This window comes from Brachyhypopomus gauderio, chromosome 19, assembly GCF_052324685.1.
Source record: "Brachyhypopomus gauderio isolate BG-103 chromosome 19, BGAUD_0.2, whole genome shotgun sequence".
Lineage (NCBI taxonomy): Eukaryota > Metazoa > Chordata > Actinopteri > Gymnotiformes > Hypopomidae > Brachyhypopomus > Brachyhypopomus gauderio.
Window position 1 is genome coordinate 3,570,417 of NC_135229.1, and position 283,884 is coordinate 3,854,300.

The window sequence follows — 283,884 nt, forward strand, 5'->3', positions numbered from 1 at the left end:
AAACGACCACCTCCTGGACCTACCTCTCATCTCGGCGCACCTCGACCCTGGGCAATCCTAACCGGCCAGGGAGACCGCCCCTCACGGGGAAGTACATAGCAGGGTGTACTCCTCCACCCCACCGGAGGTTCCAGGGGGGAAACACTCCTTCCCTATGTGGGCCGGCTACACCCCAAGACCTCTTGGTCACACCGAGCATGAGGGGGGACCTCTGTCTTCAGCAGGAGCTCTTCAGACAGGAGCCCTCAGGTCCCCATACATCCGGGGAGCCCTCACCCTCCAGGGGGGGCTCTTTAAGACCGGGCTCCTGTCACCCCATCACATAAGGGGGCTCCTGCCTACTTAGGAGATCCCACAAGGTCCAGGAGGGCCGCTATCCACCGCCAGGAGCAACCTGCACACATGACACACACACGCACACCCACATACACAAAACACTCACGCGCCTTACCCTATTCAGGGCCTCCCTCGGGAGAGACGCCCTCCGTGCCACACCCCATGGCACGGGACCACAGCCGGTCCCCCCCTAAACACACATTCAGGGGGAGGAGCATGCGTGGAATTACACGCAAACAGTTGACAACACGCTAGGACACAACACACACGCAAAGACTAGACAAACAAAACTGTGTACAAACAACGAACGGAACGGGATCCATACGTGCACACTCGGTAGACACTGACGCGCCGCTCAGGTTCGCAGTCGCTCCCCCACATTAAACACAAGACGACGGGGGAGCGAGGCGACGGTGATGAGCGGTACCCGCGTCACACATGAAACATTCAACACAAACACAAACGAGCGACGCACACTGACCAACGTTACCATTCATACGTACACAGACACCACACAAGATGAAGAGCATACCCAGGGAGACTGCCCTGGTCCTCACCGTGCCACACACACAACACGGGCACTGCGGAGCTCTTCAAACAAACAGACAACAAACACGAAGAGTTTTTCCCAGGGCAGACAGCCCTGGTCCTCGCCGTGCCACACACACACAACACAAAAGCACGGCGGAACTCTTCACAAAACACCACGCAGACAAACACTTACCACGAGACATGACCACGAACGAAGGAGAAAGAAAAAGAGACTCGGCAGCTTCCGAAGGGTGGCTGGTCATTCTGTGACGGGCAGGGTGAGCAACAAAATGGAAGCGATCATGCCAAGTCTCAGGGAAAAAGGATGGTTTAATAGAAAGTGTGTAAACCTAAAACCCGTGCTATATCTCCAAATTAAGGATATAATGACCAGCGGTCAACTGGTACAAAGACAAGACATATATAGTCAAACAAACGACCCTCAGGTGAGATGGATCACGGGCTCCGCCCACCTGAGGGACGCACATGACGTCACCAAACAACAACAACAACAGCCGCTGTGGATGGAGGTGGACATTCGCTGTGGACATTCAGCTGTTCATTCCTAGTCTAACTGCATTGCCATGTAGATAACTCAACTATATCCCCTCATATTAAGTTGTACATTATTGTATTTATCTCATAATAAGTTCCTGTTTTCACTCCTGTAACCCATTTCTGGGTCTAGACACCCTGGACATACCATGAAACATTCTAAAACATACAGAGAATGATCGTCTCACATTTCTGCGTTATGGGACAGTAATGTGTTCAGTTTTTAGTGACATCTTCTTCAATGTGCTTGTCCAGTAGGATAATGCATGTATCCACCCTAATATGAATTAATGAATGTTCAATTTATGTAGCGCCTTTCAAGATACCCAAGGTCGCTTTACAATTTTAACAAAGGTACAAGTCTTACACGACCAATCACACATTGGTGAGCAGCGGCAGCCAATTGTGCAGAGTGTACTCTCTACCAGGATCCACAGCCTCCTGGTGGACTGAATGGGGTGCAGGAAGGGGAGAGAGGACAGACACTAGTAGCAGAGCACCATCCACCACTGGGCATACAAGCACACACAGATTCATGTACAAACACTCAGACAGTTTATTGAACAGAGAGACACAGTTATACACTCAGGGAGAATTACCTAACCTCCATGTTTTTGGACTGTGGGAGGAAACCAGAGACCCCAGAGGAAACCCACGCAGACACGAGCAACATGGAAACTCCACTCAGATAGGGACTTGAACACAAGACCCCAGTGCTGAGAGGCAAACATGCTAACCACCAAGCCACCGCGTTGCCCAATAATAGAGTCTTATTCTCTTGTGTTTTGCTCACCACTGTTATTGTTATTGGTGGAGAATGAATAATCTCACCGCACTCACATCCCCCTCCGTCACCATCACATGCCATGTGGTGGAGTCCTGAATGCAGCATTCTCAGTATGAAGAACCAGAGGTGGACATTCCAGGTTCAGAAAGTAAAACTCCATTTGCAGGATTTTACTCTAGATTGCTGGATTTTCTAATTAGTGAAAACCAGGAAAAATTAGTGGAATCAACACAATCCAGGAAGCCTGAGCAAAATCTTGGTGAGAACTTTTACTTTCTGAACCTGGAATGTCCACTTCTATGGAGAACAGACAACAACCACTAATTACTGAAACTGTTCTCACTGATGCTAGAATGGGGTTCAAAGGCCATTTCATAACTTTTTTATTAGATTACTTATTTTAATTCTGACAACAGTGGGAAAAAAACCTGGTATCAGATCAACCACTCAGTGACAGTCAAATATGCAGGTGCTACTTTTCTCATACTGAGTGTAGCACCTGACAGACCATGAGCCACTGAGAGACTTCATATTGTGACAGAAATGATGTCATTCTTGATTAGGTCATGTCATTCAGATTATAAGAGATCATTATGAACTTTATCATTTACTATGACATTTTGTAAGTAGCTCACTGTGTTTATATTTACTTCCGGGTAAGGGTACGCTGTGCGCGTCTGTGCTGCCGCTCCTTCACCTGTGTTTCTCTTTGCTTATTTTCTTATCTATTTATTTTGTCATCATTAAACTATCTCAGTATACTCTTACATCTCTGGATTAAACAAGGATTGCTCTTGGTGGATCTATTCTGAGTCGCGTGAACTCACTGAAACTACTGCAACTACCCACTTTGCTTAGCAGGCAGCTTGTGTTTACCTGCGAGCTCTCTGTGTGCCGTCATCAGCCCCCTGGGATTCGACATGCATGAGTGAGTTCTTCCCATCTCTCTCTGTCTGTTGTTTCATACCAGTCTGTGATCGGTGATACTTATCGCCGATTTTCAGCCTGTGGTGCTGGTCGGTAACACGGGCTAATGCAGCGTAAGCATTAATTTCTCCGCTATTGCTATTGTGACTATGCTGATCTCCGTGCTAACGGTTATGGTAGTTATGCTGGTCTCGAGTGCTGCTGAGGATTTCCAGCGAGTTTACTCCTTGAGTGAACTTTACGATCTTCGTTTTCCATCTTGACTCGACTCCACTACATACGGCATGTGTCTCTCCGCTGGTATCGCCCGTCGGCCTCGTTACATTCACCGTGGATATAGACATCGCTCTCTAGTGCATCGATCCTCCGTCTCCAGCATTCCTGTGGTCTTCAGCTCTGTTCGTCTCCCCAAGCTCGGTCCGTCGGCGCCTTGACGCGGAGTGGACCCTCGAGCCCTGAGAGAGGTCCCGCGGTCCCGGGTTTCTCCTACTACTCTCCGCCCTTCATCTGATCATCCTCGCCTGCTCAACCTAGGTCTGTTCAACTGTCGTTCCATGACTGACAAAGCTGCCCTTATCAACGACCTCATCGGACAGCATCGCCTTGATTTCCTCCTGCTGACTGAAACCTGGCAGTTACAGCATGACTACTACTATTTAAATGCTGCTGCCCCGCCTGGGTTTAAACATCTCTCTGCCCCCAGACTGTGTGGTCGTGGCGGTGGTTTAGCTGTCATATTTAATAGTAAATATACTATCAGTGAAATTACAATTCAGAAAACAGTTCACTGTGAATGCATGGCAGTTAAAACATCTGGTTACAACTCATCTGTACTTTTGTTAGTTTACCGCCCCCCTAACAGCTCGGTCTCTGACTTCTTGCAAGAACTTGGTGAAGTCCTTTCCACTCTCAGTCCTCTATCAAATTCTCTGGTTACCCTTGGTGACTTCAACATCCATATTGACTCTGTCTCATCCGGTTCTCTTGACTTTTCATCACTGTTAAGCTGTTTTGAGTTGCATCAGCTTGTTGATTTTCCTACCCATAAACATGGTCACATTCTGGATTTAATTTGTTCCACTCCTGGAACTATTACCAATGTGGTGGGTCATGACACTGGGGTATCTGACCATCTGTTTATCACTTCATGTCTCTCTCCTAGCACTCTGCCTCCTTCCTCCAAAACACTTCTCACCTGCCTGTTGCCTGTTCATCACCAGGCTTATATTGACCATCTGACCAAATATAAGGATGCCTTAAACTCAGCCCGTGCTCTATACTACACGTCTGCAATAAATAACTCTGGTTCCGACCCCAAACGACTATTTAAAATTGTTAATAATCTACTGCGTCCCCCTTCATCTCCACTGGCCCCTACATAGTTTTTTTACTAACAAAGTCTCAGTTATCTACCAGGACTTGTTGAAGGTTCAATCACATAGTTCTTCTTTCTCCACTTCCTCCCAGATGACTGTCTCACCCTCTCTGTCATTCATTCTCCACTTTTTCTTTAGTTAGCTCTGATCTTATAATTAAACTCCTCACCAGTTCCAAGTCTACTACTTGCATTCTTGATCCCATACCTACATCACTGCTAAAACAGGGCGTCTCTTCTCTTTCCTCCTCTATCTGTCATCTTGTTAATCTTTCTCTTGTTTCTGGTCACGTTCCATTAGATCTAAAGACATCTGCCATCACCCCGGTTATCAAAAAAACAAAATCTTGATACTACTGTTTTAAATAATTATCGCCCAATATCTAATCTACCATTTCTCTCAAAGATCCTTGAACGTGTGGTGGCCTCCCAACTACTCCAGTACATGTCTTCCAATAATCTTTTTGATATTTTCCAGTCTGGTTTCCGTGCTCGGCACAGCACTGAGACCGCCCTTGTTTATGTGCTAAATGACCTTCTTCTCTCCTCTGATAATGGCCATGCCTCTCTTCTTCTACTCCTCGATCTCACTGCTGCCTTCGATACAGTCAATCATTCAATACTGCTCTCACGGCTCCGTGATCTTGGGTTTTCTGGCACCGTTATTTCTTGGTTCACTTCATACCTCTCGGATAGGCGTCAGTTTATACGCTTGGGTAATAGTAAATCAGATTTAGCTCCGGTTGCTCAGGGTGTTCCTCAGGGCTCAGTGCTAGGACCACTGCTTTTTACTATTTATATTCTGCCACTCGGTGAGTTGTTACGACAGTATGGATTAAAATACCATCTCTATGCTGATGACACTCAGCTTTATCTCAGCTTTAAGCCTCATGCACCTTTCCCACCCCCATCCATCACTAAATGTATATCTGACCTCAACCTGTGGCTACATGCCAATTTTCTTTTATTAAATGCCCATAAGACTGAGTTTCTTATTATTGGCACTAAGTCTATGGCCCTTCCCCTTGCCAATACATCGCTTACTGTTGCTGGTATGCCGGTCAAATCGTCACCTGTTGCATGTAATCTTGGGGTTCTGTTTGATCCGACTCTTTCATTCGAACCTCAGATACGTTCACTCACTAAATCAGCCTTCCTTCAACTCCGCAATATCTACCGCCTACGTTCATTTCTGTCTCCTACATCTGCTGAAACCTTGGTTCATGCTCTCATCACTTCCAAACTAGACTACTGTAACTCTCTCTTCTATGGTCTTCCCTCTAAGTCTCTTCGGTCCCTTCAGACTGTTCAGAATGCTGCTGCTCGTGTTCTGACCCAGTCAAGGAAGTACGACCGTATAACACCTGTCTTAGAGCGTCTTCATTGGCTTCCGATAAGTCTCCGTATCCGGTACAAAATTCTATTACTTACTTTCAAAGCACTCTCTGGTTTGGCTCCCGTATATCTGGCTAATCTTTTGCACCGCTATGTCCCTACTCGCCGGCTTCGGTCATCTGACACTGGACTATTAGTTGTTCCCAGATTCAGGTTGAACACCATGGGTGGTAGATCTTTCAGTGTGACGGCTCCGACTCTCTGGAACTCTCTTCCCCTCTCCCTCCGTCTCTTACCATCTCTTAACGCATTCAAGGCTCAACTAAAGACCCACCTATTTAATCAACATTTTCTCACAACTTCCTGAACTTAGGTCTGTTCTATGGGTTTCTTTCTTTTTTTGTCTGTTCTTGTCTGTGTTTTTTTGTATTTCTCTGTACAGCGTCCTTGGGTACTTTGAAAGGCGCCATAGAAGTGGAAATTATTATTATTATTATTATTATTATGTGTTTCAGTGTAATCATGTACTTATGTTTAGTTCAGATTATGCATGTGCTATACTGTGACCCAGGTCAGGGAGAGTGCTGAGGGTAAGAGCACTCTGTTAACTGGTAGTCACTAGTCTACTATACTTGGGTCATTTAGCTTTCTCTGCGTTCAACTGATACATCTGTTTCTTCCGCTAAATCTAGGGAAGTCCATATTAGGAGATACACATATGTGAGACAAAGTAGCCTGCTGGGCACCTATGTTTTGGAACATGCTGTGCTTAAGATAACCTGCTTGCTAGAACTGCTGAATTGTGTTTAGGATTATATTTAAGCCGGGGGACTGCCCCCTTGATTTCAGAGTAGTCATGCTTAGATGAGACTCTCATGTTTGTGTCTGTCTTATGTCTGTCTTTTGTCCTTTTTAATATTTTAATATCTTTTAATAAATTAATCATTTTAACCTCGTCTGAGTCCTCATCCATTTTCAGAAAATTTCCATGACAATATACAACAAGAAACACTGGCAATCGAGTATAAACTAAAATAAAATAAAATATGTTTGGGTTTATTCATTTAGGTTCATAACTATGACTACAAGACCACAAACATAATTCTGTATTTGGTGTTACTGTCAACAGTTTAGTATATACAATATTTCATTTGCTCACAATGAGAAAATATTTCATGACATTTAGAACCTCATGAAGTTTTAGACATTTTGTTTGCACAGTATCACGTGTGTTTTTCTGTTCTGCTGTTCGTGCCATGTTCTGCAGTGACACCGTTTGAGAATCTAGAAACCACAACCCACAGTGACCGGACAACAGACAAGTAATGTGTGCGCGCACGTGTGTGTGTGTGTGTGTAAGAGACAAAACATATTCCTCACACTGCCATACCAACTATAAAAGGTGTTGCTATGTGTTGCTCTATCACCTCTGGGTGCAACAGTTTTCTCAGTAAATAAAAACTCCAAAATATCACACTGATTTGTTGTACTGCACAAACAATGATTGCCCATGTTTTGCATGCCAAATTCTAATTCCAAATTCAACTTATTTTGAGCAGTATATGATAAACGTTCTTTAGCATTTGCAGTACATGTGAACAGAATTAAACGTGAAGCACTGCTCCCTCCAGTTGCAACAGTGTGGTGGGTTGTCGGGACTTCTCAGATAGTTCTTTATTGTCTTTAATCATTTTGAGTGTCTTTATTAGTGAATAAGCAGAAGAGAGAGATGCAAAAATGTGAGACAAACACACAAGACACAGACCAAGTGTCTCTCCCCCGATGCAGGAAGTGTGTTAGTCATTTGCAACCTGCAGAAACATGTGCTGTTACTCTTTCATGGATTCTGTCATTCTCTTTGTGTTTCTCCTCTGCATCTCAGGTAAGATCAGCGCTGGTTCACTCCTATGAACCACCTGTGTGGTCTTCAGTTTCATGGGTGTAATTGGTCCTTTATTAGCTGACTTATTTCAGAGTGCAGTGTGGCTCCAGAAATCTCTGAACTGATCTTCACTTTAACATTGAACATACATCCTACCTGCTCAGTACTGAGATCCAGACAGTGATCTTTGTAAAGCAGTGTGTGTGTGTGTGTGTGTGTGTGTGTATCTGTATCTGCAGACTCAGAGTGCATGAGGACGCTGAAGCACGTTGCTGTAAAAAGTGGAGATTCTGTCACTATTCCATGTTTTTATGATGAATCCTATAAATCAAACAAGAAATACTGGTGCAAATGGACGGCTTGGTCCTCTTGCACCAAAGTAACTTATGCAAACACACGTGGAAGCACATCAGTTATTGATCATCCAACCCACAATATGTTTACTGTGGAACTGAACAGACTGAACACTGATCACTCTGGATGGTACCGGTGTGCTGCTAAAATTGGTGATAAATATAATCCGGATGATATGGATTATTTGTATCTGACAGTTAGTGCAGGTAAGAAATCTCTCTGTATTAAATATAGACTTGCTGACTGTTTGTAAGGCTTCTATCAGATGTTTCTTATGGTGGAGGACATGTTTACACTGCTGTATTTATATGTGTTTGTTCAGCTCCTGCGGTGTCTGTGTTGGGGAGCAGAGTGAGTGGAGAGGAGGGGAGCAGCGTCAGTGTCCAGTGTCTCTACAGTGCTGCATATCAGAATAAACAGAAGCAGTGGTGCAGATCTACAGACTGGAGCTGCTACACAGTGGGGAGGACTCACACATCCCAGAATTCAGCAGTGTGGATCAGGGAAGGGATAGGATCCTTCACGGTGGAGATGACTGGACTGAAGAAGAGTGATTCTGGCTGGTACTGGTGCTCTGTTGGAGATGTACAGGTTCCTGTTCACCTCACAGTCACTGATGCACTCACAGGTATGTTTGTGTGCACTGTTGTGTCTTAATGAATTATGTGTTTTGACCATAATCACGCAGTGTTTGATGTTACTGTGTTGATTTGAGATTTCATGCATCAAGCTGCTTAATCTTTCTTCATACTGACAGACACACCTAACAGTGAGAACCAGCATCAGAGAGACCACTCCTGTACACCAACACATACTGATCTTACAAATGGCAACAATCTTTCAAACTTCACTTTCTCCTGGAGCTTTAAAGACCTCATGAAGCTTCTCACAGCTCAGTATCACATGTGGGTTTTATTCTAATTTGCTGTTTGTGTTCTGCAGTGACACAATTGGAGAATCTTATTAACAAGAAAACCAGCATCAGAAAGACGACTCCACAGACCATTCCAAGTACAATCAATATTTATTTATCTATAATTTATGTAGCCAGGTAATGTTTTTTTCTGCTATGTTCGATATCTATTACTACAACAACCATGTTAACTATTTCATTGCCTTATTTTAAATACAAATGTCATCACATTTCTAATTTGAGAAGGCAGCACAAAGCTTCCTGTGTCATCGTCAATTTGCTGTTTATATGTCACACTTGATTCTACAGTTGATCCTAAAACACTGAATGTGAAAATACCATTTACAACTGATGCACTCACAGGTATGTTTACATGTACTGTTTATGTAATTAATTAAATTATGAAGTTATATGTCAGGGAACCTCTAAAATATCACAACAGTGCTTAGAAACAAAAATCAACTGTGCCTAGGATTTTCTCACTATAGAGAACAGAGGTAACAACAAGAGCACATCTGCCTGAAAAATGTTGTTGCTGATACCAGAATGTGTTTGAAAGGTTAATTTGTTCATTCTTTCCTCATAGTGACAACAACTGTGAAAATGACACCTGACAATCAGAAATCCAGCATCAGAAATATCAATCCACACACCACTCCAGGTACCAGAACAGGTAGTGTTGTGACCATAAACTTTAAGCTTTAAAGACCTCATGAATCTTCTCACAGTGTCACGTTGAGGACCCCGGCCCCTCCCTTTTGGGCGTGTGTCAACGTTGTCCACGTGCTTTGTCTGCGTCAGTGGATATCCGTGGTTGGGGTTTTGTCATGTGATTAATAAGTCTCACCTGTGAATCGTCTCGTGAACACGTGGGGCTAATGTGGTTTGTCTATTTATTGTGCGCTCGTGCAGTGTCCTGTGCTCGTCGTTGTCTAAGTCTACACGTTGTGTGTGCTTTTCAGTGTTGCTCGTGCGCTATCTGTAAAATTTAAAGTGACGTCAGTCAACTTGCAAGGATTCCATGTCTCATCCTTCGCCACGACCCCCGCGTCACACACAGGTCAGTATCACATGTGGGGTTTTACTCTAATTTGCTGTTTGTGTTCTGCAGTGACACAGTCGGAGAATCTTATTAACAAGACAACCAGTATCAGAAAGACGACTCCACAGATCACTCCAGGTACCATTAGTATTATTGATCTATAATTTTGGAAGTAAAATTATTTTTTTACATTCTATAACTATTACTACAACAACCATGTTCACTATTTCATTGACTTATTTTAAACACAACTGTCATCATATTTCTCATTTGACAAGGTAGCACAAAACTTCCTGTTTCATCGTCAATTTGCTGTTTACACATTACACTTGATTTTACAGTTGTTCTTAAAACACTGAATGTGAAAATGCAATTTACAACGAGCACAGTTTGGACACAGGAAACTGTGCTCGTTGTAAGACAGAGATATGGACAATGACCAGCAAGGAACACAGGATATATATTCACAAGACTAACGAGGAACTAGACACAGGTGTAACTAATAACCAGAGGAAGAGGACTAAACCAGGAGGTGTCACAACTGGAATTAAAACACTGAGCACATGGCAAATGAAAACATGATTGACAGGTGAAGGCGGCCAGACAGATCATTTTGCTTATTTCTTTTCTCACCGTGGAAACAGCTGTGAATGAATTTCCTGACATTGACAAACCCTACATTACGGAGACCATTTCACATATGATCTCAAGCATAGTGTCAGACCAAACAATGGAAAAAATAATGTAGAAAGTAGCTGAACTGGTGCTCCAGAGGTTAAATCTATAAGTTTCCCAATCTTTACAAACATTTCACACATCACCAGGCTTTCTAAAGCTGATAAAATCACACCATTCCATTACAGTCTAGCTGCAGTCAGGAATGTCTCCTCATCTACAGAATACACACCCTTTATGTTGTTTCTTGTTGTTATTTTGGTATAATAAAGCTGTGGATCATACCTGTGATAACGCAGGTGGAGGAGATGTTCTTTTAGGAACACATGACTGAATCCTGTCTGCTCTCCATATAGGAAACATTTATGTAATGACTGAGATTACTGAACATCCCTGATAGAAACAGTGCAGGAACAGATATGGTTCTGCTGTATTCTGAGTTCTGATGGGGTTAAAGGAAAACACAATCTTCATATTCCCATTATTCTTTAGATTGGAACAAGAGAGACACTGGACTGTCTGACAATGACAAACCCACGTGAGTGCAACAAACCCAAATTATTATTATGTGAGAACTTCCTGAAGAGAACAAAGAAGGATCTCATGAGGCAAATCATTGTTACTGCAGGCTGTGCTGAAGTGTGTGTAATTAAACATTACAGTCATGCTGTAAACTATAAAATTGTAGTGGTTATCTGACTCTTTACAAAACTCTGATTCTTTATTTAAAAACTGTATTAGCTTCATAGCTGTTGAGGGAAAGTAAGTGTCAGATATCCAAGTGCTTCATCTGAGTGTGTGTTCCATCCCAATTCCTCCTGCTGCCTTGTTCTTGGCTTTAAAATGTATAAACACGTCATGTCCAACAACAGACTTGAACAAAGATAATCTAACAAAGATAATCTAACTTTGACAGGGCTGAATTTTTAGAATCTGTCATTTTGTTTTTTGACTCAAGATAATGTGCACAGGCAGTGATGCGTTGTGGATGTCTCAACAGTTTGGGCCATTGTGATTCATCAATGGTTTGTTTTATGTTTCAGAGATGTCGTGGAGTTCTGCATTTCACACAACTGAACCAGCTCTGATGTACGATTCTTGTGGACTAAGATTAGTGAAATTCTTGTGGTGATAAGATTGTGGCCTATACTATTGGAATTTTAAATCATGATGAAATCTTTTGTACCAAGTGTGTACCAAGAAATGCATATTCAAGCACATTCAGTTTTATATTTCTAGTCTAACTGCAGTGCCCTGTACATACCTCAACTATATCCCTTCATATTAAGTTGTATATTATTGTTGTATTAAGAAAGGTTCCTGTTTTCACTGTTACATGGGACAGACTATGAAAAATTATAAAACTAATAGTTTACATGAGAAAATGGTCTCACTTCTCTCTTCTGACAGTCTGTTCTTCATGTATTTCAACACTGTCATGTTTTTTGTTCTACTTACTATAGTGAATGTGAACTATATGAATACATCTCCATTATCATCATTACTGATGTTGTTGTCATTTAGTTGTAATGGAAGTTGAAATTTCAGAGTCAAGAGTGTGTAAACATCTCCCTGTTTCTAGAGGTTCCAGGAGTCTCCAGCATTTTAATAGGGACTCAAGATTAGAGACAGAACTAGAGACAGATTAGAGTCCAATATAACTTTTTGAGATTAGATTGACTGAGAGAGAGCATGAGAGAAGGTGAGAAAAAGACACACACACACACACACACATACACACAAATACACATACCTACTGTGGCATCATATGTAATTCCAACATAATAGGTAGTTCATCTGAAGTTCAGCGATAGAGCTGTTTTGATGTTTTAACACGTCTTATTATGTTTGTAATACTCATGTTTTAACATGTTGTTTATCATTATTTGAAATGTTCACACACACTGTCCTGATGTTAGATGTAAGAGTCATGCCTAAGGTTAATGTCTAATGAACATTCAGAACATTGTTTTTGCTGTTTTTATGCTTAAAAAGGATGAAGACAGGGCAGCAGGACTGTCAGTATAATCAGGGGTGAAGCACCCAGACAGACTGAACTCCTGCTGGACACTCTAGGACACATATGTCAAAGTCAAGGCCTTAATTGATTATCTATGGCCCCCTGGATAATATTTAATTACTATCAGAAATACTATCAGAACCGACCCGCCCGCTGGTGTTTTGCACGCACAAACACTACATTCCCCACAATGCAACGGTAGCCCGCGAAGTCACTGCAGCGCGCACAAGCGGCTTCATTATTCATCAGCAGTCAGAGCAGATATCAACGTTCAGTAAGGCTAAACGTAAGGTGGACACTGAGAACAGGGGGTTTCAAGCCAGGTGGGAGGCAGAGTATATGTTCACGGAGGTAAAAGGTAAACCTGCGTGTCTTCTGTGTGGAGAAAGTTTGGCTGTAATGAAAGAATATAATCAAAGAAGGCACTATCAAACGTCTCAGAAACACACAGACAAGACAAGAATATGGACACGGAACAAAGGCTACAGAAGGTGGAAGAATTAAAACGAGGCCTTAAGTCCAGGCAGGCTATGTTCACATATGCCAAATCACAAAGCGAGGCTGCTGTCAAGGCTAGCTTTATTGTGGCTAAAGAGGTTGTAAAATCAGCCTGGCCCTTTACAGAAGGAGAGTTTATCAAATTTAATTAATTTATTTGTTTATTTATGCATTTATCTTTATATTAAGAATCATATTTTGTTTTTTGTTACTTTTTTGCTGTTTGCTTGTTGAAAATGTTTCCCCTTGAAGTTACTGACAGAGCCATAACAAAATATTGCTTAACAAAAAATATTATTCATTTAATGTACAGGACATGTGATTTTTCTTTGAAGGAAGTTTGTTTTTATCTGTTTGCCCGTTTGAAAAATGTTTTCACTTGAAATTACTGACAGATCCATAAGAAAATATTGCTTTATTCATTTAAGCATTAAATAATATACACTGTGTTATGTCTTGGTTCAATAGTCTTGGTTCAATAATTTCAATATGTTTTAATAAACATTGAACCAGTCACGCCCTCGGCTTATAACAAATTTGGTTTTTTGGCCCTCTGTGTATTTGACTTTGACATCCCTGCTCTAGGAAGATACCCACCCAACCAGATAACCAGATAACACCCCCACCCCTCACCCCCGTGACCCCGACTAGTGGGATTAAGCAGTGAAGATAATGGATGGATATATCTTGTAAGGTCGATGGAATTAGCATCCACGAACATCAATACTGGGGTAAGCACTAGAGTAAAAGAAAGAACACATGCCAAGACTGAGCTTCAATAAAAAAAAATGTATTCTGACATTTCATTCCTTTCCTTAGTCTTATAACTCAAATACCATGGTCAAAACTGTTGTGTCCGAATGAAATCACCCGTACACATTGATGGAAAACGGAGATAGAAGTACTGAACAATTATACTGAAGTTTATTAACTACTGCAATATCATACAGGTAGAATGTCCGTGCCTAATTGCCGCTTACAGAAGAGAGTTGACTGGGGGGGGGGTTTCTACCGTGCGTTATTTCTCCCACCTACAAACATGGCATTATGGGAAGTGAAGTTAATAAATTACTCCATACACAACAAAAACTATGTTAATCCGTGCTCCTAAGTCATCCTTATTTCCACCCGAATCCATCTTTCCAAAAACTACCGATCTAACCTACGTCATACAGATTGGGCCATACTATATCTAACAAATAGGAGTGTGTTATATTTACAAAGTAAATGAATGTTAATCATCAAAATCACACATGTGTAAATACAAACATATGGCTCTTACAGATCTACTACTTGGATTATTACAATATTACTGTTCTATGTTATTGTGTGCAACACTTTTCCCAGTAAGAGAAAAATAATGAAGAAAATGAAAAATAATGAAACAAAAATATTGAAAAATTTTCAAAACTGCAAATAGAAGGAAAAGAATCTGTGATGTTATTTGTGGTCAAAGACGCGCTTCACTTCACTACAGTTGTGCGTTGACTCTGTCACATCACACGTGGTGATGTTAAACATTACAGAAGAGGTGTGATAGTGCACATTAAAGAGTCATCTCCTACATTAGAGAAAGTGAATGACACAGCCAGTACTGAGAGGAGTAACACACACCTGCTGTGAAAAGCTGATGAGCTGAACCTGTACTGATGACCAAATAAATAGTTTTATTCAACATCGTGTGATGTGATTGATTGGTTTCTTGTGTATTCTGGGAACTGTGGATGTACTCTGTGTAAAGACAGTAAAGACATGCGGTTACATTGGCAATCACACACCACCCAACATAATTCAAACACAGTACACAACATAACTGTTACATGTCTTTCACAGTCCTGTTGGTCTTCCATTTAAAATACTTAATATTTTTCTACTCTTCCTATTTTTAATATGATTAGTGTTTCATCTTTAACCCTAGCAAGTCTAGGGGCATTTTTGCTGTTTAAGCATGGTTACATAAATGTGTCTCTAAACATACTTAATTATAGCATTTTACCCACATGTCTCATATCAAAATGTTCAGAACAATCTCAGCTCTCTTCCTAATGAGGTTACATTGACTTAGAGTATTGCATAAATAAATAATATGGTCCTAAACCTGGAAATATGAGGCAAATTTTCAAAAATTCTTTCACATTTTATATGAAATTACACATTTACTGAAAGAGATCAATATTATTGTTGCTTGAAATATGTTTGTTCAAGGGTTTGCTTCACAAAAATAGTGAAACATGTAATATATATAGTAGTATACAAGTATAAAGTAGTGTACAGAAATTTGTACACCCTCAACTACAGAAATCTCAAACTACAGGCTAGTCAGCTTAGCCAAAACCATATTCACTCATCTAGATTATTATATACTATACTTTCACAAAGCAAACATATAGGCAAAAGACAAATACGAAATAATGAAAAAATTAGTAAAAATAATTTTATAAAGAATAAATTACGAATTCTGCACAGAAGCAGTTTCTAGCTAGCCAGCCAGCTAGCCAGCTAGCTAGCCAGCTAGCCAGGAGGCTAGCTAGACAGCTAGTAACACATCGCGAGCCGATCTGCGATCGTCTGCTATTATAGTGAGGAATATTGCAAAATAACATTCATTTAGCCTTTAATCTGTTATACTTTTCATAAAACCCTTCAGGAAATCAACATAGGTTCATAACCGCTATGTAGTAGTAGTAAGGGCTAGTAGTAGTAGTAGTAAACTACTGAGCAAAACCGGTTTGTTTACCTCAGGCGTCAAAAAGCGGCCAAAACTTCCGCAAAGAGTGATATGTTTCCTGAGGTCGTAGGTCCTCGGGTCATCGGTCACGAGTCTCTCCTCAGGCCTACAATATGGGGGTCATCAGTAGACGCTAGCTAGCTAGATGCTACATAGAACTACAAACAGGACTACAGTACACCATCGCGAAATTCGCGACCCTATCTGTGATCGCCCGCTATTATAGTGATCGATATTGCATTTAGTCATCGATCGTTTATATTTTTCATAAACCCCTCAGGAAATCAACACAGGTTCATCAGTAGACGCTAGCTAGCCAGATGCTAGCTAGCTGCTAGCTAGCGAACTAACTACACGGGACCATCGCGAAATTCGCGACCCTATCTGTGATCGCCCGCTATTATAGTGATCAATATTGCAAAATAACATTCATTTAGTCATCGATCATCAACATACCTTCACCATCGCCATGTAGATAAGTAGACGCTAGCTCGCTAGCTAGCGGCTGTCAAAGTCTGTATTTCCGTGTTTGTCCGAGGTGAAACGATCTAATGCCGTCCTAAAACCCCCCTACATCCGTAAAGGGCGATGTGAGTGATGTCAGCGGTCATGTAATGACTGGCACTTGAATCCGCCAGTCACAGCAGTCACAGGCAGTCACACCGGGGGAGAAATCAACCCCCCTCCGTGCAAGCCATAAAAGGATTAGCCATATACGGGCGTGCTTCAACTCGGTCATGTATTGCCATCTTGTGGCCAGTCTGCTCAAGCATGAATTAACATTTAAAGGGACATTTTCCAGTTTTCAAAAACGTATGAACCGTGTGTCTGCGATGTTGTATCGCTGAGATATTAATAACATTAATGTATATACTCGCACGGCGGCCATCTTTGACTCAGGGATGCGTCATATTAGATCCCTGTCATCTAAAGCATTGCTTGTTAATGAAATGATTACCGATAATAATCTATGCATGCTTTGCTTGACGGAAACCTGGACCCGACCAGACGACTATATGGCCCTAAATGAAGCTTCTCCCTCTGGCTACAGATATGTCCATAACCCCCGTCCAAAAGGTCGAGGAGGTGGGGTCGCCACAATATATGACTCTGATATAGGCATTTCTCAAAAATTTGGCTTCAAGTTTAATTCTTTTGAACATCTCATCCTCAGTGTATCAAATGTTTCAAATATAACAACCAACAAAGCGTCGCAGTCGTTTGTTAATTACTATTTACCGCCCCCCTGGTTCATACTCTGAGTTCTTGCAGGAGTTTTCAGACTTCCTGTCTCATGTAGTACTATCAGCCGATAAAGTGATTATAGTTGGTGATTTTAATATCCATTTTGAAAATCTGTGTGACTCTTTTAGCATACAGTTGTGATCAAATTTATTCAACCCCCACTGAAATAAAGTGTTTTGGCCAGTTTGACATTGATTTTGATCATTTCAGTCATCTTATTTACAATTATATCAAAGAGGCACTTATAAATTAGACAAACATAACATAATATTTATGATGGAATAACCACAAATGTCTTTACTGTGCTCACATCATTATCAGTTTTATTCAACCCCCTAGTGACATTATTTTTTAGTACTTAGTACAACATCCTTTTCCAGTTATGACAGCTTTCAAGCGTGAAGCATAGCTTGACACAAGTGTCTTGCAGCGACCTATGGGTATCTTAGCCCATTCTTCATGGGCAAAAGCCTCCAGTTCAGTCACATTCTTAGGCTTGCGCACTGCAACTGCCTTCTTTAGGTCCCACCAGAGGTTCTCAATTGGATTTAAGTCTGGTGATTGCGATGGCCACTCTAGAATGTTCCAGCCTTTCATGTTCAACCATGCTCTAGTGGACTTGGATGTGTGCTTCGGATCATTGTCCTGTTGGAAGGTCCAACGTCTCCCAAGCCGCAGGTTTGTGACTGACTCCATCACATTTTCCTCCAAGATCTCCTGGTACTGAAGGGAATTCATGGTACCCTGCACACGTTGAAGCTTTCCTGTACCATTAGAAGCAAAACAGCCCCAAAGCATAATTGACCCCCCGCCATGCTTCACAGTAGGCAAGGTGTTCTTTTGTTCATAAGCCTGGTTCTTCCTTCTCCAAACATAACGCTGGTCCATTGTCCCAAACAGTTCTAATTTAGTTTCATCTGACCACAGTACACTGTTCCAAAACCTTTGTGGCTTGTCCACATGACTTTTGGCATACTGCAGACTTCTTCTTCTTGTTCTTTGGAGTCAGCAAGGGGGTGCGTCTGGGCGTTCTGGCATGGAGGTCTTCGTTATGCAGTGCGCGCCTTATTGTCTGAGCTGAAACTTCAGTGCCCACATCTGACAGGTCTTTTTTCAGTTCCTTAGCAGTCACGCGGGGATTTTTCTCCACATTATGCTTCAGGTAGCGCACAGCAGTCGCGGTCAGGATCTTCTTTCTGCCACGACCAGGTAACGTTTCCACTGTGCCCTTTAACTTGAACTTGCGAATGATACTTCCGATAGTGTCTCTTGGAATATTTAACAACTTCGCAATCTTTTTATATCCATTGCCATTCTTGTGAAGAGCAATAACCTCTTCTCTTGTCTTCTGGGACCATTCTCTTGCCTTCACCATGCTTGGAAACACACCAGTAGATGTCTAGAAGGAGCTGAGTATCACAGTCCTTTTAAATCTGCCTAATTGGTGCTTATCATGCTTGATTGCTGCTCGTTGACATCCACAGATGTTTTCAATACCTGATGGAAAACACTGGAATGAACCTCTGTTCTTAGGAGTGGTAGTCGTAAAGGGGTTGAATAATTGTGTCAATGAAGAAATCACAAAAAGGCCATTTAATACTATATGACAAAAAAAATTGATGCTATCTTAGTTGCATTTAGTTCTTTAACAAGTCCTTGTAAGATTTCATTATGAACACAATTACAAATGTGCACTGAATTCCATAAAACCCTTCGCAGCATTGGGGGTTGAATAAATTTGATCACAACTGTACATTTTCAAGCAATTCTTGATTCAATGGGTGTCACTCAGAATGTGGTGGGTCCTACGCATAATTGTCATACTTTAGACTTGGTCTTGTCATTTGGTATTAACATATCCAGTTTAGCCATCCTTCCTCAGAGTGAGGCCGTTTCTGACCACAGCCTCATAACGTACGAGTTGTGTTTAACTGACTGTACTCATCGGCCACCCCGCTACTAAATTAAATGAACCATAACACCCAGCACCATAGCTGCGCTCACTAATATCAATCAATCAATCAATCAATCAAAGTTTATTTGTATAGTGCTTTTCACAACACATGTTGTCACAAAGTGCCAGAGGTGGGACCAAGTCAGTGTTTTGCAAGTCTCAAGTAAGTCCAAGTCTTTATACCTCAAGTACCGAGTCAAGTCTCAAGCAAAGACACTCAAGTCAAGTCAAGTCTCGAGTCAAGACAGGCAATAATCAAGTCAAGTCCCAAGTCTGAAACTTGGAATTTCAAGTCCTTTCGAGTCTTTTTTTTTTTTTTTTACCAATGTTGCAGGTATATTTTAAATGTAAATAATAGACATGCGTTCTTTTTTAAATCTGTATTCTCCTCAAATCTTGATAAAACATGTGCAACTGAAAACACGAAGTATTAAAAAAAATTAAAATTACACCTCTTTATTGCACAGTTCAATTTGTTAAACTTGGCTGCAAAAATATTCATACTTTAAACTACAATTTTCCAGAAATAAATATTCTGTGAAAAAGTCATAAGTAGAACTCCATGTTCAAATAAAAAGTGCTGATATTTTCACAGTACAATACAAAGAACCATAACAGCATTTTCCCTCTCTTCTCTTATCTGGTTTCTTGGAGAACATGTGTGAGTGACACAAGACAAACAAATATAAGAACTGAACAATTAACAGGAATCTGCAACTTTAGACATTTCAGTAAACTATTCTGCATTGCATTTGCTGGCCAAAAGTCTGTATGTCATTTGTGCACGATGAATGATGTCCCCATAGCTGAAAACTCGCTCCACTTTTGTCAATATATTTTTTTCTCGACGTAGATGTCTTCAAATACACAATCCATGCTGAGATAGAACTGGATATTATGATGGTGACAGAGAGAGGCTCTCTTCCCCGAGTTCAGATACAGAACCCAGGGTTGCCAACTCTCACGCATTGAGCGTGAGACACACGCATTTGACCGTCTTCATACGCTCTCACGCCACACATCCGAATATCTCACGCCGGGAAAAAAATCTAGTTTATTTACCTCTGATCCACATCTATGATTCAACGAGTTACTAGTTCGCTCTGGCACCAACCACTGGCGATCGATCGATCGCGATATAATACTTAATTTGTGTCCATTTTACACCCCGCCCGGTAAAAATTTACGTTCGCCAACCCCCCATTTGATTGGTTGTGCTGCAGCCCATGCACACACACACGTACAGAGTGTGGAAAAGCAGAGGACTGGTCTGCGTCAGAAGGACGGAAATGAAATTAATGGGGCGCACTTTATAAATATTAATATGCGTTTTAAAATTTAGATTTGGGGTAAAAAAAATCAAGTCTTTGCAAGTAAACAGGTTCAAGTCCAATTCAAGTCCCAAGTTATTGGTGTAAAAGTCCAAGTCAAGTCTAAGTCTCTGAATATTTTTTCAAGTCAAGTCAAAAGTCTTAATATTAATGACTCGAGTCTGACTCGAGTCCAAGTCATGTGACTCGAGTCCCCACCTCTGCAAAGTGCTTTACGGGATTTAAAAGGTTAACAATACTATGGGTCCAGAACCCTAATGAGCAAGCCAAAGGCGACAGTGGCGAGGAAAAATAACTCTTACCGGGTCTGACAAACACTGATCCACCTGTAGCTCCGGAAGGATTAGAGCGTTTCACCGAGCACGTCGAGACTTCTCTTCGTACAGCATTAGACAAGGTTGCACCATTACAATATAAGAGAGCCACTGAGAGAAGAATAGCGCCATGGTACAATGAGCACACGCGTAGTCTCAAACGACCCGTGCGGATCCTGGAGCGTAAATGGCTAAATTCAATGTTAGAAGTGTATAGACTATCATGGAAAAGCAGCCTTATTGAATATAAGCATGCCCTCCATACGGCAAAGTCCTCATACTTATCGGCCTTAATAGAAAAACATAAAAACAATTCAGGACTCCTTTTAAAAACTGTTTTCAGCCTTACGAGGAGTCACGAACAAATCAATTCTTTAATTCCACTAGAGTGTAGCAGTAATAATTCTATGAATTTTTTAAATGATAAGTGATAAAATTAGGGAAAAAATTAGTAGTGCTATCTCGGAGCCTGTCAACATGCCAATGCACCTTGACGGCTGTCTGGTCAGCTCTGATGCCCTGTTAGAGTCCTTCTCCCCAATTGGTCGTGAGGAGCTTATTTCACTGGTGAAATCTGCTAAACCCTCCACATGCATACTAGATGCTGTACCAACCCATCTACTTAAAGAATTACTGCATAGCAATGTAGAACCGTTGCTTACTATAATTAACTATTCTCTGAGCCTGGGCTACGTTACCAGTTCATTTAAACTTGCAGTCATCAAGCCGCTAATCAAAAAACCTGGTCTTAATCCCCAGGAACTGTCCAACTATAGGCCAATTTCTAATGTGTCATTCATATCCAAAATTTTGGAGAAAGTAGTTTCTTCACAACTCTCTTCCTTCTTACAGACAGAACATGTCTTAGAGATATTTCAGTCTGGATTTAGAGGTCATCACAGCACTGAAACGTCACTGACTAAAGTACTGAACGATCTCTTAATATCCTCTGATAAAGGACACATTTCTTTTCTCATACTGCTAGACCTCAGTGCTGCTTTTGACACCATTGATCATAATATTCTACTTAATAGGCTGGAGACACTCATTGGCATAAGAGGTCAAGCACTCTCCTGGTTCAGGTCCTACCTGACAGATCGTTACCAATTTGTACTAGTAAATAACGAATGTTCAGAGCTTTCTAAAGTAAAGTATGGTGTCCCACAAGGATCTGTACTGGGCCTCATATTATTCTCATTATATATGCTTCCACTGGGCACCATCATTCGTAGGCATGGTATTAGCTTCCATTGCTACGCAGATGATACTCAGTTGTATATATCTTCCATCCAGATGATATCACTACAACCCTCAAGATTGAGAACTGCATCCAGGACATTAAAAACTGGATGGCGGCTAATTTTCTTCAACTAAATTCTGACAAGACTGAGGTGCTGATTCTTAGGCCTAAAGCTGCTAGAAGCAATTGGGCTGATATTCCCCTTACCCTAGATGGTTTTTCAGTAACACCTAAATCTACTGCAAAAAGTTTAGGTGTCACTATTGATTCTGATCTTTCATTTGACGCACATGTATGGAATGTCACTAAGGCTGCCTTTTTCCATTTACGTAATATCGCCAAGCTGAGACACTTACTTTCATTAGCTGATGCAGAGAAGCTAGTCCATGCTTCTGTCTCATCGAGATTGGACTACTGTAATAGTCTTCTAATTGGATGCTCTAAACAGTCCATAAAGAAGCTACAACTTGTACAAAATGCTGCAGCTAGAGTCCCAACTAAGGCTAGGAAATTCGATCATATTAGTCCCACTCTTGCCGCATTACACTAGCTTTTGATTAAATATCGCATTGAATTTAAAGTTCTTCTGTTAACCTATAAGGCGTTAAATGGTCTTGCCCCACAATATCTGAGTGAACTCATTGCTTACTACAACCCATCTCGCCTTTTCCGCTCCCAAAATGCTGGATTTCTCCTAGTTCCAAAAATTTGTAAGACTACAGCCGGAGGCAGAGCTTTCTCCTTTAAAGCCCCTCAATTATGGAATAGCCTTCCAGCTCCAATCCGATATTCTGACATAGTTCCAATCTTTAAATCTAGACTTAAGACTCACCTATTTAATCAAGCCTTCAGCTAATATTCCCCTTGTCAGGTGTAGGGGCTCGGGGGGCCCCAGACGTTGAGATTTCTGGTGATCTGAGATGTTGATGCTGTCATCCAGCTGTGTCATGGCATCACTCTACACTGTAAACCCAGATTTTGACTCAACTCAAAGAGATTGAGTTCATATTACTTAAATCGGTGTAATTTATTGACATTACTAGCTAATTCTGATTAAGGTGAACTTTTTCAAGTCTATTCTTATAGTAATTGTGTTTTTTAAGTCCAATCAATATTTTTACTCAAACAAATTGAGTTTGTTGTACTTAAACCTGTTATTTCTTTACATTAATTATGAATTCTGAGTAAACTGTACTTTTTAAAAAGCCCATTTTATTGCAATCATTGGTTTGAGCTCAGACAACTCAATATCATCAAGTTTTGCCTGTTACTAATAGTAATGCAATGATGTCACGACCCGCCAAAAATCCAGTTAACGCCAGTTTTCTCCAACGAACGTCCCGCAAAGTGTGCGCAGTTTAGTGTGTTGTATGAATGAGCCCGGAGTCAGAACAATTGAACTTCGTCAGAACAATTTGAACCGTCTGCTTTGGGCACACTCCTGCTGCTTCCAGACAGTGAACTTAACGTTCAGTTGAGACGGTCACGCAGCTAGACACTGTTTAACAAACATCGTGGTAAGTTGACTAGCAGACTAGCTCACATAATTATTTAGGTTTATTTTCTCGATTTAGCTTGGTTAATTTGCAGTTAATTCCACTCTTGGCTGTTATGCCTTTTTTAAAAACTGTTTTCATTTAGTTAATGCCATGTAGCTATTGTGTTCATTTGGAGAGTTAGGCTATTAGTTATTTTCAGAAGCTGTTAGCTAACTGTCGTTTTCCTTAGCTCATCTAACTCTAGCTGAAGATGGAGTGGAAGTGTAAATATTGTGCTTTTGTTAGCGAGAAAAGGGCGCAGCTATTCAAACACTACCGTTTAAAACATGGAAGTTACACAAGGACAGCACCATTGCCTTGTTTGCACCAGGACTGTTTGTGCACATTCAAGTCCTTAAACAGCCTTAAAGCACACATATCTCGTGTTCACTCTAAAACTCATGAGGAACAACCAGGAGAAAATGAAGCGCTTAAATTCAGCTGTCAGTTGTGTGACTTCAGTAAACCCTGCTCTGAATCAGACTTTTTCACTCACCTCCGAAGCAGACACTTGAAAGTTAACCAAAAGGTTCAGTGTCCATATGCAGGCTGTAGATTTCAGAGCAGTGTGTATTCAACTTTCAATGCACATAAAAGTAAAGCACACAGAGAAGACAACTGGAAGATGTTCAAGAACGAAATAGTTGACATGAGTGATTACAATAAAGACAGTGATGTTGCAGATGAGCCACTGCCAGTTGAAAACACAGAGGAGACAGACAGTGTCAGTGAAGATGTTTCAGAGATAGAGCTTCATGATTTCGAAAAGCAGTTGGAGCACAACATGGCTGCTCTTTTTTTAAAGATGCAGACTATCCTCCACATACCTGAGCGCTCTGTACAGGAAATTATAAAACAGCTTTGTGATATACATAAGTTGTCAGAGCCACTTCTGCAGCATAAGGTGAAGATGATTCTTCAGGAGTATGATTCTGAAATAGATGAGTACATTGTGAAGCAGGTGAGCAGTGCTGTTTCATTGACCAATGTAATGACAGCATTTTGCAGCAAAGATGGTTCCTTAGCAACCACAAAAAGGAGAGCATCGTATGTGTCTAAAGAATTTCCACTGGTAATGCCTATAGAGTACGTAGTTGACAAAGATCAGAAATCGGTTGTATATGTTCCCATACAGCAAATGCTGCAGAAGTTACTGAGTAAGACAGATGTTTTAGATAAAGCAATGTCTGAAGAAATGCATGTTCCAAATGAATACAGATCTTATGTGGATGGTACATACTTCAGAGAAAATGGCATTCTTAATAGTGATGAGTTCACAATTGCCATTGGGCTGTACATCGATGACTTTGAAATCGCCAATCCGTTAGGAACATCAAAGAAAAAACATAAGATGTGTGCGGTGTACTGGGTAATTGCCAATATGCCTGCAAAATATAGAGCATCCCTCAACTCTATCCAGCTTGCTCTTATATGCAACACAACCACTGTAAAAGGATGTGGTTATGCTAAAGTGCTGGAACCACTTATATATGATCTGATGTCACTTGAAAAAGATGGTGTTTACATAGAGGCCTTAGGTGCAAGTGTGAAAGGAACTGTTTTATATGTAGCTGCTGACAACCTAGGTGCTCATGCACTAGCTGGATTCTACGAAAGCTTCTCTGTTGATAAGTTCTGCAGAGTCTGCATGGCAAGTAGAAGTGACACTCAAGAACAAGACGTACGCTCTGGTGCTTTTGAGCTCAGAGACAAAGACAGGCATGACAGACAAGTGCAGGAAGTGATGGGAAACCCAGAACTGAGTAGAACATATGGTGTGAAAAGAGAGTGCCCCTTGACTGCAAAACTGGAACACTCATGTTGTTAAAGGTTATCCTCCTGACCTCATGCATGATCTTCTGGAGGGCATTGTCCCAGTAGAACTGTCTTTGTGCATTTCAGATTTGATTTCCAAGGGATATTTTGATCTAGAAACAGTTAATCGGGCTATCAGGTCATTTACATACACCTTTACTGACAAAACTGATCAGCCACAGCCTATTACAAAAGGCTTCTCCACAAAAGGCACAATCGGGGGAAATGCGCATGAAAACTGGTGCCTAATTAGGCTCCTTCCATTTCTTGTTGGTCAGTATGTTCCGCCTGGGGAAAAGGCATGGGAGGTTCTCATGCTTGTCAAGGACATTGTGGAGTTAGTAGTCACCCCCAGGTTTACTGAAGAGACACTCTACTTTCTGGAGTGCAAGTTAGCTGAACACCGAGAACTACTGCAGTCTACATTCCCAGAGTTTAAATTAAGACCAAAACACCACTTTATAGAACATTACCCTCAACTTATTAAAGCATTTGGACCACTGTGTGATTTGTGGACTATGCGCTTTGAGGGCAAGCACAAATTTTTCAAAAGGGTTATCCGTGATGCTCAGAACTACAGGAATGTAGCCCTTACACTTGCTGTGAAACATCAAAAAGCAGTCAGCTATCATTTGGACTCAAGTTCATTTTTCAAACCTTCTGTTGAGATGGAGAAGGTCACTACAGTCTCTGTATCTTCTTTCCCGGAGAACATCCAAAGAGTATTCAGTCAGAAAATCCACAAGCCAGCAGCAGTTCTTGTAACATCATCTGTCTGTGTAGATGGAGTTAAATACAAGCCAGATATGGTAGTCTCTGCTGGATCCTGCTCAGGTCTCCCTGAGTTTAGACAGATCACACACATTGTTGCAGTTAATACAGAAATCATGTTTGTGTGCAGAGTAATGAGTGCATGGTACCACGAGCACCTTAGGTCATATGAAGTTTGCTACTCCGATGTAACCCTGCCCCTGTGTGTGCTTCCACTATCAGAACTTAACGATGTTTTCCCCCTTTCCGCATACAGAATAAGTGGGAAACTAATGGTGACTCTCAAACGTTATATTCTGTGCTGACCAATCGCTTTCTTCTCAGATGGAAGTGCAACAGAGACTGCTTGTGAGAGTTATCCTCACTGAAGCAGACATAAGGAAGGTGGAACTGAAGACAAAACCTGATACAGTTGACCTTTTGATTGACTCCCTTAAAGATGCTCTTCAAATAAACTATAGCTTCAGTTTACAGTTTAAAGATCCTACTTTTGACAACGAACTGTGCAATCTAACAGACATTTCAGAGCTGCCTGAGCGACCTACTCTTAAAATCATGCCAATTCTTTCTCTTGTGGAGGCGCCCACACCATGCTTAACATCGAGTGAAGAAATAAGTGACACCTTCAGCCAGGCAGACACAGACATAATTTCCAACTCTTCTCAGGAAAGACAACGCCAGTGGCCAGAGGTATTTGATCTGTATATACCGAAGTTTTCTGTGGATGTGGAATATAGGCTGCGTCAAGCAAACCTGCTCCATCTTAGGGATGGAAAACACCTCATTCCGTCAAAAGAGCTCAAACATGACATTCTTGAGAGGCTGGCCGAGACCATATATGCCTTGAAAGCATACCCAACAAATGCAGAATTTGAAGCTGTTGCCTCAGCACTGGTGCGAGCACACCCATGTCTCAAAGAACAAGGATCAGTGTCCGGCTGGAGTGGTTGGAAAAACAGCTTGAAATTCAAGATGGGTAATTACAGAACAAAAATGCGTCTGCTGGGTCACCGTGATGTCACTGTGAACGGCGGTAAACATGGAAAGCACTCTCCTTGTGGAGACCCACCTAACAAGAGAATCAAAAAACCAAGGAGAGGAGAAGTTAATTACTTACCCGATTATCCAGATGGACAGGATGACTCTACCCTTGAAGATGCTCGACAGTTCATGGTAGAAGAAATGAAAAAGAAAACCCCAAATGGAGCTCTCATCAAGCAGAAGATGGATTTGACATTCGCTCTTAGACGGAATGAAGTTGTGAAGGACAAGCCTGCCATCAACCAGATATGTCAACGTTGGCCGGCTCTCTTTACTGAACAACAGGTAGGCCTATAGATTTGTCTCATATGCTGTATTCTATAGAACTTCTGTGGTGACATTAGATTTAAAAAATTAAGGTGTGGCCACAAATCCATTATTGGTGTAATTTAGTTTATTGTTGAACTCATCAAAATGCACTCTGGGTTGTTACATAAAAAGCTCATATCAACTCTTGTGACCATGTACATGTTGTATTTTTACATGTTTCAGGTGTGTCTGGAGTTCAGCAGGGTGGCTGGTAAGAGCCTGAGACTGGAGTTCTATGAGGCCCTTGACCATCACAGTCCTAGGCTCATGGAAATCTTCAAGGCAAAGAGGGGGCTCACAGGGCAGGTTTTGGCTGACCTGATGCAACAAACAAAGGTTAGTAGAACATGTGTAAATAAATGTACTGATAATGTGAGCTATCCTGTTTGCAGATGCTTTCTTTTCCTTGATATTTCGTAGCCTATATGTAATGGAGTTGCCTAAACTAACTCCTCAGTCCCGTCAGAGTAATTAATTACCATCTATCACATTAGTTTGCCAGGTTTTACAGTTGATCTGTAGATGAGGTAGGCAAATAACTACCTGTATGCATCATGTCAAGAACACTGTGTGAGTTACCAGGTGGGGTCCAGTATGTAAAAGACTGTGCTTGTAACACAGGGTAACACATGGACCCTGTGTTAAGTGTGTGATATCCTCTCTGCTCTCTCTCAATCCACCAGGCTTCGGATGTGACAGAAGCCAGATGCCTTGTTCTGAGGGGTCTTCCCATCATTCTCGGTGATAATCCATCTGCCTTCTTCAAGGCCTGCTTTGTAAGCAACTTTGATTCTTCTCTACCTCCTCTCCTCCATCCCCCCTCCCCCTTGCTTCCCCATCCTCTGCCTCCACTGTTTTCTCCCTACTATACGTATTATTTTAAGGTGTGCATGTGTTAATAGTTTCTTTATTATAAAAAAAAACTTCTCTGGAGGAGACAAACTCCAAAACTGTGACCTGTGTTCACTCCAAATCAGTTGTGGAGGCCTCTCGCACCTGTCCTGAGTGATTTTCTATAGCAGTCGCTGCAGTGGGCAGACACTGGACACGGCTGACATGGGCTTTGTACCTATTGAGGCTGTTTGTAGCACAATGTTGTCATGGTGATGTGATATTGTGCACTATTCTTTCTTGCAGGATGGTGAGGGGGGTTTGTACTGTGATGTTCCAGTGGGGATCCTCTGCCATGAACGGGAAAACATCACTCCACACACGCAGTCCCTTCACCACAATGCAACCTCAGTGGGAATCATCTTGGAGGGAAACATTGTGATGGCTGTTGAGAGCCTGCCCCAAGCCATGTACATTGTCTTTGGACTTACCTACGCACTTCATCTCAATTACCCAAAGTACATGAAGAACACTTTTGATTTTATTCAGCAGATACTTCTGAACTTGGGTAAGACGGATCTGAAACCTAAACTTCAAACACTCAAGAATCAGCTTGCAATGTAAGATCCAGAATCTCCTCTCCCCAAGTCAAATGTGAGGTTTTAATTTTTTTATTGTGTCTTGGCCTTCAGCGTTTGCTAGTTATGAAGGGAATGTATGGTCGTGAAGAGAGAGGATAAGCTGAGGACAGATTAAAAAATGATGTTGCGTGGGGGTTACAGAAAGCATGGGGAGTTGTGAGGAGGGGTTAGTGTGAACTCTAGGTGGGTATACTGTCAGTTATTTTGTTCACCCTCCTGTTCATTCTCACACACTTTTTGGTTTTTTACATAGACATATTTGTTATTTGCAGATGCCAGTGTTCAGCAGGGCTGAGTTTTATCTTGCCTGTTTGTTAGCAAAAATGTAAGAGTACAAGAAATTTTTTTTTCTTTTCATGCCATCACTAAGAAATACAGTATACAGCCTTTAAGGGCATGGCTTTTTCTTTTGTTTTTTTCTTTTGTTTTTGAAAAAAGGATATGTTCAATAAAATAAAAATTTGGATCAATGTAATGCTGCAGTTGTATGTATTTTACATGGCTCTATTGATTGAAATACATATTTTGAGTTTCAGAAGCTAAAAAATGTAAGTTTGTTCTGTTAGAATACACCATTTAGTTGAATTAGTGATGTAGTAATGCTTACTAAACAAGCTGAGTTAAATAAATGGGTGGGGAATGGTTGTATAAACTAAGTATCTTTAGTTACTGTAACTTGGTTATTAGTACATTCAACTTAAATGTTCTATTCCATTCCATTAGAAGCTTCAAGTACATTGAACGTAGTCCAATTCACTTACTTAACTAATGCTTCATTACTTAAAAAATTTAAGGCAACGAGTTACCTCAGTTTTTTTAAGTAGAGTCTACTTATCTGGGTTTACAGTGTAGTTGTGACAATGACTTGACTGGAAAGCAATGTCTCAGTGAGCCCTCATGCCTGTGGAACCCCTCCCTTTAGTTATGCTGCTATAGATTAGCCTGCCGGAGCCACATGCTCATCACTGGCACATGAGCTATGTACATTTAAATCAATGGTGGTTTAAATTCATGTCCACTCAGTCTATATTGTCTATATTTTTGCATGCCTCTACCCAAGACGATTGGATACAGGCACCTGCAGGCACCTGGGGGATGGTCTGGCTTGCCAGGGGATGTGCTGATGCCGGGGTTGGATGAGCCGTTGCCACGAGGGGTCATGCTGATGCTGGCCCGCCTGAGGACCACCGCCTGCACCGAGGGGACTGTGGCTGCTTGGCCGGGGAACAGTAGCCTTGACTGTTGCTGTGGAACTTTGGAACCACCCTGCGACCACAAACTTGTGCTAACAGGCCGCCCAATGGAGAATGGGTTCCCTTTTGAGTCTTGGTCCTCCCGAGGTTTCTTCCTAATCCCCACCCTATAGGGAGTTTTTCCTCGCCACTGTCGCCTTTGGCTTGCTCATTAGGGATATGGACCCATAGTATTATTAACCATGTAAATCCTGTAAAGCTGTTTTGTGACAACGTGTTGTGAAAAGCGCTATATAAATAAATTTGACTTTGACTTTCACTTTGATATACATAGGATAGCAATACAAACATTTAATGGTTACAGCAATATAAACCTGTGTTAAAATTGATCAAGTTTATCAGCTTATCTTGAGAAAATACATCTTATCTTGAAAAAAACACTAATATACATCAAAAACAAAACTAAAACCCATCAAACACCATATTACATTTTTTGACGACTGCTAACATGCGTTTCTCAATACTTGTGATACATTGTCAAAACTCTAAACACAGCAACACATTGACCTCACACAAATAACCAAATAGTTAATATTGTGTTCAAAAGCGCATTTTCTTAACTAAATAACAACTCTGCATTTCACAACGCAAACAAAGTTTTCTCTTTATACTCCAACTTTGTTAAAACACAGCAAATCTGGTTCAGTATCCAATAATTCTTCCAAATACTAGCACAGATTCTCTATTTGAGATGAACATAGTCAATCACTGCACAACATCTGTTGTTTTCTTAGTCAGTTCATTTTTACTGTAATACGCTTCATTTAAACTTTTTTTCCAAATGTGTGCATTTTTGGCAACATACGGTCTACACAATGAGTGATATTTACTGTTAGTGTCACGTGAAACATTACAGTTAGGTACTATATGGAATGTAGATTTGACAAAAAAGGAGTCAGTAACAGTTTTGCAGTACAGGGTATATTTTACTGTATTAGGGACATTACTGTAAATTGTGGCCTAAACCAAAAAAGAATGACCGTAATTGTAAACATAATTAGCCACGGTCCCATATGTGTAAAAATACACATATACAAAAAAAGCCACACAAGGGGGAAAAAACAGAATACAAAACTGAACAGTCTTGTTATGTGTAATGTAAGTGGTCTTCAGCAGTTGGCCACATGTTTTCATCCTCATTACATCTGATGTTGGCCCTTGCCATACACCTCAGATAGAAAAGCTTGGTATGCCTTATTCACCCCTGGCAGTCTTCAGCTGAAATGTCTCTGCAACCGGGATCCATTGCATCCAGGAGGGACATTTGGTCATGGGGCTGATGATCATACACCTTCAACCTCCAGACTGAAAAAGTGTAACAAACTCACAATAGGTCGGCTCCGGTTAAGGTTTTATTCTGTTCTTTGTGTTGTGGGTTGGGGGATGTTTTGAACGATACGAAGAGTAACGGTATCGCATTGCTTTATCCCTTACACATCCATTGAGCCCTTGCCACCTCATTCACGACGTCACGGGTAAATCGTCGAATGGGAAGTGAGGAACGTGCAAATAAGGAAAGGGGAAGACAGAACAAGGGAGGGGACAGCAAGGTTGGAGGGTGTGGGATACCTGTTGAGAGAGCAAATTTTTCGGAGTCGCCTGGCGTGCACGCCGAGAGTTTTGGATTGTTTTTACTGAGGGTGATCCGGCACGGGATAACCAGCTCGGAGCGCTGATCGCACTATGTCGCAGAAGTTATATCTTCCTTGCTGTGGGTGAGCCGACGGATTTTTGGTGAGGCCGCCGTGCCTCCCATTCAATTCCGCTCTCTAGCTCTCTCTCCTCCATCTCCTATGTGTCTGTGGAATCATTGACTGTGTCGCGCGGTGATTAATCAAGCCGCTGGGGAACGGACTTACGCACTTACACTCATACATAAACACGCACTCACAAAAATGTTGAACGGACACACAGGGGACTAAGACCGCTGAGTCTTAGTGGTTTTGTTTGATTTATGGTGTTAATCGCTTGATATGTATATATGTATGTTTAGATGGGGAAACAACGGGAGGGATTAAAATCGGTCGGTTGAAACTGTATTTCGTTGTACGAGCTCCAAGCATTACTCTCCGCCCTAACCTTAAAAGGTGTTTGTAACGTCTCGCTATAAGAGTTGATCCATTAGCAGAGAGTGTTACAGTGGTGGCCCGTATGGGGATATAGGAGTAGTAACGTCTGGGGCAGGCTGTTCAGCCTGTTCAGGTTTTTTGCTTTCGTGAGCAGGGTGGTTTCACCCGTTGGGTTTTTGAACTCCTGTTAGAACACACTAACGAACGAACACACATCCTTACCCAGACATGGAGGAATCCGATAGGCAGGCAGCACCCCCTCAGCATGTAACACATAGGCGGCCCCGAGGGGATGTTACGGAGGTTTCCAGCCTACTCAAACAGCTGTACTTAGATGACCCTAAGGCACCCGAAATACAGGGTGGAAATGAGGAAGAAGAAATTGATGTCTTAGGTGCGGTTGAAGAGCGAGTGAACCCAATCATTGAAAGGATGAATGCCTTGGAGACTCGCTTAAAAGACATTGTGGACTCATCCCTTAGTAGAGAGGAGGGGTTGAGAGAATCATTTGATAAGTTATCAGTACACATGAAGGAGTATGTAGAGCAGGGGTACTCAACTGGCGGACCGCGGTCCGGATCCGGACCCGAACGCAGTCCTGTCCGGACCCAATCTCATTCCTGATTAACTGGATACGGACTAAAACAAAACCGTAGCATTTATTTCAGGGCTATTGAAAAAACACTCCGTCACGAGTGTTACGTTTGCCACCCCCGCTCAACAACTTACGTTCGCCACCCCCGCTCAACAACAAGCCTGCCTGGTTGATGCTTCGCGAGCGGCGCGAGGGTCCGCGCGGCGAAAATGACGTAATCGCTGTGGCTCCGCGTGTGCGCGAGTGCCTCGCGCGCTGTCGGTTCGCGAGGTCGTGCACCTCTCGAATTTTGTAACTTCGCGCCGCGCTTCAGCGCAATGAACAAAGTCACGTTTTCAGGGTTCATACACTTTTATAAGGTGGAATTCAAGCACTTGTACGCCACTTTCAAGGTTCATTTCAATATTTCCCAGCATGTTAAACATAATTAAGTTAAAAAAAACGCCCAATCTTCACGTCTTCACGTTCTCTCAGGTTTCGTCCTGGAATTACAAGAGGCTCGTAGGCCTATTTGTTAACCTAATACAAGAGAACTATTCAGTCAGACAGATATTTGTTGTGAAACCAAGTAGTTACAATTTCAAGCATTTTAAAGTACTTTAACCTAAATTCCAGCACTTTTCAAACCTGAAACATATAGCAACATTAAAATTGGTCAGGTAAATGTTCATTTTCCTGTTTTGAGGGGTGTTTCTACCACATATCGTTTCGGACAAAACGCCTATCGTTTAGGACAAAACGCTCGCGAAAGTATAAACGCCTCCACCGTTCGCGCACCGTTCACCCCCCCCCCCCCCCCCCTCGCTCAACAACTTACGTTCGCCACCCCCGCCGCACCGGACCTCAGGTCACAGGTATCTGCCAAAACTGGACCGCGGACAAATTTAGTTGAGTACGCCTGATGTAGAGGAACGGTTTAACCATCTGGATCAAGCCATTGTGGAATGTCTGCGGCGCCGTGATCATAAGTGGGACGAACAACTGAGGGAGACCGTTCGCAGGAGTTTCCAGAGGAGGTGGGGTCCCTTAACAACATCTACTCCAGCTTCCAAGTCCTCGCCTAATGAAACCTGTTCAGCAGCCCTAAACGCCCTATCCACCCCCCCATTCGTCTGGATTTCCCCAGGTTTGGTGAATCCACTAGCTCTGCGGATGTAATAAATTTTATTGAGCAATGTGAGAACTTTTTATCCTTACGGCCCCTGAGCGATGTGGAGTTATTAGGGACACTTAATGCCGTATTGCAAGGTTCCGCCCGGAGTTGGTGGTTGGCTACCAAAAATGAAGTTAAAAATTGGAGCATGTTTAAAGCAGTTTTTATAGAAGCATTTCTGTCAGAAGATTACTCTGTTGAGATAGAAGAACAGCTGCATGCCATGGTTCAAGCTCCTAATCAGCGATTTTTGATAATTTCAGATAATTTTGCATATGACTACCGTGCTCTTTGTCTGAAGTGGCGACCTGAGATGGCTGAGGAGGAGACGGTACGACGGATCCTCAACACCTGTAATCCTCGTCTAGCCAGCAGCCTGAGAGGCACAGTGACCACCGTAGACCAATTGGTGAAGACGGGCTCTATGGTTGAGAAAGATTGGGCTTCTTCCAAAGATTACTGGACCCGGGTGCAGAATGTTGGCTCCAGCGAGCGCTCTGTGAAAAGACAACAGAAAAAGACTAACGAAAAGGGAACAAGTAATGGAACACTGGCCACAGTGGTGGTAAGACCTACTCTCCTTGCGGTGCCCGTCCGGGTCCGTGGGGCAGAGGGAGACGCAGTAGTGGACACGGGCAGTACTTACACCCTCATCCAGGAAAGCTTATGGAGAGAGCTATCCAGAGAACATGAAGTGTTGTTGCCCTGTGGAAATCAGGCGTTTATTATGGCTGATGGGCAAGAGAGTAGGGCAGTGGGCAAATATCCCCTCATCTTTAATCTCCATGACGTAGCGTATAAAATTGATGCGTACGTGTTGCCAGATGAACGTCTGTATATGCCAGTGTTACTAGGTTTAGATTTCCTCGTATTAAGCAAGATTACCCTTCAACCACATTTAGGCTGTTACACCATGTCTACTGGCAAGAAACACCAGTTCCTGGTAAAAACGAGAGGAGCCCTCCGGTGGACCTGTGAAGGGGGCAGGATTAACTTCTATATGGCCTCTGAAGAAGGGGGGATTGGCGAAGATGCTATCACAGACCAACCTGAACATGTGCAGGCTCTCTTAAGGAGGTGGCCCACAGTATGGACCAACAGACTGGGTGCCACTAAGATGGTTGCACATCATCATCACCACGGATGAAAATCCGGTGAGGAAGAGAGCATACCGCACTTCAGTCCAGAAACAAGAAATAATCAAAGAACACGTCCAGAAGATGCTAAAAGATGGTATCATTGAGCCTTCCGCTTCCTCGTGGGCAGCGCCTGTCGTCTTGGTCCCTAAGCCGGAGGGCACCTTCCATTTCTGTGTCGATTACAGGGGTCTGAATGCCAAGACCCTGCATGATGCCTATCCAATGCCTTTGGTGCATGAGATATTGGAGTCCATGCAAGGCGTCGCTTTTTTCAGCACGTTAGACCTTCAGAGCGGCTATTGGCAGGTGATGATGGATGAAAACAGCAAAATGAAGACAGCAGTAATTACCCCAATTGGATTATACCAATTCAAAACTATGCCGTTCGGGTTGCGCAATGCTGGCGCCACCTTTCAACGTCTCATGGAACAAGTGTTAGGAGAATTGAAAGGAAGGATATGCTTCGTCTTTATAGATGACATCATTGTTTTTTCCTGCACGCCAGAGGAACATCTCCAACACTTAGAAGCTGTCTTTGGTAAATTAAAGCAAGCCCAGTTGACGCTGAATGTGAAAAAATGCTGCCTTTTTCAAACTCAGCTTACCTTTCTGGGGCATGTGGTATCTGGTCAAGGGGTGGAAGTGGATCCAGAGAAGGTTGCTGCTATCCAGCAGTACCGAACCCCTACGGACTTGAAGAGTCTGCAAAGGTTTTTAGGTCTAGTGGGGTGGTATCATAAGTTCATTCCCCGTCTGGCTGACGTATCTATCCCATTGAACCACTTAAAAAAGAAAGGTGTTAGTTGGGAGTGGACAGAAGAGTGTCAACAATCTTTCCTGAAATTAAAAGCAGCTCTCCAATCTCCTCCGGTGTTGGCCCAACCCCAGCGGGACATCCTGTTCCAAGTCCAAACTGACGCGAGTGACGCGGGATTGGGAGCTGTGCTTACTCAGGAGATAAACGGAGAAGAAAAGGTCTTAGCCTATGCCTCAAGAGCACTCAGAGGTGCAGAATTGAGATACTCCACAACTGAGAAAGAATGTCTCGCGGTAGTGTGGGCTGTGGAAAAATGGAGACATTACCTTGAAGGCACAGTGTTTGACGTCTTTACAGACCACAGTGCACTTACGTGGGCCTTCAACTCTCCAAAGCCAGTGTTCAGATTGACAAGGTGGACACTTAGACTGCAGGCTTTTAACTTCCGAGTCCACTACAGGAAGGGGTGTTGCAATGTAGTACCGGATGCGCTGTCGAGGGCCACATCTACCACAGAAGGTAGCGTCTGCATAGCTGCAGCATACTGGTGTGATCTTCCCTGTACTCTCTCAGATATTGAAGCCGCGCAGAAAGGTAGCGTGGTGTGTGACCAAGTAAAGGACACCTGCACAAGTACCAAGATGGGGCGGGTGCAATATCTAGAGCAACAAGGCGTTCTCTACCGTGTAGTACCTTCCAGGTTTGGGGGGAACAACCATCAATTAGTAGTCCCAGAACAAATGACGAACCAGTTCTTGGACTACTTTCACAGTAGTCCCTTTGGAGGTCACTTGGGGAGAATGAAAACCCTCAGAAGGATCCTGGAGGTGGCTTGGTGGCCTAGTATGTGCAAAGATGTGTGGAAATACGTGAAGGAATGTCCAATATGCCAACGATATAAGAGCCCGAATGTGAAACCTGCGGGTTTTATACAGCAAACCAAAGTCAGTCAACCGGGGGAGATGATCGGAGTGGATTTTATGGGTCCCTTTCCGAGAAGTCGATCCCGGAACACTATGTTAATGGTTAGTGTAGATTATGGATCCAAATGGGTGGAATTGTTTCCTTTACGAGATGCCAAGACTCCACAAGTTTGCAGGATACTCAAGGATGAAATATTCACCCGCTGGGGTGTCCCTGTGTTCATTGTGACAGACAGAGGACCACAGTGAACCAGTGAAATGATGGCGAAGTTGTGTGAAGCATGGGGCGTTACTCAAAAACTGACCACAGCATATCATCCCCAAACAAACCTGACTGAAAGGGTGAATAGAACCCCGAAGACCATGATTGCCTCCTTTGTGGGTAAACATCACCAGGATTGGGATCAGTGGCTACCTGAGTTTCGTCTATCCATCAATACTGCTGTTCATGAGTCAACTGGTGTGCAGCCTGCGGTGTTAGCTTTGGGGCGCTTCATAAAGGGCCCATTTGAACGCCTCATTGCTGTGGCTCCTACACCATACACTGCAGCCTACAACACTTTACATGACCACATAAGGTTGCGTAGGGAGGTAGAAAGGCATCTGGGTGTAGCTAGAGCCAGACAAGCCAGATACTACAATGATAGACGCAGATGTGTACAGTTTGTAGTTGGGGATCTGGTTTGGATCAAGACACACCCTCTGTCGAATGCAGCTGCTAAGTTCTCAGCCAAACTTGCGTCCAAGTGGAAGGGACCAGCTCAGGTTGTGAAGCAATTAGGCCCGAATAATTACAGAGTGAGATGGGGTGACGAGAAAGAGAGGACTGATAACATTAACGTGGTTGACATTAAGCCCTACTATGGCCCTGCTATGCCACTGGCTGGGGGTGGGGGGGGGGGGGGATCTGTAACAAGCTCACAATAGGTCGGCTCCGGTTAAGGTTTTATTGTGTTTTTTGTGTTGTGGGTTGGGGGATATTTTGAACGATACGAAGAGTAACGGTATCGCATTGCTTTATCCCTTACACATCCATTGAGCCCTTGCCACCTCATTCACGACGTCACGGGCAAATCGTCGAATGGGAAGTGAGGAACGTGCAAATAAGGAAAGGGGAAGACAGAACAAGGGAGGGGACAGCAAGGTTGGAGGGTGTGGGATACCTGTTGAGAGAGCAAATTTTTCGGAGTCGCCTGGCGTGCACGCCGAGAGTTTTGGATTGTTTTTACTGAGGGTGATCCGGCACGGGATAACCAGCTCGGAGCGCTGATCGCACTATGTCGCAGAAGTTATATCTTCCTTGCTGTGGGTGAGCCGACGGATTTTTGGTGAGGCCGCCGTGCCTCCCATTCAATTCCGCTCTCTAGCTCTCTCTCCTCCATCTCCTATGTGTCTGTGGAATCATTGACTGTGTCGCGCGGTGATTAATCAAGCCGCTGGGGAACGGACTTAAGCACTTACACTCATACATAAACACGCACTCACAAAAATGTTGAACGGACACACAGGGGACTAAGACCGCTGAGTCTTAGTGGTTTTGTTTGATTTATGGTGTTAATCGCTTGATATGTATATATGTATGTATAGATGGGGAAACAACGGGAGGGATTAAAATCGGTCGGTTGAAACTGTATTTCGTTGTACGAGCTCCAAGCATTACTCTCCGCCCTAACCTTAAAAGGTGTTTGTAACGTCTCGCTATAAGAGTTGATCCATTAGCAGAGAGTGTTACAAAAGTTCTTTAGTGGTGTTGAGTGCATTTTGTGCCATAACAACATGAATTTAACTAATAGTATAGCCACTGAAGACTGATGTTGTGTTCAATGTGTTTAGAGTTTTCGACTAGAAAACATGGTAGGTATCAAAGGTGTTGCACTCTCCTGGTTTAGATCTTATTTGACTGACCGCTTCCAATGTGTAAGTGTTAATAATAAAACCTCTAAATCTGTGCAGGTTAAATATGGTGTCCCGCAAGCAGTGATGTCAGTAACACGTTACTTAGTAATGCGTTACTCTAATCTTACCACTTTTTTTGGTAACGATTAATATAACGCGCTACTATTTCCAGTCCAGTAATCAGATTAACACTAGGGCTCCTGAGAATTCAGGATTCTGAGGACATCACCCCTCCTTCTTCTCCTTCTTGCCAGCAATTAGCAAAGCCAAACATCACCCTTTATTATGTTAATTCACAGAGCAAGACTGAGGCAGCAGCCTCACCCAGAAAGTCTCTGCACCCAGAAGTCACAGATCACAGATCACAAACAAGCAGAAACACAAATGCTTCTACCAAATGCTTCTAACACAAATATAGATAGATAGGTAGATAGATAGATAGATAGATAGATAGATAGATAGATAGATAGATAGATAGATAGATAGATAGATAGATAGATAGATAGTATAAGAAATGTACAAAGAGCAAGATTCAAGCCTGATGTTTAGATCACAAACAAGCAGAAACACAAATGCTTCTATCAAATGCTTCTAACACAAATATAGATAGATAGATAGATAGATAGATAGTATAAGAAATGTACAAAGAGCAAGATTCAAGCCTGCTGTTTAGATCACAAACAAGCAGAAACACAAATGCTTCTATCAAATGCTTCTAACACAAATATAGATAGATAGATAGATAGATAGATAGATAGATAGATAGTATAAGAAATGTACAAAGAGCAAGATTCAAGCCTGCTGTTTAGATCACAAACAAGCAGAAACACAAATGCTTCTATCAAATGCTTCTAACACAAATATAGATAGATAGATAGATAGTATAAGAAATGTACAAAGAGCAAGATTCAAGCCTGCTGTTTAGATCACAAACAAGCAGAAACACAAATGCTTCTATCAAATGCTTCTAACACAAATATAGATAGATAGATAGTATAAGAAATGTACAAAGAGCAAGATTCAAGCCTGCTGTTTAGATCACAAACAAGCAGAAACACAAATGCTTCTATCAAATGCTTCTAACACAAATATAGATAGATAGATAGTATAAGAAATGTACAAAGAGCAAGATTCAAGCCTGCTGTTTAGATCACAAACAAGCAGAAACACAAATGCTTCTATCAAATGCTTCTAACATAAATATAGATAGATAGATAGTATAAGAAATGTACAAAGAGCAAGATTCAAGCCTGCTGTTTAGATCACAAACAAGCAGAAACACAAATGCTTCTATCAAATGCTTCTAACACAAATATAGATAGATAGATAGATAGTATAAGAAATGTACAAAGAGCAAGATTCAAGCCTGCTGTTTAGATCACAAACAAGCAGAAACACAAATGCTTCTATCAAATGCTTCTAACACAAATATAGATAGATAGATAGTATAAGAAATGTACAAAGAGCAAGATTCAAGCCTGCTGTTTAGATCACAAACAAGCAGAAACACAAATGCTTCTATCAAATGCTTCTAACACAAATATAGATAGATAGATAGTATAAGAAATGTACAAAGAGCAAGATTCAAGCCTGCTGTTTAGATCACAAACAAGCAGAAACACAAATGCTTCTATCAAATGCTTCTAACACAAATATAGATAGATAGATAGTATAAGAAATGTACAAAGAGCAAGATTCAAGCCTGCTGTTTAGATCACAAACAAGCAGAAACACAAATGCTTCTATCAAATGCTTCTAACAAAAATATAGATAGATAGACAGATAGATAGATAGATAGATAGATAGATAGATAGATAGATAGATAGATAGATAGATAGATAGATAGATAGATAGTATGAGAAATGTACAAAGAGCAAGATTCAAGCCTGCTGTTTAGATCACAAACAAGCAGAAACACAAATGCTTCTATCAAATGCTTCTAACACAAATATAGATAGATAGATAGATAGATAGATATATAGATAGATAGAGAGCACATGAATTTGTTTTCCTGTCTTTTCCTCTCCTTTTCCAGCCTGCTGTTTAGATCACAACATTTATCAGTGATGCAGTGATGCAACGCGACCATGCTAATTTTCGCTAGCAATGATATGGGATTTCCTATATAACATTAGCATCAAGCTAATTGCGCCATATAATTTCTTAGCTTTTCAAACGCGAATTCAAACGCGGAAACAGAAAGTGTTTGATTACAACAAATATTATATAGTATAGTATATGAAATATACAAAGAGCAAGATTCAAACATTTTTATTTTTTTTTATTGTTTGACGGGACTCATTCGAGAAACTGTCGTCTCTACGTGCGATTGAATTGTAACTTTTGAAACACGAGTCTACAAACTTTCTGCCGTTTGTTGTAGTATCGGTAACATACAGTCTGCTTGTAACTTCAACTTTTTCGTGAAGTATCACGTTTGGCGTTTTGGTCATATGAGCTTGGGGGTGAGCCAGCTTGTGCTTTGGCAGGCGTATGAGCTGGGGGTGAGCCGCTTCCACTGCATTACCAAGACAATGGGCGTTAATCCCTTCACAGCAGGGGAGTGGGCTACATGGACCCTACCAAGCCCTGTGAAATTTTTCGCTTCTCTAGGAGCTCTAGTGTTAAAGTTACTTATCCAAATAACTGTGCGTTACTATTTATATTTTCCCTAGTAAAATATATATTTTTGCTTTCTTCTTGGCTCAGTTCTACTTTTGCGTCTGACCGTAGCGCTCGACTCCGCACGCTGCGCGCGACCCTGTGAGAGCGTGAGCACGTTTTACAAGTCATTCTGTGCAGTGTCCTCCCGTAACGATGTGTGGTAGTATAAAGAAACACCCCTCAAAAACAGGGGAAGGAACATTTACCTGAAGAATTTTAATGTTGCTTTGTGTTCCACGTTTGAAAAGTGCTGGAATTTTGACTAACGTCGCCTACTTTAAAATGCTTGAAATTGTAATGGTATTTCGTTTCACAAGCTGTCTGACTGAACTGGGGTGAGTTTCCCGAAACGTTCGTAGCGCTAAGTACTTCTTAACCTCGTACGTTTCATACGAGGTTACGAAGTACTTGGCGCTACGAACGTTTTAGGAAACCCACCCCAGTTCGCTTGTATTACGTTTACAAATAAATTTACAAATAATACCGCGCAGCTACACAAACGTAATGTCAGGAGATACTGTAGCGACTCCTACTCCTCACGGCGAGTCTCGCCCTTTAAGTGACACTGGGGGGCGGCGACTGCGCGCGCCAGGGTTGCGTTATCAATAAAGTTTCCCTCCTCGGGATTTTTTGATTAAGCAGTTTCTGCCTCGGTTACCGAACCTACTTCAATACATTGTTACTGTTAAAAATGCACTTCCAATAAAGTGAGTATTGGAAAAATGTATTTTGCTGCTGAATGTAACTACTAAAGTAACTTGTAATCTAACGTAGTTACTTTTAAAATCAAGTAATATGTAACGTAACAAGTTACTTTTAAAAGGAGTAATCAGTAATCGGATTACTCAAGATAACTTAGGCATCACTGCCCGCAAGGGACAGTCCTAGGACCACTTCTATTTACACTTTACATGTTACCCTTAGGCGAGATTATGCATAAGCACAACATCAGTTTCCACTCCTACGCAGACGACACCCAACTATATTTATCGGCAAAACCCGATGATTTAGGTGTAAACAGTAAAATCGAGAAGTGTGTAGAAGAGATAAAACATAGGATGGCGTGTAACTTTCTAGCACTAAATCCGGATAAAACAGAGTTAACAATAGTTGGGTCTGGGGCAGCGAGAGACAAGATACGTAATGTAGCATTGAATCTACATTCTTTTACTATAACCCCCAGCGCAGAGGTAAAGAACTTGGGTGTCACAATAGACCCAGATCTCTCGTTCGATACACACATTAATAATATAACTAGGGTAGCGTTCTTTTACTTACGCAACATTGCTAAAATTAGAAACATATTAAATACTAGTGATGTGGAAAAACTAATACATGCATTCATATCCTCTTGTCTAGATTATTGCAATAGTCTTCTAGCTGGATGTTCTGGTAAATCGATAAACAAACTCCAGCTGGTCCAGAACGCAGCAGCGCGAGTTCTAATGAAAACAAAAAAATTTGATCACATTAGTCCTGTACTATCGTCATTACACTGGCTGCCAATTAGATTCCGTATTGACTATAAAATACTTTTATTAACATATAAAACACTGCATGGCCTAGCTCCAGAGTATCTCAGTGAACTTATTGATCATTACAACCCAGCACGTTCACTTCGTTCCATGGACGTAGTTTTGATTTCATAAGTGGGGGGGACACAACCTGGGGTGGCGAACTGTTGAGCGGGGGGGGGGGGGGGGTGGTTGAATGAAAATTGTTGAGCGCTGTGAACAAAAATTGTTGAGCGGGGGGGGGGTGGAGCTCGGAGCTGCATGATCCTAGTGCTAGATTTGTCGCTATTTGGATATTGTTTTTTTAACCGTTAAAAAGTGGGGGGGACATGACTTCGTCGCTACTTAAATATTTGGTTTTAACTGTAAAAACTGGGGGGGACCAAAACCGGCTTTTGAAAAAGTGGGGGGGACATGTCCCCCCCGTCCCCCCCCAAAACTACGTCCGTGCTTCGTTCGCAGGACGCAGAGTTATTAAATGTTCCTAGGATTAAAAAGATCACAGCAGGTGGAAGAGCCTTTTCTTTTAAAGCTCCACAACTGTGGAACAATCTTCCTGCCTCTATTCAGGACTCAGACACGGTTACAATGTTTAAATCTCTACTAAAAACTTCTGTTTATTTTGGCCTTTGAATAATCTGTTACATATTTACCACATTACATGTCTTTCTTCTCCGAGGTTCACCTGGGGAGTAACACTGCAGTCGGAGTCCACAATACCAGTATCATCTCTCCGACACTGAATGAAAACCTGGCGTTCATCACAAGACATTTACATTGACAATATCAACACCCAGAACCTTAATTCTAGTTACCTTATACTTAGTCTGATTGTGTGATTTGTGTGTGACTTGTGTATTCGTCTGTATAATTTGATTTTGTGTAATTTGTGTGTTAACGGGCCGCCCAATGGGGGATGGGTTCCCTTTTGAGTCTTGGTCCTCCCAAGGTTTCTTCCTAATCCCCACCATCATAGAGGTGACAGTGGCAAGGAAAAACTCCCTGGCTTGCTCATTAAGGATTTGGACCCATACGATTGTTAAACTTGTAAATCCTGTAAAGCTGCTTTGTGACAACATGTGTTGTGAAAAGCGCTATACAAATAAATTTTGATTTGATTTGAGTTTTGAAAATGTGACTACAGATTGGACAAATGCACGTTAGCAGTTGTCAAAAACTGTAATATCAACCACGACACTAATACCTGTTGAACACAACCCACCAAACACAACACTAATACCAATCAAACACAATAATAACTGTGTCAGCAGTGTTGCTGCTCCCACGTTGGTTTCCTCTGCTGGTCAGAGTTATGAGTTTGTATCTGCAGAGACACATTTGCCATCATGACAAGTTATTTATTCTTTATAATTCATAGGATAGCAATACAAGCATTTAATGGTTACCGCAATATAAGCCTTTGATAAAATTGATCAGGTTTCTGTAATTAACAACTGTGGTAACTGTGATTAACTGGTGTACTTTATTCTTTTCAAGAGTGCCAGTATAACAGGAGATGGAGCCGCCTGCTTACTGTGCATTTTTCTGTGTTTCAGAGTGCAGGTTAGAATGACCAGAATAACCAGCAGCCCCAGTCCCACCACCACTGGGAGCCAAACAGTCATGATGGTCCCATACCTGCAGTGTGCAGACCCAGTGTGGTTATATTAATTATACAACCCCAAAACCAGAAAAGTTGGCACGTTGTGTAAATCGTAAATATAAACAGAATACAATGACTTGCAAATCTTTTTCAACCCATATTCAGCTGAATAGAATGCAAAGACAATATATTTAATGTTCGAACGGAGAAACTTTATTTTGTTTTGCAAATAACCATTAACTTAGAATTCAATGGCAGCAACACATTGCAAAAAAGTTGGCACAGGGACATTTTTACCACTGTGTTACATCGCCTTTTCGTTTACACTCAGTAAACGTTTGGGAACTGAGGAGACCAATTTTTGAAGCTTTTCAGGTGGAATTCTTCCCCATTCTTGCTTGATGTACAGCTTAAGTTGTTCAACAGTCCGGGGTCTCCGTTGTCGTATTTTACGCTTCATAATGCGCCACACATTTTCAATGGGGGACAGGTCTGGACTGCAGGCAGGCCAGGGGAGGACCCGCACTCTTTTGCTACGAAGCCACGCTGTTGTAACACGTGCAGAATGTGGCTTGGCATTGTCTTGCTGAAATAAGCAGGGGCGTCCATGAAAAAGACGTCGCTTGGATGGCAGCATATGTTGCTCCAAAACCTGTATGTACCTTTCAGCATTAATGGTGCCTTCACAGATGTGTAAGTTACCCATGCCTTGGGCACTAATGCACCCCCATACCATCACAGATGCTGGCTTTTGAACTTTGCGCCTATAACAGTCTGGATGGTTCTTTTCCTCTTTGGTCCGTAAGGCACAACGTCCACAGTTTCCAAAGACAATTTGAAATGTGGACTCATCAGACCACAGAACACTTTTCCACTTTGCATCAGTCCATCTCAGATGAGCTCGGGCCCAGCAAAGCCGGTGGCATTTCTGGATCTTGTTGATAAATGGCTTTTGCTTTGCATAGTAGAGCTTTAACTTGCACTTACAGATGTAGCGACGAACTGTAGTTACTGACAGTGGTTTTCTGAAGTATTCCTGAGCCCATGTGGTGATATCCTTTACACACTGATGTCGGTTTTTGATGCAGTACCGCCTGAGGGATCGAAGGTCACGGGCATTCAATGTTGGTTTTCGGCCTTGCCCCTTACGTGTAGTGATTTCCCCAGATCCTCGGAACCTTTTGATGATATTACGGACCGTAGATGGTGAAATTCCTAAATTCCTTGCAATAGCTCGTTGAGAAAAGTTGTTCTTGAACTGTTCGACAATTTGCCCACGCATTTGTTCACAAAGTGGTGACCCTCGCCCCATCCTTCTATGTGAATGACTGAGCATGTCAAGGAAGCTGCTTTTATACCCAATCATGGCACCCACCTGTTCCCAATTAGCATGTTCACCTGTGGGATATTCCAAATAAGTGTTTGATGAGCATTCCTCAAATTTCTCTGTCTTCTTTGTCACTTGTGCCAGCTTTTTTGAAACATGTTGCAGGCATCAAATTCCAAATGAGCTAATAATTGCAAAAAATAACAAAGTTTACCAGTTCGAACGTTAAGTATGTGGTCTTTGCTGTGTGTTCAATTGCATATAGGTTGAAAATGATTTGCAAGTCATTGTATTCTGTTTTTATTTATGATTTACACAACGTGCCAACTTTTCTGGTTTTGGGTTTTGTACGTACGTGTTTTATAGTCACTAACCCAGTGTGTCAGAACGGGAGATGTAGGGGACGGAATCTCCCGCGGTTGTTTTATGATGGCGAACCCAAGCGCCTTGTCCGTACACTGAATAATCGCACGAGCGCGAGGGAACAAAGACTCGGCGCGCTGGGTATTCAGTGCTGACGTAGAGGGTGAAACTGAAAGTAATCGCGGAGAAACTCGACGCGTGTAACGGGGGAAAACAGAAAACAATCGCGGAATACTCAACGCGGGAAACGGGGGAAAACAGAGAACAATCGCGGAATAACTCAACGCGTGGCGAACACACAGAAAACCAAAAGGAAAAAACAAGGACGCCAGGGAAGGTAGCTGGCTAGCTGGCAAACGCCGCGAGGAACAAAAAACCCTTCCCAAAACCAAACGGACAGGAAGAATAACAGCGGGAGGAAAACTTGAGAGAGGCCAGGGAGCGGCGCAGGAGGTAAGTACTCGAATGGACAGGAATACAAACAAAACAACTGAAACGAATAAGAGGCAGGGTGGCGAGACACCGAGCAGAGACAACAGAGAAATGGCGTGAGGTTGACGACATGAAGCAGACAACTCAGCGGTGAGGCACTGCGTCTGTCATCCTTATAAAGACGGGATGACAGGTGAAAGCCATTACCGCTGATTTGTCTGAGGTCTGACTCGCGGGCTCCTCCTGGTGGCAACCGGAGGGGCCGCCCTGGGACCAGCCCTGACACAGTGTGGTTATGTTAGTTATACATATGTATTTTATAGTCACTAACCCAGTGTGGTTATGTTAGTTATGCGTACGTATTTCAAAGTCACAAATTCAGTGTGGTTACATTCGTTATATGTACATATTTTATAGTCATGAAACCAGCATGAGGGATATGTTTTTGAAAAGGTCAAACTCATTCAGTTCTACTCTTGTATACTTGGACCAAGTCTAGTTGTAACGGTGGCCGGCGGCAGACGGAAGAGACACGGATCCGCTGGTTGACTCACGGTTACGTTTATTGTAAATAAAGATTGCGCAATAGCGCACGAGAAACATTCAGCACACAAACACGACGTGCAGAACATAGACAACGAGGAGCACAAGACACTGCGCGAACGCACATTAAATAGACAGACCACACCAACCCCATGTGATGACGAGACGAGCCACAGGTGAGACGGATAATGACAAGACGCACCCGCACCCACGGAGGTACACAGACGCAGACGAATAGACGCAGACAACGTTAACACACGCCCCAAAGGAAGGGTTCGGGGACCGTAGCGTGACAGACGCCCCCACCAAGGGCACTACCCGTCCCGGGGTGCCAACAGGACCAAGCGCCCCGAACCCACGTCGATGGGCGGATCCGAAGCGCCCAGTCCTGCGTCTGGGAGATGACCGCCCTCGGTGGAGAGTCCGCCATGAACAGCCTAGAACACCCTCCCTGGGAAGACCGGGGAAAACACGTTAGACACGTTTAACGGGACGGACACAAACACACAAACTGGTACATTAATACATAGAGGCACGAAAGGGAATAACGGATTAGGCACACATAAGGGAAGACTCACGAACACAGGGACAGACACACACAACACAGGCGCCAGGCTGCGCGCCAGAAGGAGGGCAATCAGGGGAGAGAGACCGGGAGCTGCTGGAGCTGCAGGCGCTGCGGTGGGCGGTGCTCCTCCTGCCCTTGCTGCAAACCCTCCACCGGGCGCAGCGCGGCTGGCGGACGCGCCAGGTGCAGCGCGGTTGGCCGACGCGCCAGGTGCAGCGCGACTGGTCTCTCCCCTCGGTGGGCTGTAGGGCATCCCTCCTTCTCTTCTCGACCGCCCCTTGGAGCCAGCAGTGGGGTCTTCTCCCTCTGTCTCCATCGCCTCACTGCCCCGGCTCCAGCTCATGGGCTGCTCCGGGCTGCCACTCCGCGAGTAGTCCATCTCTTCTCCCTCGGAGCGATCGGAGGATGGGCCCGCCTCAGGAGTCCACCTCCCCTTCACCGTCCCGGCAGACAGCTCCGAGGGGGGAGGGTTCTCCTCTTCATCCTCAGTGTAGGAGCCCTCTTCCTCGGGGTATGCGGAGCACTCCGACGGAGGGTACTCCTCCTCGTCGTACTCCTGCTCCTCGCCTTCCTCCACGGGACCTACGGGCGGAGGGATGTAGTCCTCTTCCTCGGACTCCTCCTCCTCCTCTTCCCCGTAGTCGACGGTGGACACGTCGTCTAGCGACGGCGGGTAGTCCTCTCCCTCTCCACCGTAGTCCACCGTGGAGGCGTCGTACAACGACGGAGGTTAGGCCTCCTCCTCTCCCTCTTCACCCTCCCCGTAGTATATGGTGGGGGCGGAACAAACTGAGAGAGCCTGGTCTTCCTCTTCCTCCTCGCCCTCTGATTCCTCCCCCTCGAACTCGCTCTCAGAGGTCTTCTCCGTGGAGCAGAGTTCGAGGGAGCCTACCCTCAGGGGCGAGAGGTCTCTGGTGGAAGAGGGGTGGCGCTCCTTCCAAAACCGCATCGCGGTCTTGCGAAAATATTCCGCCAACTCCTCAGTCCTGGCTTCCCGAGCCCGAAGCAGCATAACCGCACATAACGGGTCCTGCTGCATCGCTTCGAGGGTGACGGGGGCTCCGCGGTGCTGTGCAGGGGAAGAGGCGTGACGTCGCTTACTGGGCTTCTTGCCCTTCTTTGGCCGGGTGGTGTATCCTGGCATGGTGTCTCTGGTCGGCTCGTCGTTCTGTAACGGTGGCCGGCGGCAGACGGAAGAGACACGGATCCGCTGGTTGACTCACGGTTACGTTTATTGTAAATAAAGATTGCGCAATAGCGCACGAGAAACATTCAGCACACAAACACGACGTGCAGAACATAGACAACGACGAGCACAAGACACTGCGCGAACGCATATTAAATAGACAGACCACACCAACCCCACGTGATGACGAGACGAGCCACAGGTGAGACGGATAATGACAAGACGCACCCGCACCCACGGAGGTACACAGACGCAGACGAATAGACGCAGACAACGTTAACACACGCCCCAAAGGAAGGGTTCGGGGACCGTAGCGTGACACTAGTATTACACCACAGACACAGGATTAGTTATTCTGTATCTAATCAGTGCTGTCATGGCTTAAAGCTTCACCAACATATAATTTCACCATTTAATTACTTCATTAAAACACAAATGTACATGCTAACATACCTGTGAGTGCATCAGTGACTGTGAGGTGAACAAGAACCTGTACATCTCCAACAGAGCACCAGTACCACTCTTCTTCAGTCCAGTCATATTCACCTTGAAGGAACTTGTCCCATCATCGCTGGTCAACACTGCTGAATTCTGGGATATGTAAGTCCTCCCCACTGTGTAGCAGCTCCAGTCTGTAGATCTGCACGACTGCTTCTGTTTATTCTGATATGCAGCACTGTAGAGACACTGGACACTGACGCTGCTCCCCTCCTCTCCACTCACTCTGCTCCCCAACACAGACACCGCAGGAGCTGAACAAACACATATAAATACAGCAGTGTAAACATGTCCTCCGTCATAAGAAACATCTGATAGAAGCCTTACAAACATTCAGAGTCTATATCTAATACAGAGGGATTTCTTACCTGCACTAACTGTCAGATACAAGTAATCCATTTCATCTGGTTCATATTCATCACCCATTTCAGCAGCACACCAGTACCATCCAGAGTAATCGGTGTTCAGTCTGTTCAGTTCCACAGTGAACATATTGTGGGTTGGATGATCAATAACTGATGTGCTTCCATGTATGTTTGCATAAGCCACTATGGTGCAAGATGACCAATCCTTCCCTTTGCACCAGTATTTCTTGTTTGATTTATAGGATTCATCATAAAAACTTGGAATAGTGACAGAATCTCCACTTTTTACAGCAACGTGCTTCAGCGTCCTCATACACTCTACTGCAGATACACACACACAGATTAGATTGAACTTTATTAATCCCAGAGGGAAAGTCAGTTATTGGAGCAACACAGTTACAAAGAGAGCAAGAACAATATAAAAGTATCAGAAGTAATGAATATATGATATAGATAGGTTAAATAGAATAAAAATATTAAATATAACAGTATGAAAGTAATAGATGTCTAAATTACACGAGATTGATGTGCAAGGTAGTGGCATGAGTATTATGCCGTAATAGTGCAGTAAGTACAAGTGTTTTAACTAAGCGCATTGACTGAGCTCACTGAGTGACTGAGTTTCCATGTGTGTTTGTTTTGGCTACTATTCTGCAAGAGGACCAAAAAGTGTCCCTGACACCAGAATTTGTTGTTTGATTTATAGGATTCATCATAAAAACATGGAATAGTGACAGAATCTCCACTTTTTTACAGCAACGTGCTTCAGCGTCCTCATGCACTCTGAGTCTGCAGACACACACACACACACACACACACGCACACACACACACACACACACACACACACACTTTGCTTTACAAAGGTCACTGTCTGTATCTCGGTATATAAACAGGTAGGATTTATGGCCAATGTTAAAGTGAAGATCAGTTCAGAGATGTCTGGAGCCGCACTGCACTCTGGAATAGGTCAGCTAATAAAGGACCAGTTACACCCATGAAACTGAAGACCTGATTTTACCTGAGATACAGAGGAGAAACACAAAGAGAACGACAGAATCCATGAGAGAGTAACAGCACTTGAAAGACTTCCTGCAGGGCCAAATGACACACACTTCCTGCATGGGGGGAGAGACACTTGGTCTGTGTCATGTGCTTGTTTGTCTCACATTTTTACATCTCTCTTTTCTGCTTATTCATTAATGAAGACACTAAAAGCAAAGTGATTAAAGACAATAAAGAACTACCTGAAAAGTACCTGACAACCCATCACACTGTTGCAACTGGAGGTAGCAATGCCTCACTTTTCTTTCTGTTCACATGTACTGCAAATGCTAAAGCACGTTTATGATATGCTGCTCAAAATAAGTTGAATTTGGAATTAAAATTTGGCATGCAAAATTTTCACAATCATTGTGCAGTACAACAAATCGGTGTGATATTTTGGAGTTTTTTTTACTGAGAAAACTGTTGCACCCAGAGGTGATAGAGCAACACATAGCAACACCTTTTATAGTCGCTATGGCAGTGTGAGGAATATGTTTTGCCTCTTACACACACATGCACACACACATTACTTGTCTGCTGTCCGGTCACTGTGGGTTGTGGTTTCTAGATTCTCAGACGGTGTCACTGCAGAACACAGTAGAACAAAGAAAAACACACAGTGATACTGTGGTGTGCAAACAAAATGTCTAAAACTTCATGAGGTTCTAAATGTCATGAAATGTTTTCTCATTGTGAGCAAATGAAATATTGTTTACAGTGAGTCCCCACTTAACGACGGGTCTGGTTAACGATGGACCAGAGTTACGATCGAGGAGCAGTGGCAGCACAGTGGGGTGTTGTGGAGTGTTGTGTATGATAAGCTGAGGCAGCACAGCCTCCACCGCAGCCCATCTCGGCAACGTGATCGCTCTTTCTCATGCTGTATGCACGCACGAGAACATTGTTAGTTTTTTTCTATACTGTATTTACGATCAAAGCGTATCTAAATATAGGGTCACGCTTAACGACAAAAATTGCTTCACAACGGACTTTTCAGTCTCTAACCCCGTTGTTAAGCGGGGACTCACTGTATTAAACTGTTGACAGTAACACCAAATACAGAATTCTGTCTGTGCTCCTGTAGTCATAGTTATGAACCTGAAAAAATGAACACAAATGTGTTTTTATTGTACTTTATACATGATTATCAGTGTTTGTTGTACATGAAGTAGTCTCTAAGAGGCTCGTGGTCTGTCAGGTGCCACTCACAGTATGAGAAAGCAACACCTGTATATTTGACTATCGCTGAGTGGTTGATCTGATACCAGGTTTTTTTCCACTGTTGTCAGATTTAAAATAAGTAATCTGATTTAAAAGTTATGAAAGGGCCTTTGAAACCCATTCTGGCATCAGTGAGAACATTTTCAGTAATTACAGTGGTTGTTATGTCTGATCTCCACCGAGGTGGACATTCCAGGTTCAAAATGTAAAAGTCCTCACCAAGATTTTGCTTCTTGGATTGTGTTGATTCCACTAATTGTACCTGGCTTGCACTAATTAGAAATTCCAGCAAGCTAGAGTAAAATCCTGGGAAGGAGTTTTACTTTCTGAACCTGGAGTGTCCACCTCTGGTTCTTCATACTGAGAATGCTGCATTCAGGACTCCACCACATGACATGTGATGGTGACGGAGGGGGATGTGACTGCGGTGAGATTTTTCATTCTCCACCAATAACAAACACAGTGGTGAGCAAAACACAAGAAAATAAGACTCTGGAAACATGCATTATCCTACTGGATGTAAAAACTGAAAACATTACTGTCCCATAACCCAGAAATTTGAGAAGATCATTCTCTATTGGTTTGAGAATGTTTCATGGTCTGTCCAGGGTGTCTAGACCCAGAAATGGGCTACAGGAGTGAAAACAGGAACTTTAATACAATGCAATACAATAATGTACAACTTAATACAAGGGGATATAGCGGAATTATCTAAATGCAGTTAGACCTGGAATGAACAGCTGAAAGCGGTTGAAGATTCATTTCTTGGTACAAACTTTGTACAAAAGATTTCATCACAATTTAAGAAGCCAACAGAATAGAACACAATCTTATGGCCACAAGATTATCGCCAATCTTAGGCCACAACCGTACATCAGCGGTTCAGTTGCGTAAAATGCAGAACTCCACATCTCTGAAACATAAAAAAACCATCAATGAATCACAATGGGCCAAACTGCTGAGACATCCACAACACATCACTTCCTGTGAATCTCATCTTGAGTCAAAAAATAAATTCAGCCCTATCTAAGTTCGATTATCTTTGTTCAAGTTTGTTTTTCTACATTTTTATACATTTTAAAGCCAGGTGTGTGAGCTGTAACACTGAGTAGCGGCCGAAGCAACTTCTTTGCTCCTGTCTGCGTCATTAGAAAAGTTACTTCCACAGGACTCCATGTAAAAGTGAACAAAAATAACTGTTTATTACAGGATGATGAAAAACAAAGGCAAAACTTTCAAAACTATGATAGAAAAATGTACAGTAACATTATACCCTAACGCAAACATGGTAAGAAAACTGTGTTGCTACGAGCATCCTATGCAGCTCACTCTACTAACATGTCTAAACATGTCCCGACACATTCCCGTTTTTCCTTAAAGGGACAGTACACTTATTAACACGTTAAGCAGCAATACATATATTTACATATAAAACTTATTATTAATGTTTTGGCTCCTACACCAGGGACAAGGCAGCAGGAGGAATTGGGATGGAACACACACTCAGATGAAGCACTTGGATATCTGACACTCACTTTCCCTCAACAGATATGAAGCTAATACAGTTTTTTAAAATAAAGAATCAGAGTTTTGTAAAGAGTCAGATATCCAATACAATTACAAAGCTTAGACCATAATGTTTAATTAGACAGAAGTCAGCATAGCCTGGAGAAACAAAGTTTTGCTTCTTAAGAACCTGATGCATTCTCTTCAGCAAGATCTCACATAATAATAATTTGGGTTTGTTGCACTCACGTGGGTTTGGTATTGTCAGACATTCCAGTGTCTCTCGCGTTACAACCTAAAGAATCATGGGAATATGAATATTATGTTTTGCTTTAACCCCCTCAGAACTCAGAATAAAACAGAACCATATCTGTTCCTGCACTGTTTCTATCAGGGATATTGAGTAATTTCAGTCATTACATAAATGCCTCATATAATAATAATATAATAATAATAAGTTAAACTTATATAGTACCTTTACAAATCCCAAGGTCGCTTTACAAATACAAAGCAAATTAAACAGAGGTCGAAGTAGGTGCGGGGGAAAAATGAAGGGAAAAAGATGAGTTTTCAATAAAGTTTTAAACTGAGGGAGAGAAGAAGTAGAGTGAAGAGAGGAGGGGAGAGAGTTCCAGAGCAAAGGGGCCGCGACACTAAAGGACCGACCACCCATAGAGCTGAGCCTGATCCTAGGGAGCACCAAAAGGCCTGCTTCCAAAGACCTAAGGTTACGAGAAGGCTTATAGGGTTTTATGAGGTCGAGTAAGTATTTAGGAGCCAGGCCATGAAGTGCCTTGAATGTGAGGAGTAGAACTTTGTAGTATATACGTGAGGTATTGGGCAGCCAATGAAGTCTCTTAAGAACAGGAGTAATGTGCTCAGATTTTTTAGTGTAAGTGAGAATCCGAGCTGCAGAATTCTGCACTATTTGTAGTAGTCTAAGTGACTTAGCAGGGAGTCCATATAGCAGTGAATTACAGTAGTCTAGGCGGTACATGCAGGCAGGCTCACAGCTAGCAACATTAGCCGGTGAATTGCCGGCTAACCAAAGGTTAGAGATGGCACCGTAGAGCAAGCAAAGCTATGGCAGTAGTTCAGAACAGATGTCCAGAATAGACAAAATCAAGAGGAGTCCTATAGTAAAGCAGCCCGACAAAAAGAAAATCAAAATAGAAGAAGATCCAGCAAGAAGCGGCAGCAAACAAGCGCACAGCGTAACTCTCGACCGGAACCGGAAAAAGAAAAAAAGAATATAAGGAGAGCAGACAGGATTCAGTCATGTGTTCCTCAAGGAACATTCACTTCTCCTCCACCTGCGATATCACAGGAGTGATCCACAGCTTTATGATACCAAAACAACATCAAAAAACAACGTAAAGGGTGTGTATTCAGTAGATGAGCAAACATTCCTGACTGCAGCTAGACTGTAATGGAATGGTGTGTTTTAAAGACACACCAACGATGCTGTGGAATTCCTCTTTGATGTCTATAACTGGATTATGCCCAGGAAGCACCACAAAACTGGGCACTAGTCAATTTAATGCCAGACATACTTTTCGGACAGACTGACAGTAGCTTTGCAGACAGATTCCGCATCTCCTACACTATAAAGAAAACTTCCACTTGTGACGGGCAGGGTGTGCGAACCAAAAGGAAGCGATCACGCCAAGTCTCAGGGAAAAAGGATGGTTTAATAGAAAGTGTGCAAACCTAAAACCCGTGCAATAGATCCAAATTAAGGATATAATGACCAGCGGTCAACTGGTACAAAGACAAGACATATATAGGCAAACAAACGACCCTCAGGTGAGACGGATCACGGGCTCCGCCCGCCTGAGGGACGCACATGACATCACCAAACAACGACAACAACAGCCGCTGTGGACAGAGGCGGCCGGTAGGGGGCCACCTCACCGTGACACCACTAGCAAAAAACGAAAAGCGATGTATAACAATCTGGAGAGAATTGAGGGCTGATCTGCGATGTGTAATATTTGAAATGTGATGCTTAATAATGTTATTGATGTAAGTAATGGATTGTGCTGAAAAACGATAACGTTCATTAAAAAATAATCCTCCAAATCCAAATGATCCTTGAGGAAAGGACACGTCATGATGACGTGTTTGTAACTCGGGTTCAGGTCCAAGTTAACCTGCCAGCGAGCAGGTTAGCTTCAGAGCATAAGTTGCTATAGTAACTGACTCAGGTTCTCTCTAAGATCGGTTTCTGGAACCTTGAGTTTCCGTGAATTCTGAGTTAACTTACCTGGTTTTATCGCTTAACCCGCTTCTTGGAATACCCCCCTGGTTTAGTCCTCTGCCTCTGGTTATTAGTTACACCTGTGTCTAGTTCCTCATTAGTCTTGTGAATACACATCCTGTGTTCCTTACTGGTCATTGTCCATATCTCTGTCTTACAGCCTCCGTGATATTTAGTTTGTTTTTGTAAGCCTGTTTGTTATGTTTTGTTCACTATGTCTCTGTATGTTATACATGTTGGCAAATTGACCCTGGACCATTCTAATTACTATGATAATGGACTTGCCCTTAATAAATTACATTCTTCTCAGTGAATCACTGTAATCACATCCTTGTAGCCTTTTCCTGTGTCCAAACTGCTCGTTGTAAATAGTATTTTCACATTCTGTGTTTTAGGAACAACTGTAGAATCAAGTGTGACATATAAATAGCAAATTGATGATGACACAGGAAGCTTTGTGCTACCTTGTCAAATGAGAAATGTGATGAAAGTTGTGTTTAAAATAAGTCAAGGAAAAAGTGAACATGGCCGTTGTAGCAAAAGTTATCGAATGTAACAGAAAAAAATCATTTAACTTAATCAATTACAGCTCAATAATACTGATGGTACCTGGAGTGGTCTGTGTCATCATCTTTCTGATACTGGTTATCTTGTTAATAAGATTCTCCGACGGTGTCACTGCAGAACACCAACAGCAAATTAGAGTAAAACCCACATGTGATACTGAGGTGTGAGAAGCTTCATGAGGTCTTTAAAGCTCTGAGAGAAAGTGAAGTTTGAAAGATTTTTCCCATTTTAAGATCAGTATGTGTTGGTGTACAGGAGTGGTCTCTCTGATGCTGGTTCTCACTGCCAGGTGTCTCTGTCAGTATGAGGAAAGATTAAGCAGCTTGATGCATGAAATCTCAAATCAACACAGTAGCATCAACACTGTGTGATTATGGTCACAACACATAATTCATTAAGACACAACGGAGCACACAAACATACCTGTGAGTGCATTAGTGACTGTGAGGTGAACAGGAACCTGTACATCTCCAACAGAGCACCAGTACCAGCCAGCATCACTCTTCTTCAGTCCAGTCATCACCACATTGAAGGATCTTATCCCTTCCCTGATCCACACTGCTGAATTCTGGGATGTGTAAGTCCTCCCCACTATGTAGCAGCTCCAGTCTGTAGATCTGCACCACTGCTTCTGTTTATTCTGATATGCAGCACTGTAGAGACACTGGACACTGACGCTGCTCCCCTCCTCTCCACTCACTCTGCTCCCCAACACAGACACCGCAGGAGCTGAACAAACACATATAAATCCAGCAGTGTAAACATGTCCTCCATCATAAGAAACATCTGATAGAAGCCTTACAAACAGTCAGCAAGTCTATATCTAATACAGAGAGATTTCTTACCTGCACTAACTGTCAGATACAAATAATCCTTATCATCCAGTACAGATAGATCTCCAATTTCAGCAGCACACCAGTACCATCCAGAGTGATCAGTGTTCAGTCTGTTCAGTTCCACAGTAAACATATTGTGGGTTGGGTGATCAATAACTGATGTGCTTCCATGTGTGTTTGTATAAGATACTATGGTGCAAGAGGACCAAAAATGTCCATGACACCAGAATTTGTTGTTTGATTTATAGGATTCATCATAAAAACATGGAATAGTGACAGAATCTCCACTTTTTACAACAACGTGCTTCAGTGTCCTCATGTTCTCTGAGTCTGCACACACACACACACACACACACAGACACACAGACACACAGCTTTACAAAGATCACTGTCTGCATCTCAGTACTGAGCAGGTAGGATGTATGTCCAATGTTAGAGTCAAAATCAGTTCAGAGATGTTTGGAGCCACACTGCACTCTGAAATAGGTCAGCTAATAAAAGACCAGTTACACCCATGAAACTGAGACCACACAGGTGGTTCATAGGAGTGAACCAGCGCTGATCTTACCTGAGATACAGAGGAGAAACACAAAAAGAATTACAGAATCCATGAGAGAGTAACAGCACATGTAACAGTTCCTGCAGGTTACAAATGACAAACACACTTCCTGCATCAGACACTTGGTATCTTCCTGCATCAGACACATTAGATCCTCTCTTTTTTACACTATATATATATATATATATATATATATATATATATATATATATATATATATATATATATATATATATAGCTGTGGCCTCTATAAAGTGAGAGACCAACTACACTACCCCATAGTTTATATCTAGAGCAAAGGGGAGCACACATGCTTATATTGATCTTCAGAAAGGTGTGAATTGTGGCTTCACTACTGGATGGCTGAGCTCTCTTCAGAGTTTGAAGGAGTCTGGCATCTTTTTCTATGCAAACATGTCTTGTACTGAGTGTTATTAACAGTTAATAACTGTAATTGCTGAAAGACAATTTCGTTTATTGTCATTACACATAGAAATAGTTGGTCAGAACATAAAAGCAGTTGGTTTTGATTATTATATAATCTATGTAATATATTATGTATATGTATATATATATGTATATATATGTAGTATATAAATGCTGATTATTTTTTTCCAGAAACACTTTCCATCTTTCTCAATGTGGTACCTGAAAAACTCACAGAATTATTGTAATAGTGGAGGTGGCTTTATAATCACTCTGCATTCAAACAAAATATAAAAGACAAAATACTCTGCATTTAGTTCTTGTCTGCTATAAAAAAATATATATTTTAAGCATTTGGTAAATTATTGGTTGTTTATTGTATAAATCACTTTCAACATGGTAATAGCCGGACTTGCTTTTATCTATGAATACATAATGCATGCATGTTTCAATCAGTACTGGTAGAACTGGGAGTATCAGTACATGTTCAGCTCATCAGCCTTTCACAGCAGGTGTGTGTTACTCCTCTCTCCTCCTCTCAGTACTGGCCGTGTCATTCACTTTCTCTAATGTAGGAGATGACTCTTTAATGTGCACTATCACACCTCTTCTGTAATGTTTAACATCACCACGTGTGATGTGACAGATTAAATGCACAACAGTATAAGAAAGTGAAGAGATTGTGTTTGACAAAAGTAGCACCACAAATAAGGTCACTGATTCTTGTCCTTCTATTTGCAGTTTCAGAAAGGTTTTGAAGTTGTCAATTTTCAATATTATATTTACTTACTATGTTTCTCTTACTAGGAAAAGTGTTGCACGCAGAAGTGATAGAGCGACAGCTGTTGTCTGGTCCAGTGCTGCACATTGCCGCTACACGAGCGTCTCTGGTTGATAGCGAATCCGTCACTGCGTTCCCTACCGTGTGTGTACGCTACGAGCTTCACCTTGCATCCACAGTGTGTGCGCTACGAGCTTTACCTTGCATCTACAGTGTGTGCGCTACGAGCTTTACCTTGCATTACTTGCTGTGTATGCGCTACGAGTGTTACTGGTTGCCATGGATAATAAACCACCTTCTGTCCAACCCACGTCTCCGGCTGCCTCTGTCCTGACGCCCCCGGCGTCACAGAATGTGTAGCCTGGAGCAGCCGGAGGCGAGGGCGCCTCTGCTATAGAGATGTTGGCCCATCAAGGCATCATCCTGGGCAGACAACAGCAGGAGCTCTGCTCCGTGGTGAATACCCTGACGACCTGCATCCAGGCTCTGACGGTACAGGCATCTGTGCGCCCTCCGACGCCAAGAACGCCGATTCCTCCACCCGAGCCCTACAACGGGGATCCGGAGCGCTGTGAGGGCTTCCTGGTCCATTGCCAGCTCTATTTCACCAGCATGCCCCACCTGGAGGAGAAGGAGAAAGTCGGCTTCATGGTGAACAGGTTGCAGAGCAAGGCACTGGACTGGGGAGCAGCCCAGATCAGCGCGGAGAAGCCCTGTACCCGCAGCTACGACCAGTTCGTTCGCGAGCTGCGGGCGGTCTTCAACCACCCCAGCCGCGGAAGGGTCTGCGGCCAGAGCCTGTTACAGCTACGGCAGGGAAGCCGAAGCGCCGCAGACTACGCCCTGGAGTTCCGGACCCTGGCCGCCAGGACTGGTTGGGGAGAAGCGGCTCAAACAGACGTCTTCCTGGCAGGGTTGAAGCCCGACCTGAGGGCGGAGTTGAGCTGTCGGCCCGAGGGACAGGACCTGAATCAGATGGTGCACCTGGCCATAACCATGGACAGGTTGCTGCAGGAGCGAGGCAGAGGAGCGGCGCTTCCTCCTACCCCGCAGGCTCCCGTGCACACACCGCCCCGTGAGACCACAACCGCCGAGCCCATGGAGATGGGTGCTGCCACCCCCCCCCCCCCTCACTCGTACCGCTGGCCCGAGGAGGGGGCGAGCTAGGGTAAGTATCACTCTGATGGGTAATCTTTTAACGTGGGAGGCGTCAGTGTCTTACGGGGCGATGTCCTTATCTGTGTTTGCATTAGTGGATACGGGAACCTCGGGGAACCTGACGCGGAGGAGCGTCGCTGAGCAGCTGAGGGTGCCCCTGATCCAACTCGAGGAGCCGAGACGCGTGCACGCACTGGACGGGCGACCTGTGGGCGGGGGTTTTATTTCTCACCGCACTGCACCAGTCACCATACACGTTCAGGGCCGAAGGGAACAGATCAGTTTTTTTGTACTCCCTTCCACACGCTATTCCATCACATTAGGTCTCCCATGGTTTAAACTCCACAACCCCGTCATCGACTGGTCCACGGGTAAGCTGCTGAAGTGGGTAGCACCCCTACAGGGCACCCGGTCTCCCTCCCGTGTGTTTGCGCAATCCACCAGCGTTGAGAGCCCTAACATCAGCGCCACCCCAGTCATTCCCGCTCCGTACCGTGATCTAGCAGAGGTGTTCAGCGCTGCCAAGGCCACCCAGTTACCACCCCACCGACCCTGGGACTGTCACATCACCCTCAGGGCAGGTACTACGCCACCGCGCGGTCGAGTCTATCCACTTTCTCAGGAAGAGGAGCGGGTCATGGCTCAGTATGTTAAGGAGGCTCTCGCTCAGGGCTATATTACTCCCTCCACCTCTCCCGCCTCAGCCAGCGTCTTCTTCGTAAAGAAGAAAGACGGTGGGCTGAGGCCATGCGTAGATTACCGAGGGCTCAATTCCCTCTTAGTGAACTTTGCCTCCCCGTTGCCTCTAGTGCCGTCGGCGCTGGAGCAGTTAAGGAAGGCTAAAGTCTTCACTAAACTAGATCTGCGCAGCGCCTACAACCTTATTCGCGTACGCGAAGGTGATGAATGGAAGACGGCGTTTAGTACCTTTACGGGGCACTACGAGTATCGCGTCTTGCCTTATGGCTTGGCGTCTGCTCCGTCGTTCTTCCAGGCGTTCATTAATGAGGTCTTAAGGGAGTTTTTGAATAGATGCGTTGTCGCTTACATCACGGTAATTACATTACATTACATTACATTCTGATCTATTCTCCCTCCTACGACCAACATGTGCGTGATGTACGGGCAGTTCTGGGCACGCTCTTGCGCAATCGGTTGTATTGCAAGCTCGAGAAGTGCGAGTTCCATCTCAGTGAGATGAACTTCCTAGGCTACACCATTAGGCCAGGCTCCGTGCACATGCAGCACAGGAAGGTGGAGGCGGTCGTGAAATGGACGCAGCCTCACACACGGCGCGAGCTGCAGAGATTTCTGGGCTTCGCGAATTTCTACAGGCGGTTCATTCGCGCATATAGTCAGATCGCAGAGCCCCTTACTGACATGCTGAGAGGGGGAAGAGTTAAGCTTCACTGGACAGAGAGATCTACGAGAGCGTTCAACCAGCTGAAGCAAGCGTTTGTCGATGCGCCGGTTCTGCACCAACCGGATCCTAACCGTCCCTTTATAGTGGAGGTAGACGCGTCGAACGTGGGAGTAGGCGCGGTGCTGTCACAGCGACCGAAGAAGCATAGCTCTCTCCGTCCCATAGCCTTCTACTCGAAGAAGCTCACCGCCGCCGAGCGTAACTACGGGTGGGAGACCGTGAGTTGTTGGCAATGCGCAAGGCGTTCGGTGAGTGGAGACACTGGCTGGAGGGAGCTAAGCATCCATTCACCGTGCTTACTGACCACAAAAACCTGGAATATATCAGGACCACGAAACGGATGAACGCCCGTCAAGCCAGGTGGTCTCTGTATTTCTCTCGTTTCAAGTTCCAGGTGACGTACCGGCCAGGAGAGAAGAACCAGCGTGCGGATGCGCTATCTAGGTCCTTTCCTGGCAGTACGGAGTCGACGAGCGAGGAGCCGGTGCTTACGCCTGAGTGCGTCGTGGGAGCCTTGGAGTGGAAGATCGATCAGGAGATCGAGGCAGCGAACCCGCATCCAGGTTGCCCGCCGCACCGTGAGTACGTTCCCCCCGCGCACCGTAGTGCCCTCATCAGCTGGACTCATACATCAGTGGGGACGGGGCACCCAGGGGTGTCGAAAATGGCTCAGTTGTTGGGGGCTCACTACTGGTGGCCGGGGCTGCACCGGGACATACTGCAGCAGGTGGCGTCCTGCGCGGTGTGTGCGCGGTGCAAGGTGCCACACACTCCTCCTGCGGGTAAGCTCCTCCCTCTCCCTGCACCCAAGCAACCATGGACGCACATTGCTCTGGACTTCGTCACGGACCTCCCCCCGTCCGAGGAGAACACGGTCATCATGGTGGTGATAGATCGGTTCTCGAAGATGGTTTGCTTCCTTCCCCTGCGGGGCCTGCCCACCGCTTGGGAGACTGCGGATCTCTTGTTTCGGCACATATTCCGGCAGTTCGGTTTGCCTGAGGATATCGTGTCGGACAGGGGACCGCAGTTCACCTCGCGTGTGTGGCGGGAGTTCCTGTCCAAGCTCAACATCACGGTTAGCCTAACCTCTGGTTACCAACCGCAGGCTAACGGACAGGTGGAGCGAGCGAACCAGGAGGTGGGAAAGTTCCTGCGCGCGTACTGCAGCGAGCACGCGGACACATGGTGCGCCCTTCTGCCCTGGGCCGAGTACGCACAGAACTCCCTCACTTATTCCAGCATGGGGATGACACCGTTCGAGTGCGTGCTTGGTCGCCAGCCGCCGCTCTATCCTTGGAACGCCGCATCCTCAGACCAGCCCATCGTCGAGGAGTGGTGCAAGAGGAGCGAGCAGGTGTGGGAGGACACCCATCAGCGGCTGAGGGAGGCGATCCGGCGATTCAAGAGGAAAGCCGACCGTCGGAGGGGAGAGGCCCCATCTTATCATGTAGGGGATAAGGTGTGGGTCTCCACTGAAGATGGACGCCTGGGCAGGAGAGGTAAACTGGGGGAGAGATATGCCGGCCCGTATGTCATCTTGAGGCGGCTTAACCCAGTTACTTATCGCATCAGTCTGCCCGAAGACAGACGTGTGTCGCGTGCATTTCATGTGTCCGCTCTCAAGCCATACAGAGCAGGTGCATTGGAGGAGGCCTCGACGTCACGGCCGCCCTCGCCGCAGCAGTTGTCGGATGGACCCTCGTACCTCGTGGAGAGGTTACTGGACTCGAGGCGCAGAAAAGGTGGCTTACAGTACCTGGTGGACTGGGTCGGATACGGACCGGAGGAGCGCTCCTGGATACCGGCCTCTCAAGTGGTAGGCCCCTCCCTTATCGCCGACTTCCACAGGGAACATCCAGACCGGCCAGCTCCGCGGCGACGGGGAAGACCGCGTGGGAGTCGACGGGAGGGGTCCTTGGGGGAGGGCTCTGTCACGGTGAGGGGGCCGGGTCGCCACCAGAGGGCGCGCAACCCAGCCAGCAGCCGATCCCAGCACACACCCCTGCGCACGCAGCCACTCCCACAGTCGCAATCACCATCATACTGAGCACCTGTTTCTTGTTTACTTTGCACTTCTTAAGCCCGCAGGTCGTCTGGTCCAGTGCTGCACATTGCCGCTACACGAGCGTCTCTGGTTGATAGCGAATCCGTCACTGCGTTCCCTACCGTGTGTGTACGCTACGAGCTTCACCTTGCATCCACAGTGTGTGCGCTACGAGCTTTACCTTGCATCTACAGTGTGTGCGCTACGAGCTTTACCTTGCATTACTTGCTGTGTATGCGCTACGAGTGTTACTGGTTGCCATGGATAATAAACCACCTTCTGTCCAACCCACGTCTCCGGCTGCCTCTGTCCCGACGCCCCCGGCGTCACAGGTGGACATTTAGATGAATAAAAATAATTCAGTTACATACAACACAAAATATGGTATTAAATCAAGAAAGTACATATAGATTCTAATAAAATACCAGACTCATTCCACCCAAAAGCACCACAGAGCTCCACAGGAGGCCATTCCTACCTGTGGCCATTAAACTCTTCAACTCCTCACTTCATGTGTAACTAAAATGTATATGTGCAATAGCAACTTATATACAGTATATAGTTTTAATACGTGCAATAACACAGATCACTTCACCACTGCATTTGCCACTTTAGTCTTACTTTGCCACTTTACTTTATTCTTACTATATGTATATTGTCGCGTCCATGAAGAAAGGAGTCTGACGAGAGGAGCTCATTCTCAACCGCAAATGCTTTCTTTATTTACAATACACCCTCAGTTCACCACACCCTCTGCTCGTGCTGACAGCCACCTCACTCAGCCACATTCATATCACGGTAATGGTGTCAATTTCTACCTATCAGACACTTCAGCACCCCCGAGCGTGCATCCTATGTCCCCATAACTTTCAAAACAGAATACATCAATTAACACATTAACAGTAATGTTAATAACTACTCCACACATTACCCAGCATCCTCTCTGATGAGGGCAGGGCCTGTCAGTCCGCATACATTGCACCGTCACAATATACATGTGTATATATAGATTTATAGACATATTTAACTTATATTTTATTGGATGTATGCAATCTGGCAACTGTAACATCTGCAATTTCCCCTCGGGGATCAAATAATTATTCTGATTCTGATATCACAGTGAAACAGGGATGTGTCGTGTTTAAGAGTTATTGCTCTAACTTGGTGAAAACCAGTGTTGCGAATAACGCCGTTAAAAATAAAGGCGTAAGGTAACGGCGTCATTTTGTCAGTAACGGAATAATATAATTAATTACTTTTCCTGTCGTTACAACGCCGTTGACGTTACTGGTCATTAAAAGCGGTGCGTTGCTATATATCGATATACTAATGCGAGCGGACTGCTGCCCAGGCTAGTGAGGAGTAACAGATCCTGATTGGTCAGTTCTCCAACACCCGTTTAACTTAACAAGTCAGTAAGCGATTGGCTAAGGCAGCATGATGATAGCCAATCAGAGCCAGTGTTTTTAAACGTGCGCCGAAGCACGCGAGTGACACAACACAAACGAAGAAGAGGCCGGAAGAGCGTCAGGTGCAAGCCGAAGAAAATTTTGCATTTTCAAGGCGATATAAACATTATTTAAGAAAATATTTGATTTATTTAATTAAGAATATAGGTTTAATTGTTAAGTTTACTTCTGTTGTGAACAAACCAGTTGTCTCAGGTGGAGAGAATTTAATTTAATTTCATAGATGCAAATGCACTTTATATAGTGTAACTGTTTAGCTTTTTTTTTTTTTTTTTTACAAAGATTTGGGATTTTAAAGGATTTTATCCTGCACTGGTCTGTGGATGTGCAATAAATATCAAAAGTTAAACAACTTTCTGATCTACTCATTTCAACTGACTGTGAAAACTGCTTAAAAAAACGTAATTAATTGGCATATAACCTTTTTTTAACTGTAACGCAAATAGTTACTTTCCCTGGTAACGAGTTACTTTTATTATAGAGTAACTCAGTTACTTTTTTGAACAAGTAGTGAGTAACTATAAATAATTACTTTTTTTAAGTAACGTTCCCAACACTGGTGAAAACACAAACAACCCCCCTCTCACACACAAGCACGTACCTGAATAAAATATGAAGATTTTATTATCTTACCCAAAATTAAAGTTTTTATATCATTTTAAATATAAAAAAATTTATTAACAAAAATAACAGTGCCATAGAATTCATTTATTGAGTATTTTTAACTTGTTTTCTGATATTTACATACAAGGTATGTGACTTTGGTAGGACGATAAATGCCCAGGTTCTTGTTTTATTTTTAAGCATTCTTTTCAATAAATGTTTTGGTGAATATATTACTTGAAAGAAATCAATAATACTTATCTTATTCACTTGTAAAACTACGGCTGATTTGTTATTCAGACAGGACAATCTTTTCTGTGATTGGTGGGTTGCAATGCCAGGAGGCTGCCACAAGAGGGAGGCTACGAGTTTGGGATCTAATCAGTGTTCGTTGGCCTGATGATCCAGAGATGGGCACTCAAATGAGCGACTCGAGACGAAGTCGCGCTTAAAGCCTGGTTCACACTACACGACTTTTCAGTCGTCAGGTTTTTGTGCCGTCCGCACTACATGACTGGTCGTGCTGTAATCGCGAGTCTTTCAGTTGTTGTGGCTTTCACACTACATGACTGATCGGCGACGCGGGCTCACGAATTACACGACTGGGGAATCGCCGACTCATCTGGCTGCCGTCCAAAAACGCGAGAACACGAAAATGAAACTCTCGCGAGAACCAGCAACACCACGTAGAAGAGAAAAAAAACAATGTACATGTACTCCACATTTTCGTTATTATTATTTTTTTTACCGTTTAAACACTCCATAGTCCCAAGTGAACATAAATATAATCAATCGCACTATTTCTCCAGTGCTGTCACAATAACTTAAACACAGTGTTGTAGTAAAGTTGTAAGAAAGGTGAGGATTTTGTGTGTTTGCTGGGTTACTGTTTTGAAAGTATTCTTGAAAGTTTTTTACATTCTTCAAAGATATCTTCAGCAGTGCCGCGGTTCTCTTTCCGCGTTCCCATTGGCTGTAGCTAGACGCTGCTGCCGACTCTCAGTCGCCGACTGCTAGATATTAAACATGCTAGATATCTGCCAGTCGTCTGCGACCAGTCGGCGACGGCTCGGCGAGCGTCTTTCAGCGTCTTTCAGCAGTTCACACTACACGACTGAGCGAGCGACGAGTGATCGCCGATTCGCCTCCGACCACAGTTTTTGTTGGCGATCAGTCGGCGACTGAAAAACCAGCCTAAAATCGTGTAGTGTGAACCAGGCTTTAGTCGCCTACAACAAAAAGACTTCAGACTTGACTTGAAACTCGTCCATAATGACTCTCGACTCGACTTGGACTCGTCCAATATGACTCGTGGACAATAAAAGTCACTCCGTTATCCAGGAACCGTGTGCAAGTTATAGAAAAATGCTTTCTTTGTGTGTTCATTTTGGCATTATTCCTTACGTTTGATTCTGTAATTTGGGACACAGCCCCCTTTTCTCGTGACGTATCACAACATCGGTTATCGGGAGCGGGAAATCAGAGAGAAGCATTCAATGTGAAGAAACGTGGTTGCCATGACTACGGCTGGAGTACGCCTTAGGCTACAGGATTTTAAATCCTTGGACAAAACCGAAGGAACAACATGTGAAGAATGTGGGAAACAAATTAAAGACACTGAATCACCACATCAAACTTTATAAGGCACCCGAAAATACTCCCGGATAGGTTTGCGTAGTTTACGTTAGACACTTAGCCGTCAGTACAGCATGGTAGCCCCAATTAGCGTAGTAGCCACTTGGGAACAAACATCAAACAACCATCAACTTTTAGAGTTTATTGAGTATAATTAAGCATAACCGTTGCGGAACGAAAAAGAGCAATCCATTCTATACAGTTTTGAGAATACAAAATTAGGGATGATTAAATGGTATTCTGAGTAAATCAGTCCCAAAACATATAGAGTCGCAGTACAATAACTAGCAAAACAGATGGGAGTGTGACCACAACATGAACAGAAAATCAAGTACATTTCAGTGGTTAATAAAGCATGTTTTGACATGAAGAACATGGTTAATGATTCATTCACTTACTCACACTTGCTAAAGCTGAAGATTTCCCACGAGGGGACGACTGCATGAACTCACACCACTTGCATTGGACCGACCTCTGTGTAAGTGGTTAAACTTTCAACATGCACATGTCAGTGCATTGTGGTCCAGGCCATTTTTGACACTCTGATACCGCCATGTCTTACTTGTGAAGCACAGAGCTGTAGATCACCCCGTCATCTGTGGTTGTGGGAGAGAGCTGAACAATGGGGCAGTTTTAGAGGTCTGGTACATGGTGAACCACGGACTCCTACCATCCAGGATTCTCTTTGGTTACAGACTGTATCACCAGCAAAAGTTTGATAAGAACACTGAAACCGAATATAAGCTAGACACCCATTTACAGTTACAACAGGTTGAACTATTCTCATAAACAGTTACTGATGTCAACCAGCCAGCCAGTGCTCCCTTGTCTTTGGCTCAGGACAGTGAATTAATGGGTGTGTTCATGACAACAGGCCTGACTGCATGTTTAGCAGCATACTTACAGTTTCACGTTTGGGAACTATGGATACAGAGCTGTAGATGACATCTGTATGAAGCTGGACAGGTGAAGACTGTGGAAACAAAGCTACTCAGTAATGATCCTTGAATGAGTATTGTGCTGTTTGTATTCGTTGAGTCACAATGTATCAAACTGCTAAGATTGCTGACTTGCATCACTTGCAGCTTATCTTCAAAAATAATACAACACTAATAACCATAGAACACCATACTAATATCAAACACAACACTAATATCCACCAAACAAATTAATAATAATACCAAACACTACACTAATATTCATCAAACACAATAATAACTAAACAAAACACTAATAATCAACAAATACAGCACTAATACCAATCAAACACAATACTAACTGTGTCAGCAGTGTTGCTGCTCCCACGTAGGTTTTCCTCTGAGGAAAATTGTTATGAGTTTGTATGTCAGCAGATACAGTTTTCACATCATGAAATAAGATGTTTATTTGTGATAATACATAGGATAGCAATACAAGCATACAAAAGTTACAGCACTATAAGCCTTTGTTAAAATGTATCAGTTTTATTAACACTAATATAGTTACTGGCATTAACTTTAATCTTTTCAAAAGTGCCAGTATAACAGAAGATGGAGCCGCCTGCTTACTGCGTGTCTGTCTGTGTTTCAGAATGCAGGTTAGAATGACCAGAATAACCAGCAGCCCCAGTCCCACCGCCACTGGGAGCCAAACAGTCATGATGGTCCCATACCTGCAGTGTGCAGACCCAGTGTGGTTATATTAATTATACGTACGTGTTTTATAGTCACTAACCCAGTGTGGTTATGTGAGTTATACGTATGTGTTTTATAATCACTAACCCAGTATGGTTATATTAGTTGTACGTACATGTTTTATAGTCATGAAACCAGTGTGAGGAATATGTTTTCCACCATATACAGAACACACACACAACCCACACACATACACACACAGACACACACACACACACACACACACACGCATATTACTTGGCTGTTGTCCAGTCATTGTTGGTAGTGTTTTTTAGATTCTCTGATGGTGTCACTGCAGAACACAGAATGACACCACATGTGATACTGAGGTGTGAAAAGCTTCATGATAAAGTGAAAGATGTAAAATTGTTGCCATTATAAGATAAATATTAGTTCTGGTACCTGGAGTGGTGTGTGGATTAACATCTCTGATGCTGGTTTTCTTATTGTCAGGTGTCTTTGTCACAGCTGTTGTCACTATGAGGACAGAAAAAACAACCTTTCAGACACATTCTGGTATCAGTGAGAACATTTTCCAGTAAGATGTGCTCTGGTTGCTCCCTCTGTTCTCCATATTGAGAATGCTGCATTCAGGACACAACAGAGCCCAAACATGAAAGAGTTAAACTGACTCACTTCTACTCTTTTACACTGGGACAAAATCTAGTATCACACCACAGACACAGGGTTAGTTATTCTGTCTCTAGTCAGTGCTGTCATGTTTTAAATGTTCATCGACAATTTACTTATTTCATTAAAACACAAATGTACATGCAAACATACCTGTGAGTGCATCAGTGACTGTGAGGTGAACAGGAACCTGTACATCTCCAACAGAGCACCAGTACCAGCCAGCATCATTCTTCTTCAGTCCAGTCATCTCCACCGTGAAGGATCCTATCCATTCCCTGATCCAAACTACTGAATTCTGGGATGTGTAAGTCCTCCCCACTTTGTAGCAGCTCCAGTCTGTAGATCTGCACCACTGCTTCTGTTTATTCTGATATGCAGCACTGTAGAGACACTGGACACTGACGCTGCTCCCCTCCTCTCCACTCACTCTGCTCCCCAACACAGACACCGCAGGAGCTGAACAAACACATATAAATACAGCAGTGTAAACATGTCCTCCACCATAAGAAACATCTGATAGAAGCCTTACAAACAGTCAGCAAGTCTATATTTAATACAGAGAGATTTCTTACCTGCACTAACTGTCAGATACAAATAATCCTTATCATCCAGTACAGATTGATCTCCAATTTCAGCAGCACACCAGTACCATCCAGAGTGATCAGTGTTCAGTCTGTTCAGTTCCACAGTGAACATATTGTGGGTTGGATGATCAATAACTGATGTGCTTCCATATGTGTTTGCATAAGATACTATGGTACAAGAGGACCAAGAGTATCCATGACACCAGTATTTCTTGTTTAACTTATAGGATTTATTATAAAAACATGGAATAGTGACAGACTCTCCACTTTTTACAGCAACGTGCTTCAGCGTCCTCATGCTCTCTGAATCTGCAGATAAACACACACACACGCACACACACACTGCTTTACAAATATCACTGTCTGTATCTCAGTACTGAGCAGAAAGGGTTTATGTCCAATTTTAAAGTGAAGATCAGTTCAGAAATGTCTGGAGCCACACTGCACTCTGAAATAGGTCAGCTAATAAAGGACCAGTTACAACCATTAAACTGAAGACCACACAGGTGGTTCATAGGACTGAACCAGCACTGATCTCACCTGAGATGCAGAGGAGAAACACGAAGAGAACAACAGAATCCATGAAAGAGTAACAGCACATGTAACAGTTGCTGAAGGGCACAAATGACCAAATGACACACTTCCTGCATCGGGGGAGAGACACTTGGTCTGAATCATGTGCTTGTTTTTCATTTTTACATCTCTCTCTTCTGCTTATTCACTAATGAAGAGTGATTAAGGACAATAAAGAAGGAAAAATAATAATTTATAAAGTGTGGGTCCTAATTCTAAACGAATTTGGGTTTTATTAATAAGGAGAACATTATTTTTTGTCATTATTTCCTCTATCTATACATAATGTATATAAGATATATATATATATATATATATATCAGTGGGGAACCGTCAGGGCCCTCTACGCCCTCTCAGAGGGCCTAAAATATTCTTAAAATATAAATATATATAATTTATCCAATTTTTTAATCTACTTACAGTTTGACAATCGACATCTAAACAATTACAGAAATATAAGCAAATAAATTATTCAACCATGTCTATTCAATCTGTGTTTGAAGGTGAGGGGTTAAGTGGAAGCCTGTGAGCCTGTGTCTCCCCCTATCAGGACTGTGATGCCCGCTGTTCGTTTACAGAGGGCCTGGCAGTGATAATTCAGCACAATACCAGTTTCGAATAACAGTAAAATTGACCAATCATATCTTCCCTCTTAGTGGGCGGGCTTAACTGTATGATCATTTCCGCCCGCTGTGGCGACGCTAGATGACATTAGCATACCACCGCTAGCTAGTTTCGATTCTGTCCTTTGATGCCCTCATGCGCGTTGTTTACATATTCCGCTCCCGAGGAACACGGAGCTGTGAACCTTATTTTGTTTAAGAAGTTATCTAGTACAGATATTATTATTTATTGCATTTCTAAAGCTGTACTGTCATCTCAGTTTTTTATTTTTTATTTATTGCGGTTAGGAAGGGGGGTGGGGGTGGGAGCGGGCCCACTTTTAATGGTCACGGTTTGCTACTGATACATATATACATATGTATATTGTAACGTCTACCAATGGGCAGTGGTGAGGGGTGGAGCCTACAGGCCTCCCAGCAGGCTCATTGGTGAGTTTCAACTGCCTCCCTGGATGTGTGCTATATGCGTGTTGGTGTTCCCCCCTTCCTTTCCCCCTTAGTGTCAGTGTGGTTTTGCCACTTGTTGTTATTATTAGCATTCTGTTAATAAAACACAGTTAAAGGAAACATTGCGGTCATGGCCCATTCCTATCTTCCTGATACAACTCCATTACATTGGTGTCAAAAGAGGGATTGTCCAGACTGCGAGTACCAGCAACTGCTGGATGAAGTCCAGGACCTTACAGTTCGACGGCGAGAGAAGCGGACAAAGAAGGAAGATGGACAAACTGGGCCTCCTGACGGCGCAAGCGCAACAAGAAACCGTTGCGGGAGAGAGGCCGCCGACTATGGTGACGGCGATGGTGCAGCAAGCAACACGGCAGGGCTGCGCCACGAGAGAGAGGCTGCCACCAATCAAGACGCATGTCGGGCCGTGACGATACGGATCCCACGCTATGACCATACCATACCACGCGCAATTACGCGGAGTAGCAAGCTTCTATAAATGGATGACGGCAGAGATGGCACTACAGCTCTGCCTGGCCCTAAAAGGAAAAGCCTTGCAAACACTACTGGATGTGCCAGCAGAACAACATGGCGACCTAGAAGCGCTGGTGGGAGCACTCCAACGGCGTTTTGGACAGATACAAGCCGGCGTGATCATCAAGAAACAGCTCCCAGGACGACGGCATTTGCGAGGAGAGCGAATAGGCGTGCTGGCAGCCGAGATCAGCACTATGGTCCGCCAAGCGTACCCTACATTCCCAGAAACAGCTCGCGAGGAACTAGCATGGACTACTTCATGAACGCGCTCGCACCAGACAAGCTGAAGCGTCAAGTACAGCTAACGGCACCGGAGTCACTGAGCAGGGCGATCAAAGAGGCAGAGCGAGTAGAATTAATCTTGAGTGAACACAGCTCGAAGAGAACGGCCCAGTGTTTCGCCATGGAAGACGCTAGACCAACAGGCCCCAGCAGGCTGACAGATGCACGGATTGTTTGCTGGCGATGCAAGAAGCGGGGACATAGAGCCGCCCATTGCCGAGAACTCGAGCTGGCGGGAAACGATGACGGGGCTGCCCAATAGGGGACTGGCAGTCCCACAGGACCCCACCCCCTAAGAAAAGAGCTGACACACGCTTTGGGTTGTGGGTGAACTGTCGACTAGATGGGGTACAAGTCAAAGCGCTACTAGACACTGGGTCTACCGTCTCACTACTGCGCCCCGGTATACTCCCTGACGAGGGCTGGCGGTTGACCGACGCACACCTGCGGACAATTACAGGCGCCTGAGTAGAGATGTGGGGCAAGAAACAGCTAGAGGTGTGTCTGGTCGGCCAGGCGTGGGCACAGGACTTCTGGTTAGCACCCGTCAGCAAGCCCTGTATCCTCGGCCTGGATTACCTGAGTGCAGTCGGAGCTATACTGGATACAAAAATGAGAACGCTAAAAGTGGGGGGGAAAACAGTGACGCTGGCTGACATAGGCTGTAGCAATAGAACAGGCTCCTTGGTGGTGTCGCCCCGGACTCCTTCGGGTGGAGCCGCCACCTCTGGAGGAGCTGAACACGCAGCGCCAGGGGTGAACGGTGACACTCGAGGAGCCGGCGCGGCACCACCAAGTCGAGATCACCACTGCCTTCTCGGGGGGACACTGCCCGTGCCGGAGGAGCTGAACACGCAGCGCCGGTATCGGAAAGTGAAACCTCAGAGGCTGTGGGCGGCGCACACGAGCAGCACGATGGTTACCAACGCGAACTAAATGCCTGCCAGCTAGCCAGCGTACAACAGCGGAACAAGAATGCGAGACTGAGCAGCAAAGAACTCACCAGAAACAAAAACTTTGGGAATTACTGCGACAAAACGAGGACATTTTTGCAGAGTCTGAGGAAGATTGCAGACGCACCGACCTTGTACAGCACCACACTGACACTGGCAACGCTGCCCCCATCCGACTGCGGCCACACCGATTACCACTGGTGAAGAGAGAGGTCGCCGGGCGGCAAATAGCTGAGATGGCTGCTGCGGGAGTCATTAAGCCGTCAAGCAGCCCGTGGGCTGCCCCGGTGGTGCTAGTGAAGAAGAAACTAGGTGGCTGGAGGTTCTGCGTGGACTACCGACGGCTGAATGCAGTGACGAAGGTAGACTCTTACCCTGTTCCTCGCATTGACGATGCGTTAGACCGGTTAGCGGGCTCGTCTTGGTTTAGTTCTCTTGACCTGCGTAGTGGCTACTGGCAGGTAGCATTAACACCCGAGGCTAAAGAGAAGACAGCATTTACGCTAGGTACAGGTCTGTGGCAATTCACAGTCATGCCGTTCGGTCTCTGTAATGCTCCCGCTACCTTTGAGCGCCTCATGGAGCGTGTACTGGCCGATGCCCTGAGAGACCGCTGCATTGTTTACCTGGACGATGTACAAGTACATGCAGCCACGTTCGAGGACGAGTTGAACAATGTGCAAACGGTGTTCAAAGCAAACAGAGAGGCGAACCTGAGGTTACACCCGGGGAAGTGCGAGCTGTTCAGGCGCAGAGCGAATTTCCTGGGTCACGTCGTCAGTGGCGCAGGAATTGAGACAGATTCACAGAAGACGCAGACAGTACAAGACTGGCCACGACCTCGCAACGTCGCTGAGCTGCGGAGTTTTCTCGGACTAGCTGCCTATTACTGTCGTTTCGTGTGAGACTTTGCACAGATAGCGGCACAACTACACTGACTGACGGCAAAGCGTTCAAGTGGGACGATCCCACGGAGAGTGCGTTCACGGTCCTCCGAGAGAAGCTCAGTGACACGCCCACACTGGCTTTCCCCCCAACGGACACGGAATTCATTGTAGACACCGATGCAAGCGATTCCGGTATTGGAGGAGTGCTCTCACAAGTGTGTGATGGAGAAGAGAGGCCCATTGCGTTCTACAGTCGGTGCCTTAGCAAGCCTGAACGGAACTACTGTGTGACGCGCAGAGAGCTATTAGCCATCGTGGCTGTGCTGAGGCATTTCCGCTCCTACCTGTATGGAGTCTCATTTCAACTCCGTACCGATCACGCATCTCTGACATGGCTCATGCAGTTCAAAGAACCACAAGGTCAGATAGCGAGGTGGATCACCATACTGCAGGAGTATCAGTTCGACATCCAGTACCGCCCTGGGAGACTGCATGGGAACGCTGATGCCCTTTCCCGACAGCCCTGTGAAGCAGAAAAGTGCAGGTACTGTGTTCGGTTGGAGGAGGGCTGCGCCGCAGCCAAGGGCGGATCTACTGGGGTGGCATGGGGTGACAAGTGCCACCCTAAAAGGAAGCCTTGCCACCCCTGCTGCCACCTCAGTTGGCAGCAACAAATTAAAAGAAAAGTTATGGTCATTTGACATTTACGAGCGCAAATCTCCAATGTCCGACGGCAGTGAACACAGCAAAAGATTACGTCAGACCGGCAAGAGACTGATTGGTCTGGAGAAGAAAAAAAAACCCGCGAAGAGGCGGAGCCAGGAGGAAAGAAGACACGGGAGAAAAGAGGTAAAAACTGATTGCTATATATATTTAAAAAATGAAATTACAGTGAAAGCACATTGTCACTGTTAGTATTGTTGCGATGCTGATTTTGAGATTATATAAATCAGGTTAAATAACGTTATTTCGCTATACATGTCAAGTTATCTGGGTCTGACGTTAGTTGTGTGTAAAGTAGGTTAAGCTAATACTGATTCAATGTCTGTCAAAAACATTATAAAGTTTCTTGTGAATCTTACAGAAATGAAGAGGAAAGGTAATACTCATAGTTTTTTCTCACCAAAGAGAAAGGCGCCAGAAACAGAAACTGAAAAACAGAGCAAGGTAAACGAAGATGAGGTGGAAGGAGAGAGAGAAAATAAGGATAAGGTTGAAGGAGTGAGAGAAGAGAAGGATAAGGTGGAAGGAGTGAGAGAAGAGAAGGATAAGACCAAGGCCAAGACAGACAACAAAGGTGCTTCAGGATACTGTCATTCACTCCACCTTAGGACAGCATGTAGCTCCAGATAGCAAACACACTTTTTGTGTCTCTGTGTACTATCCAGTTATGGATAACATGATTGGAGAAATAGGAAGAAGATTTTCTAACACAAATTGTAATATTATGCAGGGTGTACAGGCACTAAATCCATCAAGTCCAACTTTTTTAAGAGAGGAGGCTGTTCTGTTATTGGCTGAAGCTTATGATTCAAATATTGAGGATCTCAAACATGAGTTACATCAGACAAGGAGAGTACTAGACAGAAAAAAGGGGGACAAGGAGAGTCCTACAACTCTAATGGAGTTTACTCAGTTTTTGGACCCATACCAGGATGTTTTTTATGAGTTGTTCAGGTTGTGTAAAATAGCAGTTGTTTTACCTGTGAGCAGTGCATCATGTGAACGAAGCTTTTCATCTCTTAGGCTCATAAAGACTTATTTGCGGTCTACTATGACAGAAAAGAGACTATCGAGTTTGGCTGTACTCAGCATTGAATCAAAACGCACAAAAGCATTAGACCTAGATAAATTTGTGAAGCGTTTTGCTGAGCAACATGGAAATCGCCGCATTCAGCTCTTATAGTGTTGTTGTTATTGTACTTGTTCTGATGTTTTTTTGTTTTAATGTCTCTTCTTTTGTATATAAATCTGTTCAAGCTATCAAGGGACAATTGGGGAGAATGTGTGTTCTGATTAAACAATAAAAGCGATGTTCAGTACCTTGTTTGAGTGTAATGACCCTTTTATTTCCAATGTATTTATGCACACCTTACTACATAGATACATAGATTTCCTTGGGTACGTTTTTTATTTACATAGTTTCTTGTACAAATGCTGCCTACAATGCTGCCACTTTGACATAGTCAAAAACTGTTTGCTTTTTCTCTCGTACATACTATTTCTTATTAAACTGTGATAACTGATTAAATTCAGTATGTATACATCTGCCATATGTTGCCACCCCTCAAAAATCCCTGCCACCCTCTCGCCACCCCATAAATATTTTTCTAGGTCCGCCCCTGGCCGCAGCAAATGTTGCGCCTACTCTGACTGAGTCAGGTCCAGTTGAACCTGATGAGCTCCGGAGGGAGCTGGATCAAGACAGAGAGACGTCATTGGCGCTGCGACACCTAACAGGCTGTACACCTACCTGGACTGACACGATGCCACACGGGCCCACTGCAAAGGCGCTCAGGGCCAACTGGAATAGCCTGAAAATTTGTGATGGCCTGCTATACAGAGTGTGGGAGCAGCCGATCCCGGGGAAATGGACCTGGCAACTAGCAGTGCCGCGGAGCTTAAGAGAGAGAGTGCTGGCTGCAGTGCATGGAGCTGTCGGCGTAAGACACTTCGGTGTTACAAAGATGCTGCGTCGACTGCAGCAACGATTCTACTGGCCGGGCTGCCACAACAATGTGGAGCTATTCGTCCACTGTTGCGATCACTGCACAGCAAAGGGGCCGTAGCCACGTTCACAAACCCCCCTGCAGACGCTCTGCTCCGGCGCGCCTATGGAGAGAGTGGCCATGGACATCCTGGGTCCCTTTCCTGTGTCAGACACAGGTAACCGTTTCTTTCTAGTAGCTATGGACTACTTTACTAAGTGGCCAGAGGCTTACGCTATCCCTAATCCGAGTACTACAACTGTAGCGACTGCTCTAGTTAGCGAGTTTTTCTGCCAGTTTGGGCTCCCTGAGGAGTTACATAGCGACCAAGGTCGAAATTTTGAGTCTGCTGTTATGGCTGAGGTTTGCAGGAAGTTGAACGTTCTGAAGACCCGTACTACGCCCCTTCATCCCCAGAGTGACGGCCTGGTAGAACGTACGCTCAATCGTACGCTGGTTACACAACTGGCGATCCTGACAGCCCAGCACAAGCGCGATTGGGACCAACACCTACCAGCAGTCCTGCTGGCATGTCGGTCGGCAGTACAGGAGACAACAAGTTTCACGCCGGTGCAGTTGATGTTCAGGAGAGAGCTGTGCACACCAGTGGAGCTGGCCTTCGGAGCTCCCCCGGACACAGACAGCGGAAACCAGCAGCCTCACCAGTTCGTGCAGCAACTCCAACAACACCTCCTGTCGGCCCACCAGATGGCGCGGGCACACCAGGGCAATGCCAGTGGATGCCAGAAACACGCCTACGACTCCCGGTGTTCAGGAGAACCCCTCTCCCCAGGGGTCCAGGTTTGGCTGTATAACCCTCATCGGCGACGCGGGTGCTGCCCAAAGCTACAGTCTGCATGGGGGGGCCCGTGCGAGGTCCTGGACCACCTGGGAGAGGTCATGTACAGGGTGCGTGCAGGCAGGCGCATCGTGGTGGTCCATCGAGATCGGTTGGCATCGTACCGGCCCCGCCAGCGGGAGACACCCGAACCAGGACCCCCAGGTGACACTCATAACAATGAGGGAGGCGGTGACCTTGCTCACGCTAATCTACTACCACCAGAGACTAGTGAGAGACCACGGCAGGCTCGGAGGGCCCCTGCCTATCTGGAGGACTTTGTGCGAGCTTTGTGGGTCGCCGGGACGGCTGACCCTTGTGAGGGGGGCTATGTAACGTCTACCAATGGGCAGTGGTGAGGGGTGGAGCCTACAGGCCTCCCAGCAGGCTCATTGGTGAGTTTCAACTGCCTCCCTGGATGTGTGTTATATGCGTGTTGGTGTTCCCCCCTTCCTTTCCCCCTTAGTGTCAGTGTGGTTTTGCCACTTGTTGTTATTATTAGCATTCTGTTAATAAAACACAGTTAAAGGAAACATTGCGGTCATGGCCCATTCCTATCTTCCTGATACAACCCGTTACAATATATATATATATGTAGGTCATTCCGCCGAATCGGTACAAATTGCATACATATTGCGTCCCAGAGAAATAAATGGCCATAAAATCATTACAATTGTGACGCGGGAGGCGGCTGACGGACGAGACACGAGTCAGCTGGAATTTCTCCTGGTCACTTTTATTTTTACAAGTAAAGCGCTGTGTAGCGCACATAAAACGTGTAACACTCACACTGAAACGTGTAGACTTAGACAACAACGAGCACAGGACACTGAGCGAACGCACATTAAATAGACAAACCACATTAGCCCCACGTGATTACGAGACGATTCACAGGTGAGACGGATTATCACATGACATAACCATAACCACGGAGATCCACTGACGCAGACAAAGCACGTGGACAACGTTAACACACGCCCAAAAGGGAGAGCCCGGGGTCCTCAACGTGACAACAATAACAAATACAAGCATGATTTTAAAGCACAACATTAACCTATCTTTTGTCATCAAGCTGGTCTTAAAAATTAAGTGATTGATTATTATTTTCCCATTTTAAATTTGCATTTTTGTTGACAAGGCGGGGATTTTGGCCTGTCCCTCAGAGCAAAAGTTATTTTCAAGGGGTCTTTTTAATTGTTAATTATTGGTAAAATTATATAATTTCCACATTTTTATGTTGTTCTAGGAGTAATCTAGTAGGTAAGAAATGTTTTGAATATGCATACATGCAATTTCTATAAAATTTAAATAATTTTATCCGTGTCCCCTGGGTTCAAGTCAACCCAGTTACTGACCCTGTAAAAAAAAAACCCTGTAAAGTAATGGTTCATTCCACCAGTTACATCATTTCCAGGAAGTGACCACTCACAGGAAGAGGATTTTGACCACGTGAACCAGAAGTAAGTTTCAGTCTTCTTTAGTGTGGAATTTTGATACTTTATATGACTGTTGGGGGTGGTCAGTTTATGTGCATCATTACTGTTACCACTTTTTAACCCATTACTTAAAAAGATATGCTTTATATATTGTTATTCTCCAAATCTACATGTAAAAACATTTTAAACTGTCTGGTGTTTCCTCTTGTGACCTTGAACATTAGCTAGCTAGGGCCAAATTAGCCTGAAATCATCAACCCTGTTACTGTCATTCCTGTTACTTACCCATTGTGATTCTGCAGTAACAGGTAAAAGTTTATTTTAGATAACTTTAGATAAAAATAACTTTAGATAAAAGTAAAAGTTTATTTTAGATAACTTTTTAAAAATGTTTACAATGCATGTTGTGTTCCTCATTGAACTGATACCCAAATTTTTCATTGTGAGTGTTTACAATAGCTTCATTTCATAGTATGCTTCTAATATGTTCTGTATGAAGAGACTACTAAGGCTGCTGACTTATTATAATGATAATGTTAGAAATATATTTACTTTTACACATTACAGATGCTATTAGTATGCCTTTAAGTGCAGCAGAAAAGCAAAGGCGCTATTGCGCTCGCCGAGACGCAGATCCAGAGCGAAGGGCAAAGTACCTTGAATGGGAAAAGAAGAAATGGAGAAGAGACAAAGAACAGGGGAAGAAAATGTCCATACGTGAGTGCAGTGAAGGACAGCAGAGATATCAGCGGAGAAAATGGAGACTAGCCCAGGCAAAGAGTAGAGCAGAAAAAAAGGCAGTTGCAGTCAGCAGCTTATTTACACCAAATCAGGAAGAAGCTGGTCCTTCAACGTTAGAATGATAATATAAGTCACTGAAAAGTATATTCAGGTTAAACATAAGGTAGACAATAATCAACAGGAAGAAAGTGTACTACATACTAGACTGAGTATTAGGAGCAGTGCAACTCTGGAAAAATACATTTAAGAATGGATCCATGTCAAGTACAGATGCATTCCAGATGAGTGTGAGACCGTGTAGCATTATCAAGCCATTACTAATGTTTGTTTATTCTTATTTATCAGGCAAGCTACTGCAGGAAGAAAGTGGTCTGCGAAGAGAAGAAAGAAAATTAAGTCGCTATTACACCGTCTGGAGGAAGAGTTGAAACGAGAACGCACACAGAAAGAGAAGTTCAAAAAACGATGCCAAAGACTGGTGAAAAAAAAACAAAAATCTCTAAAATCCACGGATAATCGTAACACCCATCCTTTGCCCAAAGGGGTTAGAAAAACCCTTCTCTTCCATAATGCCCTTACCAAGGATCTCAGTGCCAGGTATTGCACGGCCAATGGTGAAAAAAAAAACAGCTAATCGCAAAAATATGTACCGGGGGGAGATTGTGCGGAAGTACCGGCTAAAGAGATATGCTGAAACCCTGCTGGGTTTCTCAAGGAAAAGATGGAAGTACTCACACAAAGATCCGATAACATTTAAAAGAAAGAGAAATACTCTTACAGCGGAATAAATTAAGAACTGTGTAAGGCAGTTCTTTGAACAGGATGATGTGAGTCGTTTGACAACTGGTAAGAAGCAGACGAAGACAAGATACAAGCTTAAAAGGCAGAAGAGATTCCTTATGGATACAATGGCAAATGCACACAGGAAGTTCTTGGCTGAAACCTGTTAATGCAAGGTGCATGAAAATCTTTCCTTTGTCACAGATAAGCTCTACCACCTAAGGCTCCTACCACACCGCAACATCGAGGAGTTAGTAGAACAGGTTATATGTGACTCCCGTGACAAGAAGTGTATGTATGGCCAATGTGATGAGTGCAAGCTCAACAGCTTTCCCATTCCAACCCCATATGAGCCCACAACCCAGGTCTCATATACCCAGTGGGTTACAGAGGAAAAGCAGGGTTCAGGAGCAATGTCATTTAAAATGACATTGAAAAAAGAAATGGAGGGGACACTAGAAACCCTCCTGGATCTCTTCAATGCACAACTGTCTAGGTTCAAAAGGCACACCTATAACATCAGACAACAGTTTGCCTTCAGCCGTGCACTTAAACAGGAGCTCTCCACTGTTGAATGCATAATCCATGTGGATTTCTCGGAAAACTATGGATGCAAGTACAGTTCCGAAATTCAAGCAGTCCACTTTGGTGCATCTCACCAACAAGCCACCCTACATACTGGTGTGCTGTATGTAGCTCCAAATGCAAGCCCCATATGTTTCACCACTCTGTCCCCATCCCGACAGAAAGGGCCTGCTGCAATTTGGGAACATCTCCGGCCAGTTCTGAATTACATAAAAGAAGAGCACCCTATGGTGAAGGTGATTCACTTCCTGAGTGATGGGCCATGGTCACAGTACCGCCAACGTGGGAACTTCTACCTCTTCTGCACAGAATTGTTCCAAAGAGGCTTTGAAAAAGGCACTTGGAATTTTTTCGAAGCAAATCATGGGAAGGGGGCCCCTGATGGAGTTGGGGGTGTGTTAAAGAGAATTGCAGATGACCTTGTCAGCAGAGGCACTGACATTCCAGATGCAAAATCTTTGTTTTCAGCCCTAGTCAGTACCAACACCTCCATAAAGCTGTTTTATGTGGAAGAGGGGGATGTTGACAAGTCAATGCAGGCCATGCCATCAAATATCCCACGAGTTCCCTCAACAATGTGCCTGCATCAGATTGTGACACAGGAGAGAGGCACCCTGATTTGCCGTGATGTCAGTTGTATGTGTGCAGCTACCATGAAGAAACTTGATTGCCCGTGCCCTGGGTCAAAGGTCTTCAAGTTTCTGTCTGACCCAACTCCAAGCATATCTACTGAGATTGATTGGCACAGTAGCACAGACATCATTGGAAAATGGTGCGTGGTCAGATATGACAAGGATATCTACCCAGGCATTGTCATTGCAACAGATGACACTGACGTCCAGGTCAAATGTATGCACAGAGGAGGTCCAAACAAATTCTTTTGGCCCATTTGTGACGACATTCTCTGGTACCTCTTTGATGATGTACCGCGCTTCATCCCAGCCCCCCTACCAATCACTAGTCGCCATGTCGCAATCCAAGGAGATATATGGCTGGATCTTACGAAGTAGATTCTGTGTGTGTGCATGCACATGCACATGTGTGTGTACTGCATATATGTGCTGAGATGCAGATAACACCACATTCCAGATAGTTTAGACTGATTTGTTCATTGTTCAGTGGTATGGCAGTAATGCCTATGGTTGGAAGTTATGTTTTAAGGTCGTCATAACACAGTGTTAAATGTACTGAAGAATGTGTGCCATGATTAGGGCCTGTGCATTGGGCACTTATTATTATTTTTGTTTACATATTAATTTCTGTTTTGTCAACAGTTTTGTTTCTCGTTTACATTAATTTACATTCCAAGTGTTACATTTCAATGATACTGTTACCGATTTATTACTATGAAATTAGAAAACAACAAATGCAGTAATGTTTTAACAAAATTCATGAATTCTGAAGAACATGTTCCATCATTTTCACATGCACTTTTCTTTTGTGAGTCGATAAGATTTGTTCCTTAATAGCATTCATTGTGATACATTTTTCTACGTTTTAAAACTCAGTGATTCTGTAACTGTTCTGTTACTACTAAAATATGATAAAACAACAATAATTTCAGTATTTTATTTAAAGAAATAAACATGTGAAGTGTTCAGCAGAATGTGTCCCATCATCCGTTACTTTTGTCCACCCTGTTACTTGCATGTCAGTCCTGTTACCACTATGAATTTCATAAAAATATAAAGAATTACAAAAACAATTATAACCCAAGTATAACCATTGCGATTAACATTAGATAAAAGTTTGGAAAATGGCTTTTTTCCAATACCATTGTCATAAAAACACTAATATATTCATAATAATATGTGGTCTACTTGCACAATCTAGCTGTAGATGGTCATATGATAGCAAAAATGTAATATTTAAGAATATATTAATGATCTGAAGACAATACAGTAAAAAAAAGGGACAGATTCACTACCCACTCATGTGTAAATTGTTATGCATAACTACTGTCACGGTGAGGGGGCCGGGTCGCCACCAGAGGGCGCGCAACCCGGCCAGCAGCCGATCCCAGCACACACCCCCGCGCACGCAGCCACTTCCACAGTCGCAATCACCATCATACTGAGCACCTGTTTCTTGTTTACTTTGCACTTCTTAAGCCCGCAGGTCGTCTGGTCCAGTGCTGCACATTGCCGCTACACGAGCGTCTCTGGTTGAGAGCGAGTCCGTCACTGCGTTCCCTACCGTGTGTGTACGCTACGAGCTTCACCTTGCATCCACAGTGTGCGCTACGAGCTTTACCTTGCATCTACAGTGTGTGCGCTACGAGCTTTACCTTGCATTACTTGCTGTGTATGCTATACGAGTGTTACTGGTTGCCATGGATAATAAACCACCTTCTGTCCAACCCACGTCTCCGGCTGCCTCTGTCCCGACGCCCCCGGCGTCACAAGTACTCCTAAATATATGGAACATTAACCACTTTGTCCGTAACAGGGTTGACGAAAGAGTCATATAATGAAGTAGAGAATGTGTCATAATGTAACTAAAATAGATAGCCTGAGTTTGGCCCATATCATTTTAAAAAATGTGATAAAATGTGATAAAAAAAAAATTCCAAAACCCCAAAACGTACCGATTCGGCGGAATCACCCATATATATATATACTGCTCAAAAAATAAAGGGAACACTCAAATACCACATCCTAGATCTGAATGAATGAAATATTCTCATTGAATACTTTGTTCTGTACAAAGTTGAAGGTGCTGACAACAAAATCACACAAAAATCATCAATCAAATTTATTAACCAATGGAGGCCTGGATTTGGAGCCACACACAAAATTAAAGTGGAAAAACACACTACAGGCTGATCCAACTTTGATGTAATGTCCTCAAAACAAGTCAAAATGAGGCTCAGTATTGTGTGTGGCCTCAACGTGCCTGTATGACCTCCCTACAACGCCTGGGCATGCTCCTGATGAGGTGGCGGATGGTCTCCTGAGGGATCTCCTCCCAGACCTGGACTAAAGCATCCGCCAACTCCTGGACAGTCTGTGGTGCAATGTGACTTTGGTGGATGGAGCGAGACATGATGTCCCAGATGTGCTCAATCGGATTCAGGTTTGGGGAACGGGCGGGCCAGTCCATAGCTTCAATGCCTTCATCTTGCAGGAACTGCTGACACACTCCAGCCACATGAGGTCTAGCATTGTCCTGCATTAGGAGGAACCCAGGGCCAACCGCACCAGCATATGGTCTCACAAGGGGTCTGAGGATCTCATCTCGGTACCTAATGGCAGTCAGGCTACCTCTGGTGAGCACATGGAGGGCTGTGCGGCCCTCCAAAGAAATGCCACCCCACACCATTACTGACCCACTGCCAAACCAGTCATGCTGAAGGATGTTGCAGGCAGCAGATCACTCTCCATGGCGTCTCCAGACTCTGTCATTTCTGTCACGTGCTCAGTGTGAACCTGCTTTCATCTGTGAAGAGCACAAGGCGCCAGTGGCGAATTTGCCAATCCTGGTGTTCTCTGCCAAATGCCAAGCGTCCTGCACGGTATGGGGCTGTGAGCACAACCCCCATCTGTGGACGTCGGGCCCTCATACCATCCTCATGGAGTCGGTTTCTAACCGTTTGTGCAGACACATGCACATTTGTAGCCTGCTGGAGGTCATTTTGCAGGGCTCTGGCAGTGCTCCTCCTGTTCCTTCTTGCACAAAGGCGGAGGTAGCGGTCCTGCTGCTGGGTTGTTGCCATCCTACGGCCTCCTCCACATCTCCTGGTGTACTGGCCAGTCTCCTGGTAGCGCCTCCAGCCTCTGGACACTACGCTGACAGACACAGCAAACCTTCTTGCCACAGCTCGCATTGATGTGCCATCCTGGCTGAGCTGCACTACCTGAGCCACTTGTGTGGGTTGTTGAGTCCGTCTAATGCTACCACGAGTGTGAAAGGACCACCAAAATTCAAAAGTGACCAAAACATCAGCCAGAAAGCATAGGTACTGAGAAGTGGTCTGTGGTCCCCACCTGCAGAACCACTCCTTTAAAGGGGGGGTCTTGCTAATTGCCTCTCATTTCTACCTGTTGTCTAGTCCATTTGCTCAACAGCAGGTGAAATTGATTCACAATCAGTGTTGCTTCCTAACTTAACAGGTTGGTTTCACAAAAGTGTGGTTGACTTGGAGTTATATTGTGTTGTTTAAGTGTTCCCTTTATTTTTTTGAGCTTCAGAAAGTTCTACTTTGATACTTGAAGGGAAAAAAACATGCTCAATAAAATGTAGGCTACTCATGTTCAACGGTTTATTCAGTTAAACATTAATTTGTAAGCCTACATACTGTAAATTAAAAGGGGTTGATAACATGTTTATTCAGCTAAACATGATATTTGAAATGTAAGCCAATATTTAGTACATTTAACCTCACGGATGTAATTTGGGGGGGACTTTTTCAAAAGTCGGTTTTGGTCTGCAGTTTTAACGGTTAAAAATAAATATTTAAATAGCGACAAAGTTAGCGCTAGGACCATGCAGAAAACGTCCGCTCTGAGCTCCGCTCCGGTAACATTTTACGTTCCTAAAATTTTCCATGAAGCAAACCTGGCGACTTCGTGGCTGCATCCATGTAAACACACGTACGATTTGTAATTCACAGGTTTGAAAACTCGTTCTCGCCCCTACTGTGCAATTTGGTTAGGAATACAGCCGAGCTAAACTATCAAGTTGAAAGTCATCATAGTTTGCTTACCCATTTTTACCCAGTTCCCAACCCAAATTTAAGAATAGATTAACGGCGATAATTTTTATATCGCCCGATAAGAGTATAAAAATAACGAACGCCGTTAACGACCCACCACTAATATATATATATAGAACATAGAACATAGAGCTGATGTGCCTTGCCAAAAAGTTCAATTTTTGTCTCATCTGTGCATAGGACATTCTCCCAGAAGCTTTGTGGCTTGTCAACATGAAGTTTGGCAAATTCCAATCTGGCTTTTTTATGTTTTGTTGTCAACAATGGTGTCCTCCTTGGTCGTCTCCCATGAAGTCCACTTTGGCTCAAACATCGACGGATAGTTCGATCTGAGACTGATGTTCCTTGAGCTTGAAGTTCACCTTGAATCTCTTTAGATGTTTTTCTTGACTCTTTTGTTACCATTCGTGTTATCCATCTCTTTGATTTGTCACCAATTTTCCTCCTGCGTCCACGTCCAGGGAGGTTGGCTACAGTCCCATGGATCTTAAATTTCTGAATCACGTGCAACTGTAGTCACAGGAACATCAAGCTGCTTGGAGATGGTCTTATAACCTTTACCTTTAACATGCTTGTCTATTATTTTCTTTCTAATATCCTGAGACAACTCTTTTCTTTGCTTCCTCTGGTTCATGTTGAGTGTGGTACACACCTTGTCACCAAACAGCACAGTGACTTCCCTATATATAGGCCCACTGACTGATTACAATATTGTAGACACCTGTGATACTAATTAGTGAACACACCTTGATTTAACATGTCCATTTGAATGAATGAATGAATCTTTCAACTTGTATAGCACCTTTCTAGAAACCCAAGGTCGCTTTAAAATTTACAATTTTAATACAACTCTTACACAACCAATCTCACACCAGCGAGAAGCGGCAGCCAATTGCGCACAGCGTACTCTCTACAAGGATCCACAGCCCCCTGGGGGACTGAATGGGGTGCAGGAAGGCCCTAGTGACAGAGCAGATAGGAGGCTTTGTGGGAAAATCTGCCACAAAGCTTCTGAGGGATAAGGGAATTAAAAGCCAGAGCCTGCGCATTGTCATTAAAGCTGCATCAGAGGCAACTGAAAGGAGTAGCCAGTGGCTTTGGCTGAAGAGGAATGACCCCAGATGGGCTCCCAAGTAGTGTAGCAGAAGGGATTCAGTCAAGCAGCCTAGGCATGACACAGGGAAGTGGACAGTGATGGCTAAGTTACCTTGAGAAAGTAATCCGATTACTGATTACTGATTACTCCTTTTAAAAGTAACTTAGTTACGTTACATATTACTTGATTTTAAAAGTAACTACGTTAGATTACAAGTTACTTTAATAGTTACATTCAGCAGCAAAATAAATTTTTCCAATACTCACTTTATTGGAAGTGCATTTTTAACAGTAACAATATATTGAAGCAGGTTCGGTAACCGAGGCAGAAACTGCTTAATCAAAAAATCCCGAGGAGGGAAACTTTATTGATAACAACCCTGGCTCGCGCAGGCTCCGCCCCCCCAGTGTCACTTAAAGGGCAAGACTCGCCGTGAGGAGTAGGAGTCGCTACAGTATCTCCTGACATTACGTTTGTGTAGCTGCGCGGTATTATTTGTAAATTTATTTGTAAACGTAATACAAGCGAACTGGGGTGGGTTTCCCGAAACGTTTGTAGCGCCAAGTACTTCGTAACCTCTTATGAAACGTACGAGGTTAAGAAGTACTTAGCGCTACGAACGTTTCGGGAAACCCACCCCAGTTCAGTCAGACAGCTTGTGAAACGAAATACCATTACAATTTCAAGCAATTTAAAGTAGGCTACGTTAGTCAAAATTCCAGCACTTTTCAAACGTGGAACACAAAGCAACATTAAAATTGGTCAGGTAAATGTTCCTTCCCCTGTTTTTGAGGGGTGTTTCTTTATACTACCACATATCGTTACGGGAGGACACAGCAAAGAATGACTTGTAAAACGTGCTCGTGCTCTCACAGGGTCGCGCGCAGCGTGCGAAGTCGAGCGCTACGGTCAGACGCAAACGTAGAACTGAGCCAAGAAGAAAGCAAAAATATATATTTTACTAGGGAAAATATAAATAGTAACGCACAGTTATTTGGATAAGTAACTTTAATCTGATTACTGGACTGGAAATAGTAGCGCGTTATATTACTCGTTACCGAAAAAAGTGGTAAGATTAGAGTAACGCGTTACTAAGTAACGCGTTACTGACATCACTGGAAGTGGATGACCCTGCCATGCATAGTCCCCTGAGATGTCTACCAACAAGGTGATTTACAAAGTAATTGGGCTTGGAACGCAAGCTCAGGACTGATCACCCTGTAGCTGGCCGCCACTGGAGAGGGTGTATAGTGTTAAAGGCCGTAACTCCCCATGACCCAGCGGTACACTACTGATGATGCATACCCATAAATTCATACTGATGATGCGTACCCATTTCATTCACCTTAAGTCCACCATACATCATTCTCCAAGTGTTAATTAGTGTATGTGTTCGCACAAGAATAATTACATCTCATTCTGTGTTTATTGGAATCTGGTCAAATCTCCATGGATGCCGATAAAGTGAAAACGGTCATGGACTGGCCGACCCCCCGTTCTAGTAAGGAACTACTGCGATTCTTGGGTTTCGCCAACTTCTGTCACTGTTTCATCCGTGGATTCTGTGAGTTGGCAGCTCCTCTTACTATTCTCCCGAAAGGGAGAAAGAAACTGGAATTTATCTGGACCGCCGAGGAAGAACGGGCGTTTTCACTCCTTAAGAAGGCGTTCACATCAGCTCCTATACTGCATCTCCCCGACCCCCTGCTCCAGTTTATCGTGGAAGTTGATGCCTCAGAGGTGGGAGTGGGCGCTGTTCTCTCACAAAGACAGGGGAACCCGCCGAAATTATACCCCTGTGCCTATTATTCAAAGAAACTAACAGCCGCTGAAATTAATTACGACATTGGTAACCAAGAACTCCTGGCCATAAAACTTGCCCTTGCATCATTGGTTGGAACACCACTTTGTGGTTTATACTGACCACAAGAATTTGGAATATCTGAAGTCTGCCAGACGTCTAAACCCGTGACAAGCCAGGTGGGTGTTATTCTTCTCTCGGTTTCGCTTCACTGTATCTTATAGACCTGGATCAAAGAATGTCAAAGCTTACGCCCTCTCCTGACTTTATGAAAAAGACACAGCTGTCAAAGAGCCTGAGTGTATTCTGCAGGATTCCTGTTTCCTTGCTGTTATCAGATGGGAGATCCAAGAGGAGTTGGACGAAGCTCTACGCACTGATCGGGGCCTGAAGAATGCCCCGAAGGTAAACAGTACGTACCCGTGTCCCTTAGAGGGCATATCCTCCAACTCGCCCTCAATACAGCAGGCATGGGCCACCCAGGTATTACACGTACATGACATTTCATCTGACAGCGTTACTGGTGGCTGTTCTGGGAGGATGACATCCAGGATTACGTGCTATCATGCTCTGTCTGTGCCCAATCCCGCACTCCCTGCGCACTCCCAGCAGGAAAACTCCTTCCTCTGCCTGTTCCTCTCCGGCCTGTAAAACACATATGTATATCACTAATCCTCCGAGAGCTACTAAAAATTTCGTAAGGTTTCCTAAGGTCCATGTAGCCCACTCCCCTGCTGTGAAGGGATTAACGCCCATTGTCTTGGTAATGATATGGAATGCGGCGGAAGCGGCTCAACCCCCATGTGACACAACCTCACGGTAAACTCGAAGTTACAAGCAGACTGTATATGTTACCGATCCTACAACAAACAGCAGAACATGTATAGACTCATGTATAGACATACCTAAAGCAATATTCAGTTGCTTTTCTTACTTTGCAAAACTGTTGTATAAGAGCACAGCACTAAAGACTGTATTATCATAAGTAATTTCAATCAGAGATGAGCTGTTTATAATAATACTTGCATTTAAATGACGACAAATGCTTGATCAATCCTAATAAAAATGTTTTATTGAAAACGACAACTCATTAACAATTTTAACCATAAATGTCCATAAAACATATGTTAAGAGTCTTTAGAATCCTTTACTGTGTGTTGCTGAGTTGTGTAGTTTCACATCTTGTAGAGAGAGAGAGAAGAGGGGAGGGAGAGACAGACAACAGTATTAATTAAAGCACAAAACAGTAACACTGCAGATTATCTAAACCACTTTTAGCAATGATAAACATCCTTCTCTGTGAATCTAAAACATGGTAAAGCATAAAGATCCTGTTTGTACTATTGAATTAGCACACTAGGCCTGTTTAATGGGCATGCATTTTCTGCACCACCTGGGTCCTGACCATAATACATTGTACAGAACTCTATGAAGGCTTTTGCTAGCTTCTAGTTTGCACAGGATAATAAAATCCTGACCAGTACTCCTTCAAATATACTATACAATTCATTAATTTGAGCTGCTGCAGTTACTCAAAATTTCCAAAAACACTGATGTCTAACACTTTAATCACCTCTTGAGGGAGATTTTACAAAGGTCAAGTGATGTGTTAGGTTGACAAGTTAGGTGTACATAAAACATTTAAAAACTCCAATATAGGAGCTGTCAGGGTTTTGGAAAGTAAAAATGACAATTATTTTCACATGCCTTCATAGTCACATTATCACAAACATGTAACTCACTATTGATTACTTACATCTGTTCTGCGTTCCTTTTTTGAAAGTCTCTCTGCGCTCTCAATGCACGGTTTCCATCATGGTCACGAGCATTGGTAAACCACTTTGAGACAGCTCTCTCAACATCATCTTTAGTTAATTCTGAAGATAAGCATTTTGTTTTAGGGCACCTACAAAACAAAATTAAAAATTCTGTTTATCCATAAGACAATACTCTTTTCTGCTATACACAAGATTTTCTATGGTAGGTTAGCTAGCCTAGCAACATCGAAATTTGCACTTATGTCTTAGCTGATCTAGGAAAATTAATTAACTAAATCTAGGTGGGTTACATCGAAAATGTGTAAACATACACATTTTAAACACTATATTTTTCCCTACAGATTATTCCTCTTAGCCATAACAAATGAACGGCTTGCGTTCTACCTTTCAACACTAACGGTTGTTTTAGCTATCAAGCTAGCTAGTTAACTATCTAGTTGAATTAAATATAACGTCAGGCATTATATCCTCAGATAATTTTCTTTCTTTCTTTGTATATTTGTTCTTTTACACATTGATAACCAAATTAGAGAAACCGGATAAAAAGTTAATTTCTTACCTCAGTGAATGATATCTCCAACGGATATAAAAAATCGCTTTCAGTCAGGCCAGGCGGGAGACCGTTCTAGACTTTCGTTGGGGGCGGGCGCGCACGAGAGGAGGCGAGGCAATGGTTTATTCCATAAATCTGAAGCAGGTACATTAACTTTGTTGTTTTAACTTTATGTTAACATTTTGAATGAATTTAGTTATTATAACTATATCAACATGCAATTTATTTGTTTGTGTGCCAGTGTAGCGGATACATATGTTAGTTTATGGATTATGAACGGGGCACCATCCTGATTGCTCAGGAACCAGTATTGTGATAACGGAGTTAGGTGGAATATGGTTTGATCAGTCTCATTACTAAAGGGTTAAGTTCTGGTTCCGCGCAGTGACCTAATACCATCGACCAAAATATGCATTTACCACCGTGACCAGATGAATAAATGTCCACATTTATTAAATGGTTAATATTACAATTGATACAAAGCATATGAATGATTTGGCTCAAATTGAAACTAAACCTATATGTGAATCTACTAATTTAAACCAGGGATATAATAGTGAACAACAAAGAATATAAAATTAAACAACAATAGCGAGTGATAAACAACTGTCGGATCATGAGATTTATTTATTTAACTATCCTAAGGCTTGCCTAACTAGCGTAGGACCCAAGGACGGACACGAGGTCTTTAGAGAGAGAATAGAAAAGAAGAAAGAGGACGTTTGGGCAGGTTAATGGTAACAGTATTTACTGTTTTGGACTCCGGGAGAAATAGCAGCTGGCAACCCCAAAACAGCATATGAACTGAGCGTCTTACTTCGAAGGAGAGACGTGGTTACGCGGACCAACCAGTGCGCGTTCACGGTTCGTTTCTTGAGGCGGCTAAGGTCTGCGGAGCAGGTCACGTGAGACGGCTCGGGTCGCGGAGGCTTAGCGGTGACGTCACAGTCGAAGCTTGAGGGCGCAGACAAACTTGTGCAGATGACTTGACTGAGAAAGAAGATGAGCTTGACTTGAACGACTAGACGAAATAAAAGTACTTTTGACGACGAAACGTAGAATAAAGAAAATAAAATAAAATAAAGAAGAATCTTCTGTTGGACTCGGTGAGAGCGTAAGTTGCGGTTTCTTGGCATCGCTCTTCTGGACATTGCGGTGTTCGGCGTGAGTCCAGCGAACAGTCGCGATGGTTTGGCGTGTTCAAGTCTTTGAGTCTCGGCGACTCTGGCGAAGTTCTCCAAGTCTTCCCAAATTACCAGGCTGCCAAGCTCATTGTTTCGCTTCGAGCTAGGGCTTTTAAAACAAGTTTTAGGGGCGTAATTGTAAGGCGCTTTCATGTTCATCAGGCCATTGACCATTGGCCTTTATTAATGAATATTCATGACCTCTGCCCAGACAGGGGAGAGAAAGAGAGAGAGAGGGGGAGAGCGAGGAGTGCCCGTCTTTCCAGGTCTAGTTAATGACTTAACCAAAGAAGACAGATTAACACAATTCGAAGACAAAGTAAACTAATCCTAAATAAATTGTCTTACATACTCTGCCTAAACAAGAACTAATTTGGTTCTATTAGTCTACACATTGAGCCATTCTCAATTTCCACTTTTGGACAACAAATGACATAATGCACAGACAGGCATAAATGTGAGGTCACATACGTACACATGAGAATGATTACATTCGATGAATAACATACAAACTAATACATAGATATGCATCAATGTGGTGTGTTTATACAGTAACACGTATTCTAATAAGATCACTTAATACTGAATACATGAAAGATCACAAGTTGTGTCTTTATATCAACCACATGGCACAGTGTTCACATTTAAATGGTCTTGTGGTCCTTTGTTCTTAAGGCTGGAATGCTGAATACTGGTTTCAAGAATAATTAATCTTTCCTTGTATGGAAGGTAGTCAAGTTCGGTGTCTCTAGACTGCATTCGCCGAGCTGGTTCCTGTAGGCTGAATCCCAATTCTGTGTACAGTTCAGATTTGGAGTTACAGAGATCTCTGAAATATTTGTATCTTCAGCTCTGGATTATAACACAGGACATAGAGTGGGTTTAAACTATGGGAGATCAGATAAGGTTGGAATTTAGAGTTTTATGGTCATTCCTGACTGTGGTCCCAGTGTCCTTCGACGAAGGTTGGTTTTGACCAGCCTCTCTTAGATGGCCTCTCTCCCAAGCTCAGGAGATCATAAGGTCAGCATTGTAGGCTTTTGGGAGGTAAACACCACTATGGATGTGGGTCCTTTGGGGCCTGTTGCTGTAACGTTTCGCAACTAGGAGACGGACGCAAATGCGGAAGAAAACTCAATTTATTGAGAGATACACTCTGAGCCTCTTGGAGGCGAATCGTGCCAACCCTTAACGCACGGGAACGGCGAGGCATGTTAAACACGAGACAGCTTTACTTTAACAGACAAGCAGTACTTTAACAGACATGCAGTATACTCAAAGCCTTACATAGGCCAGTCGTGTTGAGACAGATCTACTTTCATAGACAGGCAGTATATAATACATGTAACATGGCCAGTAACACTCTTTACGTGACTACTAGATCACCGACAGTACATAACGTATGCAACCTGGGCAGTAACACTCTTTACATGACGACCGGATCACCGACAGTACATAACACATGTAACATGGGCAGTAACACTCTTTACGTGACGACTAGATCACCGACAGTACATAACGTATGCAACCTGGGCAGTAACACTCTTTACGTGACGACTAGATCACCGACAGTACATAACACATGCACACAGAACCTCGCAGAGAATAAACGGCTCTGCAAACCTAACAACCCCAGAACCTCAAGGATCAAAGCGAGAGACTACTTAACTTTGGTAGCGTAGATAAAGAAAGCTGGAACGACAGGTGAGCACGACTCAACGACCAGAAATGGAAGAACAACAGTACCGGACTAGACAGACGAAATCTACCCACGGAGAAACGGTGAGATTAACACTAGAGCTCCTAGAGAAGCGAAAAATTTCACAGGGCTTGGTAGGGTCCATGTAGCCCACTCCCCTGCTGTGAAGGGATTAACGCCCATTGTCTTGGTAATGCGGTGGAAGCAGCTCACCCCCAGCTCATACGCCTGCCAAAGCACAAGCTGGCTCACCCCCAAGCTCATATGACCAAAACACCAAACGTGATACTTCACGAAAAAGTTGAAGTTACAAGCAGACTGTATGTTACCGATACTACAACAAACGGCAGAAAATTTGTAGAGTCGTGTTTCAAAAGTTACAATTCAATCGCACGTAGAGACGACAGTTTCTCTAATGAGTCCCATCAAACAATACAAATAAATAAAATTGTTTGAATCTTGCTCTTTGTATATTTCATATACTATACTATATAATATTTGTTGTAATCAAACACTTTCTGTTTCCGCGTTTGAATTCGCGTTTGAAAAGCTAAGAAATTATATGGCGCAATTAGCTTGATGCTAATGTTATATAGGAAATCCCATATCATTGCTAGCGAAAATTAGCATGGTCGCGTTTCATCACTGCATCACCGATAAATGTTGTGATCTAAACAGCAGGCTGGAAAAGGAGAGGAAAAGACAGGAAAAATTCATGTGCTCTCTATCTATCTATCTATCTATATTTGTGTTAGAAGCATTTGATAGAAGCATTTGTGTTTCTGCTTGTTTGTGATCTAAACAGCAGGCTTGAATCTTGCTCTTTGTACATTTCTTATACTACCTCTCTATCTATCTATCTATCTATCTATCTATCTATCTATCTATCTATCTATCTATTTGTTAGAAGCATTTGATAGAAGCATTTGTGTTTCTGCTTGTTTGTGATCTAAACAGCAGGCTTGAGTCTTGCTCTTTGTACATTTCTTATACTACCTCTCTATCTATCTATCTATCTATCTATCTATCTATCTATCTATCTATCTATCTATATTTGTGTTAGAAGCATTTGATAGAAGCATTTGTGTTTCTGCTTGTTTGTGATCTAAACGGCAGGCTTGAATCTTGCTCTTTGTACATTTCTTATACTATCTATCTATCTATATTTGTGTTAGAAGCATTTGATAGAAGCATTTGTGTTTCTGCTTGTTTGTGATCTAAACGGCAGGCTTGAATCTTGCTCTTTGTACATTTCTTATACTATCTATCTATCTATATTTGTGTTAGAAGCATTTGATAGAAGCATTTGTGTTTCTGCTTGTTTGTGATCTAAACAGCAGGCTTGAATCTTGCTCTTTGTACATTTCTTATACTATCTATCTATCTATCTATCTATCTATCTATCTATCTATCTATCTATCTATCTATCTATCTATCTATATTTGTGTTAGAAGCATTTGATAGAAGCATTTGTGTTTCTGCTTGTTTGTGATCTGTGATCTGTTTGACTTCTGGGTGCAGAGACTTTCTGGGTAAGGCTGCTGCCTCAGTCTTGCTCTGTGAATTAACATAATAAAGGGTGATGTTTGGCTTTGCTAATTGCTGGCAAGAAGGAGGGGTGATGTCCTCAGAATCCTGAATTCTCAGGAGCTCTAGTGCTAAGCACAGGTAACGAACAGGATCTAACCACGGGGAAACGGTGAGACTAAGCACGGGTAACGAACAGGATGACTCACGCCAGGAGATTAGACATCGGAGAATATAACTGGATACTAATCAGCCGAGAAACCAAAACAGCTGAGTGACTCTAGAAACCAAACTAACACAGAGGGCGGGGCAACACTTCACAAAGACTATAGAAACGCAAGAAACAGAAGAGACGGAACATGACCATGTAACAGTACCCCCCCCTAAAGCGTGCCACACTGGGGCACGCAAAAATCCCCTCAAAGGGGACCGATAGAATCAGACAAAAACCCAGAAGAAGCCAGGGAAGACGAACTAGACACCGGGATAACAACCGGCGTGGACAACTCGGACCTAGAGGGGACAAAAGAGGACCGACAATGGGCAAAGGAAACAGACGATGAGTCCGGCCCACGGTCTGATAACCCGCAAAATAAACCAGAAGGATCCCTAACAGAACACGAAGACCCCAGCGCAGGACCACTCGAAGACAGTACCGAGGCACCAGCCGACGCAGACACGGGCCCGACCGACTGAGAATTTGTTCCAAGAGAACGGGAGGGTCGCAGATCCCTGGGGCACTGGACAGGGTCCAGGGCAACGGACACCGGACTGGCAGGCACAGACTCAGCTAAACCGGAACCCAATGGAGACTCCGAAGAGGGGCCATGGGGAACAAAACTAACACCAGATGAACACCCAAAAACAGAAAACAATATACACAAAACAACAGACATATGCACCGGCACCCAATACGTAAGCACACAAGGCATAGACAAACACATAGGAACAGAAACGTAATGTTTACACACTTCCCGAACAACAGGAACCAGTACAGGCAAAGACATCATAACAGGCACAGGGACTAAAACATAACCTGGAACAGGAGCAAGGAGTAAGGGCATAGTCCTACAGTCAAAGCTGTTTAAAAGTTCAAAAATAGAAAGGACACTTCCAGAAGGCTCTTCTGTGGTCGAATTTGTAACAGAAGTACCGCATAGGGGCTCTTGGTAAGCTGGATGAACAGGAACCGACTCCATCTGAGTGTCAGGCAGAATGGCCTCCGGGACAGACTGGGAGTCAGGCAGCGGACACTCCGGGACAGACTGGGAGTCAGGCAGCGGACACTCCGGGACAGACTGGGAGTCAGGCAGCGGACACTCCGGGACAGACTGGGAGTCAGGCAGCGGACACTCCGGGACAGACTGGGAGTCAGGCAGCGGACACTCCGGGACAGACTGGGAGTCAGGCAGCGCGGCCTCCGGTTCAGACTGGGAGTCAGGCAGCGCGGCCTCCGGTTCAGACTGGGAGTCAGGCAGCGCGGCCTCCGGTTCAGACTGGGAGTCAGGCAGCGCGGCCTCCGGTTCAGACTGGGAGTCAGGCAGCGCGGCCTCCGGTTCAGACTGGGAGCCAGGCAGCGCGGCCTCCGGTTCAGACTGGGAATCAGGCAGCGCGGCCTCCGGTTCAGACTGGGAATCAGGCAGTGCAGCCTCCTTAACTCTCTTTTTCTTCCCTACATAACAGATAGGGTCAAAAAGATGGGTTATGAGAGGTCGACAATCAGGAGGTACACCCGTTACAGAACATCTCAACCCCGATGTAGCTAAGGGGTTCAAATGTTTGATGGAAGGAATCCCATTGGCATCTGGACTACGTAGGACTTTAGTTCTAGAAAACCTCAACCTAAGAAACCGAAAAAATCCATCAACAGTCCAGGCCTCTTCTGGTCTAGTAGCCAAAACAAGGTCCGCCCACTCGAGAGCTACACTCCGTAAGAGAGATCTCATAAAGAGTACGGATACATTATCTGGAGGTTTAGGGCAAGTTAAATGTTGAAAATACAGCTCACATCGCATAATGAAACAATCAACATTATCTCCTTCACCACTAAATTCATAAGGGCAGGGCATGATTGAAGGTAAAATAACAGGTTTTCCCTCTGAGTCTAACGATAACTCCGACTGCAACACACCAAGTTGGTTCGAATACATTAGTCTGCTCTCAGCACGGCTCGCAATAGAAGGCTTTACTTCAGAACCAACAGTTACCAACATAGTTTCTTTACAACCTCCCTCCTCAAATGGAGAGTCCACACTGAGTTTACTCGCTGCGTCCTCATTTGGTGAGTCATTCTGTAACGTTTCGCAACTAGGAGACGGACGCAAATGCGGAAGAAAACTCAATTTATTGAGAGATACACTCTGAGCCTCTTGGAGGCGAATCGTGCCAACCCTTAACGCACGGGAACGGCGAGGCATGTTAAACACGAGACAGCTTTACTTTAACAGACAAGCAGTACTTTAACAGACATGCAGTATACTCAAAGCCTTACATAGGCCAGTCGTGTTGAGACAGATCTACTTTCATAGACAGGCAGTATATAATACATGTAACATGGCCAGTAACACTCTTTACGTGACTACTAGATCACCGACAGTACATAACGTATGCAACCTGGGCAGTAACACTCTTTACATGACGACCGGATCACCGACAGTACATAACACATGTAACATGGGCAGTAACACTCTTTACGTGACGACTAGATCACCGACAGTACATAACGTATGCAACCTGGGCAGTAACACTCTTTACGTGACGACTAGATCACCGACAGTACATAACACATGCACACAGAACCTCGCAGAGAATAAACGGCTCTGCAAACCTAACAACCCCAGAACCTCAAGGATCAAAGCGAGAGACTACTTAACTTTGGTAGCGTAGATAAAGAAAGCCGGAACGACAGGTGAGCACGACTCAACGACCAGAAATGGAAGAACAACAGTACCGGACTAGACAGACGAAATCTACCCACGGAGAAACGGTGAGACTAAGCACAGGTAACGAACAGGATCTAACCACGGGGAAACGGTGAGACTAAGCACGGGTAACGAACAGGATGACTCACGCCAGGAGATTAGACATCGGAGAATATAACTGGATACTAATCAGCCGAGAAACCAAAACAGCTGAGTGACTCTAGAAACCAAACTAACACAGAGGGCGGGGCAACACTTCACAAAGACTATAGAAACGCAAGAAACAGAAGAGACGGAACATGACCATGTAACAGTTGCTGTGTAAAGAATCAGTCTTTAAATTTACATGCAACCAAAGAGATGTGAGTCAGTTTCTCAGTTCAGTGGGAAAGGATTCCATTTTGGGTGTCACAGTGAAATGGCGTTTAGCTGTCTCCACTACACCAGAGAAATATCCAGTTCTACCATCATTTGCTTGAGCTGAGGTATAAAATCGTGTACTATGTAAAAATGTCTGTTTTGTAAATGGTATTTAAAAGTCTGTTTTTAAAATGTTAGGCTCTTTTAAAAATCAGGCCCACGTGGGTCCCAACTATAACCCAACTGGGGCCGGGATTTATAACCCCAATGGGGCCCACATGTAACTGAACTGGGGCCCGAATAGAACCCTTAAAAATACCCGCTCTAAGCCCATGCCCAGATAAAACCCAGTTAAATCACATGTGGGGCCCATGTGGACGTGTTGGCTGGGGAGTCCCGCCAAACAATAAAAATAAATAAATAAAATAGTTTGAATCTTGCTCTGTATATTTCCTTTACTATACTATACTATATAATATTTGTAGTAATCAAACACTTTCTGTTTCTGTGTAATTAGCTAAGAAATTATATGGCACAATTAGCTTGATGCTAGTGTTGTATAGGAAATCCCATAGACTTGCTAGCGGAAATTAGCATTACGATTGCGTTGCATCAAAGCGCTGATAAAATGTTTGTGATCTAAACAGCAGACTTGAATCTTGCTCTTTGTACATTTCTTATACTATCTATTTATGCATCTGTCTATCTATCTATCTATCTATCTATCTATCTATCTATCTATCTATCTATCTATATCTATCTATGTGTTAGAAGCATTTGATAGAAGCATTTGTGTTTCTGCTTGTTTGTGATCTAAACAGCAGGCTTGAATCTTGCTCTTTGTACATTTTTATACTACCTATCTATTAGGGCTGGGTATCGATTCAAATTCCAATATTCTGATTAATAAATTCGATATTAATCAGCAAATAGTTACTGGTAGTTGGTGTTGTGTTAGGAATAGGGTTGCAACGGTATGAGATTTTCACGGTATGATAACCGTCTCAGAAAATACCGCGGTATCACGGTTATCACGGTATCACAGTTAGTTTGTATATTATTAAAAGATACACTGACCCTTAAAGAAATTACAACAAGTTTTTTTTTGTTCAATTAACTATTTATTGTAGAAACCTGCAACTATTGTATACAAAATGTCTCCTTAAAAAAAAAAAAAAGCTGTAAACATGTTTATATAAATACTGCAAAATTAGAGAAACCTAAATCATGGATTTCAGTACAAATATTTAAGTTTAAATTATTTAATATCTGATCAACTCAGCCTGGGTCAGTGTCTGATCAACAACTGTTGTAAACGTCCGTTGTACTGCCACCAGATACTGTAGAAAGAGAGGATTTATTTCTGACATCATCACAATAGAGATTTCTATTTTAAGGCTTTCACACCGAGTCTGGTTTTAACATGTGAAAAACAGGCACGTTAGAATTTGAAAATGAACGCATGTAAATTAATGGCGTCTTTCACATCCAGTGAAAGCAAGGACCATAAAAAGCTAGGTTTATACTTTTCACTAGTGACCATAGCGCGACTCCGCACAGTTCTCTCGTATTACGTTAACAAATACGAGCCTCTTGTAATTCCAGGACGAAACATGAGAGAACGTGAAGACGTTAAGATTGGGCGTTTTGAAAATAAACAACCATTAAATAATGTGATGAAAAAGCGAATTATTTCGAGTATATGTATAAATATTTAACTTTATTAAGTTTATGGTGCTGGGAAATATTGAACTGGACCTTGAAAGTGAAGTCAAGTGTTTTAATTCCACCTTATAAAGGTGCATGAACCCTGCAAATAAGACTTTGTTCATCGCGCTGAGGCGCGGCGCGCGCAAAGTTACAAAATTCGAGAGGTGCACGACCTCGCTAATCGACAGCGCGATTACGTCATTTTCGCCGCTGACATTAGTTTAGCTTTTTTTGTTAAAAAATGTGTTAAGTCTGATACACTTTCTGCCATTCTCACCGCTGTGCTGAGTAGCTGAACCGGAGCGGAGTTGCGCATGCGCGGGTCAGTTTCTCCGCTGGCTTGCTTTTTACCGGTAATAAGCAAACGCACACGGTATGATAACCGTGCATTTTAATACCGTGGTATACCGTGAAACCGGATACCGCTGCAACCCTAGTTAGGAAGTAACCGAGAGGGCGTTACTGCCCTCTAGAGGTTAGAGAAGGCAGGGAGGAGGATGTTGACTTGGAAGGTGTCCGGGCGCGGGAAGTAAAGGTTCGGAGACTACTTGGTGTGTAGTCTGTTTCTGTTCCACTCACCGTCGGTCTACATCAGGTAACATAACATGGTGTCAGAAGTGCGTTAGAGGTGGACGGTAACAATCCGGTCAACTCTAGGGAAAAAAAAAAGTCATAGATTGTGAGGAGAAAGCAGCGCGGGAACAACGTGCAAACTAGCCTGAGACGAACCGACGTGCCTAGCTGAGGAGCGAACATGGAGCGGCTACAGATCCCCCTGCCACCAAAATTCGATGTCACGAAGCCAGAGGAATGGCCAAAGTGGAGGAAAAGGTTCGAAAGGTACAGGATAGTATCACGGCTCGACGAACAGCCGGAGGAGAACCAGGTAAATACCTTGATTTACACTATGGGAGAGGACATTGAGGACGTTATAACGTCCCTGGCTTTAACAGAGGAAGAGCTGGACAGTTACGATGTGGTAATTAACCGTCTTGAAAGACACTTCGTAGTGAGAAGGAATGTGATATTCGAGCGTGCAAAATTCAACCAAAGACACCAAGAAAACGGAGAGACAGTAGATAGTTTTATCACTGCACTTTACTGTTTGGCGGAACACTGTGGCTATGGCGGCTTACACGATGAGATGATACAGGACAGACTCGTTGTGGGGCTGCGTGACAAAAAGCTATCAGAGCAGCTTCAGATAGACACGGAGCTAATGCTAGAAAGAGCAATGATGCGTGCTCGGCAAAGCGAGCAAGTCAAAAAACAGCAGGAGCTCATGAAATCGAACTTCAAAGCTGAAAATGACGCAAACATAGACAGTGTTCGGTTTTACCAGAAATCATACCTGAAAAACCAGGACAGACTGCGCATGCAGTTTAAAAATAAAACCATTCCTCCAAAGCAACCGCTAGCAATGGAGAATAATGCGTGCTACCGATGCGGCAGAGTACCTGCCCATAGCAAACAACAATGCCCAGCCCGTGAAGAAAATTGTAACAATTGTCACAAGAGAGGGCACTTTGCAAGGGTGTGCAAGAGCAGGGCGGTGAATGAAATAGAAACGGTGCCTGACGATGCAACTCATGAAGGGGACACAGCATATTTGGGCTTAGTCAACTCAGATAACTCAGAAAATGAATGGATTACAGAAGTAATGATCAATGATCATACCACACAGTTGAAAATAGACACGGGAGCAGATGTCACAGCCATTCCGGAAGCAGAATACACTGCATACAAAGCCTTCCCATCATTACAGCGGGCTGACAAGGTATTATATGAGGCAGGTATGAACCGTCTCTCAGTTAAAGGGAAATTCACTGCCACACTGACAGGCAGCCGCCAGAACAACAGTAGCCTGCGAGATGTGTATGTTGTGTCTGGATTGAAGTCGGGATTATTGAGCCGCACTGCAAGTGTAGCACTGGGACTTGTAGCCAGAATTGACGCCACTTTCTGCCCAAAAACTGTTACTGCACAGTTCCCACAGTTGTTTAGTGGTCTAGGAAGAATGGAGAGGGAATACAAAATTGAGCTCAAACCAGACGCGAAGCCATACTCCCTCTCAACACCAAGACGCATACCACTACCACTCATGTCTAAAGTAAAAAAAGAGTTGAAGCGCATGGAAGACCTAGGCGTCATTTCCAAAGTCGAACAACCTACTGACTGGTGTGCAGGTATGGTTCCAGTTCCGAAGGCGAACGATGAGGTCCGCATATGTGCAGACCTGACATAGCTGAACCAGTCCGTGCAGAAAGAAAAGCACATGCTACCCTCAGTAGAACACACCTTAGGTCAGTTAGAGGGAGCCAGGGTTTTTTCAAAGATGGATGCCAATTCCGGATTTTGGCAGATTCCTCTCTCCGAAGACTCCAGGCTGCTGACCACATTCATTACACAATTCGGACGGTACTGTTATAACCGTCTGTGTTTTGGCATTTCATCCGCACCAGAACACTATCAGCGCAGGATGTCCCGCATACTTGAAGGCTTGGAGGGGGTGGTATGTCAGATGGATGATGTTCTTGTGTATGGAGAGACACAGGAATGTCATGATGAACGCCTGTGGAAGGTGCTGAAGAGACTCGAGGAGAATGGGGTCACATTAAAGGCGGAAAAATGTGAGTTTTCCAGGGACTCAGTTAAATTCCTAGGCCAAATAATTGACGCTGAGGGGGTTCGAGCAGATCCAAACAAAGTTAAAGCTGTGACTGCCATGGAGGAGCCAAAAGATGTCAGTGGGGTGAGACGTTTCCTAGGTATGACAAATCACCTTGGGAAATACGTACCTCAGCTAGCAGCAAAGACACAGCCACTGCGAGATCTCCTGCGGGAGAGAAACATATGGACATGGGGACACGCCCAGCAACAGGCTTTTGACAGCATCAAAAGTGAGTTGAGCACCACACCTGTTATGGCACTGTACAACACACAAGCGCATACTGTTGTGTCTGCAGATTCATCCTCCTATGCACTGGGAGCTGTCCTACTACAGCAGCAGGAGGATGACACACTAAAACCAGTGGCGTACGCTTCACGTGCCCTAAGCGACACAGAAAGAAGATATGCCCAGATCGAAAAGGAGGCGCTAGCTACAACATGGGCATGCGAACGCTTCTCCGACTTCCTGGTGGGCATAGACTTCCACATTGAAACCGATCACAAACCACTGGTTCCCCTGTTAGGGTCAAAAGATTTAAACAAACTACCTCCAAGAATACAAAGACTACGCATGAGGCTGATGCGATACAGATACACAATCTCTCATGTACCTGGGAAAAACATGGCCACGGCAGACGTCCTGTCAAGAGCACCTCAGAAGGATACAAAAGACACCAAACTGGAGACAGAGTTGAACTTGTACGTCAGCATGGTGATGGATAGCTTGCCGGCCACAGAGAAAAGGCTGCAGGAAATAAAAGAACATCAAGACAAAGACGAAATACTGAGACAGATAAAGAAATACTGTCACCAAGGTTGGCCTGACAAGTTTGCACTGGATGGGAGATGCCACCAGTATGCACCCTTCGCTGGAGAGTTAACTGTGGAAAAAGGCCTGCTACTCAGAAATGAAAGACTGGTCATACCCAAAACACTGCAATGTGAGATACTGGAGAAACTGCATGTGGGCCATCTCGGCATCGTGAAGTGTCGCGAGAGAGCTAAACGAGCTGTCTGGTGGCCAGGACTAAGCCTCGTGGAGTCGTGTGACACCTGTGCACGAGAAAGAAGCCACCACAAAGAACCACTGACCCCCTCTGACTTCCCAGAGAGACCGTGGGAGGTCCTAGGAACAGATTTGTTCGAGTGGAATAACCATCAGTACCTCTTAGTGGTTGACTACTTTTCCCGTTATGTAGAAGGGGCTAAACTGTCCAGTACAACATCAGCAGCAATCATTAACCACCTCAAATCCATTTTCTCCCATCATGGGATCCCGTCTACTCTAAGGAGTGACAACGGACCACAGTTTTCCTCTGACCTTTTCAGCCAGTTTGCAAAAGAATGGACATTTGAACACATAACATCAAGCCCAAAGTTTCCCCAAAGCAACGGAGAAGCTGAGCGCGCTGTCAGAACAGTCAAAAGACTACTACAGAAAGAGCCAGACCCATACTTGGCCCTTATGGCCTATCGTGCAACTCCCCTCTCCAATGGGCACAGCCCAGCTGAACTACTCATGGGAAGATGCATACGGACGACGCTCCCTGTCATCCCATCCTCACTTCAACCAGAGTGGACTGACCTGGGGCGACTGAGACGGGAAGAGAAAGAAAACAGAAGAAAACAACAACTGAGCTACAACAGGCGACACATTACTTACCCTCTGCCTCGCCTCCGCGCAGGAGATCATGTCTGGGTGTCAGACACAAAAGAGAGAGGAACAGTGGTGAAACCAGCTAACACACCAAGATCTTACCTGATTGAAACCCCTAGTGGGGTGCTCCGTCAAAACCGATACCATCTCACAAATACACCTGTGGCTCCAGATGCATCAGGAAACTCAACTGAGACCCCACCTAGCCCGACCGCAGCAGAGCCACCGATAGCAGTTCCCAGGCCTGCTGGACCTATTGCGGGGCAGCACAGCAGTCCTGAGCCAAGAAGATACCCAGCGAGAGAGAGAACAGCGCCAGAGTACCTGAAGGACTTTGTTACTAGTTAGCAGGTACTCCTCGGCGTCTGAGTGGCACAAGGGGCAGAATACCCCCTCACTCAGCTGAAGGATTGGGCAGTCTACCCCACCACAAAAAAAAAAAAAGGAAATGTAATGTGATTGTCAATTCATGTTAAAGTGTTCATGTTATAGTGTTAAACAACTTCTATGTGTTATTGTCACTGTGAAGCCTAGTTACCCGTAAACTTATACAGAGATGATTTTATTAGAAACAGCATGATTGTATCTCATCTTTTAAACAGTTACAATAGTTAAAATTAGCTAAGGGACAGTTCAAAGAGACATGTTAATTTCAGAACTTAAAAAGGGGGATGTTGTGTTAGGAAGTAACCGAGAGGGCGTTACTGCCCTCTAGAGGTTAGAGAAGGCAGGGAGGAGGATGTTGACTTGGAAGGTGCCCGGGCGCGGGAAGTAAAGGTTCGGAGTCAAACTACTTGGTGTGTAGTCTGTTTCTGTTCCACTCACCGTCGGTCTACATCAGGTAACATAACAGTTGGTAGTTACTGATGGCTGGAAGACTGGTGAAAATGGTCATCATAAATCTACCTTCAAGAAAGGTAATCCAGGACAATAAACAGAGGACATATTTGAGGTGTCTATATCTGCAACAGTGGACTCCTACTGGGACACTAACCAGTGCATTAATATTATGATTGAAATAATTAAGAATTCACCCAAAAGCTGTTGCTACCAAATGCATTTTTATTTTAAAAGTGCTCACACTTAATAAACTGAAAGTATAAAATGTATTTTTCTTTAAAGTGAGAATATAAGAACAGACCCAGCAAATAATCCCATTTGGGCCCATTTTAGGTTTCCTTTGGGCAGTGAGGGATAGGGCTTGCCCACTGATAAACTCATGATGGCACACAATAGTTTAGCCCACTCTGGGCCCGTGCCCATTAGCCCACTTCTGGCCATTACAGGTTAAATGTGGGCAGTGCACCAGGGCTTGCCCATAGTCAACCCCACACTAAGAAATGCATGTTTGATTACTGTAAAGAAAATTAAGGACAGCAGCCCAGCTGCTTTTACTTGAATATGCTGCATTGTGTCTCTTTTCAAGTCTCACATCAGATGTGGTTATTATGGTTGGTCATCATATGCCACAACTTTAAAAGTAGCACTTTAAAACTAAACAGTATACAGGGGGCATCTGGGTTGTGTGCATTTCATGTGTATATGAGGAGTGGGACTGCTTACAATGGGTGCCTGGCAGTTTATAAGATAAGAGATAAGATAATCCTTTATTGATCCCGCCACAGGGAAATTTGCAATATTACAGCAGCAGAGAGGAAGGGACAGAGAGAGGAAGTATAAAGACAATATATAAGGTAGATAATAATTTAAAAAACAAAACAAAAATGTATGTCATGGTTACAAAAATATATGATATTGAAAATGGGAGGTGAGCAAAGAGTAGTTTTTAATTCTTTTAGCACAGAATCTGTGAAAATGTTCAATATATGCAAACTATTTTTCCAGCTGTCCTCAGTCCCACTTTTGTGTATTGTAGTCTGATGAATTGTAGTTAAAACAGCAGTTGGTGGACACTCATGTAGAATATTATTTTGCATCCCACTTTATATTTTTTGTTGTGAGTGTCTAAACAATTAATTACAACAGCCACAATTGTTTGCTTTTCATCTTATAAAAAATATACTGAGTGAAACAAAAACACAAAACTTAAACGATTTGTGATTCAAAAACAGGCGTTTCGCCTCAGTCAATTCGCTGTATGATGGCCCTTAACATTTTTCATCAGGCACATAATTAAATCGCGGCAAGAAACCGCGCAGACCGTTTGTTGAGAAGATTGCCAGCTCTTTCTCGGTTCTCCTCTGTTCATCGATAACGAAATTTACACTTACATTTCGAATAATTATGCACAAAATTTCGAAGCAGTTAACATTTTTACTCATGGTGTAATACCTACCACGTTAACTAATAAACGCCATTGCTGTTAGGGTCTTATCAACCCTATTACGCGCTCGCGCATACACACACACACACACACACAGTATATATAATGTTTGCAGTGCGCCCGTAACTTTAGTTAGTTGACAAGACCCGCTAGCTAAACATTTACACATTAGCATGCTGTTTGTGAGATATATCTTAACATGAAATATAGGCCGCATTCGAGATCTCTTCCGGGTAAAGGGTACGCTGTGCGCGTCTGTGCTGCCGCTCCTTTCACCTGTGTTTCTCTTTGCTTATTTTTTTTTAAATCTATTTATTTTGTCATCATTAAACTATCTCAGTATCCTGCTTTATACTCTTGCATCTCTGGATTAAACAAGGATTGCTCTTGGTGGATCTATTCTGAGTCGCGTTAACTCACTGAAACTACTGCAACTACCCACATTGCTTAGCCGGCAGCTTGTGTTTGCCTGCGAGCTCTCTGTGTGCCGTCATCAGCCCCCTGGGATTCGACATGCATGAGTGAGTTCTTCCCATCTCTCTCTGTCTGTTGTTTCATACCAGTCTGTGATCGGTGATACTTATCGCCGATTTTCAGCCTGTGGTGCTGGTCGGTAACACGGGCTAACGCAGCGTAAGAATTAGTTTCTCCGCTATTGCTATTGTGACTATGTTGATCTCCGTGCTTACGGTTATGGTAGTTACCCTGGTCTCGAGTGCTGCTGAGGATTTCCAGCGAGTTTACTCCTTGAGTGAACTTTACGATCTTCGTTTTCCATCTCAACTCGACTCCACTACATATGGCATGTGTCTCTCCGCTGGTATCGCCCGTCGGCCTCGTTACATTCACCGTGGATCTAGACATCGCTCTCTAGTGCATCGATCCTCCGTCTCCAGCATTCCTGTGGTCTTCAGCTCGGCTCGTCCCCCCAAGCTCGGTCCGTCCGCGCCTCGACGCGGTGTGGACCCTCGAGCCCTGAGAGAGGTCCCGCGGTCCCGGGTTTTTCCTACTACTCTCCGCCCTTCATCTGATCATCCTCGCCTGCTCAACCTAGGTCTGTTCAACTGTCGTTCCATGACTGACAGCTGCCCTTATCAACGACCTCATCGGACAGCATCGCCTTGATTTCCTCCTGCTGACTGAAACCTGGCAGTTACAGCATGACTACTACTACTTAAATGCTGCTGCCCCGCCTGGGTTTAAACATCTCTCTGCCCCCAGACTGTGTGGTCGTGGTGGAGGTTTAACTGTCATATTTAACACTAGAGCTCCTAGAGAAGCGAAAAACACTAGAGCTCCTAGAGAAGCGAAAAAAAAGGCTTGGTAAGGTCTATGTAGCCCACCCCCCTGCTGTGAAGGGATTAACGCCCATTGTCTTGGTAATGCGGTGGAAGCGGCTCACCCCCAAGCTCATACGCCTGCCAAAGCACAAGCTGGCTCACCCCCAAGCTCATATGACCAAAACACCAAACGTGATACTTCACGAAAAAGTTGAAGTTACAAGCAGACTGTATGTTACCGATACTACAACAAACAGCGGAAAATTTGTAGACTCGTGTTTCAAAAGTTACAATTCAATCGCACGTAGAGACGACAGTTTCTCTAATGAGTCCCGTCAAACAATAAAAATAAATAAAATTGTTTGAATCTTGCTCTTTGTATATTTCATATACTATACTATATAATGTTTGTTGTAATCAAACACTTTCTGTTTCCACGTTTGAATTCGCGTTTGAAAAGCTAAGAAATTATATGGCGCAATTAGCTTGATGCTAATGTTATATAGGAAATCCCTCTCTTCCAGCATAACCTCTCATCTGGACTTCCATCAACAAATGGACCCTGATGAACTAGTGTCTTTATATAATACTGGTCTTCAAGCCAGTCTTGACACTCTTGCCCCGTTAAAATCACATATGGTCCACTTCTCACGTACTGCCCCCTGGTACACATCTGAGCTTCGGCTCTTAAAGGCCAAAGGGCAACAACTCGAGCGATTGTTTCGCAAAACTGGTTTGTCCATTCACAGGGACATGTACAAGGACCACATGATTCTTTATAAGGATTCATTATCTTGAGCTAAATCTGACTACTATAATGGTTTAATTGTTTCTATGAAATGCGACACTAGATCACTGTATGCACTTTATAACAAAACTGTTCAAGGCCCGGACTTCATTCCACCGCATCTCTGTACTACCACCTTGTGTAATTCTCTAATGTCATTTTTCAATGAGAAAATAGAGACTATTTATAAATCTTTTAGAGCTCAGCCGGTAACTGTAACTGTTCTTGAACCACCCAACTCATCCCAACCGTCTCCTACATTTCCTAGATTAGTCTCCGACTCCTCTTTTTCTCCAACTCATTTGTCATCTTTCTCTCTTCCTTCTATTTCTGAACTCTCTAATCTCATCTCTAAAGCTAAGCAATCCACCTGCACACTGGACCCTCATTACTTCCTCTTATTACTGCTATCATTCACTCCTCTCTCACGACTGGGATTGTACCAACAGCTTTTAAATCTGCAGCTATTAACCCAATTTTAAAAAAACCTGGTGCTGATCCGACTGATTTTAATAACTTACGCCTCCAATCTCCAATCTGCCATTTCTGTCAAAAATACTGGAGAAAGTAGTTTCAGCTCAGTTTCACTCTCACTTATCACATAACAGGTTTTATGAAAAATTTCAATCTGGTTTCCGCTCCTCTCACAGTACTCAAACAGCACTTGTTAGAGTAACCAATGATCTCCTCCTTGCAGCTGATTCTGGATTTGTTTCTATTCTTATTCTTCTGGATCTCACTGCTGCCTTCGATACTGTCTGTCACTCCACACTTCTTCATAGACTGTCCTCCATTGGAATAATTCACACATCATTAAATTGGTTCAAATCATATCTTTCTAACCGTACTCAGTTTATCCAGCTTAAAACCTTCACCTCTCAACCTTCTCCTGTTATCACTGGCGTCCCTCAGGGCTCTGTCCTCGGCCCCCTTCTGTTCATAGTATATTTTCTCCCCCTAGGTAATATTTTCCGCAAATATGATATTAATTTTCACTGCTATGCGGATGACACCCAGCTCTATATCTCTAGTAAGCCCAATTCTAACTTTCCCATGCCCTCTCTTACTGATTGTTTATCTGAAATTAAGACCTGGTTCTCTCACAACTTTCTCAAATTAACTGGCGATAAAACTGAGGTGCTACTTGTTGGCACCAAATCAAATCTCTCCAAAGTAAATAATTTCTCCCTCACTATTGATAATTGTTCTGTTTCTCCTTTAGTTCAGGTAAAGAGCCTGGGTGTCATCCTGGACAATAATCTATCATTCCAATCTCACATCAACAATATCACACGATCTGCTTATTTTCACCTCCGAAATGCAATTCTCTTCTTTTTGGTCTTCCCCTCAAATCACTAAACAAACTTCAAATGGTTCAAAACTCTGCTGCACGTATTATTTCAAGAACACCATCCTTCCATCACATCACTCCTGTTCTGCAACAGCTACACTGGCTCCCAGTTACACAACGCATACAATACAAAATCCTTCTCCTCACTTTCAAAGCAATTCATAATCTCGCCCCTCCATATATATTAGACCTTATTATCATCACCTCTCACTCTCGATGACTGAGATCATCTGCTTCTACACACCTGTCTGTCCCCATTACACACCTCAGCACCATGGGCGGTCGGGCGTTCAGTAGCTCCGCCCCTAGATTGTGGAATGCTCTTTCCCCAGACTTGAGAAACTCTCAATCAATCATACATTTTAAGTCGGGTCTCAAAACTCATCTTTTTAAATCTGCTTATAACTGCTGATCTCTATGGTCTGTTCATTCATTTATTCATTTTATTGTTATATCTTATTTTATTTTTATTATCTGCCGTTTTTACTGTATTATTTCTGTTTTTTGCTTCATGTAAGGTGACCTTGAGTGCCAGAAAGGCGCCGTTAAATAAAATGTATTATTATTATTATTATTATTATTATTATTGGGGTTAGGTGGACCAAGAAAAGAGGGGGAGAAAAAGGGAAAAGACAGAAGGACAGGAAAAAAAAAACACACAACCAGCTCGAATGACCACAGCAAAGTAAAGCAGAAAGTGTACCCAAGACTAGGGATGCACCGAAATGAAAATTCTTAGCCGAAACCGAAAACCGAAACACCGAAATACATTATGCCAATTATTAGTAACATTGGATTTATGGCTAAGCTCACTAAAATCAAGGCATTGCTATTCAAAGAATAAATCAACTACAAAATTTGATTTGAACATATTTATTTAGCACTGACATTACAGTAATGCATATTATAAAATAAAATTAGTGGTGGGCCATTAACGGCGATAACGCTGACAATGGCCGACCACTAATTAAATTTAACTCGCTTGCAGACCGTTTTTATCTGAGAGGATAAATAATTATAACGGACTGGCCTGAAAGATAAATATAAATTCTCTCATAAAAATGTGACGTGAGTTGCAACAACATTAAACCGCTCAGGTAAACACGCTTCTGATAAATGTCGTCTGCTCGTCAAAACATAACGGGGCTCAATGTGCTCTATTAGCCTACGAAATCCCTACGACAGAGAACGGCTGATCGTCTAAGGCAACGAGTTCCTTTGCCTTGGCGCCATCACTGGAAAACTTTTTTGCTAGCTTTATCCAAATAAGCTCGTGCAGGTGGCGATTTTTGCTTGCGTCATCACAACACATTGTTTCGGCCGTGTTGTTTCGGTGATGAAAGTATTTCGGCCGAAAACCGAAAATGCAAATTTAAGCCATTTTGGCCGAAAATTTTCGGTGGCCGAATTTTCGGTGCATCCCTACCCAAGACATATAGCACAAATGACTGTGATGCATATGTATGTGTGAGTGTGTGTTTATGTGTAACCTAAAAGTGCAACATATGATAGATCAGGGATGGGCAACTGTAGATCAATAATAATTTAATAATTAAAAGAAAAAAAAAACGATAGAGCAGGACTTTTTTGTTCTTGTCACGTAGGGCTACGCCCCCCTCTCCTGTGTCGGTGTTGTTCCTTGCCCGGTTATCCCGCCCTGCGTTTCTGTTGTCCTGGTTTCCCTCTGTCTGCCACGCACGTGTCGTCATTGTGTTCAGTTGTGTCTAGTTTAGTCCTGTGTACTTGTATCTCTGTGTTTCGCCCGATGTCGGTTATTTGTGGTTTGTTCGGTTTTGTGGATTATCTGTCATCGCTGTTCTGGTATTTTCCGTCTCCGTTGTGTTTCTCCGTTGTGAATGGCTCTCCTGTTACGACTCCTGCCTGTCCTGTTGACCACTTCGACAGCTCTCCCATTTTGTCCTGTGCCTGTACAAACGACTTCGCCTATGGAATTCCCCTTAATAAATCTCGCTCTTCTCAGCGTTTGTGTCCGCCTCCTCGCTCCGCAGCGCGCTACACGTTACAGTTCTTTGATATGAAGGAGTTCAAATTCCTTTTTGCACTTTTTTATTAAGCAAATGTTTTGTCTTTGTTGCTTATTAAGGACATGTTAAAGCTGAGATAAAGCTGAGTGTCATCAGCATAGAGATGGTATTTTAATCCATACTGTCGTAACAACTCACCGAGTGGTAAAAAGCAGTGGTCCTAGCACTGAGCCCTGAGGAACACCCTGAGCAACCGGAGCTAAATCTGATTTACTATTACCCAAGCATATAAACTGACGCCTATCCGAGAGGTATGAAGTGAACCAAGAAATAACGGTGCCAGAAAACCCAAGATCACGGAGCCGTGAGAGCAGTATTGAATGATTGACTGTATCGAAGGCAGCAGTGAGATTGAGGAGTAGAAGAAGAGAAGCATGGCCATTGTCAGAGGAGAGAAGAAGGTCATTTAGCACATAAACAAGGGCGGTCTCAGTGCTGTGCTGAGCACGGAAACCAGACTGGAAAATATCAAAAAGATTATTGGAAGACATGTACTGGAGTAGCTGGGAGGCCACCACACGTTCAAGGATCTTTGAGAGAAATGGTAGATTAGATATTGGGCGATAATTATTTAAAACAGTAGTGTCAAGATTTTGGTTTTTGATAACCGGGGTGATGGCAGATGTCTTTAGATCTAATGGAACGTGACCAGAAACAAGAGAAAGATTAACAAGATGACAGATAGAGGAGGATAGAGAAGAGACGTCCTGTTTTAGCAGTGATGTAGGTATGGGATCAAGAATGCAAGTAGTAGACTTGGAACTGGTGAGGAGTTTAATTATAAGATCAGAGCTAACTAAAGAAAAAGTGGAGAATGACAGAGGGTGAGACAGTCATCTGGGAGGAAGTGGAGAAAGAAGAACTACGTGATTGAACCTTCAACAAGTCCTGGTAGATAACTGAGACTTTGTTAGTAAAAAAATTAAGAAATGTGTTACATTGATCGGATGTAGGGGCCAGCGGAGATGAAGGGGGACGCAGTAGATTATTAACAATTTTAAATAGTCGTTTGGGGTCGGAACCAGAGTTACAGTTGTGATCAAATTTATTCAACCCCCAATGCTGCGAAGGGTTTTATGGAATTCAGTGCACATTTGTAATTGTGTTCATAATGAAATCTTACAAGGACTTGTTAAAGAACTAAATGCAACTAAGATAGCATCAATTTTTTTTGTCATAAAGTATTAAATGGCCTTTTTGTGATTTCTTCATTGACACAATTATTCAACCCCTTTACGACTACCACTCCTAAGAACAGAGGTTCATTCCAGTGTTTTCCATCAGGTATTGAAAACATCTGTGGATGTCAACGAGCAGCAATCAAGCATGATAAGCACCAATTAGGCAGATTTAAAAGGACTGTGATACTCAGCTCCTTCTAGACATCTACTGGTGTGTTTCCAAGCATGGTGAAGGCAAGAGAATGGTCCCAGAAGACAAGAGAAGAGGTTATTGCTCTTCACAAGAATGGCAATGGATATAAAAAGATTGCGAAGTTGTTAAATATTCCAAGAGACACTATCGGAAGTATCATTCGCAAGTTCAAGTTAAAGGGCACAGTGGAAACGTTACCTGGTCGTGGCAGAAAGAAGATCCTGACCGCGACTGCTGTGCGCTACCTGAAGCGTAATGTGGAGAAAAATCCCCGCGTGACTGCTAAGGAACTGAAAAAAGACCTGTCAGATGTGGGCACTGAAGTTTCAGCTCAGACAATAAGGCGCGCACTGCATAACGAAGACCTCCATGCCAGAACGCCCAGACGCACCCCCTTGCTGACTCCAAAGAACAAGAAAAGTCGACTGCAGTATACCAAAAGTCATGTGGACAAGCCACAAAGGTTTTGGGACAGTGTACTGTGGTCAGATGAAACTAAATTAGAACTGTTTGGGACAATGGACCAGCGCTATGTTTGGAGAAGGAAGAACCAGGCTTATGAACAAAAGAACACCTTGCCTACTGTGAAGCATGGCGGGGGGTCAATTATGCTTTGGGGCTGTTTTGCTTCTAATGGTACAGGAAAGCTTCAACGTGTGCAGGGTACCATGAATTCCCTTCAGTACCAGGAGATCTTGGAGGAAAATGTGATGGAGTCAGTCACAAACCTGCGGCTTGGGAGACGTTGGACCTTCCAACAGGACAATGATCCGAAGCACACATCCAAGTCCACTAGAGCATGGTTGAACATGAAAGGCTGGAACATTCTAGAGTGGCCATCGCAATCACCAGACTTAAATCCAATTGAGAACCTCTGGTGGGACCTAAAGAAGGCAGTTGCAGTGCGCAAGCCTAAGAATGTGACTGAACTGGAGGCTTTTGCCCATGAAGAATGGGCTAAGATACCCATAGGTCGCTGCAAGACACTTGTGTCAAGCTATGCTTCACGCTTGAAAGCTGTCATAACTGGAAAAGGATGTTGTACTAAGTACTAAAAAATAATGTCACTAGGGGGTTGAATAAAACTGATAATGATGTGAGCACAGTAAAGACATTTGTGGTTATTCCATCATAAATATTATGTTATGTTTGTCTAATTTATAAGTGCCTCTTTGATATAATTGTAAATAAGATGACTGAAATGATCAAAATCAATGTCAAACTGGCCAAAACACTTTATTTCAGTGGGGGTTGAATAAATTTGATCACAACTGTATTTATTGCAGACGTGTAGTATAGAGTACGGGCTGAGTTTAAGGCAACCTTATATTTGGTCAGATGGTCAATATAAGCCTGGTGATGAACAGGCAAACCAGTTTTCTTATAAAGCCGCTCAAGACGCCTGCCCGTAGTCTTTAGAACACGTAGGTCAGGTGTGAACCAGGGTGACACGTGGGTGGAGGGAACATACCGAGTTATGACAGGTGCTAAGGAGTTCAGAGTGTCAGAGAGGGAATGATTGTAGACTGATAGGGCAGTGTTAAGATTGGGAATAGAGGGAATAGTGGGAAAAGGAGATGATTTCAGGGCAGAGAAGAACACCGAAGAGTTTACAGATGTAAGTTTACGGTAGGTGAGAAGCGTTTTGGAGGAAGGAGGCAGAGTGCTAGGAGAGAGACATGAAGTGATAAACAGATGGTCAGATACCCCAGTGTCATGACCCACCACATTGGTAATAGTTCCAGGAGTGGAACAAATTAAATCCAGAATGTGACCATGTTTATGGGTAGGAAAATCAACAAGCTGATGCAACTCAAAACAGCTTAACAGTGATGAAAAGTCAAGAGAACCGGATGAGACAGAGTCAATATGGATGTTGAAGTCACCAAGGGTAACCAGAGAATTTGATAGAGGACTGAGAGTGGAAAGGACTTCACCAAGTTCTTGCAAGAAGTCAGAGACCAAGCTGTTAGGAAGGCGGTAAACTAACAAAAGTACAGATGAGTTGTAACCAGATGTTTTAACTGCCATGCATTCAGTGAACTGTTTTCTAAATTGTAATTTCACTGATAGTATATTTACTATTATCCAAGACTTTGGCCACTATATATCAAGAGCATGTAACTTTTTTTTTTACTAAAACAAAATAATATCAATAATAACATCTCACAGAAAGTCCACAAAGTTCATTACCTATAGTTTCATTATTAATTGGCCAAAAGATTATATAATTTCCAACAGGCTAGCTAAGCTAACCATGCCAAGAGGCTAGCTAAAATATCCATGCCAAGAGCCTAAACAAAAATATCACAGTAAAATACTACATAATACTGCTTATATTCTAATATTTATTATGCATTTTCTTCACAACTGTTTATTCATAGTGACAAACGCAACTGCGTCCTTCGTCGCTTTTCCTAGCCAATCTTATCTAACTTCCGGTTTATCATTCTACCCAAACTCGACATAAACTCCAGCTAAAGTAAAGCTTTTCTTTTTCTATGATGTCCAAAAGTATATGCAATCGAAATATTCACTAACAAAATAATCTACGACTGCTTCAGTTTCAAACAGAGTCAATCGCGTGTGCTCTGGAGCTTATATTAGTTTAGCTTAGCTTACCTTAGGTTAGCATGGCTTCCCTACCGATATGGGGTGGGTTTCCCGAAGCGCTAAGTACTTCGTAACCTCGTATGAAACGTATGAGGTTAAGAAGTACTTAGCGCTACGAACGTTTCGGGAAACCCACCCATGGCTTGTTGTGATGCTCACTGAAATTCCCAAAGACGAGCAATCACGAATCACGGCAAATGAGGTGTTAATCCTTTCAGCTTCGACTGAGCTATTGGCTAGAACAGCCATCAATCACTTTGAAAGCGTCAGCATGATTGCTTTTGCAGAAACTTGATACCCCCTCCTCCTTTCCCCCTCCCTTCCCCCTTTACACCTCGCCAGGCAGAGGTGTAAAAAGCTGTCATTCAAAGTCACCACTCCCCTCCAGACCAATAAAAACCACATAATTCAAAAGTAAACAGATGCAGCCTTGCGATTAGACGACAGATTAGGTAAAACAACGCTGTGATGTCATTGATAGGTTTAGAAAAGTTTGCTGCTCGCTGCAATAGAGAGGATTACGCGTTCTTATAAAGATGTCGTGAGCAAGCAAATAAAGGTATTTACCAAGATTACATACGCTGTTTTAAAGTGTGATACAGATGCTTTGATAGTAAATAAATTTTAGGTGACAAAACATGGTATAATTTTTAAAAGGACAATTTAAATGGCGAGTCAAGTTGCATGTGTAAACCACATGTTGTAAACACGGTGTGTCCAGAAGGGGATTTCTTGAAAACAGTTGCTTGTAGATAGCTGAAAATCGGTATGCAAGATGTTATACTAGTTAAAAAATACAATCAGTGTGTTGTGTTTGCATTTTAAGAATTTTCGGCGATAATAATTATTTTGTGTGGATAAACAGATTTTGCCCGGCGACGGGATCGCTAGAGGGCGCTATTGCACAAAGAGGTCATCACTACACCTGATTCGTTTCCGATCCCACGTATGGAGGATTGTGTCGATAAAATCGGCATGGCTAAATACGTAAGTAAATTAGATCTTTTTTTTTTTTTTTTTTATTAAAGGGATATTGACAGGTCCCGTTAACAAAAAGAGCATCTGTTATTTCTGCTTTTGCTACTCCGGATCAGTTTTTACAGTACACAGTGATGCCTTTCGGTTTGAGAAATGCTCCTGCTACGTTTCAGCGACTTATGCTTATGGTGTTAGGTGAGGTTCCAAATTGTGAGGTATATCACGATGATGTGGTGGTCTTTTCGTCAACATGGGAGGAACATTTGGAGGCATTAGTCACTGTTTTTGAGAAGCTACGAGACGCTTCTTTGGTTTTAAATTTGGAGAAATGCGAGTTCGGTCGCAGTGAGGTGATCTATCTGGGGAAACTGGTCAGAAATGGCAAAGTTTGTCGCCCTGATGCCAAGGTTCAGGTTATTGTCAATTTCCCTGTTCCTCAAGATAAATGGCAGTTATGACGATTTTTGGGTATGGCCGGCTTTTATTGTTGTTTTTGCCGAAACTTCTCCTCGATCGTAGTCCCTCTTACCAATATGCTTGGGAAAACGGCTGTATTCACGTGGTCACTGGAATGCCAGCGAGCATTCGATCTAATAAAAACCTTGGTATGCAGCACACCTGTTCTCGCAACTCCAGATCACTCACGACCATTTAAGCTTGAAGTGGATGCTAGCAACACGGGCGCCGGTGCTGTTCTTATGCAAGAGGACGATCAGGGCTTGGATCATCCGATTTGTTATTTTTCTAAGAAGTTTTTAAAGCACCAGCTAGCCTACAACACTGTGGAGAAGGAGGCCTTAGCATTGCTCCTTGCTTTGCAACATTTCGAGGTTTATGTGGGTGGAAGTTTCGTACCTGTGTTTGTTTTTACAGACCATAACCCCCTGATGTTTTTGAACACCATGGCGAATAAGAATCATCGCTTGATGAGATGGTCTTTAATAGTACAAGGGTTTAATCTTGTTATTAGGCACAAGAAAGGTAAAGATAATGTGGTCGCTGATGCTCTGTCCCGGTGCTGATTCTGCAGTTTCTTGTTTGTTTGTTTGGTTTTTTTTGGTTTGTGGTTCCTTTGTTTTGGAAGCCACATTTTATGGGAGGGGGTGTTAGGTCATGAAATATGTTCTCTTACAGGAGTATGATGAGTTGATACTGTATAGAGTTGTAATGTTCTCTTATGGGAGCATGATGAGTTGTGGAATGTGTAGTGTTGTAATCTCTTGCAGGTGCACCTGTGATTATGGAGTCACATGTTTCTGGCCTGACAAGTTCACGGCTACAAAAGGCTCCCTGGAAGTTCGGACGGCAGGAGAGAGTGGCAGGCTCTCCTCGTTTGTTCTCCCTTTTGGGGTGATTTTGTTGTATGTCAGCACTCCGTTAGAAAGACTTGTTAGACTGCCCTTGTTTCCGTGTGGGGTGATTGTTTCTTTGTTTTGCTTGGTTGTATGTTGGTTATGTAGTATTTTCTGTTATCATGGAATTGTAGTTAAAGTTATAATTTCTATAAGTAGCTTAGCACCTGGTAGGTAGGCTGCTGATTATTTTATTGTTTCGGTTTTCTTTTCCTTTTTTCAGCATGGGGCTACCTGACGTCCAGCCGGTGCTATGCTTGTGCTTGTAACATCTTGCATTTAATACATTCATTTAAATATATATTTTGAAACTGCAAAGTTGTTGCTGGTTTTCTCGTTATTAATTCCCCACATCAAAGCAATTTTCTTTCATTCTTTATTTTATTTTTCCTGTTAACCGCCTGACCTAGACCAGGCGGTAACAGTATGAAGAACCAGAGGTGGACATTCCAAGTTCAGAAAGTAAAAAGCCTTCCCAGGATTTTCCTCTAGCTTGCTGGATTTTCTAATTAGTGCAAGCCAGGTACAATTAGTGGAATCAACACAATCCAAGAAGCAAAATCTTGGTGAGGACTTTTTTTGAACCTGGAATGTCCACCTCGGTGTAGAACAGACATAACAACCACTGAAATTACTGAAAATGTTCTCTATGATGCCAGAATGGGTTTCAAAGGCCCTTTCATAACTTTTTAATCAGATTACTTATTTTAATTCTGACAACACTGGAAAAAAACCTGGTATCAGATCAACCACTCGGTGACAGTCAAATATACACGTGTTCCTTTTCTCTTACTGAGAGTGGCACCTGACAGACCACGAGCCTCTGAGAGACTACTTCATGTACAACAAACACTGATAATCATGTATAAAGTACAATAAAAACATATTTGTGTTCATTTTTTCAGGTTCATAACTATGACTACAGGAGCACAAACAGAATTCTGTATTTGGTGTTACTGTCAACAGTTTAATACAGGGAGTCCCCGCTTAACAACGGGGTTAGAGACTGAAAAGTCCGTCGTAAAGCAGTTTTCGTCGTTAAGCGTGACCCTATATTTAGATACGCTTTGATCGTAAATACAGTATAGAAAAAAACTAACAATGTTCTCGTGCGTGCGTACAGCGTGAGAAAGAGCGATCGCGTTACCGAGATGGGCTGCGGTGGAGGCTGCGCTGCCTCAGCTTATCGTACACAACACTCTACAACACTCCACTGTGCTGCCACTGCTCCTCGATCGTAACTCCGGTCCATCGTTAACCGGACCTGTTGTTAAGTGGGGACTCACTATATCTGGAGCTTATATTAGTTTAGCTTAGCTTACCCTAGGTAACAATATTTCATTTGCTCACAATGAGAAAACATTTAATGACTTTTAGAAGTTTTAGACATTTTGTTTGCACACCACAGTATCACGTGTGTTTTTCTTTGTTCTACTGTTCGTGCTGTGTTCTGCAGTGACACCGTCTGAGAATCTAGAAACCACAACCCACAGTGACCGGACAACAGACAAGTAATGTGTGTGCGCGCACGTGTGCATGTGTGTGTAAGAGGCAAAACATATTCCTCACACTGCCATACCAACTATAAAAGGTGTTGCTAGGTGTTGCTCTATCACCTCTGGGTGCAACAGTTTTCTCAGTAAAAAAAAAAAAACTCCAAAATATCACCGATTTGTTGTACTGCACAATGATTGTGAAAATTTTGCATGCCAAATTCTAATTCCAAATTCAACTTATTTTGAGCAGTATATGATAAACGTACTTTAGCATTTGCAGTACATGTGAACAGAAAGAAAAGTGAAGCACTGCTACCTCAAGTTGCAACAGTGTGGTGGGTTGTCAGGTACTTTTCAGGTAGTTCTTTATTGTCTTTAATCACTTTGCTTTTAGTGTCTTCATTAATGAATAAGCAGAAGAGAGAGAGATGTAAAATGTGAGACAAACAAGCACATGACACAGACCAAGTGTCTCTCCCCTGATGCATGAAGTGTTTTAGTCTTTTTGCACCCTGCAGGAAAGCAGTGTGTGTGTGTGTGTGTGTCTGCAGACTCAGAGTGCATGAGGACGCTGAAGCACGTTGCTGTAAAAAGTGGAGATTCTGTCACTATTCCATGTTTCTATGATGAATCCTATAAATCAAACAACAAATTCTGGTGTCATGGATACTATTGGTCCTCTTGCACCATAGTAGCTTATGCAAACACACATGGAAGCACATCAGTTATTGATCATCCAACCCACAATATGTTTACTGTGGAACTGAACAGACTGAACACTGATCACTCTGGATGGTACTGGTGTGTTGCTAAAATTGGTAATAAACATAATCCGGATGATAAGGATCATTTGTATCTGACAGTTAGTACAGGTAAGAAATCTCTCTGTATTAAATATAGACTTGCTGACTGTTTGTAAGGCTTCTATCAGATGTTTCTTATGGTGGAGGACATGTTTACACTGCTGTATTTATATGTGTGTGTTCAGCTCCTGCGGTGTCTGTGTTGGGGAGCAGAGTGAGTGGAGAGGAGGGGAGCAGCGTCAGTGTCCAGTGTCTCCACAGTGCTGCATATCAGAATAAACAGAAGCAGTGGTGCAGATCTACAGACTGGAGCTGCTACACAGTGGGGAGGACTCACACATCCCAGAATTCAACAGTGTTGACCAGCGATGATGGGAACACATCCTTCACGGTGGAGATGACAGGACTAAAGAAGAGTGATGCTGGCTGGTACTGGTGCTCTGTTGGAGATGTACAGGTTCCTGTTCACCTCACAGTCACAGATTTAGTCACAGGTATGTTTGCATGCACTGTTTATGTAATTAATTAAATAGGAAAATGATGTCAGGGAATCTTTAAGACATCACAACAGTGCCTAGAGACAAAACAACAACATTTTATGGAGAATGGGGGGGTGTTCCAAGAAGCGGGTTAAGCGAGAAAACCCGGGTAAGTTAACTCAGAGTTCACGGAAACTCGAGGTTTTCCGTTCCAGAAACCGAGCTTAGAGAGAACCGGAGTCAGTTACTATAGCAACTTATGCTCTGAAGCTAACCTGCTCGCTGGCAGGTTAACTTGGACCTGACCCAGAGTTACAAACACGTCATCATGACGTGTCCTTTCCTCGAAGATCATGTGGATATTGAAACTCAGTTTATTCGCTGAGTTCTTCGTCGGGAACGCCTTATAAAACCCCGAATAGACATAAGCCTACTATCATTTTCGGATTATTTTTTTAAGGAACGTTATTGTTTTCAGCACAATCCATTACTTACATCAATAACTTTATTATTATAATAACATTTCGCGGATCAGCCCTAAATTCTCTCCAGATTGTTATATATCGGTCTTCGTTTTTTGGTAGTGGAAGTTTTCTTTATAGTGTAGGAGATGCGGAATCTGTCAGCAAAGCTACTGTATGTCGGTCTGTCCGAAAACTGTCTGGCATTAAAATGACTAGTGCCCGGTTTTGTGGTGTTTCCTGGGCTTAAGCCAGTTATGGACATCAAAGAGGAATTCCACAGCATCATTGGTTTGTCTTTAATTCACACGGACAATAAAGAAATTAAGCAAAGGAGAGGCAATATATAACGAACTTCATTCCATTTACATTTTAAGGATTTCCTAGAGTGATTGGCTGTATTGATGGATGCTACCTATTCCAGCACCATTAGAACATGAAAATTCATCCATAGCATTAATGTACAGGTACTAACCTTTATAATCCTTAATGAATAATGTACTTATCTTTAATGGTAACAAAAATAATGTAGCTATTGTAACTGACCGTTCTTCCCATCAAGATCATACAGTGGGGAAAATAAGTATTTAGTCAGTCACCAATTGTGCAAGTTCTCCCACTTACAAAGATGAGAGGCCTGTAATTGACATCATAGGTAGACCTCAACTATGAGAGACAAAATGTGAAAAAAATTTGAGAAAATCATTTTGTCTGACTTTTAAAGAATTTATTTGCAAATAATGTTGGAAAATAAGTATTTGGTCACCTACAAACAAGCAAGATTTCTGGCTGTCACAGACCTGTAACTTCTTTTTTAAGAGGCTCCTCTTTCCCCCACTCATTACCTGTATTAATGGCACCTATTTGAAGTTGTTAACAGTATAAAAGACACCTGCCCACAACCTCAAACAGTCACACTCCAAACTCCACTATGGTGAAGACGAAAGAGCTGTCGGAGGACACCAGAAACCGAATTGTAGACCTGCACCAGGCTGGGAAGACTGAATCTGCAATAGGCAAGCAGCTTGGTGTGAAGAAATCTACTGTGGGAGCAATAATCAGAAAATGGAAGACCTACAAGACCACTACTAATCTCCCTCGATCTGGGGCTCCACACAAGATCTCAGCCCGTGGGGTCAAAATGATCACAAGAACAGTGAGGAAAAATCCCAGAACCACAAGGGGGGATCTAGTGAATGACCTGCAGAAAGCTGGGACCAACGTTACAAAGGCTACCATCAGCAACACACTACGACGCCAGGGACTCAGATCTTGCAGTGCCAGACGTGTCCCCCTGCTTAAGCCAGGCACATCTGAAGTTTGCTAGAGAGCATTTGGATGTTCCAGAAGAGTATTGGGAGAATGTCATATGGTCAGATGAAACCAAAGTAGAACTATTTGGTAAAAACACAACTCGTCGTGTTTGGAGGACAGTGAATGCTGAGTTGCATACAAAGAACAACATACCAACTGTCAAGCATGGGGGTGGCAACATCATGCTTTGGGGCTGTTTCTCTGCAGAGGGACCAGGACGACTAGTCTGTGTACATGAAAGAATGAATGGGGCCATGTATTGTGAGATTTTGGGTGCAAACCTCCTTCCATCAGCAAGGGCAATGAAGATGAAACGTGAGGAGATCTGCATGGAGGAATGGGCCAACATACCAGCAACAGTGTGTGCCAACCTTGTGAAGACTTACAGAAAACGTTTGACCTCTGTCATTGCCAACAGAGGATATACAACAAAGTATTGAGATGAACTTTTGTTATTGACCAAATACTTATTTTCCACCATTATTTGCAAATAAATTCTTTAAAAGTCAGACAAAATGATTTTCTCAATTTTTTTTTCACATTTTGTCTCTCATAGTTGAGGTCTACCTATGATGTCAATTACCGGCCTCTCTCATCTTTTTAAGTGGGAGAACTTGCATAATTGGTGACTGACTAAATACTTATTTTCCCCACTGTATGTGATGCTTCCCACCTCATCACAAATGTTGAAGCCAGATGGCCAGGATCCGTGTATGATTCCACACTGTACAACAAATCTGAACAGAGTAGGCCTGCGGTAGTTTTGCTAGTTGTTCACATGCAGTGTAATAGTTAAATCATTGCAAACCCTAGTGTGATTATAGGACATGACGGCCTCCTTCATGGAGACAGAGGGTATCCCTGCCTGTCCTATAGGCCTACCTTATGACTCCCTATTCAGATCCTGCACCTGGACCACAGTCCCGCTACAATCAGGCCCACAGCAAAACCAGGGCAAGAATTTAAATGACCCTAGGAATCCTCGAGGCCAGGTTCCAGTGCCTGAAGGAGGTCAGAGTTACCCCTGAGAGGGTGTGCCACATAATAATGGCATATGTGGTATTACACAACATTGCAACAATCCAGGAAGAGCGACAGCCTACCATCTCTGACATGCCCACAGATGAGGAACCTTAAATGCATGTGTGTGACAACAGAGATGATGGAGTTGTCAGAGACTCCATCTGCAATCACTGCTTTTCACATTAAATCATGCACCACCACCACCCACCCCACCATCCACCCTGTAACCTTTTAATATACATTAGTCACATTCACTGTAATGTTTCATTATTTCATTTTTCCTGTAAATAAATATATTTTAGAATATATTTTAAGAATAAGATATAGTTATGTACAGCCATACCACTTTGTAATATATTCTAATACTTCATTTTTATCTGATGCCATGTGTGTTTCACACCACTCAGATTAGACCTGGAATTAGTAAGTGTTCAATAAAAAAAATATTTAAAAACTCAATACAGTATTATAAAGGTGGAGAAAATAATAATATAATCGCACCCTTCTGCTAAATATAAAAATATCATTTTCACTCACGCATTAACTCTGTTGGCAATTTTTTGACATGCTGACTGCCTTTCTCTAGCAGCTACCGCAGTATTACATTTAATAATATCTAAATATTAATTTATTAATATCATTAATACTTCAAGCTACAGTGGTGTGAAATACGATGCTCGGATGATTTTCGCGTTTAAGTCCATGATAAATCCTATTTATCTGCGTTCCATTAACAATGCCTTTCATAGTTACGCGTGAACGCGCTTCTGTCTGTGTCAACCTACTCAGAGTTGAGCGACCCTGATTACTTTAACGATCAGCCATTTTGGAACCGAAAACTTTGAGTATGTCAGCTCGGGGTAAGACAACTCAGAGTTCAGGGTTAAGTTTAGAGTTTGTTAACCCCGCTTTCTGGAATACCCCCCAGATGTAGCAACCAGATCACATCTTACTGAAAAATGAAAAACACAATCTAAAGATAACAGAAACAAACAATGAACATACCACGAAGGCTGTAAGACTGAGCTATGGACAATGACCAGCAAGGAACACAGGATATATATTCACAAGACTAACGAGGAACTAGACACAGGTGTAACTAATAACCAGAGGCAGAGGACTAAATCAGGAGGTGTGACAACTGGAATGAAAACACTGAGCATATGGCGAATGAAAACATGATTGACAGGTGAAGGTGGGGTCAGACTGTGTTCCTAAGATCCATCTATCCATCCATTATCTGAACCGCTTAATCCCACTAGTCGGGGTCACGGGGGGGCTGGAGCCAATCCCAGCATCTCCGGGCGAAGGCAGGGTACACCATGGGCAGGTCGCCAGTCCACCGCATGGCCTGTTCCTAAGATCACTTTGCTTATTTCTTTTCTCACTGTGGTAACAGCTGTGAATGAAATTCCTGAAAATTGTCAAAACCTACATGAGAGAGATCATTTCACATAAGATTTTCAGCATGCTTTCAGACCAAACAATGGAAAAAAAAAGTAGTTGTAGTAGTGTAAAGTAGTTGAATCGGTGCTCCAGAGGTTAAATCTTTAAGTTTCCCAATCTTTACAAACATTTCACACATTACCAGGCTTTCTAAAGCTGATAAAACACACCATTCCATTACAGTCTAGCTGCAGTCAGGAATGTCTCCTCGTCTCCTACAGAATACACACCTTTATGTTGTTTCTTCTTGTTGTTTTGGTATCATAAAGCTGTGGGACATACATGTGCTATGGCAGGTGGAGGAGAAGTAAATGTTGCTTGAGGAACACATGACTGAATCCTGTCTGCTCTCCATAGGAGACATTTATGTAATGACTGAGATTACTGAACATCCCTGATAGAAACATTGCAGGAACAGATATGGTTCAGCTGTGTTCTGAGTTCTGATGGGGTTAAAGCAAAACACAATATTAATTTTCCCATGATTGTTTAGGTTGTAACGCAAGAGACACTGGACTGTCTGACAATGACAAACCCACGTTATGTCAAAACTTGCTGAAGACAAGAAAGAAGGTTCTCATGAGGCAAAACTTTGTTACTGCAGGCTATGCTGAGTTGTGTGTAATTAAACATTACAGTGATGGTGGAAGCTCTGTCATTTTAGTAGTTGTCTGACTCTTTACAAAACTCTGATTCTTTATTTAAAAAAACTGTATTAGCTTCATAGCTGTTGCGGGAAAGTTAGTGTCAGATATCCAAGCACTTCATCTGAGTGTGTGTTCCATCCCAATTCCTCCTGCTGCCTTGTCCTTGTCTTTGAAATGTATAAACATATCATGTCCAAAAACAGACTTGAACAAATATAACTCTGACAGGGCTGAATCTTAATAATCTGCCATTTTATGTTTTTACTCAAGATAAGGTGCACAGGAAGTGATGCGTTGTGGATGTCTCAGCAGTTCGGCCCATTGTGATTCATCGATGATTTGTTTTATGTTTCAGAGATGTCGTGGAGTTCTGCATTTCACACAGCTGAACCACTGATGTACGATTCTTGTGGCTGAAGATTGGTGATAATCTTGTGGTGATAAGATTGTTGCCCATTCTGTTGGCATCTTAAATCAAGATTAAATTTTTTGTACCAAGTGTGTACCATGAAATGCATCTTCAAGCACCATCAGCTGTTTATTCCTGGTCTAACTACAGTGTCTTGTAGATAACTAAACTTTATCCCTTCGTATTAAGTTGAATATTATTGTTGTATTAAGAAAAGCTCCTGTTTTTGCTATTGTAATCCTTTTCTGTGTCTAGTCACCCTGGACAGACTACAAAATATTATAAAACTAATAATTTTAATGAGATAATGGTCTCAGTTCTCTTTTCTGACAGTCTGTTCTTCATATATTTCAACACTGTCATGTTTTTTGTTCTACTTACTATAGTGAATGTGAACATGTGCTATATGAATAAATCTTCATTATCATTGCTGATGCTGTTTTTTTTGCCCACCTCCACCCCCCCATCTTTGGAGGACAACTTTGTTTTTATGTACGGATCAAATGATAACAATTATGTATAATATGTGTAGTAATATGTGTAGTTTTGATCTGCATTGTTAAAAAGGCCTCATTCCCATTTGGCTATCGGAAGGGAGATTGAGTCATCAAATTTTAACAATAATTTATACATTTTTGATAATAATTTAGGAGTACAAAGATTTAAAAATTCAGTTGATTGTGATTAAATCTCTCTTAAATGATGGATTTCAATTGTTGATATTCAAGAAATCTACTGTTGTTTATTCCTGAATTGTGACAAAGTTTCTGTGACGGGCAGGGTGAGCGAAACTAAAAGGAAGCGATCACACCAAGTCTCAGGGAAAAAGGATGGTTTAATAGAAAAAGTGCACAAACCAAAAACCCGTGACGTAGATCCAAATTAAGGATATAATGACCAGCGGTCAACTGGTACAAAGACAAGACATATATAGACAAACAAACGACCCTCAGGTAAAACGGATCACGGGCTTCGCCCACCTGAGGGACGAACACAACAACCGGACAACTGCCGCTGTGGATGAATGCGACCAGTAGGGGGCCCGCCATACCGTGACAGTTTCCATCTTTAATAACATTTTTTATTGCCTTATCATGTCATGATGTGAAATGTAGTTTCACTTTCTTATTCTGACAAATGTCTGGATTGTACCAAATGGGTGTTAGTTTGTATAGGATAAGTGGGGACTGAGTTAATTTTAGAAATTCCCACCAGGCTGTCAAGCATTTTGATGTTTGAATCTAAGGACTTAAACCAAGCAACAGAGGGTTTATTTGGGATTAGTGAGAATAGTTGATTTTTGGTAAAACCATAATTTTAATGGTAGCGACTTTCCCCATGAGCGATATAGGTAAAGCATTCCAATGTGTGAGATCATCTTCTATTGTTTTTAATAGAGGGATATGATTTAACTGCACTAAGTCTGAAAGTTTAGCAGAGATATGTATGCCTAAATATCTAATATTACCTGATTGTATTAGAGTGGTGGTCGTATTCTGGAAACTACAAACATTGCTGATGCTGTTGTCAATTACTTGCAATGGAAGTTGAAATTCCAGAGTCAGAGTGAGGCTACACAGACATCCCTCCTCTCTCAGAGGTTCCAGGAGTCTCCAACATTTTAATAGGGACTCACACACATGCACACAGATTAGAGACACATTAGAGTCCCAGAATCAACTTTTTATAGTGATAAATATGAAAAGGGAATAGTGTCAGGAAATACACATATATAAGATCCGAATATGAATATTCAGATAAACAAGAGAAATAAATAAAGAGTATAAATATATATGCAATGTATGTAGTTCTAAACAGTTATGGTTATTGCACATGGTAGATTAAATATTGTACATGGTAGAACAGTAAGAGCTGTAAAGTACAGTGAGCGGTCTGTTGTACAGTACAGTATGAGCTATGGAGAGCAGTGGCTGTTGTACAGTACAGGTGAACTATGGAGAGCAGTGGATGTTGTACAGTACAGGTGAACTATGGAGAGCAGTGGATGTTGTACAGTACAGGTGAGCTATGGAGAGCAGTGGCTGTTGTACAGTACAGTATGAGCTATGGAGAGCAGTGGCTGTTGTACAGTACAGGTGAACTATGGAGAGCAGTGGCTGTTGTACAGTCTGACGGCGGCTGGAAGGAAGGACCTGCGGTATCTCTCCTTCACACAGCGCGGGTGCAGCAGCCGGGCGCTCAAGGAGCTGCTCAGTGCTGACAGGGAGTGGTGCATGGGGTAGGACAGGTTCTTCAACATGTGCTTGAATTTGGTCCTGGTCCTCCTGTCTCCCACCACCTCCACCGGGTCAAGATGGCCCCCCAGGACAGAGCTGGACTTCTTAATGATTTTGTTCAGTCTCTTCCTGTCAGCAGTGGAGATGCTGCTGCCCCAGCAGACCACTCCATAAAATATGGCTGATGCCACCACAGCATCGAAGAAGGTCCTCAGGAGTGTGTGCTCCACACCAAAGGACCTGAGTCTCCTCAGGAGATACAGTCTGCTCTGACCCTTCTGGTAGAGTGCAGCTGTGTTGTCAGTCCAGTCCAGCTTGTTGTTGAGATGAACACCCAGGTACTTGTAGGACCTCACCATCTCAATGTCCATTCCCTGGATGTTCACTGGTACAGGAGTGTTTGGCCCTGCGGAAGTCCACTACCAGTTCTTATAGTTCATTTTATGTTCATATATAGAGCTGCTCTGATAACACGTCTTATTATGTTTGTATAACTCGTGTTTTAACATGTTGTTTACCATTATTTTTAAATGTTCACACATTGTCCTGATGTTAGATGTAAGAGTCATGCCTAAAATACATGATTGCATCATGAGTGATGCTGTATATACGGTTTTATTGACTATTTTTGTGGAAATTTACAAATGTGTAGAATGTGCTCCAGTAACTACAGATTTTATTAAAATCAATATTAAACGTGATATGAAGGAATTAATATTCAGAACTTTCCCTTTGCTTTGTGGTGTTTTTATGCTTTAAAAAGGATGACGCCTTTGATTTTCTATCACTGCATACTGTAATTATACCAGGACAGCAGGACTGGCAGTATAATCAGGGGTGAAGCATCCAGACAGACTGAACCCCTGCTGGATACTCTAGGAGGATACGACCCCAGATGAACCCAGATGTAGATGAAGGGAGAAGGGGGGGGGGGGGTCAAAAGAGAGACAGGATTTAAAATGAAAGAGTTGGGGTGAAGGGTCACACACAGCTTTACCTGCTACACTGTGAAAGTGAGGGAATCCTGTAAGATGTAGAAAGTGTGTAAAGTGTGGGGAGTGATGGAGGAGATGTGGGGGGAGGAATGGAGCTGGAGACCAGTGATGGGCACTCGAGTGAGTGATTCGAAGTTGGGCTTAAGTCACCTACAAAAACACTTCAGACTGACTTGAAACTCTTCCATAATGACACTCGACTCGACTCTACCAAAATAACTGAACAATAAGAGTCAGTCCGTTATTCAGGCGCTGTGTGTGAGTTACAGAAAAATACTTTATTTGTTTCAGTAATTTAGGACACAGCTCCCTTTTCTCATGATATATCACAACATCGCTTGGTTGTTGAACAAAACCAAAAGAACAATGTGTGAAGAATGTGGGAAACAAATTAAAGATACTGAAACACCACATAAAAGTTCATAAGCCACCTGAAAACACACCCAGATAGGTTTGTAAAGTTTACATTAGCCACTTAGCCATCATTACAGCAGGGTTGCCAACTCTCATGCAATGAGCGTGAGCAGGGCTCTCAAGTTTTGGATTCATGTCAGAGTGTGAGAGACTAGATTTTTTTTTCTCACCGTGTGAAATCGGAAGTGTGGCGTGTGAGCGTGTGAAGACGGTCAAATGCGTGTGTCACACGCTCAATACGTGAGACTTGAGAGCCCTGAGCGTGAAACACACGCATTTGACTGTCTTCACACGCTCACACGCCATAGGCCTACATCCGATTTCTCACGCTGAAAAAAAATCTAGTTTATTCTTCTCTGATCTACATCTATGATTCAATGAGTTACTAGTTCGCCAACCACTGGCGATCGATTGATCGCGATATAATACTTAATTTGCCTCCATTTTACATCCCCCCGTTAACAATTTACACTCGCCACCAACCCCCAAACCCCCCCCCCCCAACCGTCAACAATTTACACTCGCCACCACCCCCCCCCCCCCCCTCAGCAATTTACACTCGATGAGACAGCAGACAAAGGACAACAGTCCCTCACAGAACAGATAAGAAACACCACAGGAAAATGTCAAACCCAGTTACCAGAAAGCTTAGGGCATGTTACAAACACCAACACGTAATATAGAGGAGCCTTTGTTAAACTGTTGTATAGGGCGCCCCCATGTGGGGGATCAGACGAACTAACACTGATTAGATACCAAGCTCATGGCCTCCCTCTGGTGGCAGCCGGCTGGCATTGCGAACCAGCCCTCACAGTAGATTTCCTGTCTGGATAACAAATCAGCCGTCCTTTTAAGTGAATAAGTTTCTTTTGAGCAGGAAAATTAAAATTTTGCAGTTGAATGTATAAATTGATTTCTTTCAAGGAAAAATATTCACCAAAAAATTTATTGACAAGAATATTTAAAAATTAAATATGAACCTGAACATTATTGGTCCTACCAAAGTAACATACCTCCCATATAAATATCATAGTTTAAATGTACTGAATAAATGAATTCTATGGCATCTTTAATTTTATTTACTTAATTTTTAATATTTAAAATGATGATACAAACTGTTTTGGGATAATTAAATCTCCATATTTCATACTATTCATATATACTATATCATTGTTTTTATTCATCTAGATGTCCACCTTTCAGCGTGAAAGGTGAGAATGGAGGTAAGGATATTGTCCGGAATGTCTGGAGTGCAGCACATCAGAATAAAGCATCGTGATCTGGTGCCATCTGGTGGCTGGTCTTTGTAGTACACGGCAGCCAGGAGCTCTGAGGCACCTCCTCCCAGCTAGTGATCATGCTGGACTAAAGGAACCAGCTTAGCTGTCGCTCTATCACTTTTGTGTGCAACACTTTTCCCAGTAAGAGAAAAATAACGAAGAAAATTAAGTAATGAAAAAAAATATAAAAAGTCAAAACTTTTCTGAAACTGCAAATAGAAGGACAAGAATCTGTGACGTTATTTGTGGTCAAAGACACGCGCTTCACTTTCTTATACAGTTGTGCATTTAATCTGTCACATCACATATGGTGATTTTGGACATTGCAGAAAAGGTGTGATAGTGCAAATTAAAGAGTCGTCTCCTACATTAGAGGAAGTGAATGACACGGCCAGTACTGAGAGGAGGAGAGAGGAGTAACACACACCTGCTGTGAAAGACTGATGAGCTGAACCTGTACTGATACTCCCAGTTCTTCCAGTACTGATTGAAACATGTATGCATTATGTATTCATAAATAAAAGCAAGTCTGGGTATAAAAATGTTGACAGAGTGATTGTAAATTTCCTCCATGATTAGATTCAAAGTTTTATGACCCAATAAATAGTTTTGTACAATATATGTACAACCCAATGATCCAAATAACCATGTGCTTAGCACAGAATGAGATCAACAAAGTCTGCAGTACTGACTAATGAACCACATGTGTGAGTCAGATTTGTATTCTGGGGATGGTGATTGTGTGATGTGATTGATTTGCTGTGCATTCTGGTAATTGTGGATGTCCATATTCGGTGGTTCAGAGGACTGTGTGACCGTCTTATTGGACAGCCAGTGTCTCGTCTTTAGGCCACAACGCTTCATTTGCAGCGTGTCTGAAGTAGAGCAGTGTGATGCACTCTGGGAAAACCTCCTCCTGCAGGTTACAGCCTCATTCTGCAATCGTACCCATATTAGACTGACAACCAGCACCACTGTGTCCAGTAAAGACATGTGGTTACACTGGCAATCACTAATATATATCTTATATACATTGTATATATTTATATATAGAAAGAGGAGATAATGTCAGAAAACAATGTTCTCTTTATTAATATAATAAACACCACCCAACATAATTCACACACGGTACACAACAGAACTGTTACATGTCTTTCACAGTCCTGTTAGTCTTCCATTTAAAATACTTAATATTTTTATTATCTTCCTATTTTTAATATCATTAGTGTTTCAACTTTGTAAGCTTGTTATTAAAGGTTCTATGCATACAACCATTATTGAGAGAAAGCAAATAATGTGAGAAAATAATGTTCTCCTTATTAATAAATACAAATTTAACCTTTTATTTCTTTTTTGTCTTTCATCACTTTGCTTTGAGTGTTATTAGTGAATTAGTGAAATAGCAGAGGAAATGTAAAAATGTGAGACAAACAAGTACATGACTCAGACCAAGTGTCTGACGCAGGAAGTGTGTTTGTCATTTGTGTCCTGCAGCAACTGTTACATGTGCTGTTACTCTCTCATGGGTTCTGTCGTTCTCTTTGTGTTTCTCCTCTGCATCTCAGGTAAGATCAGCGCTGGTTCACTCCTATGAACCACCTGTGTGGTCTTCAGTTTCATGGGTGTAACTGGTCCTTTATTAGCTGACCTATTTCAGAGTGCTGTGTGGCTCCACACATCTCTGAATTGATCTTCACTTTAACATTGTACATAAATCCTTCCTGCTCAGTACTGAGATACAGACAGTGATCTTTGTTAAACAGTGTGTGTGTGTGTGTTTGTGTGTGTGTGTGTGTGTGTGTGTGTGTGTGTGTGTGTGTGTGCAGACTCAGAGAGCATGAGGACGCTGAAGCATGTTGCTGTAAGATTCTGTCACCATTCCATGTTTTTATGATGAATCCTATAAATCAAACAACAAATACTGGTGTCATGGATACTATTGGTCCTCTTGCACCATAGTAGCTTATGCAAACACACATGGATGCACATCAGTTATTGATCATCCAACCCACAATATGTTTACTGTGGAACTGAACAGACTGAACACTGATCACTCTTGTAGGGGTTTCACCTACTAATCCTTTAAAGTAGATATAATTTGTTTTACCTTAATTATTAATCAGTCTCATTAATTTAGAATCAGTCTCATATTCTAATTATACCAGAACCACAAGTTTAGTTATCAACTAAAGGTAATTAATGGTTTGGTATCTGAAGGATTTAACTATGAATTCTTTGGAGGTTTTGGCAACAACCACTTTTGAATGACATCAACACAGACAATTTGGTGAAAATAAAGGATACATTTATTTTAAACCAACTATTCTAAAACAAACAGCATCAACAAGGATCAGTATATTTACAGTGAAGACTCTGCATCTAGTGTGTGTGTGTGTGTGTGTGTGTGTGTGTGTGTGTGTGTGTGTGTGTAAAAAGGGGAGGAGTAAATGTGTGCACGCGCTTGTGCGCGTGTGAGGAGGCGGGGGTTGTAGTTTCAGTTCTCCTATGGAGAACGAAGCATCTAAAATGGCGCCGACTTTAAACAGTAGAGCAGCGCGACTGTATGTTAATGAGCTCAGCTGGTTTGTTCCAACGTGGTCAGAACAAAGAGTAATGGCGCTGGCTTAATAACTAAAAATTAATGTAGTGTGTCTGAGAATGGGAACTACAAGTTGTCAAATATTCAGAAGATAAAACATGGAGATTGCATGCCAGGTGGAGAACTTGTGTGTACAAATCTTAACGAAGTTTATGAAAATAAAGTTAAACACAAACATTCAGAATGTATTAACAAAAAAACTTAGTTAACTCTGTAGTTCAAATAACTATGCCCTTTGATGAACTATGCCCAGCGGTAAGAGTCTCACGTGTTGAGGATTTGGGGTTTTGTCGTCCTCCCTGAATTCTCCTGGAATTAGGAGGGAATTTCCACCGCAGGCTCCTCGTTGATTAAACGACGTCGTCCAGGTGTGCTGGGGAATCGTCCAGGAACGCGAGTCTCGTTCACGGTTTAACAACAGGGAATTGATCGCCTTTGTTTCAGTCCGTGTGGCCGCGTTAGCAAGCTTGATTGAAGTAGTTACGTGAATCTGTTGTCGCGGTACCGTTGATCAGTTGCTGGTTAGATTACACCGTAACTCGGGCTCGTTAATTAAGTAATACGACTTTCAGCTGTTTGCTGTTAGTCGTATGAAAGTTCGCGTGCTCTCAGAGAAAACCGGAGAGAGAGGAGTGGTGGAGCCTCTCTTTAATAGGTCTAACCTATGTGTCGGTCAAACCAGAGAGAGAAGGAGATATTACGGAGCCTCTCTTTAATAGGTCTAACCTATGTGTCGGTCAAACCAGAGAGAGAGATATTACGGAGCCTCTCTTTAATAGGTCTAACCTATGTGTCGGTCAAACCAGAGAGAGAGATATTACGGAGCCTCTCTTTAATAGGTCTAACCTATGTGTCGGTCAAACCAGAGAGAGAGATATTAATGGAGCCTCTCTTTAATAGGTCTAACCTCGGTGTCAGTCAAACCAGAGAGAGATATTAATGGAGCCTCTCTTTAATAGGTCTAACCTCGGTGTCAGTCAAACCAGAGAGAGAGAGATGAATGGCTGTTCAGGGTATTTAAACACCTGAACCGTAGACACACCCTTACTTCCGTCAAAGCAAGCTTGTTCAATGTGTTGCCAGTGGTACTGCCACCTGCTGGTTCAGCATGGTACCTACACTCTGGATGGTACCGGTGTGCTGCTGAAATTGGTGATCCATATAAATCAGATTATATGGATTATTTGTATCTGACAGTTAGCGCAGGTAAGAAATCTCTCTGTATTAGATATAGACTTGCTGACTGTTTGTAAGGCTTCTATCAGATATTTCTTATGATGGAGGACATGACCAACATAACCACACTAGGTTAGTGACTATAAAACACATACGTATAACTAACATAACCACACTAGGTTAGTGACTATAAAACACATACGTATGTGACGTTTGGGCTACGCCAAGGACGAGACACAGAATCCTCGATTTTGTAGACAGACGTCACTTTTTAATGTACACAGGTATTGCGCAATAGCGCACGAGAAACACACACGAGTCACACAACGTGCAGACTTAGACAACGACGAGCACAGGACACTGCGCGAGCGCACATTAATAGACAAACCACATAAGCCCCACATGTTCACGAGACGATTCACAGGTGAGACTTATTAATCACACGACAAAACCCCAACCACGGATATCCACTGACGCAGACAAAGCACGTGGACAACGTTGACACACGCCCAAAAGGGAGGGGCAGGGGTCCTCAACGTGACAACGTATAACTAACATAACCACACTGGGTTAGTGACTATAAAACACATACGTATAACTAACATAACCACACTGGGTTAGTGACTATAAAACACGTACGTATAACCACCATAACCACACTGGGTTAGTGACTCTAAAACACGTACGTATAACTAACAACCACACTGGGTCTGCACACTGCAGGTATGGGACCATCATGGCTGTTTGGCTCCCAGTGGCGGTGGGACTGGGGCTGCTGGTTATTCTGGTCATTCTAACCTGCACTCTGAAACACAGACAGACACGCAGTAAGCAGGCGGCTCCATCTCCTGTTATATTGGCACTCTTGAAAAGATTAAAGTTAATGCCAGTAACCATATTAGTGTTAATAAAACTGATCATTTTTAACAAAGGTTTATAGTGCTGTAACTGTTGTATGCTTATATTGCTATCCTATGTATTATCACAAATAAACATCTTATTATGTCATGATGGCAAACGTGTATCTGCTGATGTACAAACTCATAACTCTGACCAGCAGAAGAAAACCAACATGGGAGCAGCAACACTGCTGACACCGTTAGTATTGTGTTTGATTGGTATTAGTGCTGTATTTGCAGGTTATTAGTGTTTTGTTCAGTATTATTATTGTGTTTGATGGGTATTAGTGTTGAGTTTGGTATTATTATTGTGTTTGGTGAATATTAATGTTGTGTTTGATATTAGTATTGTGTTTGATGTATATTAGTGTTGTGTTTGATATTAGTATGGTGTTTGATGGATATTAGTGTTGTGTTTGATATTAGTATGGTGTTTGATGGTTATTAGTATTGTGTTTGATGAATATTAGTGTTGTATTTGATATTAGTATGGTGTTTGATGGATATTAGTGTTGTGTTTGATATTAGTATGGTGTTTGATGGATATTAGTGTTGTGTTTGATATTAGTATGGTGTTTGATGGATATTAGTGTTGTGTTTGATATTAGTATGGTGTTTGGTGGATATTAGTGTTGTGTTTGATATTAGTATGGTGTTTGATGGTAGTGTTGTGTTTGATATTAGTATGGTGTTTGATGGTTATTAGTGTTGTGTTTGATATTAGTATGGTGTTTGATGGTTATTAGTGTTGTATTGTTTTTCAAGATAAGCTGCAAGTGATGCAAGTCAGCCATCTTAGCAGTTAGATACATTGTGACTCAACAAATACAAACAGCACCAAATACTTATTCAGGGATTATTACTGAGTAACTTACTGTTTCCACAGTCTTCACCTGTCCAGCTTCATACAGATGTCATCTACTGCTCTGTAACCATAGTTCCCAAATGTGAAACTGTAAGTATGCTGCTAAACATACAGTCAGGCCTGTTGTCATGAACACACCCATTAATTCACTGTCCTGAGTCAAAGACAAGGGATCACTGGCTACTTTACATCAGTGACTGTTTATGAGAATAGTTCATGTTGTAACTGTAAATGGGTGTCTAGCTTACATTCAGTTTCAGTGTCCTTATCAAGACTTTTGCTGGTGATACAGTCTGTAACCAAAGAGCATCCTGGATAGTAGGAGTCCGTGATTCACCATGTACCAGAGCTCTAAAACTGCCCCATTGTTCAGCTCTCTCCCACAACCACAGATGACGGGGTGATCTACAGCTCTGTGCCTCACAAGTAAGACATGGCGGTATCGAAGTGTCAAAAATGGCCTGGACCACAATGCACTGACATGTGCATGTGGAAAGTTTAACTACTTACAAAGAGGTCGGTCCAATGCAAGTGGTTTGTTCATGCAGTCGTCCCCTCGTGGGAAATCTTCAGCTTGAGCAAGTGTGAGTAAGTGAATGAGTCATTAACCACGAAGTTCTTCATGTCAAAACATGCTTTAATAAACACTGAAATGTACTTGATTTTCTGTTCATATTGTGGTCACAGGTCGATACTTTATTTCGTTACGGGCCTCAACCTCTAAATGATCATATAAAAACATAGCTTTATCTAAAACAGATAGGTGTCTGGATCTGATACATCTCTGTGCTTCCTCAACTCATTCCTCCACCGAAAGGGCTCCTGCAGCTGCTGACCCAGAGAACTTTGGGCATTTTCTTTCTCTAGGTAGGAAAAAGGCCTGTTCCCGCTGTACAGGTGGGGTTTCATTTTCTCTAACATGTTCCCCAGTACCTCCATTTTGTGCCCTGGAAAGTCTCTCATTTGTGGTTTGGAGCTGTTCCACTTGCTCCCGTAGCCTCTGCAGCTCTCCTTCCATGTGGAGTCCTTGCTGGTGACGTCCTCTTTGTTGGAATGCCAGCTGTTGTTTTCTACCACAACAAATTGCACTTAACACTGCTCCAACCTCTACTCAAACCTTCATAAAGATAAAAAAAAATTTACAAAGAGTTCGGATCCTGCCGACTACGCCACACTCCCATCTGTTTTGCTAGTAAATGTGCTGTGACTCTATATGTTTTGGGACTGACCAGTACACTCATGTTCATACTCAGCATACGATTTAATCATCCCTAATTTTGCATGCTCAGAACTGTATAGAATGCATCACTTATTTTCGTTCCACAATGGTTATGCTTAATTATACTCAATACTTTAAATGTCGATGGTTGATTGATGTTTGTTCACGAGTGGCTACTACACTAATTGGGGCTACCACACTGTATTGACAGCTGTCTAATGTAAACTACACAAACCTATCGAGGAGCCTAGTGAACTTTTATGTGGTGTTTCAGTGTCTTTAATTTGTTTCCCACATTCTTTACATGTTGTTCCTTCGGTTTTGTCCATGGATTTAAACTCCCTTTGTAAGTAACCTTCTAAAGGAGATCTATTTTATTCCCACACGTTAAAAGCCAAATGTATAATTTTGTTAATGTTATTTTTTTTTTGGTGAAGTTATCCCTTGTGTAATGAGACTTTTAATTTGAATTCAGTACCGAGTGTTTGCAACAGAGCGCGAAACTCCTTGTAAAAACGTAAACGATCAAAGCGAAATACGTTTCAACATTTCAATATTTTCCAGCACGATAAACATAATTAAGTTAAATATTAATACATATACTCGGAATGATTCGAAATAATTCACTTTTTCATCACATTATTTAATGGTTGTTTATTTTCAAAACACCCAATCTTAACGTCTTCACATTCTCATGTTTCGTCCTGGAATTACAAGAGGCTCATATTTGTTAACGTAATTTCAACATTTTAATGTACTTTAGCCTAAATTCCAGCACTTTTCAAACCTGAAACACAAAGCAACATTAAAATGCGTCAGGTAAATGTTCATTCCCCTTTTTTTGAGGGGTGTTTCTTTATACTACCACATATAATTTCGGACAACATTGCAAAGCCATATTTATGTTTGATGCCTGGTGTATATATACGGTCTCTGGTCAGGTAAAAATGTTCTTTCCCCGGTTTTGCAGAGGTTTTCTCCACTGCCACCTATCGCCACCTATCGTTTCGGAGAACACTGCAGCGACGCTCGCGAAAGTATAAACGCCTACACCGCTCGCGCAGGATCGCGCGCTACGGTCGCTCGCGAAAGTAATAAGCGCGACTTCGACTCGTTCACTCGAGTGCCCATCTCTGGATCAGACCAACAAACATTGATTAGATCCCAAACTCGTGTCCTCCCTCTCGTGGCAGCCTGCTGGCATTGCGAACCACCAATCACAGTAAAGATTTTTATTTGTCTGGATAACAAATCAGCCGTCCTTTAACAAGTGAATAAGTTGAATGTATTAATTTATTTATTTCAAAGAATATATTCACCAAAACATTTATTGACAAGAATGCTTAAAATAAAACACAAACCTGGGCATTTATGGTCCTACCAAAGTCACATCCTTGTATATAAATATCAGAGAACAATTTAAAAATACTCAATAAATGAGTTCTATGGAACTGTTAATTTTGTTAAATATTATTAATATTTAAAATTATTTACAAACTTTTTTGGGGGGGTAATTAAATCTTCATATTTCATACTATTCCGGTGCTTGTGTGTGGGAGGGGGATTGTTTGTGTTTTCACTAAGTTAGAGCAATAACTCGTAAACACAACACATCCCTGTTTCACTGTGATATCAGAATCAGAATCAGAATACTTTATTGATCCCCAAGGGGAAATTGCAGATGTTACAGTTGCCCGATTACATACATCCATTAAAATATATGTTAAATATATCTATAAATCTATATATACACATCTATATACATATAATAAGAATAAAGTGGCAAAGTAAGAGTAAAGTGACAAATGCAGTGGTGAAGTGATCTGTGTTACTGCACATTTTGTATTGCACGTATTAAAACTATATACTGTATATAAGTTGCTATTGCACATATACATTTTAGTTACACATGAAGTGAGAAGTTGAAGTGTTTAATGGCCACAGGTAGGAATGACCTCCTGTAGCGCTCTGTGGTGCATTTGGGTGGAATGAGTCTGGTATTTAATTAGATTCTATATGTACTTTCTTGGTTTATTATCATATTTAGTGTTATATGCAACTGAGAATCATTGTTTTTTATTCATCTAAATGCCCACTTTCAGAGTGAGAGGTGAGAATGAAGGTAAAGATTTTATCCACAATCGCTACAGTGAATCTCATTAGAATAAAGCATAGTATAGATTTGGCCCAGCTAGTGATCACGCTGGTCTGAAGAAACCAGCTAAGCTGTCGCTCTATCACTTCTGTGTGCAACACTTTTCCCAATAAGAGAAAAAATAATGAAGAAAATATAATATCAAGAAACGAAAATATTGAAAATTGACAACTTTTCGGAAACTGCAAATATAAGGACAAAAATCAGTGACATTATTTGTGGTGCTACTTTTGTCAAACATACACGCTACACTTTCTTATACTTTTGTTCATTTCCTCTGTCACATCACACATGGTGATGTTGGACATTGTAGAGTCGTCAATAAAGAGTCGTCTCCTACATTTGAAAGTGAAAGACATGGCCAGTACTGAGAGGAGTAGAGAGGAGTAACACACACCTGCTGTGAAAGGCTGATGAGCTAAACCTGTACTGATACTCCCAGATCGTCCAGTACTGATTGAAACATGCATGCGCTATGCATTCATAGATAAAAGCAAGTCCGGGTATAATCATGTTGAAAGTGATTTATGCAATAAACAACTAATAATGTACCAAATGCTTAAAATATTTTTTTTTAAATATTTTTTTCATGTGGTGGAGTCCTGAATGCAGCATTCTCAGTATGAAGAACCAGAGGTGGACATTCCAGGTTCAGAAAGTAAAAAGCCTTCCCAGGATTTTACTCTAGCTTGCTGGATTTTCTACTTAGTGCAAGCCAGGTACAATTAGTGGAATCTACACAACGCAAGAAGCAAAATCTTGGTGAGGACCTTTACTTTTTGAACCTGGAATGTCCAGCTCGGTGGAGATCAGACATAACCACCACTGTGATTACTGAAAAATTTCTCACTGATGCCAGAAGGGTTTCAAAGGCCCTTTCATAACTTTTAAATCGGATTACTTATTTTAAATCTGACAATAGTGTAAAAAAACCTGGTATCAGATCAACCACTCAGTGACAGTCAAATATACAGGTGTTCCTTTTCTCATACTGAGAGTGGCACCTGACAGACCACGAGCCTCTGAAAGACTACTTCATGTACAACAAACACTGATAATCATGTATTAACTACAATAAAAACATATTTGTGTTCATTTTTTCAGGTTCATAACTATGACTACAGGAGCACAGACAGAATTCTGTATTTGATGAATACAGTGAGTCCCCGCTTAACAATGGGGTTAGAGACTGAAAAGTCCGGCGTAAAGCAATTTTCGTCCTTAAGCGTGACCCTATATTTAGATACGCTTTGATCGTAAATACAGTATAGAAAAAAACTAACAATGTTCTCGTGCGTGCGTACAGCGTGAGAAAGAGCGATCGAGTTGCCGAGATGGGCTGCGGTGGAGGCTGCGCTGCCTCAGCTTATCGTACACAACACTCCACTGTGCTGCCACTGCTCCTCGATTGTAACTCCGGTCCATTGTTAACCAGACCCGTCGTTAAGTGGGGACTCACTGTAAACAATATTTCATTTGCTCACAATGAGAAAACATTTCGTGACTTTTAGAACCTCATGAAGTCTTAGACATTTTGTTTGCACACCACAGTATCATGTGTGTTTTTCTTTGTTCTGCTGTTCTACTGTGTTCTGCAGTGACACCGTCTGAGAATCTAGAAACCACAACCCACAGTGACCGGACAGCAGACAAGTAATGTGTGTGTGTAAGGGGCAAAACATATTCCTCACACAGCCATACCGACTATAAAAGGTGTAGCTAGGTGTTGCTCTATCACCTCTGGGTGCAACAGTTTTCTCAGTAAAAAAAAACTCCAAAATATCACACCGATTTGTTGTACTGCACAAACAATGATTGTGAAAATTTTGCAGGCAAAATTCTAATTCCATTATTTTGAGCAGCATATGATAAACGCAGCCCTGTCGACAGGGGGGGACAACCGGGTCTGTTGTCCCTGGCCCCAGGGCCAGGGGGGCCCATCAAAGAGCCCAGCAATTTATTTTTTATTTAAAGTCTATAATTTAAAATATAATCTTGAAATCTTTCATTAATATAAATTTCTGTACTCAAAATAAGCTCAATGGCTAAAATATATATGTTTTTACCTATCTGTATATTTTCCATTAAGTGCATACACCCCTGCCTCCCACTGAAAAATGGTTTGATCCAGCACTGGCTGTAACCGGCTGGTACCCGCCCAACAGCGGGAAATACAGTGGTGGACAGAAATCTGGAGCGCAGAAAAGAAAGGAAAAACATTTACCTGACGAATTTTAAAGTTGCATTGTGTACCAGGTTTGAAAAGTGCTGGAATTTAGGCTAAAGTACTTGAAAATGCTTGAAATTGTAACTACTTCGTTTCACAACAAATATCTATCTGACTGAACAGTTATTTTGTATTACGTTAACAAATATGAGCCTCTTGTAATTCCAGGACGAAACAGGAGAGAACGTGAAGACGTTAAGATTGGGCTTTTTGAAAATAAACCACCATTAAATAATGTGATAAAAAGCTAATTATTTTGAGTCATTTCGAGTATATGTATGAATATTTAACTTAATTAAGTTTAACGTGCTGGAAAATATTGAAATGGACCTTGAAAGTGATGTACAAGTGCTTTAATTCCACCTTATAAAGGTGTATGAACCCTGCAAACATGACTTTGTTCATTGCACTGAGGCGAGGCGCGCGCAAAGTAAAAAAAGTCGAGAGGTGCACGACCTCGCGAATCGACAGCACGTGAGGCCTTCGCGCACGGGCGGTGCCACTGCAATTACGTCATTTTTGCCGCCCGAACCCTCGCGCCGCTCGCAACGCGTCAAGTATAAACCAGTCAGCTGTCAGAAACAGCTTTGATGTGTGGCTATATTATATACTATATGACCTAACAGAAGGATTGTCTGCTACAGAGCAAATTCAAATGACGTAAGCCGGGGGGGGGGGGATTGGCAAAACCCAGGAAACGTTGAACCAACCGTATTGACGTGGGCACGGGCCATTGAGTCACCGCTTTGATCTTGGCAGGATCCATAGTCAGGTGACCCTTGGTAACAATAAACCCCAAGAAGGCTACCTTGGAGACATGGAACAGGGACTTCTCCAGTTTTACGTAGAGATGGTTCTCTAGTAACAACTGGAGGATGCGGCATACGTGTTGCCGGTGTTCTTGAAGGGTACGGCTATATATTAAGATGTCATCGAGGTACACGTAAGCGTATTCGTCCAGAGCCTCCCTTAGTACACCGTTAACAAACCGCTGGAAAGCTGCGGGTGCATTCATAAGCCCAAACGGCATAACCAAGTACTCGTAATGCCCAGAGGACGAGTTGAAGGCGGTTTTCCACTCATCGCCTTCTCTGACTCGCAACAGATTATAAGCGCTTCTCAAGTCTAACTTTGTAAAGACCGTCGCCCGTTGAAGGGCCTCGAAGGCGAAGGACATGAGAGGCAAGGGGTGGCAGTCTTTGACGGTGATTTTATTAAGTCCCCTGTAGTCAATGCAAGGGCGGAGGCCCCCATCCTTTTTCCCCACAAAGAAGAACCCAGCACCCGCGGGAGAGGTAGAGGGACGGATGGTACCAGCAGCAAGCGCCTCCTGAATATAGGACTCCATAGCCTTACGTTCAGGTAGCGTCAAGGAAAACAACCGCCCCCTAGGGGGAGTTGTACCAGGTAAGAGATTAATAGCGATGTCGCAGGCCCTATGCGGGGGTAGGAAACCCGCTTTACGTTTACTGAACACCTCCCTTAGGTCGTGGTAAACAGTAGGAACTTTTTCTAAGCCTACTATACCCTCTTGGCTGTCCCCATGTTTGCCGCAGTGGGGTGCCAAGCACGACTGTTCGCACACCCTGCTCCAACGATTGATGGATAGGTTGAGCCAGTCTATATCAGGGTTGTGGCGCTGAAGCCAAGGAAACCCTAAGATCAGCTGCAACTTGGGAGCCGCTATGACGTATGGGGTGATGGTCTCATGATGAGTCCCTATAGTCACAGTTAGAGGAACGGTTTGGTGGGTTATCTCCCCTGAGGTGAGTAACCTGCCATCTACAGCGGACACAGAGAGGGGTTTCTCCAGGGGAACCAGAGGTATCGCAAGGGTGGCTACGAGGGCAGAATCAATAAAGTTACCTGTAGCCCCTGAGTCGATGAGAGCTAAAACCCGGTGTTCGTCTGAACCCCTCCATGAAACCACAACATGGAGCATGAGACCACAAGCGGGGAAATAAATGTCACGGCCCATCGGTGCAACCCCGTTCACCGGCGGGTCTGCCCTTTTTCCCTGTAGCTCTGGACACTCCCTGATTCTATGTTCAGCCCGACCGCAATATAAGCACTTGCCCTCCCGTATGCAATTATGCCTCTCCTGATGGGAAAGATGAGTGTGCCCCAATTGCATGGTCTGTTCGACTGCTTCGCCATCCCTGGGTGTGTTTTTACACACTGGGGACACAGGCGTTGCACTAGGCTTAGTAACCAAGCGACGGTGTTGTTTGCGTTCGCGTAACCGGTTGTCTATCTTGACTGTAAGGTCAATGGCGTTGTCTAGCCTGCTGGGTGGTTCTCTGAGGGATAACTCGTCCTTTATCTCCTCACTCAATCCCTCTATAAAGATCGCCCCCAACGCATCTGAACCCCAATCGCTCTCTGCGGCCAGTGTGCGGAAATCTAAGGAGTATTCCGTGACTGTCAATCTGCTCTGTCTCAACCGTAGCAGTTTGGATGCAGCCATGCCCCCAGAGGCCGGATGGAAAAATGCCTGTCGCATAGCCTGAGAGAAGTGCTCAAAAGAGGAACATAGCTCTGGTTGTCTCTCCCACACCGGTGTAGCCCACCGCAGAGCATTCCCCGAAAGTAAAGCCATCACGTAGGCTACCTTGGCACGTTCGGTAGGGAAGCGTGATGGTTGTTGCTCGAAGATTAAGGAGCATTGCAACAAGAACCCCCTGCATTCGTCCGGATCCCCGCTATAACGTGCCGGAGCGGGCAGTGCGGGCTCAGTATGAGGACCAGCAGGCAACACAGCTGTACCGGAGGAAACCAGAGGGCTGGGAGACACACTAGGCGGATCGGGTTTTTGAACCGCGATCGAGATAGCCTGAAGCTGATCGTGTATCTCCCGCAGTGCCTGCTCATGCCTACCGATGGCCTGTCCTTGTATAACGAGGATGTTCCACAGCTCATCGGTGGCTGGGTTAGCTGAGTCCACAAGGGCTGAAGTTGTTCTGTTACGTGCCACCTCCGAACACGGCGGTGACGCGTTGGTTATAATGTGTTTAGGACTCACGTGCAACCCCTTAGGAGTGACTGCCAAAAAACAGTAAACAGAAACCTCCGCGAATGCGGGAAAACCAATAAACGAAAATACAAAAGCCAGCAGTAGAAAAGCAATAAACTGAAAACTCCGCGACTGCGGGAAAACCCAAACTAAAAACCAAAAGGCAAATGGCTGAAAAGCCACGAACTGAAACCTCCGTGAATGCGGGAAAACAGAAACAAAAAACCCTGAAGGGAAAACAGTACAACAAAAACGGAGGAATATAAACGAGCAGAGAAACAATGTAAGTAAATAAGAAATGAAAAATACGCGGATGACAATCAACGCGTCGATAAGGACAAAAACGGAGAGAACAAAAAACACACGGAGAAACGGCTCAACGGGTCTTAAAATAAAACAAGAGACGAGGGAGGAGAAGTGAAGTGTAGGTACAAGACCTAACACTTCTACCTGGATTACCTGTCGGTCTGTAAACCAGAACACTGGCAGACAAACCAACATAGAATAAGGGGAAACAGAGAAACAGCGGGGAAGAAAAATAGAGAGAGAGAAAGGCTGAGAAACTCAGGGAGAAAAACGAGAGAAGGCGAGTGAAATGCAGAGACGAAATGCAAGCGAGAAAAAACGGCTTGGGCTGTGAGCGAGAAGGCTACAAACAACTTCAGCAATGTGTTGCTGAAGTCACCTGTATTAAATAGGCTGCAGACAGCTGCAGTCTATTTGGCTTGATTGTCCCCAGGTCTAGCTCGCGTGCTCCTCCTAGTGGCGGCAGTAGGCACACGTCTGGGTCTAACCCTGACACTACAGTTCTGTTGCTAACCGTTAAATCTCGTGTGTTGGTCCTATCATTGCTCACCAAGCGGACAGTAAGTCCTTCATCCTTCATCTGGACAACTTCTCCAGTAATTTTATTTAGTTTCCAATTATTACATCATTTTAATTATTTAAACACTTTGGGGATTTGTAGGGTATCAGATTTGTTGTCAAAATACTAAAATTGCTTTATAAGGCAGATATAGATGTGAAAATAAGAGAGCAGGGCAGTTATGGGGTGTAGTTCTTTCTACCATGCTGCTCTCAAAATGTTTAACACTCATCACATGACCTGATGGGGGCGGGGCCTTAGTGATACTGCACGATGGATTCAGTGACTTCAGTGACTTTAGCTGGCCTGTGAACTTTATTTAGGAGATCCTCATTTGAATCTTTCCAGCAAAGCATTACTGCTGGAAAATCAACTTAATGATGAATATGACTGACTCCTGTGGACTGACATCAACTTACAAAAAAATCTCAAGAATGCCCTCAGGATGTCACACAGTTCTAAGCCTGCAGTAGTAGTCAGTGTGCCCAAGTTGACATTTCACTGTCCTCACACCTTTAATCTCTTAATTAAACACTGCATCATTTGCCTCTCTCGGAGTGTCTTATTTTTTTGTTATAATTGAATTAGTAATTACATATATTAATTATATAAATCGAATGAGTAATTAAATTGATTATTTACATAAATTGTTAACATTATTGATGCCTTTGTTTTAGGTATAAAACATGTTTGTATTTAAAGGTTGTAAGCTTTGATCACTAAAAATGATGGCATATATTGAACTTTTGAAACCACGTTTTTCACGTATTTCATGACTCATGAGTCAAAAATGTGTAGGCCATTTGCACCAAATAGTGAGAGATTGCACAAATTCAGTCATTCATCTGTCTGCTGAGGGTTTGAGGAGATGGGTGTAGCAGCAGTCTGGCCTGGCGCTCAGCACTGCACGATTGCTAACCGGAGGAGGAGGTATTTGTGATAGAGAGGGCAATTTATTTTTAAATATTGATGAATAAATGAAAAAAAGGGCATGAGAAGAAAGGGCACTTCTCATCTAGTGCTATAGGGCAGGTGCTTGTGCACAGTGTTGGGGAGTAACGAATTACATGTAACGACGTTACGTAATTTAATTACAAAAAAAGTGTAACTGTAATTCGTTACAGTTACAATGAGAAAATATGTAATTCAGTTACAGTTACTTCTGGAAAAATTAAGAATTACAATTTTAGTTACATTTTTTAAATATAAACAAAAACCTTTGCGAAATATTTAATGATATTTTATTGCTTTGCGCCCTATATCACCGTTTCCCGCTTGTTTCTGTGCTGGAGCAGCAAGCGCGCGGTTCAGTTTCAGCTCAAGCAGCAATGACAGCCGCCTTCACTGGACATTTAAGGAGCATTTGTTTTGTTTTCGTGTTGTCAATAAATGTGAACCATGTGCCACCATCAGCAACTATTTGTGATTATGCCAAGCCTTTGTGTAAATTTCGGAGTTTGGAGGTTTATTTCCGATCAGAAGGGTTGCCACCTAGGTCTGACAAAAAAACAAGGACACTGTCATACGCGAACGTAAATTGTTGACGGGGCGGTGGCGAACGTAAAATGGACACAGCGAGAAAAAACAGACGGATTTAAAGTGTGCAGAAACGGTCTAAATAGTCGTTTGAACTAACTTAGTGAAAACCGGGACATTAAATGATTTTTTTTTTGCCGGGACCGAATATTAAAAAGAAGGAAAACCGAGACAACCTGGGACAGCCCCGGAAAACCGGGACAGCGAAGTGAAAACCGGGACGGTCCCGGGATAACCGGGACAGGTGGCAACCCTAGAAGGCAACCAGTATTGAGGTTGTAAGCGAGCTAACAGCAAGGTATGCTGACCGTCACACACACACACACACACACACACACACACCCACACTGGTTTCCACAGTTAGCTACCTGCTGGGCTTGCTACTACCATTCACTTGAATGTTTTTGTCCTTTAGCATGCTAGCTTGATTTACAGGCTAACCAAATGAACTGTTTAAAGTTCTAAACAGGTATTCGCTGGAATCATACATGACTATTAGACAATGACAGACGGTATCAAATGAATATTTATGACTGTTTGGTGTTGGAAAAACGTTTGTCGATGTCTATTGTGGTGGAAATTTGGTTATTTCCATTTATGTCAGGCTTTCTTAGTATACATTAAACACATTAGATACAGGGGTAAGGGGTCTTTTTGTGTTAATCATGGCACTGAAGCCATTCTCGTGACTTCAGTAGGCCTCAGATGTCTGTGCGTGTGTTCTGTGGCCTTGGCTGAGGCCTAATCTGATGTTCCTCTGGTGTTCCTAAACTGACCTCGCCGGAGACGCCAAATCTCTGCTTGGAAGGGACTACGGCGACACTCAGTCTGTCGTTACATCACGAGGATGCTGAGCGTGGAGGGGACATGCGTCATATGCATCTGTCAAATCGGCGTTAATTATTTCATGTATTGTCCAATCACATTTGGTTGATCACCTCGTGGACACCGTGTGTATTGATGATTAAACATATAAAAGATGAGAGTTCGGAATGGGGGATTAGCTCTCTCTTGCAGACGCCTTGTGTGTATGTAATTGAGATCTCTGGATTAATCCATACCTTGGTAAATAAATCATTGTACTTCATTATCTAACCCAACTGCTTCTGACTTTTATTGTGCTCACCATTTAAGGGTTTCAGAATTTCTAACACATTTTGACACGACCTAGCCTACCCAATTGGTATCATTGGACCTATCTTAGACCTACCGTTCGACAAGCAATACATTTAAATGAAATTTGTATGAAGTAGTGAAATGCAGTTTGGTATCTAATCAAGTGCAACATGTGCAGATTGTATATAGTGCAGTATTTAGAGATACAATGCAGTTATTTACAGCTAGTGTAAGTAAAGATGGTTAATAGATATGTGCAGAGTAGATAAATTACAGAGTAGGCTATACAGATGTGGATTGAAGAGGAACACTGTTCAGATTTTGTGTGGATGGTAAGGTATGGATAGAGAAGGAAAGGATGGTCTTTGGCTCTAACTGCAGGTATCAGCACACTCCCAAGCACACCATCACCTTTGTCAGAGCTGGGGAGATGGCTCAACATCAGACAGGTTCCTCTGGAGGGCTTCTCACCACGGCACGGGATTGGAAGATCAATGTTGACCTGGGAAGACAACTTAAGTTCCCAGAATACATCACAGCCACTTCTCTTCGACCAGACATGGTAATAATATCAGAGTCTACAAAGCAAGTGGTGCTGGTCGAACTCACTGTTCCCTGGGAAGACCGAATGGAGGAGGCAAACGAACGAAAGAGGGCCAAGTATGCTGAGTTAGTGTCTGAGTGCCGGAGTAAAGGATGGAAAGCCCGATGTGAACCAGTTGAGGTGGGGTGCCGGGGCTTTGCTGGCCAGTCATTACCCCGCACCCTAAAAGTCCTTGGAATAAAAGGTCAGCTGTGCAGGCGAGCCATCAGGAACAGCATTGAGGCTGCGGAGAAAGCCTCAAGATGGCTATGGATCCGGAGGGGGGATCCGTGGAGTAGCGGGCCACTTGGACACAAGTTGGGGGCTGATCACACCCGACGGGGTCGCCCGAGCGAGGGTGTTTGATGATCAAAGACCCGAAACACCCCATGACCTTGGGTTCATCACGGATGATGTGTCCAAGTAGCACCTAAAAGTAAATGCAAGAACGGGAAGAGTTCAACAAGGTGACCGCTGTGGGAAAGAAGTGGTTTCTGAACCTGCTTGTGTTAGTCTGCAAACTGTGAAAATGGTAGAGCCTGGGGGAGGAGCAGAAAAGAGTATGGCCCGATGACAGTAGTCTGAGAATCTTACATGCCTGGTGCAGGTATCTCTTCTTGTGGACCTCCTGTGATTGCCTGTCAGCAATTCCCTCTCAGCTTAGTACTCTTAAGGTTCACACTGTCAGTTCTCAAAAATTAAATGTTGATCATGGGTCAATACTCATTTAAACCTTAAAGTAATCAAAAAGTAATCCAAAAGTAATTAGTTACATTACTTTTCAAAAGTAATCAGAAAAGTTACAGTACAATTACATTTTAAACAAGGTAACTTGTAACTGTAACAAATTACTTTTTTAAAGTAACTTACCCAACACTGCTTGTGCACCAGTAGGCATCTCTGTGTAACCGGTGGATGTCTGTCATGCTACCACAATTACCAAACAGTCTGCGTTGTGTTTCGAAATCTTTAATTCTGGCAAAAGAAACAATCTAACCTTTAGTGCTGGATAGATGCTCCTGCCTCTTCTCTGCTCTCCTCATACAATGCAGAATTACAACAGAGGGGATAAGCAGGACTAAACTACATGCAACTATAACGATAAACTATTATTTTTTTTACATGGATATTGACTCTTCATTAACGAACTGGACAGACACATACAACAGCAATATCACCGCTATACTCTGCTACCTTAGCATAGCCTGCACATTACAGAATTATACATGTCTACATACAAAATCATGCATACCTGGCAAAAGAAACAATCCAACCTTTAGTGGTGGATAGGTGATCCTGCCTCTTCTCTGCTCTCCTCATTTAAAATAGAATTAAAGTAATAAAAAAAAAGGGCGAACCAAAGTGCCGGACCACAAAATAATAGACAACTGAAACCTCCGCCAAAAACAATGCGGGGAAAATAGACAAAAGAAAACACTGTACATGGTAGGCTACTGGAAATGCAGAGAAATAAATGAAAGAACGCAGAAGTCTCAACCCGAAAAACACAACCAAAAAATGAACCCAGGACGCCAGGGGAATAGCTAGCTGTCTAAAGCGAGGAAAACAGAAAACGAGACAGCAATACACAACACGATACCGAGGACAAAGAGGCTGAACATACCACAGGGCTACAAACAGCTCAGCAGTGAGACACTGCATCTGTCTTCCCTAAGTAGGGGGAGAGACAGGTGCAGGTCATAACTGCTGATTACTGATGAGAGCTCATGCTTCACCTGTGAATTTGCTGCAATGGTACATCTTGTACTGGACTTCAAAATGACCCCTAGAGAAGCACTTCAGAGAGTAGAGTAGAGGACTGTATTGATGCACACTGCTCCTTTGCTTATGAATTTTTGGTCGGCAGAAGAATCAGCAAAGCATTTGCACCACTCCTGTATTTTCCCTCTTCTAAATTCTGCCTCCAATGTAGAACTCCTGGTAAAACCTTTGAATGTCACTCCTGAGAGTTTTGAGGTTTCCAGATGCCCATCTGAGGTGTTCGCAGATACAGTGGACATGCTCACTAAAGTGATGGTGCGTCAGATCATGAACATCGCACGTGTGCTGCCTGAGTTGAATCTGGATATGTTCACCAAAGTGATAGTGAAACATCGCACGTGTGCCGCCTGACAAAGAGAAGTTCAGGAACTGCCCACTTTTCCATCTGAACTCACTATCTCCGAAAAAATATATAATTTATAGAACTATTTTTATAGCTTATTTGATATACAGTCATGCCCGAAAGCTCATCACTAAAGATGAATGGACAAAAATACCAGTGGAGACATGCAAAAAGCTGATCAGCAATTACAGGAAGCGTTTGATTGCTGTAATAGCCAGTAAAGGCTTTTCTATTAATTGTTGAGAAGGTTATGAATAATTTTGGACATGCCATTTTTTGTTCAAATGGGAATAAAAGCTGAGAAAGATTTTTTCCCACAATGATGCCTCTTGTACATCATCGTATTATCTTCTGGGAGATGTGTTACGTGTACTGTGGATTTTGGGGAGGTTGTGTTCTTTTTTTTTTCTGGTTAATTCTTAACAGGTGGATTGCCTCATCACGAGTGGATACTGTCGGCCAATCAGAGATCGCGATTTGGATGAGGGGGCGGATCTTCGGCTTCATAATCTGCCTGACGGGATTGCTGGAAGTCGCTGGGAGGCGACACGAGCTTTACTGACTTTATGGTTGTGTATGTATGTATGTATGTATGTATGTATGTATGTATGTATGTATGTATGTGTGTGTGTGGTTGCTGTGATTGCTGGACGTTGCTGGGAGGCGACACGAGCTTTACTGCCTTTATGGTTGTGTAGATTTAATTTGTTGTTCAGGTGTTAGACCTGTTGACTGTAAAGCTGATTCCTTTCCTCTTTCTGATCATATGTTGCTATCATTTGTTGTCAATATCCCACTTTCTAAATCTAACCCTCCACGTAACATATCGTAAAATTAGGGATATTAATCTGAATCATTTATCTTGTTGTATCAATAGTCTTCCTAGTATTGATCCATCTTCTAGTTCAGTTCTTTCACATTACAATACATCCCTTCACAAGCTCCTAAATGATCTTGCTCCACTCAAAACCAGATCTGTTTCATTCACTCGCACTGCACCCTGGTTTACTTCAACTCTTAAGACAGTTAAAAGCAAAAGGTCGCCAACATGAAAGACTTTACAGGAAAACTGGTCTCACCGTACATAAAGAGATGTATTTAAATCCCATTCTTGATTATAAAGATTCCATTTCTACAATTAAATCCACATATTATTCCAATTTAATTAGTTCAAATAAGGGAAATTCCAAGGCCCTCTTTTCACTAGTTGCAAAGATTACAAAACCACCAGACTCACTTCCTCCCCATTTATATTGTTCTGACTTTTGTAATACTTTAGTATCATTCTTCTCCTCAAAAATAGTACATATCCACCAGCAACTACTTTTACCAACTGTTCCTTTGGCATTAATTTCATCACCTCCGTTTGCCTCTCCTAATCTACTTTCAGCTTTCACTCTTCCCTCAGTTAATGATGTTTCTAAATTAATTCAAAAATCAAAATCTTCAACTTGTCAATTAGATCCCCTTCCAACTGTTCTTGTTAAAGGTAGTCTCTCCTCTGTGTCCCCTCTCATTACAGACATTATACATTCTTCCCTTACCACTGGTGTCTTTCCCCTTGCTCTCAAAGCAGCTGTTATAACACCAATACTTAAAAAACCCAGTTTAGATCCAAATGACCTTAATAATTTTTGGCCTATTTCAAATCTTCCATTTGTTTCCAAAATTCTTGAAAAAACAGTTGCAGCTCAACTCCATGCTCATTTGTCCGATAATGGTCTATATGAACAACTTCAATCTGGTTTTCGTCCACTTCATAGTACTGAAACAGCACTTCTTAAGATCACCAATGATCTCCTTCTTGCTGCTGATTCTGGTCTACTATCTATACTTCTTCTGCTTGATCTAACTGCGGCCTTTGATACAATTTCACATGACATCCTCCTCGACAGACTCTCTTCTTTAGGCATTGCAAATATATATCTTCAATGGTTCCACTCTTATCTCTCTGGCCGCACTCAGTTTGTTCAGTTAAAATCATTTATATCTCACTGTTTTGGTTACCTCAGGTGTTCCTCAGGGCTCTGTCCTGGGACCCTTGTTATTTATTATTTATCTTCTTCCCCTGGGATATATTTTTCGTAAGCACGATATTCAGTTTCACTGCTATGCGGATGACACCCAGCTGTACTTTTCAACCAAACCTAATGCTACACTCCCACCTTCACCTCTTACTGATTGTCTCCTTGAAATAAAACATTGGTTTACCCTCAACTTTCTTAAATTGAATTGCAATAAAACAGAACTTCTACTGATTGGCACTAAATCAACATTAAGTAAATGTCATAATCTCTGCATTTCGGTTGATAATTATTCCATATCTCCCTCTCCTCAAGAGTTTGGGTGTCATCCTTGATAGCACTCTTTCTTTTGTTTCTCATGTTAATAATATCACTCGGTCAGCTTATTTCCATCTTCGAAATATAAATCGTCTTCGTCCTCTACTGCTATCTTGGTTCATAGTCTGGTTACTTCTCGTTTAGATTACTGTAATTCTCTTTTGTTTGGTCTACCTCAGAAAACCCTTCATAAATTACAATTAGTACAAAATTCAGCTGCTCGTATCATTTCACGGACCCCTACAATGCATCATATCACTCCTGTTTTATAGCAGCTTCACTGGCTTCCCATTTCTCATCGCATTAATTATAAAATACTACTTTTAATATAACATAATCTTGCCCCTTTATATCTTTTAGACCTCCTTCATATTGCTACACCACTTCGCACCCTTAGATCTTGTTCTTCTATCTATCTCACTATTCCACCTGTCCGTCTTGCCACTATGGGGAACAGAGCATTTAGTTGTGCTGCTCCACGCCTTTGGAACTTACTCCCAGCTGATCTTCGCAACACAGATTCATTACCACATTTTAAAATCAAACTTAAAACTCACTTGTTTAAAGTTGCCTATGACCTGTAAATTTTACTTGCACTGTTTTTTTTGTACTTATTTTATTGTCCATCCATCTGAACCGCTTAATCCCGCTAGTCGGGGTCACGGGCGGGCTGGAGCCAATCCCAGCATCTCCAGGCGAAGGCAGGGTACACCATGGGCAGGTCGACAGTCCACCGCATGGCCAACACACAACGCATGCACTCACACCTACGGGCAATTTAGAGTGATCAATCAACCTAACACGCATGTCTTTGGACTGTGAGAGGAAACCGGATTACCCGGAGGAAACCCACACAGGCAGAACATGCAAACTCCACACAGAGCAGCCCAGACTGAGAATCGAACCCAGACCGCCTTGCTGTGAGGCGACAGTGCTAACCACCACACCACCATGCCGCCCTTTATTTTTATTGTGTATTTTTAATTTGTTGTTAAATTATGTAAGGTGACCTTGAGTGCCAAGAAAGGCGCCATTAAATAAAATATATTATTATTATTATGTATGTGTGTGGTTGCTGTGTTTGCTGGAAGTCGCTGAGAGGCGACACAAGCTTTTCTGCCTTTACGGTTGTTGTGATAATCTTTGTCATAATGTTATGAACTGAGTTGTATAACAAACACCACCATGGACTAAGAGCATAGCAGCATGTGCGCACTCATATATGCACTCACGCAGTCCTGCATTTGTTAGAAACACCAGTATAGAGGCGGGCACCGTTTGTGTATTTTTGTTTGAGATTAGTTAGAGCAGTAGGTATATTTTCTTTTCTGTAAGGGGTAAGTTTTGCTTTGTTACCGTAGTGTAGTGTGATTTTGTTTGTTTCTTTTCTTTGGTGCCGTCTACTGCTCCTTTCCTTGGTTGGTTGATTTATGGTTAATCGTGTGTGGTTGTACGTACATGTCTGTTCAGTGTGTTCAGTGTTTGCTGCGTAAAGGCTCTTCTACTCATTACCACTCTGCAGTAAAGAGTTCTTTTAACGTATCCGCCTGGTTTCCGCGTTCTTCTTCTATTTCATCTTGTCCGCAACCGTCATGGTACTGCCCCACACCCCAAACCTAGACCCATGACATCGTGGGGTCGTAACAGATGCCTGTGTCATTTCCAGTCAAAAATATAATTTTTGGTTAAATAAAAGTAAATTTAAGTCAAAATTTGCCAGGGGTATGAATACTTTCGGGCATGACTATATTTTTTTAATTCTGTGCTCTGCTCTGCGAAGTGCTATTGTATTAAAGTTACAATTCTTATTATTAGCAGAGCAATTGAACTGTGACGAGACCTCTAGAGTTTCCACACACAATGGAATATGTGCTCTATAGCTTAAAATAAAATAAACAAGTTTTGAAATTAATTAATTAAGTTTTTCAAGGTCCAAAGTGTAAGCCATCGACCATTGACCAGTTCACACTACTGGTACATATTTGACAAATGACTTAAAAAAGGACTCTCCAACAGAAATTATATATTCTTAAAAACACCCAACGCAACCACAGAGTAAAGACGTTATTTCACCCTGTCCTTTGCAGGGTAATGGGGAGTATCAAAAGGGAAAACGTGACACATACGAAGCATATATACATGCAATATTCTCTACTGTACAGAAACAAAAATAATGAAACAAAAATATTGAAGATTTTTCAAAGCTTTTCGAGAAGGACAAGAATCGGTGACAATATTTGTGGTGCTACTTTTGTCAAGCACACACGCTTCATTTTCTTATACTTCGTATACTTACTCTGTCACATCATATGTGGTGATGTTGGACATTGCAGAAGAGGTGTGATAGTGCACATTAAAGAGTCGTCTCCTACATTAGAGAAAGTGAATGACACGGCCAGTACTGAGAGGAGAGAGGAGTAACACACACCTGCTGTGAAAGGCTGATGAGCTGAACTTTATGATGACCGAATAAATAGTTTTTTTCAACATTGTGTAATGTGATTGGTTTCCTGTGCATTCTGGTAACTGTGGTTGTACTCGGAGGTTCAGAGGACTGTGTGACCGTCTCATTGGACAGCCAGTGTCTCGTCTTTAGGCCACAACGCTTCATTTGCAGCGTGTCTGAAGTAGAGCAGTGTGAGGCACTCTGGGAAAACCTCCTCCTGCAGGTTACAGCCTCACTCTGTAATCGTACCCATATTAGACTGACAACCAGCACCACTGTGTCCAGTAAAGACATGTGGTTACACTGGCAATCACACACCACCCAACATAATTCACACACGGTACACAACAGAACTGTTACATATCTTTCACAGTCCTGTTGGTCTTCCATTTAAAATACTATATTGTTCTACTCTTCCTATTTTTAATATCATTAGTGTTTCATATTTAACATCTATAGAACTTTGTAAGTGTCACATAGGGCTACGCCCCCTTCTCCTAGCTGTCACTCCGGTTTCCCTGTTCCTTGTGTCTGTGTTGTTCTCTGCTCATTGATCCCACCTTGTTGTCTGTCTCCATGGTTTCCCCTCGTCTGCCACGCCTGTGTTGGTATTGTCTTCACCTGTTTCTAGTCTAGGTCAATGTATTTATAGTCCCTGTGTCGGTACATCGGTTGTTTTGTACTTTGAGTCGGTTTGTGCTTTGGTTATTCAGTCAGTGTTGTAAGTCGTATTCGCTCATTCGGTGTTTTGGTGTTCTTTGCCCCCCGTGCGATCTCCGTGTGTTCCTGCCTGGTTTGTGTTGTTCTCCTTGTATCGTAAGTCATGCCTGTTTATATTTCATGTTCGGACTGCCTACCTGTTATGACCCCTGCCCATTATTACGACTCTGCCTATGGAATTCCATTTAATAAGTCACGCTCTCCTCAGCGTTTGTGTCCGCCTTTATGCTCTGCGTCACGCAGATCGTTACAGTAAGCTTGTTTTTATAAAGGTGCTATACATGTGACTTATTGAGAGAGAGGAAATAATGTGATAAAATAATGTTCTCCTTATTAATAAAACTCAAATTGACCCAAACTTTCATAAATTGCTCATTTTCTTTCTTTTTTGTCTTTCATTATTATTAGTGAATTAGTGAAATAGCAGAAGAGATGTAAAAATGTGAGACAAACAAGTACATGACTCAGACCAAGTGTCTGATGCAGGAAGTGTGTTTGTCATTTGTGACCTGAAGCAACTGTTACATGTGCTGTTACTCTCTCTCATGGATTCTGTTGTTCTCTTTGTGTTTCTCCTCTGCATCTCAGGTAAGATCAGCGCTGGTTCACTCCTATGAACCACCTGTGTGATCTTCAGTTTCATGGGTGTAACTGGTCATTTATTAGCTGACCTATTTCAGAGTGCAGTGTCGCTCCAGATCTCTGAACTGATCTTCACTTTAACCAGTATTGTATAAAGTATTAGAGACCCATACTTGAGTAAAAGTACAAGTACTCTATCAAAAAATTTACTTGAGTAGAAGTTGAAGTGTTCTTTAAAAATGTTACTTAAGTAGAAGTACAGAAGTATTCAGCATTTTTTGTACTTAAGTATTGCAAGTAGTTTATTCTAAAATGTATTACTCAAGTACTGAAAGTAGAGTACAAGTATTGTGTTTTGAATTAATTAAAGAAAGCTGTCAAAGTTTGATTATCAATTGTTTTTATATATCACTTACAAATCAAAGATGTCAAAGACCACAAATACAAGTGTTCTGTATGTACAAACAAGTAGCAACTTAAAAAAACTGGGCTTAACACTTCGTACACAAAAAAACAGATAACCTATGTACCGCTACGTCGTAGGTTTGACGCAGAAGTACAAGTTGGCCTTAATTTAGCTGAGAAAACGAGGTGTATTTTGGATGTAAAATCCGTCCATCGGATTCTAAGTGTGAGCCTACTGCCCTGCGTTTACCCTCAATAAATGCCCTTACCTTATAAAAACACTACACTATAAAAATGGGCACATGATTAGTCAGCATGAAAAGAGACACGGCTTAGTGTTGCTAAAAACACAACTCAGCGTGACATCGCCTTTATGATTGCCAGCTAATGTTAAGTGAATACTGCAGCACGTCATGAACATAATTAGGTTAGTTAGCTAAGATATCTAACCTAACTAGCGCTTACTGAGAGCTCAAGCTGGTGTGTCTTCTGTGCGTTATATTTCTAACTTAAATTGATGTGTTTCTTCAAGTTCCAAGGTGAATTTTTGAAGGCCAATATTTCACCCTCTTTAGGGAGGCAGAGATGGCACTTCATCCTATAGGAATTTACTTTCACTCCAGCAAACGCAAACACTGTCTCTAGGTAGGGCCAGGGTGGTTTCCTTCCTCACCCTCACCGCCACCATCACTCCATGTTGAAGGTGTGGAAGGTGCCATATGTACATTAAAACACCAACAAGCTTATTATGCAGCACTTATGCTGCTCTTCTGCTGTTACCAAACACGGTACCATCTCTTTTATTGAGATAAAAGCTAATTATTTGGAATAATTTCGAGTATATGTGTAAAGGTGCTGGAAAATACTGAAAATGGACCTTCAAAGTGCCGTACAAGTGCATGAATTCCACCTTGTAATTTCGCACGCACAAAAATCGAGAGGTGCACAACCTTGTGACCGCGCGTGTGGCCAACGCGCATGGGCGGAGCCACCACGATTGCGTCATTTTTGCCGCATAGGCCCTTGCGGTAGTCACGACGTGTCAAGTGATCGTTCAGTGAAGGCAGCAGCAGAATTGAACCAGGCTTTAACGAGACGCGATCGGCGCATGCGCAGTTTTCTCATAAGACAGCCTGATCATTTGACCTGGTTACAGCGCCAGCTAACATGTTTATAATTGTTCCTCCTTAGTCACGACACGGAAGGCTCTGGCTCCTTTCACAGATGTTTAATGCTGAGCTGCAGTGACACCGACACTTTGCTCTTACGCGGCGTCATTACATCAACATTATTTCACCGTAGAACTAAAAGAAACGCACATGGATGACAGACTATCAGAACATTTTCGTTTACACAAAAACATCTGAAACTTATAACTTAAAAATGAATATACATACCACTTTGCCTGTAAAATAAACAGTAATAACCAATACAACGCCCCCTAGCTGGAATAAGCATTTTTAAACTGATATTGGTTAACTGCAGATACACTCCCACCATCGCACAAGGTGTGAGTCTTGTTGAAACCAAAACATATACAAATTTAGAAAGTAAGTACAGTCATATAAACATGCAATGACTTTGTATCAAACTCTTAATCTGCCTCAAGTAACAACACAGTTTTGTGTATAGGTCTTTCTAAATAAACGGGTTTAATTGTGCGTGTGCCCTTGTTGTCTATTGATGAATCACTAATAATAAGTTTAAGTTTTCTGACTCTGCCATCATTTCCTGGGAAGACTTCTACTATTTTGGCTAGCTTCCACTGATTTCGTGGCAGGCAGTCATCTTGAAGCAGAACAATGTCGTTGACTTTGGCATTTCGTCTGCTCTTGCAAGTTGCAAGTTCAGGAGATATTCCTTTCTCCACCTGGTCCAAAAGTCATTCACCAAGAACTGCACTCTTTTCCATCTTTTCTGAAGATAGAGATCTTCCTTCACAAATTCTCCAGGTGGTGGTGCAATGATCGCAGATTTCATTGTTAGTATGTGATTCTGTGTTAGCGGTTCTGGCCCTGTAGGGTCATTGATGTTCTCAGAAGTTAAAGGTCGACTATTTACAATTGCCATAGTTTCATACATGAATGTTCTTAAAGATGAGTTGTCTAGTCTCTTAGCAGACTGATCTAAGATGGATGTTAGAACGCTCCTTACTGTCCGAATCTGTCTCTCCCAGACACCACCCATGTGACTAGAAGCTGGCGGGTTCATGACAAAGCTACAGCCTAATTCTTTCACATGTTCTGGATCCATTCCTTTCATCAACTCCAGGAACTCCTTCCTTGCTCCACTGAAGTTGGTACCTCGATCACTGTAGAGTTGACTCACATTACCACGTAAGGAGATAAAACAACGCAATGCATTAATAAAGGCATCAGTGCTTAGGTCACCTCTATATGAACAGCTCTTGAGCACATGCAGCTGAAGAGATATCTTTTAAGCTCTTTCCTTCCCTCTCTGATGTAAAATGGTCCGAAACAGTCCATACCACTATATGTAAATGGGGGGGGGGGGGTAGTTTCCATTGTCTCTGGAGGTAGGTCAGCCATCTTCTGCTCCTGGCTGCATTTCCTGAATTTTCTACATTTAACACACTTGTAAATGAAAGATGATACTTCACTACTACATCCTAAGATCCAAATGCCATTGGAACGAATTTCATTATTGGTCAAACCACGACTAGTCTAGTGTTCGTGATGACGCTGTAATGCTACTCCTCGCGAGACAGAGTGCGATCAGCAAGATGGCGGCACACACTATCTAACTAACAATCTAACTAAACAAAACAAACAAGAGAAAACGACAGCAAACAAAACACAATGCCCTGGAAGCGTTAGAAGAATTTATCGACGAGTACTACCATTCACATTGCAACATGAGCTCGGACAAAGGAGAAGGAAAGAAAGGAAAAATGAAGTCAACTCCTAACTCCAAAAGACCACGTCTGACCAGCTCGACTGGAGACTCAGAAGAAAAGGATTCCCCAACCCACACAGAGGTCAGTGAAATCCTCATCTCCATCGACTCCAAACTAGCGACCCTGGACGCGAGAATCTCACTAGTTGAGATCCTGCACAAAGAATTCCAAGCGCTGCGTGAAAGCCTAGAGTTCAGCCAGGAACAGGTCGCATCGCTGGCAAAAGAAAACAAAACCCTACAGTACAATATAAACACCGTCACAACCCAACTATCAAACATTACCAAAGAAAATAAGGAAATGAAAAGAACCATACTGGATTTACAAACTCGCAGCATGAGGGACAACATTGTATTTTCCGGGATCCCCGAAAATACATCCGAAAACCCGGAAAAGCTGATCACGGAGTTCATAATCTCCAAACTTAAAATCCCACCTGAAACGGCCAACCCTTTCACCGCGCACACCGCCTGGGAGGAATAAACACGCAAAACAAACGCCCCAGACCCATTGTAGCAAAAGTAGAACACTATAGCCTAAACACAAACAGCTCATACTCGGCAAAGGAAGAGAACTGAAAGGAACAAACTACGGCATAAATGACCAGTACCCCCGTGAAATACTTGACAGACGGAAAAAATTACTCACCGTGAGAAAACAGCTAATTCAAAACGGAAAACGGGCAGTTCTCTCCGTGGATAAACTATACGTGGATGGCCAGCTATACAGAGATCAAGAAATCACTCCCTGGCTGTACAGATACGAGATGGATGCTCAACAGTGAAGATACATCACAACTGACTACCTGACGGCGGATTACAAGCTCTCTTTTCTCCCTTAAACCTGATTCAATATTTATCTATCTATGTGTGAATGTATGTATATATGTATGTATGTATGTATGTATGTGTGTATGTACATGTATGTGTATATATATGTATGTCTGCCTGTATGTATGTATATGTATGTGTATATATATATATATATATATATATATATATATATATATATATATATATGTATATGTATATATATATGTATATATGTGTGTGTGTGTGTATGTGTATGTATATGTATATATATGCCTACCCGCCTACATGTTGGTTGATCTACATATCTAGACAATTACAAATATTATAATAATAAGTATACATACAAAAATATATATAATTAATATACATAAGAATTGTACATCTGAATAGATATATATATTAATAACTGTCCATCATATTATCGCACTCGTCTACACTACACCTTCCTTCATGTACAAAAGAGGAAAACGACCCTGCACTACCCTCCTTATCCCCACCCCTATCTTTTTCTCTATCCTCTGTCTGTCCAAAATAAATTACATTCACCTAAATAGAATCATGAACATAACTATACAATTAATTACAAACCATTGGACACCTTACAACACTTCAACATGCTACAATTAAAATTAGTTACATGGAACATACATGGAATCGGCTCCAAAGCAAAAAAAACTAAAATATTTTCCTATCTCAATAGATTAAAAGCAGATATATGCCTCCTACAGGAAACTCACCTAACAGAATCAGATCAACAAAAATTGAAATCAGCAGAATACAATCACATATTTACAGCCAATTACAACTCTAAGCAAAGAGGTGTAGCTATTTTAATTAAGAACAAAATTACATTCACACACAATGCTACAATCACAAATCCAGACGGGCGATACGTCATCATAAATATCACCATTAACAACCACACTTTTACCATTGCTAACATCTACGGACCAAACATCGACAATCCCTCATTTTTCCATGACTTCTTCACACAAGTAACCTCAATAACTAACTGTCCAATAATAATAGGAGGCGATTTTAATACAGTTATCGATCCAACTCTAGACCGGTCAGCCTATACTCAGAATACACGCAACTGGAATTCCACTGAAATAATAAAACAATACATGCAAGATCTCGGTCTTGGTGATAGCTGGCGACAAAATCATCCAACAACCAAAGAATTCACATTTTACTCAGCAGTACATAAATCATACTCACGCATTGACTATTTTTTAACCAGTAATTCAATTCTGTCAAATATTGTACATACACAAATTCACCCTATAACAATAAGTGACCATGCTCCTGTCTCAATAATATGGAACTCAAACCAACAACACAAACAGACATTTAGATGGCGCTTTAACACGTCACTTCTCAATGATCAAGAATTTGATAACTATATAAAAAAAGAGTGGACCCAGGACCTGATGGATTCCCTGCTGAGTTTTATAAACACTTTTGGCCATCCTTATCTCAACTGTTTTACAGAACAATAACAGAAATCAAACAAAAAGCAAAACTTCCAACAAACATGAATACTGCAATCATCTCCCTTCACCTTAAACCAAACAAAGACCCTACCCAACCATCTAGCTACAGACCATTATCATTAATGAATACAGACACAAAAATAATCAGCAAGGCGCTAGCCAACAGAGTAGAAACAGTAATTCATAATTTAATACATCCTGATCAAACGGGTTTTCTCAAAGGTCGACACTCATCCACAATTATGCGCAGATTAGTCAACATAATAGACTACACCTCACACCAAAACATACCAACAGCAATTATAACCCTAGATGCAGAAAAAGCCTTTGACAGAGTAAACTGGAAATTCTTATTTACCACACTGTATAAACTCGGATTTGGAGAATCATTCATTAACTGGATACAGATCTTATACACTGCACCTAAGGCTACAGTCAACACCAACGGGGTAATATCACAACCTTTCACACTACACCGGGGGACCAGACAAGGATGCTCACTCTCTCCTTATCTATTTTCTATCTTCATAGAACCACTAGCAGCAGCAATACGACAAAACACAAACATTAAAGGAATCCAAACACCTAACATGGAACATAAAATCAGTCTATATGCAGACGATATCCTACTATTTCTACAAAAACCACATATCTCAATAACAAAAACAATTCAAACAATTGAAACCTATTCAATAATATCAGAGTACTCAATTAACTGGTCAAAATCTGCAATTCTACCAATAAATATAAATAAATGTGATAATGATCTGAAAACATTACCTATACCAATATGTAGTAATTACATCACATATCTGGGTATAAAGATATCTCCCCAGCTGTCACAATTGTTTAAGCTTAATTACAATCCATTAACTAAAACAATAAGTGACGATCTTCACCGCTGGATTAAAATGACAATATTACCAAAAACTAATTATTTATTTGCAATGATTCCCATTCAGCCCCCACTCACTTGGTTTCAGACTTTAAATACCACAATAACTGATTATTATTGGAAAAATAAACCATCTAGAATCAAACTCACAACGTTACAGAACTCGAAATCATACGGCGGTCTAGAGGCACCAAATTTCCACCATTATTATCTTGCAAATCAATTACAATATATATTAAAATGGATAAAGCCTAATAGTACAGATAGATCGTGGACTGATTTAGAACAAGCACTATGTAAAGATATACAAATATCCAATTTACCATTTATCAGCCAAACAATTAAACATCACCCATGCTTTTATAACACAACTGTGGCCACAACTCTGACAGCCTGGTGGAATTTTCACAAACTAACAAACTCAACACTAACACCAACCATCCATTCACCCATCTGGAATAACCCGGACTTTACAATTAATAAAAAAACATTAAACTATCTATCATGGACTAATAAGGGAATCACACACCTAAAACATCTGTATAACACAGTGGGGAACCGTCAGGGCCCTCTACGCCCTCTCAGAGGGCCTAAAATATTCTTAAAACATTATATATATAATTATCCAATTTTATTTTATCTACTTACAGTTTTACAATCGACATCTAAACAATTACAAAAATATCAGCAAATAAAATATTCAACCGTGTCTATTCAATCTGTGTTGGAAGGTGAGGGGTTAAGTGGAAGCCTGTGAGCCTGTGTCTCTCCCTATCAGGACTGTGATGCCCGCTGTTCGTTTACAGAGGGCCTGGCAGTTATAATTCAGCGCAGTACCAGTTTCAAATGACAGCAAAATAGACCAATCATATCTTCCCTCTTAGTGGGCAGGCTTAACTGTATGATAATTTCCGCCCGCTGTGGCGACGCTAGCTGTCGTTAGCGTACCACCGCTAGCTAGTTTCGATTCAGTCCTTCAATGCCCTCGTGTGCGTTGTTTACATATTCCGCTCCCGAGGAACAGGTTTGTTGGAACCTTATTTTGCTTAAGAAGTTAACTAGTACATATGTTATTATTTATTGCGTTTTTAAAGCTGTACTGTCGTCTCAATTTTACATTTTTAAAAATTGCAGTTAATTAGGAGAGGAAACGAATTCTTTCCGGGGGGGGGGGGGGGGGGGGGGGGGGGGGGGTGGAGGAGATGGGAGCGGGCCCAGGTTTAATGGTCACGGTTCGCTACTGGTATAACAATACCACATTAATGTCACTACCACAAATAACTCAGAAATACGGCATCGAAAGAACTCAGTTCTTACAATATCACCAGTTAAAATCACTCATCAGTTCAAAAATCAATCCAACTACTCTAACCCTCCCTACACCAAACTCAGAACTTCTTAACATTACTACAGCAAATAAAACATTATCCAAAATATATAAAATTATATCTCAATTAAATCTTAACATTAGCTTACAGTACAAACAATGGGAAGAAGATTTATCAATAACTCTTAATAACAACTTCTGGATACAGATATGTAATAATAACTATAGCATTATCACAAATACTAATTTACAACTAATCCAGTATAAAGTTATCCACCGAGTACACTATACCACATACAAAATGTATAAAATGGGATTCACAAACTCACCAAACTGTACACACTGCAATCAGAACACTGTTGATAATTATATCCATGCTATGTGGCACTGCACTCCAGTTAACCAGTTTTGGAATGAAGTCACTACTCATCTATCTCAAGCACTAAATACCCAAATTCATCCAACACCTTTATTATGCCTACTAGGAGACATATCAACCATTAGCATGTAGCGGATACATATGTTAGTTTGTGAATTATGAACGGGGCACCGTCCTGATTGCTCAGGAACCAGTATTGTGATAACGGAGATGGAATATGGTTTAATCAGTCTCATTAACAAAGGGTTAAGTTCTGATTCAGCGCAGTGACCTAATACCATCAATCAAAATATGTATTTACCACCGTGACCAGATTAATGAACAAATATCAAAATTTATTAAATGGTTAATATGACAATTGAAATAAAGGATAACATGTGGGATGATATGGCTCAAAGTGAAACTAAACCTATACGTGAATCTACTAATCAAACCAGATACATAATGGTAAACACCAAAGAATAAAAAGTAGGATAGTATGAAGAGAAGATCCGGGCATAGATTACTATAGTAACAACTATTGCTAAATCGGACTCTGGGAGGTAGAGATATAATTGTTCGCTAACAGACGAACTGGCAACCCCAAAACAGCACGTGAACTCTGGGTCTTACTGTGACGTAGCCCGGCACGTCCTTGCGTGTGTCCGGGGGGAGGAAGGCGTGTCGACCGACGCGCATTCAATGTTCGTTCACTCCTGAAGTGGCTGGGTCAGCAGAGTCTGTCTTTCAAGACGGCTCGAATCGCTAAGACCTGGCGATGACGTCACAGTCGTGGCTGGAGGGTAGCAGTTCACTTGATGAGATGGACTTCGAAGTTGAACTAAAGTTAATTTCTATCGGCCAAACAGAAATAACTCCAATTTAACTAAGAAAGGAAGATGAGCTTGACTTTAAAACAATGAAAACAAAAGTAAGTTTGACGAAGACACAGACTAAATAAAACACTTTCTCGAGAAATAAATTATAACGAAGATCTCCTAGAAGTTGGATAAAGTTCGAACTTAATTGCGGTCTCTTGGCATCACTCCAACTCTTCTTTTCACTTCTCGAGGGACACCTTTTAAGCAACATTTAGGGGCGTGACTGTAGTGTAGTTCCCCATGAGTTGCTATTCTGGTGATCATTGGACTCTGATTCCTGATAATGCATAATCTCTGCCCGGACAGGAGGTAATCCGAGAAAGGAGAGAGAGGGAAGAAGGGAGAGAAGGGGGGTTTGTGACCCTACCCGTCTCTCAGAGATTTAGTTAATGGTAGACAAAAGCAGACTATTACAATTTCAAGACAATTGGAATTCTCTGATTCCTAAATAAATTGATTTGTATGCTCTGCCTAAATAAGTATTAATTTGACTCTACCAGCCTATACCATGAGCCATTCTTAATTTCCACTTCTGGACACTGAATGACACATAATGCACAGACAGGTATAAATATGAGGTCACAAAAGCACATATGAACATGGTTACATTTGATAAGTGACACAACTTAATACATGTATATGTATATGCTTACTATAGCACATTACATTTTGATACTCGGATAGATATATAAATCTTAATTAGACATTACACTGGACTACAAGTGTATTGAGAGATCTCAAACAATGTAACACATGGATATGAGAATATGTAGGTCTCTATGACCTTAACACACAGAACTTAATGAGCATGCATATCTAAACAGCAGAACACACAAGAATATGTATATGCATGCATGCTTTCACGATACAATTCAAAGCTACAAAGATAGGTGTATCTAACTACTGAAATTATAGTAATACATGGATATGCATCAATGTGGTGTGATTATATAACCACAGAGATTCTGATAACATTACTTAATGCTTAATACATGAAAGATCACGATTCGTTTCTTTATATCAACCACAGATCACATAATGTTCAATTCAGAGGTACTCTGTCCTGGTGCCTGAAGGCTGGGAAGCTGGATATTGGTTCCATGCATAATTGTCCTTCCCTTGGGTGAAAGATAGTCATGTTTGGTGTCTCTAGACTGCATCCGCCGAGCTGGTTCCTGTAAGCTGAATTCCAATTCCGTGTACAGTTCAGATTTGGAGTTACAAGGATTTCTAAAATATTGCACCTTTAGTTCTGGGTCTTAACACAAGAATTCAAGGTGTTATAAAATGGGGTCAAACCTTGGAGAATCAGATAGGCCTGTGATTTAAGTTTATGAGTGTAGACCTTTCCTGCTCTCTGTGCTCTGTGCCCTCCTGAGAAGGGTTGATCCTGGCCAGAGCATATTAAAGGTCTTTGTTTTACTCTCAGACGATCAGATAAGTTAAGTCTTCCTAAGCTTTTTGGAGAGGAGAGCCATTAGGAGTAGGGATTCCTTGGTGATTGTTACCGAGCGAAGGACCAGTGTTTATGTTTACATACACTTAAAGAGCTGTGGATGGGTTAGTCTCTTGCCTTCCAAGGTGAAAATAATCCACTTTGTGATTTTGCAATGTCTTTGGCTGTCTCCGTTACATATCCCCCACTTGGTATGGTGTCGATGACAAAGGGACATCAGACCACAAGATGGAGAGAGCTGAAGGATGTAGAGCATAACATGACACCAACATTCACATGCTTCATTGGGGTTGCCTCGCAAAGGGAAGAGAAAGTTAAGGAAATCCTATAGTTGAAAGGTTTGGATAACTCAGATGACATTATCTTCATCATGCACTACAAGGGTAATTCTATGACAACTAGATCCTTATCTAACTCGTCTTTCCCCTGGCCACTGCCAGGGACATCACCCCCACTAGGTGTCTAGGGTACCAAGACGGTTTTGGTTAACACACATTATGGGTGGAAGAAAAAGGGGAAGAAGAAATGAGCAGAGTAGAGTGTGGGTGAAAAAGTGTAGATAGCTCTACTCTAATCTAGCGGGCCCGGACTACTCTCCTGGGTTCGCCTGCTCTCTGGTAATGGACTCATAGGCTTTGATTTGGTTGTGGTGAACCCACTTAAAGGTTGGACTCTCACTTCTCTGAGGTACCTTGATTTGGTAGACCACTGGGGAGAGCTTGTCAGTGATAATGTAGGGCCCTGCCCAACGTGAACAGAACTTGCAAGCTAGTTTCCCTGTGCTCTGTTGGGCCCTGCCTGTAGGTGGGACGAAATCATAGTACCACACCTTGTCCCCCACTTGGAACTCATGGTGGGACACTTTTATGTCATAGTAAGCTTGACGTCCTTTTGCGCTCTTTCCTAGGTGGTGTTGTGCAAAAGCGAACGTTGTCTTGAGATGTTTGTGAAGGTCAGTAATGTATTGGTCAGTGATGTAGGCGGTAGCTATGCTAGCCTCTCCTGGTTGGTACAGTAAATGTAGGGGGAGGGTCATCTGCCTACCAGTCATTAGTTCGAATGGTGAAACTCCTGTTAAGTCACTAGGGTTTGTTCATAGAGCCATGAGCACCACGGGCAGTTTGATGTCCCAGTCCCGGTGGTTGGAAGGCACGTAATTCTTCAGCATGTTGACCACGGTTTGATTGGCCCTCTCTACCTGACCAGACGCTTGGGGATGATAGCTGATGTGGAAGTTTGCCTTCACACCTAGCAGTTCCCACAACTGTTGCATCACCTTGGTGGTGAAGTGTGTACCTCGATCAGAGTTGACTCGGCTAGGTAGTCCGAATCTTGAGATAACGTGATTCATCAGTAGATACGCCGTGGTGAGAGCCGTGTCATTTGGGGCAGGTAGGCATTCCATCCACTTGGTGAATGCGCAGGTGACTATGAGGAAATACTTATTTCCTCGAGTGGATTTAGTGAGTGGTCCCACCCAATCAATTTGGAGGTCTGACCAAGGAAAGGTTACTCCTCGATCTTGCAGTGGGGCTCTGTGGGTCAGACCTGAGGGCTGGAACTGGCAGGACACTAGGCAGCCTTTGATGTAGTTTGTAACATCTTTTATCATGCCAGGCCAGTAAGCGACCTGTTGTAAAGCTTTATGTGTGGCCTTAACTCCTTTATGGCCTTCACTTGGAGAGTCATGGGTGTGGGTCAGCATCACCCCCCTGTGGCTCCGAGGAACCACGAACGCAGGTGAAGTGAGATCCTTGGGGACATACACTAGCAGACCCTTGACTAGGCGGAGAGAAGCTCGAGCATTGAACAGGTTTCTAAGGTCAGGGACAGTTTTACAGTCTGAATTTGAGATGTTGTTTTTAAGGGGGTTGGACAGGTACAGAGCCATCTTGTGAATGGCTGGATCCTGGGCCTGTGAGTCGAGGAGATCAGCATCAGAAAGCTCAGGTTGAATTGATGCAGACACAGCTTGTATCGGGGTGTTTCTTGGGTCTCCCTTGGTTTGTGATCTTGTAAGTGCCATCACCGATGGGTTGGGTGAGGGAGGGAAGTCGGTGGCATCGAATGTCCATGGAGTGCCATTTAGTGCTCCCTGTTTGGCCAGCCTGTCAGCCTGGTCATTAAGGGTCTTGTCTTCTTCAGGGATTCTTGAATGGCCTTTCACCTTTTTCCAGTAGACTATCATGTCATGTGCCTCCACTAAGTTTGCACAGGCCACGAAGAGATCCTGGTGTTTGATCGGTTTTTTGTTGGAGGTTATAAAACCATTGGCTTTCCATGTTGTGAAGTGGTATGTGAAGCTAAGTCGGGCATAGTTAGAGTCTGTGCTCTAACTACGTGTTCTATTGCTTGTTGCAATGTGATGAGGATGCTGGCTATTTCAGCGTATTGCGACGACTGGGCGCCTAGTTGGAATTTTTGCAGTTCCAGTGGTTTGTTGTTGACCCATACTATTCCCACCCCTGCGTGTAGCTGGGTTTTCTCATGGTGGAACGAGCAGCCATCTACATAGGCAGTTGTCAAACCTTTGCAAATGTTGGGATTGAAGAACCGGTGATTGGCAGGTGCCATTGATGTTTGGTCTTGGATTGGGGTGTCATAGGCTGGGTTGTCGGTCTCACATCTTCGGCAGTTGGTCAGTTCCATGCCCAAAGGTGTCTTTATGTTCTGGGCATATCTGATTTTGGGAAGTTCTTGTTCAAGTTGAGTCATCGGCCATCGGGACAGTGGGACCTGCTGATTGAGTTTCCTGTAGTCAATCGTGAGCCGCCATTTGCCATTTGGTTTCATGACAGGCCAAAGGGGGGCAGAGTAAGTACTGTTGTATGGTCTGATGATTCCCTTGTGTAACAAACTATCTATGATTTCTTGTACTGATTCGTAGGATGCCAGTGGGATTTTGTATTGCCGTACGAAGGTTGGGGGCGCACCTGGAGTGGTTGGTATGCCTATTGAGTGAATGGTGGTTAGGCCACAATCCAAGGAGTCCTTTGCGAAGGAAGCTTGGTATTTGAACAAGAGGTCTCTCAGCTTTCCTTTTTCTTCTGCAGTTTGCAAGGCCTCTGCTTCTGCTAGGATTTGTTCTATTTGGGCTGAGAATTCTGCATCTGGTTCTTGCTTCAGAGTACGCGGATGTTCGAGAGACCCCCCTGCATCTCCTGCCGATGACGTCTCTGGTTCTGGTTTAGTGGCAGGATTGGCAGAGAGGGAGTGGACGGTGTGCAGGGTGATTTGATTGTCTTTTTCCAGGTCCATTCGGCAGAGGGCTTCGTTGCCGAGGTTCAGGGAAAAGAACAAGGCGATAGCCTTTGAGGGTTTGGTGTAGATGACTTCCTCTCCTGGATACGGGGATATCAGTGGTGGAGGAAGTGGGCCTATTACCGGAATTCTTATTTCAAATTCATGAAATTTTGTGCTGGATAGCCAACCTAGTGGGCTTGACCCTGAGATTGTTATGTCTTGTGTGCCATTGTTTTGACTGAACAGGAAGGCTTTCCGAGCTCTCAGTTCTACCAGTGGGGTAGCTTCAACCGTAAGGCCTAGTTCAATGAACCGTGGAGAGGGTTGGAAGGGAGCATAGGTGTGGTCTAGGTGTTGGCCTGGCCTTATGACTAGTCCTAGGGGCACATTGGTTGTCAGGGCTGGTACGGTGACTGTGGTGTCGTTAGATACTTGGCATGCTTCTGGAATGGTTTGTCCTGATCTCAGGCGGTCGTCTTCTGGACAGTTCCAATCACTCTGAGCTCTAGTTAGAGACCAGAGGATATAATTTAGTGTATCTACATGCACGTCTAGTTGAACTAGGATGTCTCCCCCAATGTAGACTGAGTGGGGCGAGTTGGGAATGACTAAGAAGAAGTGTGTTAGCTCTCTCTGGTTCCAACGCAATTTGAGAGCGCAGATGCCTAGGGAGGCGATGGTCCCAGTGAGTGTGGGATCAAGGGGGAAGCCTCCCGATCCCTCGACCACTCGTAGGTTTGGATTGCCTTGTCTTAGCTTGTCTAAAAGGTCTTGGTTAATGGCTGACTTGTCAGCCCATAGAGCTAGGACAGCATCGCTGACAGCGGACCCGCCTAATTCTACCCCATTGACAATCTGTGGGGAGTGTTCTTCCTTTCCTGTGGTCGGATGTATGGCACACAGGAAGGTGTCTCGATCTTCGAGGCACTTGCTGGGGGGCCAGGCAGGTAGTGGCATGTCAGGACTTGGTATGGTAACTTCTATGTCTGTCAGGCTTTGTGGCCTCCACATGTGATCAGGTAGGGTGGCTTGAATTTCAAATGTGTGGCACATTGATGGGGGAACGGTTAAGGAGGCCGGTAATGGTTCCCGGACTTGTGCCCAGATCTTTAACTGTTTGAAGTCAATTAGTGGTTTGAATCGGTTAAGGAGATCTTTGCCGATGAGAAAGGGAATGGCCTCTAGGGAAGAAATGTGAACTGGGTGAACCAGGTTCATTGGGCCAATGGCCAGATGGATTAAGGCCATTTTATCCAACGCTATGCTTGTGTGTGAGTAGGGTTGGACGTTAAAGGGGTAACTGTGAAGTTGTATTTCTTTGTTAGCCTTCCTGGCGATGGCTCTAATTTGATGGAACAGGGCAGTTGACATTAAGGTGATGTCAGACGCAGTGTCTAGCACTAGAAGCGCCGCGCCTCATTTACATACTTATACCTAGAAGCGCGGAGGGCCGGTCATCTGACCGATTTCACCACCTCCTACTAGCACCGTGTTGTTTTCACCTACTTAAAGCGCGCCTCGGGCGGTCAAAAGACCGCTGAGTCTTTACACAGGGGAGCTGGTACTGACACATAATTAACGCTAGATGGCGTTTTGCACAAAAGGAAGAATGAGCCGCCCAAACAAAATATTCGTAATGGTGACATTTGCACGTAACGTCAATATGTTAACAAATTAATGTGACTAAACCTTTTAGAATCAGTGCCTTGTGACCTTGTTCTCAGTAGCTTTCCCATTGTCAGTTTTGTTTAGTTTCATATTGCATTTCCTGGTTTGTGCGAAAACATAAATGCAAAATATAGTTTCAGTTTTGTTTCTTGGTTAGTGTAATAGTTTGCTTGGTTAGTGTAATAGTTTGCTTATTTGTCTGTGTGTTATTCTGTTGGCATATATGTCACTATATTATCATGTACGTTCGCCACACCACTAACCTACTGGCCCGCACCCCCACTGTGAAGCGTTCACGTCTTTTGTCTTGCTAATGAAACAGACTGCGCTGCAGCCTTCCACCCCCACATCCACAAAAAGCTTGTTCGATACTCAGAGTAGCAAAGTGAAGCCCGTAGACCGAGCTAAAGCAAGTTTGTTTGTATACTCAATGTTACGCCATTTCAAGTTTTAATGTCTAAAAGTTGTGTATGTTAGTGAATTGTAGGCTATGGTGAACATAACAAATCTACAAATAAATGTCTATAATGTTTTGTGTTAGACAAAGAACAAAAAGCATAAATAGGCAAAATAATTACAAAAATATCATTATAAAAGGTAGGCTATGTACCTTTGCGTAACAAAACGCAAAATTATTAAAATGATACGGATGGCTTCACGAATATAGTTGCCTCTGTCCTCTCTAATGTTCACTTTTTTATCTTGCCGTATTGTGTTGCCGTTTCAAATGAGGTGTTTGATCGGTGAATAGCCGATGTGTGATCCCACGTCCTAACGACCGTGTTATCACCGAGCGTTATCACCATTCGGTGATTTACATGTATCGTATATTGCATAAGTTTCGTTCCCCACCTCAAATTAAGTTCCATTTATGTAGTGAATTGTGAACTTGAGAATAAACCTCCGCCGCTGTGGTTAATGTTCATGCACTGTTTGAACAATATTTATTAATTACAGCCAGGTTTTGGAGGTTGTAGAACACAGCTACAGGCCAACAACGGGTGCATCCCGTCTCTCTTTAGCGTATATTGCATAAGTTTCGTTCACCACCTCAAATTAAGTTCCATTTATGTAGTGAATTGTGAACTTGAGAATAAACCTCCACCGCTGTGGTTAATGTTCATGCACTGTTTGAACAATATTTATTAATTACAGCCAGGTTTTGGAGGTTGTAGAACACAGCTACAGGCCAACAACGGGTGCATCCCGTCTCTCTTTAGCGTATATTGAATAAGTTTCGTTCCCCACCTCAAATTAAGTTACATTTATGTAGTGAATTGTGAACTTGAGAATAAACCTCCACCGCTGTGGTTAATGTTCATGCACTGTTTGAACAATATTTATTAATTACAGCCAGGTTTTGGAGGTTGTAGAACACAGCTACAGGCCAACAACGGGTGCATCCCGTCTCTCTTTAGCGTATATTGCATAAGTTTCGTTCACCACCTCAAATTAAGTTCCCTTTGTTTTGATTTGTGTGTCAGCTTCACACAACTCAACATTCAAAACACAGCTTAGGTGCAGTCTTTGCACATTTGCCACAGACCAGTCGCTTACATGTCTGGCAGATGTCATACGTTTTGTTCCCTGAACATCTGCCGACTTGGCATTGTTTTCTTTTTGAGGGCGGGCAAGGAGCTTCAGGTAAAATTCGCTTTTGTGCCACTGCCCTAGCCGCTTTCGCCATTTTCTGCTGTGCACACAGCTCCTTTACCAACTCGAGAATAAACCTTCGTCTGCTCAGGTTAACGTTCATGCACTGTTTGAACAATATATGTGCATTTATTGCAGCCAGGTCTAGGAGGTTGTAGAAAACCGCGACAGGCCAACGACGGGTGCCTCCCTTCACCGAATACAGTCGTGCCATTTGATCCATAACATCAACGCCACATTTAGTCGTGTTGTAATATGAAACAGTTTCAGGCAGTTTCTTTGCGCCATTATCAATTGAAACTGTCTGATGCATTGAGCTCAGGATGCATACATTTTTTTTAGGTTTTGCCTGGTAAATCGTTAGAGTTATTTTTCCAGCCCGCAACACCTTGGTGGAAAATCTTTCAGACTGTGCCTGTGTACATGGGGGCATCTCACGTCTCATTTTATTCATCGTACCAACAATAGTGGTTTTGTTCGCCAAAAGGGTGTTTGCAAGTGCCAATGAAGTGAAGAAATTGTCAGTCGTTACATTTCTTCCTTTACCCATGAAAGGCTCCATCAAACGCAACACAATATTTTCAGACAACCGTTGACCAGCCGGCCTGCTTTCATCTTTCCCTAGATAGGGAATGGCGTTCAACATATATTTTGTTTCAACATCAGCGGCCACCCAGAACTTAATCCCAAATTTATCGGGTTTATTGGCCATGTACTGAGTGAAACGACAGCGAGCTTTAGTTGGGAACAGTTGCTCATCAACAGTTATGTTCTCACCGGGCGTGTAAGAAGCAATACTGTTTTTCACAAATTTATCAAATATCTCCGAGATCATAGCAAATTTATCAGTCGCAAGGCGGGCAGCCCTTGTGCTCTTGTCATCAAAGCGCAGATAGCGCATGATATCTCTGAATGTCTGTCTAGACATTGTCTCTTTGAAAATGGGATTTCCTAAGTCAGCAGACCGGTATTCATCAAGTTTCATGCTTTTACCGGCTGTTATACCTCTCAAATAAACGAGACCCACAAATGCTTTCAATTCGTCAGCTGTTAGTTTGAACTGAGCATTATTTCGTTCAGCCTCTGCCTCTGTGTATTTCAGAATTGCGCCCCACATTTCTGTGTCAATCAAACACAGTAAGCTGGTCAGTGGACTTTTAATTTTGTCCTTGGCATAACACGTAGGCCCTGGGGTTTCTCTCACAATATTGCACTCTTGTGCTCTACCCCGAGGTTTGCCAGCAGTTTCAAACCACACCGTACCGTCTTTGGCCTGAAATGAGTCACCACCACACTCAGTTTCAGAGTCCGATTCTGAATCAGATTCAAGATTCAGATCCATTTCACTTTCGCCCTCTCCATCCGACACCTCACATTGTTCGCCCTCCGATTCCATCTCATCAATATTGCACAGCATGTCCAGCACTTGCTTTGGGGTGTACATGATTCTCTGTGCCATTTTTATAATGCACTATGCAACCTTTCAAACGCCCAAACCGAGGAGTCACGCAAACTGTGTTGCTGTTCGATCACACAAACCGAGCTTTCAAGCAAACTGTGTTGCTGTTCGATCACCCAAACCGAGCTTTCAAGCAAACTGTGTTGCTGTTCAATCACCCAAACCGAGCTTTCAAGCAAACTGTGTTGCTGTTCAAACGCCCAAACCGAGGAGTCACGCAAACTATGTTGCTGTTCAAACGCCAAAACCGAGCTTTCAAGCAAACTGTGTTGCTGTTCGATCGCCCAAACCGAGCTTTCAAGCAAACTGTGTTGCTGTTCAAACGCCCAAACCGAGGAGTCACGCAAACTATGTTGCTGTTCAAACGCCAAAACCGAGCTTTCAAGCAAACTGTGTTGCTGTTCGATCGCCCAAACCGAGCTTTCAAGCAAACTGTGTTGCTGTTCAAACGCCCAAACCGAGGAGTCACGCAAACTATGTTGCTGTTCAAACGCCAAAACCGAGCTTTCAAGCAAACTGTGTTGCTGTTTGATCGCCCAAGCAGAGTTTTCACTCAAACTGTGTAGCCGCGTCCCGACGAATTTATAGCTCACGTTGCCTCATTAATGCTATTGTGAATAAAGTGTTCATAACAGCACCGCCCATGCCATCATCTCAGTTTCGCTCGCAAAGGTATGCATTTACATACGTAACTTGCATTCTGCTTAATTCTTTTGTAATGCCAGTGTGTCAAAAGCAGCCATACATAATGTATGTATCTAACAGCTAGCCCTGGCGAAGAGGGATTATACCCGAGAGATCGTTTCTTTGAGATATTGACTTGATAAGTAGGCTAATTACCATTCGCAGAATTCCTGCAAACTACTAAAGCATTTATTAGGCAAAGCAAGACGCTCTCACGGTTTGAAAACCATTGATGTAAACTTATATATAGTATATATTAAATAATATTAATAAATAAAGTATATATTTTAAGACTTTGGAAAGTGAAACACTTTCACTTTCGTTCAACGGACGAATTCCGTTTTGTCTTTACACAATAATCAGTTTGAACTTTGAATAATTTAGTTTTGAAAACTATTGATCTTTATTTAGTTATACTAAATATTAAATGACATACGAATCTTTGCGACACCCGCTGGCAGAAAAGAGAATCACAGTCTTGAAGTGTAGGCGACGACGACAATATTACAGAGATACGAGCGAAATCGATTGAAACTAGCATGTGCAGGGTTTCTTTTAACAATGTAAAAATACTAGTTTATTAAAAGGACAATTCTGGGAAAAGTCATGAAAGGAGGGTTCTGAAATTGGATCCAGTGCAAAGATATTATTATTTTTTGTGCTACTGCGGTCAAGTGACCGGTGCTCGGCGCTTCTAGGTATAATTAGGTCGACCAGAGGCGGCGCTTCTAGTAGACGTCACAGCGGTCAAATGACCGGAGCTTTGGCGCTTCTAGTGCTAGGAGGGTTTCTTGTATCAATCGATTTTCCAGCCTAGTTGACAGGTAGCGTTTGTGTGCGACGCCTTTCTCACTGAGGTGTCCTAGGAACTGTTGGAATGGAGGTTCACCTCGAATGATGGAGGGGTCTTCCTGGTTCAGTCTTTCTCTTGGGTCTACTTGCACTACTAATACTGCACTATGAGGGGTGCAGTTCAACTCTCCTTGGGGGCTTGTATCGGTGTCTTCCCCCCCATTATATGGAGTTGGTGGACGATAGGGCACGATCTCTGGTTCACTGAACGTTCTGGAGAGTTCCCATTCTGTGTTCTGGTGTTGTTCGGGAGCTTGTAGTCGGGGACTTCCTTCATTCAGAGATGTGACTGAGAGGAGGTCAACTTTAGGGGCTTCAGTGGCTTGAACGGTTCCCACTATTCGTTTGATGGACTCTAGATCTTCTTGGCTCATGTTTCCAAGGTTGTTGGCATTGTCAGTGGCTTTTCCTCTAGGCTGGAGTTCTCTTTTATAATACGACTTACGATGTCTTTCTTCGAATTCGTCTCGTTGACTATCATATGGCGGCTTGTTGTAGGAGTACGGTTTCATGTGTGGAAGTGTATTGTTCCTATTGTAATTGCGGTGAGTTTGCTCTCCGTTCGGAGGGTCTGAGAACGTGACCTGAAGTCCCCTGGAGGAACTTCGTCTGGTGGCCAAGTTGGACCGGTCTCTGTTTCGGTCCCTCCATCGGGGTTGAGAGTGTCCTGAGGTGAAAGCATATGTGGTTGGTAGCCCTGTATGCCTTGTTGGCCTACCTTGGTGGCTGGACGCTGGACTCTGTCTCTCCAGGTAAGGGTTTTCCCACTCAGGTCTTATGCTCTGTTCAGGGTTCAGGGAATGATGTCTCTCGTTCCTGTAAGCGGTGGAACTTCTCTCTGGGGGTCCCCTTGGTTGGGGTGGATTCCATAATTTAGACTTAGCGCCTGTAAGTTCGATCTCTAGTTTGCGCTGATTTTGTTGCGATACTACTAGGTCATACTTTGCCTTTGACAATTCAGACATGAGTTCTTGTCTTTCAAGATTAGTTTCTTCTCGAGTCTGGTTTCTTAGTTCGGTGGCTTCAACGATCTCTTTTCTTAATTGGGTGTTTTCTTCTTCTGTTTTGAGAATTGTTTAGGCGGCATTGTTGAGCTTCTCTTGCAATTGATCTCTTTTATTATAACTGGCTTTAAGCTGTGTCATTGTCAGTAGGGCTATCTTGCTTATAACCTCTGTGAGCTCTCGACCCTTGAGTTCTTTAGTTATGTGTGATGCTATGCAGTCAGTCATGAGGTCAGTTAGTCTAGTGGATTCAGATTGTTGAGCTTCCTCTAAGTAGCCAGGGGCTATGTCTTTGGTTAGTTCCTGCAGGGTGACTTCTACATCTCTCAGGGTGTCGCCTCTCTTTGGGGCGCCTGCCTGACCTGACTTATTCATGGTGTGTGAGTTAGGTTTTATCTGCTAGAGTTTTGACTTGGGTCAGCTAGATCTGATGGTGTTTGAAGGTAGTTATTGCAAGGTTTCTAGCTTATGTAGGTAGTGGTCTGACCAGTATGTAAATAACAGAAAAAAATTAAAAGAAAACAAATGTGTGTGTGTGTTGTGTGTGTGTGTGGGTGTGTGTGTGTGTGTGTGTTAATGATAGTTTTATGTGTTCGTATATAAAGTTCTTTCACTGTAGTGAGCGCTAGAGCGGTTGCTCCGAACACCGTCACGCCGCCGTGAACTTCAGTGAACGGTCTCCTGCTCAGCAAAACTCCAGCAATGAGTAACTCTAGGTTGGTGGAACCCCAGGCGGAGGACCCGTTACCACAGTTAAAGATCACGCTACTGCGTCAGAGCTGAATACCTGAAGGAGGGGTTACTTGTGCAAGTATACGCCTCACTCAGATCTGACTAGCAATGGGTGCGATAACACGGGTTTGGAGTAAATCCAGAGGTTCACTGTGGAACCTCAGGAGGAAATACTCACACCTCGATTAAGGACCCACGCTATAGTGTCAAACTGAGTTTCAGGGGGGTTCACTGCTCACAGTGATTGCCCTATTCAGTCTGGATTAGCGGCAGGTGCAATAACTCTGGCTGGATATCACTCCAGGGTGTTCACCCCCACAGTCAGAGGACTCACACTGGATTACCAAGGACCCACGTTTACTGTATCAACTACTGGGTGTCAGAGCCAGGCCGGCTGAACGTGATGTTCAGGGCTCTTGGGTCACACTCAGAATTGACAAGTTCCAGGTGCAGTGGCTCTCACAGGTGAGCTTCTCGACAGTGGGATCCCCTATAGTATCAGGGCTGTTGTCTGCCAACCAAGGGCTACGATCACCCAAGAACCACACCTACGTGTGGGGCTCAGTGGCAACTACTGTGAACCTCCACAGTGAAAGATATGTGCTAGGCTGGTGGTTATTCCCTATGTGAATTATGTGATGGTATTTATTGTTTGGGTTACAGGTTTGTAGTGATGCGGCTAATGATCTAGTCGCTAATCTGTATTCTGCCTGTTTCCCTCAATCAACATATGTGGTATATACACCCTTTAAATCAACACGTATGACTAGAATAGGGAATGTTGAGTAAATAGAAGTAATAAGTATATGTGTAGGTATATATGTGTATAAGGCTAAATAGGGGATTATAAAGGTATGGTTAAATGTGATTTAAATGATTGTTTCAGTAATTACTTAGAAAGTAAAGAATTAAAACAACAAATAAGAAATAAATGTGGATAAAAAGAATAAGAAAAATGTTTAAAATACTAGAGTGGGAAGTATTTGGTTATATGGGATTTAATGTAAGTTCCAATTTAATTTAAAAATTAAATTTCACTTGATTAATACTATAAGGCAAGAACTGTTGAGCTGTCTTTAGTCTAGGATTGTGGGGTTGATTAACTTTAGTCAATTTATTACTAATTGGTACAAGTGGATCTAAAACAACAATAACATTAATAACTCAATATTAATCACTTCTATACAATGGCTTTATGGTACAGTATAATACACTATAATGCTTTAACTAGGTACATAAACAGCATGTGGCGTTTCAATCGTCAAAGCAATTTCTGTTTCAACACTTCACTTGTATTGACATTCCATGTGCAGCCGCACGATGGAGACACAACGCTATGTTTCAAAAGGCAAGGGCTAGCTTTCCAAAGCTAACCAGTTTAGCTATTGTTTCCTTCCTACTGGGATGCGCGTCAACAGTGAGGTATTGTAGAGGCCGACAGGGTCTCTGTGCACTTTTAATCTACACTTTGTCTAAACAATTATACTTAGCAACAATGTGTGGCTTTCCACGCGAGGGAGACAAAGAGTTTGCTTTCACAACACAGTAGGCTAGCCTTAGCAGGCCAGCTAGCTAGTTCAGCTAACAGGTTCCCTTTCCGCTAGGGAACAAGTTACGTCGGAGGTGACGTATTTTAAGACCGCCTACCCAAGCGGGTCTCAGCGCTGCTTCAGTTTGCGTTCAGTTTAACTTAACCTCAGAAGGATGTACACTGATCCTTCTAGAGATCTAGAGTCTAGAGATGCTATAGTTTAGTTCAATCTTTTCGTTAGTTCAGCACTTAGGAGAAAAACAGCAAGAACACCGCTGCGTTTCCACAATTACAATCAATGTTAAAAATTTTATCACTATATCAAATACTTGTTCAAAGGTTAATTAAGACTCATAAATATTTAATTTGCCATGGGTTCATCGTTGAGCAACGACCGCGCTGTGGCATTCACAAATACACAATTTACCGTGCGCCTAAGCGCCACCTGAAAGGATTAAATAGCAATTTGTGGCTCTCGGGCTTTGACTTAAGATGCTGGAACTCGCAGCCCTCTCAAGTTGTCCGACAAGACAAGATATTAACTTCGGATAAACGCAAAGAAGAATCTCTCGCCTTTAACTCGTATTTCCAGGGTTCGTCCGTTGTCAGGCTAGGGCCGAACCTTGTCCCCGAAATATCGAGCTTGGCCACTTCAGACAGAATTTACGGAACCCGCGTAAACTCAGCTTATGGCCGAGACAAGAATTTACAATCGGTAACCGCGACTGAAACTCCCTGCCTCGGGTACGTACAAAATTTGCACCAGGGCAAGTGCGCTGCAGCTAATTTATAGGAAGCTTCACTGACATAAACACGACGTGGAACATTTAACATAAAACACAAGTCATTTGCTCAAATTCAACCAGTAAAGACACGGGATTATGGCAATGATTAATAACGATAGCAGTACATTTCTGACCAATAGCTAGATATGACAACGAAACCCTCACACGGGCAGCACCAATATATGTAGTAAATACATATTTTGATTGATGGTATTAGGTCACTGCGCGGAATCAGAACTTAACCCTTTGTTAATGAGACTGATTAAACCATATTCCACCTATCTTCGTTATCACAATACTGGTTCCTGAGCAATCAGGATGGTGCCCTGTTCATAATTCACAAACTAACATATGTATCCGCTACAAGCACAACACCACAAAACAATAGAACAATCCTAATGTCTCTAGTCATTGCCAAAAAAGTCATCCTCATGAATTGGAAAACAAAAAATAACAAACATCAATCACTGGAAAAATCTTCTAATATATTATATCCCCCCAGATACACACTTAGAGCCTACTATAAATACAGATATAGACTTAACCCCCTCTACCTTTTGTTTCTGTCCCTTTTTACACCCCCCCTTTCTTCTCCCCTTATACCCTCCCCCCCATTTAAAATGTACTAAATTTATATATTTTTATGATTGAATAAACAATAAAAAAAAAAAAAAAAATGGTCAAACCACGACCTTGATGTTGCACCCTTTTGTGAAAGTGCTTTATGAGTAGAGAAGACACATAATGTCCCTTTGGAAGGATGGCTGGGTGTTTGACATGGGAATGGAGCGCTGCTTGATTTAATCTTCCTCCGACCCTTAGAATTCCCCTTTCATCAACAAATGGATTTAACTTGTACAACTTAGAACGTGTTGCACTGACATCCTTTCCTTGCTTTAGAGACTTGATTTCATCTCTGAACACGTCGTCTTGGACCATCTGAATTACAAATTGTTCAGCATCCTTCCTCTCTTCAAGAGTAGTGGACTCATTTGACCTATCTCTCAGACCCTTTGCATGTCTTACACAACGTCTGAGTCTCGCTATGGCTTTCACTACCCTCTTCCAGTCTGAGAACTTCTGTAGGCGATCTGACAAAGACCTCTCCTCCCTTGCCTTAACTGTGTGAACCTGTGACCTTTTGAGTTCCGGGTCTTCATCATTGATCTCTCCCACCTTAATCTCTTCCTCTTTAGGGAGTTCTCTTTGCCATAGGAAACTTGGACCAGTTAACCAGCTTGATTCTGCAAGCTCCTTTGAGGTGAGACCGCAAGAGGCATGGTCAGCTGGGTTGTGCTCTGAGGCAACATATCTCCACTGACTTGGCTTTGTGCTAGACCTGATCTGCTGAATTCTGTTGGCTACAAATACGTGAAACCTCCTCGCATCGTTATTAATATAGCCAAGAACAACCTTGGAATCAGTCCAATAGTATTCAGAGACACACTCTAATTCTAATTCCCTTGTAAGCAGATCACCAATTCTTGTAGCAGTGACTGCAGCTGACAGCTCTAGTCTAGGTATCGTTATTACCTTCTTTGGAGTAACCTTTGCTTTACCCATTACTAGTGCACAGTAGACTTCTCCAGACTTGCTCACAGTTCTGATGTATGAACAGGCTCCGTAGCCTGATGTACTAGCATCAGAAAAATGATGCACTCACACTGCTGAATATCTCTGAATGATGTTGGCACGTAGCAACGTGGGATCTTTACTGAAGGCAGGTTGCGCAAATCTTGAAGCCAAGCTTCCCACTGTGGTTTAGGGTCGTCAGGAAGTAGATCATCCCAGCCTATCTTGTCTTGACACATCCTTTGTAAGATTCTTTTCCCAACTAGGATGAAAGGCGCAACAAATCCGAGAGGGTCAAAAATCGATGCTACAGTAGACAGCACTCCTCTTCTTGTAAGAGGATTTTCTGTATGTACTGTAAACTGAAATTTGTCTGAAGCCAAGCACCACTGAACTCCTAACACCCTTCCTATTTTTGGTTCTCCTAAAGCCAGGTCAAGATCAGTAGCCCCTTCAGCGCATTCGTCCTTAGGAATTGTAGCAATCACCCTTTTGCTGTTGGAGATGAACTTATGCAAGTGAAACTTTCCAGTATTGCAGAGATCTCTAGCTTCTCTAATAAGATTAACAGTTTCTTCCTCACTGTCCACACTTGCTAAGCTGTTGTCAACATAAAAATTACGCTGTATGAACTTCAGTGTAGATTGACTGAACCTGCCTTCACCTTGGGAGGCGAGATGCTTCAGCCCAAAGTTTGCACATCCAGGAGAAGAGGCAGCTCCAAACAGGTGAACTTTCATTCAAAACACTGATGGCAAGACATCCACGTTTCCTCTTTCCCACCACAGGAACCTGAGGTAATCTCGATCTGCAGGGGCAACCTGAAATTGGTGAAACATACGTTCCACATCACACATGATGGCCACTTGTCCCTTTAGAAAACGACACAGTACTCCAACGAGGTTATTTGTGAGATCAGGCCCTGTCAAGAGATGCTCATTCAGGGATGTATTCTGATATCTTGCTGAGCAGTCAAAGACCACACGAATCTTGCCTGGTTTTTGTGGATGGTAAACACCATGGTGAGGGATGTATCATGCAGGTTGGTTGTTTATTTCCCTCTCTGGAACCTTTTCAGCATCTCCTCCTACAATCATGTCCTCCATGAAAGCAAGATAGTCCTTGTGGTACAGCTCATCTTTCTTCAGTCGCCTCTCTAAGCATTTTAGACGATGTTCCGCACAAGCTTTGTTATTTGGCAAATTCGGTCTTTCCTTTTTAAAAGGTAAAGGCATCTCATAATATTCAATTTCCTTCTGCGTAATGCCTTCTCTCAACTGCTCCATAAATTGGAGGTCCTCTTGAGACATTTGTTCTGCTATTTGTTCACCATTCTGTTCGGCAAAATCTGACTCAAGAGCCTTTAATATGTCTAATAATGTGATCTCTTTAACCTTGTTCCTAAACACAAATTGAACCTCAGATCTGAGTCTGTGAGCTGATTCAACGGCTGGTAAAACTTGCTGCACTATAATCCGATGGCTCACACCTATTTCATCTTCATAGTCATTGTTAGTGTTATTATAGCCAATGATGCTCCAACCCAGTACAGATTTCAGAGCAAATGGCTGATCATCTTCACCGCTGAGCACATCTCTGGGAAGTAAGGCTTGTTGACAATTATAGCCAATTAACAAACCTACTTGACAATCTAATTCATGAGGAATCTCCTTCTCCAGATGTTCTAGATGAGGCCAATTCCTTGCAGTCTCACATGTTGGTATATGTGATCTGTTAGCAGGTATGTAGTCTCTGGTATAAGATGTCGGTAATTTGATTCTGACTTCAGAATTAATACCTCTTACTTGAAGTCCGTTCAACTTGTGGCTAGATACAACCTTAGTTTTAGATGTTATTGTAGAGATTTTGAGTTTAACTGGTTCCTTCTTGACATTCAACATTTCAACTGTGTCATTCAAAACGAATGTAGTGTCGCTCTGAGTATCAAGCAAAGCATACACCATAACCTCTGTTTTTGGCTATTGTAGAAACATACACTGGAATGATTGGTGATGTCTGAGCGTGGTTCCTATCCTGAATCACCCTGTTGGAGGTCATGGATTTGGTTTCTTGCATTCTCTGATGTTCAGTCATTCTTTCTGCCACCTCTTGATTTCCCCCTAACTGTCCTTGACTGGTTCTAACCTTTTGTTCTTGATACCCTTTCTGCCGATCTTGATGTAGGCAAGTTGGATGACGTTTTCCACATTCATCACATACACTTCTAGAGTTTCATCCCTTGGAGTTATGACCAGCCCTTAAGCAGCCGAAGCACAACTTCTCTGTTTGAACAAACTTTAACCTTTCTTCGACTGGTTGTTCCATAATACTGCGGCATTTATGAAGTGTGTGGCCAGATTTCTTACAAAAGACACACATGCTACTACTGTTCTCTCTGGAGCTAGTAGTGAACGTCTTCACGGTTGCGCTGCGATGTTGAGATTTTAAATGAGCAGGACTGGTTTGTTTAGACTTTTCTTGTTCTGTCGGTCTTATAGCTTGTAATTGTAACCCTGTTAAAATGAGCACTCTTGCTTATTGCTGGGTCGTTCTGTGGATTGGGTGCGTTTGCCCCTCCCACTCTCTCCCCTCCCCCCCCTTCTTCCACTGTCGTTTTTTTCTTTTCTCAAGCACATGGTGTGAGAGCGAGTTTTGAGCTGAACGAGAGCCAAATTAGTAAAGCTAAAACTGAGTTTAAGTTCTATTTACTTGTGATAGAGACCTAAAACGTCCAGTATTGGTGTTTTCTTTTCAATTGTCGTCTTGCTGGGAGCTGAGTGGCCATTTTTTGTGGTTAAAGTGGTGGAGAGAGGCTCCGGTGAGTTTGGACATTGTTGGCAGATGAAAGATTCGGTTAAGTAGTATATGTGGTGTATATATTCAGGTTTTAGAGAGTTAATGAGTTAATAAAATAGTTTAAAGCATATTAAAAGCAACCGGAGTAAAAACTATGCTGGTTATATGTTGTTAAGAGTTCGTTTTCTGTTGCTAATTTGTCGGCTAAGCGGGTGGGCTAGCATTTGGCGTGGGAGATGTACAATTTCGGTGTATAGCGTGAGAGTCTGCAAATACGACTCGGTTATGTGTTATGTGTATGTTTGCAGTACAGCCTTGTTAATATGAGCCGTATTGTGTAGGTTGCTTTAATAGACGGGAAGCGTTAAGAGAATTTACCCAATCCGGGATGGCGAGCCAACCTGAGACTACGTTTCCCAGAATTTTGTGTGAGTGAGACTCTGCAGCACGAGTTGCTGAAAGCGCGTGCAGAGAGAGACAACGCGGATGAAGAGAGCCAGCACTAGTAACACACACACACACACACACACACACACCACTTTTTAGTCTACCCGGGTTGTGAAGACATATAACATTTTTTTGGGACAAATTGATTCATACACGGAAAAAAACCGGACATTGACTTCATCACTTTATTTTCAATTTAAGCAGCTGTTCTATACTCAAAAGTCCTTATTCAGGGAGTGACGAGATTTTCATGCAGAGTTGAGCTAATTCCAATTTCTGTGAAGTTGACTGTGTGTTTCATAAAACTAGCAATTTTACAATAACTTAATTCAGGAACTTTGTCTTTTGGAGTTTTCTTCCAGTAATTGTTTTATTGACTATTTATTGTTTATCAACAGAATTTCATATGTTTAATTGATATATCCCATTGTATACATCAGGGGTGCTCATTACGTCGATCGCGATCGACCGGTCGATCGCGAAGGAAGTGTCGGTCGATCGCGAAGGAATGTGCGTAGATCGCGTCACATAAAATAGTAGTAGATGAATCGCACATCTGCACTGATGGTTGTATTTTGATTGACATTCACGGTAGCCAATCTGCAGTCCACTCAACAAATTACGTTCGCCACCCCCCCCCCGCTCAACAAATTACGTTCGCACCCCCCCCCCCCCCCCCCCTAGCAATTTTACAATAACTTAATTCAGGAACTTTGTCTTTTGGAGTTTTCTTCCAGTAATTGTTTTATTGACTATTTATTGTTTATCAACAGAATTTCATATGTTTAATTGATATATCCCATTGTATACATCAGGGGTGCTCATTACGTCGATCGCGATCGACCGGTCGATCGCGAAGGAAGTGTCGGTCGATCGCGAAGGAATGTGCGTAGATCGCGTCACATAAAATAGTAGTAGATGAATCGCACATCTGCACTGATGGTTGTATTTTGATTGACATTCACGGTAGCCAATCTGCAGTCCACTCAACAAATTACGTTCGCCACCCCCCCCCCCGCTCAACAAATTAAGTTCGCACCCCCCCCCTCTCAACAAATTACGTTCGCCGCCACCCCGGTAGATTGCAAGCTGAAAACTGTGGGCACCCCTGGTATACATACTCAAGCCGGATTATCATTTTGTTTTATATTTCCTTTATTTTTCCTTTCCTAGTCATCCACACACGTCAGTCCAAAAGGGATCCATTATTTTCTTTTGTCAATAAATACACAACTGTACCTCTGTCCCTGCACAACTTGGTCTGTTGCATTTTTTTCTGTCCCAGCCCTCCTTTCCGAGCCTAGTGTGTGTGTTTGGACAGTCCAAGTTCATTGGTCGACTCATCCTCCATAGTATTATCATTGTGGCCATCGAGCTACATATAACAAGTGCTACATAATGAAGTGACAGGATTACATGCAATCCTAGCTTCCTTGTTGAGAAATGTGACAAAGTATTTAAAGTCAGGAAACTCTTTGTTTTCATCCTGGTACTTTGTAACTGTTCTGTTCCATCGTGAGCTCAACCAGTCTGGTAACTTGGCTGCTATTCTTTGGTTCTCAATACAGTCATTTAAAGCCTGTAGTCCTTGAACATAAGGCATGGCTGATTCAACATTGATCAGAAAATCTACGAACTCCCGAAGATCTTTGCTGTCTTTGTTATTGATCTTATGCCATGATTGTATTTTGTCACGATATGACTTGCCAATTATGAAGGGGTTCCCAAATCTATCATCAAGTATGTCCCAAGCAGCACGATATGCTGATTCGGTTCCAACCAGGAAATGCCCTTCAATAGCACATTTGACTGGACCATCAACGTACTTACGCAGGAAGAAAAGTTTCTCTTGAGGTGGTAAATTCTTACAGTGAATTAGTGTTCGGAAAGACAGCTTCCAATCATTATATTTTAGAGGATCTCCTAAGAAGACTGAAGGTTCTGGAATTGGAATCCTATTGGCTGTGATTGCATCAGCGAGAGCTTTCACCAGATCACTAGAAACTTCATGTGAAGCAGTGAGAGTAACTGGCTGATAAACAGGAGCTTGGGTGAATGGACCTTGTTGAGTGGAATAACAGGGCTGAGAGAGATAAATAGAAATGTTTGGTGGACAGACATAATCTTGTCCTTGTGGCTCTGTAGAATGAAGATATTCTTCATCTTTGACACTTTCTGTGTAAACTTGTAACTTTGCTTGTGCTGCATTATACTTCTTTAGTTCCTCTAATCTTTCCACTTCTTTCTTCTTTTCTTCCATCTTCATTCTTCTGTTAGTACTCTCTGATAAGAATTGTGCTTTTCTTTTTGCATTTTCTGCTTCTATCACAAGTTCCTGAGCTTCTGTCTGGGCAGTTAACCTTTTATCCTCTGCCTCAAGCACCCTTATTTCCTCCTCATACAAGTGTTGCGTCTTCATTATTTTAATTACCTCTTGTGTAGCCGCTACTTCAGCTGCTGCTTGTTGTTTCCGTTGTAGTGACTTATAGGAAGATTGTCTAGACATCATAGAAACTGACCTTGTCTTGTTGGACGTCACTGAACCGACACTAGACACAGAGGCTTTGAACACTGACTCTGATTCAGGCCAGGGTAAATCTTCAGGATCGCCGTCTGCGCTGAGAAAGCGTTGAGAAAGTCTGCGCCGTCTGCGCTGAGAAAGCCTTTTCATTCGCTGTCCCAGTGACTGCACAGCATGTATCAGTTTTTCTTCGAATTTCAGCATCAGGTGTTGCGATGTGTCTCATTTCTTCATAAATGTGGACAACACTAGATTGAGTGGCATTGACAGTGCTCACAATCTCACCAATCAAGTCTGCATCATCCTTATTCTTAATAGATCTCTTCAAACCATTGACATGATATTTCCACCGCTTATACATACGCTCAAAGTCCCTTTTCAGATCATTTAATTTACTATTTGCAGTGCTGTTCCCCGTTCAGTGAGAGTACGAACACATTGACTTCTCCTAAGATTCAAGATTCAAGAGATTTATTGTCATGTGCCCAGCAGAAACAGGCAGTTACACTGTGCAATGAAATTCTTACTTTGGTGTTCCTCCATTCACCATTAAAATATTAAAATCTTTAAACAATACAATAGTAAGGAATAATACAAGAGTAAATAAGTAATTAAATACAGAAAAATAAAGTGTATTTGAGTATTTCGCACGATGGCGAAATATTTAAAGTGTTTTTGTGCAAAGTGTGTGCAAGTTCTGTGCAAAGAGACTGTGGACATGTGAACATTGGGAGTTACTGACGTAAAATATTTGAGATGTGTGTGTAAACATTTCACATTAAGGGCATTTAAATGTGGTAAGGTGCAGGAATATGTGGAGCGTTGAGGGGGGCTTGAGAGGCATTAACGAGCCTGATTGCTTGTGCGTTTGTCAGTCTTTTAGTCCTGGACTTCACACTCCTGTATCGTCTGCCTGAAGGGAGGAGTGTAAAGAGTGAGTGCTGTGGGTGTGTACTGTCCTTGATTATGTTGCGTGATCTTTTGATTACTCTGGAGTGATAGATGTCCTGTAAGGGTGTGAAAGTAGTTCCTGAAATGGACTGTGCAGTTTTGATTACCCGCTGGAGAGCCTTCCTGTCCTGCATAGTGCAGTTTCCATACCAGACCGTGATGGAGCTTTTACAAGTACTTGTCACTCAGATTATTTGCTTAATCTTACGTACTTATTACTTAAGCGCTATAATTTCAAACATAGCACTTCCTTCAGCGGGCGTATACCGTTCTTGTGATCTTCGTAGGCGAAATGAGTCGCACCTTTTCCGCGGAGTTTATCGTGGCGGCCTTCCCGGACGCAGATAGTGTTCTACTGTTCCTCTATAGTCACGACACGGAAGGCTCTGGCTCCTTTCACAGATGTTTAATGCTGAGCTGCAGTAACACCGACACTTTGCTCTTACGCTGCGTCATTACATCAACATTATTTCACCGTAGAACTAAAAGAAACGCACATGGATGACAGACTATCAGAACATCTTCGTTTACACAAAAACATCTGAAACTTATAACTTAAAAATGAATTTGCCTGCTCGTGAACTAAGAGAGGAAAGCTTGTATTCAACACTCTTTCTTAGATGTTAACACTAGAAGCGCCGCGCCTCATTTACATACTTATACCTAGAAGCGCGGAGGGCCGGTCATCTGACCGATTTCACCACCTCCTACTAGCGCCGTGTTGTTTTCACCTACTTAAAGCGCGCCTCAGGCGGTCAAAAGACCGCTGAGTCTTTACACAGGGGAGCTGGTACTGACACATAATTAACGCTAGATGGCGTTTTGCACAAAAGGAAGAATGAGCCGCCCAAACAAAATATTCGTAATGGTGACATTTGCACGTAACGTCAATATGTTAACAAATTAATGTGACTAAACCTTTTAGAATCAGTGCCTTGTGACCTTGTTCTCAGTAGCTTTCCCATTGTCAGTTTTGTTTAGTTTCATATTGCATTTCCTGGTTTGTGCGAAAACGTAAATGCAAAATATAGTTTCAGTTTTGTTTCTTGGTTAGTGTAATAGTTTGCTTGGTTAGTGTAATAGTTTGCTTATTTGTCTGTGTGTTATTCTGTTGGCATATATGTCACTATATTATCATGTACGTTCGCCACACCACTAACCCACTGGCCCGCACCCCCACTGTGAAGCGTTCACGTCTTTTGTCTTGCTAATGCTACAGACTGCGCTGCAGCCTTCCACCCCCACATCCACAAAAAGCTTGTTCGATACTCAGAGTAGCAAAGTGAAGCCCGTAGACCGAGCTAAAGCAAGTTTGTTTGTATACTCAATGTTACGCCATTTCAAGTTTTAATGTCTAAAAGTTGTGTATGTTAGTGAATTGTAGGCTATGGTGAACATAACAAATCTACAAATAAATGTCTATAATGTTTTGTGTTAGACAAAGAACAAAAAGCATAAATAGGCAAAATAATTACAAAAATATCATTATAAAAGGTAGGCTATGTACCTTTGCGTAACAAAACGCAAAATTATTAAAATGATACGGATGGCTTCACGAATATAGTTGCCTCTGTCCTCTCTAATGTTCACTTTTTTATCTTGCCGTATTGTGTTGCCGTTTCAAATGAGGTGTTTGATCGGTGAATAGCCGATGTGTGATCCCACGTCCTAACGACCGTGTTATCACCGAGCGTTATCACCATTCGGTGATTTACATGTAGCGTATATTACATAAGTTTCGTTCCCCACCTCAAATTAAGTTCCATTTATGTAGTGAATTGTGAACTTGAGAATAAACCTCCGCCGCTGTGGTTAATGTTCATGCACTGTTTGAACAATATTTATTAATTACAGCCAGGTTTTGGAGGTTGTAGAACACAGCTACAGGCCAACAACGGGTGCATCCCGTCTCTCTTTAGCGTATATTGCATAAGTTTCGTTCACCACCTCAAATTAAGTTCCATTTATGTAGTGAATTGTGAACTTGAGAATAAACCTCCACCGCTGTGGTTAATGTTCATGCACTGTTTGAACAATATTTATTAATTACAGCCAGGTTTTGGAGGTTGTAGAACACAGCTACAGGCCAACAACGGGTGCATCCCGTCTCTCTTTAGCGTATATTGCATAAGTTTCGTTCCCAACAACGGGTGCATCCCGTCTCTCTTTAGCGTATATTGCATAAGTTTCGTTCCCCACCTCAAATTAAGTTACATTTATGTAGTGAATTGTGAACTTGAGAATAAACCTCCACCGCTGTGGTTAATGTTCATGCACTGTTTGAACAATATTTATTAATTACAGCCAGGTTTTGGAGGTTGTAGAACACAGCTACAGGCCAACAACGGGTGCATCCCATCTCTCTTTAGCGTATATTGAATAAGTTTCGTTCCCCACCTCAAATTAAGTTACATTTATGTAGTGAATTGTGAACTTGAGAATAAACCTCCACCGCTGTGGTTAATGTTCATGCACTGTTTGAACAATATTTATTAATTACAGCCAGGTTTTGGAGGTTGTAGAACACAGCTACAGGCCAACAACGGGTGCATCCCGTCTCTCTTTAGCGTATATTGCATAAGTTTCGTTCACCACCTCAAATTAAGTTCCCTTTGTTTTGATTTGTGTGTCAGCTTCACACAACTCAACATTCAAAACACAGCTTAGGTGCAGTCTTTGCACATTTGCCACAGACCAGTCGCTTACATGTCTGGCAGATGTCATACGTTTTGTTCCCTGAACATCTGCCGACTTGGCATTGTTTTCTTTTTGAGGGCGGGCAAGGAGCTTCAGGTAAAATTCGCTTTTGTGCCACTGCCCTAGCCGCTTTCGCCATTTTCTGCTGTGCACACAGCTCCTTTACCAACTCGAGAATAAACCTTCGTCTGCTCAGGTTAACGTTCATGCACTGTTTGAACAATATATGTGCATTTATTGCAGCCAGGTCTAGGAGGTTGTAGAAAACCGCGACAGGCCAACGACGGGTGCCTCCCTTCACCGAATACAGTCGTGCCATTTGATCCATAACATCAACGCCACATTTAGTCGTGTTGTAATATGAAACAGTTTCAGGCAGTTTCTTTGCGCCATTATCAATTGAAACTGTCTGATGCATTGAGCTCAGGATGCATACATTTTTTTTAGGTTTTGCCTGGTAAATCGTTAGAGTTATTTTTCCAGCCCGCAACACCTTGGTGGAAAATCTTTCAGACTGTGCCTGTGTACATGGGGGCATCTCACGTCTCATTTTATTCATCGTACCAACAATAGTGGTTTTGTTCGCCAAAAGGGTGTTTGCAAGTGCCAATGAAGTGAAGAAATTGTCAGTCGTTACATTTCTTCCTTTACCCATGAAAGGCTCCATCAAACGCAACACAATATTTTCAGACAACCGTTGACCAGCCGGCCTGCTTTCATCTTTCCCTAGATAGGGAATGGCGTTCAACATATATTTTGTTTCAACATCAGCGGCCACCCAGAACTTAATCCCAAATTTATCGGGTTTATTGGCCATGTACTGAGTGAAACGACAGCGAGCTTTAGTTGGGAACAGTTGCTCATCAACAGTTATGTTCTCACCGGGCGTGTAAGAAGCAATGCTGTTTTTCACAAATTTATCAAATATCTCCGAGATCATAGCAAATTTATCAGTCGCAAGGCGGGCAGCCCTTGTGCTCTTGTCATCAAAGCGCAGATAGCGCATGATATCTCTGAATGTCTGTCTAGACATTGTCTCTTTGAAAATGGGATTTCCTAAGTCAGCAGACCAGTATTCATCAAGTTTCATGCTTTTACCGGCTGTTATACCTCTCAAATAAACGAGACCCACAAATGCTTTCAGTTCGTCAGCTGTTAGTTTGAACTGAGCATTATTTCGTTCAGCCTCTGCCTCTGTGTATTTCAGAATTGCGCCCCACATTTCTGTGTCAATCAAACACAGTAAGCTGGTCAGTGGACTTTTAATTTTGTCCTTGGCATAACACGTAGGCCCTGGGGTTTCTCTCACAATATTGCACTCTTGTGCTCTACCCCGAGGTTTGCCAGCAGTTTCAAACCACACCGTACCGTCTTTGGCCTGAAATGAGTCACCACCACACTCAGTTTCAGAGTCCGATTCTGAATCAGATTCAAGATTCAGATCCATTTCACTTTCGCCCTCTCCATCCGACACCTCACATTGTTCGCCCTCCGATTCCATCTCATCAATATTGCACAGCATGTCCAGCACTTGCTTTGGGGTGTACATGATTCTCTGTGCCATTTTTATAATGCACTATGCAACCTTTCAAACGCCCAAACCGAGGAGTCACGCAAACTGTGTTGCTGTTCGATCACCCAAACCGAGCTTTCAAGCAAACTGTGTTGCTGTTCAATCACCCAAACCGAGCTTTCAAGCAAACTGTGTTGCTGTTCAAACGCCCAAACCGAGGAGTCACGCAAACTATGTTGCTGTTCAAACGCCAAAACCGAGCTTTCAAGCAAACTGTGTTGCTGTTCGATCGCCCAAACCGAGCTTTCAAGCAAACTGTGTTGCTGTTCAAACGCCCAAACCGAGGAGTCACGCAAACTATGTTGCTGTTCAAACGCCAAAACCGAGCTTTCAAGCAAACTGTGTTGCTGTTCGATCGCCCAAGCAGAGTTTTCACTCAAACTGTGTAGCCGCGTCCCGACGAATTTATAGCTCACGTTGCCTCATGAATGCTATTGTGAATAAAGTGTTCATAACAGCACCGCCCATGCCATCATCTCAGTTTCGCTCGCAAAGGTATGCATTTACATACGTAACTTGCATTCTGCTTAATTCTTTTGTAATGCCAGTGTGTCAAAAGCAGCCATACATAATGTATGTATCTAACAGCTAGCCCTGGCGAAGAGGGATTATACCCGAGAGATCATTTCTTTGAGATATTGACTTGATAAGTAGGCTAATTACCATTCGCAGAATTCCTGCAAACTACTAAAGCATTTATTAGGCAAAGCAAGACGCTCTCACGGTTTGAAAACCATTGATGTAAACTTATATATAGTATATATTAAATAATATTAATAAATAAAGTATATATTTTAAGACTTTGGAAAGTGAAACACTTTCACTTTCGTTCAACGGACGAATTCCGTTTTGTCTTTACACAATAATCAGTTTGAACTTTGAATAATTTAGTTTTGAAAACTATTGATCTTTATTTAGTTATACTAAATATTAAATGACATACGAATCTTTGCGACACCCGCTGGCAGAAAAGAGAATCACAGTCTTGAAGTGTAGGCGACGACGACAATATTACAGAGATACGAGCGAAATCGATTGAAACTAGCATGTGCAGGGTTTCTTTTAACAATGTAAAAATACTAGTTTATTAAAAGGACAATTCTGGGAAAAGTCATGAAAGGAGGGTTCTGAAATTGGATCCAGTGCAAAGATATTATTATTTTTTGTGCTGCTGCGGTCAAGTGACCGGTGCTCGGCGCTTCTAGGTATAATTAGGTCGACCAGAGGCGGCGCTTCTAGTAGACGTCACAGCGGTCAAATGACCGGAGCTTTGGCGCTTCTAGTGTTAAACGATTAAAACAGATCCGAAGAGACTTTAACAGATGACAAACGAGTACTCCATTCTTACATAGAAGAAGAAAAAAAAGGAAAAAACGAACGCAAAGTACCATGGGAACAAAGGTGCCCAATAAACAGTAATAACCAATACAACGCCCCCTAGCTGGAATAAGCATTTTTAAACTGATATTGGTTAACTGCAGATACAATAATTGTAACGAGTAACTATACATCACGTAAAAAATGTATCGAGTAACTATACATCACGTAAAAAATGTATCGGAGTAAAAGTATTAAACTGATGGAAAATATGTAGTGAAGTAAAATTGGAAGTAGGAGAAAAAAAATAATACTCCAATAAAGTACAGATACAGCATTTTAATACAGTACATACAGTAGAGAAGTAGTTCTACTTGGATACTATACAACTCTGACTTTAACATTGGACATTAATCCTACCTGCTGAGTACTGAGATACAGACAGTGATCTTTGTAAAGCAGTGTGTGCGTGTGTGTGTGTGTGTGTGTGTCTATCTGCAGACTCGGAGAACATGAGGACGCTGAAGCACGTTGCTGTAAAAAGTGGAGATTCTGTCACTATTCCATGTTTTTATGATGAATCCTATAAATCAAACAACAAATTCTGGTGTCATGGATACTATTGGGCCTCTTGCACCATAGTAGCTTATGCAAACACAAATGGAAACACATCAGTTATTGATCATCCAACCCACAATATGTTCACTGTGGAACTGAACAGACTGAACACTGATCACTCTGGATGGTACTGGTGTGTTGCTGAAATTGGTAATAAATTTAAACCGGATGATAAGGATAATTTGTATCTGACAGTTAGTGCAGGTAAGAAATCTCTCTGTATTGAATATAGACTTGCTGACTGTTTTTAAGGCTTCTATCAGATGTTTCTTATGATGGAGGACATGTTTACACTGCTGTATTTATATGTGTTTGTTCAGCTCCTGCGGTGTCTGTGTTGGGGAGCAGAGTGAGTGGAGAGGAGGGGAGCAGCGTCAGTGTCCAGTGTCTCTACAGTGCTGCATATCAGAATGAACAGAAGCAGTGGTGCAGATCTACAGACTGGAGCTGCTACACAGTGGGGAGGACTCACACATCCCAGAATTCAGCAGTGTGGATCAGGGAAGGGATTATATCCTTCAAGGTGGAGATGACTGGACTGAAGAAGAATGATGCTGGCTGGTACTGGTGCTCTGTTGGAGATGTACAGGTTCCTGTTCACCTCACAGTCACTGATGCACTCACAGGTATGTTTGTGTGCACCGTTGTGTCTTAATGAATTATGTGTTTTGACCATAATCACGCAGTGTTTGATGTTACTGTGTTGATTTGAGATTTCATGCATAAAGCTGCTTAATCTTTCTTCATACTGACAGACACACCTGACAGTGAGAACCAGCATCAGAGAGACCATTCCTGTACACCAACACATACTGATCTTACAAATGGGAACAATCTTACAAACTTCACTTTCTCCTGGAGCTTTAAAAACCTCATGAAGCTTCTCACAGCTCAGTATCACATGTGCGGTTAATTCTACTTTGCTGTTTGTGTTCTGCAGTGACACCGTCGGAGAATCTTATTAACAAGAAAACCAGAATCAGAAAGACGACTCCACAGACCACTCCAGGTACAATCAATATTTATTTATCTATAATTTATGTAGCCAGGTAATGTTTATTTTCTGTTGTGTTCGATATCTATTACTACAACAACCATGTTAACTATTTCATTGACTTATTTTAAACACAAATGTCATCACATTTCTAATTTGAGAAGGCAGCACAAAGCTTCCTGTGTCATCGTCAATTTGCTGTTTACATGTCACACTTGATTCTACAGTTGATCCTAAAACACTGAATGTGAAAATACCATTTACAACGAGCACAGTTTGAACACAGGAAAAGGCTACAGGGATGTGATTACAGTGATTCACTGAGTAGAATGAGATTTATTATGGGCAAGTCCAGTATCATAGTCAGATACCAGTATAGAATGGTCCAGGGTCAATTTGCCAACATATATAACAGGCAGAGACACATTGAACAAAACATATAACAAACAAGCTTACAAAAACACAATCTAAAGATAATGGAAACAAACAATGAACATACCACGAAGGCTGTAAGACTGAGCTATGGACAATGACCAGCAAGGAACACAGGATGTATATTCACAAGACTAACGAGGAACTAGACACAGGTGTAACTAATAACCAGAGGAAGAGGACTAAACCAGGAGGTGTGACAACTGGAATGAAAACACTGAGCATATGGCAAATGAAAACATGATTGACAGGTGAAGGCGGGGTCAGACTGTGTTCCTAAGATCACTTTGCTTATTTCTTTTCTCACTGTGGTAACAGCTGTGAATGAAATTCCTGAAAATTGTCAAAACCTACATGAGGGAGACCATTTCACATAAGATTTTCATCATGCTTTCAGACCAAACAATGGAAAAAAAAGTAGTTGTAGTAGTGTAAAGTAGTTGAATCGGTGCTCCAGAGGTTAAATCTGTAAGTTTCCCAATCTTTACAAACATTTTACACATTACCAGGCTTTCTAAAGCTGATAAAACACATCATTCCATTACAGTCTAGCTGCAGTCAGGAATGTCTCCTCATCTCCTACAGAATACACACCTTTATGTTGTTTCTTCTTGTTGTTTTGGTATCATAAAGCTGTGGGACATACATGTGCTATGGCAGGTGGAGGAGAAGTAAATGTTGCTTGAGGAACACATGACTGAATCCTGTCTGCTCTCCATAGGAGGCATTTATGTAATGACTGAGATTACTGAAGATCCCTGATAGAAACAGTGCAGGAACAGATATGGTTCAGCTGTGTTCTGAGTTCTGATGGGGTTAAAGCAAAACACAATATTAATTTTCCCATGATTCTTTAGGTTGTAACGCGAGAGACACTGGACTGTCTGACAATGACAAACCCACGTGAGTGCAACAAACCCAAATTATTATTATGTCAAAACTTGCTGAAGACAAGAAAGAAGGTTCTCGTGAGGCAAAACTTTGTTACTGCAGGCTATGCTGAGTTGTGTGTAATTAAACATTACAGTGATGGTGGAAGCTCTGTCATTTTAGTAGTTGTCTGACTCTTTACAAAACTCTGATTCTTTATTAAAAAAAACTGTATTAGCTTCATAGCTGTTGAGGGAAAGTGAGTGTCAGATATCCAAGCACTTCATCTGAGTGTGTGTTCCATCCCAATTCCTCCTGCTGCCTTGTCCTTGTCTTTGAAATGTATAAACGCATCATGTCCAAAAACAGACTTGAACAAATATAACTCTGACAGGGCTGAATCTTAATAATCTGCCATTTTGTGTTTTTACTCAAGATAAGGTGCACAGGAAGTGATGCGTTGTGGACGTCTCAACAGTTTGGCCCATTGTGATTCATCGATGATTTGTTTTATGTTTCAGAGATGTCGTGGAGTTCTGCATTTCACACAACTGAACCACTGATGTACGATTCTTGTGGCTGAAGATTGGTGATAATCTTGTGGTGATAAGATTGTTGCCCATTCTGTTGGCATCTTAAATCAAGATTAAATTTTTTGTACCAAGTGTGTACCATGAAATGCATCTTCAAGCACCTTCAGCTGTTTATTCCTGCTCTAACTACAGTGTCTTGTAGATAACAAAACTTTATCCCTTCATATTAAGTTGAAAATTATTGTTGTATTAAGAAAAGCTCCTGTTTTTGCTATTGTAATCCTTTTCTGTGTCTAGTCACCCTGGACAGACTACAAAATATTATAAAACTAATAATTTTAATGAGATAATGGTCTCAGTTCTCTTTTCTGACAATCTGTTCTTCATATATTTCAACACTGTCATGTTTTTTGTTCTACTTACTATATTGAATGTGAGCATGTGCTATATGAATAAATCTTCATTATCATTGCTGATGCTGTTTTTTTTGCCCACCTCCACCCCCTCATCTTTGGAGGACAACTTTGTTTTTATGTACGGATCAAATGATAACAATTATGTATAATATGCATAGTAATATGTGTAGTTTTGATCTGCATTGTTAAAAAGGCCTCGTTCCCATTTGGCTATCGGAAGGGAGATTGAGTCATCAAATTTTAACAATAATTTATACATTTTTGTTAATAATTTAGGAGTACAAAGATTAAAAAATTCAGTTGATTGTGATTAAATCTCTCTTGAATGATGGATTTCAATTGTTGATATTCAAGAAATCTACTGTTGTTTATTCCTGAATTGTGACAAAGTTTCTGTGACGGGCAGGGTGAGCGAAACAAAAAGGAAGCGATCACGCCAAGTCTCAGGGAGAGGAAATGACGGAGTGACACGTCAGGCAGCAAACCGGCAGAAGGCGGAAGCTTTGGAACATGGCGGCAGGCCGCTGCTAAACAAAATTAACAATATTTTTTATTACCCGCTAACATAATTTAAGACAACCTAAAAATATAGCATAATAATCTCTGTGTTTGTTTTTCTTTGTTTTTCTTTTACATAGGTATCAACGGACGCAACAACTCTGGAGCACCGCAAAGATTTGGACAATATATTTACGTATATTGACAACTGCTTCGATAGAATTATCATGAGCAAACCAGACAAGACGCCATCGACCAAGAGGAGCCGTGCCGAAGCTTCCCCGGGAGCGGCTTCCCCACACACCTGCAACACGGCGGACATCCTGGAGTCCATCAACACCAAACTGTCCAGGTTTGACGCGCGCCTGGCGCTGGTGGAAATTCTCCACCAAGAGTTTCAGGCGTTGCGTGAGTCGGTGGAATTTAGCCAGCAGCAAGTGGAAGCACTCGCGGCTGAAAATACGGTTCTCAGAGAGTCGGTGAAATCGCTCACCGAGGGAATGACCCGACTCTCTGAAGAAAACAAAAAAATAAAGGAAACTGTTATTGATCTTCAGTCCCGCAGTATGAGAGACAATCTTATATTTGCAGGTATCCCGGAGAAGGCGGACGAAGACCCCGAGACTACGGTGAAAGCATTCATACAGACTCACCTAAAAGTCTCAGAGGCAACCGTCAAAACCATCAGCTTTCACCGCGTTCACCGCCTGGGGGGGAAACGGCCAGATGCGCGGAGACCCAGACCGATCGTGGCAAAATTTGAACATTTCAAACAAAAAGAACTGCTGAAAAGCCGCGGCCGGGAGCTGAAGGGAACCAACTTCAGTATTAACGATCAGTTCCCCAAAGAAATCCTGGAGCGACGCAAGGTCTTGTTTCCCATCCGCAAGAGTTTCATCCAGGCAGGATCCCGGGCTGTAATATCAGTGGATAAACTCTACGTAAACGGTCAACTCTACCGCGAAACCAACACAACACCATGGCTGTTCTAAACAGGTGAACTGTATCAACACCGACACCAACTCCTTACTACACATTACTTTTCGCCTAGAACAACAAGACATGTTTAACTTAAATAACTAATGCCGGTCTAATTAGCACCGTACTGTATGTTTTCCGTCATTAGTCCTAGTTGTTTATACTTTTTTTGTTGTATATGCACTTTCAGTGTACGTCTCCTTTTCCCTTCCCCTCTCTTTTTCTCTTTCTACACTCACCCAGCGATTTGTTCACCCACTTTCAAGACTGCAATGTATTGTATGCACACACACACGCACATGCAGGCAGGTAGGCAAAACAGACACACACGTAGACATATAGCACAATCTCACACTAACACACAGGAGATACACACACATGACCGATTCATGCAGGCACAGACACACAGGCATATAGCGCAGACGCAGACACATACACGAAACATTCAACACAGGCATACTACACAGAAGTGCAACACACACACCTTTAGCAACCATCCAACACTCAAACAAGTAGTTTTAACATTAGTTCACTGAAGTTCGTCACATGGAATGTACGTGGAACTGGTTCGAGGGAAAAGAGATTGAAAATTTTTAATCGGCTAAACGACTTACAAGCAGATATTGTCTTTCTACAGGAAACACATATGTCTAAAACACCTACATACACACTGACCTCTCCTCAGTTCCCACACTTGTACTCAGCCTGTTACAACTCAAAACAAAGGGGGGTGGCCATATTAATTAACAAAAGGATAAGCTTTTCCATTAGCAACAATATAACTGATCCAGATGGTAGATACATAATACTCAACCTATCCATTCTAAATATGCGTTTATGTTTTGCTAACATATATGGGCCGAATGTTGACGACCCCTCCTTTTTCCACAATATTTTCACTGCACTCTCTGATCACTCTGACACCAAACTAATAATAGGAGGAGACTTCAACTTGGTACTTGATCCAGATATCGACAGGCTCAGTACAGCAGTGAGTCAAAGGAACTGGCAGTCTATAGACACCCTAAAACAATATATGAACGATTTTGGGCTCTCTGATGCGTGGCGTTCACAACACCCCACTCTCCGGGACTACTCTTTCTTTTCAGCAGTACACCACTCACATTCTCGTTTAGACAACTTCTTAGTTAGCAATTCCATTATGACAGATGTCACAGACACTTGTATTCACCCTATCACTATCAGTGACCATGCACCGGTCTCTCTCTCTTTGACACAGAAAAGAACCACACCAGCAACGAGGAACTGGAGATTAAATACATCATTACTTAAGGAACAAGATTTCATTAATTACTTCAAAAAAGAATGGGCAACATATTTAGAATATAACGATCTACCAGGTACCTCTCCGTGTGTTCTTTGGGAAGCAGGGAAGGCAGTAATGCGGGGGAAAATAATATCCTACTGCACACATAAGAAAAAGACAGAAAAAACACAGGTATTAGAATTGGAAGAAAAAATAAAATCTTTAGAAGCTGCCCATGCTGCTTCACCACAAGAACACACACTGAACAAGCTGAGGAAACTCAAACTGGAATTAAATGAAATAATAGATAAAAAGACACAATTTTTACTGCAAAGACTGCGCTGGCAGAATTTTGAACATGGCAATAAATCTGGAAAATTCCTTGCTAATCAGTTAAAGCTTAATAAGGAAAAAACAACTATCTCTCCTCTATTAAGAACTCAACAGGTAGCATTATTCACGACCCACAACAAATAAATAAAGCTTTTAAAGAGTTTTATAAAGCTTTATACGCATCACAGATTAATCCATCAGATTCAGCTATTGAAGAATTTATTAATAATATAAATCTCCCAAAGCTAGAAAACGAAGAAATTGTTGCACTGGATTCACCACTTGCTCTGCCCGAATTACATGAAGCCTTACAGCAGCTACCAAATAACAAAGCTCCAGGACCAGATGGATTTCCTGTAGAATTTTACAAAGAATTATGGTCTGTGCTAGAACCAACCTTTTTTAGAATGGTAAATCAAATTCAAAAAGATCATGTCCTGTCTCCAGACATGAATTCTGCTAACATCAGTGTACTTCTAAAGCCAGGCAAAGACCCTACACTTCCTTCCAGCTATCGCCCCATTTCACTCATAAACGTAGATCTTAAAATTATTTGCAAAGCACTTGCCAGAAGATTAGAGGAAATCACCCCACTTATAATACATCCAGACCAGACAGGTTTTATCAAGGGTAGACAATCTGCCAACAATACACGCAGACTAATAAACATAATAGATTACTGCACAATTAACAAATTAGAGACTACCATTGTATCTTTAGATGCAGAAAAAGCATTTGACCGGGTAAACTGGAAATATTTATTAGCAGTTCTACACAAATTTGGATTTGGCCCATCCTTCATTAACTGGATCAAAGCCTTACATAGTTCTCCTAATGCACGGGTTAGGACAAACGACATCACCTCACAAAGCTTCACTCTGCAAAGGGGCACCAGGCAGGGCTGTCCACTATCACCCTCACTTTTCGTTCTCTTCATTGAGCCATTAGCAGCAGCAATTCGACAAAATGCAAATATTACAGGAATTAACACAGGAACCACAAACCATAGGATAAGTCTCTACGCAGATGACGTATTACTTTTCCTACAGAACACACAAGCTTCCCTTCCGAATACAATCAAACTTATAGACAGCTTCTCTTCTATAACAGAATATTCCATCAACTGGGGCAAATCAACAGTTTTGCCTATAAACTGTAGTTTCCAGAACACGACCACCACTCCACTACAATCAGGTAATATTAGATATTTAGGCATACATGTCTCTGCTAAACTGTTAGACTTGGTGCAGTTAAATCATATCCCTCTATTAAAAACAATAGAAGATGACCTCACACGTTGGAACGCTTTACCTATATCACTCATGGGGAGAGTGGCTACCATTAAAATGATGGTTCTACCCAAAGTTAACTATTTATTCTCATTAATCCCAAATAAACCCTCTGCTGCTTGGTTTAAATCCCTAGATTCAAACATCTCAAAATTTCTATGGAAAAACAAGCCATCAAGAATAAGTATGAAAACCTTGCAAAAGCCAAAACGCAATGGTGGCTGAGAATTACCAAATTTTTATCAATATTTCTTAGCCAATAGATTACAGTACATTTTAAAATGGGTCAAATACGACTTAATAGACAGGCCATGGTTGGACCTAGAACAAGCATTTTGCGGGAAAATAAAACTCTCAGACCTACCTTACATTAGCTCTAATATTAAGTGTCAGGACTGTTTTAAAAGCCTTAATATAAATACTTCACTGACAGCCTGGTGGGAATTCCTTAAATTAACTCGGTCCCCACTCATCCCATGCAAACTAACACCCATTTGGAACAATCCAGACATCTGTCAGAACAAGAAAGTACTACATTTTTCATCATGGCATGACAGGGGAATAAAAAATTTAGAACATGTTATTAAAGATGGAAACTTTGTCACATTCCAGGAACTTGTATCAGAATATGGAATAAACAACAGTAGATTTCTGGAATATCAACAATTAAAATCCATCATTCAACAGAGATTCAACCGCAATCAACTGAACTTAGAAATATCAGCATGGATAACTGAATTTTTTAATCTATATACTCCTAAATTATTATCAAAATTGTATAAATTATTGTTAAAATTTGATGACTCAATCTCCCTTCCGATAGCCAAATGGGAACGAGATCTATTTATTAATCCAGATCAACATTTCTGGACCGACATATGTACAAATATCTTCAAAATAAGTAAAAGCCCCAACTTACAACTTATACAATACAAAGTCCTTCATAGAACACACTATACAGGACAAAGGATGTTCCAAATGGGCCTAGCACAATCAAACATATGCACCCACTGTACAGGCAATATAATTGATAACTATATGCATGCTATATGGGATTGTAGGCCTGTTAAGGAATTCTCGCAGAAGGTATGTGTAGAATTGTCCACGGGGCTTAAAAGCTGCATCCCAACTTTCCCCAGACTGTGCATCTTAGGAGACGTCAGTGAATTAGATACAGAGGCAGACATATCACACATAGTTCTCACTGCCCTATGCATCGCCAAGAAAACCATTCTTATCAATTGGAAAACGAAAAAGGACCTGCATATTACTCATTACAAAAATTTATTACTTGATCACATCTGTCTGGAGAGAATGTCTGCTTCCTCTAAAGACCAGTTGGAGGAATTTAATTCTCTTTGGTCCCCACTGATCAGTTCCATTAGCTAGTCGGGGTGGTTGGCGGGGGCCTCAGCTCCCGGAGGGCCGGTTGGTGGCTGGGGGTCGACCCCGGGGAGACTGCTCGTGCCGGCCACTTTCTGGGCGGGGGGGCCGGGGCTGCCGACCTGGGATGGCATGTGCTTGCCCTGGCGGGCGGTGGTTGGGGGGGCTTGGGTGGCGCTCCCTCTGGGCTCTGGGGTGTGGGGCCGGGGCGTGGGGGGGGGGCGGGTGCTGGCCCTCGGCGGGGTGGCTGGCCTCCCCTGTGGGGCCGGGTGGCGGGACCCGGGGCCTGGTGCCTGGGGCCCCCCGACCCCGAGCTGGGGCCCTGCCCGTGCGGGGGGACCTGCGCCGCTGCGGTTGCGCCGCTGGGGGGGGTGGGTCGGTCGGCCTGGGTCGGGGCGTTGGGTCTGGGCCTTGGGGCTCCGAGGTGCCTGGGTGGTGGGAGTGGGGTGGTGGATGATGGGGATGTCTGGGGTGGGCCGGGAGGTAGGGTTCCGGACTCCGACCAGCATGTCCTCAATACTGTTGATGTCTATCATCGTTTGTTCACTGTGCGATTGGTATGGTTGTGGGTGCATACACAGGGGTGTGGTGTATATGGGACAAGCGTGTGTGGGTGTATATGTATGTGTAGATATATATGTATATATGCATGTATGTGTATGTATATATTTATATATATGGATGGATGTATGTATGTATATGTGTATATATGTATATATTTATGGGTTAAATGTGTGTGAGTGCATACGTGTATGAAAGAAATGTGTGTCTAGGTGTATGTGGATGTGCGGACCGGCTGCTCTCTGTGGTGGGGGTGGTGTGGATCCGGGCTTGGATGTGGTGGTGGGGGGGGTTGCCGCCCTGGTCTCCCCGGGTCGACCGCTCCCTGCCTTGAGCTGGGGGGGCAGTGAAGTTCGGTGCTCAATGAGCCAGCTAGCAAGCTGGCTCTCCTCTTCCAGAGGACCCTTTCCTCTGGACCTAAGCATTCCCACCCACCCCCCCCCCCCCCCCACACACACACACACACACACACACACACATCCTTGCTCATTTAGGATTCTGGGGACAGGCAGGTACCCAGAGGTTGACGAGGTGGGCCTGCTGCCATGGTTCACCCGTCTCCTCACCACTGTCTGTCCCTCAGTTTTTACTGCACTTTAGACATTGAGGGCCTTTGAGGGGACGGTGTGGACATGCACTCACGTTTGTCCTAGCACCTGTCCCCTCAATTTTAACTGCACCATAGTATCACACACTACGACACATGCATATACACCAACACCTACACACAACACTGGGGGTGGAGGGGTGGGAAGGCCTTCCTTCACCCGCTTCCTGCTCCCTGCCGGGGCGGGGGTTGCTGGCGCGGGACTGGGCTGGCGGCTTCCTAGGACCGCTGCAGGTCCTTGCTGGTCCAGCCATTTGCCCCTGCTGCAGAGGGTGTGCTAGTCTGGATAAGTGTGTGTCTCTGTCCTTGTTTTCTTCTTGTTTCTGAATGGGTGGATGAATGAGAGCGTGTTGGAGGGAGGGGACATATGGCCAGGTTTGGAGGTGTGAGGGTGAATTTGAGTGTATGTGTGTGTGTGTGGGGGTGGGTGTGTGCATGGTGGAGGTGTATAGGGGCGAATGTAGGGTGGGTTTGGTTATGTGGGTGAGGACAGCTGGTTCTGGGTCGGGGCTGGTCGTGCCCGGTTCACTCATGGACACTCCCCTGAGACTACTGCACCACTCCAGAGGGGGGGCGCCTTGGAGCTCCGGAGTCCGGCTTGGCCCCCCGGCGTAGGGGCGGTTGGCCCGCTCCCCTGGGCGGTGGTGGTATGGGGCGGCCGGGTGCTCCTCGGCGGGAGGTGGGCCCTGCCGGGTGGTGGGTGGCTTTCCGGGCGCGTGGCGCCGTGGTTTTGCCGCTGGCCCCTGGGGGAGGGCATCCTGGGGGGGAGGCGCTCTGTTCCCTCTGGTTCCCCTGGACCTGCGCTCCTTGACTGGTGGGGCGCTGTCCGGGGTCTCTCTCTCCCGCCTGCGGGGGCGGGCGGGTGAGGGTCTCTGGGAAGTGCGGCTCTGGTACTCCACCGCTCTGTGGGGGGCCGTGGGCGGGTGGGATTCCGGGGTCTCTCTCCACCCGCCTCTGGCCTCTGGGGGAATGCTGTCGCAGCTACCCACCCTTGCTGGTAAGTACATTCCATACATCTATCCTATGTTGCACTTCTAGGTTGCACATAAACACACACTCACACACACCCATACATCGCACTCATCTGCACTATATGTATTTGGTTTACTTTCTGTACTTCTTTGCAGTGGTCATTTGAGCTGGTTGCGTGTTTTATTTTATTAATATTATTATTATTATTTTATTATTAGTATTTTTTTTTTTCTTTCTTCTTTTCTTTTTCTTCTCCTTTCTTCTCCTACCTCTGTCTTTTCCCTTTTTATTATTTCTCTCCCCCTCTTTTCTTGGTCCACCTAACCCCAATAATTATCACTTTGCATATTGTTATCACTATATATTGTTATCACTACACTATATATTATACAGAATTGTTAGTCTCAGGGAAAAAGGATGGTTTAATAGAAAAAGTGCGCAAACCAAAAACCCGTGACGTAGATCCAAATTAAGGATATAATGACCAGCGGTCAACTGGTACAAAGACAAGACATATACAGACAAACAAACGACCCTCAGGTGAAACAGATTGCGGGCTCCGCCCACCTGAGGGACAAACACAACAACCGGACAACTTCCGCTGTGGATGAATGCGACCAGTAGGGGGCCCGCCATACTGTGACAGTTTCCATCTTTAATACAATTTTTTATTGCCTTATCATGTCATGATGTGAAATGTAGTTTCACTTTCTTATTCTGACAAATGTCTGGATTGTACCAAATGGGTGTTAGTTTGTATAGGATAAGTGGGGACTGAGTTAATTTTAGAAATTCCCACCAGGCTGTCAAGCATTTTGATGTTTGAATCTAAGGACTTAAACCAAGCAACAGAGGGTTTATTTATATGTGGTGTTTTTATGCTTTAAAAAGAATGAAGCCTTTGATTTTCTATCACTGCATACTGTAATTATACCAGGACAGCAGGACTGGCAGTATAATCAGGGGTGAAGCATCCAGACAGACTGAACCCCTGCTGGATACTCTAGGAGGATACGACCCCAGATGAACCCAGATGTAGATGAGGGGAGAAGGGGGGGGGGGGATCAAAAGAGAGACAGGATTCAAAATGAAAGAGTTGGGGTGAAGGGTCACACACAGCTCTACCTGCTACACTGTGAAAGTGAGGGAATCCTGTAAGATGTAGAAAGTGTGTAAAGTGTGGGGAGTGATGGAGGAGATGTGGGGGGAGGAATGGAGCTGGAGATCAGTGATGGGCACTCGAGTGAGTGAATCAAAGTTGGGCTTAAGTCACCTACAAACACTTCAGACTGACTTGAAACTCTTCCATAATGACACTCGACTCGACTCTACCAAAATAACTGAACAATAAGAGTCAGTCCGTTATTCAGGCGCTGTGTGTGAGTTACAGAAAAAATACTTTATTTGTTTCAGTAATTTAGGACACAGCTCCCTTTTCTCATGATGTATCACAACATCGCTTGGTTGTTGAACAAAACCAAAAGAGCAATGTGTGAAGAATGTGGGAAACAAATTAAAGACACTGAAACACCCCATAAAAGTTCATAAGCCACCTGAAAACACACCCAGATAGGTTTGTATAGTTTACGTTAGCCACTTAGCCATCATTACAGCAGGGTTGCCAACTCTCACGCAATGAGCGTGAGACACACGCATTTGACTGTCTTCACACGCTCACACGCCATAGGCCTACATCCAATTTCTCACGCTGAAAAAAAATCTAGTTTATTCATCTCTGATCTACATCTATGATTCAATGAGTTACTAGTTCGCCAACCACTGGCGATCGATTGATCGCGATATAATACTTAATTTGCCTCCATTTTACATCCCCCCGTTAACAATTTACACTCGCCACGAACCCCCAACCCCCCCCCCCCCCACCGTCAACAATTTACACTCGCCACCCCCCCCCTCAACAATTTAGACTCGATGAGACAGCAGATAAAGCACAACAGTCCCTCACAGAACAGATGAGAAACACCACAGGAAAATGTCAAACTACCCAGTTACCAGAAAGCTTAAGGCATGTTACAAACACCAACACGTAATATAGAGGAGCCTTTGTTAAACTAGGGTGCCCCCATGTGGGGGATCAGACGAACTAACACTGATTAGATCCCAAGCTCATGGCCTCCCTCTGGTGGCAGCCGGCTGGCATTGCGAACCAGCCCTCACAGTAAAGATTTCCTGTCTGGATAACAAATCAGCCATCCTTTTAGGTGAATAAGTTTCTTTTGAACAGGAAAATTAAAAATTTGCAGTTGAATGTATAAATTGATTTCTTTCAAGGAAAAATATTCACCAAAACATTTATTGACAAGAATATTTAAAAATTAATATGAACCTGGACATTATTGGTCCTACCAAAGTAACATACCTCCCATATAAATATCATAGTTTAAATGTACTGAATAAATGAATTGTATGGCATCTTACTTTACTTAATTTTTAATGTTTAAAATGATGATGCAAACTATTTTGGGATAATTAAATCTCCATATTTCATACTATTCAGATACATGTTTCTGTGTGGGAAGGGGGTCGTTTGCGTTTTTACCAAGTTAGAGCAATAATCCTTAAACACTACTTGATTTATTACCATATATACTGTTGCATATCATTGTGGATCATTGTTTTTATTCATCTAGATGTTCACCTTTCAGCGTGAGAGGTGAGAATGGAGGTAAGGATATTGTCCAGAATGTCTGGAGTGCAGCGCGCCAGAATGAAGCTTCATGGAGATCTGGCGCCATCTGGTGACTCCTCTTTGTAATACATGTCAGCCAGGAGAACTGATGCATCTCCTCCCAGCTGGTGATCACGCTGGTCTGAAGAAACCAGCTTAGCTGTCGCTCTATCACTTCTGTATGCAACACTTTTCCCAGTAAGTGAAAAATAATGAAGAAAATTAAGTAATGAAAAAACAATATAAAAAATAAAAACTTTTCAAAACTTTTCTGAAACCGCAAATAGAAGGACAAGAATCGGTGACGTTATTTGTGGTCAAAGACGCGCGCTTCACTTTCTTACAGTTGTGCATTTCCTCGGTCACATCACACATGGTGATGTTTGACATTGCAGAAGAGGTGTGATAGTGCACATTAAAGGGTCATCTCCTACATTAGAGAAAGTGAAAGACACGGCCAGTACTGAGAGGAGGAGAGAGGAGTAACACACACCTGCTGTGAAAGGCTGATGAGCTGAACCTGTACTGATACTCCCAGTTCTTCCAGTACTGATTGAAACATGCATGCATTATGCATTCATAGATAAAAACAAGTCCAGCTATAACCATGTTAAAAGTGAAGTTTTATGGCCCAATAAATTATGTACAATATATGTACTACCCAATAATCCAAACAACCATGTGCTTAGCACAGAATGAGATTAACAAAGTATTTACAGTACTGACTAATGAACCACATGTGTGAGTCAAATTAGCATTCTGGGAATGGTGATTGTGTGATGTGATTGGTTTGCTGTGCATTCTGTGAACTGTGAATGTCAATATATGGTAGTTCAGACAACTGCGTGACCGTCTCATTGGACAGCCAGCGTCTCGTCTCTAGACCACAACATTCACAGCCTCACTCTGCAGTCATATACATATTAAGCTGGCAACCAACACCACTGTGTCCAGTAAATACATGTGGTTACACTGGCAATCACACACCACCCAACATAATTCACACACGGTACACATAGTGTATTTTGTCTTGCATGTTTTGTTTGAATGCAAAGTTAAATAGTGCTACCTCCACTACTACAGCAATGCTGTGAGTTTTTCAGGTGCTTCTTTGAGAAAGATAATCTCTTGTGCTTTCACTTTTTCACCACTGAGTCACAATTTAACACTTTGCCTGAAAAATTATATTTGAAATGAAAGGGGTGAATTTGCATGCATGTATTTGTTCCCTTAACATGTTAGGAAGCAACACTTTCTGGTTGATGTTTTTTGTCAGTTCTCTCACCATAGAGGTAGCATGATGCAGTGTCTACAACCCACAGAAGCTGCTCAGGTAGTGCAGCTCATACAGGGTGTCACATCAATGCGAGCTGTGGCCAAAAGATTTGCTGTGTCTGTCAGCACAGTGTCCAGAGCATGGAGCAGATACCAGGAGACATGGAGGGGGTCGTAGGAGGGCAACAACCCAGCAGCAGGACCACTAACTCCTCCCTTATGTATGGAGGAACAGGAGGAGCAGTGCCAGAGCCCTGCAGAATGATCTCCAGCAGGCCACTAATATATGTAAATGTGTGTGTGTTTACATACATATACATACACTATATACAGAGGAACGAATGTGAGAAAAAAAAGAACATGACTCAGACCAAGTGTGTGGACCACAACGCAGGAAGTGTGTTTGTCATTTGTGCCCTGCAGCAACTGTTACATGTGCTGTTACTCTCTCATGGATTCTGTCGTTCTCTTTGTGTTTCTCCTCTGCATCTCAGGTAAGATCAGCGCTGGTTCACTCCTATGAACCACCTGTGTGGTCTTCAGTTTCATGGGTGTAACTGGTCCTTTATTAGCTGACCTATTTCAGAGTGCAGTGTGGCACCAAACATCTCTGAACTGATCTTCACTTTAACATTGGACAGTGAAGATACAGACAGTGATCTTTGTAAAGCAGTGTGTGTGTGTGTGTGTGTGTGTGTGTGTGTCTGCAGACTCAGAGAGCATGAGGACACTGAAGCACGTTGCTGTAAAAAGTGGAGATTCTGTCACTATTCCATGTTTTTATGATGAATCCTATAAATCAAACAAGAAATTCTGGTGTCATGGATACTATTGGTCCTCTTGCACCATAGTAGCTTATGCAAACACACATGGAAGCATATCAGTTATTGATCATCCAACCCACAATATGTTTACTGTGGAACTGAACAGACTGAACACTGATCACTCTGGATGGTACTGGTGTGCTGCTGAAATTGGTGGTAAATATAAATAATATGATAAGGATTATTTGTATCTGACAGTTAGTGCAGGTAAGAAATCCCTCTGTATTAGATATAGACTTGCTGACTGTTTGTAAGGCTTCTATCAGATGTTTCTTATGATGGAGGACATGTTTACACTGCTGTATTTATATGTGTTTGTTCAGCTCCTGCGGTGTCTGTGTTGGGGAGCAGAGTGAGTGGAGAGGAGGGGAGCAGCGTCAGTGTCCAGTGTCTCTACAGTGCTGCATATCAGAATAAACAGAAGCAGTGGTGCAGATCTACAGACTGGAGCTGCTACACAGTGGGGAGGACTTACACATCCCAGAATTCAGCAGTGTGGATTAGGGAAGGAATAGGATCCTTCAAGGTGGAGATGACTGGACTGAAGAAGAGTGATGCTGGCTGGTACTGGTGCTCTGTTGAAGATGTACAGGTTCCTGTTCACCTCACAGTCAATGATGCACTCACAGGTATGTTTGCAGCTACATTTGTGTTTTAATGAAGTAAGTAAATGGTGAAACTATATGTCGGTGCATATTTAAACCATGACAGCACTGACTAGAGACAGAATAACTAATCCTTTGACAGTGGTGTAATACTAGATTTTGTCCCAGTGTACAAGAGTAGAAGTGAGTCAGTTTGACTCTTTCATATTTGGTCTCTGTTGTATCCTGAATGCAACATTAACAGTATGGAAAATAGAGGTAGCAAGCAGAGTTCATCTTACTGAAAAATGTTCTCACTGATACCACAATGTGTCTGAAAGATTAAGTTTTTCATTCTTTCCTCATAGTGACAACAGTTGTGACAATGACACCTGACAGTAAGAAAACCAGCACCAGAGAGACCAATACACACACCTCTCCAGGTACCAGAACAGATAGTGTTATGCCCACAGGAACAAGGTGTTTGATGTTATCAACTACGTTGGTTAGGTTGGATAACTATTACTACACTATCCATATACACTATTACATAGACTTACATTTTACGAACCACTAAACACAACTGTCATCACTTTTTTCATTTGACAAAGCAACACAAAGCTTTCTCTGCTATCGTCAGTTTGCAGTTTATATGTCACACTTGATTCTACAGTTGTTCCTAAAACACTGAATGTGAAAACACCCATTATTGTACCAAAAGCCTTCACCTGGGGGGGGGTTAGAAATCATCAGGTGGTCAAAATTGACCTTCTCTCATTTTTAGATTTTGGAGACAGCTCCATCACACTGGACACTTTTTTAATGAGAATTTTGCTCTTTTTGTGTGATTACAAAATTAATTTGTTAATTCTGTTCCACTTTAACGACATATGTGACTGCAGTTTCCAGCAGTGAGGACAGCATGTAAGTTTAATCATCACTTTCCAACATTGTACTTAAGAAAACAACTGAGGTCCATCACATGGCATCTGTTAATTGTGAATATGGTGCCTGACTCAAGAGTGGAACTGCTGTGTTATACTTTGCATCTGATGTGTTTAATAAGGTGGTAGTTTATAGTGTCCAAATGTAAATATTTATTTCTTGGTCCTTGTATAATATGCTTTTCCTTTCTGTTACTCACTCCATATTTTTAATACTTTTCTGTAAATATGACTTTACATGAATTTCTACAGTCTTAAACAGTACTGTATCAGTGAGTATCTTTTGTCAGTTCTGTAAGAGTTTGTTTTAGGTTTCTCGTTAACAACCTCACACTTTCTTGTCTACTATCTGGTTAACACCATAACACCATATTTTTTCTTTCCTTTTTTTAGACAAAATGTCACATTTTCTTCTACAGCTAGACCTCACATGAATACAACTGAAAACAAAGAACAAACCCAGGAGAACAAGTAACTGACGATTCATTGCTGATCACTTCTACAGATCTTTCCAGTGTACATAACATACATTTATTGATTTATTGTCGCCTCTACAGGGAAGAAAGGATCACAGTCGTTTGGAGTCTGATGGGGGTGGGACTTCTGCTGCTGACCGTTCTGGTTTGTAGCATCTGTATGTCAAAGAGGAAGTGTAGTAAGTGTCCCTGACATGGGTAAGACCTAAAGATATTTGAAGCTATTGCTATTAAAAACACTTTAAAACATCCTGAAAGGCAGCGTTGAATTTAGTTATTGTACCTAAGTACTCTTACCACTTCACTGTAAACACGAACACTGCACTGGTCAGTCATGGGTCATTCATAGGATGGTTGTGAGAGTTTTTAAGAGTGTTGCTTGAGTGCCAATGTCTCTACTATAGTAGACTGGACTGTAATTGAACATGTCCAGCAAAGCAAATGTCCTTTGGTCAAAACAGACCACTAACACCTTAAATGCAAATTATTTGTGTCAAACAAAGCAACAGGAGCTGTAGTGTCTAGTTTGACTTACAAAACACCAACTCCAAAATTGGAGTAAATACTCATCAATAAATGTTTCTAAAGTGTCTGGGGAGTGTAGTTTAACTGGCTATTAACTAACTGACATTATCTAACTATCACTTCAATCACATCCAGAAGTATCAAGGTCAGCCGGCTCTGCACAGGCAGACACACACACTGCAGCCTCCACGGTTAGTACTGAACTTCATGTGTGATCCCAGTCATTGTACTGATTAGCTGAAAAACAGCAAGTTCTGAATTCCTTCTTAAAATGTTTAAAATGCTCTCCTGCTCCTTCAGTCTGATGATACGGTGCTGTACAGTTCAATTGGTTTCAAGTCAAAGAAGTCAAAACAAAGGAGCTTGGAGAAGGTTTGATTATTCTGAAACAATCATTAACATAAACATATCAATATTATTATTGTTGTTGTTGTTTTCTCCTTGTTTAGAGGGTCTGATGAGATGCATCATTATTTGTTTGTGTGTGATAGCTAACAGTACAGTATAAACTGGTTTTCGTTGTTTGTAAGAATGATGTATAAAGCTTCACTGATAAATCCATGTTAAGCATCTTGGAGATGTTGTGGAGCTTTAAATGTGCTGATGAAGACTTTGGCTGACCTTCATCCTTAATCTCTCCCCTGTTCCAACAGCCTCCAGATGCTCATGATGACATCATCTACAGTTCTGTTGCTAACCGTTAAATCTCGTGTGTTGGTCCTATCATTCCTCACCAAGCGGACAGTAATTCCTTCATCTGAAGAACTTCTCCAGTAATGTTATTTAATTTCCAATTATTACATCATTTTAATTTAAACACTTTGGGGATCTGTAGGGTATCAGATTTGTTGTCAAAATACTAAAACTGCTTTATAAAGAGAATATAAGAGACCAGGGAAGTTATGGGGTGTAGTTCCTTTACCAACCTGCTCCCAAAATGTTTAACACCCATCACATGACCTGACAGAGTGCAGGGCCTTAGTGATACTGCACAATGGATTCAGTGACTTCAGTGACTAGTTGGCCGTTGAACTTTATTTAGGAGATCGTCATTTGAATTGTTCCAGCAAAGCATTACTGTTGGAATATCAACTTAATGATCAAGATGACTGACAACCGTAGAATGACATCAACTTACAAAAAATCTCAAGAAGTCCCTCAGGACTCCAGACATCTCACACAGTTCCAAGCCTGCAGTAGTAGTCAGTGTGCATAAGTTGACATCTCACTGTCACCTGAACCCCGCCAGGTCTCACACACCAATCACGTCCCCTTCCAACTCCAGCCCACAATCACCAGTTCACTCATTATTATTTACACCTGTGTCTCATTTCAAACTGTTTTAAATCCCACAGAGTCCTGAGTTCAGTGTTTCTCATCAATGGTCTGAGATGCTCCCCTCTGCTGTAATCACACCTCCTTAATTAAACGTTCTTAGTAATTTGTTTGAAAAAATTTTTTTGTCCAAAGCTTTGGTTAATAAAAATTATTGTAACGCGTGACGCGTTGCGGAGCTTGGAGGCGGACACAAATGCTGAGGAGTGCGAGATTTATTAAGGGGGATTCCATAATCAGAGTCGTAGTCACAGGCAGGGGTCATAATGGGAGAGCCATCCAGGTTAAACACGTAAACAGGCATGATCACAACACAAGGAGAACTCACAAACCAGGCAGGAACAAACGGAGATCGCACGGGGAACAAAGAACACCAAAATCACAGAATGAGCAAATGAACAAAGCACAAAACTGACTGATAGAACAAAACAAACGATACCGACATGGGAAACACAGGGACTATAAATACACGGAACTAACAAGATACAGGTGAAGACAATGATGACACGGGCGTGGCAGACAGGGGAAACCATAGAAACAGACAACAAGGCGGGATCAATGAGCAGGGAACAACACAGACACGAGGAACAGGGAAACCGGAGTGACAGCTAGAAGAAGGGGGCGTAGCCCTACATGACAATGATAGTATGTATTAAACTTCTGAATCTTCATAAAAGTACTATAACCTTTGTGCACACTTTCACAGCAGTAGATTGTGCACATGGCATCGTGGGACAGAAAACAGCCACAGAGACATTCAGAAAAATTACAGAAGAACTAAACATAAACCTTCAGTATAAATATCAAATTTGGTAAAAACAGCCTCAGACAAAAGCAGAAATGAAAGAAGCATACAAGATATACAGGTTGAGAGTCACTGCCTTCTCTGACACACCTTGAACTATCTTTGCAAACTTCTCAGTGCTCAAACCTCAGTGCTTGTATTGTGTGATGTAAACCATAAATCAGCTTGTAGACTGTGGAGAGGTCCAGGCTGTGTTCCTGCAGAGTGTTTGATGCAACAACAGTGAGATCAAATGCTGGGGTGGTGATTTTCATGCAGAGGATGAATGAGAAGTTAATTGCATTTGTACATTTTAACCCAGGGCGAGGTCAACCTAGGGCCAGGTCAGGCAGATCTCTCACAGATCTCATCAAGAAGCATCGTTATAGCTTTCATATTTCTCTGAAGGGCCTTCAGTGCTTGTTCGCTGAAAGCCCAATGAGTATCTGACAGCCTCTTAAGTTCAACAGTGTATTCAGTCTCCTGTATTCAGTCACTGCTGCAATCTAACTAAAGCAGCATGACGCTTTGGGGAGATGCTGAAAAGGCATCCAGCTTCTCCACGAGGTTGAAGAAGGCCACATAGTGCTTATTCGGCTATGAGGCTTCCACCAGGACCAAATTCAGGCAGTGTGCATTGCTGTTTCTATAGAGGGTCTTGACAGTACTGACTAGGAACGTGTGATCTGGGGTCGCTCTGATTGCCACAATTTCCAGCTCTGTCTCCACCTCTTGGTGTGGGTCTTGGGACGAATTATTCCATTGATCTTCATCGGATGTGTATGTAATATGTGTCGATGTTGTGCTTGTCGCTTGTCTTTCTTGAGTCTATTCGTCTGCATGTTGTGTTTGCTGGAGCTAAATGTGCTATTATCTGTAAATAAAACAACGATATTGAAACTGTTCTCATGTCTCTGCGTCCTGCTTCACTCACACTCGATACAGTTAAACTACCGAGATACATAAACAAGGATTCATTAAACGAGGACAGCTGGATAAAATTTCATATCACCAACATTAACCTAAGCAAAGCATCAGCAAGAGAATACTGGATACACGAGGAAATAAAAACCAAGCTAAGCAAACAAACAAAACTAGAAACAGCTGAAATCAATAAAAGAGGGTGAGGAGATAAATGAGAGGTGTGAAAAAAGGAACAAGGTACATAGAAAAACAAATAATGACCTGACTGGCAGGTGCAGGCAGGGCCAGACATAACGAGAGAGCAAATAATGTAAGAAAAATTATGTGAACAAAAAGCACATGACTCAGACCAAGTGTCTGATGCAGGAAGTGTGTTTGTCATTTGTGCCCTGCAGCAACTGTTACATGTGCTGTTACTCTCTCATGGATTCTGTCGTTCTCTTTGTGTTTCTCCTCTGCGTCTCAGGTAAGATCAGCGCTGGTTCACTCCTATGAACCACCTGTGTGGTCTTCAGTTTCATGGGTGTAACTGGTCCTTTATTAGCTGACCTATTTCAGAGTGCAGTGTGGCTCCAAACATCTCTGAACTGATCTTCACTTTAACATTGGACATACATCCTACCTGCTCAGTACTGAGATACAGACAGTAATCTTTGTAAAGCAGTGTGTGTGTGTGTGTGTGTGTGTGTGTGTGTGTGTCTCTGCAGACTCAGAGAGCATGAGGACGCTGAAGCACGTTGCTGTAAAAAGTGGAAATTCTGTCACTATTCCATGTTTTTATGATGAATCCTATAAATCAAACAACAAATACTGGTGTCATGGATACTATTGGTCCTCTTGCACCATAGTAGCTTATGCAAACACACATGGAAGCACATCAGTTATTGATCATCCAACCCACAATATGTTTACTGTGGAACTGAACACACTGAACACTGATCACTCTGGATGGTACTGGTGTGCTGCTGAAATTGGTGGTAAATATAAACCGGATGATAAGGATCATTTGTATCTAACAGTTAGTGCAGGTAAGAAATCCCTCTGTATTAGATATAGACTTGCTGACTGTTTGTAAGGCTTCTATCAGATGTTTCTTATGATGGAGGACATGTTTACACTGCTGTATTTATATGTGTTTGTTCAGCTCCTGCGGTGTCTGTGTTGGGGAGCAGAGTGAGTGGAGAGGAGGGGAGCAGCGTCAGTGTCCAGTGTCTCTACAGTGCTGCATATCAGAATAAACAGAAGCAGTGGTGCAGATCTACAGACTGGAGCTGCTACACAGTGGGGAGGACTCACACATCCCAGAATTCAGCAGTGTGGATTAGGGAAGGAATAAGATCCTTCACGGTAGTGATGACAGGACTGAAGAAGAGCGATGCTGGCTGGTACTGGTGCTCTGTTGGAGATGTACAGGTTCCTGTTCACCTCACAGTCACTGATGCACTCAGAGGTATTGTCACGGTGAGGCGGCCCCCTACCGGTCGCCTCCGTCCACAGCGGCTGTTGTTGTTGTGTTGTGACGTCATGTGCGTCCCTCAGGTGGGCAGAGCCCGTCATCCGTCTCACCTGAGGGTCGTTTGTTTGCCTATATATGTCTTGTCTTTGTACCAGTTACATTATTCAAATTATTCAAATTCAAATTATATCTTTGAATTTGGATTTATTGCACGGGTTTTGGTTTGCACACTTTCTATTAAACCATCCTTTTTCCCTGAGACTTGGCGTGATTGCTTCCATTTATTTTCGCTCACCCTGCCCGTCACAGAATGACCAGCCACCCTTCGGAAGCCGCCAGTCTCTTTTTCTTTCTCCTTCGTTCGTGGTCATGTCTCGTGGTAAGTGTTTGTCTGCGTGGTGTTTTGTTTGAAGTACTCCGCCGTGCTTATGTGTTTTGTGTGTGTTTGTGCGAGGACCAGGGCAGTCTGCCCTGGGAAAGCTCTTCGTGTCTGTTGTCGGTTTGTGTGAAGAGTTCCGCCGTGTTTTCGTGTTGTGTCCGTGGCACGGCGAGGACCAGGATTGTCTTCCTGGCGATAACTCTTCGTGTTGTTGTAAATGTGTGTATGCGTGAACGGACGTGAGGATCAGTATGCGCGCTCATTGTGTTGTGTGTTACGTGTTCTGTGTGACGCTGGTGCCGCTCCTCACCGTCGCCTCGCTCCCCGTGTTGTCTTGTGTTTCATGTGGGGAGCGACTGCGAACGTGAGCGACGCGTCACTGTGTCTGTATGTAGAGCGCGCATTTGTGGGTCCCGTCTGTTTGTGTGTACGCTGTTTTTGTTTGCTTGTCTAGTATTAGCGTGTATGTTTTGTCCTAGCGTGTTGTCAACTGTTGAATGTAATTCCACACATGCTCCTCCCCTTAAATGTGTGTTTGGGGGGGACCGGTTGTGGTCCCGTGCCACGGGGTACGGCACGGAGGGCGTCTGTGAGGCGCGTTTGTGTTTTGTGTTTGTATATGTGTGTGTGTGTGTGTGTGAGATTGTGTTTTCTGTGCAGGTGCTTCTCCTTGGCGGTGTTCCTGGACCTTGTGGGGATCTCCACCTTGCAGGAGCCCCCTTGTGTTGTGGGGTGACCGGAGCCCGGTCATGAAGAGCCCCTCCCTAGAGGGCTGGGGCCCCCGGATGTTAGGGGACCATGGGGCTCCGGTCTGAAAAGCTCCTGCTGAGGAGGGAGATCCTCCCTCCTGCCCGGGGTGACCAGGAGGCCCTTGGGGCTGCTCCCTAGCCCGCATCGGGGGTGCTCTGGGCCTCGGTCTCTGGTGCTCCTGGGTTGAGTGGAGGAGTCCACCTTGCGATGAGGGGCCCCGGGAGGGGTTGGCTCCCCAGGAGGCTGGGGTGACCCCTAGCCAAGGGCCGGGGTCAACTCTGGGAGGAGGTAGGTCCAGGAGGAGAAGTAGCCACGCCTCGGGGAGGTAACCTGCACCCACACACACACACTAAGGACGACAAAGGAGTCGTAGCTCCTCGTCCGCACACCCTTGGGGCTCTCTGGCTAAACGCCGGTTAGGGCGTGAGGGCCCTGTGACCGACCGGGGCGTGGTTTTGTGTTGTTAACGGCCTGGTCGGTCCAGGGTCCCGCCCGGGGAGGCGAGCTGTTTAATGTTCTATGTTTTATGTTCCAGCTCCCGGACTGCAGGAGGTGTGTTCCTGCCTGTCCCTGCCTTCCTGCCCCTTCGTGTTTTGTGTGCAGCCGCTGTGTGCCACACACCCAGTGGAGGGGAGTGTGGCTTGGTGGGGGGGTCTGTCACGGTGAGGCGGCCCCCTACCGGCCGCCTCCGTGCACAGCGGCTGTTGTTGTGTTGTGACGTCATGTGCGTCCCTCAGGTGGGCGGAGCCCGTGATCCGTCTCACCTGAGGGTCGTTTGTTTGCCTATATATGTCTTGTCTTTGTACCAGTTGACCGCTGGTCATTATATCCTTGAATTTGGATTATTTGCATTTCTATTCTATTCTATTATTGCACCGGTTTTGGTTTGCACACTTTCTATTAAACCATCCTTTTTCCCTGAGACTTGGCGTGATCGCTTCCATTTATTTTCGCTCACCCTGCCCGTCACAGGTATGTTTGCATGTACCTTTGTGTTTTAATGAAGTAATTAAAAAATAATAATAATAATTATTATTTTTATTATTATAAAATATATGCCGATGAACATTAAAAACATGACAGCACTGACTAGAGACAGAACAACTAATCCAGTTTCTGTGGTGTAATACTAGATTTGGTCCCAGTGTAAAAGAGTAGAAGTGAGTCAGTTTGACTCTTTCATATTTGGTCTCTGTTGTGTCCTGAATGCAGCATTTTCAGTATGGAGAACAGAGGTATCAACCACAGCTCATCATGCTGAAAAATGTTCTCACTGATACCAGAATGTGTCTGAAAGATTAAGTTGTTCATTCTTTCTTCTTAGTGACAACAACTGTGACAATGACACCTGACAGTAAGTTAACCACCATCAAAGAGACCAATCAACACACCACTCCAGGTACCAGAACAGATAGTGTTATGCCCACAGGAACAAGGTGTTTGATGTCATTAACTAAGTTGGTTAGGTTGGATAACTATTACTACACTATCCATATACACTATTACACAGACTTACCTTTTACAAATCCGCTAAACACAACTGTCTTCACATTTTTCACTTTACAAAGCAACACAAAGCTTCCTCTGCTATCGTCAGTTTTTAGTTTACACATCACATTTGATTCACCAGTTTTTCCTAAAACACTGAATGTGAAAATACCATGTACTGTACCAAAAGCCTTCAACTGGGGGGGAGTTTTGACACTGCAGTTATTATATTGTGAAATACATGTAAGCACTGTAAGAACCACAAATACTGGTCTTTCTAATACTGGCATGTTGCAGTAATTTCTGGTCTCTCTAAAACTATTGACATGTAAACAGCACTGTATTACAAGTGGTGGTAGAAATCATCAGGTGGTCAAAATTGACCTTCTCTCATTTTTAGCATTTGGACACAGCTCCATCACACTAGACACTTCTGGTAGCAGCACGTGTTGATTTTTTTAAATGAGAATTTTGCTCTTTTGGGTGATTATAAAATTAATTTGGTAATTCTGTTCCACTTTAACGACATCTGTGACTGCAGTTTCCAGCAGTAAGGACAGTATGTAAGTTTAATCATCACTTTCCAATATTGTACTTAAGAAAACAACTGAGGTCCATCACATGACATCTGTTAATTGTGAATATGGTGCCTGACTATGGTGTTATGTTATACGTTGCACCTGATGCATTTATTAAGGTGGTAGTTTATAGTGTCCAAATGGAAATACTCATTTCTTGATCCTTGTATAATATGTTTTTCCTTTCTGTTACTCACTCCATAATTTTAATACTTTTCTGTAAATATGACGTTACATGAATTTCTACATTCTAAAATAGTAGGCTACTGTATGATTATCTTTTGTCAGTTCTGTAAGAGTTCATTTTAGTTTTATGGTTAACAACCTCACACTTTCTTGTCTACTATCTGGTTAACACCACAACACCATATCTTTTCTTTCCTTTTTTTTAGACAAAATGCCACAATTTCTTCTACAGCTAGACCTCACATGAATACAACTGAAAACAAAGAACAAACCCAGGAAACCAAGTAACTGATGATTCATTGCTGATCACGTCTACAGATGTTTCCAGTGTACATAACAACATACATTTATTGATTTATTGTCCCCTCTACAGGGAAGAAAGGATCACCATCATTTGGAGTCTGATGGGGGTGGGACTTCTGCTGCTGACCGTTCTGGTTTGTAGCATCTGTATGTCAAAGAGGAAGTTTAGTAAGTGTCCCTGACTTGGGTAAGACCTAAAGACATTGAAGCTATTGCTATTAAAAATACTTTAAAAATCCTGAAAGGCAGTGTTGATTTTAGTTATTGTACTCTTATCACTTCACTGTAAACACGAACACTGCACTGGTCAATCATGAGTCACTCACAGGATGGTTGCGAATTTGTAAGAGTGTTGCTTAAGTGTCAGTGTATCTACTATAGTAGCCTGGACTGTAATTGAAAATATCCAGCAAAGCAAATGTCCTTTGGTCAACACTGACCACTAACACCTTAAATGCAAATTATTTGTGTCAAACTAAGCAACAGAGGGGCTGTAGTGTCTAGTTTCACTTACAAACACCAACTCCAAAATTGATAAATACTTATCAATAAATGTTTCTAATAAAGTGTCTGGGGAGTGTAGTTTAACTGGCTATTAACTAACTGACATTATCTAACTATCACTTCAATCACATCCAGAAGTACCAAGGTCAGCCGGCTCTGCAGAGGCAGATACACACACTGCAGCCGCCACGGTTAGTACTGAACTTCATGTGTGATCCCAGTCATTGTACTGATTACCTGAAAAACAGGAAGTTCTGAATTCCTTCTTAAAATGCTTTAAATGCTCTCCTGCTCTTTCAGTCTGACGATACGGTGCTGTACAGTTCAATTGGTTTCAAGTCAAAGAAGTCAAAACAAAGGAGCTTGGAGAAGGTCTGATTATTCTGAAACGTAATCATTAACACATATCAATATTGTTGTCATTGTTGTTTTCTCCTTGTTTAGATGGTCTGATGAGATGCATCATTATTTGTTTGTGTGTGATAGCTAACAGTACAGTATAAACTGGCTTTAGTTGTTTGTAAGAATGACGTATAAAGCTTCACTTATAAACCCATATTAAGTATCTTGGAGATGTTGTGGAGCTTTTAATAACCAGCAGTTGTGCTGATGAAGACTTTGGCTGACCTTCATCTTTCACCTCTCCCCGTTCCAACAGCCTCCAGATGCTCATGATGACATCATCTACAGTTCTGTTGCTAACCATTAAAATTTGTGTGTTGGTCCTATCATTGCTCACCAAGCGGACAGTAAGTACTTTCATTTAACAAAATCGTTTGATTTTATGCTTCATCTGAACAACTTCTCCAGTAATTTAAGTTCATTTCCAATTATTACATCATTTTAATTTAAACACTTTTGGGATCTGTAGGGTATCAGATTTGTTGTCAAAATACTAAAACTGCTTTATAAGGAAGATATAGACATGAATATAAGAGAGCAGGGCAGTTATGGGGTGTAGTTCTTTTACCACCCTGCTTTCAAAATGTTTAACATGACCTGACAGGGGGCGGGGCCTTAGTGATACTGCACAATGGATTCATTGACTTCAGTGACTTTAGCTGGCCTGTGAACTTGACTTAGGAGATTGTCATTTGAATCTTTCCAGCAAAGCATTACTGCTGGAAAATCAGCTTAATGATGAATATGACTGACAACCGTGGAATGACATCAAAAAATCTCAAGAAGTCCCTCAGGATCTCACACAGTTCCAAGCCTGCAGTAGTAGTCAGTGTGCCTAAGTTGACATCTCACTGTCACCTGAATCCTGCCAGGTCTCATACACCAATCACGTCCCCCTCCAACTCCAGCCCACAATCACCAGTTCACTCATTATTATTTACACCCGTGTCTCATTTCAAACTGTTTAAACCCCAAAGGGTCCTGAGTTCAGTGTTTCACATTGATGGTCTGAGACGCCTCCTCACTGATGAGAGTCCTGTGTGTCTCCCCTCTGCTGTAATCACACCTCCTTTACTCTCTTAATTAATTAAACGCTGCATTGTTTTTCTCTCTCTATTCATTTTTGTTGTAATTGAATTAGGAATTACTATTAATTAATGATATAACTTGTTAACATTATTGCTGTGTTTGTTTTAGGTATAAAACATGTTTGTAATTTGTTTGAAGATTTTGTTTTGTCCAAAGCTTTTGTTAATAAAAATGATTATATGTATTAAACTTTTGAATCTTCAGAAACTACTAAAACCTCAGTGCACATTTTCACAGCAGTACATTGTGCACATGGCATTGTGGCACAGAAAACAGCCAGAGAGACATTCAGAAAAATTACAGAACTAAACATAAATCTCCAGTTTAATATCAAATGTGATAAAACAGCCTCAGACAAAAGCAGAAATGAAAGAAGCATAGAAGATATACAGGAGAGGAACAAGAATCACTTCAACATGAAGCATTGGTTTACTGAGTACTGTAGTTCAGTAAACTGCTAACTAATGCATCATCTGTTTCTCCATCTAAAGCATGGAGCTGTCATGTTTGTGTGGGTTTCAGTAGTTGGAGCAATATTGGTATTTCTGGTTAGCAGTGTAACCTGTACTCCAGGAATTTTGTCAAGGATGTTGTGACAGGGGCATATGCATTACATAATGGAATGTGACATTTCTAAAACATTTTAAGTTTGATGCAACAACAGTGAGTTAAAACGATAGGATGGTGATTTCCATGCAGAGGATGAATGAGAAGTTAATAGCTTTTCCCAGGTCGACCTAGGGCCAGGTTAGGCAGATCTCTCACAGATCTCATCAAGGGTTGTGCTTTCATATATCTCTGAAGGGCCTTCAGTGCTAGTTCTCTGCAAGCCCAGTGGGTATCTGACAGCCTCATAAGTTCCACAGTGTGTCCTCGTGTATTCAGTCACTGCTGCAATCTAACTAAAGCAGCATGACGCTTTGGGGAGACACTGCAAAAGGCATCCAGCTTCTCCACGAGGTTGAAGAAGGTTACATAGAGACAGCACTGACCAGAGACAGAATAACAAAAATGGAGTGTGTGATCATGGGGTCGCTGCAATTGCCACAGTTTCTGCCACAGTGTGATCTTGGGACGAATGATTCCATTCGTCTTCGTCGGATGTGAGTGTATGTAATATGTGCTGATGTGCTGATGCTTGTTGCTCGTCTTTGTTGAGTCTATTCGTCTGCGTGTTGTGTTTGCTGGAGCTAAACGTGCTATTATCTGTAAATAAAACGACGATATTGGAACTGCTCTCTCGTCTCGGCATCCTGCTTCACTCACACTCGATACAGTTAATGGGCCATGGGCAGTCATGTCCTGGTGGTAGGAAACTGGTCTTGTGACTGGAGGGTCGTGGTTTCGATTCCCAGACCTGAGGTGCCCTTGAGCAAGGCACCTAACCCCAACTGCTCCCCGGGTGCCGGGTTAGGGCTGCCCACCGCTCTGGGCACGTGTGCACCACAGCCCCCTAGTAATCACTAGTGTGTGTGTGTGTTCTAACTGCACAGATGGGTAAAAAGCGGAGGACAAATTTCCATTGCGGTGAAAAATCACAATTGACAAAATATGGCACATTTACATTTATTTTTTACATTTTACATTTAAATTACTGAGATACATAAACAAGGACAGCTGAAAAGAAATTCATGTCACCAACATTAACCTGAACAAAGCATCAGCAAGAGAAGGATACACGAGGAAATAAATAACAAAACTAGAAACACCTGAAATCAATAAAAGACAGTGAGGAGATAAACCCGAGGCATGAAAAAAGGAATGAGGTACTTAGAAAAACAAATAATGACCTGACTGGCAGGTGGAGGCGGGACCAGACATGATAACGAGAGAGCAAAAAATGTGAGAAAAATGATGTGAACAACTTCAACTTCAACTTTGTTTATTTATAAAGCACTTTAAATCAATGCTATTGGCCAAAGTGCTGTACACAACTAAAAACAAGATTTAAAAACAAGAAGCAAACAAGTCATGTGTATACACATACAACACAAAGACACACACACAGGACAGTTATTAAAACAATAAAACAAATAAGAGCCAACATCTCAGACTGAGTTAAAAGCCGCAGAGAATAAATATGTTTTAAGAGAGGATTTAAAAGCCGAGAGTGATTCGGCCTGCATGATGTACAGGGGAAGATCGTTCCACAGTTTTGGGGCGGCGACTGAAAAGGCACGATCACCTCTCAGCTTCCTCTTTGTTTTTGGGACAGCCAATAGTGACAGAGCGGCTGACCTGAGAGAGCGTGAGGGGGCGTATGGGTGGAGCAGGTCCGACAAATAAGGAGGGGCGAGGCCGTGAAGACATTTAAAACAAAATAGCAAAATTTTTAAATCGATCCTAAAATGAACTGGGAGCCAGTGAAGTGAGGCTAAAATCGGCGTAATATGGTCGCGTTTTTTATGAACAAAAAGCACATGACCAAGTGTCTGACGCAGGAAGTGTGTTTGTCATTTGTGTCCTGCAGCAAGTGTTACATGTGCTGTTACTCTCTCATGGATTCTGTTGTTCTCTTTGTGTTTCTCCTCTGCCTCTCAGGTAAGATCAGCGCTGGTTCACTCCTATGAACCACCTGTGTGGTCTTCAGTTTCATGGGTGTAACTGGTCCTTTATTAACTGACCTATTTCAGAGTGCAGTGTGGCTCCAAACATCTCTGAACTGATCTTCACTTTAACATTGGACATACATCCTACCTGCTCAGTACTGAGATACAGACAGTAACCTTTGTAAAGCAGTGTGTGTGTGTGTGTGTGTGCGTGTGTGTGTGTGTTTCTGCAGACTCAGAGTGTATGAGGACACTGAAGCACGTTGCTGTAAAAAGTGGAGATTCTGTCACTATTCCATGTTTTTATGATGAATCCTACAAATCAAACAACAAATTCTGGTGTCATGATACTATTGGTCCTCTTGCACCATAGTAGCTTATACAAACACATATGGAAGCACATCAGTTATTGATCATCCAACCCACAATATGTTTACTGTGGAACTGAACAGACTGAACACTGATCACTCTGGATGGTACTGGTGTGCTGCTGAAATTGGTGGTAAATATAATCCGGATGATAAGGATTATTTGTATCTGACAGTTAGTGCAGGTAAGAAATCTCTCTGTATTAAATATAGAATTGTTGACTGTTTGTAAGGCTTCTATCAGATGTTTCTTATGGTGGAGGACATGTTTACACTGCTGTATTTATATGTGTGTGTTCAGCTCCTGCGGTGTCTGTGTTGGGGAGCAGAGTGAGTGGAGAGGAGGGGAGCAGCGTCAGTGTCCAGTGTCTCTACAGTGCTGCATATCAGAATAAACAGAAGCAGTGGTGCAGATCTACAGACTGGAGCTGCTACACAGTGGGGTGGACTCACAAATCCCAGAATTCAGCAGTGTGGATCAGGGAAGGGATAAGATCCTTCATGGTGAATATGACTGGACTGAAGAAGAGTGATGCTGGCTGGTACTGGTGCTCTGTTGGAGATGTAATGGTTCCTGTTTACCTCACAGTCACTGATGCACTCACAGGTATGTTTGCATGTACCTTTGTGTCTTAATGAATTATGTAAATGGTGAAATTATTTGGCTGTGAACATGACAGCACTGAGTATAGACAGAATAACTAATCCTGTGTCTGTGGTGTGATACTAGATTTGGTCCTAGTCAGTTTTGGTCTTTCATGTTTGGTCTCTGTTGTGTCCTGAATGCAGCATTCTCAGTATGGAGAACAGAGGTAGCAAACAAAGCTCATCTTACTGAAAAATGTTCTCATCTTACTAAAATGTTCTCACTGATACCAGAATGAGTCTGAAAGGTTTAGTTGTTCATTCTTTCCTCATAGTGATAACATCTGTGAAAATGACACCTGACAATAAGAAATCCAGCATCAGAAATGTCAATCCACACACCACTCCAGGTACCAGAACAGGTAGTGTTGTGACCATAATCACATGGTGTTTGACGTTACTGTGTTGATTTGAGAGTTCATGCATCAATCTGCTTATTCTTTCCTCATACTGACAGAGACACCTGACAGGGAGAACCAGCATCAGAGAGACCACTCCTGTACACCAACACATATTGATATTACAATGGGAACTTCACTTTCTCATGAAGCTTCTCACACCTTAGTATCACATTTGGGGTTTTACTCTAATTTGCTGTTTGTGTTCAGCAGGGATACAGCAGGGATCGGAGAATCTTAACAAGAAAACCAGCATCAAAAAGACGATGCCACTTATCACTCAAGGTACCATCAGTATTATTGATCTATAATTTATGTAGCCAGGTAATATGATTTTTTTTCCGTTATGTTCGATAACTATTACTACACCAACCTTGTTCACTTTTACACTGACTTATTTTAAAACAAAACTGTCATCACATTTAGATTATGGGCTAAGGCAGGCATGATGCAAATGCAGGTTTTAAATTAGTTTATTAAAAGAAACAAGACTAGCAACGAAATAGGGGAAGAAAACCAGGCAGAGGGGAACAAACAAGACTAAGGGGTTTACAAGCGCAGACACAGCAAAAGAGTAAGACACGAACAAATACTGAGTAACTCCAAGTATGACGAGAACTACTTACACCACAAACAACGAGGTAAACGCTAACAGAACAGGATGAAAACGGAGGGCTAGGGTAATCCACATAACATGGGACTACACGATAAACAGGCACGAGGAAACAGTTGACCACACACACACATACACATTAACAAGGGAAGCTGGATTGTAAATCAAAAGGGAAACAGAGAGCACGGAAAGAGACACGAACAACCACAACACGTAAAGTAACTAAACCGTACAAACAGCGACATGACACGCACCTTATTTTGTAATAAATTTATTATTGACAACTAAGACAGTGTCGGCAGAGAATTCTTCATTCATCATCACAGCATTGCTAAAGAAGAAAATACACCTTCCCCCTGCCGGTCGCCCCTGTCCACAGCAGCAGTTGTCCTGTTATTGTTGTTGTCTGATGGTCGTTTGTTTGTCCATATGTCTTGTCTTTGTACCAGTTGACTGCTGGTTATTGTATCCTTCATTTGGATCTTGTCCCGGGTCTTTAGTTAGTGCACGTTATTATTAAACCTTCTTTTTTCCCTGAGACTTGGCGTGATCACTTCCTTTTTCATTCCCACTCCACAACCGTCACATTTAGAATTTAAGTATTTAGTGACTGGCCCTAAAACACTTGACATCTAAAGAAGAACTCTGGGAAGTACTGAAAGAAACCTAGTATAACATAGCCTAGCTAAAGTTTACTTCAGAAACCTTTAGTCTCCAAAAAGAGTTAAATGTTTGTAAATTGTGTATATTTTTCCCACATTTTCTATTTGCATACATGGAAAATAAACTTTATTTGGTCATATACCTTTGCTAAAATAACAAATGTAATCTAGCCTATCTGTTACACAGTACTGCATACATGTGAATATACTGTAGTGTTTAATACGTTTACTTTTGTACATGTGAACTGTGCTGAAGTTTTCAAATCTTTACAAACATTTCACACATTATAGGGTGGCCAACTCTCACGCATTGAGCGTGAGACACATGCATTTGACTGCCTTCACACGCTCTCATGCCACACATCCGATTTCTCAAGCCGAAAAAAAATCTAGTTTATTTACCTCTGATACATATCTATGATTCAATGAGTTACTAGTTTGCTCTGGCGCCAACCACTGGCGATCGAGCGATCGCGATATAATGCTTAATTTGTTTCCAATTTACACCCTGTCCGTCAACAACTTACGTCCCCCCCACCCCCAACAACTTACGAATGCCAGCCCCCACAACCCACCCCCCTCAACAACTTATGTTCACCACCCCCTCCAGGTTCAAATCTCACTCCAAGTGATCTTGAAAAGTTGGCAACCCTGCATTACCAGGCCTTTTAAAGCTGATTAAAACACACCGTTCCATTACAGTGTAGCTGCAGTCAGGAATGTCTCCTCATCTACAGAATACACACCCTTTATGTTGTTTCTTCTTGTTGTTTTGGTATCAGAAAGCTGTGGGTCATATGTGTGATAACGCAAGTTGAGAAGAAGTAAATGTTCCTTGAGGAACACACAACTGAATCCTGTCTGCTCTCCTTATAGGAGACATTTATGTAGCGATTGAGATTACTAAACATCCTTGATAGAAACAAGAACAGATATGGTTCTGCTGTGCTCTGAGTTGGGGCACTGTGGAGCGAAGAGGTGGACACAAACACAGAGAAAAGCTAAGTTTAGCTAAGGGCAATTCAAACTCTGGGTCATAAAGATTGGCTAAGGTCAAATCCATTAATGCGTTACACAACTTACAAGCATAAACAAGGCTGCAACACAAGACAATGAACAGCTCAGACTACATGGAAACTAGGGTTTAAATTCAAGACACACCAAGGAAAACCAACAAGACACACTTGGGAATGTTAATGAGGGGCGGAGTTAGACAACAAAGAGATAACGGAAAAACACTGAGACCAGACTGAGAACAGAGGTGGAGCCATGCATGAGGGGGTTAAAAGCAAAACATAATATTCATATTCCCATGGTTCTTTAGGTTGTAACGCGAGAGACACTGGACTGTCTGACAATAACAAACCCACGTGAGTACAACAAACCCAAATTATTATTATGTGTGAACTTGCTGAAGAGAACGAAGAAGATGCTCATGAAGCAAAACTTTGTTACTACAGGCTATGCTGAGTTGTATGTAATTAAACTTTTACAGGGCTGAATAAAAAAATCTGCCAATTTGTTTTTTGACTGAAGATAATGTTACGGAACAGCTCCGGTCCCTTCCCTGTGGGCATGTAATGATGTCGTCTACGTGCGGTTATGTCCATGTTTGTACTTCCGTGGGTGTGGGTTGTTTGTGAGCGTGTTCGTTTGTTACACCTGTGCCTTGTCTCGAGATCACGAGGGTCTGTGTTAATCACCTATTTAATGTGCGTTCGCGCAGTGTCTTGTGCTCGTCTTTGTCTAAAGTTCCGTGTCAGCATGAGAGGTGTTTGTGATGCTCGCACTCCGCTCGGAGCTTACACGTGTGAGTCCACAATAAATGTTAATTGTTCACATACAACGTCGTGGTGCCTGCCTCCTACACCCGCCGTTACAGATAAGGTTCACAGGAAGTGATGCGTTGTGGGCATCTCAGCAGTTTGGCCTATTGTGATTTATCGATGACTTGTTTTATGTTTCAGAAATTTTGAGGAGTTCTGCATTTCACACAACTGAACTGCCTCTGATGTATGATTCGTGTGGACTAAGATTGGTGATAATCTTGTGGTGATGAGATTGTGGCTCATTTTGTTGACTTCTTCAAACGTAATGAAATTTTTGTACCAAGTTTGTACCAAGAAATGAATCTTCAATCACCTTCAGCTGTTCATTCCTGGTCTAACTGCATTGCCCTGTAGATAACTCAAATCTGTCCCCTTGTATTAAGTTATACATTATTGCATTGCATTGTATTGTATAAAAAAAATTTCCTGTTTTCACTCCTGTAACCCATTTCTGGGTCTAGACACCCTGGACATACCATGAAACATTCTAAAACCAACAGAGAATGATCGTCTCACATTTCTGGGTTATGGGGCAGTAATGTTTTCAGTTTTTAGTGATGTCTTCTTCAATGTGCTTGTCCAGTAGGACAAGTGTGTAGGCCTACTAAGAAATGCATCTTCAATCACCTTCCACTGGTCTAACTACATTGCGCTGTACATACCTCAACTATATCCCCATGTATTAAGTTGTATATTATTGTTGTATTAAGTAAAGTTCCTGTTTTCACTGTTGTGAGGTGTATTTTCTTCTTTAGCAATGACGTGAGGATGAATAAATTCTTTGCAGACACTGTCTCAGTTATCAATAAAAAGTTTATTACAAAAAAAGAACAGCATCAAATCAAGCACCCAGGTCTTGCTTGAGGGAGGTCTCTGGCCAATATGAATCTTCCTCTCTAAAACAGTTCAAAGCATTCTTCTTCTATAGATACCCTATCCATGTAACTCTATAACCATCCAGCACATTTGTCTGTTCATTTTAATCAATGCACAAGCTAAAAATGACAACCTAAAGAAGGAAATTGGAATGGTTGACCCTAACATGCCACAGGTCACCATGCCGCCTTCTCTCCCTTAGTAATCCACATGTAAGCATGTTTAGGTAACCCACTATAATCACCTAAATAACTACATACAATACTGCATAGGCCAAAGACACCACAGTTGAAAATCTGTTCTAGGTCTAGACACCCTGGACAGACTTTGAAAAATTAATTAATGGTCTCACTTCCCTTGTCTGATGGTAATGTTTTCTGTTCTACTTACTAGGGTGAATGGGGTGTTTTTACATTTTAAAAAGGACGAAGACTTTGATTTTCTATCATATCACTGCATACTGTAATTGTACCAGGACAGCAGGACTGTCAGTATCATCAGGGGTGTGTCACGTTACGGTCCCCGAACCCTCCCTTTGGGGCGTGTGTTAACGTCGTCTGCGTCTACTCGTCTGCGTCAGTGTATCACCGTGGGTGCGGGTGTGTCTTGTGATTATCCGTCTCACCTGTGGCTCGTCTCGTCGTCACGTGGGGTTTATGTGGTCTGTCTATTTAATGTGCGTTCGCGCAGTGTCTTGTGCTCGTCGTTGTCTGAGTCTTACGTGTCACTATATGCCGTGAGTGTTAAATGTGCACTGTCTGGGCTATTTGTGAGACAAATAAACGTAACGTCTGTCACGCAAAGGATATTCTGTCTCGTCCTTCATCTCTGCAACAGCCGTTACAGGGTGAAGCACCCAGACAGACTGAACCCCTGCTGGATACTCTAGGAGGATACGACCCCAGATGAACCCAGATGTAGATGAAGGGAGAAGGGGGGGGGGGATCAAAAGAGAGACAGGATTCAAAATGAAAGAGTTGGGGTGAAGGGTCACACACAGCTCTACCTGCTACACTGTGAAAGTGAGGGAATCCTGTAAGATGTAGAAAGTGTGGGGAGTGATGGTGGAGATGTGGGTGGATGAATGGAGCTGCAGACACACCCAACCAGATGGGATGAGTTTACTGCTGAATCTGTGTTGCATCAGAACATGAAACAATGACCATCAATCCACAGAGGAGACAGCACACAAGGGACAACAGTCACTCACAGAACAAATGACAAACACCACAGGAAAATGTCAAACTTAATATTATGAGTTACCAGCAAGTTTAGGGCATGTTACAAACACCAAGACGTCATAAAGATTAATTAGATTCTTTTGAGCAGGGAAAACTTAACTTTGCAATAGAATTAATTAATTGATTTTTCACAAGGAAAAAAAATCTGCAAAACGTGTTGAGAATTATAATTAGAGATTAAACCAAACCTGGACACTTTGGTCCTACCAAAGTTACAAACCTTCCATGTGAATATCATAGAACTCGTATTTACAAGAACTGAATAAATAAATTCTATGGCAGTGCTAATTTGTGGATCATTGTTTTTAATTCATAGAAGGACAAGAATTAGTGATGTTATTTGTGGTGCTACTTTAGTCAAACACGCAAGCTTCACTTCCTTATACTGTTGTGCATTTAATCTGTCAAATTACACATGGTGATTTTGGACATTGCAGAAGAGGTGTGATAGTGCACATTAAAGAGTCGTCTCCTACAATAGAGGAAGTGAAATACACGGCCAGTACTGAGAGGAGGAGAGAGGAGTAACACACACCTGCTGTGAAAGACTGATGAGCTGAACCTGTACTGATACTCCCAGTTCTTCCAGTACTGATTGAAACATGCATGCGTTATGCAGTCATAGATAAAAGCAAGTCCGGGTATAACCAAGTTGACAGAGTGATTGTAAATATTCTCCATGATCAGATTTTATGACCCAATAAATAGTTTTGTACAATATGTGTACAACCCAATAATCCAAACAACCATGTGCTTGGCATAGAATGAGATCAACATAGTCTTTACTGTACTGACTAAAGAACCACATGTGTGAGTCAGATTAGCATTCTGGGTATGGTGATCATGTGATGTGATTAGTTTGCTGTGCATTCTGGGAACTGTGAATGTCCATATTTGGTGGTTCAGAGGACTGTGTGACCGTCTCATTGGACAGCCAGTGTCTCGTCTTTAGGCCACAACGGTTCATTTGCACCATGTCTGAATTAGAGCAGTGTGATGCACTCTGGGAAAACCTCCTCCTGCAGGTTACAGCCTCACTCTGCAATCGTACCCATATTAGACTGACAACCAGCACCACTGTGTCCAGTAAAGACATGTGGTTACACTGGCATTCACACACCACCCAACATAATTCACACACAGTACACAACAGAACTGTTTCATGTCTTTCACAGTCCTGTTGTTCTTCCATTAAAAAACGTAAAAACACTTGTGTATGTGTGAAAAAAGAACATGACTCAGACCAAGTGTGTGTGTTTAAAAAAAATACATTTAAAAAAGTCCAAGTGTGTGTACCCCGACGCAGGACGTGTGTTTGTCATTTGTGTCCTGCAGCAACTGTTACATGTGCTGTTCCTCTCTCATGGATTCTGTCGTTCTCTTTGTGTTTCTCCTCTGCATCTCAGGTAAGATCAGTGCTGGTTCACTCATATGAACCACCTGTGTGGTCTTCAGTTTCATGGGTGTAACTGGTCCTTTATTAGCTGACCTATTTCAGAGTGCAGTGTGGCTCCAGACATCTCTGAACTGATCTTCACTTTAACATTGGACATAAATCCTACCTCATCAGTACTGAGATACAGACACTGAAAAGCAGTGTGTGTGTGTGTGTGTGTGTGTGTCTGCAGACCTGGAGAGCATGAGGATGCTGAAGCACGTTTTGAGTGTCTTCATTAGTGAATAAGCAGAAGAGAGAGATGTAAAAATGTGAGAAAAACAAGCATATGACTCAGACCAAGTGTCTCTCACCCAGTGCAGGAAATGTATCATTTGGTCATTTGTGCCCTGCACGAAGTGTTACATGTGCTGTTACTCTCTCATGGATTCTATCGTTCTCTTTGTGTCTCTCCTCTGTATCTCAGGTAAGATCAGCGCTGGTTCACTCCTATGAACCACCTGTGTGGTCTTCAGTTTCATGGGTGTAACTGGTCCTTTATTAGCTGACCTATTTCAGAGTGCAGTGCGGCTCCAGACATTTCTGAACTGATCTTCAATTTTAACATTGGACATACATCCTACCTGCTCAGTACTGAGATACAGATAGTGATCTTTGTAAAGCAGTGTGTGTGTGTGTGTGTGTGTGTGTGTGTGTGTGTGTGTGTGTGTGTGTGTGTGTGTGTCTGCAGACTCAGAGTGCATGAGGACGCTGAAGCACGTTACTGTAAAAAATGGAGATTCTGTCACTATTCCATGTTTTTATGATGACTCCTATAAATCAAACAACAAATTCTGGTGTCATGGATACTATTGGTCCTCTTGCACCATAGTAGCTTATGGCAACACACATGGAAGCATATCAGTTATTGATCATCCAACCCACAATATGTTTACTGTGGAACTGAACAGACTGAACACTGATCACTCTGGATGGTTCTGGTGTGCTGCTGAAATTGGTGATAAATATAAACTGGATGATAAGGATTATTTGTATCTGACAGTTAGTACAGGTAAGAAATCCCTCTGTATTAGATATAGACTTGCTGACTGTTTGTAAGGCTTCTATCATATGTTTCTTATGGTGGAGGACATGTTTACACTGCTGTATTTATATGTGTTTGTTCAGCTCCTGCGGTGTCTGTGTTGGGGAGCAGAGTGAGTGGAGAGGAGGGGAGCAGCGTCAGTGTCCAGTGTCTCTACAGTGCTGCATATCAGAATAAACAGAAGCAGTGGTGCAGATCTACAGACTGGAGCTGCTACACAGTGGGGAGGACTTACACATCCCAGAATTCAACAGTACAGATCAGTGATGATGGGAAAACATCCTTCAAGGTGGAGATGAGTGGACTGAAGAAGAGTGATGCTGGCTGGTACTGGTGCTCTGTTGGAGATGTACAGGTTCCTGTTCACCTCACAGTCACTGATGCACTCACAGGTATGTTTGCATGTACCTTTGTGTTTTATTTGTGTTTTAAATGGTGAAACTATATGTCGATGAACATGTAAAATATGATAGTACTGACTAGAGACAGAATAACTAATCCTGTGTCTCTGGTGTGATACTAGATTTGGTCCCAGTGTAGAAGAGTAGAAGTGAGTCAGTTTGACTCTTTCATATTTGGTCTCTTGTGTCCTGAATGCAACATTTTCAGTATAGAGAACAGAGGTATCAACCACAGCTCATCATGCTGAAAAATGTTCTCACTGATACCAGAATGTGTCTGAAAGATTAAGTTGTTCATTCTTTCCTCATAGTGACAACAACTGTGACAAGGACACCTGACAGTAAGTAAACCAGCACCAGAGAGACCAATACACACACCAGTCCAGGTACCAGAACAGATAGTGTTATGCCCACAGGAACAAGGTGTTTGATGTCATCAACTAAACTGGTTAGGTTGGATAACAGACTTACATTTTACGAACCGCTAAACACAACCGTCATCGCATTTTTCATTTGACGAAGCAGCACAAAGCTTCCTCTGCTATCGTCAGTTTGCTGTTTACACCTAATTCTACAGTGGTTCTTAAAACACTGAATGTGACAATACCATTTACTGTACCAAAAGCCTTCAACTGGGGGGGGGGTATGAGAGATGCACTGAGAAGTGCATTTATTTAGAATTTTGCCACTGCAGTTATTATACTGTAAAATACATGTAAGCACTGTAAGGACCACACATGTAAAAGGTATTTCTAATACTGGCATGTTGCAGTATTTTCTGGACTTTCTAAAACTATTGACATGTAAGCAGTGCTGTATCACAAGTTGTGTTAGAAATCATCAGGTGGTCAAAATTGACCTTCTCTCATTTTTAGATTTTAGACACAGCTCCATCACACTGGACACTTCTGGTAGCAGCAGATGTGCTAATTCACTTAAATGAGAATTTTACTCTTTTGGATGATTATAAAATTAATTTGTTAATTCTGTTCTACTTTAATGACATCTGTGACTGCAGTTTCCAGCAGTAAGGACAGCATGTAAGTTTAATCATCACTTTCCTATATTGTACTGAAGAAAACTACTGAGGTCCATCACATGGCATCTGTAAATTGTGAATATTGGGCCTGAATCAGAGTGGAACTTCTGTGTTATACGTTGCAACTGATGCGTTTATTAAGGTGGTAGTTTATAGTCCAAATGTACATTAATGTCACGTAGGGCAACGCCCCCTCTCGTAGCTGTCACTCTGTGTTCCCTCATGTCTGTGTTCCCTGCCTGTTTGTCCCGCCCTGCTCGTTTATTTTGATGATTCCTCGTTTGTTACCATGCCCCTGTGTCATTGTCATCACCTGTCCCTAGTTTGGTTCTATGTATATAAGTCCCGTCATTCCCCAGTCGTGTCATCCGTGATTTTGTCTATCCAGTTGTTCATGCTGTTGGTTGTGCTTCCCTGTTCGCTGTTTGGTCCCGCTTGTGAGTTTGCTTAGTGTTTACCGTCATCCGTGTTCGTCTGCCTGTTCTGTGTTTCCCCGTTGGTTTAGGTCCCTGTCTGATTATGCCCGTTATCCTTTCTTGTTCTGGCTGCCCTCCCGGTTTGACCCATGCCTGTCCGTTTAACGTTGGTTTTGGTATTCCCATGAATAAATCTCGCTCTCCTCCGCGTTTGTGTCCGTCTCCTCGCTCCGTGGCGCGAGCCACGTTACAATTAATTTCTTGATCCCTGTATAATATGCTTTTCCTTTGTTGCTCACTCCATATTTTTTATACTTTTCTACAAATATTACATGAATTTCTTCAGTCTAAAACAGTGAGTATGTTTTGTCAGTTCTGAGTTCATTTTAGTTTTCTGGTTAACAACCTCACACTTTCTTGTCTACTATCTGGTTAACACCATAACACCATATTTTTTCTTTCTTTTTTTGGACAAAGTGTCACATTTTCTTCTACAGCTAGAACTTCCAGGAATACAACTGAAAACAAAGAACAAACCCAGGAGAACAAGTAACTGACGATTCATTGCTGATCACTTCTACAAATTTTCCCAGTGTCCATTACAGTATACATTTTCTGATGTCTCAAAACACATCGATGACCAGATAAATGTACTGCCCATCACTGGTTACACTCCACAGTGATGTAAAACGCAGGATAAATACTCTCTATTTACTCTACTCTGACTCATTTAGTAAGAAATGACTTGTGCCAACAAATATGTCCTTTCTACAGGGAAAGGAAAACAATCATTTGGAGTCTGATGGGGGTGGGACTTCTGCTGCTGACCGTTCTGGTTTGTAGCATCTGTATGTCAAAGAGGAAGTGTAGTAAGTGTCCATGACGTGGGTAAGACCTAAAGACATTTGAAGCTATTGCTATTAAAAACATTTTAAAACATTCTGAAAGGCAGTGTTGATTTTAATTATGGTACTTAAGTACTCTTATCACTTCACTGTAAACACAAACACTGCACTGGTCAGTCATGGGACACATACAGGATGGTTGCGAGAGTTTGTAAGAGTGTTGCTTAAGGGCGTACTCACACTAGGCTCTGTGATCCGGGCCCGGGCACGGTTGCCTGCCGAAGCACGGTTCGTTTGGCTAGTGTGAGCGCTCCAACCGTGCCCGGGCCCGGATCAGTTAAACGTGCTCGGGCCCGCTTGAAGAGGTGGGCCAGGGCACGATTCATGTGGACTCGGGCACGGTTCGCTTCTAGTGTGAGCGCTATCCGTGCCCGGGCCCGCTTGGTGCCTCGTGTGATTGGTTCATTTCGCTGGAACTCAAACATGACATCAGTGATGCGACGCTCACGTTAAACAGTCATAGCGGCAAAGCGATTAGCAGACAATCGTTATGTTAAATTATCGATAAATCTGTGCTTGCACCGTGTTTCTGCACTCCCAAAACGACTCCAAAAATACAATAAAAAGAGAATCGTGAACTCCATAGTGTTGTGCGAGCGCGCTTTTTTTCCAAATAAAGCGGCGTTGTGATGACGTAAGCGTGCTCGGGCCGGGTTGCTGAAGCGAGTGTGAGTGCAGGCCAGAGGGGGAGTGGGGAGGGGGGATAACCGGGCCCCAGCACGGAACCAGCAAACCGTGCCTAGTGTGAGTACGCCCTAAGTGTCAGTGTCTCTACTATAGTAGACTGGACTGTAATTGAAAATGTCCAGCAAAGCAAATGTCCTTTGGTCAAAACTGACCACTAACACCTTCAATGCAAATTATTTGTGTCAAACTAAGCAACAGAGGGGGTGTAGTGTCTAGTTTCACTTACAAACACCAACTCCAAAATTGATAAATAGTCATCAATAAATGTTTCTAATAATGTGTCTGGGGAGTGTAGTTTAACTGGCTATTAACTAACTGACATTATCTAACTATCACTTCAATCACATCCAGAAGTATCAAGGTCAGCCGGCTCTGCACAGGCAGACACACACACTGCAGCCGCCACGGTTAGTACTGAAATTCATGTGTGATCCCTGTCATTGTACTGATTAGCTGAAAAACAGGAAGTTCTGAATTCCTTCTTAAAATGCTTAAAATGCTCTCCTGCTCCTTCAGTCTGATGATACGATGCTGTACAGTTCAATTGGTTTCAAGTCAAAGAAGTCAAAACAAAGGAGCTTGGAGAAGGTCTGAATATTCTGAAATGTAATCATTAACACAAACATATCAATATTGTTGTCATTGTTGTTGTTTTCTCCTTGTTTAGAGGGTCTGATGAGATGCATCATTATTTGTTTGTGTGATAGCTAACAGTACAGTATAAACTGGCTTTAGTTGTTTGTAAGAATGACGTATTGAGCTTCACTGATAAATCCATGTTATGTGTCTTGGAGATGTCGTGGAGCTTTAAATAAGACTTTGAAGATGAAGACTTTGGCTGACCTTCATCCTTAATCTCTCCCCTGTTCCAGCAGCCTCTAGATGCTCATGATGACATCATCTACAGTTCTGTTGCTAACCGTTAAATCTCGTGTGTTGGTCCTATCATTCCTCACCAAGCGGACAGTAAGTCCTTCATCTGAAGAACTTCCCCAGTAATGTTATTTAATTTCCAATTATTACATCATTTTAATTTAAACACTTTGGGGATCTGTAGGGTATCAGATTTGTTGTCAAAATACTAAAACTGTTTTATAAGGCAGATATAGACGTGAATATAAGAGAGCAGGACAGTTATGGGGTGTAGTTCTTTTACCCTCCTGCTTCCTAAATTTTTAACACCCATCACATGACCTGACGGGGGGCGGGGCCTTAGTGATACTGCACAGTGGATTCAATGACTTCAGTGACTTTAGCAGGCCTGTGAACTTTATTTAGGAGATCCTCATTTGAATCTTTCCAGCAAAGCATTACTGCTGGAATATCAACATAATGATGAATATGACTGACAACTGTGGACTGACATCAACTTACAAAAAAATCTCAAGAAGTCCCTCAGGATCTCACACAGTTCTAAGCCTGCAGTAGTAGTCAGTGTGCCCAAGCTGACATCTCACTGTCTTCACACCTTTAATCTCTTAATTAAACGCTGCATCGTTTGCCTCTCTACTTGTTATAATTGAATGAGTAATCACATATTAATTATATAAATCAAATTAGTAATAAAATTGATTACTTACATAAATTGTTAACATTATTGATGCCTTTGTTTAAAAACATGTTTGTAATTAAAGGTTGTAAGCTTTGGTCAATAAAAAAGATGGCATATATTGAACTTTTGAAACCACGTTTTTCACGTATTTCATGACTCATGAGTCCAAAACATGTAGGCCATTTGCACAATATAGTGAGAGATTGCACAAACTTGGTAATTCATCTGTCTGCAGAGGGTTAAACATTGATGAATGAGAGAAAAATAGAGCTTGAGAAGAAACTCAGGCACTTCTCATCCAGTGCTATAGGGCAGGTGCTTGTGCACCACTAGGCGTCTCTGTGGAACCGGTGGATGTCTGTCATGCTCAGAGACCGTAAACTGTCACAGCCATGTGTCTGTGTTAACTAAACTGAAGGATTATAATTGATTTGGTATGGAGTAAATTTTAACCTACCTACCTCCTCATACAATGCAGGATTACAATAGAGGAGGTAGAGTGAGGGGAGGAGACTTTAAAGCAGAAGTGAAAGGGCGGGGCTTCCCAAGATAACTGGCCAGCACATAAAGGTTGAACTAAAAGGAGAATTTTGTGTAAAACACCGCGAGTGTTTAAACAGAGTAAAACACTGCGAGTGTTTAAACAGGCACATAGATTACATAAGAAATGTAATCTAGCCTATCTGTTACACAGTACTGCATACATGTGAATATACTGTAGTGTTTAATACGTTTACTTTTGTACATGTGAACTGTGCTGAAGTTTTCCAATCTTTACAAACATTTCACACATTATAGGGTGGCCAACTCTCACGCATTGAGCGTGAGACACATGCATTTGACTGTCTTCACACGCTCTCATGCCACACATCCTATTTCTCAAGCCGAAAATAAATCTAGTTTATTTACCTCTGATCCATATCTATGATTCAATGAGTTACTAGTTCACTCTGGTGCCAACCACTGGCGATCGAGCGATCGCGATATAATACTTAATTTGTTTTCAATTTACACCCCGTCCATCAACAACTTACGTCCCCCCCACCCGCAACAACTTACGAATGCCAGCCCCCACAACCCACCCCCCTCAACAACTTACGTTCACCACCCCCTCCAGGTTCAAATCTCACTCCAAGTGATCTTGAAAAGTTGGCAAGGCCTTTTAAAGCTGATTAAAACACACCATTCCATTACAGTCTAGCTACAGTCAGGAATGTCTCCTCATCTACAGAATACACACCCTTTATGTTGTTTCTTCTTGTTGTTTTGGTATCAGAAAGCTGTGGGTCATATGTGTGATAACGCAGGTGGAGGAGAAGTAAATGTTCCTTGAGGAACACACAACTGAATCCTGTCTGCTCTCCTTATAGGAGACATTTATGTAGCGATTGAGATTACTAAACATCCTTGATAGAAACAAGAACAGATATGGTTCTGCTGTGCTCTGAGTTGGGGCACTGTGGAGCGAAGAGGTGGACACAAACACAGAGAAAAGCGAAGTTTAGCTAAGGGCAATTCAAACTCTGGGTCATAAAGATTGGCTAAGGTCAAATCCATTAATGCGTTACACAACTTACAAGCACAAACAAGGCTGCAACACAAGACAATGAACAGCACAGACTACATGGAAACTAGGGTTTAAATTCAAGACACACCAAGGAAAACCAACAAGACACACTTGGGAATGTTAATGAGGGGCGGAGTTAGACAACAAAGAGATAACGGAAAAACACTGAGACCAGACTGAGAACAGAGGTGGAGCCATGCATGAGGGGGTTAAAAGCAAAACATAATATTCATATTCCCATGGTTCTTTAGGTTGTAACGCGAGAGACACTGGACTGTCTGACAATAACAAACCCATGTGAGTGCAACAAACCCAAATTATTATTATGTGTGAACTTGCTGAAGAGAACGAAGAAGATGCTCATGAAGCAAAACTTTGTTACTACAGGCTATGCTGAGTTGTGTGTAATTAAACATTACAGCTCTGTGATTTTAACTTTTACAGGGCTGAATAAAAAAATCTGCCAATTTGTTTTTTGACTGAAGATAAGGTTCACAGGAAGTGATGCGTTGTGGGCGTCTCAGCAGTTTGGCCTATTGTGATTTATCGATGACTTGTTTTATGTTTCAGAAATTTTGTGGAGTTCTGCATTTCACACAACTGAACTGCCTCTGATGTATGATTCGTGTGGACTAAGATTGGTGATAATCTTGTGGTGATGAGATTGTGGCTCATTTTGTTGGCTTCTTCAAACGTAATGAAATTTTTGTACCAAGTTTGTACCAAGAAATGAATCTTCAATCACCTTCAGCTGTTCATTCCTGGTCTAACTGCATTGCCCTGTAGATAACTCAACTCTGTCCCCTTGTATTAAGTTATACATTATTGCATTGCATTGTATTGTATAAAATTGTTTTCCTGTTTTCACTCCTGTAACCCATTTCTGGGTCTAGACACCCTGGACATACCATGAAACATTCTAAAACCAACAGAGAATCGTCTCACATTTCTGGGTTATGGGGCAGTAATGTTTTCAGTTTTTAGCAATGTCTTCTTCAATGTGCTTGTCCAGTAGGACAAGTGTGTAGGCCTACTAAGAAATGCATCTTCAATCACCTTCCACTGGTCTAACTACATTGCGCTGTACATACCTCAACTATATCCCCATGTATTAAGTTGTATATTATTGTTGTATTAAGAAAAGTTCCTGTTTTCACTGTTGTGAGGTGTATTTTCTTCTTTAGCAATGACGTGAGGGTGAATAAATTATTTGCAGACACTGTCTCAGTTATCAATAAAAAGTTTATTACAAAAAAAGAACAGCATCAAATCAAGCACCCAGGTCTTGCTTGAGGGAGGTCTCTGGCCAATATGAATCTTCCTCTCTAAAACAGTTCAAAGCAGATACCCTATCCATGTAACTCTATAACCATCCAGCACATTTGTCTGTTCATGTTAATCAATGCACAAGCTAAAAATGACAACCTAAAGAAGGACATTGGAATGGTTGACCCTAACATGCCACAGGTCACCATGCCGCCTTCTCTCCCTTAGTAATCCACATGTAAGCATGTTTAGGTAACCCACTATAATCACCTAAATAACTACATACAATACTGCATAGGCCAAAGACACCACAGTTGAAAATCTGTTCTAGGTCTAGACACCCTGGACAGACTTTGAAAAATTAATTAATGGTCTCACTTCCCTTGTCTGATGGTAATGTTTTCTGTTCTACTTACTAGGGTGAATGGGGTGTTTTTACATTTTAAAAAGGACGAAGACTTTGATTTTCTATCATATCACTGCATACTGTAATTGTACCAGGACAGCAGGACTGTCAGTATCATCAGGGGTGTGTCACGTTACGGTCCCCGAACCCTCCCTTTGGGGCGTGTGTTAACGTCGTCTGCGTCTACTCGTCTGCGTCAGTGTATCACCGTGGGTGCGGGTGTGTCTTGTGATTATCCGTCTCACCTGTGGCTCGTCTCGTCATCACGTGGGGTTTATGTGGTCTGTCTATTTAATGTGCGTTCGCGCAGTGTCTTGTGCTCGTCGTTGTCTGAGTCTTACGTGTCACTATATGTCGTGAGTGTTTTTGGTGCACTGTCTGCGCTATTTGTGAGACAAATAAACGTAACGTCTGTCACGCAAAGGATATTCTGTCTCGTCCTTCATCTCTGCAACAGCCGTTACAGGGTGAAGCACCCAGACAGACTGAACCCTGCTGGATACACTAGGAGGACACGACCTCCTAGATGGACCCAGATGTAGATGAGAGGAGAGAGGAGGGACAAACGAGGAACATGATTCAAAATGAAACAGTTGGGGTCAAGGGTCACATGCAGCTCTACCTGCTACACTGTGAAAATGAGGGAATCCTGTAAGATGTAGAAAGTGTGGGGAGTGATGGTGGAGATGTGGGTGGATGAATGGAGCTGCAGACACACCCAACCAGATGGGATGAGTTTACTGCTGAATCTGTGTTGCATCAGAACATGAAACAATGACCATCAATCCACAGAGGAGACAGCACACAAGGGACAACAGTCACTCACAGAACAAATGACAAACACCACAGGAAAATGTCAAACTTAATATTATGAGTTACCAGCAAGTTTAGGGCATGTTACAAACACCAAGACGTCATAAAGATTAATTAGATTCTTTTGAGCAGGGAAAACTTAACTTTGCAATAGAATGAATTAATTGATTTTTCACAAGGAAAAAAAATCCGCAAAACATGTGTTGAGAATTATAATTAGAGATTAAACCAAACCTGGACACTTTGGTCCTACCAAAGTTACAAACCTTCCATGTGAATATCATAGAACTCATATTTACAAGAACTGAATAAATAAATTCTATGGCAGTGCTAATTTGTGGATCATTGTTTTTAATTCATAGAAGGACAAGAATCAGTGATGTTATTTGTGGTGCTACTTTAGTCAAACACGCAAGCTTCACTTCCTTATACTGTTGTGCATTTAATCTGTCAAATTACACATGGTGATTTTGGACATTGCAGAAGAGGTGTGATAGTGCACATTAAAGAGTTGTCTCCTACATTAGAGGAAGTGAAAGACACGGCCAGTACTGAGAGGAGGAGAGAGGAGTAACACACACCTGCTGTGAAAGACTGATGAGCTGAACCTGTACTGATACTCCCAGTTCTTCCAGTACTGATTGAAACATGCATGCTTTATGCATTCATAGATAAAAGCAAGTCCGGGTATAACCAAGTTGACAGAGTGATTGTAAATATTCTCCATGATCAGATTTTATGACCCAATAAATAGTTTTGTACAATATGTGTACAACCCAATAATCCAAACAACCATGTGCTTGGCAAAGAATGAGATCAACATAGTCTTTACTGTACTGACTAAAGAACCACATGTGTGAGTCAGATTAGCATTCTGGGTATGGTGATCATGTGATGTGATTAGTTTGCTGTGCATTCTGGGAACTGTGAATGTCCATATTCGGTGGTTCAGAGGACTGTGTGACCGTCTCATTGGACAGCCAGCATCTCGTCTTTAGGCCACAACGCTTCATTTGCAGCGTGTCTGAAGTAGAGCAGTGTGAGGCACTCTGGGAAAACCTCCTCCTGCAGGTTACAGCCTCACTCTGCAATCGTACCCATATTAGACTGACAACCAGCACCACTGTGTCCAGTAAAGACATGTGGTTACACTGGCAATCACACACCACCCAACATAATTCACACACAGTACACAACAGAACTGTTACACGTCTTTCACAGTCCTGTTGGTCTTCCATTAAAAAACGTAAAAACACTTGTGTATGTGTGAAAAAAGAACATGACTCAGACCAAGTGTGTGTGTTTAAAAAAAATACATTAAAAAAAGACCAAGTGTGTGTACCCCGACGCAGGAAGTGTGTTTGTCATTTGTGACCTGCAGCAACTGTTACATGTGCTGTTACTCTCTCATGGATTCTGTCGTTCTCTTTGTGTTCCTCCTCTGTATCTCAGGTAAGATCAGCGCTGGTTCACTCCTATGAACCACCTGTGTGGTCTTCAGTTTCATGGGTGTAACTGGTCCTTTATTAGCTGACCTATTTCAGAGTGCAGTGTGGCTCCAAACATCTCTGAACTGATCTTCACTTTAAAATTGGTCATAAATCCTACCTCATCAGTACTGAGATACAGACAGTGATCTTTGTAAAGCAGTGTGTGTGTGTGTGTGTGTGTGTGTGTGTGTGTGTGTGTGTGTGTGTGTGCGTGTCTGCAGACTCAGAGTGCATGAGGACGCTGAAGCACGTTGCTGTAAAAAGTGGAGATTCTGTCACTATTCCATGTTTTTATGATGACTCCTATAAATCAAACAAGAAATTCTGGTGTCATGGATACTATTGGTCCTCTTGCACCATAGTAGCTTATGCAAACACACATGGAAGCATATCAATTATTGATCATCCAACCCACAATATGTTTACTGTGGAACTGAACAGACTGAACACTGATCACTCTGGATGGTACTGGTGTGCTGCTGAAATTGGTGATAAATATAAACTGGATGACATGGATTATTTGTATCTGACAGTTAGTGCAGGTAAGAAATCTCTCTGTATTAGATATAGACTTGCTGACTGTTTGTAAGGCTTCTATCAGATGTTTCTTATGATGGAGGTCATGTTTACACTGCTGTATTTATATGTGTTTGTTCAGCTCCTGCGGTGTCTGTGTTGGGGAGCAGAGTGAGTGGAGAGGAGGGGAGCAGCGTCAGTGTCCAGTGCCTCTACAGTGCTGCATATCAGAATAAACAGAAGCAGTGGTGCAGATCTACAGACTGGAGCTGCTACACAGTGGAGAGGACTCACACATCCCAGAATTCAGCAGTACAAATCAGTGATGATGGGAAAACATCTTTCAAGGTGGAGATGACTGGACTGAAGAAGAGTGATACTGGCTGGTACTGGTGCTCTGTTGGAGATGTACAGGTTCCTGTTAACGTCACAGTCACTGATGCACTCACAGGTATGTTTACATGTACCTTTGTGTTTTAATGAAGTGATTAAATGGTGAAAATATATGCAGATGAACATTTAAAACATGACCGCACTGACTAGAGACAGAATAACTAATCCTGTGACAGTAGTGTAATACCAGATTTTGTCTAGTAGGAAAGTGAGTAGAAGTGAGTCAGTTTGACTCTTTCATATTTGGTCTCTTGTGTCCTGAATGCAACATTTTCAGTATGGAGAACAGAGGTATCAACCAGAGCTCATCATGCTGAAAAATGTTCTCACTGATACCAGAATGTGTCTGAAAGATTAAGTTGTTCATTCTCTCCTCATAGTGACAACTGTGACAATGACACCTGACAGTAAGTAAACCAGTCCACACACCACTCCAGGTACCAGAACAGATAGTGTTATGCCCACAGGAACAAGGTATTTGATGTCATCAACTAAACTGGTTAGGTTGGATAACTATTACTACACTATCCATATACACTATTACACAGACTTACATTTTACGAACCACTAAACACAACCGTCATCGCATTTTTCATTTGACGAAGCAGCACAAAGCTTCCTCTGCTATCGTCAGTTTGCTGTTTACATGTCACACTTAATTCTGTTCTTCTGTGGTTCTTAAAAGACTGAATGTGAAAATACCATTTACTGTACCAAAAGCCTTCAACTGGGGGGGGGGGGGGGGGGGGTTATGAGAGATACACTGAGAAGTGCATTTATTTAGAATTTTGACACTGCAGTTATTATACTATGAAATACATGTAAGCACTGTAAGGACCACAAATGTAAAAGGTCTTTCTAATACTGGCATGTTGCAGTAATTTCTGGTCTCTCTAAAACTATTGACATGTAAGCAGTGCTGTATTACAAGTTGTGTTAGAAATCATCAGGTGGTCAAAATTGACCTTCTCTCATTTTTAGATTTTGAACACACCTCCCTCACACTGGACACTTCTGGTAGCAGCAGATGAGCTAATTAATTTAAATGAGAATTTTACTCTTTTGGATGATTATAAAATTAATTTGTTAATCCTGTTCTACTTTAATGACATCTGTGACTGCAGTTTCCAGCAGTAAGGACAGCATGTAAGTTTAATCATCACTTTCCTATATTGTACTGAAGAAAACTACTGAGGTCCATCACATGGCATCTGTTAATTGTGAATATGGTGCCTGACTCAGAGTGGAACTGCTGTGTTATACGTTGCATCTGATGCGTTTATTAAGGTGGTAGTTTATAGTCCAAATGTACATTAATTACTTGATCCCCGTATAATATGCTTTTCCTCTGTTGCTCACTCCATATTTTTTATACTTTTCTACAAATATAAATTTACATGAATTTCTTCAGTCTAAAACAGTGAGTATGTTTTGTCAGTTCTGAGTTCATTTTAGTTTTGTGGTTAACAACCTCACACTTTCTTGTCTACTATCTGGTTAACACCATAACACCGTATTTTTTCTTTCTTTTTTTGGACAAAGTGTCACATTTTCCTCTACAGCTAGACCTCACATGAATACAACTGAAAACAAAGAACAAACCCAGGAGAACAAGTAACTGACGATTCATTGCTGATCACTTCTACAAATCTTTCCAGTGTCCATTACAGTATACATTTTCTGATGTCTCAAAACACATCGATGACCAGATAAATGTACTGCCCATCACTGGTTACACTCCACAGTGATGTAAAACGCAGGATAAATACTCTCTATTTACTCTACTCTGACTCATTTAGTAAGAAATGACTTGTGCCAACAAATATGTCCTTTCTACAGGGAAAGGAAAACAATCATTTGGAGTCTGATGGGGGTGGGACTTCTGCTGCTGACCGTTCTGGTTTGTAGCATCTGTATGTCAAAGAGGAAGTGTAGTAAGTGTCCTTGACGTGGGTAAGACCTAAAGACATTCGAAGCTATTGCTATTAAAAACACTTCAAAACATCCTGAAAGGCAGCGTTGATTTTAATTATTGTACTTAAGTACTCGTATCACTTCACTGTAAACACAAACACTGCACTGGTCAGTCATGGGACACATACAGGATGGTTGCAAGAGTTTGTAAGAGTGTTGTTTAAGTGTCAGTGTCTCTACTATAGTAGACTGGACTGTAATTGAAAATGTCCAGCAAAGCAAATGTCCTTTGGTCAACACTGACCACTAACACCTTCAATGCAAATTATTTGTGTCAAACTAAGCAACAGAACGGGTGTAGTGTCTAGTTTCACTTACAAACACCAACTCCAAAATTGATAAATACTCATCAATAAATGTTTCTAATAAAGTGTCTGGGGAGTGTAGTTTAACTGGCTATTAACTAACTGACATTATCTAACTATCACTTCAATCACATCCAGAAGTACCAAGGTCAGCCGGCTCTGCAGAGACAGACACACACACTGCAGCCTCCACGGTTAGTACTGAACTTCATGTGTGATCCCAGTCATTGTACTGATTAGCTGAAAAACAGGAATTTCTGAATTCCTTCTTAAAATGCTTAAAATGCTCTCCTGCTCTTTCAGTCTGATGATACGGTGCTGTACAGTTCAATTAGTTTCAAGTCAAAGAAGTCAAAACAAAGGAGCTTGGAGAAGGTCTGATTATTCTGAAACAATCATTAACACAAACATATCAATATTATTATTGTTGTTGTTGATGTTTCCTTGATTAGAGGGTCTGATGAGATGCATCATTTTTTGTTTGTGTGTGAGAGCTTACAGTACAGTATAAACTGGCTTTAGTTGTTTGTAAGAATGACGTATAAAGCTTCACTTATAAATCCATGTTAAGTATCTTGGAGATGTTGTGGAGCTTTTAATAACCAGCAGTTGTGCTGATGAAGACTTTGGCTGACCTTCATCTTTCACCTCTCCCCTGTTCCAACAGCCTCCAGATGCTCATGATGACATCATCTACAGTTCTGTTGCTAACCATTAAAATTTGTGTGTTGGTCCTATCATTGCTCACCAAGCGGACAGTAAGTACTTTCATTTAACAAAATCATTTGATTTTATCCTTCATCTGAACAACTTCTCCAGTAATTTAGGTTCATTTCCAATTATTACATCATTTTAATTTAAACACTTTGGGGATCTGTAGGGTATCAGATTTGTTGTCAAAATACTAAAACTGTTTTATAAGGCAGATATAGACGTGAATATAAGAGAGCAGGACAGTTATGGGGTGTAGTTCTTTTACCCCCCTGCTTTCAAAATGTTTAACATGACCTGACAGGGGGCGGGGCCTTAGTGATACTGCACAATGGATTCAGTGACTTCAGTGACTTTAGCTGGCCTGTGAACTTGACTTAGGAGATTGTCATTTGAATCTTTCCAGCAAAGCATTACTGCTGGAAAATCCACTTAATGATGAATGACTGACAACCGTGGAATGACATCAACTTACAAAAAATCTCAAGAAGTCCCTCAGGATCTCACACAGTTCCAGGCCTGCAGTAGTAGTCAGTGTGCCTAAGTTGACATCTCACTGTCACCTGAATCCCGCCAGGTCTCATACACCAATCACGTCCCCTTCCAACTCCAGTCCACAATCACCAGTTCACTCATTATTATTTACACCTGTGTCTCATTTCAAACTGTTTAAACCCCAAAGGGTCCTGAGTTCAGTGTTTCACATTGATGGTCTGAGACGCCTCCTCACTGATGAGAGTCCAGTGTGTCTCCCCTCTGCTGTAATCACACCTCCTTTACTCTCTTAATTAATTAAACGCTGCATTGTTTTTCTCTCTCTATTCATTTTTGTTGTAATTGAATTAGGAATTACTATTAATTAATGATATAACTTGTTAACATTATTGATGTGTTTGTTTTAGGTATAAAACATGTTTGTAATTTGTTTGAAGATTTTGTTTTGTCCAAAGCTTTGGTTAATAAAAATGATTATATGTATTAAACTTCTGAATCTTCAGAAACTACTAAAACCTCAGTGCACATTTTCACAGCAGTACATTGTGCACATGGCATTGTGGCACAGAAAACAGCCAGAGAGACATTCAGAAAAATTACAGAACTAAACATAAACCTTCAGTTTAATATCAAATGTGATAAAACAGCCTCAGACAAAAGCAGAAATGAAAGAAGCATAGAAGATATACAGGACAGGAACAAGAATCCCTTCAACATGAAGCATTGGTTTACTGAGTACTGTAGTTCAGTAAACTGCTAACTAATGCATCATCTGTTTCTCCATCTAAAGCATGGAGCTGTCATGTTTGTGTGGGTTTCAGTAGTTGGAGCAATATTGGTATTTCTGGTTAGCAGTGTAACCTGCACTCCAGGAATTTTGTCAAGGATGTTGTGACAGGGGCATATGCATTACATAATGGAATGTGACATTTCTAAAACATTTTAAGTTTGATGCAACAACAGTGAGTTAAAACGATAGGATGGTGATTTCCATGCAGAGGATGAATGAGAAGTTAATTGCTTTTGTACATTTTCCCAGGTCGACCTAGGGCCAGGTTAGGCAGATCTCTCACAGATCTCATCAAGGGTTGTGCTTTCATATATCTCTGAAGGGCCTTCAGTGCTTGTTCTCTGCAAACCCAGTAGGTATCTGACAGCCTCATAAGTTCCACAGTGTGTCCTCGTGTATTCAGTCACTGCTGTAATCTAACTAAAGCAGCATGACGCTTTGGGGAGACACTGCAAAAGGCATCCAGCTTCTCCACGAGGTTGAAGAAGGTTACATAGTATCAACACTGACCAGAGACAGAATAACAAAAATGGAGTGTGTGATAATGGGGTCGCTGCAATTGCCACAGTTTCTGCCACAGTGTGATCTTGGGACGAATGATTTCATTCGTCTTCGTCGGATGTGAGTGTATGTAATATGTGCTGATGTGCTGATGCTTGTTGCTCGTCTTTGTTGAGTCTATTCGTCTGCGTTTTGTGTTTGCGTGTTAAACGACGATATTGGAACTGATCTCTCGTCTCGGCATCCTGCTTCACTCACACTCGATACAGTTAATGGGCCATGGGCAGTCATGTCCTGGTGGTAGGGAACTGGTCTTGTGACTGGAGGGTCGTGGTTTCGATTCCCAGACCTGAGGCCATGACTGAGGTGCCCTTGAGCAAGGCACCTAACCCCAACTGCTCCTCGGGTGCCGGGTTAGGGCTGCCCACCGCTCTGGGCACGTGTGCACCACAGCCCCCTAGTAATCACTAGTGTGTGTGTGTGTGTGTGGGTGTGTGTGTGTGTGTGTTCTAACTGCACAGATGGGTAAAAAGTGGAGGACAAATTTCGATTGCGGTGAAAAATCACAATTGACAAAATATGGCACATTTACATTTATTTTTTACATTTTACATTTAAACTACTGAGATACATAAACAAGGACAGCTGAAAAGAAATTCATGTCACCAACATTAACCTGAACAAAGCATCAGCAAGAGAAGGATACACGAGGAAATAAATAACAAAACTAGAAACACCTGAAATCAATAAAAGACAGTGAGGAGATAAACCCGAGGCATGAAAAAAGGAATGAGGTACTTAGAAAAACAAATAATGACCTGACTGGCAGGTGGAGGCGGGACCAGACATGATAACGAGAGAGCAAAAAATGTGAGAAAAATGATGTGAACAAAAAGCACATGACCAAGTGTCTGACGCAGGAAGTGTGTTTGTCATTTGTGTCCTGCAGCAACTGTTACATGTGCTGTTACTCTCTCATGGATTCTGTCTTTCTCTTTGTGTTTCTCCTCTGCATCTCAGGTAAGATCAGTGCTGGTTCACTCCTATGAACCACCTGTGTGGTCTTCAGTTTCATGGGTGTAACTGGTCCTTTATTAGCTGACCTATTTCAGAGTGCAGTGTGGCTCCAGACAGCTCTGAACTGATCGTCACTTTAACATTGGACATAAATCCTACCTGCTCAGTACTGAGATACAGACAGTGATATTTGTAAAGCTGTGTGTGTGTGTGTGTGTGTGTGTGCATGCGTGCGTGTGTATCTGCAGACTCAGAGTGCATGAGGACGCTGAAACATGTTGCTGTAAAAAGTGGAGATTCTGTCACTATTCCATGTTTTTATGATGAATCCTATAAATCAAACAAGAAATACTGGTGTCATGGATACTATTGGTCCTCTTGCACCATAGTAGCTTATACAAACACACGTGGAAGCACATCAGTTATTGATCATCCAACCCACAATATGTTTACTGTGGAACTGAACAGACTGAACACTGATCACTCTGGATGGTACTGGTGTGCTGCTGAAATTGGTGATGAAAATAATCCGGATGATAAGGATTATTTGTATCTGACAGTTAGTGCAGGTAAGAAATCTCTCTGTATTAGATATTGACTTGCTGACTGTTTGTAAGGCTTCTATCAGATGTTTCTTATGGTGGAGGACATGTTTACACTGCTGTATTTATATGTGTTTGTTCAGCTCCTAGGGTGTCAGTGAACAGGAGCAGAGTGAGTGGAGAGGACGGGAGCAGCGTCAGTGTCCAGTGTCTCCACAGTGCTGCATTTTGGAATAAACAGAAGCAGTGGTGTAGATCTACAGACTGGAGCTGCTACACAGTGGGGAGGACTTACACATCCCAGAATTCAGCAGTGTGGATCAGGGATGATGGGAACACATCCTTCACGGTGGAGATGACTGGACTGAAGAAGAGTGATTCTGGCTGGTACTGGTGCTCTGTTGGAGATGTACAGGTTCCTGTTCACCTCACAGTCACAGATTTACTCACAGGTATGTTTGCATGTACTGTTTATGTAATTAATTAAATGGGAAAATGATGTCAGGGAACCTTTACGACATCACAACAGTGCCTAGAGACAAAACAACAACTTTTTATGGAGAACAGACGTAGCAACCAGACCACATCTTACTGAAAAATGTTCTCTATTCTGATACCAGAATGTGTCTGAAAGATGAAGTTGTTCATTCTTTCCTTATAGTGATAATAGCTGTGAAAATGACACCTGACAATAGAAAATCCAGCATCAGAAATATCAATCCACACACCACTCCAGGTACCAGAACAGATAGTGTTGTGACCATAATCACACAGTGTTTGATATTACTGTGTTGATTTGAGATTTCATGCATCAAGCTGCTTAATCTCTCCTCATACTGACAGAGGCACCTGACAGGGAGAGCCAGCATCAGAGAGACCATTCCTGTACACCAACACATACTGATCTTACAATGGGAACATTCTTACAAACTTCACTTTCTCATGGATACGAAGTTCACCTCTGACCACGACTTTGCAGTATTACAGCAGTATTATGTCTAAATATCTAGTTAGGACAAAACTAGAGTGCTCAATGAACTAAGTTAAAATCACTGTAACTCCGGAATATCATCTGTAGTGTTTTTATGCGTGTGCAAACGAGGGTACTCTGAATTCGGCACAACAGGTTCGTTTAAAAAAATTCTCCGTCGTGCCTGCTGCTTGCATGTGTTAAATGAAAATGAGTACTTTCTTCTTTGATTTACAACTATGTCCTACCACCTGATTAACTTTCTGTTCCACCCCAGACGGGTGAAGAAACATCTGCAGAAAAGCCACACCTCATTATAAGTCGCATGGTTCAAAGCGTGAGGGAATAAGTAGCCGTTTATAATCTGGAAAATACGGGTAGCAATCGCGGGGGCTCCGCTGTGGCGGGTCGAGGTCGCGTTCCGCTCTTCAGCTCTGTTTGCAGGGTTCATCCACCTTTACAAGGTGGAATTCAAGCACATGTACGACACTTTCAAGGTCCATTTTCAATATTGTCCAGCACCTTCAGCTTAATTAAGTTAAGCACGTAGTCGTCTGTAACTGCACCAGCCTCAATTTGTCCAATTAGACTGTTTATTTCCTCTTTTATTCTGTCGTGAAAAGACATTTCTGCTGCTTTCAAGTCCAACTATGAGTGATTGCTTCTGACTGGAGTCTAAGCCCCGCCCCAAATGCAGGCGAGCGTTCCTATTGGACAGTGATTAGATTTCATACTGGCACGATTACAGCTTCGCAGACACACAGTGGAATACAATGACATTCAGTCGATTGCATTTCAAGGTGGCTTCTGGCACGAATTCAGCGTTTCTTTCTTTAAATACAAATCCACACACACTGGAGCTTTTACTTTTCATTGTGGCATGTTTTCATCACATCAGTGTTTAAATCAATCTCGTGATCATTACATTTAAAGGAGACATTTATGTCAGAAATACCGTACGGTGAAAAGCAATACCTCGGTGCAGTGATTACATTTCGAGCTGTATTATATTCAATTCTGGCACAAATTCAGCATTTTGGTTTTGAATGGTAATTCTTGTGTATTGTTTTTCAATAAAGAGATAAAGTGCATTGAAACGTAATGTAATAGTGCCTTTGCATTTCATTGTGGCACGTATTCTGCATGTTTGTATGGAAAAGCAATGCATTTTGTGGATTGCATTTCCATTTTTGTCTAGTAGCGATTACATTTCGATTTGGCATGGAATCTTTTCCATACACATGTGGGTTTTACTCTAATTTGCTGTTTGTGTTCTGCAGTGACACAGTCAGAGAATCTTATTAACAAGAAAACCAGCATCAGAAAGACGACTCCACAGACCACTCCAAATACAATCAATATTTATTTATCTATAATTTATGTAGCCAGGTAATGTTTTTTTCTGCTATGTTCGATATCTATTACTACAACAACCATGTTAACTATTTCAATGACTTATTTTAAACACAAATGTCATCACATTTCTAATTTGAGAAGGCAGCACAAAGCTTCCTGTGTCATCGTCAATTTGCTGTTTACATGTAACACTTGATTCTACAGTTGATCCTAAAACACTGAATGTGAAAATACCATTTACAATGAGCACAGTTTGAACACAGGAAAAGGCTACAGGGATGTGATTACAGTGATTCACTGAGTAGAATGAGATTTATTATGGGCAAGTCCAGTATCATAGTCAGATACCAGTATAGAATGGTCCAGGGTCAATTTGCCAACATGTATAACAGGCAGAGACACATTGAACAAAACATATAACAAACAAGCTTACAAAAACACAATCTAAAGATAACAGAAACAAACAATGAACATACCACGAAGGCTGTAAGACTGAGCTATGGACAATGACCAGTAAGGAACAAAGGATATATATTCACAAGACTAACGAGGAACTAGACTGTGTTCCTAAGATCACTTTGCTTATTTCTTTTCTCACTGTGGTGACAACTGTGAATTAAATTCCTGAAAATTGTCAAAACCTACATGAGGGAGACCATTTCACATAAGATTTTCAGCATGCTTTCAGACCAAACAATGCAAAAAAAAGTAGTTGTAGTAGTGTAAAGTAGTTGAATTGGTGCTCCAGAGGTTAAATCTATAAGTTTCCCAATCTTTACAAACATTTCACACATTACCAGGCTTTCTAAAGCTATTAAAACACACCATTCCATTACAGTCTAGCTGCAGTCAGTAATGTCTCCTCATCTCCTACAGAATACACACCTTTATGTTGTTTCTTCTTGTTGTTTTGGTATCATAAAGCTGTGGGTCATACAAGTGCTATCGCAGGTGGAGGAGAAGTAAATGTTGCTTGAGGAACACATGACTGAATCCTGTCTGCTCTCCATATAGGAGACATTTATGTAATGACTGAGATTACTGAACAGCCCTCATAGAAACAGTGCAGGAACAGATATGGTTCAGCTGTGTTCTGAGTTCTGATGGGGTTAAAGCAAAACACAATATTAATTTTCCCATTATTCTTTAGGTTGTAACGCGAGAGACACTGGACTGTCTGACAATGACAAACCCACGTGAGTGCAACAAACCCAAATTATTTTTATGTCAAAACTTTGTTACTGCAGGTTATGCTGAGTTGTGTGTAATTAAACATTACAGTGATGGTGGAAGCTCTGTCATTTTAGTAGTTGTCTGACTGTTTACAAAGAGTTTTTTATTTAAAAAACTATTAGCTTCATAGCTGTTGAGGGAAAGTGAGTGTCAGATATCCAAGCGCTTCATCTGAGTGTGTGTTCCATCCCAATTCCTCCTGCTGCCTTGTCCTTGTCTTTGAAACGTATAAACACATCATGTCCAAAAACAGACTTGAACAAATATAACTCTGACAGGGCTGAATCTTAATAATCTGCCATTTTGTGTTTTTACTCAAGATAAGGTGCACAGGAAGTGATGCGTTGTGGACGTCTCAGCAGTTCGGCCCATTGTGATTCATCGATGATTTGTTTTATGTTTCAGAGATGTCGTGGAGTTCTGCATTTCACACAACTGAGCCACTGATGTACGATTCTTGTGGCTGAAGATTGGTGATAATCTTGTGGTGATAAGATTGTTGCCCATTCTGTTGGCATCTTAAATCAAGATTAAATTTTTTGTACCAAGTGTGTACCATGAAATGCATCTTCAAGCACCTTCAGCTGTTTATTCCTGGTCTAACTACAGTGTCTTGTAGATAACAAAACTTTATCCCTTCATATTAAGTTGAAAATTATTGTTGTATTAAGAAAAGCTCCTGTTTTTGCTATTGTAATCCTTTTCTGTGTCTAGTCACCCTGGACAGACTACAAAATATTATAAAACTAATCATTTTAATGAGATAATGGTCTCAGTTCTCTTTTCTGACAATCTGTTCTTCATATATTTCAACACTGTCATGTTTTTTGTTCTACTTACTATAGTGAATGTGAACATGTGCTATATGAATACATCTTCATTATCATTGCTGATGCTGTTTTTTTTGCCCACCTCCACCCCCCCCATCTTTGGAGGACAACTTTGTTTTTATGTACGGATCAAATGATAACAATTATGTATAATATGCGTAGTAATATGTGTAGTTTTGATCTGCATTGTTAAAAAGGCCTCGTTCCCATTTGGCTATCGGAAGGGAGATTGAGTCATCAAATTTTAACAATAATTTATACATTTTTGATAATAATTTAGGAGTACAAAGATTAAAAAATTCAGTTGATTGTGATTAAATCTCTCTTGAATGATGGATTTCAATTGTTGATATTCAAGAAATCTACTGTTGTTTATTCCTGAATTGTGACAAAGTTTCTGTGACGGGCAGGGTGAGCGAAACAAAAAGGAAGCGATCACGCCAAGTCTCAGGGAAAAAGGATGGTTTAATAGAAAAAGTGCGCAAACCAAAAACCCGTGACGTAGATCCAAATTAAGGATATAATGACCAGCGGTCAACTGGTACAAAGACAAGACATATACAGACAAACAAACGACCCTCAGGTGAAACGGATAGCGGGCTCCGCCCACCTGAGGGACAAACACAACAACCGGACAACTTCCGCTGTGGATGAATGCGACCAGTAGGGGGCCCGCCATACCGTGACAGTTTCCATCTTTAATACAATTTTTTATTGCCTTATCATGTCATGATGTGAAATGTAGTTTCACTTTCTTATTCTGACAAATGTCTGGATTGTACCAAATGGGTGTTAGTTTGTATAGGATAAGTGGGGACTGAGTTAATTTTAGAAATTCCCACCAGGCTGTCAAGCATTTTGATGTTTGAATCTAAGGACTTAAACCAAGCAACAGAGGGTTTATTTATATGTGGTGTTTTTATGCTTTAAAAAGGATGAAGCCTTTGATTTTCTATCACTGCATACTGTAATTATACCAGGACAGCAGGACTGGCAGTATAATCAGGGGTGAAGCACCCAGACAGACTGAATCTCTGCTGGATACTCTAGGAGGATACGACCCCAGATGAACCCAGATGTAGATGAGGGGAGAAGAGGGGGGGGGGATCAAAAGAGAGACAGGAATCAAAATGAAAGAGTTGGGGTGAAGGGTCACACACAACTCTACCTGCTACACTGTGAAAGTGAGGGAATCCTGTAAGATGTAGAAAGTGTGTAAAGTGTGGGTAGTGATGGAGGAGATGTGGGATGAGGAATGGAGCTGGAGATCAGTGATGGGCACTCGAGTGAGTGAATCAAAGTTGGGCTTAAGTCACCTACAAAAACACTTCAGACTGACTTGAAACTCTTCCATAATGACACTCGACTCGACTCTACCAAAATAACTGAACAATAAGAGTCAGTCCGTTATTCAGGTGCTGTGTGTGAGTTACAGAAAAAATACTTTATTTGTTTCAGTAATTTAGGACACAGCTCCCCTTTCTCATGATGTATCACAACATCGCTTGGTTGTTGAACAAAACCAAAAGAACAATGTGTGAAGAATGTGGGAAACAAATTAAAGACACTGAAACACCCCATAAAAGTTCATAAGCCACCTGAAAACACACCCAGATAGGTTTGTATAGTTTACGTTAACCACTTAGCAATCAATACAGCAGGGTTGCCAACTCTCACGCAATGAGCGTGAGACACACGCATTTGACTGTTTTCACACGCTCTCACGCCACACATCCGATTTCTCACGCTGAAAAAAATCTAGTTTATTCATCTCTGATCTACATCTATGATTCAGTTACTAGTTCGCCAACCATTGGCAATCGATTGATCGCAATATAATACTTAATTTGCCTCCATTTTACATCCCCCCTGCTAACAATTTACACTCGCCACCAACCCCCAACCCCCCCCCCCCCCCCCAACCGTCAACAATTTACACTCGCCACCACCCCCCCCTCAACAATTTACACTCGATGAGACAGCAGACAAAGGACAACAGTCCCTCACAGAACAGATGAGAAACACAACAGGAAAATGTCAAACTACCCAGTTACCAGAAAGCTTAGGGCATGTTACAAACACCAACACGTAATATAGAGAAGCCTTTGTTAAACTGTTGTATAGGGCGCCCACATGTGGGGGATCAGACGAACGAACACTGATTAGATACCAAGCTCATGGCCTCCCTCTGGTGGCAGCCGGCTGGCATTGCGAACCAGCCCTCACAGTAAAGATTTCCTGTCTGGATAACAAATCAGCCGTCCTTTTAGGTGAATAAGTTTCTTTTGAGCAGGAAAATTAAAATTTTGCAGTTGAATGTATAAATTGATTTCTTTCAAGGAAAAATATTCACCAAAACATTTATTGACAAGAATATTTAAAAGTTAAATACGAACCTGGACATTATTGGTCCTACCAAAGTAACATACCTCCCATATAAATATCATAGTTTAAATATACTGAATAAATGAATTGTATGGCATCTTACTTTACTTAATTTTTAATATTTAAAATGATGATACAAACTATTTTGGGATAATTAAATCTCCATATTTCATACTATTCAGATCACGGACGTAATTTGGGGGGGGGGGGGGGGGACATGTCCCCTCCCCACTTTTTCAAAAGCCAGTTTTGGTCCCCCCCAGTTTTTACAGTTAAAACCAAATATTTAAATAGTGACGAAGCCATGTCCCCCCACTTTTTAAGGGTTAAAAAACTAATATCTAAATAGCGACGAATCTAGTGCTAGGACCATGCAGAAAACGACCGCTCCGAGCTCCGCTCCGGCAGAGCTCCGGTAACACAACGCTATCATTGTGGATCATTGTTTTTAGTCATCTAGATGTTCACCTTTCAGCGTGAGAGATGAGAATGGAGGTAAGTAATACTGTCAATAAGTATATTGTCCAGAATGTCTGGAGTTCAGGGCGCCAGAATGAAGCTTCATGGAGATCTGGCGCCATCTGGTGACTCGTCTTTGTAATACATGTCAGCCAGGAGAATTGATGCATCTCCTCCCAGCTGGTGATCACGCTGGTCTGAAGAAACCAGCTTAGCTGTCGCTCTATCACTTCTGTATGCAACACTTTTCCCAGTAAGTGAAAAAGAATGAAGAAAATTAAGTAATGAAAAAACAATATAAAAAATAAAAATTTTTCAAAACTTTTCTGAAACCGCAAATACTGTAGAAGGACAAGAATCGGTGATGTTATTTGTGGTCAAAGACGCGCGCTTCACTTTCTTATAGTTGTGCATTTCCTCGGTCACATCACACATGGTGATGTTGGACATTGCAGAAGAGGTGTGATACTGCACATTAAAGAGTCCTCTCCTACATTAGAGAAAGTGAATGACACGGCCAGTACTGAGAGGAGGAGAGAGGAGTAACACACACCTGCTGTGAAAGGCTGATGAGCTGAACCTGTACTGATACTCCCAGTTCTTCCAGTACTGATTGAAACATGCATGCGCTATGCAGTTATAGATAAAAGCAAGTCCAGCTATAACCATGTTGAAAGTGAAGTTTTATGGCCCAATAAATTGTTATGTACAATATATGTACGACCCAATAATCCAAACAACCATGTGCTTAGCACAGAATGAGATTAACAAAGTATTTACAGTACTGACTAATGAACCACATGTGTGAGTCAAATTAGCATTCTGGGTATGGTGATGGTGTGATGTGATTGGTTTGCTGTGCATTCTGTGAACTGTGAATGTCAATATATGGTAGTTCAGACAACTGCGTGACCGTCTCATTGGACAGCCAGCGTCTCGTCTCTAGACCACAACATTCACAGCCTCACTCTGCAGTCATATACATATTAAGCTGGCAACCAACACCACTGTGTCCAGTAAAGACATGTGGTTACAATGGCAATCACACACCACCCAACATAATTCACACACGGTACACATAGTGTATTTTGTCTTGCATGTTTTGTTTGAATGCAAAGTTAAATAGTGCTACCTCCACTATTACAACAATGCTGTGAGTTTTTCAGGTGCTTCTTTGAGAAAGATAATCTCTTGTGCTTTCACTTTTTCACCACTGAGTCACAATTTAACGCTTTGCCTGAAAAATTATATTTGAAATGAAAGGGGTGAATGTGCATGCATGTATTTGTTTATTCCCTTAACATGTTAGGAAGCAACACTGATTGTGAATCCATTTCACCTGCTGTTGTGCAAATTGAACAGACAACAGGTAGAAATGAGAGGCAATTTCTCATTTTTTTTTTGTGATGTTTTTTGTCAGTTCTCTTACCATAAAGGTAGCATGATGCAGTGTCTACAACCCACAAAAGTTGCTCAGGTAGTGCAGCTCATACAGGGTGGCACATTAATGCGAGCTGTGGCAAAAAGATTTGCTGTGTCTGTCAGCACAGTGTCCAGAGCATGGAGCAGATACCAGGAGACATGGAGGGGGCCGTGGGAGAGCAACAACCCAGCAGCAGGACCACTAACTCCTCCCTTATGTATGAAGGAACAGGAGGAGCAGTGCCAGAGCCCTGCAGAATGATCTCCAGCAGGCCACTAATATATGTAAATGTGTGTGTTTACATACATATACATACACTATATACAGAGGAACGAATGTGAGAAAAAAAAGCACATGACTCAGACCAAGTGTCTGACGCAGGAAGTGTGTTTGTCATTTGTGTCCTGCAGCAACTGTTACATGTGCTGTTACTCTCTCATGGATTCTATTGTTCTCTTTGTGTTTCTCCTCTGCATCTCAGGTAAGATTAGCGCTGGTTCACTCCTATGAACCACCTGTGTGGTCTTCAGTTTCATGGGTGTAACTGGTCCTGTATTAACTGACCTATTTCAGAGTGCAGTGTGGCTCCAAACATCTCAGAACTGAACTTCACTTTAACATTGGACATAAATTTACCGGCTCAGTACTGAGATACAGACAGTAACCTTTGTAAAACAGCGTGTGTGTGCGCATGTGTGTGTGTGTGTGTGTGTGTGTGTGTATCCGCAGACTCCGAGTGCATGAGGACGCTGAAGCACGTTGCTGTAAAAAGTGGAGATTCTGTCACTATTCCATGTTTTTATGATGAATCCTATAAATCAAACAACAAATTCTGGTGTCATGGATACTATTGGTCCTCTTGCACCATAGTAGCTTATACAAACACATATGGAAGCACATCAGTTATTGATCATCCAACCCACAATATGTTTACTGTGGAACTGAACAGACTGAACACTGATCACTCTGGATGGTACTGGTGTGCTGCTGAAATTGATGGTAAACTGGATGATATGGATTATTTATATCTGACAGTTAGTGCAGGTAAGAAATCTCTCTGTATTAGATATAGACTTGCTGACTGTTTGTAAGGCTTCTATCAGATGTTTCTTATGATGGAGGACATGTTTACACTGCTGTATTTATATGTGTGTGTTCAGCTCCTGCGGTGTCTGTGTTGGGGAGCAGAGTGAGTGGAGAGGAGGGGAGCAGCGTCAGTGTCAAGTGTCTCTACAGTGCTGCATATCAGAATAAACAGAAACAGTGGTGCAGATCTACAGACTGGAGCTGCTACATAGAGGGGAGGACTCACACATCCCAGAATTCAGCAGTGTGGATCAGGGAAGGAATAAGATCCTTCAAGGTGGAGATGAGTGGACTGAAGAAGAGTGATGCTGGCTGGTACTGGTGCTCTGTTGGAGATGTACAGGTTCCTGTTCACCTCACAGTCACTGATGCACTCACAGGTAAGTTTACATGTACATTTGTGTTTTAATGAATTATGTAAATGGTGAAATTATTTGACTGTGAACATGACAGCACTGAGTACAGACAGAATAACCAATCCTGTGTCTGTGGTGTGATACTAGATTTGGTCCTAGTCAGTTTTGGTCTTTCATATTTGGTGTGTGTTGTGTCCTGAATGGAGCATTCTCAGTATGGTGAACAGAGGTATCAACCAGAGCTCATCTTACTGAAAAATGTTCTCACTGATACCAGAATGTGTTTGAAAGGTTAAGTTGTTCATTCTTTCCTCATAGTGACAACAGCTGTGAAAATGACACCTGACAATAAGAAATCCAGCATCAGAAATGTCAATCCACACACCACTCCAGGTACCAGAACAGATAGTGTTGTGACCATAATCACACGGTGTTTGACGTTACTGTGTTGATTTGAGAGTTCATGCATCAATCTGCTTAATCTTTCCTCATACTGACAGAGACAACCAACACATACTGATCTTACAATGGGAACAATCTTACTAACTTCACTTTCTCACGGAGCTTTAAAGACCTCATGAAGCTTCTCACACCTCAGTAAAACATGTGGGGTTTACTCTAATTTGCTGTTGGTTTTCTGCAGTGACACAGTCGGAGAAAACCAGCATCAGAAAGACGAATCCACAGACCACCACAGGTACCATCAGTATTATTGATCTAATTTATGTAGCCAGGTAATATGATTTTTTTCTGTGATGTTCGATAACTATTACTACACCAGCCATGTTCACTATTACACTGACTTATTTTCAACAAAAATGTCATCACATACAGGGATACAGGGATGTGATTAAAGTGATTCATGCGTCTCCAACATGATTAATATAGAAATAAACATACCAGCAGTGATCCTCATTACACTGATAGGAACACTTACAGAATAACATCACTCACACACACACACACACACACACACACACACACAATACAGGGATTTTGTTTTTTCATGTTAAAGCAAATCATCGATTCACTTAATGGTCTATGATTTAAAAATGTTAAAAGAAGTACATTATTACTCAGTAAGAATACAAGCATTTTTTAATCAGAAAAAGTCAGCTTCTATAGGCTATTTAGAATTTAAGTATTTAGTCTGATCTACCACAAAACACCTAAAAAAAGTACTGAAAGAAACCTGGTATAATTCACCTAAAGATTAGGCCTACTTCAGAAACCTTCAGTCTTCCCAAAAGAGTTCAATATTTGTACATTGTGTATATTTTTTCTGCATTTTCTATTTGCATATTAATACATAGATGGAAATCCACACCCTTTCTTATGTTGTTTCTTCTTGTTGTTTTGTTATAATAAAGCTGTGGGTCCTACCTGTGATAACGCAGGTGGAGGAGAAGTGAATGTCCCTTGAGGAATACATGACTGAATCCTGTCTGCTCTCCATATAGGAGACATTTATGTAATGACTGAGATTACTGAACAGCCCTCATAGAAACAGTGCAGGAACAGATATGGTTCTGCTATGTTCTGAGTTCTGAGGGGGTTAAAGCAAAACATAATATTCATATTCCCATGATTCTTTAGGTTGTAACACAAGACACACTGGACTGTCTGACAATAACAAACCCACGTGAGTGCAACAAACCCAAATTATTATTATGTGAGAACTTCCTGAAGAGAATGGAGAAGGTTCTCGTGAGGCAAATCTTTGTTACTGCAGGCTGTGCTGAGTTGTGTGTAATTAAACATTACAGTGATGGTGAAAGCTGTCACGATACGGCGGGCCCCCTACTGGTCATCACCCCCATATACAGCGGCAGTTGTCTTGTTGTTGTTGCTTTGTGGTCATCCCTCAGGTGGGCGGGGCCTATGAGCCGCCTCACCTGACGGTCATTTGTTTGTCTATATATGTCTTGTCTTTGTACCAGTTGACTGCTGGTTATTATATCCTTAATTCGGATTGAGTCACAGGTTTTTGTTATACATTAAACCCTCTTTTTTCCCTGAGACTTGGCGTGATTGCTTCCTTTTTCATTCGCATCCCTGCCCGTCACAAAAGCTCTGTGATTGTAGTGGTCATCTGACTCTTTACAAAACTCCGATTCTTTATTAAAAACCGTATTAGCTTCATATGTGTTGAAGGAAAGTGGGTGTCAGATATCCAATCATTGGATGTATAAACACATGATGTACAAAAAAGGACTTGAACAAAGTTAATTTAACTTTGACAGGGCTAAATTTTAATAATCTGCCATTTTGTTTTTAGACTGAAGATAAGGTTCACAGTAAGTGATGTGTTGTGACATCTCAGCAGTTTGATCCTTTGTGATTCACTGATTATTTGTTTTATGTTTCAGAGATGTTGTGGAGTTCTGCATTTCACACACAACATAATAGGAAACAGGTGCTAGTATTCTGGTGATTGGGACCGAGGGAGTGGTTTGGTGCTCGGGGGTGTGTGTTGTGAAGCAGTGTGAGCTGAGACACGCGCCCTCTGGTGGCGACCCGGCCTCCCCACTGTGACAGAAACATTATAAAACTAATACTTTACATGAGATAATGGTCTCACTTCCCTCGTCTGACAATCTGCTCTTCATGTATTTCAACACCGTCATGTTTTTTGTTCTACTCACTGTAGTGAATGTGAATGTGTGCTGTATGAATAAATATCCATCATCATCATTACTGATGTTGTTGTCATTTAGTTTTAATGGAAGTTGAAATTCCAGAGTCAAGTTTGTAGACATCACTCTTTTTCCAGGGGTTCCAGGCAGTGGTGGAGCTAGACTTTTTTTCAAGGGGTGGCCAAACGGTGACCAAGGCTTTATCAGAGGGGTCCATAAACAAATGATGAACGAAAGGAAACACATATTTTCTCTTAAAATTACCATTTCCAGTGGGGTGGCAGTAGGGGTGGCAAGGGCTCTGTTGGGGGTGGCAATTGCCCCCCCCCCCTGCCCCCCTTGCCCCCCCCTTTGGCTCCGCCACTGGTTCCAGGAGTCTCCAGCATTTTAATAGGGACTCAAGATTAGAGACAGAACTAGAGACAAATTAGAGTCCAAGAATCAACTTTGGTGTTTTTATGCTTTAAAAAGGACAAAGACTAATTTTCTGTGTTCACTGCATACTGTAACTGTACAAGGACAGCAGAACTGTCAGTATAATCAGGGGAGATGCACCCATACAGACTGAACCCCTGCTTGATACTCTAGGAGGATACCCACCCAACCAGATTACCCCCAACCCACCCCCCATCCCCGTGACCCCGACATGAAGATAATGGATGGATATATCTTGTAAGGTCAATGGAATTAGCATCCGTGAACATCAATACTTGGGTAAGCACTAGAGCAAAAGAAAGAACACGTGCCAAGATTGAGCTTCAATAAAAAAAAATCTATTGAAATTCTGACATTTCATTCCTTTCCTTATTCTTATAACTCAAATAGCATGGTCAAAACTATATTAATCTGTGCTCCTAAGTCATCCTTATTTCCTCCCGAATCCATCTTCCCAAAAACTACCGATCTAACCTACGTCATATGGATCGGGCCATACTATGTCTAACAAATAGGAGTGTGTTATATTTACAAAGTAAATCAATGTTAGTCATCAAAATCACACATGTGTAAATACAAACATATGGCTCTTACAGATCTACTACTTGGTTTATTACAATATTACTGTTCTATGTTATTGTGGATCATTGTTTTAAATTCACTTATTTAGATGTTTACCTTTCTGTGAAGGAGAGCGGAGTGAGAGGTGAGAATGGAGGTAAAGATATTGTTCACAATCTCTACAGGGCAGCACGTCATAATAAAGCATTGTGGAGATCTGGCGCCATCTGGTGGTAGTACACGTAGTATACGTCACACAGGAGTACTGACGCACCTCCTCACAGCTAATGATCACGCTGGTCTGAAGGAACCAGCTTATCGCTCTATCACTTCTGTGTGCAAAACTTTTCCCAGTAAGAGAAAAATATTGAAGAAAATCAAAAATAATGAAACAAAAATATTTAAAAATTTTCAAAACTGCAAATAGAAGGACTAGAATCTTTGATGTTATTTGTGGTCAAAGATGCGCGCTTCACTTTCTTATACAGTTGTGCCTTGACTCTGTCACATCACACGTGGTGATGTTGGACATTGCAGAAGAGGTGTGATAGTGCACATTAAAGAGTCGTCTCCTACATTAGAGAAAGTGAATAACAGAGAGGTGGAGAGAGGAGTAACACACACCTGCTGTGAAAAGCTGATGAGCTGAACCTGTACTGATGACCAAATAAATAGTTTTATTCAACATCGTGTGATGTGATTGGTTTCTTGTGCATTCTGGTAACTGTGGATGTACTCGGTGGTTCAGAGGACTGTGTGATTGCCTCATTGGACAGCCAGTGTCTCGTCTTTAGGCCACAACGCTTCATTTGCAGCGTGTCTGAAGTAGAGCAGTGTGATGCACTCTGGGAAAACCTCCTCCTGCAGGTTACAGCCTCATTCTGCAATCGTACCCATATTAGACTGACAACCAGCACCACTGTGTCCAGAAGACATTTGAGCTGATGAGCTGAACCTGTACTGATACTCCCAGTACTTCCAGTACTGATTGAAACATGCATGCATTATGAATTCATAGTCCGGCTATTACCATGTTGAAAGTGATTTATCCAGTGTATTTTGTCCTGCATGTTTTGTTTGAATGCAGAGTGATTATAAAGCCAACTCCACTATTACAATAATGCTGTGAGTTTTTCAGGTGCCACATTGAGAAAGATAGAAAGCGTTTCTGGAAAAAAAAAATCAGCATTTAGCGTTTATAATAACCAAAACCAACTGCTTTTTTGTTCAGAACAACTATTTCTATGTGTAATGACAATAAACAAAACTGCCTTTCAGCATTTACAGTTATTTATAACACTAAAGTTATACATGTACAAGACATGTTTGCATAGAAAAAGATGCCAGACTTCTTCAAACTCTGAAGAGACCTCAGCTGTCCAGTAGTGAAGCCACAATTCACACCTTTCTGAAGATCAATATATGCATGTGTGCTCCCCTTTGCTCTAGATATAAACTATGGGGTAGCGTAGTTGTGCTCTCACTTTATAGAGGCCACAGCCAAATATATACATACTGTCACGTTGGGCAACGCCCCCTCTCGTAGCTGTCACTCTGGGTTCCCTCATGTCCGTGTTCCCTGCCTGTTTGTCCCGCCCTGCTCGTTGGTTTTGATGGATTCCTTGTTTGTTACCACGCCCCTGTGTCATTGTCATCACCTGTCCCTAGTTTAGTTCTGTGTATAAAAGTCCCTGTGTCTCCCATGTCCGTATCGGTCTTTTTGTTTATTCCGGTTTATTGTCTTTGCGTGAGTTCGCTATTTTGTTATTCCCGTCCTCCGTGTGTTCTGCCTGTTTTCCCCTGGTTTACCTGCCTTGTTGTTTTCCCTGTTCGTGTTAGGCCTTTGTATATTTCTTGTTTGGACTGCTCTCCCAATCTGACCTGCGCCAGTTATATCGACACTGCTTTTGGAATTCCCTGTAATAAATCTCGCTCTCCTCAGCGTTTGTGTCCGCCTCCGTGTTCTGCTCCACGCAGAACGTTACACATACATATATATTGTCGTGTCGGCGAAGAAAGAAGTCTCACTGGAAGAGCTCATTTCAACAGGAGATGTGGTTTTTATTGAGAACCTTATAAGATGTTTTAAAAACATTCCTTTACTGCTCTTTATGGCAACTACCCCACTCAGCTGCACTCACTTCATGGTGTGGTTGTTCCCATGTTTTCCCCAGGAAACAGACACATATCCGTCCCCAACCATCATAACTAAAAACATCAACATAACGATCAACTTACTTATTAAACCAACTATTTACAATTCCCAGTCTCTCTTTCTCATTTCCCAGCCTCCTCTGCTGACGTGTGGGCGGGCTTGTCAGTCCGTGTGCCCGGCGCCGTCACATAGCCCCCCCCCCCCCATAGTCAGCCATCCCGGCGACCCTCAGCATGGGGACCCGATGACGAAATCATCCAAGTGACGGGGCGGCCTACGGCCCCTCTGCGGCCTGGTAGGCTGGGCACCGGATTGGGGCTGTGAGACCAGCGCGGTGGGAGGACCAGGAGGTATTTGGTCAGGGATCAACGTAGCGTCCTCTCCCGCTGCGCCTTCACAGCCTGCAGCCGGGTCCTTGACGTATGTTCCAGAGCTGTCCTGGGGAGTACAACGCACAACGGCATCAGTGTCCACATTACCACTGTGTCGGCCTGACGGGTCCTTGTGCCTGTACGGAGCCCTGTGCACAACAACACGTTTCTTTCCCCACCTAACCCTGTACACAACTTCACTGATTCGCTCCACCACCGAACACGGCCCCACTCACTTCGACTGCAGTTTAGGGCAGAGGCCCCTTTATCGTTTAGGGTTGAATAGCCACACCAGTTGGTCCTGGGCAAGTGGCCCCCCATTACATCGCACATCATACGCTCGTTTTTGTTTCAAACTCGCAATCCCCTGAGCATCCCTCGCAGCCTTGTGTGTGTCATGTAGCCTCCCTAGGAGGTCTCTCACAAATGCTGGCCCTGGCTCACATGGCGGGACCACGTCCGGAGGTGCACCAAACGCGAGGTCCACCGGCGTGCGGAGCTCCCTGCCGAACATAAGGCACGCAGGGGTAAAACCGGTGGACTCCTGCACCGCCGATCGACACGCGAGCAGCACTACGGGCAGCCGCATGTCCCAGTCCCTCTGGTGTTTGCTGGTGACCATGGCGAGCTGGGTCGCCAGCGTGTGGTTAAATCGTTCAACTAAGCCGTCTCCCTGCGGGTGTAGCGGTGTGGTCCGGGTCTTATGTATTCCTAGCAACTTGCACACTTCCCCCATGACCTCAGACTCAAAATTCCGCCCCTGATTGCTGTGCAGTGTTTCCGGCACCCCAAAACGGCAAAAAACTCACTCACGAGCACGGACGCGGTCGTGGTTGCGCTCTGATCTGGTATAGCGTATGCCTCGGGCCACTTCGTAAAGTAGTCCATGGCCACGAGGACGTATCTGTTGCCTGCCTCTGTAACCGGAAACGGACCCATGACATCCATGGCGACCCTCTCCATCGGCGAGCCCGATCGCATAGGGATCAGTGGCGCCCTGGGTTTCGACGTCGGCCCCTTCTTGGCGGTACACGTGTCGCAGCAGTGCACAAATAGCTTGACATTATCAGAATCAGAATCAGAATCAGGTTTATTGGCCAAGTGTGTTCGCACACACAAGGAATTTGTTCCGGCTGTTCGTGTCTCCCGTGTGCTAACAGTTCACAAATATTTTACACATAATTTACAATACACAATAAACAAGAGTATACATGGTATACGTAGTCTAAGGACATAACATAACAGTGTGCTTTAAAGTGGTCACATAACAATGTAAAAACAGTATATATAATAACTAATGTAACAAGCAGTGCAAACATGAATGATCATGAATGATCATGGATAAGGTGCAATAGTGCAGTGGTTTTAGAATAAGAGTGCTAATGGTTGTTTATGGTTTATATGGTCTGGGTGATGGGTGTCTGGTGATCAGTTGTTGATGAAGGAGATCGCCTGTGGGTAGAAGCTGTTCTTGTGTCTGACAGTCTTAGTGGACAGCGTTCTGTAGCGTCTGCCAGATCGGAGGAGCTAAAACATGTGGTGGCCTGGATGTGAGGAGTCTGTGATGATTTTCTCTGCCCGTTTCCTGGTTCTTGAGCAGTACAAGTCCTAGATGGAGGGCAGAGAAGCACCGATGACCTTCTCAGCAGTCCACACTGTTCTCTGCAGTATGTTCCTATCCTGCTTTGTGGCTGCTCCAAACCACACTGTGATGGACATGCACAGGATGGACTCAATGACTGCAGTGTAGAACTGGATCAGCAGCTCCTGAGGCAGATCTAACATCCTCAGCTGGCGTAGGAAGTACATCCTCTGCTGGGCCTTTTTGAGGATGGAGGTGATGTTGGGCTCCCACTTCAGGTCATGTGAGATGGTGGTGCCCAGGAACCTAAAAGTCTCTACAGTAGACACAGGGATGTTGAAGATTGTGAGGGGCAGCAGTGCTGGGGGGTGTCTCCTGAAGTCCACTCTCATTTCTACAGTCTTGAGCGTGTTCAGCTCCAGGTTGTTCTGACTGCACCAGTACATCAGTCGTTCGACTTCCTGTCTGTATGCAGACTCGTCGTTGTCCTGAATGAGTCCGATGACTGTAGTGTCGTCAGCAAACTTCAGGAGTTTAACAGATGGGTCGTTAGATGTGCAGTCATTGGTGTAGAGAGAGAAGAGAAGTGGGGAGAGCACACATCCCTGAGGAGCACCAGTGCTGATAGACTGTGTGGAGGACGTGACTTTTCCCAGCTGCACCTGCTGTTTCCTGTCTGTCAGGAAGCTGGTGATCCACTGACACATGGCAGGAGAGACATTGAGCTGGGAGAGCTTGGTGGACAGAATGGCTGGGATGATGGTGTTGAACGCCGAGCTGAAATCAAGAAACAGAATTCTTGCGTACGCCCCTGAGCAGTCCAGGTGTTGCAGGATGAAATGCAGACCCATGTTAATTGCATCATCCACTGACCTGTTTGCCCGGTAGGCAAACTGCAGGGGGTCCAGCAGGTGTCCTGTGACATCTTTCAGGTGGGCCAGCACCAGTCGTTCAAAAGACTTCATGACCACAGACGTAAGAGCAACGGGCCTGTAGTCATTCAGTCCTGTGATGGAGGGTTTCTTGGGGACTGGGATGATGGTGGAGCGTTTGAAGCAGGAGGCAACTTCACACAGCTCCAACGATCTATTGAATATCATTGTGAAGATTGGAGCCAATTGTTCAGCACAGATCTTAAGGCAGGAAGGTGAGACACCATCTGGGCCAGGTGCCTTCCTGGTCTTTTGTTTCTGAAACAGTCGGCTCACGTCAGCCTCACATATTGTGAGTACAGCTTGAATGGTGGTGGGGGGGAGAGATGGAGTAGGTATTGTAGGTGGTGGAGTGAATGTAGATGGTGCTGTAGGGGTGTGAAGAGGTGTGAATATGTCCTGCTCAAACCTGCAATAGAAACTGTTAAGGTCGTCAGCCAGGCCTTTGTTTGCGTCTGCAGGGGGGGATGGTCTTCTGTAGTTGGTAATGTGTTGAAGGCCTCTCCACACTGATCCTGGGTCGTTGGCTGAAAGCTGTTTTCTCAGCTTTCCAGAATAGCATTTTTTGGCCACTCTGATCTCCCTGGTCAGTATGTTTCTTGCCTTCTTGTACAGAGCTCTGTCCCCACTTCTGTAAGCCTCTGCCTTAGCCTGACGAAGCTGGCTGAGCTTGGTTGTAAACCATGGCTTGTTGTTGCTGAATGTGCGGTAGGTTTTTGTTGGAACACACAGTTCTTCACAAAAACTAATATAGGATGTGACAGTGTCAGTCATTTCATCCAGATTGTCCGTTGCAGTTACAAAAACACTCCAGTCCGTGCAGTCAAAGCAGTCCTGAAGGTCTTGCTTAGCCTCCCTGGTCCACTTCTTCACTGTTTTCACAACAGGCTTTACAGATTTGAGTTTCTGCCTGTAGGTAGGAATAAGGTGAACCAGACAGTGATCCGAGTGTCCCAGAGCTGCATGGGGCATGGAGCGATAGGCATTTTTCAGAACAGTGTAGCAGTGATCCAGTGTGTTATTATCCCTGGTGGGGCAATTACCATGTTGTTTGTATTTTGGGAGTTCGTGGTTAAGTTTTGCTCTGTTAAAGTCTCAAAGTATGATGAACAATGAATCTGGGTGATTTAATTCCAATCCATTTATTTGCCCTGCTAGGTTTTGCAGTGCGTCGCTCACGCTTGCTTGGGGAGGAATGTAAACGCCGACGAGAATGAATGAAGAAAACTCCCGCGGTGAATAAAAAGGTTTGCAGTTAATAAACAGAGTCTCTAAGTTGGAGCTGCAGTGTATGTTCAGCACCGAGACATCTGAACACCATCTGTCGTTGATATAGAAACATATTCCGCCGCCTCTCGTTTTCCCCGTCAGCTCCATTATGCGGTCTGCGCGGTGAAGATGAAAGCCGGGCAGATGTAGCGCGCTATCCGGGATGGATTAGTTGAGCCAGGTCTCAGTAAAGCAGAGAGCAGCCGAGCCGGTGAAACATTTGTAGGTCTTGTTGAGGAGAAGCAGTTCGTCCATTTTGTTGGCCAGAGAGCGGAGATTCGCTAGATGAATGGCCGGGAGAGCAGTTCTGAATCCCCACTGACGGAGCTTCACGTCCGCGCCGGCTCACGTCCCCCCGCCTGCGTCTCCGATGCGCTCTCCACAGAGCTGCCGCACCTCCGACTATTAACTCCTGAAAACTTTCCGAGTTATCGAGAACTGGTGAAAAATTTCCAGAAGTGGATTGTCCAATGCTGAGCAGTTGGTCTCTGGTGTAGACAAGTGGGTTTGGGCTGCATAAAGCACACAAAACAGACAAAAACACACACAAAACTAGAGAGTGCTGTGCCGAGACAGCCACCCGCGGCACCATCTTGAGATCAACAATTACATCTACAACCCGGCCACCAGAACCTCTGTCGTAGCCGACGCAACGTCTTAGCTATACCGAAATGTCCACTACCCAGAGCACCGTGCACCAAGGTAAGGACATTATCCCTCAACCCTGCTGGGACTACACTCTGTAGAATAGGCCTAAATGCATCCAGTTCCGACCACTCATGGAGCAGCACCCCCTGCCTCACCCGTAGTTTGGCCCAGTTTGATCTCAGTGCCTTTGCTACAGGGCCCAGCCGGCATATGTCTTCCCAGGCTGGCGATGAGGACACCTCCAGGTGTTTCATGCTCCAACCTACCTCTGGGTCAGCCAGCTGGGCCTCCCTAAATTGATCTGCACCAAAGGATTCGAGGATCGGCATGGGCGACCTGTCTGTTGTTCTGAGCGCCGCGCAGCGCCTGGGCTCGGGGTCGTGCATGTCAGCCTTCGTGCAGTGTCTGCATCCTCCGTCCAAAGACGGCCTGAGTGACAAGGCGTCTACGTTCCCGTGAATTTTACCCGGTCGGTGCACGATGGAGAATTTTAACTCCTGCAGTCTGGCTAGCCATCTGGCCAGCTGCCCCTCAGGATCACGAAGGTTCAGAAGCCACTGTAGTGACGCGTGATCCGTGCGCAGCTGAAAAGTACGCTGCTTCCTGCTGGCGCTGCTTCCTGCTGACGCTGCTTCCTGCTGACGCTGTTGCGGAGCGAATTTTGATTGTTTCTCTAAAGTGTGATAATCTGTTTACGTACTAATCTTTACTTTTTTCCTCCCTAGACAACTATTACAGGTAGTGCTTCCACTATCAAGACAGTTGACTACTCTCTTCGACTGGAAACATCTTCGACATTTCGACATCTTAACCGAAGCTAAGTATTTCATCATGTCTGAGTCCCTTGTTGCTTGTGTTGAGTGTGGCATGTATAGCTACTCTTCTTCCGTCAGTAGTGATAATAATAATTATATTTGTGTGAAGTGTAGGTTAGTTATTAGTATGACGGAGAAGATTTCGCTTTTAGAGGAACGCATCCGGGCTTTAGAAAGTCCTAGAAAGTTTGTAGCAGCTAGCGCAGCTAGCGTAGCGGCTAGCGCAGCTAGCGTAGCAGGCCCGGGTTGCACAGCTGTAGCTAGCGAGCCCTCAGCTCCGGCATTAGAGCCCTCGCAGCGGGGCGAATGGGTGACGTCTCGGCGGCATAACCGTAGGGCTGAGCACCGTCCTTCTCAGGTTCCCGTGTCAAACAGGTTTGCCCCACTCAGTAATACACCGACTGAGCGACCTGTTAAAAGAGCTCTGGTGATAGGAGATTCACAGCTCAGACACGTGAACGTAGCGACTAGTTTAGAGACACCAGCGGCCATAGTCAAGTGTATCCCGGGGGCTAGAGCGCCTGACATCAGGGCTAATTTAAAGGTGCTGGCTAAACGTAAATATTCTAAGATAGTTATACATGTCGGCACCAATGATGTGGGATTGAGACAGTCTGAGATCACCAAGGATAATGTTAAAGAGGTGTGCGAGTTAGCGGGGACGATGTCAGATGCCGTAATATGCTCTGGTCCCATTCCAGTTCGGCGTGGCGCTGAAACCTACAGCAGGTTATGGGCGTTACACCGCTGGATGTCTAAATGGTGCTCAGATAACAAAGTGGGCTATATAGATAATTGGACACGTTTTGAGGGCAGGCCTGGCCTTTTGAAGCGAGACGGCATTCACCCCTCTTGGGAGGGTGCTGCTCTCATTTCTCATAGCATATCTGCTAGGCTTAATAGTGGTAGTGTAGGTGTAGTTAATGGGGATTGACAAACCAGAGCCGAGGCCAGGCAGCAGACAAACAGGCTAATCCGACTGTCTGCGAGCTGCAAAGAGACGTCACCTAGGTCACACCAGATTGAAACTGTGTCTGTTCCTCGAGTACCAAAAAATAATTCTCGTAAAGTTAGTAGACAAAATTTAATCAATGTTAAATTCAACTATGCTCCCTCAGAGAGCAGTTTAAATCTGAAACTAGGACTACTAAATATTAGATCCCTGTCATCTAAAGCATTGCTTGTTAATGAAATGATTACCGATCATGATCTATGCATGCTTTGCTTGACGGAAACCTGGACCCGACCAGACGACTATATGGCCCTAAATGAAGCTTCTCCCTCTGGCTATAGATATGTCCATAACCCCCGTCCAAATGGTCGAGGAGGTGGGGTCGCTACAATATATGACTCTGATATAGGCATTTCTCAAAAATTTGGCTTCAAGTTTAATTCTTTTGAACACCTCATCCTCACTGTATCAAATGTTTCAAATTTAACAAGCAACAAAGTGTCACAGTCGTTTATGTTAATTACTATTTACCGCCCCCCTGGTTCATACTCTGAGTTCTTGCAGGAGTTTTCAGACTTCTTGTCTCATGTAGTGCTATCAGCCGATAAGGTGATTATAGTGGGTGATTTTAATATCCATTTTGAAAATCGGTGTGACTCTTTTAGCATTCATTTTCAAGCAATTCTTGATTCAATGGGTATCACTCAGAATGTGGTGGGTCCTACGCATAACTGTAGTCATACTTTAGACTTGGTCTTGTCATTTGGTATTGACATATCCAGTTTAGCAATTCTTCCTCAGAGTGAGGCTGTTTCTGACCACAGCCTCATAACATACGAGTTGTGTTTAACTGACTGTGTTCATCGGCCACCCCGCTATCAAATTAAACGAGCTATAACACCCAGCACCATAGCCGCGCTCACTGATATTTTACCGGGTCTGACAAACACTGATCCACTTGTAGCTCCGGAAGGACTAGAGCGTTTCACCGAGCACGTCGAGACTTCCCTTCGTACAGCTTTAGACAAAGTTGCACCACTACGATATAAGAGAGCCACGGAGAGAAGAATAGCGCCATGGTACAATGAGCACACGCGTAGCCTCAAACGAGCCGCGCGGATCCTGGAACGTAAATGGCGAAATATGAAGTTAGAAGTGTATAGACTATCATGGAAAAGCAGCCTTATTGAATATAAGCATGCCCTCCATATGGCAAAGTCCTTATACTTATCGGCCTTAATAGAAAAACATAAAAACAATTCAGGACTCCTTTTTAAAACTGTTTCCAGCCTTACGAGGAGTCATGAACAAAACAATTCTCTTATTCCACTAGAGTGTAGCAGTAACAATTTTATGAAATTCTTTAATGATAAGATTGATAAAATTAGGGAAAACATTAGTAGTGCTATCTCAGAGCCTGTCAACATGCCAATGCACCTTGACAGCTGTCTGGTCAGCTCTGATGCCCTGTTCGAGTCCTTCTCCCCAATTGGTCGTGAGGAGCTTATTTCACTGGTGAAATCTGCTAAACCCTCCACATGCATACTAGATGCTGTACCAACCCATCTACTTAAAGAATTACTGCACAGCAATGTAGAACCGTTGCTTACTATAATAAATTATTCTCTGAGCCTGGGCTACGTTCCCAGTTCATTTAAACTTGCAGTCATCAAGCCGCTAATTAAAAAACCTGGTCTTAACCCCCTAGAACTGTCCAACTATAGGCCAATTTCTAATCTGTCATTCATATCCAAAATTTTAGAGAAAGTAGTTTCTTCACAACTCTCTTCCTTCTTACAGACAGAACATGTCTTAGAGTTATTTCAGTCTGGATTTAGAGCTCATCACAGCACTGAAACAGCACTAACTAAAGTACTGAATGATCTCTTAATATCCTCTGATAAAGGACACATTTCGTTTCTCATACTGCTAGACCTCAGTGCTGCTTTTGACACCATTGATCATAATATTCTACTTAATAGACTGGAGACACTCATTGGCATAAGAGGTCAAGCACTCTCCTGGTTCAGGTCCTACCTGACAGATCATTACCAATTTGTGCTAGTAAATAACGAATGCTCTGAGCATTCTAAAGTAAAGTATGGTGTCCCACAAGGATCTGTACTGGGCCCCATATTATTCTCATTATATATGCTACCACTGGGCACTATCATTCGTAGGCATGGTATTAGCTTTCATTGCTACGCAGATGATACTCAGTTGTATATATCTTCTAATCCAGATGATACCACCACAACTCTCAAGATTGAGAACTGCGTCCAGGATATTAAAAACTGGATGGCGTCTAATTTTCTTAAACTAAATTCTGACAAGACTGAGGTACTGATTCTTGGGCCTAAAGCTGTTAGAAGCAATTGGGCTGATATTCCCCTTACCCTAGATGGTTTTTCAGTAACACCAAAATCTACTGCAAAAAGTTTAGGTGTCACTATTGATTCTGATCTTTCATTTGACACACATGTATGCAATGTCACTAAGGCTGCCTTTTTCCATTTACGTAATATTGCCAAGCTGAGACACTTACTTTCTTTAGCTGATGCAGAGAAGCTAGTTCATGCTTTTGTCTCGTCGAGATTGGACTACTGTAATAGTCTTCTAATTGGATGCTCTAAACAGTCCATAAAGAAGCTACAACTTGTACAAAATGCCGCAGCTAGAGTCCTAACCAAGGCTAGGAAATTCGATCATATTAGTCCCACTCTCGCTGCACTACACTGGCTGCCGATTAAATATCGCATTGAATTTAAAGTTCTCCTGTTAACCTATAAGGCGTTAAATGGTCTTGCCCCACAATATCTGAGTGAACTCATTGATTACTACAACCCATCTCGCCCTTTGCGCTCCCAAAATGCTGGATTTCTCGTAGTTCCAAAAATTAGTAAAACTACAGCCGGAGGCAGAGCTTTCTCTTTTAAAGCCCCTCAATTATGGAATAGCCTTCCAGCTCCAATCCGAGACTCTGACACAGTTCCAATCTTTAAATCTAGACTTAAGACTCACCTGTTTAGTCAAGCCTTTAGCTAAAATTCCCCTTGTAAGGTGTAGGGGCTTGGGGGCCCCCAGACGTTGAGATTTCTGGTGATCTGAGATGTTGATGCTGTCATCCAGCTGTGTCTTGGCATCACTCTATTTGTGACTATGACTTGACTGGAAAGCAATGTCTCAGTGAGCCCTCATGCCTGTGGTCACCTCTGAACCTCTCCCTTTAGTTATGCTGCTATAGATTAGTCTGCCGGAGCCACATGCTGATCACTGGCACGTGAGCTACGTACATTTAAATCAACGGTGGTTTAAATTCATGTCCACTCAGTCTGTATTATCTATCTTCTTGCATGGCTCTACCCAAGACGATTGGATACAGGCACCTGCAGGCACCTGGGGGATGGTCTGGCTGCCGGTGGATGTGCTGATATCGGGGTTCATCTGGGGAGTAACACTGCAGTCGGAGCCTACAATACCAGCATCACTGCTCCGACACGGAATGAAAGCCTGGCATTCATCAACAGACATTTACAGTGACAATATCAAAACCCAGAACTTTCAATTCTACCTTTTACCTAGTCTGATTGTGTGAATTATGTGTGACTTGTGTATTTGTGTGTTAACGGGCCGCCCAATGGAGGATGGGTTCCCTTTTGAGTCTTGGTTCTCCCGAGGTTTCTTCCTATTCCTCACCATCATAGGGAGTTTTTCCTCGCCACTGTCGCCTTTGGCTTGCTCATTAGGGTTCTGGACCCATAGTATTGTTAACCTTGTAAACCCTGTAAAGCTGCTTTGCGACAACTTGAGTTGTTAAAAGCGCTATACAAATAAACTTTGATTGATTGATTGAAAAGGCACGCCATACACATAAGGCCTGAAATTCTCCAAACACGCGATCATCGCAAGTAATTCACGTCTCGTCACACAGTAATTCCTTTCTGACTTACTCAAAGCGCGACTGTAGTACCCAACAACACGCTCAGCGCCATCATGCACCTGAGAGAGCACAACCCAGATGCCATGGTCGCTCGCGTCCGTATCGATGACAAACTCCCTGCCAAAATCAGGGTATGCCAGTACGGGTGCGCTACACAGCCTCTCCTTCAGTCCCATAAATGCGCTCTCGCACCTGGGTGACCACACAGACTTTGACTTGCCCCCAGTGAGGCCGTGAAGCGGCGCTGCAACCTCCGCGAATCCACGCACAAACTTTCTGTAGTAAGAGGCCAGACCCAGAAAGCTCCTAACCTGTTTTGTGTTCATTGGGCGAGGCCAGTTTTTCACCGCCTATGTTATTGCCGGGGCCATACCGATGCCCTCGCTACTGATAACGTGTCCCAGAAAATTAAGCTGCCGCTGTAGCAGGTTGCATTTTGCGGGGTTAAGCCGCAAATTAGCCCGGCATATTTTCTTCAGGGCCACGTCCAGGTTGGATAGCGCCGCATCAAACGAGTCCCCGTGCACCAGGACGTCGTCGAGGTAGACCACGCACTTAGAACTCGGAACCCCTTTCAGGACCCTCTCCATAAGCCGCTCGAACGTCGCGGGCGCATTGCACAGCCCGAAAGGCAGCACAATTAACTGCCATAACTCCCTCCTGATGGTGAACGCCGAACGCTCTTTAGCCGACTCGGTTAGGGGGACCTGCCAATACCCACTGCGTAAGTCTAGGGAGGTAAACCATGCAGAGCCTGCGAGCAGCTCGAGAGACTCGTCGATCCTCGGCAGCGGGTACGCGTCGAGTTTCATGACTGCATTGAGTCGCCAGTAGTCCACACAGAACCTCCAGTCACCATTTTTCTTCTGCACCAGGACCACCGGCGAGGCCCTTGGGCTACTCGAAGGCTCAATAATGCCGGCTTCACCCCCCGTCCTCGGATCTACACGATTCGCGTTGGTCACCCTTTTCAACTTCAAAACAGATTTTTTTTTTATTTTAAAAAGCTCACGCTGGTGAAGTGTGCTAAATATTAACCTTCATGCTTAATGTAGTTATTATAAAGTGTACATTTGCAATATTTACAGACCATTTAGCAATTAATTATAACCTTTGTATAAACTTTAATGGTAAAACTCGGTTTACATGCTGCTGTGAAACAGAACCACCGCGTTCCGCCATGTTTGAAAACGCTGGGAAGCTGGTGGGGTGGGTGTGGCTTGGTCCCAGAGGCGGTTTCAGAGCTCCATGTCAGTCCGGAATCAGTGACCAATGGAGATTGCAGAGGAACGCCTTCATCTAAGCCCCTCCCACACGTGAAATGTGTTCCAAAAGTCAGAAGCAAAAAACGAAGCAGAAGCAAAGAGAGATTCCAGAAGCAAAAGACCTTACTGGGAAAATCCAAAAAAAACAAAAATAATGGAACCAAAAACTTGTCAAAATGCAAACGAAAATAAGTTTCAAATAACCAATTATATTAAAAAATATATACTTTTGATATATTTTTTTCTGTTTTGCATTCATAACATATACTTTCTGCTCTTGGATTTACTTTTGCTTTTGTGGAACTATTGAAACAAAAATCACTCCATACCGCTCCGGCAACACTTTACGTTCCTAAAAATGAATTTTCCATGAAGCAAACCTGGCGACATCGTGGCGGCATCCATGTAAACACACGTACGATTTGTAATTCACAGGTTTGAAAACTCGTTCTCGCCCCTACTGTGCAATTTGGTTAGGAATACAGCCGAGCTAAACTATCAAGTTGAAAGTCATCATAGTTTGCTTACCCATTTTGACCCAGTTCCCAACCCAACTTTAAGAATAGATTAACGAGTATCTAAGAGTAATACTCGTTAATCTATATAAGAGTATCAAATTAACATACGCCGTTAATGGCCCA

At 42.6% G+C, this 283,884-nt stretch overlaps 10 protein-coding genes and 4 long non-coding RNA genes across 28 annotated transcripts; 12 read left to right on the top strand and 2 right to left on the bottom strand.

Annotated features, from left to right (window-relative positions):
- Positions 1–8,257: 8,257 nt before the first annotated feature.
- On the top strand, positions 8,258–127,709 carry LOC143483343 (polymeric immunoglobulin receptor-like). The gene is made up of 5 exons (XM_076982186.1): positions 8,258–8,288; positions 8,405–8,700; positions 39,092–39,104; positions 121,872–122,180; positions 127,412–127,709. Exons 1-5 carry the CDS (start codon positions 8,258–8,260, stop codon positions 127,471–127,473), a joined length of 711 nt encoding a protein of 236 aa, XP_076838301.1. The 3' UTR covers positions 127,474–127,709.
- On the top strand, positions 9,057–13,684 carry LOC143483120 (uncharacterized). Of its 3 annotated transcripts, none has more exons than XR_013122394.1 (4): positions 9,057–9,668; positions 10,107–10,175; positions 11,205–11,250; positions 11,756–13,684. It is a non-coding gene; the product is annotated as an uncharacterized LOC143483120 (long non-coding RNA). The 3 variants fall into 3 exon arrangements; XR_013122395.1 differs by having other exon boundaries at positions 9,057–9,656; XR_013122396.1 differs by having other exon boundaries at positions 9,057–9,358; positions 9,582–10,175.
- LOC143483376 (sterile alpha motif domain-containing protein 3-like) lies at positions 25,430–29,319 on the top strand. Its single transcript, XM_076982215.1, has 4 exons — positions 25,430–27,492; positions 27,700–27,852; positions 28,200–28,292; positions 28,654–29,319. Exons 1-4 carry the CDS (start codon positions 26,491–26,493, stop codon positions 28,969–28,971), a joined length of 1,566 nt encoding a protein of 521 aa, XP_076838330.1. The 5' UTR covers positions 25,430–26,490; the 3' UTR covers positions 28,972–29,319.
- LOC143483316 (polymeric immunoglobulin receptor-like) lies at positions 56,453–70,846 on the bottom strand. The gene is made up of 6 exons (XM_076982158.1): positions 70,804–70,846; positions 70,252–70,605; positions 69,840–70,135; positions 63,527–63,548; positions 56,860–57,165; positions 56,453–56,547 (listed from the first exon to the last, which is right to left on the bottom strand). Exons 1-6 carry the CDS (start codon positions 70,844–70,846, stop codon positions 56,453–56,455), a joined length of 1,116 nt encoding a protein of 371 aa, XP_076838273.1.
- Positions 67,655–69,457, bottom strand: LOC143482998 (uncharacterized). The gene is made up of 6 exons (XR_013122356.1): positions 69,449–69,457; positions 69,284–69,338; positions 68,921–69,024; positions 68,653–68,690; positions 68,278–68,346; positions 67,655–67,988 (listed from the first exon to the last, which is right to left on the bottom strand). It is a non-coding gene; the product is annotated as an uncharacterized LOC143482998 (long non-coding RNA).
- LOC143483356 (uncharacterized) lies at positions 117,519–119,645 on the top strand. The gene is made up of 3 exons (XR_013122482.1): positions 117,519–117,616; positions 117,923–118,044; positions 119,262–119,645. It is a non-coding gene; the product is annotated as an uncharacterized LOC143483356 (long non-coding RNA).
- Positions 127,710–213,876: 86,167 nt separating the features above from the next.
- LOC143483005 (uncharacterized) lies at positions 213,877–218,941 on the top strand. The gene is made up of 8 exons (XM_076981667.1): positions 213,877–214,059; positions 214,383–214,457; positions 214,917–214,938; positions 215,352–215,429; positions 215,516–215,613; positions 216,095–216,150; positions 216,260–216,331; positions 216,613–218,941. The coding sequence occupies exons 1-8, from the start codon at positions 213,963–213,965 to the stop codon at positions 216,661–216,663; spliced, it is 549 nt and encodes a 182-aa protein (XP_076837782.1). The 5' UTR covers positions 213,877–213,962; the 3' UTR covers positions 216,664–218,941.
- Positions 218,942–219,720: 779 nt separating this feature from the next.
- LOC143483344 (polymeric immunoglobulin receptor-like) lies at positions 219,721–226,209 on the top strand. The gene is made up of 7 exons (XM_076982187.1): positions 219,721–220,030; positions 220,147–224,123; positions 224,213–224,310; positions 224,782–224,837; positions 224,947–225,018; positions 225,305–225,395; positions 225,755–226,209. The coding sequence occupies exons 1-2, from the start codon at positions 219,721–219,723 to the stop codon at positions 220,770–220,772; spliced, it is 936 nt and encodes a 311-aa protein (XP_076838302.1). The 3' UTR covers positions 220,773–224,123; positions 224,213–224,310; positions 224,782–224,837; positions 224,947–225,018; positions 225,305–225,395; positions 225,755–226,209.
- A 3,265-nt stretch (positions 226,210–229,474) lies between these two features.
- On the top strand, positions 229,475–233,933 carry LOC143483275 (uncharacterized). Its single transcript, XM_076982094.1, has 6 exons — positions 229,475–229,661; positions 229,975–230,061; positions 230,157–230,198; positions 230,308–230,382; positions 232,697–232,742; positions 233,340–233,933. The coding sequence occupies exons 1-6, from the start codon at positions 229,556–229,558 to the stop codon at positions 233,371–233,373; spliced, it is 390 nt and encodes a 129-aa protein (XP_076838209.1). The 5' UTR covers positions 229,475–229,555; the 3' UTR covers positions 233,374–233,933.
- Positions 233,934–236,646: 2,713 nt separating this feature from the next.
- On the top strand, positions 236,647–242,900 carry LOC143483182 (uncharacterized). 11 transcript variants are annotated; one of them, XR_013122428.1, is made up of 11 exons: positions 236,647–236,724; positions 236,947–237,180; positions 237,882–238,190; positions 238,511–238,540; positions 239,218–239,239; positions 240,132–240,203; positions 240,429–240,489; positions 241,598–241,653; positions 241,763–241,834; positions 242,119–242,212; positions 242,525–242,900. XR_013122428.1 is itself a non-coding variant. In XM_076981983.1 (11 exons), exons 2-10 carry the CDS (start codon positions 237,120–237,122, stop codon positions 242,170–242,172), a joined length of 771 nt encoding a protein of 256 aa, XP_076838098.1. In that variant the 5' UTR covers positions 236,647–236,724; positions 236,947–237,119; the 3' UTR covers positions 242,173–242,212; positions 242,525–242,900. The 11 variants fall into 11 exon arrangements, 7 of the variants coding, with proteins under 7 accessions (XP_076838098.1, XP_076838096.1, XP_076838100.1 ...); XR_013122427.1 differs by having other exon boundaries at positions 242,550–242,900; XR_013122430.1 differs by having other exon boundaries at positions 242,122–242,212.
- A 7,108-nt stretch (positions 242,901–250,008) lies between these two features.
- On the top strand, positions 250,009–253,179 carry LOC143482866 (uncharacterized). 3 transcript variants are annotated; one of them, XR_013122311.1, is made up of 8 exons: positions 250,009–250,395; positions 250,792–250,863; positions 251,089–251,183; positions 251,667–251,722; positions 251,832–251,903; positions 252,196–252,286; positions 252,646–252,816; positions 252,922–253,179. XR_013122311.1 is itself a non-coding variant. In XM_076981437.1 (7 exons), exons 1-6 carry the CDS (start codon positions 250,647–250,649, stop codon positions 252,244–252,246), a joined length of 369 nt encoding a protein of 122 aa, XP_076837552.1. In that variant the 5' UTR covers positions 250,009–250,646; the 3' UTR covers positions 252,247–252,286; positions 252,646–253,179. The 3 variants fall into 3 exon arrangements, 2 of the variants coding, with proteins under 2 accessions (XP_076837552.1, XP_076837551.1); XM_076981437.1 differs by having other exon boundaries at positions 250,009–250,669; positions 252,646–253,179; XM_076981436.1 differs by having other exon boundaries at positions 252,646–253,179.
- Positions 253,180–255,301: 2,122 nt separating this feature from the next.
- Positions 255,302–260,250, top strand: LOC143483039 (polymeric immunoglobulin receptor-like). Its single transcript, XM_076981716.1, has 4 exons — positions 255,302–255,611; positions 255,728–256,036; positions 259,061–259,106; positions 259,549–260,250. Exons 1-4 carry the CDS (start codon positions 255,302–255,304, stop codon positions 259,580–259,582), a joined length of 699 nt encoding a protein of 232 aa, XP_076837831.1. The 3' UTR covers positions 259,583–260,250.
- Positions 260,251–264,972: 4,722 nt separating this feature from the next.
- Positions 264,973–265,823, top strand: LOC143483345 (polymeric immunoglobulin receptor-like). Its single transcript, XM_076982188.1, has 3 exons — positions 264,973–265,284; positions 265,401–265,706; positions 265,780–265,823. Exons 1-3 carry the CDS (start codon positions 264,981–264,983, stop codon positions 265,821–265,823), a joined length of 654 nt encoding a protein of 217 aa, XP_076838303.1. The 5' UTR covers positions 264,973–264,980.
- Positions 265,824–265,883: 60 nt separating this feature from the next.
- LOC143483183 (uncharacterized) lies at positions 265,884–268,342 on the top strand. Its single transcript, XR_013122431.1, has 4 exons — positions 265,884–266,075; positions 266,326–266,379; positions 267,279–267,324; positions 268,052–268,342. It is a non-coding gene; the product is annotated as an uncharacterized LOC143483183 (long non-coding RNA).
- Positions 268,343–283,884: the final 15,542 nt, after the last annotated feature.

Excerpts from the sequence above, each read along its gene's own strand:
- LOC143483345 (XM_076982188.1), top strand. The coding sequence starts at position 264,981 with ATGAGGACGCTGAAGCACGTTGCTGTAAAAAGTGGAGATTCTGTCACT. Across the intron at positions 265,285-265,400 it reads ATATCTGACAGTTAGTGCAG|CTCCTGCGGTGTCTGTGTTG; the intron begins GTAAGAAATCTC and ends GTGTGTGTTCAG. Across the intron at positions 265,707-265,779 it reads AGTCACTGATGCACTCACAG|CACTGAGTACAGACAGAATA; the intron begins GTAAGTTTACAT and ends TGAACATGACAG.
- LOC143482866 (XM_076981436.1), top strand. The coding sequence starts at position 250,355 with ATGACATCTGTGACTGCAGTTTCCAGCAGTAAGGACAGCAT. Across the intron at positions 250,864-251,088 it reads GAACAAACCCAGGAGAACAA|GGAAAGGAAAACAATCATTT; the intron begins GTAACTGACGAT and ends TCCTTTCTACAG. Across the intron at positions 251,904-252,195 it reads AACAAAGGAGCTTGGAGAAG|CCTCCAGATGCTCATGATGA; the intron begins GTCTGATTATTC and ends CTGTTCCAACAG.
- LOC143483182 (XM_076981983.1), top strand. The coding sequence starts at position 237,120 with ATGTGCTGTTACTCTCTCATGGATTCTATCGTTCTCTTTGTGTCTCTC. Across the intron at positions 238,541-239,217 it reads TGTGACAAGGACACCTGACA|TTTCCAGCAGTAAGGACAGC; the intron begins GTAAGTAAACCA and ends CTGTGACTGCAG. Across the intron at positions 241,654-241,762 it reads CACACACTGCAGCCGCCACG|TCTGATGATACGATGCTGTA; the intron begins GTTAGTACTGAA and ends CTGCTCCTTCAG.
- LOC143483005 (XM_076981667.1), top strand. The coding sequence starts at position 213,963 with ATGACTGGACTGAAGAAGAGTGATGCTGGCTGGTACTGGTGCTCTGTT. Across the intron at positions 214,939-215,351 it reads TCCAGCAGTGAGGACAGCAT|ACAAAATGTCACATTTTCTT; the intron begins GTAAGTTTAATC and ends TCCTTTTTTTAG. Across the intron at positions 215,430-215,515 it reads GAACAAACCCAGGAGAACAA|GGAAGAAAGGATCACAGTCG; the intron begins GTAACTGACGAT and ends TCGCCTCTACAG.
- LOC143483316 (XM_076982158.1), bottom strand. The coding sequence starts at position 70,846 with ATGGATTCTGTTGTTCTCTTCGTGTTTCTCCTCTGCATCTCAG. Across the intron at positions 70,606-70,803 it reads GTTTCTCCTCTGCATCTCAG|TGTGTGTGTGCGTGTGTGTG; the intron begins GTGAGATCAGTG and ends TTTGTAAAGCAG. Across the intron at positions 57,166-63,526 it reads CTCCCCCAAGGACCCCTCCC|CTCCTGCGGTGTCTGTGTTG; the intron begins GTCGACTCCCAC and ends GTGTTTGTTCAG.
- LOC143483039 (XM_076981716.1), top strand. The coding sequence starts at position 255,302 with ATGAGGACGCTGAAACATGTTGCTGTAAAAAGTGGAGATTCTGTCACT. Across the intron at positions 255,612-255,727 it reads GTATCTGACAGTTAGTGCAG|CTCCTAGGGTGTCAGTGAAC; the intron begins GTAAGAAATCTC and ends GTGTTTGTTCAG. Across the intron at positions 256,037-259,060 it reads AGTCACAGATTTACTCACAG|GTTGTAACGCGAGAGACACT; the intron begins GTATGTTTGCAT and ends ATTATTCTTTAG.
- LOC143483376 (XM_076982215.1), top strand. The coding sequence starts at position 26,491 with ATGGAAGTGCAACAGAGACTGCTTGTGAGAGTTATCCTCACTGAAGCA. Across the intron at positions 27,853-28,199 it reads ACCTGATGCAACAAACAAAG|GCTTCGGATGTGACAGAAGC; the intron begins GTTAGTAGAACA and ends TCAATCCACCAG. Across the intron at positions 28,293-28,653 it reads CCTTCTTCAAGGCCTGCTTT|GATGGTGAGGGGGGTTTGTA; the intron begins GTAAGCAACTTT and ends TCTTTCTTGCAG.
- LOC143483343 (XM_076982186.1), top strand. The coding sequence starts at position 8,258 with ATGGATTATTTGTATCTGACAGTTAGTGCAG. Across the intron at positions 8,289-8,404 it reads GTATCTGACAGTTAGTGCAG|CTCCTGCGGTGTCTGTGTTG; the intron begins GTAAGAAATCTC and ends GTGTTTGTTCAG. Across the intron at positions 122,181-127,411 it reads AGTCACAGATTTAGTCACAG|AGATGTCGTGGAGTTCTGCA; the intron begins GTATGTTTGCAT and ends TTTATGTTTCAG.
- LOC143483344 (XM_076982187.1), top strand. The coding sequence starts at position 219,721 with ATGAGGACGCTGAAGCACGTTGCTGTAAAAAGTGGAAATTCTGTCACT. Across the intron at positions 220,031-220,146 it reads GTATCTAACAGTTAGTGCAG|CTCCTGCGGTGTCTGTGTTG; the intron begins GTAAGAAATCCC and ends GTGTTTGTTCAG.
- LOC143483275 (XM_076982094.1), top strand. The coding sequence starts at position 229,556 with ATGGTGAATATGACTGGACTGAAGAAGAGTGATGCTGGCTGGTACTGG. Across the intron at positions 229,662-229,974 it reads AGTCACTGATGCACTCACAG|TGATAACATCTGTGAAAATG; the intron begins GTATGTTTGCAT and ends CTTTCCTCATAG. Across the intron at positions 230,199-230,307 it reads GCATCAGAGAGACCACTCCT|CAGGGATACAGCAGGGATCG; the intron begins GTACACCAACAC and ends GTTTGTGTTCAG.